The sequence below is a fragment of the Sceloporus occidentalis genome, unplaced genomic scaffold, assembly GCF_023333645.1.
Source record: "Sceloporus occidentalis isolate IW3139 unplaced genomic scaffold, rSceOcc1.0.p SCAF_3, whole genome shotgun sequence".
In the NCBI taxonomy this organism is placed as follows: domain Eukaryota; kingdom Metazoa; phylum Chordata; class Lepidosauria; order Squamata; family Phrynosomatidae; genus Sceloporus; species Sceloporus occidentalis.
Genome location: NW_028316983.1, coordinates 162,381,763 through 162,670,120, shown reverse-complemented (window position 1 = coordinate 162,670,120; position 288,358 = coordinate 162,381,763). Strand labels below are relative to the sequence as shown.

The following is a 288,358-nucleotide window of genomic DNA, read 5'->3' as shown; positions in this document are numbered from 1 at the left end:
GTTTGGCTCAGCATCATTAGGATTACTATGGACTGAACATTATTTAGAACCATCCCACCAAAAGTTTAGAAACATGACATCTTTGTTCAGATTACTTGTCTCAAAGTAAATGATGACAAGTTGGTATTTTAACTAAAAGACAGCTGTTCACTTTTGGCTTGTACAGAACAGTTGCTGGAACATGGTGTCTTAACAATTTTGCTGGCTTGCTTTTAAAAAAAAAGTTTGCAGTTCTCCACTATTCTGTTCCCAATAGGAAAAGAAAACAATATATTCCAAATGAATCATCAACACAAAAGCAGCAAGAATTAATATGCTAGCCACAGTTTTTGCAGAGGTTTTCATTTTAAACCAAATACGGAACGATAAATAACGCTTTTTCCAAGTAAATTCTCCCAAATTATTCACATTATCTACAGAGAAATAAAGATAAAAAGAAGCACCATGCTTATATGTTGATATGTGTGTTTATATCAGGGGTAGGCAACCTTTTTGAGCCGGGGGCCGGGTTGCTGTCCCTCGGACAACTGGGGGGCCGAAGCTGGGGGGTGGAGCTCCACCCTCTGGGGTGGAGCCACATGCCAGGGCGGAGCTTCACTATCCAGGGGCGGAGCCACATGTCAGGGGGGGAGTTTCCACCCTCCAGGGGCGGAGCCGCATGATAATAATAATATTTGCAAGAAGCTATTAGGGCCAGCAATGCCATAACACAGGAAAAATGCATGCACACTGTCTCAACCCAGAAAAGAGCAAGCAAGTTCATGTGGGGGGGTTTTTGCAAAGAGAATACCAAAGGATAACAACAACAATAATAAGAGCAATATTTGCAAGAATGGAAGCGACTAGGCAAGGCCACAAAACAGCAAAAAATGCATGCCACTGTCTCAAACCACTTTCTTTCTCTCCTTTCCTCCCTCCCTCTCACTCCCACCCTCCCACCCCCTCTCTCTCTATCTCTCTCTCTTCTCCCCTCCCTCCCTCCCTCTCTCCCTCTCTCTCTCCTCCCCTCCCTCCCTCTCTTTCCTCTCCCTCCCACCCTTTCTCTCTCTCTCTCTCCTCCCCTCCCTCCCTCTCTTTCCTCTCCCTCTCACCCTTTCTCTCTCTCTCTCTCTCCTCCCTCCCTCTCTTTCCTCTCCCTCCCACCCTTTCTCTCTCTCTCACTCTCCTCCCCTCCCTCCCTCTCTTTCCTCTCCCTCCCACCCTTTCTCTCTCTCTCTCTCCTCCCCTCCCTCCCTCTCTTTCCCCTCCCTCTCACCCTTTCTCTCTCTCTCTCTCTCCTCCCCTCCCTCCCTCTCTTTCCTCTCCCTCCCACCCTTTCTCTGTCTCTCTCTCTCCTCCCCTCCCTCCCTCTCTTTCCTCTCCCTCTCACCCTTTCTCTCTCTCCTCCCCTCCCTCCCTCTCTTTCCTCTCCCTCCCACCCTTTCTCTGTCTCTCTCTCTCCTCCCCTCCCTCCCTCTCTTTCCTCTCCCTCTCACCCTTTCTCTCTCTCCTCCCCTCCCTCCCTCTCTTTCCTCTCCCTCTCACCCTTTCTCTCTCTCTCTCTCTCCTCCCCTCCCTCCCTCTCTTTCCTCTCCCTCTCACCCTTTCTCTCTCTCTCTCTCCTCCTCCCCTCCCTCCCTCTCTCTCTCTCTCTGGCTCCTCCTCCTTCCCCCCCGCCCCTCCATTTATAGGAGGGAGGAGGGAGGGCGGAGCCAGGAGGGAGGTGGGCGGAGCCAGGAGGGAGGTGGGCGGCGCCCATTTGAAGGCCCGGTGCGGCTGCTGGAGCCCCGATTCAGGGCTCCAGAGGCCGCATCGGGCCTCCCAGAGGCGCGGTACTGCTGCTGGAGCCCCGATTCAGGGCCCCGGCTGCTGCATCGGGCCTCCCAGAGGCCCGGTGTTGCTGCTGGAGCCCCGTTTCAGGGCTCCGGAGGCCGCATCGGGCCTCCCAGAGGCCCGGTGCTGCTGCTGGAGCCCCGATTCAGGGCTCCAGAGGCCGCATCGGGCCTCCTAATGGGCGCCGCCATTTTGCCCTTCAAAATGGCGGCGAAGTCTCGTGCGACCTTTATGGTCGCGCGAGACTTCGCCACCATTTTGAAGGGCAAAACATCGGCCGGAGCAGCCGAAATCGGCGGTGATTTCAGCGGCAGGAGGGACTGGGGGCCGGCAGAAAGGCGCCTGCAGGCTGCATCCGGCCCACGGGCCGGAGGTTGCCGACCCCTGGTTTATATTATGACTTTCCTGGATACAGTTGTTAGTGTACAGCTCAAGAACAAGTTTCTAAGGTAAGATTCTGGCACCACTGAAATGAATGGCAGATCTCCCATTGGCACCAGAAGAACTAGGGTTTCTTCCCTTTTGCTGAGGAGGATATAAAATATACGGTACATATGGTGAATTTCAGACCAAAGCTAAGCACACAGGTGAGATTTCACAACCTCAGTTTATCAATCTGATCATAAGCTTATTTTGTTTAAGCCTCACTACTTCAATTTGTCCATTTTAATGCAATAATCTTCAGTGTATTTTTTTAAAGCTAACAGCTGTTTAATTCCAGAAAATTAAGAAAAACAAACAAAAAAGTGTTGTAATGGTGCTTGGAATATCTACACAGAGAGGGCTCCATTTGACACATCTTATGTAAGTATTAGATGACAGAATCTAGGCTTTTATGCCATTTTAGCTTGCCAAAATATAAAAGAAGGGCCTGTAGAAGCAAGCATCAAATTAGTCAGTAATCAGAGCCAGTTTGAATGGCACCAGTTAAAATGTATTTCATTTCATTTCATATGTATGCCACCTTTCTTCCAGAAGGGATCCAAGTTGGCTCACAGATAATTTAAAAAAAATTTACAATAAAATTTAAAACAATAAAAAAAATCTAAGAACAGTATAAATCACATACAAATATACAAAAGTTAAAAGCACAACTAAAACACACCTCCTGTACATACTCATGTATAAATCTAGAAATTTAGGTTAAAAAATTGATCCAAAAACCATGAGTCAACTTATCCGCAGGTCAATGTGAGTGCTGTACTTTAACTTATTTAAAAAAAGAACCAATCCCTGGTGAAAGGTAAGAATATACTGGAAGCACTGACCCCCTCCACTGTCTCATTCATCCAGCCTTTAGTGTGAGCACAAACAGTTATGACTGCTGGAATTTTATAAGTTCTTTGGCATTGTTTCCCTTTGCGTTGTCCTTTACATTATTTGTTAGATACCCCTAAGTTTTACCTTCAACTTATCCATGGGTCATCTCAAAATCCATAATTTTGGTCCCAAAACCTGCCCTCGATTTATACATGAGGTTGAGTTATAGTCGAGTATATACCGGTACTTCATAAAAACCACCCTGATATGATTATATATCAAATGCCTGCTTAAACAAAAATGTTTTGGCTTGCTGACGAAAAGCAAGCAGGCAGGGGGCCAGCCTAGCTTTCTGTGGAAGAGCATTCTAGATACAGAGCATACACTGGAAAGGTTTTGTAGACTACTACTTTATTTTTATTTTTTTCGCAAATGGGAACTCATGAAAACACATGGGAGTCCCCCCCCCCCTTATACACACATAGATATTACTACAACACACTAGACATGAACCAACTCTTTACATCTCTGCTCCTATATACAAACACACCCATTGCAAGCAAAGTATTTGCAGCTCCACACACTCACACCGAACACATTAACTCTCAAATCTCCTGTCCTCAGTCACTCCGGAATATATCCACACCATTCATTTCCCCATCATATAGAAATCTCTTCCACTCACCAGTCTTCTCACCTGCAAGCAAACGTACTTCTTGCCATATTTACCACCCATCCTAAAGCAGTGCAATTGATGTAGCATGTTAGCTTCCTGCAAGATGCCTGGCTTATAGTCTATTATTTTATTTTCCACATGTATATTTTTACATATACTGAAGAACGTTTACCTTGAAATATTCAAATATTTATTCTCAAGTACACAAGGCTCTTCTGACCTTGTTTGTACACTAGCTAATTTTCACTTCTATTTGTTAGGGCCAGGAGCTCCCAATCTCGGGTGGTGCAAGATGGAATTTCAGGGAGTGTGACAAAGATACTTGTGTTAATTCAGTGTTTTTGCTTTTATTTTGTTTTGGGTATTTTTGTCAGAAGACAAAATCTAGGTATCCCCTGAATCCACTGGTAGACCTGTGGATTGCAATCAGCAAGCAAGTTCCATGTTTTTATAAAATTATGAATGACAAAGAGGAGCAAAGAAGTCACTGAATTTTATATTTACAATCGGGATTAATTTTACCATTTACATTTTCATGAATAAATTAAAATCCCATTGCTCAATTTAGATGTGCATTTTATGGAATGACTTAAAAGCTTTGTTTTAAAGTTCAGTTTGTTTACTCGCAGTATTGTACGTGATTTCATTTGTGGTTAAAAATTAGAAATTAGATTTCTTCATATTCAAATGTTATATTTCTTTTGTAGGGGGTGAGAACATTTATCAAACATTTCATAGGCATGTGGGGCATAGAAAAGGTTGGGAACCATTGGTTTAGGCAAATGAAAGTGAAGTTAAAACTTTATGGCAAATAGTAAAGAAAAAAAGCTCTATGTATTACACGTTAGTCTCAGCACTAGATCTGCTTACCTATACGTATGAGAAAGCCAGCGTGCTGTTTAGATTTGAGTGCTGAACTACAACTATGGAGACCAGGGTTCAAATCCCAGCTCAGCCATGGAAACCCAGTGAGTGACCTTGAGTAAGTCATACTCTCTCAAGTCTCAGAGGAAAGCAAAGGCCAACAAAACCATGTGCAAGATCCACCTTAGGATCACCATAATTCAGAAACGACTTGAACGCACACAACAACAACAGTATGTATGAGGTTCATCCTAGACATAGTCCCCTGAAATTTTTTATAGTATTTAGAAGTCACTTCTTTATGGTAGATACTGAAGCCAATGTACACAATGAGTACAATATAACAGTAAAACAATGGGACAAATTAAACAAAACTAACATTAACAAAATGACAAAATAATTAAAACAACAAATGTATGCCTTGAAAGAAAACTGAATGCTGTCTTTTGCTTTTTGTTTTTAAATTTATTTTATTTTATTTTTTAAAATACAGTCCTGAATGCTGTCTTTTGATATAGATTTTTATAATGATGTACCTGCTTTATGGAAAGTAAGAAGATTGGCACACTGAACTTTTTAAAAAACATTTTTAGACATTATTGAAACTCTCTGCAGCCACACTCTGGATGCAGTTGTTTTACTGTCAGTCAAACCCAACTAATACTTCAAAGAAAAAAGAATGGACATTGCTACGAAGTAGCCTCTGGAGATTTATCAAAATCCATGGTGGGAGACATCTTTCAGGAAGCACTGTAAGACTTTCTAATTTGGAATGACTTCTGGTAACTACTGTAATTTGGATTTTAGACAAGATGGGGATGGAATTATAGATAGCTATTGGTGTGATGATCTTTGACTGATCAGTTGTGAGCTACTGAAAAATAGCATATTAAAGAAAATATAGATAGTCCAAACCAATATATGTCTTGGGTTCAATGGGACTTACTCCCAAGTAGGTATATGTAAGATAATAGGTTAGAAAATATAAATACACTAAATCAAGTTTCTAATACCAGGCAACCCAAATTATATACTGTTATCTCCTTGATTGCTTCTTAACTGCTTCTCATTAACACCCACAGTCCTCCTTTGGGGAGACTGGTCTTCACAATTTTACCAGTGAAAGGCACAAACCTGTTCTGATGTTCTTGCAAAACTTGATAGATGGTAATCAGAAAGGTTTGATTTTTAAATCCTCCAAAGACACAGTCCTTGTAGATTCGGAACTCAGCAGCAGTAACAGTCTCTCCCTCTGGAATCTGAGACAAATTAAACTTGAACTCCTTGTGGTGTCGATGGTAAGGTGTGAATTCCTTGTCATATTCAACTGGAAAAAAAGAAGAACAGTTGCAGCTGAACTGTAGTTTTCCACAGTTTCTAGAGAATACTGAAAAAGTACCTTAAAAATCATTTCAAGTATATTAAATTAAAAAGAAAGTGTCAGTACCCACCTATACAGGACTGAGGAGAAATATTTTTTTAAAAAACCTAACCTCACAATTAGTGGTTTTATGTCAACTGAAATGTAGATAATATTTGTTATACTGGAGAATGAATTGCTTTTTCTCCAAAGGACTTAGATGTGGGGTACATGGGAATCCTGGGCAATCTGCATAAGAGCTTGGAAGGACCAATCTAAATGCTAGTATCAGCTTTATTTTATTTAAAAGGAATAGTACTACATTATTTAGTGCTATTTAGTGTTATTTTAGTTTAAAAGATTAACTTACTGAATTATGCATTCCTGATGTTGCTGTTACATTATGTTACTCATTAGCAATACATTAATTTGCTCAGGGGCTGGGTGAGTTAGGAGGTTGAATGAGTGAGTTGCTTTTTACTTTTATGAGATGCTCAAAGCTTGCCATCACTACCAGTTTTTAAATTTTCAACTGCAACACAAGTTAAACTTTCTTACAGGTTTAAACTAATGGGACAGCAACACAATGTGAGACTGACAGACATACACTTCCACAGAGTAAAATGCAATGCTCTTGGTCAGTGATTCTTAACATTTTCTTTACCAGGGACTTCCTTTAAACATCTTTTGTTTGAACGCCCCCCCCCCACCCCCAGTGTTATGGTTATAAATAACATTAACTACTACTATTGCTACACCATCTAAACCTTCCCTCACAAGCACCAGAAGGGCAAGAAAGATTTTTCTCCTGTTTCTTCCTGCCAGTGTGTAGCTGGAGCAGATCGAACAGCAATGTGCAAGGCCAGCCAGCCAGCCAGCCAGTCAGCCTTTGCCTTGGTTTCTGTCATGTAGCCACTCTGTTTTGGGCTGAACAGCCACGTCCTTCCCTGTGAAGACATGGCCCCAGGGGGGCTGTGTGGACCACCGGTTAAGATCCACTGCTCTAGGCATTGGGAAGTGTCCCTAGTAACCAGCCATCTCCTGTGTCATATCACTTTTTCCTTACTTTAAATGTATCAAACATCAGTAGAAATCTGCACTATTCAGTGCAAGACCCTTGTGTAGACATTTAAAAGCAGAAACAACCATCTTCTCTCGCCACCTCACCAAATAATATAAGAGGCAACAGCTTCTCTCAGCTCTACAATGAGTAATATGTAAAAACATATTCATTACACAGGTGACTCCTAGAAACTTTAGAACTGTTATTTAAAACCATGTCAGTGCACTTTGTCAGCTCCTCACAAAATAATAATTCACACAGATAATGGCTGTTTCTTTAATGCAGGGATGGGAAACTGCAGCAAGTCTAGGGGCCAGTGCAGCCTTCCAGAGGCCACATAACCACAAATGCCTCTCCCAAATCCAAACAAGAAATCACTGGAAGTCAATTTTTGATTTTGACGAACAGGAGGGATTTTTTTAAAAACAGTTAAACATTAGGGAGGGGGCTATAAGCATTTTACAAGGTGGCTTGCAGGAGAAGCAATTCAACCACCACCACTTTCCATGGAGGCATTGTACATGTAGAGTCATGGTCACATACTTACATGCCTCCAGTTTCCATCCTGAGCACACTACCAGATCTATAGTCTACAGCCAAGCACTCCAATACAATCACATCTGCTCGGACCCTCAAGACAGAGACGCCAAACTCATGGAATTCCAACAAGCATGCCTCAAGCTACAGTACCCACCATATGAAAGAAAGTAAACCAAATAAGCCAAGACTTGTACCCAGGACTAATCTAGTACAGAACAGACAGAAGACAGAAAATGACAAAACCCCATTAGTGGTCACATACAGCTCCCACCTGAGACCACTCAAATGTATCATCAATAAATTGCAACCCATTCTGCACAATTGTGCTGCCCAATCAAGGATTCTTGGTAGCAGGCTTTTATTTGCCTACAGACAGCCTCCAACTCTCAAACAGTTACTTATCTACAGGAGGACTCACAACACAGATGTGGAGGCGGGTACAAGAACTTGCCACAAACCCAGATGCCAACTCTGCTCACACATGTATTCAGGAAATGTCATTACAGGACCGAATGATATCACCTACACTATTAAGAGAGACTTAGACTTGCTCATTCTCAAATATGATTTATGTCATACTATGTCAGCAATCTCTTTCAGCACTCTACATTGGGTAAACAGGCCACAGTCTGCACCAGAGGAAAAATGGACATAATCAGACATTAGGAATGGAAATACACAAAAACTGGTTGCAGAACATATCAACCTTCCTGGACAATCCACCTCTGACCTGATCCTTGACCCCCCCCCCCAAAAAAAAAAAAACCTACAAAGGAATAATGGAAAGAGAAATAGCAGAATTGGAATGTATCCACAAATTCCAGTCCATTAGCAATGCGTTGAACAGAGACAATGGTTTTCTGGCACATTACATACATTTCAACACTCTCTACACACACACACACACACACACACACACACACACACACACGGTCCTCATAAGGGCATGCTTGACCAGTTCATCACATCTTCTCTTTGGTTCCTGTACTACATTTCAATACTCTTATCATATGGTTTATACTCTATCATACATTCTATAACTCTAACAACATGACACGGTGGCCCAAGTGGCTAAGACGCTGACTCTGTTGATTGCAAGATCGGCAGGTTGTTAGTTCAAGGCCCAGGTGCTGCATGATGGGGTAAGCTATCATCACTAGTCCCAGCATCTGCCAACCTAGCAGTTCCAAAGCACGGAAATGCAAGCAGATAAATAGTGCTGGCAACATGACCACAGAGTAGTTTCTCACAGCACTGGCTCTTCAGCTTAGTGATGGAGATGAGCACCACCCCCTACAGTCAGACAAGACTTAACAACTTTATCAACAGGGGATACCTTTACCTATCATATAGTTATCTACTTTCTTTGGCTTTAGGCAACATCCTACCTCCTGCCTTTGTGCCCCACCAACCTAGTTAAAACTGAACTCCATCCCCAAAGGTTTTGAATTTCAATTGACATTCTCACACACAACCATCTTATATCGCTGGATTTTCCACCCCACCTCATTGATCTGAAGAAGTAGGCTCAAGTCTATGAAAGCTCATGCTACCAGCTTCTTTCTTTCAATTAGTCTCAAAGGTGCTACAATACCCCTTTGCATATTCTTTTTCCAGACTAAGGACTTTATCACACGTGAGGAATTTCTCTTAATTTTAAATGAAAAGAAAGTGGGGCCAGAACGCATTTATGTGAATTCGCTAGTTCAGCGAATTTATGTGAATGCGGATTGCGTTTGAACTGGCTTCCCATTGCCCAATAATAGCATGCCATTGCCTGAATTTGCGTGTGGTAGTCTATCACGCAATAACGTGAAACCCCATGATTGCGCTTGGACTGACTTCCCATTGCCCGAATTTGTGTGTGGTAGTCTACCATGCAATAACATTAAACCTCATGATTGCATTCGGATTGCCATTGGATTATACTTCCAATTTTCCTTGTCTGATAACATCCTAACACAGCTATGTCTTAGAATATAATATAATTTCCATACACCTTAACATTTCATATAGCATTAACTATTAAATTGGCATGTCACCCAGTAACAATAAGCAAGACAGTGAGCTTGTTTTCATGAAATGCTAAATTACGGTTTGTGGCAAGTCTGAACAAGCTCAAGGAAAGCACAGCATTTGTGAGCATCCCTTCTCATAGGATATTATTTCATTACCTTTGGTCCCAGCATAGATGCAGCATGTCTCTTTAAGAAGATGGATCTTACTGCATTCACCTGTCACCAGGCAGCAGACAGCCCGTATGCAAGCCGGGCTTCTGCAGCAACTTTTCAAGAATGGGAAAATCCCGTTCATAAAAAGATGCAGGAGAAGCCAGGCTTGCATATATGCTATCTACTCTCCATCAATGGGTGAATGAGCTAAGATTCATCTTTATCTAACGTCTATGTCAGAAGCAAAGATAATGCAATAATATTCTTACTCTTCTCTAACATGGACAGGAAGAAAACCTCAGCAGAGTTCAGTTTCATTTTGAATGAATCTTGATCCTATTCAAACCAGGGATCTAGGATTAGAACAAAAATTGTCCATTTTCTAAACAAGCCAACTTTAAAACAGCTTGTTTTGAAACCAGTTCAAAGCTGGGTTATTAAATTAGTTTATTTAAACCAGTATGTCTGGATCAAACAATAAATCTAAACCAGGATTCAGTAAGAGTGAAAGTAGATGTTATCGAAGTTCTCCTCCTACAGCAGCGGCCAGTGGCCTAGAGCAGTGGCCCAAACCGTGCCCTTTAAGAGATTTTGGACTTCAGCTCCCAGAATCCCAAACTACTGGCCAACATGGCTGAGGCTTCTGGGAGCTGAAGTCCAAAATCTCCTAAAGGGCACAGTTTAGGGACCACTGTCCTAGAGCCAAGGATCTAGAAAGACCCAGGATTCATTCATACTACAGAATTATAGTGCTATTTATTCCAGTTTAACTGGAATTGGCAGTTTAAGGAGGGGTACTTAGTGTAATACACTCATTCTATTCAACTACAGGTTAGTTGCCAATGCCAAATTGGACTGGCCACTTCATTTCCACACACAAAGGCTAGTTTCCAATGTCTTTGTTCACAAATGACCATTGTCAAAACTGGACTTGTCACTTCATTTCCATACACAAAGGATTTTGAATTTGAATTGACATTCGCACACACCAATGGCACATATAGGTCTGCCCTGGCTTCCACTCCACCAAATGCCTCTGAGGAAGTAGACTTTAGTCCAAAAAAGCGCATGCTGCCAATTTCTTTCTTTCGGTTAGTCTCAAGCTATTTCAGATATCTGACATTAAAACCACAGCCATATACTAGTAAATATATCTACAATGGTTCTGTTAGATTTCCAAAACATTTAGCTCAGTCTAAACATTCCACTTTATCTAGATTTCTTATTTAAAGGCTCAGGTTCATAGACCCAAAACAGATGGGCCAATAGGGCTGCGTTGGGGGCATGGTGTTTAGATGATGCACGCCTCAAATGCAACCAGAAGTCGCCCCAACCCAGAAGAGCTGGCTTGAAAAGGAGTGGGAAAAACCTGCTCCTTTTCAGAAGTCAGTTTAAAACAGCAGTGGCAGGGAGGATTGGGGCCGTGTACATGTGGTTGCTGAGGCGCCGGAATGAGCAGTGCCAGGGCGGCCCCAATCCAGCCTTTTTCGGTGGTCTGTTTTGCTAGTACTCAATGAGGGAATAAAAAAAGATAGTTTCCAAATTGTAAACAAACCCTGTGGAATGATCCCCAAGGCCAGCTGTGGGCACTTAGCTGACTGAAGCAGAGCTGCAAATGGTGCTTTCTCATATACTACATATACAAGACTAGCAACCCTAGGGTGCAAAAATAAACCAGAGAGGCATTCCTCTCCATCCACAATGACAGAAATATTTTTTGTGTATCTTCAAGTTGTTACTGGCTTATGACAACCCTATCATATCATTATTGAGAGAGGTTTTGCCATTGCCATCCTGTGACAGTAACACACACACACACACTACATTAAATAACTAGGGCCCGTTACAGACTGCCAAAATAAAGCTGCTTCAGGTCTCTTTGGAGGTATGCTGTTTAAATGATGCATGGGTCCTAAGAGACCGGAGGTCACGCCAAAGCCACACTCCATTCCTAAGCACTGGAGTGCAGCTTTGGTGCAGCTTCCGGATTCTTAGGATGCATACATCATTTAAACAGCATACCTCCAAAGAGACCCGAAGCAGCTTTATTTTGGCAGTCTGTAACAGGCCTAAGAATTTGGTGTCCTTTCGTGATACATTGACTATGCTGGCTGCTTTGCACTGCCTAATGATAACAGTGAATACCTTAGATTTCAAGGAGAGTTCTAGGATGTTCTTCTCCCCACATGGTAGCATTTTATTTACACAGATGTTTCCTTTTAAGGAGAAACTTTCTATCATGTGAGCTGACAACTGTCCATACTACAGTCAGAATCAGTTCAGCCCCAATACTGATTTATTACCTCAGTGACAGGCCTACAATAGAGTGCAGCCACATTCATTAAAACAGTGAGCAGGTGCTTGGGGCTTTATCACATTATTATAAATGTACATTTTGTCTGGGGGAAATGCCAAACACATTAGTAAGTGTTTCTAAACAAAACTATTCCTCCTCCTTGTTGGAACTGGTCCAATTTTCTGTTTGAGGTAATTCCACTGATAGTGCTGGCTTGGTGAGGGGGCCTCCAATTTATTATCTAGCTGCATGTTAATAGGGTTTGTAGGAGGAGGGTTGCTCATTATTAAATTTACCTTTTGTCATATATCATTGTGAGGAACCTGTGGGCCCTTCAGATGCTGGTGCACTAGACTTCCTATAATCCCTGGCCATTGGCCATTCTAGTTATGACAGAAGGGAGCTGGTTATCTACTGCTGTGATGGATATCATATATTGTACTTGCTCCACCAAAGTTTTAAATTAAGAAGACTGAACTAGGAAAAGAAGCCTAATTTGTGCCCTATACTGTACTTCATAACAGACATAAATGGATTCAAAACTATGGAAAAAAAAAACAATTTCATGTACTTAGGGTTGCCACAATTGAGGACCTCCAAACCGGGACAAATGTAGGACAAGGTTTGAAAATGTAGGACTTTTTTTTTTAATTTCCTGGCTAGGAAATTTTAAAAAAAGGTCCTACATTTTTAAACCCTGTCCTCCTCCTCCTCCTCCCGGTCTGGGAGGAAGCCTAGGCCTGCTCCCAGGCCGGGAAGGGGCGTGGGGCCGCTTGGCATCATGGCGATCGCCACGGTGCCAAGCCTCCTCCTCCCCCTCCCGGTCTGGAAGGAAGCCTAGGCCTGCTCCCAGGCCGGGAAGGGGCGCGGGGCCGCTTGGCATCACGGCAATCGCCGCGGTGCCAAGCGTCCTCCTCCTCCTTCCGGTCTGGGAGGAAGCCTAGGCCTCCTCCCAGGCCGGGAAGGAGGCGGAGGCTGCTCCTCATCGCTGCGATCGCTGCGGTGGGAAGCGGCCTCCTCCTCCTCCCTGGCCTCGCTCCAACCGCGGAGAGCCCTCCCAGGCCTCAGCAAGGCCTTGGAGCTGCCGCGGGGGCTGAGATGGCCGCGGTGGGCGGGGCCGTCCCGGTTTGGGCGCCGGACCGGGACCGGGACGGCACCGCCCAAACTGGGATTGTCCCGCCCCCCGGCAGGATATGGCAACCCTACATGTACTCTTCTCCTGGAACCAAATTCGCTCCTCTACGTGTAGCCCGCTGCATGGACCATAATAATAATAAATACTAGGATGAGGGTTTTGCAACCTGACTGATCTGCTCTAGAAAGGCTGGAATCCATTATTTTTCACAGACGCTATCTTTCAATGGTTGCCACCATTTGTCCCCATCTTCCAAAAAAGAAAAAAAAAGAGGATCCCAACAATTATCGTCCAGTTAGTCTTACATCAGTATCAGGAAAGATTATAGAGCAAATCATTAAACAGAGAGTCTGCGAACATTTTGAAGGCAACGTGGGTTTCAGAGAAACAAGTCATGCCAGACAAATCTGATAGCCTTTTTTTGATAAAATTACCAGCTTGATAAATGAAGGGAATGTTGTAGACATAGCATATCTTGATTTCAGTAAGGCCTTTGACAAGGTCCCCCATGACATTTTTAAAAACAAGCTTGTAAAATGTGGGCTAGACAATCCAAATGTTAAATGAATTTGTAATTCATTGACCAGCTAAACCCAAAGGTTGCTCAGCAATGGCTCCTCTTCATCATGGAGAGAAGTGACCAATGGGGTGCCACAGGGTTCTGTCCTGGGCCCAGTGCTATTCAACATCTTTATCAATGATTTGGATGAAAGAATAGGAGGCATGCCTATCAAATTTACAAATGACACCAAATTAGGAGGAATAGCTAATACCCGAAAGAATAGGATCAAAATTAAAAATGACCTTAATAGATTAGAAAGCTGGGCCAAAGCTAACAAAATGAATTTCAACAGGAAGAAATGTAAGATGCTTCACTTAGAACAGAAAAATGAAATGCATAGATATAGGATGGGGGACACCTGGCTTAACAAGACTTCATATGAAAGGGATCTAGGAGTCCTAGTAGACCACAAGTTCAACATGAGTGAACAGTGTGATGAGGCAGCTAAAAAGGCCAATGTGATTTTAGGCTGCATCAACAGAATGCAATATAGTGTCTAGATCAAGGCAAGTAATAGTGGCACTCTATTCTGCTTTGGTCAGGACTCACCTGGAATGCTGTGTCCACTTTTGGGCACCACAATTCAAGAAGGATGTTGACAAGCTGAAACATGTGCAGAGGAGGGAGACTAAAATGGTGAAGGGTCTAGAAACCATGGCCTTTGAGGAATGACTTAGGGAGCTGAGTGTGTTTAGCCTGGAGAAGAGATGGTTAAGAGGTGTTATGATAGCCCTGTTTAAATATTTGAAGGGATGTCACATTGAGGATGGAGCAAGCTTGTTTTCTGCAGCTCCAGAGATTAGGACCTGGAACAAAGGATGCAAGCTACAGGAAAAGAGATTCCAGCTAAACCTTGGGAGGAACTTTCTGACAGTAAGAGCTATTTAACAGTGCAACACACTCCCTTGGAGTGTGGTGGACTCTCTTTCTTTGGAGGTCTTTCAACAGAGGCTGGATGGCCACCTGTCAGCGACACTTTGATTGAGAGCTCCTGCATGGCATGGGTTTGGACTGGATGGCCCTTGTGGTCTCTTCCAACTCTATCATTCTATGATTTCTTTTTTCATTTCCCTGAAAATATTTTGTATCCATAACAACTGTTTAATAGTTTTTTGGGGTGACCAAGAGTCCTCCTTTTCCCAGACATGTCATGTCCTACATTTTAACCTTCTGCCCAGAGGTCTGGGGAAATTCTCAAAATGTCCTCCATTCTGAGAGAGACAGAGGTGGCTCCAGTGAGCCCCTTCTCCTGCCAGACCTTTCCTGAAGGATCCCCATGCCCAGGCATCTTCCACCAAGGTGATGCTTCCCAAATTTCCCAGTAAGGGGGAGCCTGTCCCCACTGAGGGCTGCCTCTCCTGCTGCAGCTGTACCCAGGAGGGAAGGGATGGGATGAAGGTGAGAAAGGAAGGCAGGGTGCAGAAGCCCGGCTGGGTGCCATGAGCAAGGGATAGCCACTGAGGTTGGCAAGGAAATAACGAAGGAGGAAAAGGGGCAGCACACTAGGCTGGTTGAGGTGGTGGAGGAGTGCCTCCTTGTTTTTCACCCCATCTGGAAGGCAGGCAGACACAGTGGCTTGATGAGAAGGGAAGGAAGGAACAGCAGCAGTGCCTCTACCACCTCCTGTTGTTGTCACCACTGCTATCTGGGAGAAGCAGGTCAGGTCACTTGGTTGAGGCCAGAGAGTGTGTGGGCAGGGTCCAGGGATACCACCTGAGGAAAGACTCTTCCTCCACCCTTTCTTCCTCCTTCTGTTTGGGGAGCTCCAGAGCCTGTAACAATGTGCGCCAGGGAGGTCTGATGGCACCGTAGCTGCCTCCTCGTGCACAGGTTGGTGCACACAGTGGGAACCAACTGCAGGTGCTGGATTGATGGTTCCACCTGTCTTCTTCTGCAGCTCTTTGCCACTGGCAATGACCTCACCTACAAATAATTAAGAGGCCTCTGGGGAGGTAATGAGGTGAGGGCACACCCAAGGACACTGGGGGCATCAGGAGGGAGTGGCCCAAGAGGATCCCACCTGAGCCCCCACTTCGTCTTCATCCCTCCCAGCTAGGAAGTCACCAAAGAAAAGCAGCCCCTTCCTTTTAGTTTGTAATGTCCTACATTTTCCTTCAATGTCCTACATTTTATGCTGCCTAATCCTCCTTTATCATTATGACATCTGGTCACCTGCCTTAAATACAAGTGCATTGTTTAAAAATATGCTGGACAGAGCTATAGCTGCCAGTCATTTTTAAACTATTTTTGACTTTCAATGGAATTATCTTGTGAAGAAAAATATTTACAATCGTAATGGACCATCGTATAGAAATTCTTGTTGTTGTGTGGCTTCAAGTCATATGCAAAATTCAAATTTTACAGAGCTATCTCAGAACAAGTCATTTTCCTTGTGGAGATTATATTTAGTGCACATTTCTGTTAAAGGTGAAAATCCATTATCAATTCAGCAGACAACAGCAGATACATATTTAAGAATTTCACCATATGCACAACTAAACATGCCTTTTACATTACACAGTAAAATAACCAGGATACTCAGATCCACATGACTGATGATCAGTAGAGGCTAACAGTTATTCCAGATTAGGAAATATGGAATAAATGGTTATGACCTTACACATGTGGCGCAAACTCTGCACATCTTCATAAAAGTTTATTTTAAAAAAAGAAAGAGAAAGGAGCTCAGATTCCTCCAAATTCTTTTCCTATGCATAGGGTTTTCAGATTAATATCCCCTGACAGTTTAGAACATACTTGGAATGCTTCTGTCCATCTGATAAAGAGATTGGACGGTGCAATCCAGTTGCAGATAGTCTTACTCTAAAATATGTACTTTTTTCATGAAAACTCACTGTGCTCTGTAATTTCAAACAGGAGGGCACACAAAAGCCAAGAAAATAATACATTGGGAAGGCTAAAGAAAGGTAAGGGGCAAATATTGTTTCTGAGGTGGAAAAAGAGAACAGCTGAAATATTGTTGATACCCAAAGAGTAAATTACTGAAACAGTAATACAGTTTAAAAACTCATAAAACAGAAAAGAACACAACTTCTATAAGATTCCCCACCACAACTACCGCCACCATGGGCTCCCAAATCTCAGGGCTATGCCTAAGTTTCAGAACTTGGACCCTCTTCTTCAAGTCCTCAGAGTGAAGGGGAGGAATCTCAGGGCAAGACCACTGCCTTGAAAAATGTTCCTCATTTCTTTACTTGAGTTTCTTTGAATGGCGTCCTCTAAGCAACTATGGTTAAAGTTTCAAATATTTATATATATTATGACATCAACAGGGGCAGCCTCTTGTAATTTCACTCTTAGATGCACCTGCAATGCAGAATTAATGCAGATTAACATTGCTTTAGCCATGGCTCAATGCTATGGAATCCTGGGATTCGTAGTTTTGTGAGATATTTAGCCTTTTCTGCCACAGAGCTCTCGTGCCACATCAAAATACAAATCCCAGAATTCCATTGGATGCAGCCATAACAGTTAAAGTGGTGTCAAACTGCATTATTTCAACAGTGCAGATGCAGCACTTGTCATATCACCAGAGGCTGCCTTGCTGTGACATCACAAGGGATTGTCCCTTGGCTTCAAGTTTTGGCCTTGAAATCTCAGGATTTAGGATAGGCCTAACCTGGCAGACCTAACCACTACTAACATAAATGTTTAAGATTTGGGAGTCCTCCCCTAACTTCATTTTTATTAAAAACTGAAATCAGTAAAAATAAAAGTACCTGTATGCAATATGGACTTATGTAAATATAATTCTGCAAGAGAGCCTGCACAGTGTAGTGATTTCAGTACTAGACAAGCTTTGGGAGAAATCCCCACTCAACCATAGAAACCCATCTTGGGCAAGTTACACTATCTCAGATGCAGAGGAAGGAAATGGTGAACCCCACTCTGAACAAATATTGCCAAGAAAACTCCATGATAGGTTCATCTCAAGGTCACCATAAGTTGCAAACAACTTGAAGGCACATAACAACAATATAATTCTGCAAAATTCCTTGGGGGATATCAGATCAGTTAATGGTCCAGGGAATTGTCCTGAAGGCACTTGGTGTAACTATATCATTAACACTAAACAGTTTGAACAGAAGGCTACTGGAAACCTTCGGTAAGCAGCTCTGACAAAGGAACACAGTAAAGGGCACTTCAAACTTTGCTGGTTAAAAAAATATTAATAAGAAAAATTATGCTAAATCAAACTTATCTTGTCAATATTTCATCGTGCAGAAATCCATGCACCACTAAAGATGGAGAGAGAACAGGTAGGAAAGGAAGGCATTTTCTTCTGCTGAACTGCTCCAGCCCCATAATGTTTTTCAAGTTATGTGGAAGCTGTTCTCCCAATAAGAAAGTTTTTTTAAAAAAATTAAAACCCATCCAACTCAATATCCTAATCTAAACAAAAGAAAAGCTAGTAAATTATATACACTCCCATAAACATCACACTAGACAAAAAAATGTGGAAACTGTAGCCCAGTGGCCCCATGTGGGTCCCCTAGACCCTCGACACCTTCCTGAGCCTTCATACCTCCCAAAAATATTTGGTGGTAAAAATTCCTCCACAATTGGTCAATGGCCATTCATGGAAGTATCTGAAACACCAACTCCTGCTGCAAGGAAGAAAATCAGCCAAAAAATGGCTGATAACCAGATGGTTTCTGGGAAGCACACAAACAGGAACAGAGTGCAATTGCATCCTTCAGCCTGTGTCTTCAGCCAAATGGTGTCTCCAGCCAAATGCCCTTCATATTGGAATATCAGTATGCAAAGGGATCTTCTAGAACCTTTGAGCCTGACTAATGCCTTTTGCTCAGATAGTCCCAAAGGTACTACGAGATCCCTTTGCATACTGATTACTAATAATTGTTGATTGCTTTATCCATCATTAACTGATCTAGCGTCTTCCGCCTCCCTCACTACATTTAAAGGTTATTGTCAGTGCTACATTTGCTGGTTGTTAAGTAATGTCCTGATTTATTTTTTCACCTTCTGCTTTTTAGATGACCCAGTTCAAGTGCTATGAGTGTGAGAAGTTTCTCCTCCTCTGCATTCTTCTTGCCATGCATAATTGTAGATACCTTTACCATCTCTCTCTTTTGCTTCTTCCCTAAACTAAAAAAGGGCCCAATATTTCATCCTTTCCCCACATGGTTCTTGCTCTAGCCTCTTGATCCCCCCCCCTTTTTTTTTAATTGCTTTTCTCCACACCTTTTCCAGCTTTACAGTATGACACTGGATGTGCAGTGGCTAAAACTATACACATGATTCAATGTGAGATTTCTCCACCAATTTGTATAAAAGCACTATTGGCAGTGTTTACTTTTAATTGCTGGCCAAATGATCCCAAGTTTACAATTTGCCTTTTGCACAGCAGCCACACAGTGGGTCAGCACATTCATCCAGCTATCCATCAACAATTCCAGCATCCATTTCCTCACTACTCTCCACCCCAATAGTATATACGAGGGTCATTCAATAAATACTTAGCCTACAAAAGAAGAACGAAAATTTTGGAAAAGTGGTGATTTATTTTTCAACATAGTCTCCTTTTAGCTCGATACACTTGGCTCAGCAATGCTCCAACTTTTTCAACCAGTCCGAAAAATACGTTTTCCCGAGGTCTGCAAAACAGGCCTCCGTGGCGGCGATGACCTCCTCATTTGACCCAAATCTATTCCCAGTGAGTGACTTTTTCAGGTTTGGAAACAAAAAGAAGTCACAGGGGGCCAAATCTGGGGAATACGGTGGATGGGGCAGCAATTCGTAGCCCAATTCGACCAATTTGGCCATGACCGTGGAGGTGTGAGCCAGCGCGTTGTCATGGTGGAAGAGCACCCTTCGCGCCTACAGCTTTCTCATGCCCAGTTCTTCGTGTAAAATATGATCCACCGTTCCTTCTGAGATGCCTACAGTCTCAGCTATCTTGTGAACCTTCAATCGGCGGTCTGCCAACACAAGATCGTGGATTTTTTTTACGTTTTCCTCTGTAGTAGCCGTTTTTGAGGCACCTGGGCGTGTCTCATCAAAAACCGACGTGCGGCCATGAACAAACTTGTTGAACCAATTCTTGACGGTCACCATTGAAGGAGAAGAGTCACCGTACACAGCATCCAAGTGCTCTTTGATTTCACTGTGCGTTTTCCCTTCCAAAAACAAGAATTGAATCACCAAACGATATTGCTCTTTTTCCATTTTTGTAAAACCGACCGACACACTCGCTTCCAAAGGCTATCAAAACAAAACAAATGAAGGGAATTGACTGAAACTTTGACAGTAGGCTTCTAAAAGAATGTACTGCACAATGGTAAAACTCTTTTGTAACAGCAGCGCCATCGGGCAGTGAGGCTAAGTACTTGTTGAGTGACCCTCGTATGTGAAGTCAGAATGCCAACAAACCAAAGTACATCACTTTACACTTGTTTATATTGGATCACATTTGCCATTTTAGAGTTTTACAAATTACTTGTGGATGCGCTAAAAACACAAGGCATCATCATTCCTTTGAGCACCAAAGTAGCTCTTTATGGTTCTACTTTTGTTATTACTTACTACCAGTTATTTTCTTCGGGCAAAATGGTGGTGGGGCCCTCTGCTATCTTTAAATGAAATATAATAGTCCTGAATTGGGGAACCTCTTTGGTTGCTCTAATTATCACTACTTTTTTCTCTTTTATTTAACACAGACCAGAAAATGGGGGAGGTAGCTGTTCATATGTACTGTAGTGCCTAGATCATCCCACTGCTCTGTTAAGAAGACGCTCTAGGCATTAGAGGAAATGTGGGTGGCTGCCTCCCATACCTTCTCATTTGTGGTTTTAAAAAAGCTGTAGTTGGAGCAACAGAGAGGGTCTTATTTTCCTGTTAAAAATAGAACAGAACCAAAAGCATCCACAGGAATTTTTCCAAAGGGGAGCATAGCGACATAGTAGTATTTGAGCATGATTTGTGCACAAACAGCATACTGCTGCAAATTACCTGTGTATTATCCATGTGCATGTGCACATTATTATTTACAATGTTTTAAAATTGGTACTATCAGGGAGCCCTATGCTTGGAAACATTTTATGTTTATGTAACTGAGATCCACTGAATCTGGTCTGAGGCTATAATTTTTAAAATCCCATATATGTTGTTCATAGTTCTCAGACGTGGATAGGGAAAGGGTCTACATATATGGAATTTTCAGAAGTTTTGTGTAACACTATTTTCAACAGCCAAGAAAGGAACGGGGAAAATTTGCTCATGAACTGACTGAGTTCATTGTGCTGTTGTCTCTCCAACACTGTTTAGCACATAACTGATACTATCATTTTGGAGGTTATGAAATCATTCACTGACATACAGGTATGAGAAATGGGCCTTCCTCCATTCATCCCCTAAAGACTGTTATCAGAAGAGCAATTACCTCTGATGATAATTAGTGTCTCATTAGAATTTCAGACATATTTCAGCTGAAATATTTAGAGTTCTAATCCTTTTCAATGACATGGAAGCACTGAAGATCCTGAAGATAAGCTTCCTTATTATGTGCATCCCATGAGAAACCTTTCAGCCTGTGATAGCTGGCCATATTAACTGAACCAAATATATTCCAGGATTACCAAGAATGTTTTTAATTTTGCTGTATTGTTTTGCTACAACTTGCATCCTCAAGAGGATTGCCAAAGTTCAGAGCAGATGGTTTTCAATCAATGACAGACAGATAGAGATTATCTAGTAGCCAGAAATAACTGGTTGGTTGTCAGAAGCCCAGTTCCTTTTAAAAGCATACGCAAGTACATGAATATGAGGCCTCCGTGGTTCTTTTCCTTTTTAATCAAAACATGAAAAATTTCAAAAGATGTGCATTACAAATCTTTCCCATATAGGAACAAAATACTTATCCTGTGGTTTTGTACTCATATTTACATTAAAATTATATGAAATGGAGAGTAGAACATTTGAAATCTTCACTAGTATATGTGTGGCTAACAGCTGTTTCTGAAACATTCCAAAATACCTGTGGTTTTTAAATACCCAAGGAAAAATTAGCAGAACAAACAAGTCTAGACCACGGATATATTTTTTCCTATTTTGTCTTACTTTAATATAATCAAAAGTAACACTCTCCTATTGTCCCATGGGACCTACAATTAACATAAAGCTAATTTTGCCCAGGATAGATTATTACCCTCTTCCACTATCAGCATATTTTTAGTGTTTCTAGAGTAGAGATTGCTGCTTCTAACTTGTAGCAGTGCCTGGCCTTGATTTAGTTATTTCTCCTGGACACCCCACAGTTGCTCACTATAGAATGCTTTCACACACAGTAATGTCAATAAGGGTATGTGGAAGATGTGTGCTGCACTGGGTGACACCCCAGAGGAGAGTGGTACACCTGGAGGGCCAGGCACAGCTACTGGGTGAGTGAAAAAGAGGCCTCCCCCACTTGCACAGCAGCTGCACCTAAATGCCACCCCCTCACTAATGTCAAACTGTTGGGGGGGGGGGGGGGTTCAGGGTCAGGCACAGCTGACACTGGATCATGAAGGCTGGGGGGGGGGAGGCAATCATCCCCTCCCGGCACCTGGTGACACCAACCTCAGGGATGCCACTGCTCATATCCCCAAACATTTCACAGATATGAACTGGAAAATATGTGGATAAGCAACGTTAGAGTCTGGCCAAAGTAATAAAAGTTATTAAGAACACACATGCTAGGAGAGGCTGCAACAGTTAGCCTTTGCTTTAAGCCTATTGGGAAGGGTAAGATTCCACCCACCCTCCTCCCTGATGAGTTAATTGAGTGTGCAAACCACTTTTGCATTTTGAACTCAGTTTGCAGCAACTGAAGTAAACTGAAAACAAAGGGAGAAGGTGGGTGGGAAAAGAAAAACTGAGACATTTTAAAAGCAGCTGAAAAAGTGGGATGACAGAGGGTAAGCTATGAGTCTTCTTGCTAAACCAGGACAGTTGCTAGTGGTCACTCATGTTTCCAAGAGAAAAGAGACCATTCCAGATAATGAGGACCCGTTTGCGACAAGTCTTATGAAATTGCCTTTCTCAAGCAAGTGCAGCTGCTAGCATAATCCAAAGTTACACCAGCATAATGTTCCAATAGGATTCCAATCAGGGTAGTTACCAATGGAAGACAGCATAGAATTATTATGATTGTTATTATATTTATTTGTATTCCACTCTTTTCCCAAAACAGGGATTCAGAGCAGCTCACAATATTAAAAGAACAGTACAATTAAAAACATACAAAAGTGATACATTAAAATATAATTAAATTATTACACTATTAATTCTGTGTTTGGCATAGGGCAATTGCAGATAAAGGTTTTATCTGGAAGCATCCATGTATGGAAGCATGGACTTTCATGCTAGTGTCAGGAAAAACTGCAGACATGCAGCTAACACAAACCAAGCACTCCACAAGACTGAACCAAATGCTGAAGCTTCACCTTGTATGGAGTTTTGAGTGCACAATGAATGTTATATTTATTGACTTTTGTTATTTTGGAGCACTGGCCCTATCTTTTGGGCAGGTTCTACCTTTAGGCAGATTAAGTCAACTATAGAGTGAAACAGGCAGGCCAAATAAAACAGTTTCCACCCATTTTGAAGGCATGGTGACACATGCCTCCAAAGTGGGTGGAAACTAGACTGAAGCCACATTCTGGGGCTAAAAGCCAGAACAAAAAGAAGCTGCAATAGTCCAATTCAAGTCAGAAAATGTACACCTTCGATCCTGCATATAAACACCCCAATGCAAGTAGTTCTGAAGGAGTGATCCATCCTTACCCTAAAGCTGCATATAAATGCATAGGTGCAGGTGTGCCTTAAAAAAGAATGGAGCTGGAGTACCCAAGTGGTCAGGGGAGTAACGCAAATAAATGAAAGTGTAACACCTCCAATGGATATAAGTACAACATACACAAACCAGACAGTCCAAGAGGGAGCATGGGGTGAAGGGTGCATGTAGGGGAGCATGATTGTGCTTTGCCGGTGTTTTATTGGGCACACTGATGCTCCGATGACCTGAACCAGTGGAAGATCGCAGGTGCGACTGTGTGGCCATTCAAACAGTGGCCATCCATTGAGATGGCATCTAGGCAGCAGGCAGCCAGCAGTCTGTTTGTGCGACTGTGCACATGCATGGTGGGGAAGCAACAAAAAAAATAATAATCCAGCAGCGCAGCTTGATGCCACATTGTATGGTCAGACTGTATGCATTCAGGTCACCTTGGGAGCAGCTGGTGCAGAGAGCAGTGTTTCAACCAGCTTCTGGAAAATGCAGGTTTGGGCTGCTTTTTCCTGCCTGTCTGTTCTGAGCCTATGTCAACAGTAATGGCTGCCCTTAACACTTTCTCTAGAACACACACAGCCTGTTCTTCAACCCCTAAATAAGTGTGTTACCTTCAGTTCTGGGGGAAGTCCCATCCTGCTGAAGTGTTGAAGATTCAACTGCCAATTTTATTAATGTCTGTACATGACATTAGGGGAAGGGACATCTTGTCCTCTTTGGCTCAGGCAGAGCTTGGACTTAATTCTTTAATCCATTAATGCACAACAGTGAACAATTTGTTATTTTGTTTGTTAAACATCAAGACAGTAAAGGGATTGAGTAACTATTAATAACTCATATGTCTTTAACTCTTTATTTTAGGGAGTAGCTGAGAGGCAGAGCTGGCCATGTATGTTTCTAATTTTTAACTAATTCAATTAATTTTAATTAATTAATTTTTAATTTAAAAGCAAAATATTGCTAACATATTGCTATCAGGTAATGTACCAAATTAGTTTTATAATGTGCATTATAAAAAACCAATTGCTACTAACATGTTGATTTTTAAAATCAATTTTAACATTGGATGAAGCTGATTATCTGGACCCATTTCAAACTGGCTTTAGGATGGAATACGGAGTTGGGACCGCCATGGTTGCCTTAGTAGACGATCTCCGTCTGGGCATCGACAGGGGAAGTGTGACCCTGTTGGTGCTTTTGGACATCTTGGACAACTGCGCCCCTACCTGGACCAAAAGGACCTTGAAACAGTGGTACATGCACTCGTAATCTCTCAATTAGATTTCTGTAATGCGCTCTACATGGGGCTACCATTGTACCAAGTTTGGAAGCTTCAAATGGTTCAAAGGGCGGCAGCCAGATTGGTCACCGGTAAATCTAGGTTTGACCATATAATACCCATACTAAAATCTCTTCACTGGTTGCCGATCAGCTTTCGGGCACAATACAAGGTGTTGGTTATTACCTTTAAAGTGCTTCATGGCTCAGGCTTGAGTTACCTGCCAGAACACCTCTCCCTACATAATCCGCCCCGCACTCTCAGAATATCAGGGAAGAATGTACTAGAATATTATAGGACTAGATTAAAAACCACTTCCCATAGAGCGTACACTGCTGTGGCTCCTCAGCTGTGGAATAGTTTACCGGAAGAGATCCATCTTATTACTACCACCCTGGCCCAATTCAGGAAGGACCTGAAAACCTTCCTGTTCCAACAGGCATTCCCCGACTAAAATCCTGTGGGCCTCCCTCCTCTTCCGTGGCCAAGAGGTTGGGCTATGGGGCTTTTATGCCTGTTATTTTAAATGGAGGGCTGATGTATTTGTATTTTAATCTTTTGTATTGTATGGATTGTTTTAATCTCTGTTGTAAGCCGCCCTGATCGCAGGAAGGGCGGGATATAAATAAAAATTTTATTATTATTATTATTATTATTATTATTATTATTATTACCACTTAGATGCCTTTAAGAAGGCATTTAAGATGGATCTCTTCCAGCGAGCCTACCCACCCAACCCTACAAAGGGTCTTTCGGACTGAAAAATCTATGTCTCCACTCCTGGCCATAATTGTCTGATTATTGAATGATTAGAACTGAATGATTAGATGATAATTTAGTTTTTATTGAATTAATAGTAATTTTAATATTTTATTGAGTATATTTATGTATTACATAGTAGTATTTTTTTGATCTAATTGTATGTGTATTATAGTTTTTTATTGATGTAATCCCACCTCGATCTGTGGGAGAGGCAGGAAATATAAATAAAATTATTTTTAAAAAAATATTATTTCCAAGTTTTGGCCTCAGCAACACAATATTTTGTGCCATCCATGAGATATTGTAGCTCAGTCACTTCCACGCTGGATTTTTTCCCCCAGTGTCAGCACTGGAAATGTTGTTTACAAGACAGAACAAGGACTACACCCTATACAACTGCTTTATTGGCTTCTTAAACTTTTCCTTTATATTCCTTCCATTTAATTAGATTATACTACAGCATGATCCAGAGTGTCGTTCTGGTGCTGGGACTCTCAGAAGCAGCTTTGATATCTTAAAGTAAAATGTATTTCAGAAACTGTCTTATATACATAAGCAAAGATCACTCAGCAAAGTGATGCAAACCTTGTCTCTCCAATCCATTGTTTGGAACAGTGGGATTCCGGCTCCAAATGCACGCAAGCTGTAGCAGCAATTGCTTTCTGTGTCCTTTTTATCAGGGTTAGCTAAGTAGAGTCACTGCTGTCCTGCCATCATATACATTCTGCCCAGGGGCTTGTGGGTTCAAGACAACCAAGGAAAGGTCACTTTTTTATATATTAAAGAAGAGATCAAGTAGTGTTTTTCTTAACTTTTGTTCAAATCAGCTTGGAACTTCCATTTTAGAGCTAAGGTGGTATCATTAATTTATTAATTAATCCCTAAGAATGGGGACACCAAGACTGCATCTGCACTGCAGATAGAATCCAGTTTGACACAACTTTAACTGCCATGGCTCAGTGTTATGGAATTCCAAGGATTGTAATTTGTTGTGGCACTAGAAATCTCTGACAGAGAAGGCTAAATGTGTCACAGAACTACAATTCCCATAAGATGTAGGTGTATCTGAAAAGAAGGAGAGAGATGAAAGTAAGGGGAAAGGGAGAAAAGAGAAGAGGATATCATTTTAACTTGCAAATATGTCTCAATAATACATCTGAAATGTCCAAGTTTATAGTTTTATTGGAAAAAATTGGTAACTATGTAGCTTTCAGTAAAGGGTTTTACAAATAGCTTGGATTGATGAATGTCAATGGTGTGTACATTTTCAAATGCTTTCCCCACAATATAACCAGACTGCTTTCATTAGTCTTCATCAATCTTTCATCAGTGGTTAGCCATGCCTATTAACATGACTCAGCAAGGGCTTCAACAGATTCCTGAAACTCTTGTACACTCTTAAGTCTTTTAACCAACTTTACAAACATACTGAAAACTATTCAACTTGCACTTTACTTTATACCTTGTAGTCCCCCCCCAACATATTTTATTTACAAATAATTAAAAGGGAGGCTTGGCAAGTGATTTACCGAGCAGATACTATTACATACACCCTAAACCAAAGTTCTTAAAATACAGTGTTAGGAAGATTCTTCTACATGCCAATAATGCATTTACCAACAGACATGTCTTAATTTCCCATCTGATCATAGCCAAAAGTGACTGGCCTCTCCACATCTTTGAGACAAGTTTTCAATTGACCAGTTTCCCACTGTTCTGTCATTGCAGAGGAATCAAGCATTGGAGAGTAGTGAATGAGTATTACACACACACACAACTAGAGAGGGGGGGGGTATAACCGTCTGTCAACACACAAATGATATAAGTATTTGTCAGCATTACTAGTATATGTAATGCTACTAACAGCCATACTGGTGAGGGGTGAAAAAGACATATTGGGTCATATTTCTCTCGAACACCATCTTCTAACTATAACTTATTACTCTAAAACTCCAGAGCAAAAAAAAAAAAGCATTATAAGCACTTCTTCTTTTACTTCCAACTCCACCCACAATTGCTCAATGATATAATGAAATGTGTTATATTCCAGATGTTGACTGGGTTCAGGAATAAATTTGTTAAAGATCAGGAGCCATTCATCAATATGGTGAGACGATACATTCAGCTAAGACGTCGTTATGCTTATGTGTAATAACAGCCCTGCAGGATCCCAAACAAAGCCTTAAGGTCCCCCTTTCCCCCTCCATGCTTCTCCTTCCACAGGGCCAAGGTAGCAGCTTCAACAAATTTTACCTTCTCCTAATCTTGGCTCACCAATTGTGTACAAATCCATAATTGTGGTATATCACAAACTGTGGTTAGTGAAATAAGGCAGCTTCATAATTTAGGATAAGAGGAAACTGGAGGTAAACACTGGAAGAGCCTTTCATCTGATTCCTCGGGAGGAAAAGGGGAAACAGTGTGAGATACCTAAACTTTTTGCTCAGACTTATTCCAGCTCATGACTACAGAGCACTCAATCCAGAGACTACAGTGGGCCTTTGGTATCTGCTGGGGTTTGGTTCCAGGACCCCCATGAATACCAAATTCAGTGGATGCTCAAGTCCCATTTTATACAGTGGGGTAGTAAAATAGTGTCCCTTCTATAAAATGGAAAAATGAAGGTTTGCTTTTTGAAATTTATATGCTTTTTAATATTTTCAAGCCATGGATAAAGAATCTATGGATATGGAGAGCCAACTGTACATAAGAGCAGGGTTGAACAGGCAAAGTGTCAAAGAATTCAGACATTTATTTCTGTAAGTGTAAAGGGAACCAAGATACATGGTCCATCTATATCTCCTCCATCCCTTGTCTTTCCGGGAAACATCTGAGACAGAAATTTGACTGAGTTGGCCTGAACATTGTATTCTATGTATTCAGAAGTCCTGATAAGGTTTTCATTCCCATGGAGCTCTGTAACCACTTTCTGACCACTTCCAACTTTCTCCAGCAAGACAAGTAGGTCAGATGTGAAAGGGACAAGACACTGCTGGCCCCTTAAGAGAAACAAGGAGGGAGACAGACAGACAGTCTGCCCCTGGGAGCCCCTTGTTATTTTTTGTACTAACTTATAAACCTGGAAATCTGTGGGCATTTAAACATATGGTCTTCCCCTGGGTGAGTTTTATTTTAAAACTGTATTAATATTTCCCCCTTTTTCCTGTTTTTTTAGGGCTGTATTCTGGATGTGTGGGAAGGATGATGTGATGTGCGTGGGATACCACAGAAGCCCTACTTGCTGTCTTCATTCCATTCACACATTTATGTATATTCATATTTTAATATTTTATAAGGAAATAATATCATTCAAATTAGAAAAGTTTTATTTAAGTAAATTCAATATTTAACTCAACTCAGTGTGTATTTACTTTATGTGTAAATTTTACACATAAAAAGATTTGGGAAGAGGAGGGATCAGAGCCTCTGAGTCCATCATTTGAAAACCACTGTACTAGATATCTGTGACATTTGCAGCTCCTCAGTTCTGCAGCTAGTGATCATATGTTTTCTATGATTTGGCCCACTTGTAAAAACTGAGGCTGGTACGAAGGTCGTCTTGCTGCCTTGAGTATCCTACCAGAGCTATAGTTTAGTGAGTTAAGTGCTCATCATTCATCCTGGGGGCCACCAGTGCAAAGATTTCTCTTGGTAACTGCCAAGCAGGTGCAGATGATGCGAAAGGCACACGTGGAGACAATTTAATGCTGAAGCTCCTCTGAGATTTTTTCCAGATTACATCTGATGTTTTGGTAGAAACTGCTTAATTTTTAATTCAATAAACTAAACACAAAAAAATAAAATAAAACTCCCCATTTTGATGAAGCTCCTAAAAACATTTCTACAGAACAGATGAGAACATTAAAACAAGTCAAGCCTTGCAGGTGAAGCATGAGCTGGCACCAGCTATGTGTACTCCATCTTAGTACATCTTCATCCTGGCTCTTAAGCAAAGAAGCCAGATTCTATATTGTCTGCACACAATTCATTCTGGCTTCAATAGAGTCGCCTATGCACAGAGGAGGGTACAATTTAATCCAAAAAGGAAATTATCCCTATTCAGTGAAATTTGTTTCTAATTAAGATTCATGTGGATCCAGACAGGCGTGGCCCAAAGCTGCAACATCACTTCTTCCAGGGGTGTCTCTATCAGGTTTCAGTGAGTCAGCCACTTGTTATGAAGAACTCAGTTTAAGTGCACAAGTTGTTACCATTCAAGAAGGGAGAGGCGTGAGGGAAAGAATGGGGATTCTTATACAGTTAGGAGGACGCATTCTCTTTCTCGCCCCGCCTCCACACACAGACTTTCCAGACTAATGTGGAAAAGCTATGTTCTTCAGAACACAGCAATATGTATGAAGGAAGAGAGCAATGAGTTTCCTTCTTCCTTCTCTAATAAGCTTTACAGATCTGAGTAATACTTCATTGGTGTAACTTTATTGGTGTAACCACTTTGGAAGGGACAAGGGTTCTGGAATTTGTTTTGTAATTAGGAATCTATTATTATTCTCTGTAGCTTCTTGTAGCTGATGACTTTGAGGGGTCTGGCAGTGGGACTTATTAGTGAGTGGATGAATGAGTAATTCAGTGGGCCAAAATAGTAGTAAGGCTATCTAGCAAGAGCAGTACACTTAGGATGGCATGTGATACAGGCAGTAGAGGTTTTGGTTTTCTTCTAACAGAATATGATGGCCTGTGGTACGATCTATGACACAGAGCCAGACCTAGATTCTTCTCTGTTTCTCCAACACTTACTTTCTTGCTCAGAAGAGCAAAGGAGGCCTATCCAGTTTGTGACCCACTAAGCCAAGCTTCAAATGCCAGCCATGCATGGAGAATGCAAGGGTCTATTGAAGATCTAGGCATGTAGCAAAGCCAGGATATCTTTACTGAGGGGTCATGTAGATGGGTCTCAAAGAGTGGTGTGGGGCCGCACCACTGCCAATCACAACGGTATATGCCAGGCCCCAATCCAGGCCACTGCCACGGTCCTCTACCCATCTGCTAGGAAAAACGGCCTTTTGCTGCTCCTTTTTTGCCAGTTCTTCCGGGTTGGGGTGGGCTCCGTGTGGCTTCCAGCCACATTTGGGGGGTGTGTCATGTAAAGGCCATGCCCCCAATGTGGTCCAAAGGCAGCACTTTTGGCCCATCTGCTTCAGGCCTGAGTCTGTTCTGATGAGCCACTACGTATGGTTCATAAACCAGATTGGGATTGGTGTGGGTCAGAAATCGGGGAGAACTACACTAGAGTCAATGTCACCCCAAAATACAAGGCCTTGCATATATACCAGAAGTGTAAACTGGAAACCCATGATGGAAACTAAATGTAAACTGGAAACATATGAAGGAATTAGGAAACACCTTTGAAACTGATTTCTTTTATCATAAACTTTCACAGGTATCAATCCACTGCATCATAAGAAGTGAATGCACATGCTAAAATGCCACCATTTGATTCTTGTATTTCCCCACTCCTTTTCCATTTTACACTGATACAGACTCACATGGCTATCTCTTTGAAAGTTAATAAAGATATAAACAACATTAAGAAAAACAAACTCCAAAATAATCTTTGATGAATTTGGCTTATCAAAACTGCCAAAAAACAAAACAAAACAAACCCACTTGCTGAAGAAAGTTGTCTCTCTAGCCACAGACATTAGAATGAGAACACACCAGGTCTCTTGAAAACCCTTTCAGTAGTTTGGGCAGACTAAAGAGAATAATATGTGGAGTCTAACAACCATGCATAAATGCATTTATATATATTTTTACTTGTTTAAATACTTTGCATAGGTGAAACAATTGATCAAGACTAGAATGGCACTAAAAATATACAGAAAAAGACATACCGGTACTTGTATGAGGCATGTGGTTGTATAGGATTTATTGTGTACTTTGTGTAACTTAATTTCCTGTGTGATTTTTCTCTAATAAACTGCACAGTTTTTCATCAAAGCAATTTTTTAAAAAATAAGTCTCACTTCCTTGAATTGTACAGAGAATAAATTTATTATTTCCTTGGAAAGGAGTGGAATGAATATGTGCATCAGTAGTATGTGTTACAGATCCAATCTGATCTCTCCTCTGCAATATCTGCTGTGTACTTTTAATGCTGGGTCGCTACTATAGTAGAACTGTAACAGCAGCAACACCTGGAAATTTTTGAATGCTGGTTCTGTTAATGTCTCTTCTGGCTCATACACTTGTCTTATTTCTGTAGAAACAGCAATCTCATGAATCCCCAGCTGCTGTTTTAAAGGGCATTGTTAAACTAATTAATTAGAACAAATCCAGAACTTCCCCTATTTCCCTTTCCTTCAATGAGTTAAAACTTGTAGCTTCACATATTTTTGTCTGGCGGTTGTGGGTCAGGGCATATAATTCCAATTTTATGTTAGTTCCACTGGCATCCCAATTCAATGTAGTATTCTGTTTTTAGCCTTTCAAACCTTGAATATCTTAAGACTAGATTATATTAGACTCTGCTTGCACATAGACCTTTACTGGAATTAAGGGCAATATCAGAGGTCTATTCTCAGTGTCATCTTTGTAAGTGACCATGAGACACAGTTATCTTCTCTGCACAAAGCCTTCCCAATTGCAACCCATCAAGCTCCCTCTCTGTTCACTTTCATCATGCCTCTCATTTTGATGTTTTGTTTAATGTGTAAAACCTAGTTTTATTGCATCCATCTTAATATGTATAATTGTACAATAGGTTGCTCAGATCACTTTGTACATCAGCATCATCGTCACCTCTCACAATATGAAAGAAACAACATGAATATTTATACTATAATAAAATGGATTTATGACATAGAATAGTGACAAAACTTAACATCCATGCCTAAATCCAACTGCTTGCTCAAACTACAGTGGGGTCACTAAACCAACTGATGAATGGTAACTCAACTGTTATTCAAATCCCATTGATTCAGTGGGTTCAATCTAATTCATATTAACTGGATTTAGGACCTGTTTCCTTACCTTCAACCCCTTCTGCTCACCTACTCACCTCCAGATGGTAAACAGCTATCACCCACAAATCAGGGAACATGGGGACAGTGGGGACAGCTTCACCACATTAGTCTTTTTACAACCGTCCAAACTTTCATAATTCAGTGTCAGTCCTTTTGTGTTCTTATTTAGACCATGAACCTTCTGCTCATGCCAAAATTTCCAGGCATAGTGGTTTCTTGACCATATTGACATTTCTCCTTGAAACTGGACAGAGACCATTGATCCCACAAGACACTCCACCACCTTAAGGGGTTTGTGTGGGTGCAAACATTTAAAACTGCCAAGAGAACTAATTTAGGACACAGGTCAATATAAATGAACTAGAAAAGATTTCTATTTGTTTAAATGATTTCTGTTTGTTGAAAGGCTATCTCTCTCTCCTCACCCCAAGATATTTCTTGTAACTTCACAAAACCTTCAGTAGAAACTGTCAGCTCAGTAGAAACTTCCAGTTCTTTCTAACCAGTTCTGTTCTGTTAAGCCAATGTCTCCAAAGGACACTGACAAGACCACTCACCAGGACAATATTTACTTTCTGTTGTTGTTGTTGTCTTTCTTTAAGCCCCACCTCTTCCACAAATGGGGACTCAAGGTAGCTTGCAAACAGTAGTGTCAACCTCTACTGTTGCGATATATTGATATCCTGAAGAGGCTGCTCACCAGATACAGAATTATTTCATTGTGATCTAGTACACCAGTAGTCATGGTGCATCCTAAAGGTTGTTTGATTGGTTTTGCCTGTTAAGGCAGGTTTGGGTTTTGTTGTTGTTGTTGTTTATTTGTCTATCACTTCTCAACCCACCAGGGCCCTACAGGCAATGGGTAAAATGGATAAAAACACAACTAAAAATGAAAAACAACAACAACAAAAATCTCTATTTAAAAGCAGTTGTAAAACCACAAACAATTAAAAACAGAGCAGCCATCACCAATTTTTAAAAACCAAAGGACAAGTGAATAGGGCAGAACAGGGTGGAAACTCAGAAAGAATAGAGCCAGCCTGACCTCCATTGGGAAGGAGTTAGTCAGGGTGCTACAACATGTCTACCTGCCAGCCTAGTTATGCTGGGATGTGGGATAAACAAGGACTCCACTGAGAATCTTAGATTTGGAACAGGCTCATATGGCAGGAGGCAATCTTTTAGATATTCTGGCTCCAAGCTGCTCAGAGCTTTAGAGGTTAAGACTAGCACCCTGAACTGAATTTGGAAGCAAACTGAAAGCCAATGCAATTCCTGTAAGACTGCTATTACAGTATATGGTCTCTGAAACACACACCTGACAACAGTCTAGCTGCTGCATTTTGCACTATCTGTATCTTCCAAACACTTTTGAAGCCCCATACAGAGTGTATTCCAGAGGTCTAACTGGGAAATAATGAACCACTGTGACCAACTCTGCCTTTCTTAGGAAAGGGCATATCTGGTGGTGCATGTACAGAAACAGGGCAAAGACACAACTGGCCACAGCAGCTACTTGGCCTTTGAGAAACAGCACTGGATCCAAGAGCACCCCAACCTAAAAGCCTGATATTTTAAAGGGAGTACAACCTCAAAATAGGCTGTGATCCCAACTCCAGGTTAGTTTTCCCACTCACCAGCAGAACTTTTTTTTTGTTTGCACTTTACCATAAATGTATTCACTCACAACTGATTCTTCACTGCATCCAAACAATTCAGGACTTCCACAGTGTCTTTGGCACCTGTTATGAAGGTGAGATATAGCTGGGTATCATCAACATACTGATGACTGTATGGCGTGCCTCAGGAGCTTCACTGTCATATCAAAAAGCACAAGGAACAGTATTGTCTGAGAGCTGAGCAACTTTCCCCCATAACCACCTTCTGGACACATTCAGTCAAGAAGGACTGGAACCACTACAGCACAGTGCCCCCCAAGTCCCATATCAACTAAATTAGTATATTGAATTAATGGTACTGAACACTGCTGAAATGTCTAGCAGAAACAACTGCAGACTCTCCCTCTATCCATGAAAGTGACCAAGGCTGTTTCTGCCCCATAGCCAGCACTGAACCCAGATTAGAACAGAACCAAGTAATTCATTTTATCCAATAAAGCCTAGAGATATCACTACCACTTGATCTAAGTCCTTACTTTAAAGGGGGAACATAAAAACTGACCAATATTTCTCTAAGATGGTGAGGTCCACTGAAGGTATCTTCAACAACATTCTTACAATTGCTTCTTTTAGAGGGGTTGGAATGCATCCCTCTTTCGGATAAGCATTTACACCTGGCAGCTCTACTCAGTCAGGGTGGATGTGGGCCTAACAGACAAATGGTTGGCCTCACTTCTACAAGCACATCATCATGTTGAAAAAACTGAAGCTCATCTCTCAAAGACTGCCATGTATATATCTTACATTATATATTCACAATAGAGATAAACACAATTCAATCTAATGAACTGAGTTCTAGAATGTGGTAGCCCTTTTACTTCATGAAACAGCTATGCTGGACAAGATGGAACATAGACAACAGTGAATCATTCCTTCATCACCCTCATTGCTGAGATGTAGGCTCTAAAACGGCCCATACACCCAAAGGCTCTAAATTCCTCAGAAAATCAAGGAACCTATGGTCTTTAATGATGGAGACTATTGGGTATGCATCATCTAAGCATAGGCATAAATGGCACACTAACAGAATCCCAATGCTCTTTCACTGTCCTATTATCACTGTCTTATTAAAGACACAAAACTTGGACACTGCTGAACAGGGTATCTCAAGAGAGAGATGGGCTCATGATAGATTGTTGCAGTTCCACCTCCTTCCCACTCACCCCCCCCCCTTAGATCTTGCCTGCTGCTGTACCTGAAACTTGGTTAGCATCACTGGGTCAAGTTGACATTCCTCTTCAGTTAACCAGGTTTCAGTTTCACACTCAAGGTTATCTTGCTCATCCAAGATTTGAAATATCATCTGGATGATACAACTATTCCTAGACACTGATCTGATATTAAGCAGCAGCACTATAAGGTTCATAGGATTTGACTAGCAGGCTTCCAGCCACTAAAACTATAAGATGAATGTTTTTAAAGCATTCCATTTGACAGCCATAGTTGTCATGCAGTGAGACTTGACTAAGTACTAATTCCCATCTACTCCCCTCCACCTCTTATGGTTGACCCATATGTGGTTTCTTAGGAGTCCTTATTTTTCCTGAAAAGTTAGTGATTCGTAATACTGCATGTGTTTATTTTGTTCTAAACAATTAAATAAACCCCATAGGCCCCATTGTTGTAAACAAATAAACTCCAAGGCACACATCTCTTTGTATAACAAAAATAAACTAAAATAATTTAGATAACTGGTTCACCAGTGCTGATTACATTGCAGCTTTTCTGAGGTACGCAGAGAAATCTAATGCATTTTACTGCAACAAAGGCGGGTTACAGACCGCCCGTTTGAGGCGAGCTGCACCCGCCCCTTTCTCCGGGGTATCGGGGCCTCAGCGTCCAGAGCGGCAGCCGCTGAGGCCCTGATCCACCGCTTTTCAGGCTGCGGGGAAGTGGCAAAAGGCCCCTTCCCCGCAGCCTGGAAAGGGGTGTCCTTGGGGCTTCAAGCCCCAAGGACACCCCACGGCGGCGGGGAGGAGGAGAAAGGGGCCGCTTGGCCCCTTTCTCCTTCGGTCCGCTGGGCGCAGCCGTGTGATGGCTGCGCCCAGCGGACCAAACCAGGAAGGAGCTCCCCCCCCCCCGTATAGAGGCGGCGCGGTCGTGATGTCCTCGTGGCGGCGGCTGTGTGGAACGGCCGCCGCCATTTTGTGTGCTCAGAACGCGCACGAGGGTTAGGGGGTGCAGAAGCACCGCCCCTTTTAACCCTAGTACATGCTCCGCGCATACTTTCTGGCCCATTTGTAACAGGCCACAGGTTCTAATTTAATCCTGGGCATGTGTAAGGACAAGAACCAGCACAATGTAGTGGTTTGAACTTTGGACTATGACTCTGGAGACCAGGGTTTGATTACCCACTTTGTCATGGAAATACAATGGGTTATCTTGGGCATGTCACATACTCTCAGCCCCAAGAAACACTGTGACAGGTTTGCCTTAGGCAGTGGGAATACTGCACCAGGTGTCACCTGGTAAGGGGGTGGGGGGCTACTGGAGGTGGGACTTCTGGGTGGGATTTCCAGGGCCAGGGAAATGGCTGTGCAGGCTGGGGGAAGCGCCACATGGGCTGCGGAAGTGCCCACATGAGTGGGAGAAACGGCCGTGTAGGCAGGAGAAATGGCCAGGCAGGCCACAGAAATGGCTGCCCACCACCCATCTGGGCCAGAGACGACTATTATTATTATTATTATTATTATTATTATTATTATTCCATTTAATCTCTAGGAATCCAAGCGGATTACAACAGTAAAGCAAAATACAATTAAAAGAGAATACATTAAAAATTCCAAGATCCTCATCCCTCCTCCAAGTCATAAAAACTTAATTAAATGCTAAAAGGAGATTAAACCAAGAAAAGAAGTTTAAAACATTAATATACAATAATGATTAAAATGAAATGTTTCAAATGATAAAGATGGGGGATAGTGGGAGAAAAGGGGGGGAGGCAGGTCAGCAAGGATGTTCTAGTCTGGAAATGCCTGCTGGAAGAGATCCATCTTAATAGCCTTCTTAAAGGTTTCCAAGGTGGTAATCTGACGGATCTCGTCCAGCAGGTCATTCTAGAGTCTAGGGGCAGCTGTCACCCAAGGCCACGAGGGACATCTGTGTGGGCCCAATGAGCCACTGAGGGGGGTGTCACCTGGTGCGGTGTGCACCCCCAGCACTCCCCAGTGATGCCACTGGGTTACCAAAAGGCAGAAACAACACAACACCAAAAATGTGTAGGGACATGTATTTTGCCTCTGTATGGACACTGTGATTTATGATACTGAGATAACTTTTAGTGTGATTTTCATTTAACAGCTTCCATAAGCTACAGTGGAAGCTCCAGTATCCTAAATAAATAAATAAATGAAAAGACACGTAAATCTTTTTGCTGTTCATATGAAATGACACCCTTGTTCACACCATTAGAAGAACTGGTGACCAAAGTTTTCAACAATCACATGCACATTTATTTTCATCCTTTATTTAGTAGCCAGAAAAGTCTCCACATACTCAATTGTATGCTTCATAAAAGTCTCGGTATTCCTTGGAGTGTCTTGAACCTTTGGGAGTGGCAGTTTGCACATTCAGAATGTTTATAGTTAACACCTAAGTTTTCTTAACTAATTAGGATGGATACAACCCAACACACAAAAGTACGAGGCTATAAATCTAAGTTTAATGAGACTTTGGAATCAAAATGTTTGGAAAAGGATCTTCCAAGGTGGCATTTAACAGGTTGCAATGGATTCAAGGGGGAATAATATTTTTCTGTTCCAATACATATATTTAATATTTAAAAATTACTTTTCCAGAAAAAGCCTACAGAGCACTTTTTATGTTGTTAAGAAGGCCAGAAGTAATTCACTGCTAGGTTTTCATATTTAGTATTCGTGGACCAATTCTGTTTTGGTTAAAGCTTTGGCCAAAATAACCCCTAACTGAAGTAAAATTAAATTGCAAGTTTACATGTGGTAGTATTTTTATAAATTCATGAAAAGTAAATATTGAGGGTATTGAGATGAGACCATGAGTGAGCAGAACTGTCACCGACAGCTGTCCAGTTTGGGGGAATTCCACAAACTGAACATTAAAAGCATTTTGTTTTCAAAACACATTTGTGTGTTTGCTTTTCATTTTTTTCTTTTTATAAAAATAAAGCATTATGACCAATGTGCCAAAATTTAAAAACAAACTTTCCAACTCTGCTGCTTAATTACTGTTAAATTAAATACTGCAAGGATTTAGGCATCTGATTGTCTTTCACAAACTGTACAGCTCCGGCCAAGCTGTGACAGTTCAACAAGTGTTAAGCATTTGCAGAACTAATTGGATAAGAAATTGGAAAATGGAGATAAACAAAAGGGAGGGGGTCACTTCTTGAATTAATGTCAGGGGGAACAGGTGTTTGCCACATTTCTGTATTTACTAAAGATATTTTATCTTGTATGTATTCCTTTAGAGTAAATTTGAACATATACATTTTTCTACTGGAAAGGGAAAGGAAACAACAAAAGAATAATTGTCCATCATCTGTTAAAGCTGTGATGGAGTAGTATTCTGGCCTATACAGATACCACCTAAATTCCATTGATTAATTGGGTTTATTCTGGTTGGGACTAACAAGTCTATATAGGCCTATGCTTCTCTAAAATGAGATGTTGCTCAGCATTCCAAGCATTTTCATAAATAATGTTTCTTGAGATATCTCTGTTGTGCTTTTCTTAATATCCAAATGAGAAAAAGAAGAAGGAGAAATGCTTGTGGTATGAAGGGGGAAAGTGCAACTAGCAATCACCATGGGAGGGAAGATGCTTTACCTCATGGTACTAATCTAGTAAAGAGAATATCATAATGTATCTGAATTTAACAACTTCTCCAACTACTACCTTGCTCCTAGAGTACAACCCCTTTTAATTCTCTTCCCAGGGAGCATTGGACATGCGGGGGGGAAACATTCTTTCTGGGATCTAATGGCAGGTAATTTTATCTACCACTGCTCACTGCTCCACACCTATGAGAAGATTTAGTCAAAATTGACAAGGCGTGTATAAAAGTAACTCACAACCACTGCACCTCAGGGTGAGCAAATTCAAGAAAAATCCACATGTAGAAAGCATACAGAACTGAAACCAACATCTAAACTGCCACCCATCAGCTTCCACCACAGGTGACAAACATGCATTGTGAGGTCGCAATCATATTTTTAATAAGCTAACCAAGCATACCTCAAGCAATGATCATTATACATCACCTAGATATCTACTGGGGTTTGGTTCCAGGACCCCCTATGGATACCAAAATCCATGGATACTCAGGTTCCATTGCATTCAATGGCATAGTAAAATGGTGTCCCTTGTATAAAATGGTAAAATCAAGGTTTGGTTTTTCAGTTTTTAAAAAAAATATTTCCAAGCTGTGGATGATTGAATTCATGGGTGCAAAATCCCTGGATACAGAGGGCTGACTATAGATGTAATCTACAGATGTCTGAAAATGTTTCTTTTCTATGCAAATTATCCTTTCTCAAGTAAAAAAAGATTTTATGGCACTCTGCATATCTACATTGGGAAAAGTGTAGCTATATTGTTATTGTTGTTGTGTGCCTTTAAGTTATTTCCAACCTATGGCACCCCTAAACTGTATTATGCAGTTTTCTTGGTAAGTTTCTTCAGAAGGGGCTTGCCATTGCCTTCTTCTGATACTGAGGAAGTGTAATTTGCCCAAGATCACCCAGTGGGAAGTCAAAGTAGGTTTACATGGCTGAGCTGGGATTTGAACCCTGGTCTTCAGAATCATAATCCAATGATCAAACCACACCACATATTAAAAATAATATTTAATTATCTTAAAACATACTTCATTTTGGCCAACAGGGCTGCACACAAACACATGGGAAAGGCATCAAAAAATTAGTCACACAGCATTAAAGTCACCATTAGTAGGGGGAAATATATTAGTTGATTTAAGCACAGCTGCTTTTTTGGAATTCTAAGCTGTAAGCTTTCTTGTTTACTCCCCATTCCTGCTCGAAATCAAGTATGTGTTGCAAAGAACAAATGCTGACTTCAGAAATAAAACCTCAAACCAGTATTTACTTGTTTCACTGTCAATTCTTAATCTTCAGTGTCTAGCAGAAATAAAAAGCACTGTCCTAGAGAAATCTTTGAGTTCCCTGTTCTACTGGCAAGAATATAAATCATGTACAAGGATAGGCTAAAAGCTTCTCAAGGCAAATCCACCACTTTGGGGCTTATTTTTTGTATCCAGAAACTCTTCCAGGCAGAAGAACCATGCTAGTGAAGTAGTGGTCTAAGTACTCCAGCACACAACATATATTACAAATACTTCCAGTCTTCCACTAAACTGGAAGTTTGGGAAATGGAGCAGTGGGCTTGTACAACTATTTCAGTAACATTTAAAAAAAAATTAAGTCAGGGCGGCACACTACAGCCTAAGAATCCCCTAGAGAAACATGTTGGTCTTCATAGGCATACTACTTGTTTTTTGTGGGGTTTTTTTTTTTACATATTATTAAACTGCAAATGTATCTCTGTTCATTTCATATGCAGTTTTTAAACTAGCATAACACTTTGGCAGATACTCTATAATGCATACTAGCATATTTAGTTGTAATTTTATATATTAATTTTTTCTGCTAGGTACCTTATGTAGCTAAACATAAAACGTAAAGCAAATGAAATACCAGACTGGACCCATCTATTGGCCAGAGAAGAAGCAGTTGCAGGGAGCTTGCTTTTCTTATCCCTGCCAGAACATACACTTGGCTCCAACTTTGGGCCTCCCTGGATGAGAGTGAAGTGAAGCAAACTTTGGTCTCTGCCACCCATCAGGAGCCCCAGGGAAGGTCTCCTGCAGTGCTACCCAAGAGAAAGTGAGGTTACCACCTCAACAACTGATTTGGGGAGTCAGGAAAGGGCAGAAAATTGCATTATTTAATGAATTATTATGGCATTTTTACTGTTTGTACCCTTGATTTCTTTTCCTCTTTTTACCAGAGAAGCTTGATTGGCTTTTGGCAGTCATGAAGGGGGTCTGGCCTGCTACTATACCCTCAAGCAGCAACATGTCTTGGACTAGTGGGAGATGCTGAAAGCATTTTAAAAATGAACCAGTGTGCTGTGGTGGTTTAAGTATTGAACTAGGACCCCGGAAGAACAGAGCTTCAATTCTTGCTCAGCTGTGGAAACACACTAGATGACCTTGCTCAAATCACAATCTCTCAGCCTCAGAGGAAGGCAATGGCAAACCTTCCCTGAAGAAATCTTGCCAGGAGACCTCTATGGTCACTGTAAGTCAGAATTGATGTGAAGGTACATAACAACATATTTCATACATGTATGTATGGATGTGTACACCTGGACACACACATATACAAGGAACAGGTACAAATATTTAGCTAATAAAAAATAAATCTAAAACTTCCAGACAAGAGCAGGCAAAAACACCCAGTCTATTAGTCCAAAGGCCTGTCTTCACCTGCCAGCAAAAGACGATTGGAAAAGGGGCTAGGCATGCCTTCTTTGGGCACAGACCAAACTTCCAGATGTTTTGGACTACAACTTCTGAGTGTCCTGACCATGCTGGCTAGGGCTGATGGGAACTGAAATGTAAAATATTCAGAGAATGGTGAAGACAGGTGTAGACACTGAGAACACTCTCTCCTGCATCCTTCTTAAATGCAGGGCACAGGTATGGAAACAGCCTTCAGACATAACAGAAAAACCTGGTACAGCTGCATGTTCCTTTCTATCTGTGGTGTTTTGAGGTTTTTTTTAAAACCTTCACTTGTACCAAGTATTTCCATTGGCTTATCACAACAGGAAAATCTGGTAGAAGTGAGATCTTCTCTGGCCAATAACAGGAACAAGAACAAGGCAGCCAAGAATTACTGTCTCTGGCCAGATTGTAGAAGGATTTCAGCTTCTTGTTCCCATCTGCAGAAGACATTAAGCAGCTGAGGCCAAGATGACCACCTATTAGAAATAAAGCAGTAAGGCTAGCATGGGATTGGTTGCAGAAGTGAAACATGTTCACAATGGTTATCAAAATAGCAGCCTAAGGAATTTGGTGTGTGTGTGTCAGTTCTAACCAATAAAAGAAACTGCAGAATGACTACTAGCAACAAAGTTTCCCCTTTCTCTAGTCCCAAACCAGTTCCCTGACCATTACTGCTCCCTATAAAAACTTGCTGATCCAAGTTTATTATATATTACTAAGAATGTGGGGGGTGGCAGAGTTCTCAGTTAATAAAAGATAGGGCAAAGTACATACATACCATAAACCAATGTTCCCCAACCTGGTGTCTTCCAGATGTGCTGGACTGCAACACAGCCAGATGTCCTTTTCTGTCTGCAAACAGATACTCAGTCCAACACAGTTGGAATGCAGCAGAATGGGGAAAGGCACACTAAACACTTGCACTCCAACAATGTGAAATTCATTGGTTTCAGTCAAGTTTGTGCTTGATCTAGGCTCCATTGAATTTCAGGCTTCAGGTCAGAGCTTTCTCTTGGAGCCAGCTTCTTTTCTATTCCTCTCAACAAGAAGACGTAGGCCAACAATTGTGGTGACAGCCAGTCACAAGCAGAGCTTTAAAGGATGATATAAGAGAAACATTTCAAGAGGTGCCAGGAGCATTATTTATTGGACATCAACAAGGGTTATTTCAGGCACTTTCCAACACCAGAAAAAGCCTGCCTCTAGTTATAGTGGTCAGTTTACTGCCTTAGTTTTCAAGTGCTTCACAGATACAGTGCTACCTCGGGTTACGAAATTAATTCGTTCCGCGGCGCCGTTCGTAACCCGATACATTTCGCAACCCGAAAAGGCTTTCCGTTAGCACTGGAAAGCCGCTAGCCGCGCTTCGCATTTAAATTTCGCGCCGAAATGAATTTCGTAACCCGAAAAATCTTTCGTTACCCGGAACAGTTTTTTCCAATCTAACTTTTTCGTACCCCGGAAATTTCGTAACGCGATCAATTCGTATCCCGGGGTACCACTGTATTTGATTCCAAACAGGAATTCAACAAAATTCCAGACAAAACTTCAATATTCGGCTTTAGTTAAAGAGATTCCTTCCACAACACAGAAAAAGTGAAGCAACTGTAGGCAATCCATAAAAGTCTAGTGTCTTTGTTTATTTTAAATGCAATGTAATTGTGTTCAACATGAGCAGAATAATCATGAATAAAAGCAAGGGGCTTTTCAAATTAACTTTTGAATGAGGAAAAGATGGTACTTCTATTGCACAGCCTGAACAGTAATGTTACTGTTGACTTGTTAAGATACTCTATCCGTTTCCCTCCTCCTCCTCAAGTGCTTTTCTGATTATATAATTAAACACATCAGAGAGGTCAATTGCTGTGGTTCCCATACTTTGAGACAGTGACTGGCATAAGTCCACTCAGTAAACCTCTGAGTTGAGCAGCTAGGCTCTTACAGGGTTCCTACATTCTTAACCAGCCAATGTGGTGAGCCAAATGCGCCCATCCCCTCCAGCTATATTGCAATTATTGAGCAAAATGATTCTCCTGCTGTTTCTTGTTCAAAGGAGCAGAGGGTCGCATTCCCAAACATTTTATTAAAAAAAATACTAACCCACAATATCAACTTTGCCCCTGCTTCAGACTCAACATTTGAAATGCAGGCAGTACTGTGGTCAACATCTCAGGGACAGGCTAAGCATGATGCAGGAGACTTGTGGCTGGACCAGCAAACATTTCGATTGATTGATTTTTAATTAAGGCATCTTTAATGAGCTCAGGATTGGTCTGAGACATTGGGACAGGGTGGGGGAGGGGTAACTCCTTTCCTGCTTTAAAATACTTCCCCCTGATTCTGTTTGCATCAATATGTTTTGCAGAATTTAGATTATGCAAACAAAACAGAAGGCGGAAAAAACAACAATGCTTTTACTATGTGGGGGAGAGGAGAGGTCTGATACAGAATACTAGCCTTTCAAGGGGGAAAAAACCAAAGCTATAACCCTTCACCTTGATATATAGTTTTCTACATGAGGGGATTATAATTTATTTTATTAGGCTGAGGAAAATGCAGTTAAGTAGCCCCAACCTCCCATTTGCAATCTGGCATGGAAGTTAGGAAAGAAGAATGAATCAAAATGGCTTTCATATTTCAAGGGCTGTTTCCTAAACATTCTGAGGCATTATATAGTACCTGGAGTTTCCCTAAGAAATGACTGTATGTACACTTAACTGTTTTCCTATGAAAATAGCATAGTTGGGCCACTAATCATTAAGGAACGTCCAGCTGTGATCCCCTCTCCTAAGACAATAGTCCTGTAATGATCTCTCTCTCTTTTTCTCTCTTTCTCTCTCTCCCCCTCTCCTTCCTTCCCTCCTTCCTTCCTTCCTTTCCCTTTCTTTCTTTCTTGCACGCACGCACACACACACACACACACACACACACACACACCTGTGCCATCTCATCCTTTGTCTGGGGAAAGAGAAGAGGAAGAAAAGATGTATCAAAATCCCCAGGTGCTGGCTTCATAGTACAGAATTGTCCCTGGAGTATTATCACACGGAACTTTTTGGGGATTTTCCGGCTCAGTTCCAACGTGACTGCACTTCCAACGATGCACATTCATGTCGTAACATGAATGTGTTATCAGACGCCATTCTTTTCTATGGGAGCTCCTTGCGAGGTGCTTCCACACTGATTCCAAAGTGACCCCTCATTTTGGTAGAACCGGAAAAAAAGTGACTTCACAGAATTCGCTTCCAGGCTCACTTCAATTGCACTGCGAATTGGTCTGGTGTGGAAAACCACTCCAATGTCACCCCCCCTTGGCCCCCTGCGTCCTGCTCTGTCATCCCCCTCCTCCTCCTTCATGCCATCTCCTCCTCTCTGCCAACCAGCTGATCCCATCATCCTGTGTCCCCCTAGACCCCGATCTGCTCCCCTCCTTCAGCCTGCCGCCTATCCCATCAGCCCTTGAGTCCTCCTAGACCCTGATTTGCTCCCCTCCTTCAGCCTGCCGCCTATCCCATCATCCCGAGTCCTCCTCGACCCCGATCTGCTCCCCTCCTTCAGCCTGCTGCCTATCCCATAATCCCCTGCCTTCTCCTAGACCCCGATCTGCTCCCCTCCTTCACCCTGCCGCCTATCCCATCATTCCCTGCATCCTCCTAGACCCCGATCTGCTCCCCTCCTTCATCCTACCACCAATCCTATCATCCCCTGCCTTCTCCTAGATCCCGATGAAAGAAGACAGCTAAGGAAGGGGCAGGGAAGGAGAGCAACATCCAGAGCCCCACTGAGCATGTGCAAGGGTGCCGATTCGAATCGTTGAACCCTCAAAGTATGCTCTGATGTGGTAATACAATGTGCACTCACTCTGCTTTGCTTGAATCCACATCATGTGACTTGCTTGGAATCAAACTGACTTCGCTTCCCCCTCAATTCAGAAGGGCAACAGAAAGGCAACCTGGTGTGGTAAAACATTACGTTTTAACCTTTATTCACATTTCTAGACAGGAGTGACTCTAGATCTGGTGTGAAAAAACATCACACTTTGCATTGCTAGAACAGGAGTGACTGCAGATCTGAGCTGCAACCCCCCCCCCCCCCGGTGTGATAAGGTCCCCTGTCAAAGAACAGAATTCTGACTGCCTGAGCTGCTAAGAGCTACCCTGAACTTGAAAAAAAATATGTGGTGTGAGCGCTGTTCATTGAGGCAATATGTGTGCCTGGCTGTTATAGTAAGTGTGATACCTTTTTCATCCAAGAAAAAAAAAAGGATCTCAGCCTTGTATCAGAGAGGTTTAGGAAAGAGTGGGATGAAGTAACAAACTGAACCTTTTGAGAAGATGAGCCCTTAAGGAAAATGCAAACATATGGACCCTCAACCTTTGATGCATAAACTAAGAAGCATTTTCTCCATTTGGAGATGAGTACTTTTCCATCTCTTTCTCCATTCTTTCACGGAATGCTAGATATGTCAGGCGTGTCACTAGGGGCTGACAGCTCTCTGAACTGATGGAATCTACAGAATACCCATGAATAGATACTCTCTGTCTCTCTCTTTTACACACACACATACAAATCCTGATGCTCCCAATAACAACCTGTTAAATCTATAAACCTGCTGTAACAGGTGCTACTTGTGAAACAATCTCTTTATACAGCCTTCAAATACTTTTTCAGAGGAAACAATTGCCAAAGTTGCAAGCCAACAGTCTTTCCCATGAGACTTGATAAATAAGGGAAAACAGACTAAAGAAAGAAAAGGCAGCTGCTTGGAAATGAACTGTAAAAACATCTGTACTGCACTCCTGAGGAACTTTAAAGGGATATGACTTTACAATGAATTTCAGTCTACTGGAAAGAACACACTCAGACATGAAACAAACCCTGCAGGAAGACAGTCTGATACAAAAGTGTGCCCGGGCTGAAAATGTTTTTTATTGGTGCTGAAATATACAAACTGAAGCTGAGGAAACTACTTCAGACAAGTTAGCTGTAACACTGTAGAGTACTAATGATGAACCTGCAGATGGACAATACCAATATGCTATGGCAATTGATAATGGAGAGGCCAACAAGGTGTGTGACAGTGGTTGTCCCAACTCTGAAAATGCAGCACTGCCTCAGTCTTAAATAAAGTAAAATGAGTAAGCCTTACTTTAAAAGTGGCATGTGGTGATGCATGCAAAATATCATCTCATGCACACTATTTCTTTCTCACAGTTGATTCCCTAAAGTGACTTCCCACCTGAGTGAGGGATTATCAGTAGTAAATCCAGCTAGGTGGGAAAGCGCTGGGCGAAGACAAGCTACAAGAAATTCAGCCATACATCCCTTTTGCTTTTACAACTGGATCTCCAAATCACAATTAAATCTCATTTAGAGATGGTACATTATAGAGTTTCCACAGTGTGAGCATTGTGAGTTCCTTTTGTCATAACAAAGTATTCAGGGGTAGTTTGGTCTAAAATAGGCAATCATAACCAAAAGCTTTACCCAAAAAAATCTGCTCCTGGTGAAGATGAACTCTATTAGAATTGGTTTGTCTGCATATTTTATTGTTCCTGGAGGCATCACTATGGGGACTGTCATGATTAATACTGCAGTAAAACAATTTAACCACTATATCACTATTGCTCTCTCTCTCTCTCTCTCTCTCTCTCTCTCTCTCATACACACACACACACACACACATTCTATAAAGACAAAAGAATAAAGATCTTAGTTCAGCACTTGTGCAAACATGATGAATAGATTAAATGGAGCAATCAGATAAAAGTCATACAACTAATCAAAAATGTTTTTTTTTAATTAGGTGACTGCCGTACTCAGTTGCCATCATGTCTAGTCTCTAGAGTTGCTGATTAGGATCTTCCCTCTGAATTTTGTCACTGGGAAATATTAATACTCATGTGTTCCTTCTGATGTCTGGATAGATGTTACACTACCCTCAGGAGTTAAGATTCTGTTTGAATTGGCAAGCTTGGGCAATTATTCATGACTAGATGTCACAGCCTGTCATGTCAAATGACATGCTGACTGAATTCTTTCCTGTCAACAGATCTGCTTCAGAAGAAAGATTCTGACCTGCCATTCCAAGACTAAAACTCTCTGGACAGAGTTACTTCTACACAATCTCAGTTACAGGGGTGTGAAATGAGGGCATTACATCCCCAATAAGATTTCTGCCTATCCCATAAATTTCCCCTCAATCCTCATTTTTAAAGAATTTCAACAACTTACAGCTTCAGTTGAATGTTTAGAGATGCAGGTATTCAGACAAAAGAGCTGGGCAAAATTACCCAGGGAATATGCACACAGAATAATTTTGAGTATCTTACTCTCAGCAATGTTAGTTGGAGAGTGAATTAAAATTTCATTGAGGGGGCAGAATTCTCATTTTGCCCTCTCCAATAACTACAACACTGGCCTACTCTTTTAAAAAGATGCACCCTCCTTTCCCACTTGTAGTGAATCAACTAGAAAATAATGGAACAGACCAGTTTTATCAGTAGGGCCAGGCAAGATAGACAACTGCCCCTCCATGATACAGTTCAACTCCCTGTAATAATTTGAAGTTTGACCTTGACAGGGACGTAGCTAGGATTTTAGGAAGGGGGGGGGGGTCCAGACTAAGTGCCACCATTATAATGGGACTTGGGTGTGGCGGCGCAGCAGCACACACCATTCATTTTTCTTGTCCAGGATTGCTGCCAGCAATCTCTGACTTATGCTGATAACCAAGCCTGCAACCAACACGTGTAGGCAAAACAAACCTTGTGGAGAAGCAGTCAAGGAGCAAGCCGAGAAAACAAGCCGGTGTCGGGGTTGCAGAAAGTCAAGTGTGCCGAAAGACGAGCCGAAGTCAGGAAGCCAGAAAGCAGCGTGGTCAAAACAGTCCGAGGTCACAATAGCCAAGAGATAACAAAGGTCCAGTCCGAGGTCAAGGTAGCAAGTTAACAAGATGTCAGAAGCTAGAGCGACAGCAATCACACCAAGGTCTCAAGCAATAAACTCTAGCAACAAACTCAAGCCTCTCTCCCACTTAAATCAGGGAAACTCTCCCTCGAGCCACCTGAGGCTGGTTTGCTGATTGTCTTTCTGCAATCCTCCTGGATCTGCGCCTGCAAGCACTCTCGGCCCTTCTCTCTTGATAAGAAGGCACTTGCAGGCACGCCTCGCCTCCTGAATCACCACTAGGCTGTGGCACCATAGAAGGCCTTTCCTCAGCACTAGGACCTGGTTGGACCTCCTGCTCTGGGGCTGGGGAAGCACAGCTGGGACCTGGCAGAGCAGAACTAACACCTGGCATAGCCTCAATCAGCCCTTGCTCTGGAGGAGGCTCATCCTCCTCCTCATCCTCCGAGAGCTCATCTTGGCTGGCCATGACATTTCTAATGGAAGGGGGGGGGTCTGGACCCCAAGATCCCCCCCTTGGCTACGTCCCTGACCTTGAGATGACACATTCCATAACTAAAGAAATATGCATTGCACATAGAATGTTTTGCAGCATAGACTTCTTCAGACAGCAATGAAGTATTGCTTCAGAATGAAATTCAGCATGCACAGCACAACAGTTGCTGCCATAATGATTAATGGCATTGGAGAACCTTGACTGATTTGAACTGTTGCTCAGAAGTTCACCAAACAAATGAAAGTCAGCATGTCTGAGTAAAATACAACAGGAGTATTCACAGTAGCAGTATTCACCATGATCTGACAGAAATATATGATATGCCTTTCCAAAACAAATAGAGTAGAAAGCTTAGATCTATCAACCCCCAGCCCTTTTAACTTTCTGTACCTGTTGCATTTTCTTTTCTTTTTTTTATCTTTCTGTGCCTGTTGCATTTTTCTTTTACTGGATTAATATGAAATCTGGCACACTGCATACTTTATCAAGTAGATTGTGGATACAGTACATGTTTCAAGATGCTACCTCAGATCTCTCTTTTATAAGCAACAGAGTTTCTAGGCTTATCATGGAGGAACTTCTTTCTTTTCTTTTTCCTTTTTTTGGGGTGTGTGTGCAGGAGAACAAAGAAATATGCAGTTGAAGTAAAGGAATACTTTTGTGCCCCTTTAATACTTGTATTTCCTCTGATAATGCAGCTAATTCTCATATCTTATAAATGTGGAGACAAATGGAGGGTGGAGAGGGGAGAATACACACTGGCAAATGTAATTTCATCTCACACCCAAGATAACATCAGTAAGCCCAAGGGGACACACCAGGAAACAGTTTCAGAGCTGTGCAACTACTGTGTAGAAACTGCTATAGTTCTTTCTCTCCCTATTCTTACACAGTGAAAGCTGCTAGTTAGATTTCACAATGGCATTTGATAACGACATTATTTAAAGTCAGAATGCATATTTTCCATTCCTGTTCTATGCATGAACTTAAGACTGTAGAGAATAGGGAATGCTAACTTCTCAAGCTTAAGTAGCTTGATATATTTTTCAGTAACTAAGTTACCAAAAAACTTGAAGCAAGATTGTATTTATTTTTTGAAGGAGGATCCAAGTTGGCAAAGAGGTCTTTGGAAGTACACATTTCTTCACGTTCTCTTGATCTCAATGTGTGGAGATTCATTTAACAGCTGTTTTATGTACAAGTGTTTTTTTCAGGCACATGCTCCTGCATCATAAACAGATTAAAAAGAAAAAGAAAAAAAAAGTCCTCTAAAAATTGACATGAAATTAACAACATGCTGCTGTAATTCTTCTCATCTTCCCTTGTAAAAAGTAGAGACAGTTTCAAAATGTGCATTTCCTCTTGCTGTAGAAAGGTTTTTAAACAATGACTTTTAAATATAAAAACACCACAGTCTCTTACACACTACAGTCTCAATTAATTCCGTCATCCCGCTTTTTTCAGGTGCTTTAAAAAAGTCCAAGATTTTCTTTCATTCTCCCTCCCCCCCCCCTTGTCCACAGCTTACTTCAGTAGTTGTAAACTGAGTTCAAAGTGCACTTTGTTAACTCAGTGGTGGCAGGGGAGAGATGGGAAGCTCCTCGTAGGTTCAAGCAAAAACAACCAGTGTTGCCAATTTCCAGGGAATTCCCTGGAATCTGGGGGAATTTAATCACTTTCCGTTTAATTTTCATGTTTGCAAAATTTCTGGGGGAATTTCTAGGGAATTCAACCTTCCTGCCTAAACAGTGGCCACTCTCTCTACCTGCAGCCAACAGAAAGTGATCAAGAAGTCCAGGTGACAGAACTACGTTCCCTTTCCCGGAAGTCCCACTCCCCTTTAGGCCTTCCCATACTGCCTTGCGGCATCCCATCCCAAAAGTCCCGACCCCTTTAGGCCTTCCCATAGTGCCTTGCAGCCTCCATCCCAAAAGTCCCACCTCCTTCTGGGTAATTTGGGGGGATTCCGGGGAATTCTTTGAGGCTTGTTGGCAGCACTGAAAGCAACCCACTGGAGCCTCTCCTTGCTTATCTGTTGCCTCTCCTAGTTCATCTGTTCTTTCTCATTAATAATTTGTTAGATGTTGAAGGGTATTACTTTGATGACCTAATAAGTTGCTTTTAAAAGTTTATTAAAAAAAACCTCAAACCAACATATTAAACTTGAGTTACAAACTATTTTTCTGAAAACAAATTTATGTGGTTGAAGATCCAAGCAATGTGTGCGCCATACTGTCAGGCTGCGATAGGGCTCAAGATTATTTTGCAACTGCAACAGTAATTCGATCAATAATAGTCTAAACACTTTTACAAGCACAAATTTCACCTTCAAAATCAACCACAGCATGAAAAACAAGATCAAGAAGCACATTCAGCACTGATGGCCACCTTTCAAGACTGTGAGATGCTTTTTAAAATTCAGTTAGCTGAACATATTTTAAACTCCCGATTATTAATAAGTTCTCTGGGAAGTGTACAGAAAAAAAATTAAAACCATAAAATGTTTTTATAAAATACAAAAATATTAAATTAAAAACAAATTATCTTTGCATGCGTGGCATAATTTGCATCCCATCTCCATTAATATGGTATATGCCAAGACACATCTGGTTTGCCTCTTGCACTTACTCCGCTATTCTTATTCTGGTATTGTTTAATAATCTTCAGCTGTCCTTTTAAAATGGACTTGAAATAGATATTGTGGAGGGGGGGGAATTCTCTTGATATTTTTGCTTAACTGATTAATTGATTTCATAACACTAAATCTGTAATGCATATCTGTGGTTCTCAAACTTTTAGGGAGCCATATCTGTGGGAAGATGAACCCCAAATTCTAGAGAGTGAGGTGGAAACAGTATGAAGAGAAACTGGAAGGAATAAATCACCAGATGATATTCCAGTTGGACTGGTACAGTCCAGACAAACAGAATCTACTCTAGTGTTGATAAATATACCAACAGATGAAAACAAAACAGCAGCCAACAGATTGGAAACAATCAGTATACATCCCTATTCACAAAAAAGGAATAACAAAAGACTGCAGCAAGTATGGGACCATAGCATTAATTTCTGACACAACCAAAATTATGCTCAAAATTCTACAACACAGACTCCAATCACATAATAAATAAACCTCCATTGCTAAAACCTAAACCTCTTCATTTTTCTTTTGCACTGAAGCAGAAGTTTGTAAAACTGGAGTCCAGATCACCATCTAGATGATCTATGGGAGGGACAGAGAACAATGTGTTTTTTCCACCCTCGTTCATTCATAACAATGAAAATGGGTAGCATTTTGACCAGGGGACATAGTTTTTACAATGCAGCACTTGCACAATTTCTAATTTCTTATCTCAAAATTACCAGTTCACATTTTAACCTCCCAGTTGTTTTCATTAAGAAAGGACTGGCACTGAAGAAAGTTGTAGATATCAATATCTGAGTTAGGTAGGTGCTTCCATTTGTGGAACAAACAAACCAAATGATGAGTGGACTGTGAAGAAGTCTGCACCTGATTTGAACACACAAGAGTTTTTAGACCAGCTATATTTTAGAATAAAACCCTATTTAAAAACAAGAGTCTTTAAAAGAAAAATCTTATTAGAGAGGAGTTGTTACTTGCTCAGCAAGGCACTTTCCCCCCTTCCTGTCAAAACCACCTCTGAATATTCCCTGCCAGAGAAAATCGTATGAAATTCATGGGGTCGCCATAAATCAACAGGTGACTTGCCGGCACAAACACCCACACACACATTCTTGTCAGCACTCTTTGTATTTGTACCATATTCAAAGATTTGACCAAAGCTCAGTTTTGAATACCTGTGTACCATGTGAGACCCAGAGAAATCCAAGGATTGTCAGCACCCATGTTATTCAATTGCAGTCACCTTTTCCAAAAGTTGATGGAAAAACAAGCAGCAGCTTGTTGTCTGGAACCTGGGGTGCCTTATGTTCCAGTACAAAGCATGATCCCTCAGTACACAGGAGACACACTGAAGAAAAGTCTTAACACAACACCCACTTTAGCTTGAAATGGTAATATTTATGCTCTAATCTCCTTTGTGTTCCTCATTCTTTTGCCTTTCTTGCCTTTCTAACTTTTTGAGCTGTATGTGTCACTCCAGGTGAAATGTTATTTACATTTTTGGTAACTTGCCAACCTGATTAGGCTTCGCATGTCTGTCTGGCTTCCTATCACCTTATTTGGTATCAGCTTCTTTCCTAGATCACTGCCACTCTGTTGCACCTAATCTGAACCTCCCTTCACCTCCTTCCTTTTCTATAAACGTAACCAAGTAATTGCGGTTCCATCTCAATATTGCACATAATCATATTCTGTCTTTTCAGGGGGATTAGAGAAATAAAGTACATACTTGAGTACTCCAGTTGTCTCTTTACAGTTAAAAATCCCTTTCATTTAAGGTTGCAACACATGTTCGCATGTGTATGTACATTATCATGCATCTGTAAATGAGTTTGCATTGTAACATTATCTACTTGCTTCACAAAATGTGTAATTGTCTCAACCTCTATCATACCTCCTTTGTTATTGTTACCTGCCATCATGTCAACTTTGACTTATGGTGACTCTAAATGAGAGACCTCCAAGTCAGACTTCCTGCTTCCTCAAGTAAAACAGCAAAAAGACAGTGACACATATGAAATGGCTTGGTTTCTTTTTAATAGCTATGTTAATAAAAAAGGAGGATAACACGCTACACCTACATTGCATGAAAACAACTCTGGAAGGATGCACATCATTAGTTCCATATATAAACATACCAGACTTCTTAACTATTATTAAGTTACAAAATTTTCTTTAAGCATGTCATATGATTCCTGCATGATTTATATTCTCTTATGTTATAGTCAATGGGATTTTGTAGCACTTTTGAGATTAACTGTGTGAAAGAAGTTGTAGCATAAGCTTTCATTGACTTGGTCACCTTCCTCACATCTGAGGAAGTAAACCAAGTTTGCAAAAGCTGATACTACAACTTCTTTTGCACAGTTAGTCTCAAATGTGCTACAAAATCCCTGTATACTGTATACTGATAATCCAGATTAACATGGCTATGTCTCTGAAATCTATTTGTATGTTGTATCAGCTATTTTCTGTTATTTCTGTAGTAGAATCATAGAACCGTAGAGTTGGAAGGGACCACAAGGGCCATCCACTCCAACCCCCTGCCATGCAGGAACTCTCAATCAAAGCATCCCCAACAGATGGCCATCTAGCCTCTGCTTAAAGACCTCCAGGGAAGGAGACTCCACTACACTCCGAGGGAGTGTGTTCCACTGTCGAACAGCCCTTACTGCCAGGAAGTTCCTCCTAATGTTGAGGTGGAATCTCTTTTCCTGGAGCTTGCATCCATTGCTCTGAGTCCTAGTCTCTGGAGCAGCAGAAAACAAGCTTGCTCCCTCCTCAATATGACATCCCTTCAAATATTTAAACAGGGCTATCATATCACCTCTTAACCTTCTCTTCTCCAGGCTAAACATCCCCAGCTCCCTAAGTCATTCCTCATAAGGCATTGTTAGTACTCAAATAATAAAAATTAATAATAGCAATAATAATGCCAAAATCCTATATGAGATAGTCATGTAACCCATTAAGAGAATGGATTTCTTATGGCTCTCAGAGAAAGTCACACTAGCGATGATAACATAAGCCACTTTCTGTGCTGTCTAATCTGCAGAATCCAAATATTACTGAGATAACCAATACCTGAATGTACCAAGAGTTTTTTCTAAGTGTATGCCAATATAGACAGCCCACACAGGAAATTATCATACAGATGTTGCCCTAAGAAACACAAGCAGTAACTCCAATCACTATAAGGATAAGGGAGAAATATGGAAAGACATAGTCCAAGAAGGAGAGTGAAGTCAGTGGAAACAAAAAACCAAGTCTACTAAAGTCTTGTTTAATTTTATATATGAAGAGCACAATTCTGAGAATTCCTCATTGTCCTCATCACCTGTAAACCCACTGCCAAGTCAGACAGTAACATTCTTATAGGCACAGGCTGAATGCTGACTTGCCCAGATGCCACTCATGTCGATCTTCCCTACTAATTCTTCCACATAGTTACTCATCTGCTAAGGTTCAGCCATTCATTCATTCTGTAACATTCTTGTGTCTCCTGCTCATTTTACTCATCTGTTTGTCACCCCTGCCAACTCAAACACACAATACATAGAGATTTCCCACCCAGCCACCTGGGCTCCAGATCCCAGATCCAGCCTGCTAGCACAATGATGCTCTGTCCTGTCCTTCCATAGTTCTCCCTTATTCTTATAGTGATTGGAGTTACTGCTTGTGTTTCTTAGGGCAACATCTGTATGGTAATTTCCTGTGTGGGCTGTTCAGCACTATTAGAAAGACAGGAGGCTTCCCTGGAAAGGCTGTCATTTCCCCTTCAGATTAACACTGCACTGGTTTAAGGAAATTAGCCACCTAGACTACCAGTTCCACTGTCTACCCTTTAAGCTATTATTCAACAGATTGACTATGCAGCAAAACCTTCATCCACACAGCTGGCTGTTGTTGTTCAGTCCAAAATAATATTACCATTGATTTCCTCTAGCAGTAAATATGGGAGCATAGCTAGCTAGGGAAGAAGATAGGCAGGGCAGCTGGCTAAATCCACATCAAAGCACATGATTCTGAAATTTTGGAGCATTATGGCAAAAGTGCTTTATTTGCAAAAATTCTTATGTTATTGTTGGGTGCCTTCAAGTCGTTTCTGACTTATGGTGACCCTAGGGCAACCCTACAATGGGGTTTTCTTGGTAAGCTTTATCAGGGTTTTTTTTTTTTTTTTTTTTTTTTTTTTGCTATTGCCATCCTCTGAGGCTGAAGTCTGACTTGCCCAAGCTCACTCAGTGAGTTTCCATGAACAAGTAAGGAATTTGAATCCTGGTCTCCAAAGTCATAGTCCAACACTCAAAGAACTACACCATGCTGTTGTACCATATTTTAAAACATCTACACAAGCTTTTCTATTTGCAATGCTGCCAAATCAAGCATCTTTGTTTGGTATTGTGGAGAGAAACTGGTAGAAAGGAATGTTCAAAGCAGCCAATTGGAGTCAGGCTGGCAAAAAGGTGTGGGGGGTGGGGCTGCCAGATAGACAGATATAAAAAGGAGGAGCGCCATTGAGAGGAGAGGAGTGTGTCTTAAACCTGGAGTGCAGCTGGAACTAAGGATTTAACCTTAAAGGGGATTCAGATTCCCATGTAAAGAGGAAAGATTTCAGAAGGATGAAAAAAGTCCTGTGAAATCAATTTAAAGTGATAAGTTCTTTGAATCATGGAGGGCCAGTGAAGAGAAGGCTCAGATCCATATTATTCTTAGGCAATGTATGAATAAAGCTAGAGATACATAGGATTTATACTAATGAATGAGCGTCAGTGGAAGGTGTGTGTAAAGACCTAAAATGGAGTTGAAGTGTAACTGAATTCACTAATATAAAGTCAATTTGTAACCAGTGATATACATGTTGTAACCACAAGCTTTGAGAATGAAGTACAAAAAGAGATGCCATCATAAGCGCTTTCTAGTAACTATGGCCTGTTACAGACTGCCAAAATAAAGCTGCTTCGGGTCTCTTTGGAGGTATGCTATTTAAATGATGCATGGGTCCTAAGAGTCCGGAGGTCGCGCCAAAGCCACACTCCACTCCTAAGCACTGGAGTGCAGCTTTGGTGCAGCTTCCAGATTCTTAGGACCCATGCATCATTTAAACAGCATACCTCCAAAGAGACCCGAAGCAGCTTTATTTTGGCAGTCTGTAACAGGCCTAAGTTATTTTCTTCTTGTTCACAAAGGTGTGGCTTGAAGTGATTTATAACAACATCAAAACACGCTACCAAAAATATTAAAAACACTTTATAGTAAAGAAATTGGAGTAAGTGGGAGGACCAAGGTTTAGAGGGAAGAAAAGTCTCACATTATTTAGGATAAGACAGGAGAAGAATCCTGTGTAACCCGGTTAGCCACAGGGATGCTGGACTGGCCTTGTCCTCAGTGCCAGTGTCAGGCTATTTTGAGCCCTAGACAAGGCTAACTATACACATACTCCCATTCCTAACTACAGTTTTCAAAAACAGATTTTAAACAGATATAAAACAGGTCATATATATATGTACTCAATTTCAGAGGCAATATGCCTATCAGACATTGAACACTGAAGAGTATCTAAATAGGTGACATCATTTGATCAAATTATAATCTCTGTGTTTGAACCATTAAAAATAATTTTGTCAATTAATCAGGCAAACCATGCTTTCCTATTCCTTTAAGCTTTAGCTTTCTCAGAGTAACACAATAATTAAGAAATTAATTTGGCTTTATTTGTCCCCTTATAATTTAATGTATTATTCATAATAGTGCCTTATTCATTCTACTTCAGTACATAAGTTTGTTCTTTCAACAACTACTGTTTTTGAACAGTCACCCACCTTCCTCAAACAAAGCTTTACAGAGCAGAAACAATAGTCACACATGTCCACAGTTCATTCCAGTTTTCTTCCCTGGTGTGCATTTACTGTATTCTGTCTTTTAAATTGCTGAAGACATAGAAGCTAGAAGATCTGCTGAAAAAAATAAGCAGCCACTAGAAATTTCTTCTTCTTCTTCTTCTTCTTCTTCTTCTTCTTCTTCTTCTTCAGCTATAATTTTACTCTAGGAGTAAGTCTCACTGAACTCAGTGACTGGTTCCAGACTAGGATCATTTACCTTAATTGAGAGAAGTTAGTAATGACATACATCTGCAGATCACAATGAGAACTAATATCATGTATCTTATTCTGGCTCCAACCCACCAGGACTTTATTCAAGTAAACATGCATAGCACTTCAGTATAAATTAAAACATGAATACAATGTGTTTGGATGACCTGACATCCACCACAAATTTGTTAATGCAAGGGAGAACCAAATTTCTTGACTAACTAGTCACACACACAACCCAACTGCAACCAGGGCTAACAGGGACATTAACAGTATGCTCTCCTCAGGACACTGTAGCTGGATGAATGCAAGCAAGTCACCTGCATTTTGTTTTTAAAAAGAAGTCTGAAGGGGTGTATCTAAATAAAAGATATTATTTACGCCCCAGAGTCCATCTCTTCATTTGAGTCAGCATTTTGTTGTAAGAATAACAGGTGACTAAACCAGTCTGGCTTTTTAAAACACCAGTTTCTGATTTTGTGAGCTACCCAACCTCCTACGCTTACCCACAACTATGTACTACTTCACAAACCACTGCTCACTGCTTTTTCAGACATAGCCCAACAAAAGAAAAGAATGAACTTTTGGTCTCTACACAATGAATTTCTCTCTCACACACACACACACCTTAAAATATATAAAGTCACAGGAAATTACTAAGAAAACAAGCAGAAACTCCAAGAACTACTGTTGTTTAAGGTCCACAGGCATGCTATGCTAGGTATCCTCCTAATTCAGCCTCTATGATTCTGAACTGGAAGGTACAATGATGGTGTCTGTTATTAAGGTAGTAGCAAATCAAGCCCTCAGCAGTAGGGTTACAAATGGACGGTGCGTAGGGAAAGTCAGCAGCATGCTAACGAGTGGATATGCTGGAGAATGACTCAGGTGTGTTTTTCCTCTGAAAGTATGAGTTAGGACAGATCTCTCCATGCAGTCAGTCAAACACATGATGAAGCTATTCTATCTTCCCCTATTTAATAATAATAATAATAATAATAATAATAATAATAATAATAAATTTTATTTATACCCCGCCTTTCCAAAAAAATGATCAAGGCGGCTTACAAATGTTAAAAACAGTTACAATAGCATTTACAATACAAATTAAATTACAATATAAAAGTTAAAACATTACTACAAAGAATAGGAACAGGAGTCAAAAAATACACATATCAGGGTACAAACAATCAATCACAATATTTCGGAGTCAAAGGAAGAAAACAAGGGCAGAGAAAAATCAATTAAACTAAAGAGGGAAGGCCAATCTAAATAAGTATGTTTTTAAATTCTTCTTAAAAGAATCTAATGAGGCGGCAGAGCGAAGCTCTAAGGGGAGCTTATTCCAGGAAGATGGGGCAACGATGGTAAAAGCCCTCTGTGAGGTCCTTACAAGATGTGCTCTAGGAACCTCTATGGATTTTCTGAACAAGAAGGGGAGGGGGGCAGGGAGACAGATACAAAGCAACAGAAGGAAAAACATAGGAGGGTTATAAATATAAAAATAAAAAAACTTTTATTTATATCCCGCTTTTTTGTAAAGACAATAAATGTAAAACACACACACACATTGAAATTCCATGAGTGAAGCCAATAAAAGGTTTATCAGACAGCAACCTGAGAAGAAGAAAAGGAAGAGAGATTGGTTTAAATATTCAATAAATATGTTGCTTTTTTCTGTATGTGTTTTTCTAGCTAAGACACAGATCCCCAATAATTTATTTAGATCTTAGCTGTTGAAAGACTTTATCACATGAGTCGCATTCTTGCTGCCTTCCCATTAGTAAAAAGAAATGGATACTAACCAGTTGGGGAGCTTTCTCATTGACGGTCCTTCTTATTCTCTCCTGCATTTCCCCTTAACCCCACATCCCTGATCTATGCCCTATCCAGCATGCATTTCTCTAAAATGCAATTCTCTGCCGGCTGCAGGGTGGCATCAGGGCATGGCATCCACATACCATCTGCCACGACTATGCCCCCAAGCCAGCATCATGCCACCCACCCAACCAGATGGCAAACAGCATTTCAGTAGCATGGTGTTTAGATGCTGCATGCCAAAGAAATGCTGAACAAATCCCACCACTGTGGCAAAGGCACCCTTTTCCCAGTGCAAAAAGAAGCGGTTTTCTGTCTCTATTTTTTGTGCTGGAAAAAGACTGGATTGGGACCACAGCATGTGGTTGCCACAGCTACAATCAAGCACACAAAGGGGTGGCTGTTTTTGGCCTTAGTAGAACAAAGATGAAAGAAATGAAAGTGGGGGGGGGGGGGGAAGAAAACCAGCTGTTGGGGGGAAACAACCAGGGAGAAAGGAGGAGACTGACACCAGGAGACTGCCCAATCTTGGAGATACTATTTACCACATCTGAGGACTAATAACACAGCTGCGCAATTGGGAGCTTATTGACCATTTTCCCCATCAATGAAAAGGTGTGCTTTAACCACGCTTCAGTAGCATAACTGCGACAGGGTGGAGGTAAAGGTGTGTAGCAATAAATATTGCCAAAGATGCTATTTTCCAACTTTAATTGCAACTGAAAAGTGGCATGTGATAATGTGATAAGACAGTCTGATCAGAATCGTACTGATTTGTGTAGCATTACTAACTAGAAGATTGGCTACAAACTACTGCAAAACAAATGCAGTAGCCTTATTCATGCTCAAATCTGGCTGGAGATTTGTAGAATCTGGGCATAGGTTCATCCTTGCCATTGCTGGCACCTATGACTCATACTCTTTGCCTTCAATGTTTCCATGTGTCAGAGTGCAAGACCAGAATCCTGGACAATCAACCAGTTGGCTTGATAAATCAACAGCACTTTATTGATAGTTCCAGAATCAGCAATTCCACATCACTCAGCATCTTAGCTGAGACTGACCCCTCCCAGCCAAACCAATGCATAAATTCCCCCCTGCTCCACCCCAGCAAAAGCCCGCGCAACTGGACTGCAAGCAGGAGCCTGACACCATGAACTGAAACTACATATGTGCACAGATCAATGTGTAGGTACACACAATCCAGCAAAGCAGGTACATGTTGAGATCATTTCCATTTAGTGGCAAGACAGAAATGAGTGGCCTCTGTGGTATGGCCTAACCTGTGGGATGATCTCCCCACTGCAGTACATCAGGCCTCAACAGTTGTGTTTTATGTGCTCACTGAAAATATTGTTACCTTGTCTTCTTCCCGACTATATGTTGTATGAATGTGGTTTTGCTAGCTGGTTTTTTGTTTTCTGGTGGTATGGTAAACCACTTCAAGATTGGTACAGACAAGGAGTATAGAAATATTATTTATTAATAAATAAATAAATATCCACACACTCAAAAACAGGGCCGTGGCAAAGCATTTACTGCAACTGTTACTAATCTGAAAATATACCATTTGCAAGATAGTAGATTCAATGGCAAAGTTCTGATGAAATAAAAAAAATGTGGAGAGTAAGGGCTCTGGAGTATAGGCTTAAATACTTGTTTTCCTTCTGAAAGATATACAGCTCGTTGGCCACATTTGGATGAGGACTTACATAAAACACTATGATCTGTGAATTAAGTTGTTAAACCCACAAATCTCAGAACTATTCATTTGAAATGGAGGCTTCTTTTTCCTTGCTGTTTATTTATTTTGTGTTCCTCAGCCTAATAACCTACCACAAGTCATTCACAACTGACTTGGCTTTTGAAGATACTCAGATTTTCATGTCCTGTTTGCCATGTCAGCTGTAAATCAGAGACTTTACTGCACACTATAGTAGAATTATATTCTCTTTCTGTCTCTCTTTCTCTTGTGTTCCTAGCAGCTATTGTAATAAGAAACTCATAAAAACACACTCTAGATGCCATTAATTTAGATATCCTGATAGGTATTGTCCCCCAAAGGTTGTTGACTGCAATTCTCATCAGCTCTAGACAGCCTAGTCAGTTGAGAGAATTGGTGGGAGCTGCAATCCAATGTCTGAAACATCACATCTGCCCAGTCCCTGAGTCAGTCAGTCTTGTGTACAGATCAGTAACCTATATGCAGTATCCTTTGTATCTGGTTCATTCTAGTATCAGTCTAGCATGACCAGCGGATGGATCTGCGCAGATGTAGGCATGCTGTGCAGATGAAATCAGATAGGACAACATTCAGAAAATCTGGATAGACTGTGTTTCATATTCATTGAAATCACCAACTCTCAGAATGTGTGCAATGAAAAAACTGCTAAGATGACATTGGAAAAGTTTCGACATGGAGACTGCATCTTTTCTCTCTGGATTATTTCCTGGCATGGCATTGGTCCAGTCCAGAACTTGGGAAGTTCTTCTGTTACATTTCTGCATCAAGCACAATATGATCCTTTAATTAATACCAGTGCAGAAACAAAGCAATATTACCTGTCCTTGGATAATGCTATTTCTAATGCTATTTCCCCAGTTCATGAGTCACTGCTCTGGACCTGCATTCTTCAAGTCTTCACAAGGAAATTCTTGCTGTTCTTGTTGTTGTTTTGTGCCTCCAAGTTGGTTCCAACTTTGGCAACCCTAAGATGAATATATCATGGGGTTTTCTTGGCAAGATTAGTTCAGAAGGGTTTGCGTTTGCCTTTGCCTTCCTCTGAGGCTGTGTGAATGTGACTTCCCCAAGGCCCCAAGTGGGTTTCCATGGCAGAAAAGGGATTCAAACCCTGGTCTCCAGAGGCATTGTCCAATGCTATATACCATGCTGGCTCTCTATACAAGTAAATCCTACAACAAGTAAATTCTATCTTATCTCTACATTTGATGTGAATCATTCCCAATGAAGAGCCATGGTTAAATTACCCACTATGACAGAAATCTGTCAATTGTGTATATAGAAGTGTCACTACTCTAGGCTTGCATCTTCCACTCTGAAAGCATGCCTAGAACAGTGATTCACGCAGCAACATGAGGGTTAAGTCCTCTGAGGGTAGGTTGCGTTCATTTTTTTCTGAATACAAAAGTGGTATGTACCTCCTGTTTAATTCAGAAATTTAACTATGCTTCAGCTATGCCAAGTTTGGGACATATTGGCTTAAATAGTATAGCCTCACTAAACCAGGCTTCTCCAGATTGAATCCTCTACCTATTTTGGGTTCCAACTCCCATTAGCCCCAGCCAGTAAGTTCAAATGTAAGTGATGATGATAACTGTTGTTGGGGGAGAAAATCTGGAGAGATCCAGATTCAGGGAGACTCCATGAAACTATGGGCTCCAATGCCAATGAAATGTTAACAAAAACTGGACACTTATGAAACGTTACACAAATAACCTTCTTTTCCACACACACACACACACACACACACATCCTTTTACATTTACACAAAAAGAATAAGACATCTGGTTGACAGCCGTGTGGCCAGCCACATGTACTAACTATACCAGTAAAAGTTACAGAGTTATTCAAACTATTCCAGTTAAGAAAATCTGCAAGATGTGATTGGTTTCCATAATGAACTCTGTAAACAGTTTGTGGACAATTTGGCCCTTTCCTTGGCAGAGTTCTTCCATTGTGTTGGTTGCGCTCCACTTTCCTTCAGACCACCAGCATTTTTCACAAGAATGCTGGGAGGCTCATAAATGTTTCCCCAGTAGTCTCAGTGGTCAAAGTAATTCCACACCAAACTTTAGTTATTCTAACATTTTACTTACTGCTGTGAAAGAAAGATGCTATATGTCAAGAGGCATGATAAACTGTCATTTAAACATTTTTAAATGCAACGTATCAGAGCTATGTATTGCATAAGATCTTCCCTTTCTTCTTAAGTCTCTTTCACACGGCATAATTGCAATATTTTGATTCCCCTTGACTGCAAGTCTTGTTAATTGTGAAACACTTGACCCAGCAATAAATGACCCAAAAGTTAAGGAGCCAAGCCCCTTAATGTAACAACTGTTAGGTTTAATTCTCATAAAACAATTTGCACAAGATTAACAAATACATTTGCTAGTGTTCTTCTCTGTCCTCTGATAAGTGTGAAGCTAAGCATGACAGGGACAACCTCTTGGCCCCATCTGCATCTTGGAGCCTGAGCACGAACTTAATTATGTAGTTGTGCTGGACTCGGAATGTGTTTCATTTACCAATGAGGCTCACCACAGTGTCTGAGACAAGATCAAACTTCTCTCCCAAAGGAAACGGCAGAGTAACATTGGATGTGTGAACAGGTCTTTAAGAATCCTGCAGGCAATGCTCAGACCTGTATTTTTCCCCCTCAGTTACAGGAACAGTTTTCTTGATTATAAGAAAATAAATAACAGGAAAATCTAGTTCCTATTAGCTGCAGTAAAATATGTTTATAATATTTTAATAATAAATTAGTGGGTATATGAAAATTAGTAATTCATTTTCACTGCTTTTGTCAAAACACCACCAGCATTTTTGTCCTGTCCTTTCTTCTGAAGCCTCTTGTGAAATTTGTTTTTTCTTCTGTGCAGAAATTTGTACACATTTTGTCAGCATTTTTCAAAATACACATATTGTTGTAGGCATTTTGATTAAATTACATTTGCAGATTCCCCCCCCCCCCACCAATGTACACCTAGTACTATCCACCTTTTCCCCTCCAAACACACAAAAAGTCTTGGAAATGGACAGATATTGACACAAGATGTGCTCCATTCCTTTCCCAGACACCGAAGAAGTGAAATGGTTATTTCCATAGGAAACTAAATCCAAGCAATTATGCTTGGAACTATATGGGGATCGGCTCCTTCCTTATAAACACTGTTGCTTCTACAAGAAATTTTGTTATATTTCTGTTTCTATTTTAACATGTTTAATGCAGATTTCATGTCTAATTACTGGTGAGTTTATACATAATCAAACTTGAAATTTATTCTTATTTATTCAATTAGGTGCATGACAATATTCGTCATAGTTATTTAAAAGAAGTTTAATGACATCTGGAGAATCAAAATCTCAGACTGTCTCCGCACTGCAGAAATAATCTAGGTTCACACCACTTTTAACTGCCATGGCTCAATTCTATGGAATTCTGGGAATTGTAGTTTTGTGAAACATTTAGCTTTCTCTGTCAGAGAGCTCTGATGCCACAACAAACTACAATTCCCAGAATTCCACAGCATTGAGCCATGGCAGTCAAAGCGATGTCAACCTGGATTATTTCTGCATGTTAACAGCCTCAGGGAACCTTCATACATCACATTTCCCTTCATGCAAGCAATGAAGCAAGCAAGTCAAGATGCAGTAGTTAACAATAGCATTTTGTTATATCCAAACCAGAAAACTATGTTTAACAGCTTGCATACAAGCTAGAATTGAAAACTTTGGTTAAAAATTGGTGAAGCTTTATGACCAATTTTTTCCATATCTGGGTTTGTTTAAAAGTCATTCATCATAGTTGTTGATCCTGACATAGCAAAAATCAATGGTCAGCTACAGCTGGCGTGGCTTGGTTTTTTGTGGGGTTTTCGGGCTATGTGGCCATGTTCTAGAAAATTTTCTTCCTGACCTGGCTTGTTTGTTTGTTCACAATGAAGTACAAAGGAATTGTGTTGCAGATACCTCATGCCTATCACTGGCCCTGTACAGATGGGCCCTTGCGGTGTGTCCACACATGCTAGGGTTGCCTTGGGGCAGCATGTGCACACGCCCCGCAACCCTAGCACATCGTGCATGCACCGCCATTACGCAGCGCCATACAGACAGCGCGCATAATGATGTCACAGCTGCGCTGCCTCCAAACGGTGCTGCACAGCTGTGACGTAACCGTGCCATCTCTGGTGCTTTGCAGGGCCACAAAAAGGAGCCACTTTTTGGAGCTCCTTTTCTGCTGTGCAGCAGCGACGCACAATGTGTATGCTGCAGCGCTCCTGCGCAGCAAAGAGGCGCCCCCCTGGTGCCTCTTTCTGGTGGTCTGTACCCCACCTTAGTATATTAAGTTGGGATTTGATTATCTGAATATGGTCATTGTATCAAAAAGCACTCTCTCTCTCTCTACAAAGTGTAACTGGGGCCTCAAACTTTCAATGCTTCTCAGACTATCTGATGTAAGGAAGAACTATTTTCCCCCTGTGTGTGGCAAGGGCTGACATTATATTTATGCTCACTGCTTCTTTTTTTCCTAGAAATTTGCCAGAAACTGAGAGCCAATGGCTCAGAGGCTGGCACCAGTCCAGGGATCACTATTTTGACTAGCACTGATCTACATGTTTCCCTTTTAAGTTCAATCAGAGTTAGTCATTGTCACAGGTAAATGAGTATAGGTTTGCAGTCTGAATTATCTTTCAGTTTCTTAGAAACTGATATTTTTATTGCTCAAGAAATGCCTTAAGATTGTTTAACTTGTGGCTGCATTTGCCCACTAAACAAATATTGCATGATCACAGAAATAGTAACCAGCTCAGTTATGTGTTATTAATTTGTTTATACTGTAAATAGTCTGTGCAGCTAGAAAAGATAAATTCTAGATTAAATATAGAAATGTGTTGGTAGATGCATTTTAAGGTGACTGGGATGCAAGTTTAGAAACACTGGTCATCCAGCGTATTCTTACATGCCTTCTTCCATTAATTTTTTTAAAAGGCTATTATCAGACCTTTAACATTCTGCCTGTAAATGAGCAGCATAAATGTATTGTTATGTTATGTCCCAGATTTTAAGCAGAGTTTGAGAAAGCTTTTTTCTCACTACAACTACCAGGATTCCTTAGCCAACACAGCCACTGGTCATGTCAGCTGCGATTTATTAAAATTGTACTCTAAAAAAAACTTTTCCTATCTCCTATTTTTATTATATTTGACAAATGAGAGCTAGATACTTTGGATACCATCTATCTCTGGGCTTCCAGTTTCTGGCCTCTGTATTTGTATCCAGTCCAACCAGGATTCTCTCATGTGTTCAGTGTGCCTACTGTATTCCAGTTTGTTCCTTAGAATACTTCTTTAGAAAGAGAACAAGTAACATTCTGGTTAAATTACTTTTAATAAGGTCATAACAACAGAAGCATATGAACATCATTTCCTTTTGGGCAGTTCTGTCAGACTTCCCTCCCAGACACCTCAGAAGTGAGACCATTCATCACCTGTTCAAAAAGCAGTCCAGAAAACAAGAAAGGACATTACCCCACAGTTTACTCCCCATGGTACTGGCTCATTAGTCTGAATGAGGCAACTGTTCTATCACTACCTGGTGGGAAAGAAGACATAACATACCTGCCTGTGTTCCTGAAAGAACATTTTACTCCATGAAGAAGTGAGCCTCTATCACGTAAATGCAGTTGTTCTCTCCTCCAAGTGCATTAGCTCTCTTAAGAAATACAGTTGGTCCTCCATATCCACAGATTCTTTATTCACGGATTCAAGCATCCACAGCTTGTAAATAATAAAAAAAGGTATAAATTCCAAATAGCAAACCTTGATTTTGCCATTTTATATTAGGGACACCATTTTGCTAGGCCATTATATTTAATGGGACTTGAGCATCCATAGATTCTGTTATCTATAGGGGTCCTGGAACCAAAACCTAGCAAATAACAAGGGCCCACTGTAACATGCTGAGTTTTTTTGGTTATTCAGAACTTCATACAGTTCCACTCATGCTACAAGTGTTAGGTAGTGGACCATAGAGCTGTCTCGACTTATCGCCTGTTCAGTTACAGGATACATTGTTATCTTAGGCCTGGTCCAGATGGGTCGGAAAGGATGCCCTCGAGGCGGCACTTTCAGAAAAACAAGCACCGGCAGGTCGCCCTTTTTGGGTGGTCTGTACCCCGCCTTAGTGTTCTTAGTCAGGAAGTGATGCTCTATGGAACAATAGATTTCATTCCAACTCATCTGTCTTGATCAGACCACCTCCTAATGCCATCGGGCCTGAAGAAGAAGGCCCTCCCTCCTAGCCAACTGTCATCTTCTGGCCTGGAGGGAGTGAAAAAACAGGCCCAAAGCCATCGGGCCTGGAGAAGAAGGCCCTCCCTCCTTGCCAGCTGTCATCTTATGGCCTGGACGGAGTGAAAAGACAGGCCCAATGCCCTCAGGCCCGGCCTAGATTAAGAAGAAGAGCCCTCCCTCCAGTCCATCTGCCTTGGTCCAGGCCTCAGAAGGAGAGAAGACCTGCTGGACCTGATCCCTTCCCCACCACCATTCCCTTCTTCTTTTGTGTCGTGTCTTTTTAGATTGTAAGCCTGAGGGCAGGGAACCGTCTAATTAAAATAAGAATTGTAACCTGCTCTGAGAGCCTTTAGGGCTGAAGGGTGGGATATGAATACTGTAAATAAATAAATAAATAAATATTGACTTACATGCCTGGCTCTCTAGACCCTACCTGCTTCAGTTTTATTTATATATTGTATTTTGCATCGTGAGGAAATATAAATGGCTGCTGGACTTTTCCTGGACTGTCTCCTGAGCCACTCGCCCAGCAGTAGTGCTGAAAGAATGATCAGGCCAGAACATCTGGACTCTATGGCACACCAGACATTTAACATTTCTTCAAAATAGAATGCCTGTAGTATACGCATCACAGGCACTGGATCCTGGATACATTTAAAATTATGTCAAGAGAGGCTCTTAGACCAAGCACCTCTCTTGGCATTGTTGCTGTACTACTGCCACCTGGTACGTCTGGATCAACCTTCCACTACCTGCCCTGGGGGTGGGGGGGTATGTGGAGAGGGCCCCACTGCTGATTATAATGAGACACCAAAGGCACTTTACCCAGTCTCCCAAAAACCTGGCTCCAGACTTGCAGGAACCCAGGAAGTTAGAAAAAGTTTATTTTTAAATCTTAATACTGCAGAGAGAAGGTTTGTTGGCTGTGCTGTCCTGATGGCATTCACTCAGAGTAGTTCTGTCTCCTTTTGGCAGACTTTGAGAAAGCTACCCTGCTTTCTTGGTGATTCTGGGAACTTTAACTGTCCAAAGAAGCAAGTTTCTCAGATTTTGTCTTTTAGCAAAAGATCTTGGATTCACCAGACTTAAATTATTCTGTTTTTAATCTTTGCCAAAATGTATAACATTCACTGCTCTGCTGCTTCAGTTTAATAACATTAAGTGTTAATTTAACAGTCTTGGGTTTTAATGTAAGTTGTCCTGGGAATTGGGACACTGAATGGTGATATATACATTTCATAAACAGATACATAAATATCCATGTTGCTTTTAATATACATACTTGGTTTCAGCTCAGGAAAATTAGGAGATATCTTACAAGACTTCACTGTCCCTTCTACTGGGGTCTGCCCAGCACAAATATACTTGTGAAAACAACCTGATTTACCCAGTAAAAGGCTGCATAGAAAACATGTAGGTCTACGCAATTTTATATTCCTTTGCAGATAGAGCACTCTTCCAGGAATATTGATTTCACAAAGCTGAAATAATCATTTTATTTAACAACATCTTTCTACTTAAAATGGTGCATACTCACGATTTTATTTATCAAAGCAAAAGAAAATAAGTTCTCAGCATCATTTACAAAGATGGAAAGAAGTCCACTAAGCCAAAACGAGGCCAGCTGAAGCTGTGTTGAACACAAACCCCTCCCCACCTAGGAGTGTTGAAAATTATTTACAACTACTCTTGTACTAGCCTAAATTTCTCCCAACATTGCAGCTGTGTTCTTCGGCCAGAAAATATTTAGATCTGGCTTAATTCAATACCTGTGTCATCCCATCCTTTTTATACACCACCCCCCTTTGGATATTCTGCCAGTAGATCTTAGCCAGGAGCAGTTCTTTCAGCAGACCTCTGTGGGGTTTTACAGACAGCCCCTAAGGGATGGTGCAATGTTGCCTCTTTCCTAGCCAGATCAGAGCCACAACAACTGCATGTTGTGGCCCCGATCCAGCCTTTCCATTGTGCAAAACTGAGCTGCAAGAAGTGGCTGCTTTTTGCACCCTGGAAAGGGCATGATAGCCACTGTGGCTATATGGTGCTCCTTCAGTGCTGCATCATACAGACACAGCACCAAAGGTGTGCTATGACGCTGCACCCCTTGTGGGGCGTGGGACCTAAGGGAGTCTGAAGAACCACTTAGTTGGCATATCTCTGCTACTAGACAGGAGAAGAGGGTTTTGTTAGCAGAAGAGACTTGTGCCTAATCCTGACTTCTACAACCAGCATATCTTTCAGTTAGGATTACAATGTAAAATAGCATGGATATATTGGCAAATATAATATGAATAAATATTTTCTTCATATTGTATTTACCCTGCTAATTTCTCTATGCCTCTGTACCAGAGGAAATGTATGCTTCTTACTATATATCCATCTACCTAAGCCACTATATTGCATCCAGCTCTGGCTGGTGTGCCTAACACTAATCATAAAATATAATAGATCCTTTGAAGTAAATAATACAAAACTGAAATCTGCCTACCCTTGGTCTAGACAATACTCCATGCATATTTTACAGTAAATGCCTGACTATTTCCCTGGCCACTTTCCACTGAAAGTCCAATGTAATCTTGGAGAACAAGACTTCCTTTTCTACATTGAAAAGCCAAGTCCTATCAGGGGAATACCAAAAAGGAGTGTACTTTTTCAGAGAAGAAAGAGAACAAAAGTTTTTTTAAAAAAAATACAATTACTTCAGAAATCACTGCGAATAAATGTATAAATGAGCCCAAGTATTTCACCATCTTCCTAATGTGCTGGTGCAAAAACATTTCTACTTTCTACTTGGCTGTTCTCTCAAAAAGAATCCTAGTATTTCAAATGATTGTCTTCTCCATTCTAAAAAAACAAATTATTAAACTGTTATCTCACTGTTATTAAATGCAGTGTGACAGCAGTGTAGGAGTTTTACTGTAAAACATCTTGTGCTAATGCAACTGTTAAAGTAATGCCATATTTCTTCAGAGCCATTAGTTAGGCTCAAAGATGTCAAAACATGTAAAAAGGATGATTATAAGACAAAGTGACATGGAAGAGGTTTTATCAGACATTCCCCACTCATATTTCTGATGTTTTAAATCTTCTCTTGTGTCCCTTATTCAATGAGGCAGGATGTTCTTAAAATGAAAATTAAGCTTTAAAATTAAAGGCATTTAAACAACTACTACTACCTTTTCCCCAGGCCAATGTATAGAAGGAAATCCCAGACTGATGACGTACTAGGAAGAAACCACCACCACCCCAAAACATTACTGAATATGAAATACATCAATCAATTAACACTGCATAGACTATTTTTCAAGATTTGGTATTATCAGCTCAACAGTGCTTAAAATTCCGGCTGTCTTGTAGCATGACATGTTGGAATGAGAACAAGTTACTCATGTTAATGTTACCCTACAGTGCCATAAATATGTGAACTATATAAACAGAAACAACCAATCTCAGCTGAAGATAGTCTTGAGTCCTGATGCAGCCTCGTGCATTACATATTTTTTCTGCTGTGATCTCACTAGCAATGCATCACCATTTTTACCACTCTTATTCACCGATTCTGCACTCAGCAGCTGTGTTTGTTTATAGAGCTAGGAACTGACTCAGGATAAATGGACTTCATCCAGCAGATTTTTGGGGCATTTTCCACTACACTTCACAATATATTGGTCCTCATAGTCCAATTAGGCATTCGTCATTAGACCTAGTCAAAGACCTTGGTTAAGAAAAGATTCTTCAACATTATGTGGGAAAGGGTTTGGGTTTTTTTTGTTTTTTTTTTGGCTTCAAAAACACACACATAGGCTCATTAACAATAAAGTATGTCCTAGTTCATTTACATTCGGAAAAGCCATTATGGTATTGTTCACACTTGACTTTGTCACCACGGGCATAAAAAATGTCATCATAGTCAACTCTGCAATGTGCACTGTGCCAGTCTAGTAAACGTGATGAAATCCAGTGGTATTTTATAGTTATAGAGCCTGCCAGGATCCTCCACACATATTATAATCCAGTTTAGAAAAGCCAATGCTAAAAGACTATAAACCAAGTTTTCACACTGCAACATGTCAACTCTTAAAAGAACTTGCCATTAAAAGTCTCCAAATGCTTTTGGAGTGGGACCTGGGTCATAAAACACCTCTCTTTTTTCCTTTTTAAAAAAGAAATATCAATTTAAGCAGCCTATTTTTAAAAAGTATATACTATATAAACAAATGTTTACAGAAGCTCCATGCTATTTTATGGCAGCAGAAGCTAACAAGAATTTAATGTAATCACTGCAAAGTTTTTTTAAAAAAATAATCATGTGCCAATAAATTGTTTGAGAATGGTATAAGTCTTGTCTAACAGACTCTCTGATTGTATTTACTTCTTGCACTATGTTCATCACCTCCTTGCATGTTCATATAATATTCTGAAAAATGTATACTTTTCTCTCATGGCATATTTATAACACATTATTCAGTACTTTACTAGTATGTATATGCAGTATTTTGAAACTGCAAAATTTTATAACATTCTATAGGTAGATATGTTGCTTGAATCTGTGAATTTGCATTTCATTGCATCTTCTTTAAAATATTAATGTGTTTTTGTTTTGAGATGTATAGTTTGAAATAATGGTCTGGAATTCAACACTCTGACATACAGTCAGTGTTGTGACCCTGGAGGCTAGAGTCAACTAGCCATGGACTCAAGAAGCTGAGAAACCAGTGATGCCAACAAAGGAAAGGTTGAGCCCAAGCTCCACTAGAGAAACAATGGCGCATTACAGACTGCCCAAAACGGGCAGTCTCGCACCGCTGCTGGTTGCTGCGCCCAAGAACCGCAGCAGCCAAACCGCGCGGTTCCTGGGCACAGCAAGAAAGAAGCACCAAAATGGCGCTTTTTCCTGCACCTCGGAAGAGGTGCCACAAGGCGCGAGGCACACACTCGCGGTGCCACTTCCAGTGCGCTATGTCCGGACGCTGTGCATCCATGACGTCAAAATGGCGGCGCCCATCTGTAAGCGGCGGCGCCATTTTGACGTACTCGTTACGCACAAGGGGCAAGGCGCGTCAGGAAGTGCCACCCCTCGCACATAACGACGGCACCCCATAGGGCCCATCCGGAACGCGCCAATGATACCAGAGTAACCCAGATCTGAAACCATTATGCTCAAACCAACATCTCCAGCCCCTAGGCCTAACTGTAACACTTGGCCAGCTGTGGCCAACATCTCAAGAACTCCACAGTTCACTTGTCTTTTATTGTCTTTTGTCCTCAGTCTCCACATGGCCAAGACGTGGAGTGGCCTTTACCTGCACTGAGATCCCTCCAGAACAACTGACTATAACATCTCATACAAAATGTAGGTCTGTAACTCTACTATCATGTCTCTTCTTCCCCTACATGATTTTTTAAATATCTGATGAAGAAGCCAGTGGAGCTTCAAAAGCTGGCATTATTTATTTTCTGTATTTTGGTTGCTTAATAAAGCTATCTTTTGTGGTTTGAGATGTTGTTGTATTTTGCTGCATGGCCAACATGGCTACACCCTGAATATACAATCCATGGAGTTGGTCTCAGACCTTGTTGGGGCAAGCTGTTCACTTGGAGCTCTCCTAGGTGCTGTAAGATCTGGTCTGCTTTGTTCAGACCTGAACATGACAATCTAAATTTCTACACAGTCACTTTTCCTTATCCACCAGGAGCACAAACCCTGTGGAGAATTAGATGTGCTCAATGACTGCTCCAGCCACAGAAATAACTGGAAACAGTCTTTGCAAATATCAGTATTAGAATAAACCAATAGAACTGAAGGAAAGAGGGAATCAACAGTATTTTTAAAAATTAATTGGATTGGTCATTATAGCCTATTATATTGGGCTGGGGGCCCTTCCACTGTTAAGTCAGCTGCAAAGAAATTATCTTCTTGACACTCCAATAAAACAGAAGTCTTGATTCAATTCTCTGATTTATGAAAGCATTTCCCTGACTTTACAAAGGACAAACACTAGCACAAACTATTACTATGCAGTTTCTTATCACCAAACATAACACTATTCAATTATATTTTTAAAAAACATTTCATTTCATGTTTTGCCCCAAATTGCCCTGGGGGGGGAAGACTGACTGTCGCAATTGATTTACAAATCTCTTGACTTTTCTCTTTCCTCAATTTTCTTGTATGTACTTACAATGCATATTTGCAACTGTGAGCTACAATGAATATTTTTAAACATTTTAAAAATGATTACATGGGAATTATTAATTCAAGGAATTATATGGCATTTTGCTCATGAATTTCCACACTGTAACAGAGATATATTTCAAAAATGGAATGCACATAGTAGGCTGCATACTGGGTTTTTAAGTGGCGGTGAGATAATGTCAAGAGACAGAATAATGCACATGGAGAACTCTGTCAAAAATAATTTATTGCACTTTTATGCATAATTATGTTATGCTGGAGCAGAGCACTGGAAAGTTAGTATAATCATTAGCAGAGTGGTGAATGTTTTGATTTTCAAGCAGGTTGTATATGATGCAAATATATGACTCAGAAATGATTTCACATAAACATTTTGCTTAACAGTATTCTGACTCATAACCTCCAGCATAGAAAATAACAAGCTTCACAAAACATCTGTGCACTACAAGCATCTCAAACTTGTAACAAGACTTAAGAAATATTGCACAGCAAAATAAGGTTGAAAATAATGGATGAAGCAGGGAGGAAAGGGTGGGCTTTAAGAAGGTCCATAAATCATGGCTACATGATTGACTCATTTCCCAACAAACTTAAAGTTACCTATAATGTTCCCAAAGAGTCATCCACATCCAAGTATAAAGAACCATCAACTTAAGGACACTTGATTCATAAGTCAAACAAGGGACTCTGGTTACTGTGAGCATCCCAGATTTCAGACCAGGAACTGGAAGGACACAGCCTCCAACTTTCCCAGTTTGCAAGGACAATTTCTGATTAATCTTCTGTCTTCCCCACTTTTTCAGCTGCTACTTTCTCCCTTTGTCAGCCATTAGACAAAACACACATGCAAACTTCCTGTGATTCTATTTATGGCCATAATTCCCCAGGCTACTCCTGGAATGGTCTGACCCCAGAGCTGCACCGGATTTCCTGCATCATCTTTGCACTCCAGAGTGACACTGGGTAGCTGTCTACATGCACATCCTACTGTGCTGCCTGCTGACACTGGCATTGGTTGGTCCCTTTGAGGTCAGAAATAAGGCACCCAGCAATTATCCTGTGGCTGGGTACTTAATTGTGATCTCAGAGGGAGCAACTTGTGCCAGCAGCAACAGGTGGCACAGCAGGATAAGTGTACAGACACACACCAAGCATTGCTTCAGAGTGCTCTGGATTCTCCTGCAAAATCCAGAGCAAAAGGTGAGGTTTTAAATATCTGATTTAGCCAAGAATAGTGCAGAACTGGTCTTCCCTTGTGAAGGCAGCCTGCAGTCAAATCAGGGCTTTGGCTCTGCATCGTGTGAGGGCACGTGAGGGCAAGGGGAAACCAATGTAATTGGCTCATGTAGACATGCCCTTAATCAAAACCATTGGTCCAATCATTTTTGGAATTATCTGAATGTGGAGGCATTGTATTGACCAATTTGCTGTTTTAGGCTCCAGAATTATATTCTCTGTATCGTCATCCCTTCGTTATCGTTCTTATTACAAAATGTTCAAACATGTTCCAAAAAGTTTCTTGTCTGCTAGATTGCAGAGGCACTTCTATCCACATTGCTTACCACTAACTGGATGCACAAATAAGAAAATTTGCACGTACGCACTGTTCAGAAGCACCCATTTTGTATTAACATGCCAGAAAACATGGTGTTTTTGAATTGGCAGTGTTTGAAAGCTATGGTAATTAATTCTAAATTGGCTGTTACTAGTATTACATAGCATATTGCCCCGGGATCGCAAGCAAGCACAGCCCTTGGCACAAAGACCTCCACTCCCATAAAGAGATCAGGATTACCTGTTACTGTTCAGAACTGTTACTTGTAAACCCACCAACTGTGAATAAGAAAAACCTACAACATTGCTAAATACAGAGCTCCTGGTTTTCACTGTAAGGCAAATATATTTAAAAGCATTTCTTCAAAATATTAGTACTGCAACATGAAAATATCAGAGCTATTGGCTGCCTTTTTGGTTTCCTTGCATGATCTGCCAATTCATTTCTGGGCCTAATTCAGGGTGCTGCTGCTTACCTTTTAAGTCCCTGAAATGTCTAGGAAATGAAGAGCTTTCTCAGCTTTTTTCCATATGTCCTCTGCCAGGTATTAAGATCAGTTAATGGGAATCTGCTCCTCATCCCTGCTTTTCCATATATGTAGGTATTTACATATTAATTTTACATAAGAAATTCATGTTTTTAAGATGGATGTTGCTGTTCCAAACTGTTTAGCATTATCAGATTCTAGTGGTCCAATTTTATTATTGTATGTTGCACTGAGTACTCAGAGTATAATGATACTTTTCCAAAACAAAAGAAAACAAAAAAAATTGAGTTAGAGTGCACCAGGGAAGAGGCAATTTTCCACCATAACACAAGGAATCAAAGGGGTTATTCAGACAGTGTAAATAATCCCAATAGAATATGGGTCGAATCTGTGTTGTTCACATGAATTTTGAATGCATCCAATTAGGTTTAAGGGAGGGGGGGGGCTGCAATACCCAAGATAATAAATCTCACCCCACCCAAGTTTTCCTGAAAGATTCCCTTTGTTGGCTGTGTGAATAACCAATGCAGATAGACTCAAATAAAAACTCTGCATGTTTTGAACATGTTTCAAATACATCTGTATCAACAACTCCATTTTTACTTGCATTGCTGACACATGTGAGCAACACAACTCACAGAGATGCACAGAAATGTGGTTCCAAGAAAAAAAAGAGTGTGAACAACAAATTGGGAATGCATGAGTGAGATTATTCACATAATCATTTTGCAAGATCTCCTGCTCTGAAGTCTTCAGAGATGCTCCTGCCTTAAAGACAATGATCTAATGTCACATTCCCCCATCCCATTTCAGCCATGACAGAGATTTCTACAATGGCTGTAACTCTGGAGAGAGGTAAAAAGAGGTGTGTTGGTGGCATACCTTTGGTCAAGAAGGAAGAGGATCTGGATTTGCTAGATCTGAAGAATTGTTACAGCTCCCTCCCCAGCCTCCAAATTAAGGGAAACTTAGGTGGGCTACAGACCGCTGAGAAGTGGCGGTCTGGCTCCGCCTCCGCTTGCAGTGTCCGGGAACCACAGCCTTTAAACAGTGCAGCTCCCGGATGCTGCAGAGAAGGAGCACGGAAATTGTGCTCCTTCTCAGACTCTGGAAGAGGCGCTGCGAGTGCTGAAGGGCGCACTCGTGGCGTCACTTCTGCCGTGCGACGTGCGGACACAGAGCGTCCGCTACGTCAAAATGGCAGCGGCCGTGTCGAACGGCCGCCGCCATTTGTCACGGACTCTGTCTGTGATAGGGTAAGGGGCGTCTGGAAGAGACGCCCCTTTTTCAAAATGGGACGTCCTAGGGACATCCTTTATGGCGGTCTGTAACCCGCCTTAGCTAAACCACAGTTGTGGTTGTTGTGTGCCTTTAAGCACTTTCTGACTTATGGTGACCCTAAGGTGAACCTATCACAAGCTTTTCATTGCCTTTGCCTTCCTCTGAGTCCAAGAGATTGTTGACTTGCCCAAGAATGTCTTCATGGAATTCACATCTTGGGCCCCATTCCCATTGGGTATATAACGTGACGTATATTGCTGCGATTCTGACTCAGATTTTTTTTCCAAGACGTAATCGAATCTGACCCATCGTTCCCATTAAAAACAGGTGCAAACAGACCCGGGTTTTTTTACCCCTGTTTTCATTCCCATTGGTATTTTCCCTGTGGTAATTTGAAGCGGGTTATTTTGCTCCCCATTCCCATTGCCCTTCTGGAACCTCTTTTTTTTTAAAGCAGCTATCAATCAAGTGCCTAAACGCTTGACGTCACAGCCAATCAGTCGCTTAGGCACTTTTCCCAACCACTGCTCATTTCCTTTGAAGTACGTAACATGAAAAGGTTTCCTCCCACCCCCAATAATTAAGACATCAAATATCTGTCTAGTTTTGTGGGGTGAAGAATGTTTGTGGATAAGACCAGATTCTGCTCATCTGGTCAAGACTTCCTCCCTTCTTCCTTTCCGTCCTATCACAAACAAAGAAAGAGAAGGCCTTATTCAAGCATAGGGTTAACTCCCCCCCTCCTTCTCATACCTCCTTTTAACTTAACTTTTTAAAAGGTTCTTGTACACTGAAGCCTAGACATGTACACAACTGTTATGGCAAAAGTGGTGGAATAGGACTTGTGAGGTCTAGGTTCAAACTTCAACTAAACTATGAAACCTAGTGTGAGAATGTGGCCAAGCTAATTTCTCTCAGCCTGATCTATCTCATAGGTTGCTGGGTTCATCAAGATGGGGGCAGAAGGCAAGTCGTAGGCTGTTGCCACACTGCAGAATTAATGCAGTTTGATACCATTTTAACTATAATGGTTTCATTCTATGGAAACTTGGGGTTTGTAGTTTGTTGTGGCACCAGAGTTCTCTGACAGAGAATTTAATACTACAAATCCCAGAATTCCATAGCATTGAGCCAAGGCAGTTAAAGTGCTATCAAACTGCATTAATTCGGCAATATAGATGCAGCCATATATGTTGCTTTGAACTCACCAGAGGAAAGGCAGAATGTAAATATAACAAACAAACAAAGAAATAATAAAACAGATATTTCCTTTACATGAGTGTCATGTGATCCAAGCAAGAGGAGGGATGCTTCACCTGCCATTTTGGGGTGAGGCATCCCTTTCTGCTCAGACCATGGACCACATCTTCCTTTTCTATCTTTGCAGCTATGAAACTCCAGAATTTTGAATCTGCCATAGAAGAAAGAGATGACACTTGTCTGGAGATGGAAAGAAGGAAGAGATATGTAGACGGAGGGGTCGTGATGAGATTTTGCAAAATTGTGTGCACTATCATTTGGGGGGGCGCACATTCAAACCAGGTGCCTAAATTCCTTGCAGGCCAGAACCATAGGAAGGATCCCTAGAAAAACATGGGTAATATCTCCCCTAATGCCATCTTCCTCAATACCCGCTCACTCACTCAATCCTGTAATATATTGGGATAGGTTAGGCCAAGAGATAGTGACTGGCCAAAGAGCACCCAGCAACCCGTTTACCCTTATTAAATACTGAAGCCTGAAGTAGCTGAGGTGAGGGTTGTCAGTTTGGGATTGTCCCAGGCCTTAAGATTTCTGGGTCATATTTTCCTAAGCTAAATGGACTATTTCCAGAGCAAAGTGAAATGAGATTATTCCTTCTCAATGTAGATATATCCACGCTGCAGAAGTACGACAGTTTAACACCTCAAATCCTGTGGAATCCTGGGATTTGTACTGTAGTTTGGTGAAGTAGTCAGTCAGAGAACTCAGGTGGCTCACCAAACTACAAACCCCAGGATGGGATAGGGAAATATTTTACTAGTTTACTTGCCTTTAGCCAGAATGTGGATGTAGAAGAGAGTGGAGAGTGAGCCCTGGCACTGAAGTGACTGGGAGGGAAAGGGGAAGCTGGCTATTAAAAAAAACTCACAACAACCCTCTTTTCAAGTTGTAGCAACAAATTGGAAATTGTAACAAGCTGCTGTTCTACTAGCTGAGCTGAAGATCAGAAGCACAAAAGAACAAGAACAAAAGAGAAAAAACTCAATTGGCATCAATGGTTGTTTTGTTGCTTTTGTTTTGTTTTGATCTCTTGCTCTTGCAGAGGGGTTGAGGATAAGCTGCCGGGGGAGGTTTAGGCACATTCTCTCAGCCTCAGAGGAAGGCAACGGCAAATCTTTTCTGAACAAATTCTACCAAGTAAACCCTGTGATAGGTTCATCTTGAGGTGGCCAGAAGTTAGAAATTACTTGAAGGCACACAGCAACAACAAACATGTGCTTACATTTGAACCTCCATGTGCTTATTTTGGAACAAGAAAAGAAAAGAAAAGAAACTAAGATGTACACTACAAGCCAATTCAAAAATCTTAATACTACACCACACATGCTCTCAATGTAGGGCGTGGGAGCCAAGGATCTGCCATCATGTGTCAGTTTCAAAGAGTGGCAATATCCAAATTAAATGGTCCATAGATGTGTCTTCTACAGTTTTATATGTCCTCTTCTCCTCTGTAATAAAATATAAACAACCCCATGTGTCTGAAAGCTTTTGCTCTGTACTCTGTAAATCCTTAATGTCTTTGCTTCAATAGACATTATGTCACTCTCTCGCCTTTGAGTAAACAGAGTATCTAACCACTTTACAACTGAGCAACTATAATAGTGAGGCTGACAAGATAAGTATTTTTTCATGCATGGCTATGTGGGGCAGCTTGTTGAGGACATCCCTTGCATCTTAGATTTTTACACACCATCAATAAAAAGCAATCTACCTCTAATACTTAGATTACTGAAGAAGCTTAGAACTGACATAACAATATTTCATTTTTTACTTCCAAAGAATCAGAGAAAATGCAGCATTTAATCATTACTCCTGAAAAGCTACATCAAAGGAATCCCTCACTAACACCACGTGGATGAGTTTTTACAGCTGCTCAAACTCTATGTTGACTTGCTGTATATATTCCTAATGTGTTTCTACTCTGGCTGTAGCTCCCAGTTAAATCTTCACTTGGCAGCCAACTCAGGTTTGCCACAGAATAATATGTGAAATTCTAAAATCCCAGTTCTAAAATGTTTGTAGACATAAATAAGCACCAAGAAAGAAAAATCCCAGGAACCTGGTCACCTGTAATCAAAATATTTCATGCTGGTCCTTCAAAGATTTTCTCTACACTATAAACAGCTAATTGTGAGTATCTGGAATCAACAATTGCTGACCCCTGTGAATTAGTAAATGGCACCAAACAAACAAAGAAAAAGATTAAAAATAGCTTTCTTGCAAAGTCATTTATTCAATGTTCAATATCTTGTATTCACTTTTAATTGGTATCCATTGTTGTTGTTGTTGTTGTAGGTCTTCAAGTCATTTCAGATTTGTGGCAACCCTAAGGCAAACATATCATGGGTTTTCATGGCAAGATTTGTTCAGAGAAGGTTTGCCATTGCCTTCCCCTGAGGCTGATAGAGTGTGACTTGGCTGAGGTCACCCAGTGGGTTTCATGACCAACTGAGGAATCAAGCCCTGGTCTCCAGAGCCATGCCAGCTCTCTATGTGCAGCCCTTTTAAAGTATTATTAATCACTATTATGAGCAAAAGAATACACTACCAATATCTGTGAATATTATGGAAACTTATTCCTATCTATTTTGCATCCAATTTGAGACATGATATTGTTGGATAATTGAAATTACAGAATGTAAATGAGATATCTATTTCTTTACAGAGGAGCCATGATACTTCTTCAGTACAGGTCAGATAAACTAAACTAGACTATACTTTCGGTACTAAGCTTCAGTTCCTAGTCTTACTTGTGATTGTTGTTCTTTGTTGTTCTTACTGCTGTTCTTATTTGTTATTGTTGCTCTTCATCAAGTCAGCCTTGACTTACAGTGATCCTATGAATGAGAAACCTCCATGAGCCCCGGTCATCAACTGCCCTGCTCAAATCCTGCAAGCCCAGGTGTAAAATTATACATCATTCCTTTTACTGTCACTTCACACATTTGTGCTTTAAAAGTATTAATCCAGTCATACCAATCAGTTCTCACTCTCCTGCTTTAGTAAGTTTGATAAAACAAATCAGTTTCAGAATAACCTAACAGAGAAGAAAATAGCAGTGGAAAGGTACTTGGCCTTTTGGAAAGTTCTGAATTTTGAAATAATTTGAAGTGAAATAATTCACTTTTTAAAATGAAAATTAAAGGCTAAACTTCCCCCATAGGAAAAAAAAGTGAGCTGCAGACAACATTTGATTATTCAGGAGCTCTGGCTAGCTCAGTACTTCTCAAATAGTGGGGCGGGCCCCCCAGGGGGGGCGTGAGGCTCCGTAAAGGGGGGTGTGAGGCTCTGTTATGCAGAGGTGTACTTATAACAATTTTATAGACAAATGATACTATTTACAGTCACGTGGGGGACGCAAAATGTTTTCTTCTTCCTAGGGGGGCATGACAGAAAATAATTGAGAAGCACTGGGCTAGCTTGATGGTTCAACACAATAGGTGGGTTTGTGCATTTCAGTAAACCAGGAATCCTGATTTATTATTTATAAACAAAGTGCTGCTACATGATGCCAAATCACTCCTCAACAACCTGCAAGTCTTCTGTCTGTTGTGTGCTTATCGTGACATCCAAACCTGTCACTGTGGTTTGTCTTGTTCCTAATGTGTGAGAAAAATAGATGACCAACAAGCCACTTTAATTTTCTGGCTTGTTTGAACAAAGAAAAGCCAAAGTGCCAGTAATGTGCCATGGTAATCCAACTACGAACAGAAGGTTCTTTGTTGTTCTTACTGCTGTTTAGCCTTTTCTGCCAAGTAGCATCAGTATGTCCTTATTTCTAATAAGCCAAAATTTTCAAAAATTGTATCTTATCATGATGCCTAAACATAGCTAATGAGTGGCTATTATTTTAAGTAAGTTGGTTTACCTGTACTAGATTTTCATACTAAAAACACTAATTTTGTAATCACCACTCCAAGTCCGCAGACTTGAAATTGGCAGATTTGACGATCCGCGGAGGGGCGACCTGCCATTGAGGTGAATGGTGCGTACTCCTGCAGTGCATCCCCTATGCTTGCACACAGGAGTGAGCCCCATTCATTTCAATGGGGCTTGATTATCTACAAGTCTCCTAACTCGCAGGGGGGGGGGGTCCGAATGTATCCCCTGTGAGTTGGAGTGGTGACTGTATTTATAAAAACAAAAAATTATGACCACAGAAGATCTACAAGAATTCACCCTAGACAATGAGGAAAACTGAAATAGTCAAAGAGTTCATACACCTTAACTCAAATATTGAGAAGAATGGAGACAGCAGTCAAGAAATTAGAAGAAGACTAGGATTGGGAAGGGCAAATATGAAAGAACTGGACAAGATCGTAAAGTGTAAAGGCATAACTCTGAATACTAAAGTGAGGACAGTCCAAGCCACTGTATTCCCCTTCATCATGTACAAATGCAAAAGTTAGACAGTGAAAAATGCTTATAGGAAGAAAATAAACTCATTTGGGATGTAGTTCTGAAGAATAGTGCTGAGAATGCTGTGAATGGTTAAGAAGACAAACAAATGGGTTCTAGAATAGGTCAAGCCAAGATGACTAAATTGAGGCTGTTGTACTTTGGCCACATCATGAGGAAAAATGAATTATTAGAAAAGATAATGATGTCAGGAAAGGTAGAAGGCAGTAGAAAGAGGACGACCACATGCCAGATGGTTAGACCTGATCAGGGAAGACACAGGCCTTAAGACAAGACAGTTAACAACAACAACAACAAATATTCATATATATAGTAGAACATATAACTTGCACATTATATAGCACATGACAGTCACATTTTTAAAATAAACTGCACACTCACGCTTCATAGTTTAATCCTAAATATTCCAAAATAAAACTTTCTACTCAGTTTTAGTGATTATTATCCTCCCAGATGATTAATATTGAAAATTGCCTTCCGATCGACCTTGACTCATGGTGAGCCTGTAAATGAGATACTCCCAAGACACCCTATATTCAACAGCTCTCTTCAGGCCCTGCAGACTCAGGGCCAAGTCCCCCTTAGGTCTATCCATCTGGTATGTGGGCTTGCTCTCTTCCTACTGCTTTCTACCTTTCCAAGCATTATCATCTCTTCTAGTCAATCATGCCTTAGTTTTATTCTTTTTTATATCAGTAGTTAATTATCTGTGCCTAAGTCTGCACTGTTCTGGTTTTTGCCATGACAATAGAGCTCCTCCATCTTGCTCTCAATTATGTAGTCTATCTGCTTTTTCTATTGGCTAGCTGGTGATGTCCATGTGTACGGTCTCCTCTCCAGTTCTATGGAAAAAGTGTTTGCGATGAATATATTGCTGACCTTGCAAAACTATCAGTCACTCTCCTTCTTCATTTCATCTGATTATATTCCCTCAAAATCTGGAATTACACCCCTCAAAGGTGTGTCCCTTCCCTTATCAAGGGAAGGTTGTGGAACTAGAGTGGAATGCAACCACACAGCTAATTTGCTTTCCGTGTTACATTTTGAGAGAGAGCAAGCTATTATAGGCAGAATAGTAAAAATCACCCCATGATGTTTCACAGTTGATACAGTGTTTTGAACCAATATATTCCATATGAGTTAATAAAACTCAGATTAAGAGCCTTCTTTAAACATGTCTTAACACAACATTCACTCTCGTTCTCATACTTCTGTTGCCAATTGGGGGTGTTCTGTTAATTGCTGCGAACATACCACTGGCCAGATTTGAAAGTTTGAGGAATGTTCACCAGAGTATTTCCACACCACAATCATTTTTTTAAAAACCCATTTCCTGCATTGTTATCATGGTTCTGCTACTTAAACTAGTAATCATCTTCATTTATCAAAACATCTGGGGTTGATTTTTTTTAAATCACAAAGATGAAACCCTCATAGCAAAGTGTTCTCAAGATCTCACAATTTCACTCTGGATGTTGAAGTTAATTTTCATTATTTCATCTCTCTCAAATATATCTTGGCAGTAAAGAGTGTGTTCCTACAATACTCTTCAACTATAATTATCTCTCTCTTTTTTAACAAATACACATTTTAATCAAGTTTGCTTTATTAATTTCTGCTTGTACACTCATCTTTTCAGTACATTCCAGCTGTCTGTCACAATTTCTTAGAGAACAGATCAAGGATAACTTTCATTCAACTCTGCATCATTCATTAAGATAAGAATCACAATTGTGCAATATACTTTCATCCAGATTAAGCACATTCCATATACATGTGGGCAGATTTTAAACACACTGGAATTTTTTCCAGAGATTTTATTCACAGAGTAACAAATGTGCCTAGCAAAACCAGGTACGTCTATACACAACCCTCCCACTTAAAAAAAAAAAACCTCTGAGTGCAGGAACTGCATACTGTGTATTCATTTCTGGATCTGTACCCCTTTCACACTGACTGAGAAGGACAAGCATGGCCTGAAACACTGAAATGCATCAAGGCTACACAAATCAGTACAGTAACTGAAAGTCCCAGTGCACATTACTAGACATGGCTGGACAAGCTCTCTGAGACTTTACGTAAAAGGACCCAACCTTTGGTGGCCGGTGGCTCCCATGCGGGTGGGTCAATAAATCACCTCCAGCCTTTAGTGAAACTTTATCTAAGGTGCTAAACCTATTACTGATAAAGCTAGCACTTCCAATAGCTCTCTTATGTACACCAGATTAAAATACAGAATTGATTCACTGCCTGACTGAATTGGGAGCCACCACATGTCACTGGATCTAAGTACTAATCTGTAATAAAGGTATTTTGAAATTGCAACAACAAAATATTCCTGTGCTGGGGTTTGCGAAAGCTTCCCAACCAGATGCACACACACAAACATCCCAGATGCCCCTAACATTTTTCAGTGGAGCTTCTTCCAAAATTTCCCTCTGTAGAGAAGCACATATCATTTTGTGTTCTTAGGCCTGTTACAGACTGCCAAAATAAAGCTGCTTCAGGTCTCTTTGGAGGTATGCTATTTAAACGATGCATGGGTCCTAAGAGTCCGGAGGTTGCACCAAAGCCACACTCCATTCCTAAGCACTGGAGGGCAGCTTTGGTGCAGCTTCTGGATTCTTAGGATGCATGCATCATTTAAACAGCATACCTCCAAAGAGACCCGAAGCAGCTTTATTTTGGCAGTCTGTAACAGGCCATAGATTCTGATTTGCTATCTACATCTCTGCAATGTATGAATCAGTTATAAGCAACTGCAATCTTTTGGAATGGCGGAGAAATGCAGTGTAGTCTGAAGTTACTAAACTATAATCTCTCTTTCTGGGGAAGAGAAAAACCAGCACATTCTGTGTTTTGTTGTTACCCAATCCCTTCCAAAAGCATAACTTTAAAGTCTGCTTACATTTAATTAAAGTTTGCATCTACACCTATAGCACCCACATGCCTACTGAAACAACAACTCCAAGCGACTCATCTGTATTGAGGATAGATGCACAGCAATGGGCTGCTAGTGTGTGTCTATCTATACACAGGAAAACCAGGCCCTAGTTTCCTAGACAGTATGTCAGAGTGTAATCACATGAACTCACCATCACTGACATTTTTAGTAGTCAACATAAATCAAGACATTTGAAGGTATAAAGTGGTCTAGAATATACCAACTCATGAATTACGCAGAAGAAAAGGTACCTTGAAAAGGATCATAATTTGGTGATAGAGCATGTGTTTTGCATACAGAAGTCCCTAGATTAAACTCCTGGTATTAAACAGACTGAATTTAACAAAGTGGAGAAAGATTTCAATTTAAAATCCTAAAAAGACATGATTAAGACAAGACAGAAAGTACTGGACAAGATATGGTTTGATAATACAGAGTAGCTTCACATGTTTAAAACACAGTTAGTGATATAAAGAATACTTATCACTTGTTTCATAAATAAGAACTTAACAAAATAATTATATGTATGTTTACTCAGAAATAATTCCTCATGCGTAAGGTGCCCATGACAGTAGACCTGACTCTCAGATAAGTGGTGCATAGGACTGCAGTGCAAAGTGCACAGCTATTTCTTCCAGTTTACTTTCCCTCCTTAGTCTTGGATTTGTTCACATGATCAAGGCATAAAGCAATATATATTGAAGGATACAGGCCCTAGGTAGAACTTTAAAATCAGTTAGATATCCCAAGCCAGCCAAAGCAGCATGTAAACAGTACCATGGTCAGTACCATGGGTGGTACATGGAACTGAACACCAGCAAGTTACAAGAAGCACAGACAGTCATTTGGAGTAACTTAAAATGGGAGGGGGGGTTGTTAAAAAATGATGCAGAGCACATAATGATAATCTATAGTCCATAGAGGCACTGAGTGAACACTGGTGTTGTTTTTCCCCAGAGGCTAGAGAGACAACCTTAGGATATGATGCAGAGGCATAAACGTTTACGTCTTTATTCAGTTGAGTGATTCTGAGGTCTTTGAACATTTGAGCAAAAATGGAACTGAGAACTAATAACCAACCCTGGTCCTTCTGGAATTATTTGAGATATCACGGATTAAACATGGGGTCTTGCACAAGCAAAACAATTTTCAAATTATTTAGTTAAGAAAGTATGAAATGTGCAAACTCCTGAACACTAATATACAGTGTCACTTCTAAACTAAGCTCTGATTTGAAAGGAGTCTGTTATATAATGCAGATAGTGGAGAAAGAGGAGCCAAAGTTTCCTTCTACTTTTGAGAACAGCGGCCCATTTATAAGTACCGGAACAGATATTTAGCCTGAACCCATAAATACACTTTTTCTGCCTTTCCTGCACTAGATGGGCATCTCATGGTTGCCGAAATAAGAAATTTATCTTAAAAGAGAAGAAGAGCATGGCAGTAACAACAATAGGGGCTATCTTGTGCACATGATATTCCCTCACTTTACCTTGCACCTGCCAGGTTCATAAAATAGCATGCAGGTTATGTAACCTCACTGAAAGTAGCATCAATCTCAGAGTGGCACTATGTCTCTGGAGACCAAGGTTGGAATCCCAACTCAGTCACTGACACCCACTGTTTGAACTTTACCGGTCAAACGCTGCTAACTCCATAGTTGTTGTGTGCCTTCAAGTAGTTTCTGACGTATGCCAACCCTACGGCAAACCTGTCATGAAGTTTTCTTGGCAAGTTTCTTCAGAGGATTTTTTTTGGCAGGCCATCCTCTGAGGCTGAGAGAGTGTGACTTGCCCAAGGTCACCCACTGGCTTTCCATGGTCACACTGGGATTCAAAACCTGGTCTCCAGAGTCATAGTCCAATGCTCAAACCACAATGCCATGCTTGCTCTTAGGGTCACCATAAGTTGGAAAGAACCTGAAGGCACACAACAGCAAAGTCTGAATGCCAAGATTTCTCTCCCCTGCTCTGAGCAAGGCAGCACATAGACACACTCTCTCAGCCTCAGAGGGAGGCAAAAGCAGCCCCCGTCTGGACCAACCTTACAAAGAAAACCCCTTAGCAAGTTCGCCTTAGGGTCACCATAAATCGGAAATGAATTGAAGGTGCACCACAGCAAAGTCATGTGAATTTTTGTCATTAAGTCAAAAACAACTTGAAGGTACCCAACGGCTAAGTCTGGATGCCATGTGGATTTTTCTCCTATGTCCCAAACAAGGCGGTGTGCAGGCACATATTCTCAGCATCAGAGGAAAGCAAAGACAAACCCCCTCTGAACCAATCTTGTTAGGGACTTTTTCACATGGAGAAAATTGGAAGGTTAAAGTGGGGGCAATGCAAGGTCATCCAAGGTATTAGGGACAAGTTTGCAGCTGCTTTCCACATAATGCTGCACACAATCAGGACAGAATCCAGAGAGAATGTGAGGTGAATCAAGAAATGAGCAAATTCGCAAAACTACCGGCTTTGCATGTTCATTTTGCTTGCAAATTCACTCTCTTTGTGTAAAGCCAGCCATCTGAAAATGCAATCCTCCAGATGCCCTCGTTTCCCAGGGTGCCTTGCTGTGCCAAAAAGGGAGAATGCTTAAAGGGATACACACGCACGCTCCCCTCTTTAGCCTCACCCAGCTGCTTTTCCTCCTCTTTGCAGGCTCCAATTAAGGGAGAAGGCAGAGGGAGGACGTTTTGGCATTCCTCCTGAAGAAATGGAGGGAGAAATAGAGGACATGTCCTGGAAAAGGAGGGCATTGGGGAGTGTCAGCCCTATGTGGAATCAGGCAGGCTTATGGACCCAGCCCCCTCCTTTCTCTCTCTTTCTTGTGTGTGTCTTTGTGATTTTATGGAATTTGTCTACCTTCCTCTGACACAGCTTTTGAGGCTTTGGGGGCAAAGAGGCTTCCCTCCCTGTTTCCCCTCCCTCTCTGGAGCATTGGAGGGGGGGGCACTTGTGGAAATGACAGTTTGGCACATGCGCAGAAAAGTGTTTCTAAGGAGTTTATCACACGGGAGGAATTTCTCTTAACTTCAAATGAAAGTGGGGCCAGAATTTAGTGAATTTACGTGAATTCGAATTGCGTTCAAACTGACCCATGCCCAAAATTAGGTTGCCATTGCCCGAAATTGTGTGTCATCACCTCTAACGTGAAACCCCACAACTGCACTCGGACTGACTTCCCATTGCCTGAAATTGCGTGTGGTAGTCTATCACGCAATAACATTAAACCCCATGATTGCGTTCAGATTGCCATTGGATTATACTTCCAATTGCCTTGTCTGATAGCATCCTAAGTGAGCATCGGGGTTTGTCTTCACCCATTTGATAGCCAAATTCAGGTCTGACCCTAAACAATGTGCCTTGAACCCCTTGTTGTGCTCTTGTGTGTGATAACCATTGTGGGCTTGCTTTCCTGGGACACCAGCACTTTCACTATTTTGGGGATGGCAGCACATCGGTCCCCTCTGAGCAAACCTTGCTAAGAAAATCTCAAAACGAGTCTGCCTTGGGGTCGGAAACGAAGGAGCCCAACCGAGTCTGAAAGCCAAGCAAGGCAGCCCGTGGGCACACTCTCTCAGCCTCGGGGGAGGCAAAGGCTAACCGCCTCTCAACCCTGCAACAACTCCCCCTTGAGGGTCATCCCTCTGGGGCTGAGAGAGTGTGCTCCTCAGGGCTGGGAGAAGGCTCTACTCCAGGCTGCCTTTGCTCAGCCCTGCCGGGTGGTACTATCCCGAGGAGGCGGCTGCTGCTCCTGGGAGGAAGGCTCCACCCTGCGGCGGCGGCGGCGGCTCCTCCAAGGAAGAGGACTTACCCAAGTTGACGAAGCTCATGACCATGTCGGCGTCGCTGAGGAAGGCGCTGTCCTGGGAGCTGGCCAGGGCTGGCGAAGAAGGACCCTGCGGGGGGCTGAGGAGGGTCTGCACCGGAGTGGGGAGCCCCTTCCCCTCCTCCTCCTGCTCCTGCTCCTCGTTGGAGAGGGACTTGTAGAGCTCCAGCATGAAGCGGGGAGCCGAGTTGAGCCTCCCCGGCGGAGCAGGAGGCGGAGGAGGAGGAGGAGAAGCCCCCATCGGCCGCCGCCTGGGTTGTTGCTTGGGGAAAGGGGCCTTCTCCCCAGCCTCCTGGCCCTGGGTCCGGATGCCATGGGCTGGCCTGGGCCGGTGAGGCAAGCCCAGCACCGAGAGGATCTCCTTCTGCATCTCCCTTTTCTCGTGGGACTTGAGGCGGCGGTAGAGGAAGCCCGTCGTCGGGGAAGCAGAGGAGGAAGAAGAGAAGGTGGAGAGGATGGGGAGCTCTTGGCTGGCTTCTCCGAGAGGGCTCCGGAGCCCCGAGGCTGGCAAAGGGTTGGCAGGGGAAGGGGAGCCCCGGCTGGAGCTCCAGAGCAGCGCCCACCACCAGAGCCAGGGAAGCCGCCCAGGCATCGCTCCCCCGACGCCGACGCCGCCCTCCCCTTCCTCCTGCTCGGCTCTACCTGCTGCTGCTGCTGCTGCTGCTGCTGCTGCTCAGGGAAAGCCCTCTGGTCTCTCTCTCTCTCTGTGTGTGTGTCTCCCGCCTTCTGCTTTCCCACCCCTCCTTCTCCTTCTTCCCTCAGTTCATTAGAGGTCGCGGGGGGGAGCCTCCCTGAGCCCCATGCCTCCCCCTCGCTTCTCCAGCGGCAGGAGGGAAGAAAGCCCCCCTCCTCCTCCTCAGGTGCCAGCTGCCTTCGAGGAAAAGCCCCCCCCCGCCCCAGTATCAGCCTCCCTTTTTTCTCCTTCGAGGAAAAGTCCCCCCTTTGCTCAGGGTCCGTCACTCTGGCGCCCCTTGTTCTCCTTTGGAAAGCCCCCCTCGCCCAGGGGTCTGTCACTCTACTTAGCGCCCCTTTCCTCTCCTGCGAAGGCTCGCCCCTCTCCCAGGGCTGAGTCTGTCAGTCCTCTTGGCGCCCCTTTTTCTCCTTGGAGGAACCGCTGCCCCTTTTGCTCAGGGGTCTGTCACTTTGCTTGGCGCCCCTTTTTCTCCTTCAAGGAAAAGTTTCCCCTTTGCTCAGGGCTCTGTCAGTCCTCTTGGCGCCCTTTCTTTTCCTTCGAGGAAAAGCCCCTCTTGACTCAGGGGGGTCTTTCAATCCCCTTGGCGCCCCCTTTTCTCTGCTTGGCGCCTCTTCTTCTTCTTCTTCTTCGAGGAAAAGCCCCTCTTGACTCAGGGGGGTCTTTCAATCCCCTTGGCGCCCCCTTTTCTCTGCTTGGCGCCTCTTCTTCTTCTTCTTCGAGGAAAAGCCCCTCTTGGCTCAGGGCTCTGTTAGTCCGCTTGGCGCCCCTTTTCCCCTCCTGAGCCCGGATCGCAGTGTGTCTTGTTGCGCCTCTTCCTCTTCGCCTGCTCTTTCCAACTGAGGAGGGCAACAAGCGAGAAGCAGCTCTTCTTCCACCCGACGACCCAGCACCCCCCCCTCCTGACTCCTCACAGTGGGAAAAGGAAAGGGTTAGGGCTAGGAAAGGCTACAGACTGCAGGGAAGGATGGTCAAAAGGAATGCCTTAGAAATCAACTCCTTTCTTCTCCCTTTTTTATTTATCCCCCCCCCCTTTTCCTCCCTCTGACCAAGTTTTTGGGGCTACGAAAGGCTACAGACTGGAAGGGGCGATAATAAAAAGAAGTGCCTAGAAATGAAAATGGACTCCTTTCCTCCCTTTTTAATCCCCCCTTAGACCGAGTTTTGGGGCTAAAAAAGGCTCTAGAATGGAGGGAAGGATAACAAAAAGAAATGCCTAGAAATGAACCCTTTCCCCTCCTTTTATTCTCTCCTTCCCTCAGAGAGAAACCCAAAGAGGGGGTGGCTCGCCTGCCTCGGTCTCCCTCACTTTTCCTCCTCTTTCTTTCCCTCAGAGGTGCAGAGCTCTGCTCTGGACCCCACAACAAACTCCAGCTCCCAGAACTCCATAGCCATGAGCCAGAAAGGGTTAAAGTGGTGCCAAAACCGGGTTATTTCTCCAGTGTGGATGCAGCCAAGGTGACCAGATACGTCCTCCTTTTTCAAATAAACTCTTCTGTAGCATAGCCACATAGCCCGAAAAAACCATATAAAACTAAATGCCCACCTTCGAGGCATTTCCAACTCACAGCAACCCTATCATGAAGTTTTCTTGGCAACATTTGCTCAGAGGTGGTCTGCCATTGCCTCTGAGGTTGAGAGAGTGTGACTTGCCAAAGGTCACCCAGATTTGCATGGCAAAGCAGGTAATGGAAACCTGGTCTCCATAGTCCGACATTTACACCACTAGCCACACTGGCTCTCTGGAGGGAAATTAGGGCTGAGATCATCATCATCATCATCATCATCATCATCTTTTATTTCTTACTCCCCTCTCCCCATTTATCAAGGTGAGGAACAACAACAGACCAACAAATACATAACACTTAAAAATACACTGTTAAAAATGCATATCAAAAGAACAGACAAGAGACATGCATAGTTTTTTGTGGGCGTGTTCTAGAAGAGTTTCTTCCTGACGTTTTGCCAGCATCTGTGGCTGACATCTTCAGAGAATGCATCTTAAAACAATCTACATTTAAAATTCATTTAAAATTTGCAATTTAAAATCATCTGAATAAGCTTGCTGGAGGAAACTACTGCTGCCTTAAATTTGGGCAGTTTCCGGCAGATTGTTCCACAGTCCAGGGGCAGCTGAAGAAAATGTCCTCTAGCAGGCAGTTGCCAGTCTTGTCCTGACTGACTTCCTTACATACCCAACAGAGGTGCTGAGTGGACAAGGCAGATTGTATGGGAGAAGGCAGTCCTGTAGGTAACCTGGACCCAAACCATGTAGGGATTTTAAGTGGTGATTATGATTAGTTTGAGAGCCATAGTGGTACAGTGCGCCTGCGTTATACGTGGCTTTGAGCATATGCGCAAAGTCATGCGGGGCGGCGTGTCCCATTTGGATGAATGGGGTGCACACCTGTGCGCCACTGCTCCGCCGCATGCATGAATGGGGCTTGAGCATGCACGGTACTTGGCTTACGTGGGGGGGGGGGGTTCCGGAACGGATCCCCCGCATAAGCCAAGGATGCACTGTATAGTGGTTTGAAAGTTGGACTAGAACTCTGAAGACCAAAGTTTGAGTCTCTACTTGGCCATGTAAAGCCACTGGGTGACATTGGATGAGTCACACACTCTCAGCCACAGAAAACCCCTAGATAGGATCACCTTAGTGTTGCCATAAATCAGAAGTGACTTGAAAGCACACACAACAGTTATTTGCTTGCTTATTTATTTACCACTATCATTGTTGTCCCACTTTCACAGCCTCCCAAGCGTTACGTACTGAAGTTTTTGACAACCAGTGATTTAGATTCTCTTATTGTCATTATCATTGTTATTGCAAGAGAATGACTTTTGACTTTCAGGCAATAAAGTAATAGTTTCAACTGTGCCTATTTTGTCCCAGGGACGTAGCCAAAGGGGGGGTTCTTGGGGTCCAGACCCCCCCTTCCATTAGAAAAATGAATGGTGTGTGCTGCTGCGCAGCTGCACCCAAACCCATTATAATGGTGGCACTTAGTCTGGACCCCCCCTTCCTAAAATCCTAGCTACGTCCCTGTTTGTCCCTGCTAAGTTTTTTTTTCTTGCCGCTTTCTAAAGTTTAAAAATGTTCGGTTTCGGTGAGACAGAAATGCAGAAACAAAATCGGGAAGGCAAAATGAAAGATACATAATGAGAATAGGTAATTTGCTCAGAGAGCATACTGGAAACAGTGGGTAATCTGATGTGTATTTGCCTGGGTACAGGTACTACTGAATGGACCGACACAGACTTCTGGAAAACATTCACAATTACTGGTCTAATAGTTACTAATAGTTGTGCTTACTTCACAGAGCTACAATAGGTAGACTTCCAGGCTACAAAGAGTTCTTTGGGGTGGCAAAAGTCTGCTCAAGGTTTACCTTGAGTGAACTTATATGTCCCATCCCTTGACCTCATAGATTCAGAGACAGTAGCAAAAACCCTAGCATGCTGAAGTGGTTTAACTATTGGCTAGGACTCCAGGAGGCCAGGGTTCAAATCCCTACTCAGCCATGGAAACTCACTGGGTGATCTTGCGCAAGTCACATTCTCTCAGCCTGAGAGCAAAGCAAGGGTAAACTTACTATGAACAAATCTTGACAAGAAAGCCCCATGATAGATTCACCTCAGGGTTGGTACACAACAACAACAAAAGGAGAAGAAAAAGGCATACCTCAGCAGTGTCAACCACACCATTGCTCATACTGCTCTAAGGGTATCACAGAAGCAAGTAAAGAAATCTGTGTGATAGTTAGAAGCCTGTAAATATCCTTAGAGAGCCATGAATGTTGACTTGTAGGCTACTAGAGTCCTCATCTGCTCCTTGAACATAAGAAGGGCACTTCTTTCCCCAGCACATAAGTTATGTTGGTGCTTTGAGTTCATCTGTTATGAAAAGTTTATACAAACTAACCAAGGGATTCTTACATCAATCTTGGAGGAGCCAATTTGTGGCTCCTCCAAGATTGTTGAGTTGCAACTCCCATCTGTTCTAGCTAGATTGAATAGCAATGAGGGATGATAGAAGCTACCACTCCAGCTGGAGTACCACAGGTTGCCCACTTCTGAGTTAGAGCAATATTGATTCTTACCTGGTTGTTTTTTTTAGCAGTTCAAAAAGGAAGGAGCACATTGCAGACAAACTGTGTAAGTTCCTGCATCTTTTATGGGCTGGGTTTCCACTGCTGTTATACAGTGGTCTAAGGCAGACCTATTAAATCAGTGGGACTTATTTATGTGTTCACTCACCATTCAACAACTGATTCACAGGGTCTACTCTAGCTGGAACTAATAGGATTTACTCTAGTATTGACAGAGACATAAGACAACAATATTTCCCAAAAAGTAGAACTCAGATAAAAGTCTCTTGTAAGTCAGATTTAATTGAAACAAAGTTTAATATAGTTCTTTAATAGAACTAACCCCCACCACCATATGCACATGCAAAGTACTCTGATATACTCTGTAATGGGTTCTTAATGTGGGCTCCGTGGACCTCAAGAGAGTTTCTAAACCAGACACAAAAAATGGTGCTTTCCTCTTCAGTTTCCTCTTCAGTTTCCTTTCTGTTACTTTTAATTTTTTTTCTGTCAAGTTGAATTTATGGTAGAGTTTTCAAGTGATTACTGTAATTTTTCATTCAAGTTCAAGTTTCAATCAAGTTCCAATGCAATAACATGAAGTGTATGAAAAATTTAATGTACATGTATTTAAATACATTTTTTTTTCTGAGGAGAGGGTCCATACCTTTCACCAGATTCTCAAATTAATTTATTAGGGACCTTATCACACTAGATGAATCCCACTCAGAAACAGGATTTAAAAGTAGGAAAAACCCACAAATGCGGGATGATTTTCAAACGACGTTTCTCCCAAACAGCAATAACATGAAAATAAAGTGAATGGAAAGTGGACAAAAACGAAACCTTTTTACTTTCGATAAGTTCTTGAAAGTAAAAAGGCATCATTTTGGCCACTTTCTGTTCGCTTTATGTTCATTATTGTTGTTTGGGAGAAACCCGTCTGAAAATCATCCCACATTGGTAGGTTTTTTTCTATTTTTAAAATCCCATTTCTGAACGGGATTCATCTAGTGTGGCAAGGCTATATGACACATACACAGAAACACAGATACAGACACATTAAAAAAAAGTATAAAACCACTGATCTATAAGGAGCCCAAGTACTCGGTGGAACTAAGAAAGAGTCTTTGCTTGAGAATTCTGTTAACTTCCAAAAAAATCAATTAGACTTTTTCACTGAAGTCTGAGTATTATGGAGAATGCCTTATGTTCATTCACCATTCTTAATATCTCCTGATGAAGTGCATCTTATCTTAGTTTTGCGAGACATATAGCCTTCTCTGTCAGAGTGCTCTGGTGCCACAATCAACTACAATTCCCAGGATTCCCCAGCACGAAGCCTGGGCAGTTAAAGCAGTCTCAAATTGGATTATTTCTGCAGTGTGTTTTGGACCTGAGAGACTTCAACCTTTTAAATTCATAGACCAGAGGTCTTACTTGTAAACGTTCTCAATTAAAAACAGAATTAACCAGTACTAACCAACAAAGAAGCTGCCACTCTTCTAAATCTGTGTTGAAGCAGGAAATCCAGTAGCTTCCTGTGTTCTACAGCACAGAGCTACAAAGGAATGAGAGAATCTGCGCCTATTCATATTTCCTCTTCGCTGTACTAATATTTGCTATGTTATTATACATGTATCTACTAAATTACCCTTGAAGGATTGGTATCTTCATTTCCTATTATGTCGATTTGTTTTAAGGAGGGAGGGGACAGTGGAGTTTATTTTATTGTATTATATGGCTTTTTTATTGACGTAAGCCACCTCAATCTTGTTGAAGAGGTGGGATAGAAATACATTTTATTATCATTATCATCATTATGATTATTCATTTCTTTTTTTCCCTGTTAACATAACTCTATTCTGTTCCATCCTATCCGAAAATCTTACCTTACCCACTTATTTCCTTCTAGTTTCTCTCTCATCCCTCTCTTATACCTTCCTCCAGCTCTACTCCTTCTCTCTTGCTACCTACAACATATGCATACCGTCAGCTACTTTCTCTTGCCTTCCACAACATACTAAACCTGATATGTTTTAGATATATGTTAACTAAAGACTGTTTATGTCAATTTACTTTCTTTTTTCCTCATATGTTCTATGTATATTATATATGAGTGTATATAGATGTTTGTGTATATGTATCTGTATGTCTTTTTATGTTTAATAAAATTTCTTCTTCTACACGGGTGTTAGATGGTACAGGACTGTGTTTACCCTAATCACATGTGCTTGACCAGTTTGGAAAATCAACTTACACCGGGACATATGAGTCTTAAGAATCTACCTCCATTTCAAGACATGACTTTAGGATCTACAAACATTTTGTCCTTGCTGAGTGACTGCCAGCCATGTAATGCAGATAAATTCTTGAGCAGACAGTCAGACACAATACGTTGATATACTCCTTCACATGTGTTTCTTCCTCTCTTCTACGACTTATTTATGGAGGCTCTCATACTAAAAACAATGTATCTGATTTCACAAGTAGGGTAATTAACAGGAAGTATAATAACCTGTGAATAACTTTAACAGGAAGTCCATGAACTCAAACCCAGTTGTTTTTTTCATAAACTAAAGTAGTTAATCTTGGTTCGTTCCAAAAGATCCCTTCAGATAAAAGGCATATTTTCCTTTGCATGACAAATAAGCCAAATAAGGAAGACAAAGTTTTGCATAGTTTCACTTACATTTCTAAAAACACTAAGAGCAACTACAACTAGTTATTGCTCCAAAAACAAGACGTATTGTTCAGTATTTTTGCATTAACCCTACAAGGCAGAACACGTTTCTAGCTCCTGGCTCATAATACTGATGGGAAGGGGACAAAAATGGCCTTGAGAAATTCTGTATTTTATAATAAATAATAAATAAAACTTTTATTTATATCCCGCTCTTCTGTAGCAAGACAATCAGAGCGGCTCTGAGTATCTGCTATGTTTATGGATGAGGGAGGAATTTTTTCCTTTCCCTTCACACTTTTTCTCCTGTAGCAAGATTGGGGAATCTTTGGTGCACTGATGTTCTGGCCTAAATCTTCAATCCTCCAGCCATGGCCCATGATAAGGGATTGTGGGTATTGTAGTCCAAAACATTTCGCAAGCCAAAGGTTCCCCTGCCCAATAATCTGTGAGGATAGTTGTTCAAATACCAATTCAAGGCTAGGCTTCAGGCCAACATCCCATTGTTTAGGACTATATAACTAATTCCGCAACTTTGTCCAGATGTGCCTGCATCTGCCTTCAGGTGCACCAGATCGGGGCTGCTCCTTTTTGCACCCTGGAAAGGACACAATAGCCACGGTGGCACAGCTTGAGGGCACTCCCTTGGCACTGCGTCGTACAGACACAGCGGCAGAGTGCCATGATGCCCTGAGGGCAGGGCCGGGGCATGCGTCATGTAGATGCCACGCCCCGACTCTACCTCCAGGCCAGCCCAAACTGCCAGTCTGCACAAGGCCTTTGTGATTATATTCGATGGAGAGATTAGCCATTGGACTACAGTTTATATAAGCAGAAACATTTGTCAGCTGTAAAATATATATGTACCGAATAAGTTATAACCATTATTCTAAATTAATTGTTTCAAGTGGGGTCCCACAATTTCATAGGATGGAGTCATGGCAGTTAAAGTGGTATCAAACTGCATCAATTCTGCTTTATGGCAGCAACCTGAGTGAGGAATTGTACCTGTGGCAACTTGGTAGGTTGTGAAACCACAGTTTTCCTCTGGACCTCAAAGGAATCTTCTTCCTCCAGTTGTTATTCTGGGCTCATTTAAGTAGGCATCTTTCCTATCTGCACTGAGCACAGTTTTATTATCAGGAAAGAGTAATGCATACTTAGTCATCTGTATTTATACTATCTGTACTTATGATGTTATATAATGATGTAGAGACATAGCTGCGTTAATCTGCAATATCAGTACACAAAGGGATCTTGTAGTACCTTTGAGACTAACTGTGCAAAAGAAGTTGTAGCATGATGTAGTTGGGTGTCAGAGCGCCATACTGTTCTCCGACTATTGTCTTAATTAGGATTCTCTATAAATTAACTTTAGATGTGTTTTGGAGTCCATTCAGATGCTTTGCCATCATCAAGGAATTGATGAAAGGAGACCTGAAGCACACATCAGGGCTATACCTTCCAATTTAACATTTTACTATTTGAAATTCAATTATGAACTTTAAAGATATTTTAAAACTCTTTTTATTTACAGGAAATGTTCTGTTTCACAAAACAGAAACGTGTTTGGTGAAAGCCTACAAAATTAAACACCAATGCTATTTAATGTTTCTCCTCCTCATATTTGTTCTCTCTCTGAGTTTTCCTTTCACTGTTGTCTCTTTACACATGTTCTGAATGCAGAGTACAGAATTGCTTAACATCAAATTTTCCTACTTGTGGGAGACATCTGGTGGTCAAACAGGGTTAGCCTTAAAAAAAAACAACACCTTCCATATATGAAAAATAAGACTTTTTGATTTAATTTATTTAAATCCTTGCTCCTAAGCCAAGGTACTGTCTGTTCTAGTACTCAGAAACTGTGTCATTTCATTGTCAGTGATATACTGTAAATACAGCCATGACTATATCTGCCATCACCAGAAGAATTTAAGATATAAGAGCATGTGTTTATTAAATAACCATATGGTTTAGAAGAGCTTTTGCTATAATATGTGTTAAGTCTTTAAGATGTCAGAGGACACTTTGTCCTGCAATAGATGAACACAACTAAGCCCTTTGGAAATAATATTTTTCATGTATCTGTTACTTTTATATCTCCTAATTCATTCCAGAAGCTCAGGTTGACATAAAAGTTCTCATTTTATTCACAAAACAATACAGATGATTAAGCAAGAGACTGCACAATGTCTTGCTCAAAGAAATCCAGTGAGATTCATGGCTGCATATGTTATTAGATCTTTAAACTAAAGAACAGATATAAATCTCAGCCAAGTTGAAAGTTCAACTTTTTATTCAATTGTTAAAACAAGAATGTAAGCCTGATTGCTTGTGTCAATGGGGGCAGCAGTCCAACCACATGATAAAGTGGTCTGCAGTTCCTGAATCCTTTTCACAAATAAAACTTGTTAGTCTTCCAGGTGCTATATGATTCATTAATGTTAATCAATATATATAAGGTTAGGAAAGATAGTACAAAGTCCAAGAAGTCACCAAGCAGTGTCGAGAAAGCTGCTAGAAAAGAAGGTATTCTTCAGGAACTGGAAGACTCACATCTTGCACAAGAGAGAACACAATCTTGCGCAAAGGAAATTCAAGTAAGGGAGATCAACAAGGGATTTTAAGGAGCATATCATTAATAGCATCAAAACCAAAAATAAAGAATTCTTCAGATATATCAAAAACAGGAAACCAGACCATGACATGACAACAAAATTAATGAATTGTTAAAGGAGGAGAAGTAGAATACAACTAAACTGACTATTTTCATCTTCCTTCACTGCAAAAGATATAGGCCAGATACCCATGCTGACATTTTCAGGAAGAGAAGCTGAGAAGCTGTGACACAGATGTGACAAGAGCCGGCGTTCTAGAGCCTTCTAACACATTTTTAAAAAACCTTTCATCCTGATGGTACTCATCTGAGAATTCTTTGAAATATGAAATGGCTGATGTTTTACCAAAAATTATATGACATATGCCTAAAATCATCCTCTCTACTAGAGGACTGAAAAGTGGTCACTTTAACACCACATTTTAAAGCGGGGCCTTTGGGAACCTAAGAAATTACAAGCCAGTTAGCTTAACATCTGTTCTGGTAAAAACTGGTGGAAAGCTTTATTTAAAATAATATTGTCAAGCATATATAACAGCAAGTTCTGCAATGGTAAATCTTATTGCATTAATCTTTAACAGCTCTTTGACAGAATCCATAAATATGTGTACAGGGGGTGATTCAGTACACATTGTTTACTTAAAATTCCAAAAGGCTTTTGACAAAGTCCCTCACCAAATACTCCTGGGCAAAGTTAGTATCATGACCTAAGAGAGGTCTGCTTATGTTCTTTTTATGGTGGTTCCCCAAGGATCTTTACTGGAACTGCAAATTTTTAATTATTCATAAATGGCCTGGTGAATTTGGTGAGCTTTATAGCAGAGATTTCCAAATACAGTGGGTCCTCTACATTCACTGTCTTTAGGTGTGCAGGACCCCCATAAAAGTGGGGGGAAATGCAAATTTTTAAAAATTGTACCTATCTATGTCCTCCAGGGAAATTCTGTGGTCAGCATCCACTGGAATCTGACCACAGAATCATGATGGAAGATCTACAAATGGCTGGAGAACTTCTTTCTCTAGGAATTTCTACGTCTTGTATGGCAACTTTATAATCAACTTGGAGCAGAGTTATGTTGGAGGACCTCGACAACTCAAATCCATGAATAAGCAAATTTGCAAAAGTCAAATCCGCAAATGTGGAGGGTTGTGTGTACTTCACAAAATTACAAATCCCAGGATTCTATAGGATGGAGACATGGCAGTTAAAGTGGTATCAATGTATTATATAGTAATTGTACAGTATGGCAGATATCAAGGCCAGAGCTGAGGAACCGTCATCTCACCTGGATAACCTGGACCACAGCTTCTCTTATCTCCAACCACTGGTCATGTGGACTGAATCTGATGGGAGCTAGAGTCTAACAACATCTGAAGGCCACATGTTCTCCATCATTAATCTGAATAAACAATTAAAATTTTGATATTTTTCTGTGGGTTTTCCAAGCTATGTGGCCGTGTTCTGGAAGAATTTATTCCTAACGTTTTGCCTGTAACTGTGGCTGGCATCTTCAGAGGGTGATGGCATGGAAGTATGTGGGTTATATATACTTGTGCGACCCTTGGATGGGAGGAACTGATTTACATCTGTGTGTTGGTCTGTTGTTGAATGGCAAGACCTCAGGGTGGGAGGATATATGTGTCAATTTAATTAGCAATCCATTGTCTGTGGGGAAACATGCCACCACCCTCTGAAGATGCCAGCCACAGATGCAGAAAAAATGTCAAGAATAATTTCTTCCAGATTGCAGCCACAGAGCCTGGAAAACCCACAGAAAACTATGGATGCCAGACATGAAAGCCTCTGACTTCACATTAAAATTTTGTTATTCCCTCCTACTCAAGAACACAGATTCCAGTCTTAAAAACCACATCCAGTCCCCATCCAAAGACTCATGTTGACTTAGAGTGCACATATGGAATCCCTACATGAACATGCTTTTTCATTACATGTTACACTAAGTAACAAAGATGTAATTGAGACTGGAGAAGAACTGTGTATGTGTGTGACCATATCAGAATAATGCATACACAGAAGTTTGGACTAACTACTTTGTGAACTGCACTTTCTGGAATTCATCTCCTTGTTAGTATTCTTAAGGTTTCAGTTACATGTTAGTTGTCATGTCAGTGATACTGGCACCCTGCCCTGCCCACAAAGTAAATTTTTCAATGAGTAGAAGAAGAAACGTTTTGAGTGTAAATGAGTAAATGACAAAAGAAGAAAAATCCAGAGAAGACCTACAGCCCTTCCACACTGCAGAAATAAAGCAGTTTGACATGACTATCTGTCATGGCTCTATCCTGTGGAATCCTGGGATTTGTAGTTTGGTGACATATTTAGCCTGGTCTGCCAGACAGCTCATGATTTGGTAGTATAGAGTCAAAGGTAGCAATTAACACAAATTGTCAAGTACTTTAAAACATTATGCAACAATTTTAAGGCCTTAAATATACAAATAACTGATGATTAATTCACATTTTAAAACAACAGACCTTATTAGCAGTGGCACAAGTCTGAATTTGCCACCACTGAAGACAGACTATGAAAAGTTACAAAATGTGCATTTCCATTAGAGACATATGTATGCTGCAGGCTTAACCTGGGGAAATAACTTTGACTACAGAGTCCAAAATATCCAGCCAGCAAAGCTGATAACTATAAAGTTGGGAGCTTTAATTAAAAAAAAAAAAAAAGAGGAACGTTTCCAAGCTCTGACTCCATTACTTTGTAATTGCAACAAAAGTTTTAAAAGAAAAACTCAACAATATTTTCAAGCAAATATGAAATTCAACTCCTTACAGCTTTGCTCCACTACGCCCCTGTCCTAAGCTAAATTTCTTAGCACCAGGGACTGATTCCTTTAATATCACCTTCGCTCCTGTGTCAAACTCATGTTGCATGGCTTCTGTGAATGAGGAAGCATCAAATTCATTGTAGTAAGCAGAATTTCTGTCCACACGCATACACTGCTGCGGAAACGCTGAAATTTGTTCTGCCAGTTCAATGGCATGTTGAAGGGCTGCAAGACAAGGAGAACACAGTACAGCTATGTTTTAAAAAGTAGTGGGGAAATGCAGTACAAGTAATTAATCAAATAAAGACAGGGAGGAGTGACAAACATGCACCCACTGGACCACAAACAAGCCCCATGCGCAGTTTAATAGCAATCAGGTCCTTCTCAGACATTCCTCCCCTTCCCCAAAATGGGCTCTAAAAGCAACACTGCCTCTCCTAGAAGCCTCCAGCAAACATTTAAAATAAGATGCAGGAGGCAGCCTATTTTGTCTTTGCTTGAGTTCTAGCTCTGGGTGTAATTCCTTTTCAATTGGTCCATCGTATAGAAACACAACAGCAAGTAGGTTTCTCGTTGGATAAATCATTCTTACAGTTAATCTGAAAGCAAATCTTATGATGTACAAGGCTGAAGAGATGCTCCAATTTTAATTCAGAAAATAACTCTTATCTTGGTTACCAGAAGCATCGACTGCTGAAAACATGAGTTGCACCAGAGATTCAGATTAATTGGAGGGGAAACCCCATTTTTAAAAATTAAATATTATCCTGCCTTTTCTGCTTTCCTCAATTCTGCCCAAGTAAAAGTGCTGCTGTTGCTGCCAGAAAGAAAAAGAGTCAGTACGGTTGGTGGAGATGGGATGAAGAATGCCTTGCCAGGCTTTTAGCCTGCTCCAAACAGAGGCAAAATGTATGTGCTTGTCCTGGCTAGGTTGGTGTGAGCAGTGTGAGAGAGGGCCTTTTCACATTACATAATTATATCACAGTAACTCCACTTTGCCTGTCGAGACAGCAGTCTAGGGAATCCTAGAGTTTGTAGTTTGGTGAAACACTAGTGTTTTCTGGCCGAGAATTGCAAATACTCTTCCCTACATGCAAACCCCAGGGTTCCATAGAATGGAATCATGCTAGTTGAAGTGGAATCACAGTGTTATAAATTTGTAGTGTGAATAGGCTCAGAGAGTATAGGAGGGTGTATATAGGAGCCAGTATGGTGTAGTTGTTTGAGTGTTGGACTACAACTCTGGAGACCAGCTTTCACTTTCCATGTTCTCAGCCGCAGGGGAAGAAAATGGCAAAACCTCCTCTGAACACAACGTGCCAAGAAAACCCATGATAGGGTCTCCATCAGTTGGAAGCAATTTCAAGGCACACAATACACACATATAAACATAACAGAGGGTGTTCGTCTCCATGTTTGAGACTGGTTCAGGCATAAATTGTAGGGCAATTTGTTTGGTAAGAGGAATTTAGAAAAGGGAAGAGGGACTGAGTGACTCTTTTGCAAGCCCACCCAAGCATCTGTGTGCAGTGCACACAGCAGCCACATGATCTGCTATGCTGAGTGAAGGGAATCCAGAGAATGAGTCAAGGTAATCAGCGACAGAAGAACCAGAGAGGATTTTTCTGCATTTTCAGTGGTATAACGGTAACATGATAATGAGTAATTCAGCAAGTCTGAATTGTTGTAATAGGTAACAAGTTTGGATCTGTTCAGTGATTGAAGTATTAAGTAATGTAACTAGTTCCTTTTTTAAAGTTGACATTCCAGGCTCTACAAAACAGTGAGTCAAACTAGCTGCAGACAAACTACAGGTAGATCCTCACATTCCCTCGTTTTCATATTATGGATAACAAAGCCAACCAAGTAATGAGGTCATTCTCAGATCAAGTATTGGGGGAAATGGAGACTTTGGGGCTCTCCAGACTGCCACTTTACTGGCTGGATCGGGGCTGCAGCAACCTCATGCTGTGGCCCCAATCTGGCCTCTGGAGAGCACAAAAAGAAGCTGCAAAAAGCAGCTCCTTTTTTGCGCCCTCCAAGGGGTGCCATAGCTGCAGCGGCATGGCTTTATGATGCCTCTTCAGAGCTGCACCATGTGGATGCAGTGCCGGATCTGCGTCATGATGGCACGTGCCGTGTGGACCGGCACGCACCAAAATGGTGCCATGGGGGCAGAGTTATGGCATCCAGCATGAGGATGCTGAGCCCAGTCCCAATCTGTATAGGCCTGTCCTATTCAGAATGGGGAAAGGAGGATTTCAATTATTCCCCATCACTGAAGGAGTCTCATGCCTAAAATATGGCCATTTTTGTCATGCCACGGAAGCTTCTCTGTGAGTCCTTTATTATTTCCCAGCATTTATACAGCTTCAAATGAGGGCCATTGTGGTGAAGTGGTTTGAGCACTGGGTTATGACTCTAGAGACCAGGAATCAAATCTCTACAGCCAGCATGACTAATAGTCAGGGATTCTGGGGGATGAAAGTCCCAAACAAATGGAGGACCAAGGTTTGCAAACTACTGCTGTATGGTATCCAGGTATGGATGACAAGCATCTTGGAAATACTATAAATATCCCAGGGTTCTTTGAACGTAAAAAAAACTGCTGAGGCCAGGGTTCTAAGGCCTGGTACACACTGCCAGGACGTGACGTCCTGGCGGCAATAGTAGGGCTCGGGACAGCACACCAACCACACGGTCCCAAGCCCTACTATGTGCAGGTAGCGGAGTAATGGTCCACATAGATGCTGCCATCTTTATGTAATGGACGCATAGCGTCCACATTTCGCAGTGCATCCGTTACGTCACAAGTGCACCATTGGCGCACTCGCATCATAACCCAGAAAAACCAAGTTCTTTTAATTCTGGAGGGATATTGTGCGGTCTAGCGGCTGCAGCATCCCTCCAGAATTAAAATGGGTGCCTGCAGACCGCCATTTTCGGGCAGTTTGTACCAGGCCTAAAGCTAGTTCAAAGGAACACATATCTCACTTGCTGAAAGAGCTTCACTGGCTACTGGTCCATTTCCAGGAAGAATTCAAAGTTCTGATTCTGGTTATGACCTGTAAAGTTCTTCACAGCTTGGATCCAGACTACATGAAAGACCCTACTTCCCTATATAAATATGCCTGAGTTTTAAAATCTTTTTGTAGGGCTTTCTCCCTGTCCCACCACAATAATATGCACACATGGTGAAGACAAGGGAGTGAGCTTTCTCCCTTGTATAGGAGATTTGACTCGCCTACTCTGTTCTCTTTCTGTGAGCTGGCAAAGGCTTTTTATTTAGGCAGACCTTTCGCTCATGTGACGGGAGGGTGTACCATGCTTTTATCTTTTTAATTACGTTTTAAATAGGTTTTAAATGGCCTTAACTAGGTGTTTTTAATAGTTTAATACTTTTTGTTTTGAATTAATAAGATTTAGAGGATATAACCAAACTGCAGAAATGAAGCAGTTTGACACCATTTTCACTGTCATGATTTTATGTTTTAAATGTGCTTTAAATGGATTTAACTAGGTGTTTTTAATAAAATAGTTTAATTGTTTTTTACTTTAAATTAATAACATTTGAAGGATGTATTCCCACTGCAGAAATAAAGCAGTTTGACACCACTTTCACTGCCTTGACTCTCTCCTGTGAAATCCTGGGATTTGTAGTTTGTTGCAGTATTCAGCCTGGTCTAGCAGAGTGCTCTGGTGCTTCACTAAACTACAGATCCCAGGATTACATAGGATAGAGTCATGGGCATCAAAGTGTGTCAAACTGCTTCACCTCTGCAGTGTGATTACACCCTCAGTTGTTCTTTGTTTTCATTTTAAGCTACGTCTGAGCTCCTGTATCAAGAAAAAGGTGGGATATAAATAAAATAAAAAAAAGGTACCATATACCAGAAGAAAGCAGATATTTCCCTTTCTGCTGTCATTACCAAGCAAAGGAGAAAGGAGTAGTGAATCAGATATCTGGGGTTCACCAAATAGGTCATGAGGTATTGAGGTACCACCATGTTCCCAGTGATGTAATTGACATCACAAGAGAGTTTGAATTTCAAAGCCTGTTTGCAGTGGGAATCTCCACTATAATCCATGATAAGGGATAATATTAGGAGAGTGCACATTTCTCGTGGAAGAAACTTTACAAGTTGTTTTATAACAGAATTATCACCACTTTTTTATGGGAGAAGCCTGACCCCTGGAGGCTTTGGGATGTTTGACCCTCTTGATTTTATTTAAAGGGGGCATTTTATTTTATGATATGGGGACCACAAGCAGCATATAGTTCACATGATTCCTGTTTGGCTCTACATCCTTAGTTGTGGGGAAATATCATAGAATTTCATGGAACTTACTTCTGAGTATTACTATATGTAGGGTTATTAAGAGAGCCAGCCTGGTGTAGTAGTTTCAGCATTGGACTATGACTCTGGAGGGTTCAAATCCCTGTTCGGCCATGGAAACTGACTGGGTGATCTTGGGCAAGTCAATGGGCAAGTGCTCTCTCAGAGAAAAGCAAGGTGAGCCCCTCTGGACAAATCTTGCCTAAAAACCCTGTGATGATTTCACCTTAGGGTTGCCATATGTCACAAACAACTTATGTGAAGGCACACAACAAGGATTACTGGGATGAATCTCCAGTTTTTGTGGGTTATCTTGAGGTAGGAGATGCTCCAGCTAAGATTTCTGTCCTAATTTCCAAGCAGGAATACATGTTCTCCATGCGCCCTTGAATGGTAGGCTGTGAACAACTGTGGTTGACACTTTAATGCACAGTTTAATGATATCACTAGGAGCTGTCCCTAGGTGTCAGGTATTGGTCTGGAAACTTCAGGACCCTGGATGTTCCTGAACTGGCAAACCTAAAATGATAGGAATCACACAGTCTTCCAGATGTTGTTGGACTGCACATCTCAGCACTAGCCAGCCCAACCAATGGCAAGGAAAGCTGAGAGCTACCGTTCAACATCTGGAGGGGCACGTGGTTTCCATCACTGATACATACGAGCACAGTCTTATTAACTTGATAGGTGGTTATGTAAGGGATAGGCAAAGGAAACAGTGTTCTGGCATTTCCTGTAGAGACAACCAAGGGCCAAAACACACTGCAGAAATAATCCAGTTTCAGACCATTTTAACTGTCTTGGCTCAAGGCTAGGGAATTCCGAGAACCGTAGTTTGATTGAACATTTAGCCTTCTCTATCAGAGAGCTCTGGTGCTACAATAAACTACAACTCCCAGGATTCCCTAACACTGAACTAGGGCAATTAAAGTGGTCTCAAACTGGATTATTTCTGCAGTCTGTTTTGGACCCAAGTTAAATCAACATACACCATGAAACAAGGATACAGATGTTCTAATTTACAAGTACTATGTGATCTTAAAACTAATGCCTCTAATGAGAAATAAAATGTATTTCATGATAGTGGGAAAGACCACAACAAGATTACCTATGTATTGCTTAACCAGCTGTCCAGGAGCTAATAGCAACACAGGCGAGTGCAAACGTTTTGATAAAATGACATTTCAAAGATCTCCCAAGAGCCAAAACATTGGACAAAGTAGATGCAGTGATTTGCCAGAGACAACAAGCAAGAGAGTACAAGAGCTTTCCCTGAAAATTGGCACATCTGAAACACATGCTTGTTTGAGAGTTCAACCAAACAAAAGTAGTGCATTCGATCATGTCAATGTCCAAAGTCCTACAACTTGGGCAAATAGCTGCCACTGATTTCATGATTTCAGAAGTGTAAGTCCCACACCAACACATACTGACCCCTAAAAAAATAGTTGGTCTTAAACAGTAAGTGTTTCATGGTGTATATTTTACTTTATTATAGATTACACTATGCCAAGCATAATATTTAAAGTATGGGAAATTCTTCTGTGCAATCCTTTATTCATTTACCTGGAAGTAAACCCCACTGAATTCTTTGACACTTACTTCTGCGTGGGCATGTATTGGGTTGCACTGTCAATTTTTTATGCACAAAAACATGACTTCTTTTCCTTCCATCTCAAACTAGGTAAACATTCTTCTAAACATCTATGGCTTATCCTGGCACAGCTGTTTAGGGGACAGATAAAATTGTTTGGAGGGGGAAGTGAATCTGTCCCACAGTGTGTGTGTGTGTGTGTGTCGGGGGGGGGGGGTTGATGTTGAACATCCCTGCCTCGGAGTAAACAAAACAGGGTTTCATTCACATTTGTTTCAAAGGATACCTCTCCTGATGCCAAATAAAACAGCAATATTTTTAAAAGGAATCCGGATATCAGAATGCACAGAGGACATGGACAGCAACTCTGCGGAGACGTTAGTCACTTCTTGGACTTGGGAAATGGCGACAGCTTCAGCAGGAATTGAATAACCCACTGTGCTACAAATGATCTGTCTCATCCCACCCCCATCCTATTACACTTCCATAATCAAAATAACATAATTAATTTAAAAACACAAGCATTCATAGAGAGCCCTTTTAAAAAAGGAAAAAAGAAACACCTCAAATCTGTACCTTTTTGTTTGGCTCCTGGCTTATTTTTCATACACCCCCCCAAAAAAAAAATGCTTTTCCACCAAAACACAAACAACTCTCCCCAGCAATTTCCAAAGCCTGTTTTGCATGGAGAGATGAAGTGCATGCTGCCATTATTTCCTTAACAAGTCGTGAGAAAACTGCAGCCACACCAGCTTGAACTGAATCAAAGCAGCTGCTGCTACCCTTTCAAACCACTTTCCATGCCAATTCAGAAAGAGGTAAAGCCTGTTTCCCAGGGTCTTTCTGCAGGAAAATCCACAGAGTGGTCAGAGAGCTTGCTGTATACATTTACCTTATGAATGTAGTTCCCGCTCAGTGGTCAAAGGTTCACAGCAGGAATGTGTTTTTGTGAAGGGACACACCCTTGTTATTGGAAGAAATGATATTTCCATGTTGTCACACACTCACTCTAAATTTAAAAAAACCCAGCCTCTGGCTTCTAAATGGAATGGAGTTTTTAAACTGTTGCCAATTATCAGGAGTGGGAGTCATGTCATAACTGGAGCGTGGAGAAGTTAGTTTTTTGGACTCTAGCTGCCTGAATCCCTTGGCCAGCATAGCTATTGATCATGTCACCTGTGGTTAATTAGTAAGTGTGATTAATTAGATGATCAATAAGACTGCCTAAGGAACCTAACAAGAATGGTTTAGTAACATTGAAAAGAACATCGAATTAGTGTTCCTTTTTCAAGTTGTGGAAATGCTTAAGTGGTCAAGGTGGGGGGGGGGGGGTAATGCATGTGTAGATGTGGAATACTTTCTTCAGCATGGATTGGATGAGGGCAAACAAACCCAATCCAGACAGGACAGAGGTGCTCCTGGTCTGTTGAAGGGCAGATTAAGGAATAGGAATGAACTCTGTTTGTGCTGGATGGAGTTACGCTTCCCATGAAATCTCAGGCTCACAGCTTGAGTGTTCTACTGGATTAATCTCTGAGCCTGAATGCCTAAATTTCAGCAGTGGTTAGGAGTATATTTGCACAGTTAAATCTAGTGTGCCAGTTGTGACCATTCCTTGAGATGTTATCAGATCTGGCTATAGTGAGATATGCCTTGATTGCATCCCATTTGGACTACTGTAACACACTCTACGTGGGGCTGCCTTTAGAAACTGTTTGGAAACTTCAGCAGGTTCAAAATGCAGTGGCCAGAATGCTAACCAGGGCCAGTTATAGGGAGCATATGACTCCTTTGTTAAAACAGCTTCATTGGCTACCAGTTCATTTCCAGGACTATGCTGGTTATAAGACTTAGGTCCAGGCTATTTGAAAGACTGTATCTCCCCATCGAACATGCCAGAACTCTAAGATCTTCAGGAGAAGACTTTCTCATGGTCCTGCCACCATCACAGGCTCACTTGGCGAGGACACAAGAGAGAGCCTTCCCAGTAGCTGCTCCCAACCTCTGGAACTCCCTCCTACAAGAAGCTATGCTGGTCCCCTCCCTGCTATTCTTCCACTGGCAGGAAAAACTTTTTCTTTCAAATAGGCTTTTAATATGTAATTGCATCCATGGAGGCCTCTTATTAGGGTGTTTGCTTTTGTATGTTTTTAATGGTTTTATACTTTTAACTTGTTATATTGATGTGAAATGTTTACTTTTGTTTTTAAAATTATATTTTTGAAGTATATTTTGTAAGCTGCCTTGTATCCAATTTAAGAGAAAGGCAACATATAAATAAAATAAAATAAAATCCTCTGAGTTGATATTAAAGCTCACCTTTCTCTCAAATCCACAACAACCTATTGGTCCAGTCTCGAATAAATATCATCTCCCTGTGCTCTGTTATTTAATAACAGGGTGCTTGTGAGTTATCCACGATACCAAAGACTTCAGCCCTGCATTCGGTTCCACGCATTTAATCCCATTGACAGCTCAGGTCCGGGGGGCCATTCACAATACACAATTATAGCTGTTATTCCACTTTAATTGCCATGATTTCATTCTATGGAATTCTGGGATTTTCAGTTCAGGGAAGGACATTTAGATTTCACACCCAAAGCACTCCAGTATCTCAACAACTACAGACCCTAGCATTCCACAGGATGGAACCATGGCAGTTAAGGTGGAATAATAGTGCTGTAATTGTGTGGTGTGAATAAGTTCTAGATTAACTAAAGGACTATATCTCTCTGTATTAGACTCTCCATGTCTTGAGATCTTCAGAGACACATCTGGTGGGAACAAAGGAAAGGGCCTTCCCAGTAGCTGCACTCAGGCTCTCTAAAACTTTAGACTGGCAGTCTCCTTGCTATCCTTTCATAAGCAAGTGAAGACCTTTTCATTTTCATAGAAGAGCTGCTGGGGTAGATTAAAAATGGGATATAAATAAATATAATACTAATATTAATAACTGACTTCAGTGAAACAAAAATACAGAAGACTGCTGCATGCAATATAATACATTGGATGTGCTGACATTCATCCTGGTTGGTTTTGTAAATAGTTTTCAGAAAAATCTGTCATTTGAAAATTATCTGGCACTGACCTTGGCCACTGGGAACAATTCGATTGGCCAGTCCAAACTGGTATGCTTCTTGTGCACTAACAGGCCGCCCAGTGAGAATGAGATCCATTGCTCGTGACAGACCAATTAGCTTTGGTAATCTCATAGTACCACCATCTATCAGTGGAACACCTAAAAAGACAAAGTGGTACATTAGAAGCAAAATTGAATGTCTATGTCACCAAGACCAAAGAAAACAACATTTTATGCAGTGACAATGAAGGTGGATCAACACAGCACTTGGAAAAATTACTTCTTTGGAGTACACTTCCTAGTATTGTCGAGCCAGCCTGGTCAGTAACCAATTTGGCAGGGGGATTCTGGGAATTATTGTCCCAAACAATAACTTTTATGCGCTCTGCTTCTTACCTAGCTATGGTAATCAAAGCTGAAATCAAATCACTGATTTTTTAAGATACAGATCATAAAACATACCGAACCGCCTGCAGAAAACTCCAAAAATAGCACTTTCTTCCACAACACGTAAGTCAGCCAAGAGAGATAGCTCCAGTCCACCAGCTACAGCATATCCACTCACTGCAGCAATCACTGGCTTAGAGAATGTCATCCTGGAGGGACCCTGTAATATTTAGAATATATACTGATGAATGCTGACATACTGAATACTGAACACACAAAGAAGGGTTCCATGTCCTATGTCCCAATGGATTCCAATGTCCTAGTGAAATTATTGTGAAATGGATTACTTAGCTAAGTTGACTCTATTTGCAGAGATACTTGTGCACACTCTCCACTTATTCCAGAAGCCAAAGTTCCAGGGGCATTTTGATTTCCTTTGGAGGAAACAGAATTTGTAATCATAGATATGCCTGCTCAGAAAAACGTCCCGAAGAGTTTGATAAGGCTTGTTTTGACATACTGGACAAAGTAGTCCATTAGGAAAAGTGCTTACTAGTTATGTGTATGTTAGGAAAATTTTTGTACAAAAATTAAAAGAAATGTTCAAAAATGTATACAAGCCTTAATGTGAACTTTTTGTATAAAAAGGTCAAAGTTCAAGGCAAATTGAATTTAAGATTGGAAAAATGAGAAAGTGAGAGAAATGAAAATTGTCAGATTGCCCCAAATCTAATTGGTAGATTAGAGTGGACCCATCAAATTAACTGGTGAATGTTAACACTTACATAAATACCATTGATCCAATGGGTCTACTGACTAGGAGTGATTTGCATGTGTATTGTTCTGTGTTCACTCCTGCATTCCCAGGCTCACACAGTATATATACACCCAATTTTTCCAGGCAAAACATTCTCTGAAGATGCCAGCCACAGATTCTGGCGAAACGTCAGAAACTCTGCTAGAACATGGCCACATAGCCCAAAAAACTCACAAAAAGCTATGGATGCCGGCCATGAAAGCCTTCGACTTTACAGTTTTGCATGTGCTCATTCATAAGGAAAAGAGATTCCACCTAAACTTTAGGAAGAACCTCCTGACAGTCGGAGCTGTTCGACAGTGGAACACACTCCCTCGGAGAGTGGTAGAGTCTTCTTCTTTGGAGGTTTTTAAACAGAGGCTGGATGGCCTTCTCTTGGAGGTGCTTTGATTGTGAGTTCCTCCATGGCAGGGGACTGGATGGCCCTTGGGGTCTCTTCCAACTCTATTGTTCTATGATTCTGTAAGTCTACTTAGACCCATGTCTGTACTGATGTATGATTTGTTATTTTTAGAATCCACAATAATTTATGAATAAATATGTATTTAACCATGTTTTCAAAACATTTTCTCACAACATACAAATTTCTAAATGTTGTTTATTGTAAATGGAGTTTTTACTGTAAAGTGAGTTTTTGAGACAAGAAGTGGATTGCAAAATGAAGAGAAATACAAAATCCAAAGGATTATCAAAAGGATAATCATGTTCCAGTTCATATATCAGTAAATCTGGGAGATTCAGATTCCATAAAGATTGAATTCTTTAAGCATCTCCACTTACAACAGCTTTTCTCTTTAATTCAGAATAGGGCTCAGAAGGGGGAATGGGGATACACTTGGAATTAAAGAACAGCACGGCTCTCGGTTCATCTCAGACTAAGAATTTATCTTTGCTACTAGAAATGAGATCACCATCCCGCAGGACAAAATCCAATCCTGCTTTTCCCATGAACCTTTTGCATTTTAACAATTTTATTGTATAGTATTTGTTTATATATACTCTTCCTTTTCCCAAGAGCTGAGTTTCAAGGTGGCTTGTATCATAAAAAGAATAAAATTAAAAACACTTATAAACACATTTGTTATTGTTAACTGCCCTCGAGTCGATCTCAACCCAAGGTGACCCTATGGATGAGACATCTCCAAGACCCTCTGTCCCTCAGTGCTCTGCTTAATTCCTGCAACTCCATACCCATGACCTCCTTAATAGAGTCCATCCATCTAGCATGTGGCCTTCCTCTCTTCCTACTTCCCTCCACCAAGCTTTTTTATTCAATTGAATTATCAGTAGAATATGTGTGTGCTGGTTTGAATTTTGGACAATGACGCTGGAGACCAAGGTTCAATTCCCAGCTTGGCCATGAAATCCACTGGGTGATGACTGAGGGGAAATTTAATGGGGGGGGGGGGGAGAGAGAATTGATATTGCTTCCCTCCCCCTTTGTTGTTGCTGTGTGCCTTCAAGTTGTTTCCAACTTACAACAATCCTAAGGCAAACCTATCACAGGGATTTCTTTCTTGGCAAGATTTTTTTCAGAGGGAGTTTGCCTTTGCCTTCCTCTGAGGCTGAGAGAATGTGACTTGCCCAAGGTCACCTGGTGGGTTTCCATGACTAAGCAGGAATTCAAACCCTGGTCTCCAGAGTTGTAGTCCAACATTCAAGCCACTATGTCCCAATGGATTCCATTCCACACTTGCTCTTTTTTCCCCCTTAGCTACTCCCCTGCTATGATCAAAAGAAAGCTCTCCACCAACGATGTTAGGGGTCTTTTGTAGCCTGGATCCAATCCACACAGGTCATAATGAGCATTTTGAACTGTTTGTTGTTTTTGTTGTATGCATTCAAGTCATTTCTGACTTATAGCGCCCCTAAGGTGAACCTATCATGAGGATTTCTTGGCAAGATTTCTTTAGAGGAGATTTGCCATTACCTTCCCCTGAGACTGAGAGAGTGTGACTTGCCCAAGGTCATCCAGTGAGTTTCATGGCTGAGCTGGGAGTCTAACCCTGGTCTCTAGAGTTGTCCAACACTGTTCTTCAGAGTAGACTGATAGCGAATGCAGCAGTTAGAAAGGGAGCAGAATGTTTCTCATTATCCCTAGATATCAGTTTGGCTGCAGTTGTTTGGCCCAGATGAAGTTTCCAAATATTCTTCAAGGGCATCGCCAAGAGAACGCATTACATAAAGTAATTCAAATGGGATTTAACATGTATCATTGTGGCCAGATCAGGCACTTCCAAGAATTGGTACACCAGCTTTAACTATTCAAATGCACACTTGCCCACAGGTTTCCCACTCTTTCTTCATGGCTTCGAAGATCATCACTAATATTTTGAAATGTGCCCAGAAACAAACTGGTAAACACTCCAGGAAATGAATAATATGATCCTGTAAGCAAGCATCCATTAACACTCTTGCCATATCTCTTCAAGCTGTAGTTTCCAAAGACTGTTCAAAGGTTGGCCCATATAAAGCACAATAATCAAGTCTAGATATATCACTATGGCTGCCTCCACACTATAGAAACAATTCAGTTTGACACCACTTAGACAGCCATGGCTCAATGCTATGGAATCCTGGGATTTGTAGCTTTTGTGAGATGTTTAGCATTCTCTGTCAAAGAGCTCTCATGCCACTGCAAATCCCAGAATTCCATACCATGGAGCCATGACAGTTAGTCATAGTCATAGAATCATAGAGTTGGAAGAGACCACAAGGGCCATCCAGTCCAACCCCCTGCCATGCAGGAACTCAAAGCACTCCTGACAGATGGCTATACAGCCTCTGTTCAAAGACCTCCAATGATGGACACTCCACTACTCTCCGAGGGAGTGTGTTCCACTGTCGAACAGCCCTTACTGTCAGGAAGTTCCTCCTAATGTTGAGCTGGAATCTCTTTTCCTGCAGCTTGCATCCCTTATTCCAGGTGCTATTCTCAGGAGCAACAGAAAATAAGCTTGCTCCATCCTCAATATGACATCCCTTCAAATATTTAAATAAGGCTATTAAGGTTGTGCCAAACTGCATTATTTTTGCAGTGCAGATGCAGTCTATGTTGAATTAGGAATATTAAACATTTAATGATCTACTACTGCAAATCACACAGAGATCTACCAGTAGACCATGAACTATCTTGTTTGCACCCCCATATAAAATATGGTGCAATGCAAATAATTTCAAGATTTAATGAGAATCAACATAATAACTTTTAATTTGGAAAATAAGGTCATTCAGTTTTAGTTTCTTTTGGAGAAGGGATGATTCCTCCCCCCCCCCTTTTTTTTTTTTTTTCCTTTTAGCTGAAATGTGTTACTAGTTTCCATAGTGAACCATCACACAGCCATGGAAATGGACTTCAGTTTGAGAGAATTGTTAGGATTTCCCTCCAGACTGTTTCCCAGAACATACCATGGGACCAGGACCTTTGGTGACATCTTGTTCCAATTTGATTGAGCTTGGGTTGTGGGCCAGCTCCTTCAAATCATAACCAGCACAGAAATTTCCTCCTGCAAAAAAACAGAAGGGATGGGTGATGGGAAAGTTAGCATATGGAAAAATATAAAGGGTTGGTGTCAGCTCTACCCCTGCTCTAATTTTTGTTTTGTTTTTTATTTCGGTTAAGATGTGAACTGTTATAGATGTTCTTAAAGAAAGGGCCATTTCCCTCCTATTCAGAAACATGTGTTCTGTTTGGCAACCCTGCATTATGAATTTCTGGTCTAGAAGAGACAGCTAATAGCTAAATGGAAATGTTCTTTATGCATCAAGGGAGCATATCTCTTATTGCTGGGGCAAACAATCATTGCAAGACACCACATATGAGTTTCCAACACATGCGGCTGAGCATGGCTGGAAACAGAGTGCTGGACACTTTGTGGATGCAACAAGACTGCCTCAGCTTGCCTCAACAATACAATCCCTTATGTTCTTATGTTACTATTCAATATACAATGGCCTAAACCCAGGGTGGAAATCATGTGGGCCCCCAACATACCTGTTGGATTGCAACTCCCATCAGTCCTAGCTAGCATATGTAAAATGAGGTAGAATGCTAGGATTTACAGTCCAACAAAATTTGGAAGGCTATATGATACCCACCTCTGGCTAAACCCAATTGTTAGTTCCAACTAAGGTAGAATCACTAATAAATTTAAGTTACATTAATGTTTACTGACAGTGTTCCAATAGGTTCCACAGAACAATTGGATTTAGGTCTGTATCCTCCTTGTGTTTCATATATACAAATCCATAGTAATAATACCATTCTGTCATGCTTGCATAAGTTCCTGCCAATGCAAGCAACTGAATCTCAGCAAGCCCCAAGCATAGCACAGAATTTGGATACTGTTGTCCAACAACCATGAGTCTCCTGTGACATATCGTTTTCTGATAAGACAAAGCCTGACCACTTTCAGTTTGGAGAAAACTCCAAAATCAACCATCCAGAAGAAGACAGGCAGTCTCACTGTTCAAACCAATCATCTACAACCAACCCATCTCCAGATATGGTACTACATCTCCCATCCTTGTTCACCACTGTCATACTGACGGAGTTGATGTTAGCTGTAGTTCAACACATATGAAGGATTCCAGTTTGGGGATATGTTGGCTGGAAGATTCTGGGAGCTTTAACACCCCAAAGTAACATTTTCTAGTTCTGTTCCAGCCAATCCACTGTGTGCCTTCATGTTTAAGCTTGCCATGTCTTAGCCACCTGTGCAGCCAAAACTTTTTCTCAAAGTGACATTCAATTGCCATTGGTACACAATTTCTCCACTTCTCAGGTTGCAAGTGAAACTTTGCTACAGTCTGATTTTCTCCTTGTCAACTCTTTTATTCTACTCCATGGACCCTTTCACACTACAGAATTATAGCACTATGATCCCATTTTCAGTGCTGTGGCAACATCCATTGGAATCCTGGGAGTGGCAGTTTAGGGAAGGGTATTTAGAGCTCTGAGACAGAATGGAATCATAGTACTATAAGTGAGCTGTGTGAAAGGACCCCATGTTTCTACCAACCATTGCTTAAGTCATTCTATTTCAGCTCACAGCACTCTTTAGTCTGAGGCTGCCATATGTTCACGGATGGACTTTTCAGCCTGACTCACTACCCTCCCACCCTTACTGCCCATGTGAGGTAACTGTCTTATTTTCTATTCTGGAAGTTGCACTGCAACATTCTGGAAATGTTGTTCCCTGCACAGTTGGATGGGTGTGGACAATTCATCCATCACAGTTCCTCAGCAAGTAAGAGTCTAATACCTCCCAGCCACAATAATGTATTAGCACACATACACAAGACATTAACAAATGTGGACTTATGCCAGTCATGACTTTTGTTCCCAATGCCTCATTGTGCCTTAGGCAATCTGAAGGAAGCAAGAAGGAACAAATTACACGTTAATTTGACTCGGCCAACCAATTTCATGGCATTAGGCTTAATCTGCAATCTAATATCAAGACATTAAAAACTGTGAGGGTGGAAAGAGATGCAACCAGCTCATTCCATTTCAGAATGTCTTTTTAATAGTTTGCATAACAAAACAGCAAGAAGGCCACACTGGATATCTGTTTTCTTCCCCAATAAAATAAGTATTTTAACTATCACCAGGAATTAATTTCAAAGGATTCCTAATACCAGTCCATATTTCCTCCAAATCAACCCTGTATTTCCTTCTTCCTCCACTGCAGAAGGAGTTAATTCAGGACTTTTCTTGTGTGGCTGCGGAATCATTACTTTTGTGTGCACTGGAAGCAGAAGAAAGAACTGCTGTTGACTGTACCACCATGATGAAAACCAAAGCACTGGTGCCCACAGTGTTTACTTTAACATCCAGCTCTGCAACTGTACGGAAATCAGCTCACTGACTCTCCCAGAGCCTAAAAGGCCAGGAAGAAGGCATCTCCCAGATATGCATTTAGCAGATGGGACCCCTTTTCCAGGCTCATGGCCCAATGCTATAATTTTCTCAATCAAATCATGGTTCTATAAATAACCTTATGTATACACATCCTTTGCGGAGGGATGGGAGGAGGAACAAAGCCTTAAAAATATAAATATACATTTTTTTAAAAAAGTTTCCAACTGCGATCTCTATCCTTTCCCCTCAGACAACCAATAACGCAGCTGTTTTTCATTTCAGATGAATCCAGTTTTTCTATCTCAGTGAAGTAAATATAGTAATTATAAGGCAAAACAGTTAAGGTAGACCATCTATTTGCAGGCAGGGTCAGAGGAAGGAAAAGAAATCTAGCTTTGTTTTGATTCCCTGCACTCAGAAAACTCATTATGTTGTCATATTAAATTGCTGCAACTACCACTTTGTTACTTAAACATGTAGCCTAGTCTCTCTTATCACCATAGCCAATTTTCTAAAGGCTGTGCCAAATGGATTGCCCGTTTTAGCTTTCTGGTTAAAAGTATTGCTTTCCAAGAGCCTAGAAATGTTCTGCTACCACCCACAAAAAACAACTCCACCCATCACTATATTCTTAGCCTGATTGCAGCCACTGTCTCTCTGACTTGCTGCTGCTGCTGCTGCTGTTATTCATTTCTCATCCATGGTTAAAAGATTCTTATTCATGATATGATCCCAGCTCCATACCAAGTGGTATGTGTCAAATTTGTGCTAGATCTTTGACCTTCCTGGCTTACTAGAAACACCAGAGATATACTGGCCAAGTGGGTAGAGGGAGTGGCCAATGGGGTGCTACAACAAGGAAATGCTCCAATATACCTAAATGAACCTATTATGAGACTATTGTTCAGCCCACTGTATTGGACAAACTAACACCCAGTTCCCAACAAATGATTTCTGTATAAAGTATTGGAACCTGTGTTGGCTTCTCATTTCCAAAGGCTCCTGGATGAGACAGATTTAACTAGATCAGTGATTCCCAAACTTTGGTCCTCCAGCTGGTTTGGACTTCAGCCATCTTGGTCAATGGTCTGAAATTCTGAGAGATGAAATCCAAAACACCTGGAAGGCCAGAGTTTGGGAATCACTGATCTAGATCCTGATCTAGATCCATTTCATTCTTGCTTTAGGCCTTTTTATGGGACAATGATAGCTTTGGTTCTCTTGGCGGATGACCTAAATTGGGAACAAAAATGGACCTCTCGGTGGCTTTCAATATCATCAACCATGTTATTTCACTGGGAAGGGATGTAGAGGCATTGTTTTACAGAGATTCTGTTTTTTTTCTGGAGGGGAGGCCCCAGAAGATGGCACCAATGTATACCTGTTTGACTCCTTCCCCCTTGTCCTCTGGAGTATCTCTGGGTCCAGTTTTTTTGTGCTCCATACTATTTAACATATAAACTTGTCCCACCATATTCACTAGGATTAGGGGCATAAGATCCCCGTGAATATGGAAAAACAGCAAATAACAAAAACATCAAGTTTTTACCTGAAAGGACACATCTCTGGGAATCATTAGGTCCTCCTGCGGTCAACATCCAACTGATACTGACCATAGAACTGCACTGGAGGAGCTACAAATGCCTAGTAGAGTATTTTCTCTAAGCATCTCTAGGTCCTCCAGTGTGGCTTTTAGTTAAAGTTGACCATAGAGTTGCACTGGAGGACCTAGAGATTCCTAGAGATAACATATTAATCAAATCCGGGAATAATCGAATCCACAAATATCAAAGCCGCTAACATGGAGGGATGAGTGTATGTGAAACTACTAGCAGAGACTGCTGAGTTTAGTTATCATCAATACACATTCAACTCCATTGCTCCTTTCCACTTAACTCCAAAGAAGCTGGTTTGGTTCTAAACTAGTGTCTGCCATCAGGAATAGATGGATGAGAGCAAACAAAATGTAATTTAATCCAGACAAGATAGAGACATTTAATCCAAACAAGACACAGGTATACCTGTCAGCTGAAGGCACATCAGGGAATAGGGGAGAAATCTGTACTGAGCGGGATTATATTCCCCCTGAAGACTGATGTTTGCAGCTTGGGCATACTCCTGGAACCAACACAGAGCCTGGAAGCTTAGGTTTCTGCAGTGGCCAGGACAGCATTTGTCCAGATAAAGCTAGTGTATGCCATCTGTGTCTGTTCCTGGAAATTATATGCAAATCCACACACACCTCAGGGCTGTTTCAAAAGAAACTAAATCCCTTCTTTAAACAGTGTACAACCCTGCCAAGAAAATATTATGTCTGATGATGTCTCTCTCTCCCACACACAGAAATACATGCATAATTCACTGCATGTACACTATATACCTGGAGTTCAGTCCACAAAATGAATGTTTACCCCAGCACACAATCAGCAAAATAAATGTAGGTTGTATCTATCACTGACTGTGCTTGTTGGGGGATTCTATGAGTTATAGTCCAAAAAAAGTAATTTTCTCAAGCTCTGTCAAGACCTAAATCATTCTGCATCATACACACATGCTTTATTAAACTAGTTGTATACCTTGCAGGACTTATACTCATACTGCTGTGTCGTAATTGGTTGCTGAGAATCGTTAACTTCCAATATGACAGAAGGAAAGGGAAGTAGAGATCTGTTATCTAGGGCTCTCCAGTGACTTCAGTGGGCTCCCTTCCGTACATTGCTCCTTTTTGTAGGGCTAACAATATGCTGGTGTAGTGGGTGTGGAACAGCCTCTAGTCAAGCAGTGGACTCTATCTAAGCACTATTTTTCTCTGTTGTGTGTCTACTTTTATCCCTGGTTTCCCCTTTAAAACAGTGGTGTTGTCTCACTGGTGAATTGATATTGTCAATATGTTATCCCTGGAACAATAACACAGATATAAGTGCATCTCTCTGGTATCTGGTTTTGCTTCACCACCAGCAGCTTCAGAAGCAACTGTATTTCACTCAGGATTCTGCTGTTAGTATTCCCTTGGCACTACTTTCCATATTAACTGTGAAGCACTCATGTCACTGGTCACAATTGGCTCTCTGTAAACTTTTTCTACACAGGGTCATTTGCTTTGATCATTTGGGGGAAAAAAGTTCATATACCAGTTCCTAGGGACATGGTCCTCTGGATCTATCTTTTAACTGTGGGTTTTGAAAAACTATAATTTTGTGTTGTTGTTTCCTAAGCACTAAGGCTGGGAGGGAAGCTTAGTATGGTCTGGGAACAATTAACTGTAGTTGAATTAACACCTCTTTAGCCCTCTGCAATTGGGTATCAAAACACAATTCACACCCAGATATTATGGTCACTTACATGTATTTATTTAAAGTATTTGTGTATTGTGTCCCAGCCCAAAAGGGTTTCTGAGGTAATGAATAAATAGAAACCAGTAAAACAATACCAAGTTGTTAAAACACACTAAAATACTCTTTAAAAACTCCTAAACGCAGTCTAAAAACAATCCTAGAATCCAGTTTTAAATCAGCACAATTTCAAACATTGAATGCCATGTGGAACAGACTGTTTTGGCTGCCTGCTGAGAGCTTAAAACAGATAGAGCCAAGCTAACTACCTTGGGTAGAGAGTTTCACAGTCAAGGTGCTGCTACATAAAAAGCCCTGTTATATGTACCCACCAATCTAACTTCATGAGGTTCTGAGAGACACAACAGGGCTTCCTCTGAAAATCTCAAATTTCTGGCAGACCCATATGGGAGAAGGCAGTCTTTCAGATATACTAACCACGACTTATTTAGGGCTTTATAGGTCAACACCAGCCCCTTAAACTGAGCTCAGAAGTGAATTGGAAGCCAGTGCAGTTCTTGCAAGACCAATGTTAGGCCAAGTACAGACAGGCCAAAATAAAGTTGCTTTGGGTCACTTTGGAGGTATGGTCTTTAAGTGATGCATGCATCCTAAGAGTCAGAAGCCATGCCAAAGCTATGCTCCAGTCCTAAGGACTGGAGCATGGCTTTGGTGCAGCTTCCGGACACTTAGGATGTATGCATCATTTAAAGAGCCAAAGACCCAAAGTGATCTGTACATCCACATGGAGCTCTAATACAGAGCTTGAAAAGTTATTTTTACAAGTAGTTACCATTATAGTTCCATCTTCCATTACAGCCAGCCTTCCACATTTGCAGGTACTCCACAAAAGTGGGAAAACTGTATAACTGAGCCGGGTGACACCAATCCTAGTGACGCCACTAGTGGGAGGCAGCTCTGTCATAATGAGAGTAGTCAGCTGAATATATAAAAGCCTCACCCAGTCCATGAAGCACTGCCACATTCAGGGAACTATCCTCTTCAAATGACTGGAAAGCCTGTACCAGCAATTCTGCAGTCTCCTGGTTCACAGCATTCCTGACTTCTGGCCTGTTAATGCCAATAGTCATTATGGTCCCATGGATTTCAGTAATTACATTCCTTCTTCCTGGGGTTACAAAATAAAAAAAACAGCAAACTTGTTATTTTAAAAAATAATCCTTGATCATTATATATCTACAGTGAATTAAGGTGTAGCTAAAAGGATTAAGGCCTGGTGGTGCGGTGATTAAATGCCTGTACTGCAGCCACTTACTCAAAACCATAAGGTTGCAAGTTCAAGACCCGCAAAAGGGCTCAAGCCTTGAAAACCGCTTAGGTGGTATGAAGCGGTATATAAATGAAGCTTGTTTGTTTGTTTAAATCATTTTTAAATATTTCACAAAATATATGAAGGGATAAAATTTTTGTTTCAAATTTTAGCCTATTTCCTTTCTCTTTTTTATAAAATTGGATCACTCCATTAAACATTAACAGTAATACAGTAAAAAATACAGTAAAAAAAAGGTTGCATTCCAAGCTCTGCTTTTATCACTTTTCCAGGAACAGTAATATATGGACTGGATTCAATTCAATTTGCTTTAGGCACAATTATTTTTTTTACAAAAAAAACAAAACAAAATAAAAAAAATTGCCCCCGAATATCCAAAAATGCCTTCTAGGGTCCCAGGAAATCCCCAAAACATGGTGAGTATGCTCCCCTTGGCCCCAGATAATGTTTGAGGGTATTTGGGGCCATTTAAAAAAAATAGTGGGATTTAGTGTAGTTGGTAGTTTGGGCCTTCTCTTAGGAACTAATGAAGACCCCTAATTTCCCATTGTTGCCCACCCCTGGCCTATAATGTGCATCATTGATGTTTCTCCAGCCCATCTTAAGATGAGATCTTCAGTCTAAGCAAAAGTATTTTTTCAATATGTATGAGTACTCACCCAAACAAAGCATAATTAGGGCTATTGAACACTGTTTATTTACCATATGCATTGATGATCAAATCTGTCATGTGCAAGCATTAGACTTCATTTCTGGATTTCATATGTGCTGTAGGGAGAAAGGATTGCACCAAGGATGTATGTTGTTGTTGTTGTTGTTGTTGTTGTGTGCCTTCAAGTCATTTCTAATGGTGACAGTAAGGTTGGCAAGATCTTGGCAAGATCTATGAAGAGGAGGTTTTAACCCTATGAAGGGGAGGGAATTTTAACCCTGGTCTTCCAGAGACCTAGGATGCACCAACACTGTAGAAATAATGCAGTTTGACACCACTTGAAGTGCTGTAGCACCATCCTATGGAATCCTGAGATTTGTAGTTTAATAAGACCTTTAGCCTTTTCCATCAAAGAGTGTTGTTACCTTACCAAACTACAGCTCCCACGATGGAACCATGGCAGTTAAGGTGATCTCAAACTGCATTATTTCTGCACTGTAAATGCATCCCTAGTCCAACACACACTTCCTTATGTTTGCCCTCATGATAATCGTACAAAATAGGTGAGGCTTATAAAGAGTGCCTGACCCAAGACCACTCTATGAGCTTCACAGGTAAGTAACAATTTGAACCAGGGGTCTCTCTGGTCCCAGCCCACACTCTAACCACTACACTACACTGCACTACACCAGTTTTTACCTATAGTGCAGTGCTTCTTATGCTACATGATGTGGTGAACTGGTAAGGACATATTTTTCCAGTTGCTGTGGACCAGTACCAAATTTGTGCTCACAAACTAACTAATTTTTTTCTTTGAGCTCATGCACCAGCACCAGTCCATGGATCACTATTTTGGCATAGCACTAGTCTCATTTACTTGTTATTTCAAATGTTTAAACTCTGGAGAAGGGGGAAGAGCATCTATTTTTGATGGATGCACAAGAAGCCGTAAACTGGATTAATTAAGGAAATTGCTTTCTCAGCTTCACTTCCCCAACTGAAACTTGTTCTGAAATTACATACCACACAGAATTGTTGTGGAAAACGAGAACTGTTATGAGAACTATGAGACTCATTTTCTACTTTATAGGGTGTTAATTAAAACCTGCAATCCTGCAGGCAATTAAAATGTGATTAAGCCTGATTCACTCCCACAGAAATTAAGCATGCATGGCTGCTCAGAGGAGATTGCATGTCCCATCAAATCTATTACAAAATACGACCAAAGAAGACAAAAAATGTCCTAGCCAATTTTATGTGTTGAGACAAAATACAACCCACGCCATTCTTCACTTAACCACTATGCAAAGAAGCAAAAATGATGTACTCCCACTGTCACGCAGTTGAACCCATTCAAGGGAAACTGAAATTTGTTCTGTGAGATAGAACTTGGGAAGTGACTTTTCCAAAGTAACCAATCGTGCTTCCTTGACAAGGATCCTGTCGCCCAAACCTGGTAGGTTTCCAGCATCTTTCTATTGCTCTATTTGAAGCCAGGGATGGGTAACGTTATATGCCTTTGCATCAACTCCATCTTATGGGGATGCCATCATGGGGTTTTCTTGGCAAGATTTATTTAGAAAGGAGCTGCCATTGCCTTCCTCTGAGGCAGAGATAGTGTGATTTGCCCAAGGGTTTCTGTGGCTGAACAGAAATTTGAATGCTGGACTCACAGAATCTCAGTCAAACATTCAAACCATTATAATGACTTATGGATCACAGCAGTGATAGTCAACTTTTTATGGATAAGTCTTTTTCACTTACAAGTACAATTTTAGTTTTCCTCATGCGCCACACAAGCAGAAAGCCAGCAGGTGCATCAGCAACAAGGATGGGGAACTTTTGGACAGCTGCATGCTTTGGACTACAATGCCCACATTACCCTTGTTCAGGCTGGGGACCTTGATGGGATCTGTAGTCCAATATGCCTGATGGGCCCAAATGTTCTCCACCACCCCTACCTTGCCAGTTGCTGGTAATTTCTTGTTGAATTTCTTCTGTTTGTCTTTTTCCTCCTACCGTGAGAAGCAAGGACTTGAGCTCTTGGAGATCTCCCATTCATTTGGTCACCATAAGTCAACCTGAGAGCTAATAAGAGCAGTGTGGCGTAGTGGTTTGAGCATTGGACTCCAACTCTGGAGACCAGGGTTTGTATCCCAACTTAGTCATGTAGTTGACCTTGAGTGAGTCACGCTCTCTCAGCCTCAGGGGAAACCAATGGCAAAAAAACCCCCACCACCCCTCTGAACAAATCTTACCAAGAAAACCTCTTAGGGTTGCCATAAGTTGAAAATGACTTGAAGGCACACAACAACAACAGCAAAGAACAGTGAGTGACATTTAGTCTTAACCATCACATCAGAGGTCTCTGCACTACACAGTTATATGATTTTCATAGTTCTCCAGTTGCCTTGGTTCCCTCCTACATAATCCTGGGATTTGTAGTGTGGAGAGGTACTTAGAAGAGACCAAGATACCATATGAAATGAGAAGGATTGAGGATTAGACACATTTTGCCCCCATTCCCTTTCTTGCAATACTGAGGGTTCGCCTGCAGGTGGCGCTGCGAGGCAGCAAAATGCAACCACTGCAGACAGCTAAACAGGATTGCAAGTGTTGCAAATAATAGTTGTCCTTTTTGTTTGTGCAAAGAATGGCGGCTTTTTGCATGGCCTGAAACACCAGTTATGCCTCCGTTGGTGTCCAGCCTGCAGAGCAGGTCCCTCTTCCCGGCCTACCAACCTTTGGGTGGCTCTCCAGCTCCTGAAGAAGCAGAACTGGTCTGCATGAGAAGGGTGGCTGCTGAGGGTGGCCTCCAAGGGCGACTCAGGAGGGGAAGACCTCTCTTGACTGGATCCAGAAGCAAAAGTCTGGACATTTGAAGGGGAGAAGAAGATCAAGACAGCTTCCAAAAGAAGCGAAGCAAGATCCAAGTCAGGCAAGCTCCCTGTTGTCACTGCCTCCTTTGGCACAACTTTTGCCTCTCAGTAGCTCCCCCTGGCCACAGAGGGCTTGTTGTTGGTCTTGTGTGCCTCCAGGTCATTTTACACTTATGATGACCTTAAGGGGAACCTATCATAGGCAAGTTTTTTCAAAAGGGGGCTGCCTTTCTTTGCCCTCTTCTGAGGCTGAGAGAGTGTGACTCGCCCAAGGTTACCAAGGGGTTTGTTAATGCTGAAAGATACTGCTGAAAGATGCTGCTGAAAGATCTCTCCATATGCTGATTCTACAAGCAGAAAGCTTGAAGCAGCAGCACTTCAGCACTTTGAGGAATAAGCCCCATTGCTATTTATTTCTCAGGCTTAGAAATGCTCCATAAACACAGCTCAGAACGGTTATCCTCTAGACTACAGCACCCAGGATTCCCCAACTAGCCTTGCCATTGTCTGAGGATTCTGGGAGTTGTGGTCCAAAGCTCCTTTCTCCAAGTGGATCAAGCTTACTCCATATTTCCAGCAAATCTGTTACTGCAAGCCATTACATATTTCCATATGCCTACTAGTTATGCGACCCCCGAGCTGCTGTTCACCACTTTGATCTTTGGAATAGCGGTATATAAATAAAACAAATTATTAATTATTATTAATCTTTGATAGCCATCAACAATGTAGAAAAATACCCACAGCCTCCTATCAGGGTCACTGCCTTTCATCCAAAGGCAACAAGGAGAACCTTAAAATAATGGCTCTTTCAAAAGGGAAACTACAAATATCCTATTTTTGAGACACATTATACTGCCTTTATAGTTCCATTCATTTATTTCAGCTGAAGTTTAATACTCATTTGTTTACTCACTTGCTTAATCACACATTTAGTCAATGTTTTACAGAAAGCATTGCTTTTAAAATGGCAGTTATAATAAATATATGCTTCTTTAGCTGTATTTCACAAATGATTAAATACATCTACAGTTTTCCTGGTCTAGAGAAAATAAAACTCTTGATCACTGACTCGCTCATCTTCATCTTTAAATAATCTGTACGTTGGTAACCTCTCTCCTTTCCTTGTCACAAGGGGAAGTGGGAGGAAAATGTATAACTGCCAAAGCAGGGCCAAAGATAGGTAGCACAGCCTTTCTCAAACCAGCACCTTCCAGATCTTTTGAGCTACAACTCCCATCATCCACCACAACCAGCATGACTCATGGTCAGATTATGCAGGTTGTAATGTAAAACATCTGGAGGACACTAGGCTGAAGAAGGTTGTTATAGGTGATAGAAATGACTCTTGCTCAGGCCAACTACATGACTGCAGTTCATGCCAACAAACCCCATTAAATGTTTGTGTTGTGGGAGCAAAAGCAGAAAAGAGGGGAAAATGCTCCTTATTTAACCCAGTGTTTCCTTTTGCCAGGGCCAGCTTTACCAAAGCTGAAACATGAAAAATATTAACTCAGAGACTAGAAACAGACCAGGTCAAAGTATCTTCTCTGTGTTATTTTAGCCATTAACTCTGTGGTGTGGTGTAATCCAACTGGCAGCTAGACCAGTGCACAATTTAAATGTCAATAAAGCTTTTGTCCTCCTCCCCTGATACATAAAAAGACATGTCCATAGAAAACAATGTAAAATTTTACCATAATAACTTCATCTTACACACACACACTTCCCAAATTAAGGGTATCACTAGGGAGTTGCAGGGTGTGTTTGACTACACCAGGTGATAGGTCATAGGGGGTCTGCCGCCACTGCCCCCCAGCAGCCTTTTCTGGGTTATGAAAGCTTTGTTATTTCTCATTTCAATCTCCAGTTTGTCCCTTTCTTTGAGTCTTCTATTGGAGGGGCATGCCTCTCTTTCACTGTGATTTATGCACGCCCTCCAACTTCCCAAGGTCTGTTCCGCAGTGGAACACACTGCCTCAGAGTGTGGTGAAGTCTCCCTCCTTGGAGGTCTTTAAACACAGGCTGGACGGCCATCTGTCGGGGATGCTTTGATTGAGATTTCCTGCATGGCAGAGGGTTGGACTGGATGGCCCTTGGGTCTCTTCCAACACTATGATTCTATGATTCTAGGGATAGTCCTGATTATAATCTTTTGTCACACCACTTTTTCAGATGGTTTTTAAATGTCCCAGTTTCTCCCTCCTCCTTCCACTTTCCTTCTTTCCCTCTGCAAACTGAATTCAAAGTGCAAAAGTAGTTTGTATCAGTTAGCGGTTGGGAGGGTGACAAGAAAGCAAAGCAGGGGCAAAATCTTGCTCTTCCCAGTAGACTCAGGCAAATGGAAAGTGAAGATACAACTAATTGTTCTACAACGAATATGACACCGATTCATCCCACAGGTCTTCCCAGGCCAGCAGGGCCACAAGGGAGAACAGTGAAAGGTTGAGGTAGTTCATATAGAAATAAATGACTTTAGGTCCAGAACACAGAAATAATCAAGTTTGAGACAGCTTTACCTGCCCTGACTCAAAGTGAGGGAATTGTAGGAACTGTAATTTTGGGAGACATTTAGCCTTCTCTGTCAGAGAGTTCTGGTGCCACAACAAAATATAATTCCCAGGATACCCTAGCACTGAGCTAGGGCAGTTACAGTGTCTCAAACTGGATTATTTCTGATGTGTGTTTTGGACCTATATACTGTACACATATACTTAACCAAAGTCTTAAATCAATGGGAACTTGGTACATTTGTTGATTCAGTGGGTTTACTCTAGCAGAGACAAGCAGTTTGGTTTGGGTCAATTATAATTAGAAAGGCAGGTTGTAAGGAAAAGGAACCGCGTACAGCAGCATTGGAAATGATATCTTGATTATTTCAAGTTTAGTTTCAGAGATTTTGCAGAGCCCTAAAGTTAAATGGCTCTGAGTTGCCTTTTCTGGAAATGTAATAAAGACAGGAATTCAAAGTTTTAATCCTTTGTTACAATCTGCTTGTGTCAAGTTTGGGATTCAGTGCTTCGGTGACCTCCCCGGCTGTTCTTGGTCTATTGTGTTACAATAGGTCTCATCATGGTTCTTTTTTCATGTGATTATATTTTAACTTCTATATATAGAGCAGAGATGTTCAGAGCTGCTGCCAATCAGGATAGTAATGGTCTGACTCAATTTTGATTTACATATGCATGTATATATATAATTTGATTTCTCTACTCTTGATCACTGGCTGCTGAATGTACGAAATGACTCTAGTAAAAAGCAATTTTCAAGGTGAGGAGCTGTGCCACTGCCTTTAATGACCCATTCATGCATGCTAGTCATCACTTGAAACTGAAACCACCAAATGATTACTTGTATTTTTTTAAAAAGCCACCCAGGTACGTATTGTGATAAATTTGTTTTATATTCTGTTTCCCACTTTGACTTGGAACAGCAAAAAAGGTCTTATGTTTTGCTACTTGATCAGATGACACGGAATGGCTGGGCTTTGTATTTGACAAATTAAAAGCAACGACTCAAGGTCAACCAGGTCTGGATGGACTGAAAGGTGATCCTGAACCTGAGACCTACTGGACATCCTAGATGTATAGTAGTTGATGAAGATATAAGTAAAGTGTCCAGTGGATTTTGCACATGAGAATTCTTAAGTATCTCTTTCATGGCATGCACTCCTATTTGTTATCTAGGAGAAATGAGACGGAAGAGTGAAAGAGGGGAGCATGACACATCCCTTCTTGGACCTGAAACCCACCAGAGTTCTAGAGGTAAAATTTCAAAAATGGTAACTTCTGTGTTCTGTTACTTTCATCTACTTCCTACAAAATTGTTCATATACTGCTGAATAAACCAACCACTCTCTACCAGTTATAAAGTCCTTTTTTTTTTTTGCTTTTTAATATGTAGCTGATTTAATATGTAGCCGTTATTTTCCAAAACATCCTCATAATTTGCAGATATCTGATACTAATGGAGACTAAGGTTGCAGTCATTGAACTCACTTTGCAGAATTGTCTGAATAATGTGCACCAATTTCTATGTACTTTGTGGTAGGTGTGTGTTGTGCACCTTCAAGTCATTTCTGACTTAGGCTGACCCTAAGGTGAACTTATCATGGGGTTTTCTTGGCAAGATTTGTTCAGAGATTTGCCAGTGTCTTCCTGAGGCTGAGAGAGTGTGACTTGACCAACCTTGTTGACCTTACCCAGCAGGTTTCAAGCTAGGAATCAGACCCTGGTCTCCAAAGTTGTAGTCCAATGATCAAACAACTACACCCCATACAATGATTATTAGTCAAAAATATAGGCTAGTTCTTAGTGAGATGTGAAATCTAATGCTAAAGTGGGAGAAAAAGAGTAACCTGGATGGTGAGAACACGCTTAGTTATTACATATGAAAAGACTCAAATACTCCATCCTATACATTTATTAGTGCTATAGGAAGCCTGTTGTCTTTCTTGTTTGGCCATCATAACTGCATGCCAAGTATTATTTGATAACCTGTATCTGGGTTGTGCTATCTGCAGGAGAGAGCTTCAAACAACTAGTCATCTTTTCCAGTTTAGTTTTGGGTTTTATTTTAACAATCCTTACAACTCAGAAGCCAGATGTCAAGAAAGTGTATTAGCCACTATACACTTTCCTTGGCATTGTACCAAGCTTTCTACGTGAAAGAAGGGTTGGGGAGAGGGACATATGAGTATTTGGGAATGTGTCACCCCTCAGTCTGGAGGGATGCAATCCAAACACAGGTTTACCCTGTCAGTGTGAGAACTAAACCCGCATTTATGTCTTTCAGCTTTCCCAGACCTAAAGGATTAACACCCTTTTACAACTGAATATGCTAAAAGGTCTCAAACTGGGTTATTTCTACAGTGTGTTTTGGACCCATATCTATTATCTTCCACATTGCCCTTCTCTGAACTTGCTCCATCGTTGGTCTATATCTTAAAATGAGGTGCCCAGAACTGAATGCAGTACTCCAGATGACGCCTAACCAGTGCAGAATATAGTGGGGTTATTATCTTCCTTGACTTGGAAAGTATCCTTTTATTTATGCAGACTAAAAGAGCATTTGCCTTCTTTGATGCAGTATCACACTGCTGGCTCTTGTTCAACTTTTGATCAACAATAAAGAAGCCCAGAACAGTAATACAACTGCTTTCCCAACCCACTCCCATTATGTCAGTAGTCTAGCTGAACAAAAGGCACTTCCAAAGAAAAATACAGGGGATCTCCAATTAATAATATTCGATATACAAACACCCAATGCTGAGGTTCTACACTATACCCATGAGTGGCACTATGCCAACATTCATCCCCTTGGTGTGCACCAGGTTGTCTCTCCAAATTTATTCTTTTCAACATTTAAAGTGGGCATCTTGCATGCTGTAAATACAGTCATCCCTCCACAGTTGCAGCTTTGACTTTTGTGGATTTGATTATTCATGAATTTTAATAATATATTCTCTCTAGGAATATCTAGGTCCCCCAGCGCAACTCTGGTCAACGTTAACCAAAAGTTGTCCTGAAGAACCTAGAGATTCCTAGAGAGGTGTTCTCTCAGGTAAAAACATGGTGTTTTTGTTATTTGTGGTTTTTCTACATTCACAGGGTTCCTGTGCCCCTAACTCCACCAAATGTGTAGGGATGTGTGTTTATGATTTGACAATAGGCTCAGAGTCAACTTTAAACCTTGTTTACTGACCAAGTCTGATGAGCCGCCTCAGTCTGCTTTATGTGAAGTGGATGACTGGAAGGGCTTTGTGTTCTGGAGCTCAGATCCCACTATAAGTTCCTGGACATAGTGTTGTTCTTCTAGCTTCTCCAGTTTGCCTTCCACAAAATGGGGTTTTCATGACTGTCCAGTAATACCAGGATAGCCAGTTTGTAAATGGGCAATCCCCCACCTTCCATGGGAGTTGCTATTTGTGAAAACTTTCTCTAAATTCCAAATACACTTGGGAGGCCCAAAGGGATTGGAACCCTTCCCTACATAGGTGGATGCTCCAAAATGTATACATATCAAAAGTTGAGAGTCAAAATATTTCCACAGATGGATCAAAGGATATTACTTTTTATTGCCAGAATATTAAATGTTATGCAGTCAGGCCCGTGTGGTATTACACAGAAAACAAGCAAGCAAATGATTGGCCATAGCAAAATAAAAGCACATTCTAATGAATTCACCCTAATAAACTGGGAAGAGACCAATGGAAAAATACAGAGTAGAGTAGGCTCTTGGTATCTCCTGGGGTTTGGTTCCAGAAGCCCCCATGAATGCCAAAATCCGTGGCCCAATATATACAATGGTGTAGCATAATGGTGTCCTGTATATAAAATGCCAAAATCGAAGTTTGATTTTTGGAATTTATTTTTTCTTGAGTATTTTCAAATTATGGAAGCTTTAAATCTGTGAAGAAAGAATCCATGGATATGGAACATCAACTGTATAAGGTTGGTTGGAGATAATGCAGATTATTATTGCTGTGCTACCCACGTTGACAAAGAAAAGTGGCCTTTCTTTCAAAAAAACCACCCTGATGGTAATACAAAAACATGAAGCCTGGCTTAATAGTCAGGAAAAGCAAATTGACTAATGGCAGCAAGTGACTACATGCAAAATACATAAGAAAAGATGCAAACAAAGGTTTGTTTGTTTTTAAAAAGAGAGAATATATTCTTACATTTTGCACAACCTTGCATTCCCTAAAAATAGACATCTGATTTGTTTAAAAAATATGAAAGTAATAGTACCCCCTCCCTCTTACATTTGGGTTTACTTCTATTCTGCACTATAGCTATTTCACCCAAGCAAGTACTAATGTTACCACCAAGTTCTCCTTTTTTGTTTTTGGTATTTTTTTTTAATAAAAAAGGAATACAGACTCCTGCAGATAAGAATTAAAATTAGATAAGCTTTCTGGTTAATTCCTAGCGCCCAAGTGAGCTGCTGCTGCTGATGGTTGTGTAGGAATAAGAATATGAAGAACCTGTACCAGCATCAAAACTTCCTCTCCTAGATCCACTGCGTGATCCACTGCGCGAGCCAGAGCGTGATCCACTGCGCGAGCCAGAACGTGAACCTGGTGCTGAAGAGACATTATATGGGCTGGATATGCCTTTAGATGAAACAGAAGAAGCTTCTAGCAATCTGAGTCCACTCTGGTCTTCCACCATTGAACGATTCATTGCATCTTTGTAAGAAATCTTCAATTTAGTTTTGGGACAAGTCAAAATCTTCCCATAGTTGCTGGTGTCTTGTAATCTCTGGGCTGTCCTGCCATCAATCAATCCTTTTCTAATGGCTTCTTCTGTACTTATTCTCCCCCTTGCTTCAGGGTCAACAAGGCCTCCTGTGATAAACTGAAACTCAAGGAAACGTTGGCCTGCTTCATAAGGCAGCCACTTTTCCTTCACTGCCTCTGCTGCAGACATTCTCTTTCGACCTTTGATGCCTTCAAACCCAATGAAGGCTTTCTGAGCAGGCTTCAGCCGGGTAGACATGTCATGGTCAATAAGACCTTGGGCAAGTGCATCCTGAAGGGTCAGCCTCTGGCCTGTGGTTGGACAGATTATGCCTCCTGTGCAAGCCTGGGCTTCAAGCAAACGTTGGGCAGTAATACTATCAACAATGCCTCGTTGCACAGCTTCAAAAATTGAGATTTTCTCCAAATTTTCTGTGTCAAATATGGCTGCAATGGGAGTGGCTTCCTCTAGGGATTCAGAAAAGGAGCCAGAACTACTCTTCAACACCACAGAAGAGCTCTTGACACTCAGGACAGTGGGAGATCTAGTGATGGCTTCATGCCTGAAGACTTCATCACCACCATTTTTGGAAGCAATCATATCTGCAAACTGTGTGAGGCTTAATGCTCCAGAACGGTACTGGTCAAAGAATTTCCTGTCGACAAGACCTTTATCAAGGGAATCTTGGATGTCATACTGGTGTCCTGTTTTTCTGTCAACAAGCACAACTCTTGTGCTTCCATCTGATCCTGTAATTGTTATTTCTTCCCATTCACACTCCTGATCACAAAGCTCCATGTAAGTATCATAATCTATCAGGCCTTTATTGTACGCCTCCTGGACTGACATCTCCTTGCCTGTGTCTGGATCTACAATGACAACCCTGCGTTTCCGAAGGGTGTTCTTCTGTGAGGACTGCACCAACCTCTTCTTCTCTCTTAGGGGTAAGAGGCAAAGTCCAGTCCCTTCATCTATTATGCATCTTTCTTTCAGCTGCAGGTAGGTCAAGTTCTCTTCAGTGTTGGGGTCAAAAAACCCTTTGGTATCATCACTAGGGTCAGAGAGAATGTCATTCAGCTCTTCATTGAAGTAGCCACGTTGGTATGCCATATGGACTGGCAGCCGATGACTTTCCTTAGGGTCAATGATCCCACCAGTGGCTATTTGGGCTTCCAACAAACGGATGCCATGGCCTTTCTCAATGAGTTCCTTGTTCATGGCTTGGAACAAAGAGATGATGTTTCCAGTTTCTGGATCTTTGTATCCAGTGACTGCTTTTTCAGCTGACAGAAGTTTCTCTTTAAACTCTATTCCAACTAAGCCTCTTTTGTATGCTTCTTCCACAGTAAGCCTTGAATTGCTGACAGGATCCACAATGAATCCAGTGGCTGCCTGAGCTTCTAGCAGTTCAAGTGCTGTTCCTGGTCTAACCAAGCCAACTTTCATAGCCTGATAAATGCCAAGTTTCTCTCTGGTAGCTTCATTATAAATACCTGCTATGCAGCTGGAGCCCTGCAAGAAATCTTTGATTCGGTCAGTGACTTCTTCTACTGTGATTACTCCAGTTTCTAAGTCATTTGCTGTTGATTCCCGAATGATACCAGAGTCAACCAATTCAGAAACAGTAATGGGTTTCCTAATCCCTTGGAATGACATGCTTCTCTTCTGTACAGGGAGGAGGAGTAACCCAGTGTGTGGTTCAATTCTGCATTTCTCCCTCAACTTCGTGTAACTTATGGCCTTCTTAGTGATAGGATCAATTAAATTCTTTGAAGGATTATTCAAAGCTCTGTACAGGTCTCGATCAATCACCCCACGGGATAAAGCAATGTCTTTTGGCAAGAAGACACTGTTGATGGGGTCAACGATTCCTCCTGCAGCCAACTGGGCTTCAAGCAGACGTATACCAGTATCCCTGTCAACTAGATTTTTCTTCATGGCTTCTGCTACAGGCACTGTTTTCCCAGAGAAAGGGTCTTTAAACCCAGTGATAGCCTTTTCAGCTGTATAGATTTGTTCCCTGTCATCAAAATCAATCAGATCCCTAGCAACAGCACTGTCCACACTTAGCAATTCATTCCGGTGGGGATCAATCACACCTCCTGTGGCTGCCTGGGCTTCCAGAAGCAGGACTGTGCTCTCTGGGCTAAGAAGCTGCTTGCGTTTGGCCTCCACAAGAGAATACTTCTCTTTGGGATTAAGAGAGGCTCCAGCGATAGCCCCAGCTCCCCTTAGGTAGGGTTCAAGATTGGCAGCAACTTCCTCCACTGACTTTTGCCCCCTCAGCAGTTTATCCAGGGTGCTTTTGTCTAGCAGTTGGCACTCGTAAAGCTGGACAGCTGTTATTTTTTTCCGTAGGCCATTGAAAAGCAACTTGGAAGCATCAATTGCAAAGTCCTCTTCAGTCTGGGTGCCTCTGTGGGCCCCATAGGGGCGCTTCTTTAGTTTCTCTATTTCCCTTTGCAGCCTCAGGCGTTCCGCTTCCATCTCTGACTGGCTCTTCCTGCTTGTCTCTTCTAACCGGGACCGATACCTTTCTTCAATCCTCTTAAGCTCTGCCTGCAGCCTCTCAATTTCTATCAGTAAGGCACTCTTCTCCCTCTCACTCTTGTCTCGCTCAGATTCAATCTTCCTGATTGTCTCTTCCTTCCGTGAATACTGACTCTTCCACTGGTTTAGGTCATTCATGATCTGCTGCTTCTCATTCTCCAGCCGCACTTTCAAGCGAGATTCTGATTCCAGTGTGCCTTTGGCACGATTCAGTTCTTCCTCCAATCTCAGCAGTCTTGCTTTGTCTTGTTCCAGGGTGTTAATTTTTATCAGCAATGCTTCTCGTTCTTGCATTATATGATTGCATTGGTTTTTAGATTCCTGAATCCTATGTGATGCCTGTGTTTTAAAAGGAGGGAGAAAAACAGAATTAAAATGAGCACCTCCTCCAACATCCATTTATTTTATGTTACCTACAGTTTGGCCTCTCATCTAAGGGCACTGGATACCTTTAGTGTGGTTTAACAAATACTGTATTTCTGATGCATTTATGGATTTGTTTTAATACATGGTGACACATTTATAGAAATGTTTTCATTTTTTTTCAAACCAAGGAATCTGTACCACTGTCCAATCATAGTGATGCACTTTTAGTTCATAGTGCTTTTAATGGAAATGTTAAAACATGTACTTTTCAGTACAATCCTATATATGTCTACTCAGAAACAAGTCCCTCTGAGTTGAATTGAGACCAACTCCCAAGTAAGTGTGCATACTCCTTGCACGTACTTTCCTTGGATTAAAATCAACTAAACTTGATAGGACTTATTTCTGGAAAAGATAAAGGATTGCACTGTTAATCTCATCTCTCTGAAATCAATAGTAATTGACTTTGTTTCACTTGGGATGGATTTTTTTCCTGATGTCCAGGGTTTCATACTTTATCAACTTTTACAATGTAAATCTGTATCATAAGCTGTTTCAGTTTTGACTGCATTTTAGTAGAGATGATTTTGGAATCCCTACACATTACTAGTATATTTGAAAAAATCCTGGATCCATTGAAAAGGGTGAGAAAATTCCTGAATGAATATATTAAACCGACAAATGTTGGCAGATATAAATCATTCAAGCACTATAAAAACTCAGAGCCATTTATAACACATCCTAATATAGAACTCTTGTGGGTATGAGAGCTCCAGTGTGCATAGGGCTCTAACAACGAATTTCCATACAAGAATTATTCTTGCTGATTTTGGATGAGAAGATTTGATCTATAGATGTGTTCCTCTGCAGTGAAATTATAGGAAGTCACTTTGCACTAGGGTGGGTGTGTTTTCCGTTACTGTTTAAATCTCAAATATTTGTTTCTGAATTTGTATTTCATCTAAAGGTAACTCGAGCACATCCAAGATGATGAAACATGGCTTGGATCTTTCCAGGACACTGACAAAGTGCCAGACCTCCATCTTGTTTTATATTTAAGATGTTGCATAATATTAGAACTGCACTGAAATGGATTCAGGTCACTTGAAAGACAAAGGTCTCATTAATTGTTATAAAGTGATTCTGTTTTCATGAAATATTACATGTTGTTTTTATAACTATATTAACTATACCACACTATTAGTACAGTTTTCTATCAGAATGCACAATTCTCCTATCTCTGATGAATTTGAATGAGTACCAATGTACAATTAAAGTGTAGCATAAATGTGTAAAATGTACATCTATATGATAGATGGGGGAAGGGAAAAGGCTAAATGGGTACATGATGAAGAAAATATTTTTGGACCAATTCTGCAATGAATCACCACCTTCTCTAAACATGGCTCATGCACTGCCTCTGTTCATTTAAATGAAATTAAATAACATTGAACTGTAGCAATGTTTGATGGATTGCTCACTAAATTGAGCACAGTGCTTATAAATCATGATATTTCAATTGTGTTGCAGAAACAGAAAAGCCAAGGAACAAAGATAAGGAAAATATGTTAGATAATGTTTAGGTGAGTTAAAAATAAAGAGCTGAAGTTGCAAGAAACAATGACCATAAAGGGACACAAAGTTAAGTCCACCAATTTCAATAGGCTTATATATACTTAACTCTGTGCTAGATTGTGACCTATAGATTAACACTGGAAAATGGCAAACAATGACATGGGTACCAAATATAATGATATCAACCTAACTATGTGTTCATGCATATGTATCTAAGGCGAAGTGCACATAGTGATAAAATGTAGATGAAATAAACTAAGGTAACTGTACATTGTGAAGATGTGTATGTATACATTTGTGTGTGTGTACACACACTCTCTCTCTCTCTAAAAGAGAGAGGAGCAAAGGAGATAAGGATACACTCAAGATGTAACTTCATGAGTAATGCACTGTACTGGACAGGTTCAGAGGATATGCAAGAACAGTTAACTTTAAAGTAAAATACGCTTTGGGAAAGAGATACCAAAACAACTGAAGGGTAGAAGTAATCTTTCTAATAATAGGATTTCAGAATATAGTGAGTCCTTGGTATCCACTGGGGTTTGGTTCCAGACCCCATGGATACCAAAATCCATGGATGCTCATCCCATTAAATACAATAGCATAGAAATGATGCCTGTTATATAAAATGGCAAAATCAAAGTTTGCATACGCATATATATGCGTGCCATAGATGGTTAAATCCATGGATGTGGAGGGCTGACTTTATGACCTCCAGTTCTAAAGTAGCCCTGGTGGCATAGTGATTAAATGCCAATACTGCAACCACTCACTCACAAGCCACAAGGTTGTGAGTTCAGTCCAGGGGCTCAGGGTCAACTCAGCCTTGCATCCTTCCGAGGTTGCAAAAATGAGTTCCCAGCTTGTTGGGGGCAATTAGCTTACACATTGTAAACTGCTTAGAGTGCTTAAGTACACTGATAAGCAGTATAGAAATGTACTTGCTATTGCGATTGCTATTCTTTCTTTTTTAAAACAATTGTTTTTCTTGAATCTTAAAATCTTTTCAAGGTAACAGTGCATAAACTTTTTTTTTGTTATGTTCCTTGAAGTCAAGTCAAGCAACCCTATCGTAGGGTTTTCTTGGCAAGATTTATTCATAGGAAGTTTGCCTAAGATGTGGGTTTCAAAGGCTGAGCAGGGATTCATACCCTGGTCACCTGGTCTATTCAACATTGAAACCACAACACAGTGCTTTATTCAAATACAGTTGGCTCGCTGTATCCACAGATTCAGCATCCATGGAGTCAATCATCCACAGCTTGAAAATGGTCCTAAAATTTACAAAAAGCAAACCTTGATCTTGCGATTTTATACAAGGGGTATCATTTTACTATGCCACTGGAACTAAACCCCAGTGGATAGTAAGGGCCCATTCATACATCCAATCTTCAACAAGATTTAAGCTAATGTCACAACATTGATTGTAATGAGACTATTTTATGTAAGACTAAGTCTAGTTCCAATGTAGTGAAATGCAGAATATATACTCCATCTTTAACTCAGAATCTGAAAATGGCGAAGGAGAAAGTAGTAAGTGGCGGTGGAGATTCCCTCATCTAAGGAGTTCATTAGTATGTGGTTCATGTTTTATAGGTATTTTTACAACAGACTCTAGAAGGATCTCAAATCTGGATCTGAAACTAGAAGTCAAATTAAAGGGAATGAATTAATGAAAATTAAGATGCATTAATTTAGTATTCACTGATTGATTAAACATGAATTTGGTCTTAAATTATGACATTTGATGTACAGTAAAGTTGTGATCAAATATTTGTGAATACCTCTAGAGCCTGCTTTTGGATTTTTTCAATTTCCTGTCTCAAATTGTCCCTTTCTTTCTGCAAACCATTTATCAGACCCTGAAGTTCCAGGGTATGTTTGCTGCTTGTTTGTAGTTGATTCCTTAGTTCAATTATGGTGGCATTTTTTTCCTCATCCACTTCACTTTTGCCCCTTCTCAGATCATCATACTCCAATCTTAAATTTCGCAGCTCTTCCTCTAACATCAAATGTTCTTTTGTTAGATTCTCAGTAAGAGACTGAAGTCTTTCAATTTCTATCTTGCACTCATTGAGGCTTTTGCTCTTATCCTCAATAGCCTTCTGCAAGTGCTCATTGCGCACATGAGCCTGTTTCAGATTCTCCTGTTCCTGGACCATCTGGCGACGCAAGGTTTCCACCTCTGAAGTATACTGCCTTATCTCCTCCATGTATCTTTGCTTATCTCTCATGTGATTATCTAGCACTTCTCTTTGGTGTCTCAAGTCATCTTCACTCCTTTTCTTTACAATTGAAACCTCCTCTATCTGTTGAGTGAGGTTTGTGATCTTAACAGCTTGCTCTCTCAAAGATCTCCTCAAGGTTTCTAATTCCTCTTCAACTTTCTTCCTCTTGGAAGTTTCTTCAGCTAGTGTTCTAGACTGCCTATTAAGCTCCTCCTCCAGTGTGTGTTTCTGATGCTGCAGATCTTTTACTTTGCTCTGGAACCTTGTGCTCTCTTGATCTTTCCCTTTTTTGTCTTGTGCAAGTCTTTCATATTCGCTTTTTAGCCGCCCCAGCTCCTGCTCCTGCACTTTCAACCTGCTGATTGTCTCTGTTGCATTGATGTTGACTTTCTCCAGATCATACTGGACTCTTTGCAATCGGATATTTTCTTCCTCCAAAGATTTCCTCTGGTTTGTCTCTGCTTCTAACAACTTTCTCAGCTTTTCAGTCTCTTTATTTTTCTCCTTAATTGTTCTTCCAGCATCATCAAGTGACTGTTTGTAATGCATGGTCTCTTCTGAGTATTTCTGAACAGTCTGCTTCAACTCAATTTCAAGCTGCTGTTTCTTTTGTGAGATTTCTGAGCCAATGGCTTTTTGTTGCTGAGCACTTTCTTCTACTTGTCTAAGGTTTTCCGTTGTCTGGCTTATCGCATTCTTCAGTCTCCTAATTTCCTCACACAAGCTCCTGTTTTCTCTGATGACATTGTCAAGCTGCGTTCTGTAACTATTGCTTTCCTCTTCCTTTTGCACCGTCACCTGATTTATTGTGGTCTTTGTGATATTAATCTCAGTCTCATATTTGTTCTTTAAACTAATAATTTCCTCGTCATAATTGTTCCTTACCTTAGCCAATTCATTTTCAAGTTCCCATCGACTTTTAGCCTCTTCCTGCAGCTGAATCTTTAATCTTTCAAGCTCCTTGGTTTTTTCCTGGATGGTTGAAGCAGCATCTTCAAGCGCCTGCTTGTACCTTCCATTATCTTCATTGCGCAGTTGGATAATCTGTTTCAGCTCCAGCTCCAACTGTTGCTTCTGCTGCATCACCTCTGAGCCACACGCCTTCTGCTGAAGAGCATTTTCTTCTGCCCTCCTTCGTTGTTCTGTAGTTTCCAGAATAGAATTGTTGAGGCGGACAATCTCGTCCTTCAGGTCTCTGTTCTCTCTCTGGAGCCTATCAATCTGAGATCGGAGATTTTTGGCATCATCTTCTTTCTGGCTTGCTATCTGGTGGATGGTGGTCTTCTTTATGTTAATCTCTGTTTCATACTTGTTCTTTATATTACTCATCTCCTCATTAAACTGGTTTCTTACCTTAGCCAGCTCATTCTCATACTCCCTCTTCCGTGTTCCCTCGTCCTGGAGAAGAACCCTTAACCTTTCTATCTCGTATTCCTTCTCCTTGATGACTTTCTCAGATTCTATCTTTTGCCAACCAAGGCTTTCTTTCTCATTCTGCCTTGTCTTCTGCAGTTGGTCAAAATCAGTCTTCTGCTGCTCATATCTGTCTTCCAGCAGCTTCCTTTTCCTCTTCTCATCTTCAATTTCATATGTCAATCTTGTTATTCTGTCATTCAGATCTTTTATTTGAGCATAGCATTTGTCCAGATTTTGCTTGGCAGAACTGCCATCCATTTCAGCTTGTCTCTTCAACTCTTCCAAGCCCATAAATTTGGCTTTAAGCTGTGAAATTTCCACTTGGTACTTCTGCAGATTTTGCTCCAGAAATTTGTGCTTATTGCTGTTGTCAGAATTGGCATCTCTAGCCAGTCTCAGCTCTTCCTCCAACAGTTCTATTTTGGTGCTTTTCATCTGCAACGTCAGAAATTAGAAACAATTACCAATGACAGCCTTTTTTTTTTTTACCAATTTCATCCAATACAATGTGCTATTTTAAAAAAATGAAACACAGGCAACAGTGAGTTTTAAAAAATATCTTTTCATGTTTGACTGTTAACAAACTGTGGATTCTTTTGCGAATCTTAATGGATCAGACTCTGACATTCTGAGTCAGGATGTTTTACTATTCTCCAGTTCTTAGTACCTTAAACACAGGAAATTATTACATCTGAAAAAATCAGAGTGGTGTATGTCTTCTGGAGGTAAAGCCTCACTCTGAAAACAGATTTAGGGTTGAGCTGTGGTATGTAAATCCTAGTGTTTGGGATGAGGGGGTTGTCTCTTAAACTGAGATTATTTTACTTGCCTTGAGACACTTTTCTAAAAGACCCCAATGTCATCAGATGTTTTTCAAGGTAAACAAACAAATTAATTGATCTTGTATCAACTCTGAACTAATAATGGGTCAAATGAGAAAAGAAAAACACACACAAAAAATTTGGAATCCACAAATCGCACCTTTCTTTTTTTTTAGAAATTAACTTGTCACACATTCCTACCTATGTGTTCCATCCCATAATTTCATGTGCATGGAAGAAAGCTATGTTTCCTCAATGGAGAGTGAAATGTATAGCAGAAAAACATGGCTCCAGTGGTAGAAACACATATATTAAGTAATACTAGTGTCAGAATGTTGTGACTGCATTAAAGGATTGTTATTACTATCATTAATAACAGTAATAACACCCTCCTCCTCCATAAAAAACTTACATCTGGTACACTGCACAATTTATATCTGTACAATACATAAAGACAGAGGTTACCTTTAAATCTTCCAAGCTCTTTAACATTTCACTCAAGAACTTATAATAATCTCCTGATCTTGTAAGAAGCTCAATATATCGAGACTGAATCTCAGCAGCCTGAGAAGGAAGAACAAAACAAGAACAGAAACTATGACACAGCTTGCAAATACCATCAAAAATGTTTTGAAATACTGAAACAAAATGACAGCCTAATGCAAAACTCTGCATAAATATGGTTCTAAGTTGTACAACAGATTCCTCACTACAGAAGTCTGCCTGCAGCAAGTGGAGAACAGCATAATGGTGATAGACAAGAGCATGTATGTAACTTCCAAAGTGACAACAACAACCTTGTTGTTGTGTGTGTTGTAGTTTTTTCCACATTATAGCCACATTAAGATGAACCTATCATGGGGCTTTCTTGGAACAATTTGTGCAAATGAGGTTTACCATTACCTTCTTCTGAGGGTCAGAAAATGTGACTTGCCCAAGGTCACCGAGTGAGTTTCCATGGCTGAGCAGGGATTCAAACCCTGGTCTCCTGGAGTCCCAATCCAGCACTCAAAGCACTATACCACACTGGTGCTTGGAATAAGATCTTACCACATGCTTTTCCTGTGAGCACACTTTCACTTCATTTAGCAAACTAATTCCTTCACAATTTCACTTTTCCTTCAGAACTGCATATGTGGTTCACAATTGCATTTTTGAAGTATCAGTTAAAACCAACACTCTGACCAAGGTTTCACCATGGAAGGACATTAGGAATGTAATGTAAGGAAAAGCCACATACTTCTTGTAGGATTAGCCCTGAAGGAGACTGGACTATCGTCCGCTTGATAGGAATATTCAGCAAAGTCTCCAGTCCTGAACTATAGGCAGCAGCCAGGAGTTCATAATCCTGCAAAATGAAAAGAAACCAAGCACAATACAATGAGCAAAGATTTTTATTATTTACCTCATGGCCTGGGCTTTCAGGATCCCAGAAAGATAATAAATCCCAAGCTACCCTTCTAAATCCATGATAATGAAAATGGGACAGCTGAAAAGGGTAAAAATTGTTTAAACCCCCACAAATATAAGGGTGAAAATGGAATGGAAACAACTGGAAAGAAATATAGTACTTTCTCCAAACCAAATATATGAAGGTTTAAGTAGTCAAACTTTTTAAAGAAAAGATGACACAAAAGGTTTCAATGTATAATGAGCCCAAGGGAATTACATAATATGTCTTAAGTTTCTCATAGACCAGGCCCACAATATCACAAAAGACTAACATTGGTAGGCATGACTGACTGAGCCTCAATATATTTATGCAGTTGGAAGACCCGTTTAAACTTCAGAGAAGTTTGGTTCCTAGGAAATATGTTAATGTTATTTTAATTTAAATCAGATTATCTCATAGGCATTTTCTCCCCCTCAAAAGAGAACCATGAGAGGGCCTATAGTAGGCCTTTGTGCTTTCCAGCCTATGCACTAACAGGTTTTTAGATCAGCCAGGGCTATAGATAATATATCAGACATACATCAGCCAGAATCTGTATTTTATAACTTACACTTTTCTAGTAACAAAAGTTACTGTGATAAGGACTAAGAGTGTGAAGGTTGAGAGGAATTTACCCTTGAATTAAGAAGCAAATTTGTAGAATGAAGCCCTAGTAGTAAAAATAAATGCTTAAGGAAAAGTGTTCAAAATAACTGTACCTTGATTGCAAAGGAGCACACTTCTGCATTCTTGACTACTTCTTCCACTCTGTCTCGTTTGCCTGTTATTTCCCCATGTAGGTTCTGCCAAAAAACACAAGAATTTTAATCAGATTCCCAGCGGTCAAAATTCCTATTGGTTCAGCAGGCTGGCAAGTATCTGTCCATTTACTCACCTAGATCCCCCAAAAGCACTGCTAAATGAATCAAGATTTGAACTTGGGACATAAAGCTTGGGGGGCAAAACAGATGGCCCTTTTGGGGCCAAATCAGGCTCACAGCAACCGCACACTACGGGCCCAATCTCATGCTTTGCCGGCCCTAAAAGTAGTGACAAAATGCTGCTTTTTTTGGGGGGGGAGCTGAAAAAAGGGCACCTTTGCTGCTGTGGCAGCACTTTCTGGCACTCCTTTTGGCTAGCATCATCGGAACACTGCACCAAAGGAGTGCCATAACTCCACCTGCCATGCGGTTGGCATGAGTAGGGGCATGCGTTGGGCAGCTGCCACACTCCCACCACCCCAGCACCAACCCTTTTGGCCAGTCTGTTTAGCCCCTCAGACCTTGTGCTCCTTCCTTAGCCACGATTACACCAACAGGGATTCTGACCTGATTCAAACTCCCAATTCTTCACTAATTGTATCAGCAATGGGAGTTATACATCTTTTCAGATGTTTCTGGACAGCAACACTCACCATTCTTCACTACTGGCTAGGGCTGCTGGGACTTGCAGTCAAACAACATTTGAGAAACACTTGAGTCCCACCCCAGATTATGGCTGAGATCAGAAGCATAGATACTATATAGTAACTACAATCCATATCCCAAGCCAACCCTGAAACCTGCCTTAAAAGCTAGTCAGCTGGTCTGAGTAATGGAGTTCTGTGATGTTGGTGAACAGGGCACTGCATGATGCTGTAACTAGCCTTTTCCTACCAGCAAGTGATTGAGGCGTATTGCACAGACCCTGGAATGGGCCTATCATATTACAAAATAGGGTGTGATAAGAATAGGAGGCGGCATAGAACACATCTTACTGCACAGGAATGCTGCCGCCGGACGTTCCCATCGCATTCTGGATACCAGAGAGGGCGATATTTTGTAACGTGACAGGCCCATTCTAGGGCCTGTGCAATAAGCCTCTACATGTGATGAAGAGTTGTGATGGGACCCCATGGGGGCCCTACTTCCACTCCTTGCACTGTCACCTGCTGGCAGGAGGGAGCTGGTCATGTCATCCCATGCCTGCTCACCAGCATCACCAAATTCCATCACTCAAGATGGCTGACAGGCTTTTAGGTGGGTTTCAGGGCATTTGTGGTTATGGCAATGGTGCCACAATCACAAATGTGAATATAAAGCCAATTACAAAGTCCAGTTTGCAGCATTGTAACTGCCTAACAGGATGCCACCCTATATGCTATGCTAGTTTATTCTGGAAAATACTTTGTGAAGTATTTAGTACAAAACAATAATACCTTTTGTTCCTGCAAGTATCTCATGACAGTGCTAACATCTCCCAACTTCATGCTTTCAATAGCATCCTGCCGGCGCTTAGAATCACCAATCCATTTGTTCAGAACCTGGTAGAGATCTCGATAAGTTCTCAGCTGCTTCACTTGTTTTTCTAAATCCCAAGACCTATAAGACATGTATAAGAACATACATGTTTTATATTGATTTGGACCACTGATCTATTTAATCCTTCCTATGCTGAATACCAGCAGAAAACCAAAAAGTAAGGCAGAGGTCTCTAGATCTCCCTCTTTGACTAAAGATGCCAGGAATTCTTTCCAGGATTTATAACATGAGCTCTACCACTGGGATATAGCCCTTGCCTAATAACAGAGGGATTCATTTTGCTCCTTTGAGGAGCCTGTAGTTTACAAGTTACACTTTTTATTATGGAAAACCTTCACTGTATATAAATGTGTATGACTGCTGGAATACATATTCATATGCAACCTGTCTCTCATAGCACATCTTTTTATAGAATGTTTGCAGCTGATAAGCTCCCAATATTCTGCATGACACCCCTTTCTAAGTATGATCCATAATCTCTTAATAAACTGGCTTAGTAGATGTAGCTATAGCTTCCTGGGTATGACTTCAACAGTACAGAAGCATATTTTCAGCTAGCAAGATCAAAACTCTCACAGATCAGCTCAAGAATGATTCAGATGGAATTCAGCAAGATTAAATTTAGGTTGCCAACATTTAACTTGAAGGTAGCCCTTAATGTCTCCTTTGCAGAAATTCTATTGAAACAATAGGATGGGCAGCTTCTCCCCCTTCAGGTGAAGTTGAATTGCACCTCCCATCAGCCTCACCAGGATACTCAAAGATGAGGCATGATGGGAGTTACAATCCAACATCTGAAGGATCACAGATTGCACAAACTGTTAGAACTCACAAGTGTCACATTGAAGATTGTATTTCACTATAAAACAAGGACTGCAGGAGAAAAAGATCGATTAACAAACCTGTCATCTATTTGCTTCTCCACCCTTTGCCAACGATCTGTCAGCTGGTTGACTTTGTCCACGTACTTTCCAAGATCTAAATCATATAGAACATATGACTGGGATGATTGAGAGTGAACCTGGAGTGCCTTCTGTAGCTCTGCTTCCAAGGTGCTGAGCAATGACTTCTTCATGCTAAGGTCTGTTTTCATTTTCTAGAAAAATAAACATGCACGATCACAAATAATTATTCAGCATTCATATTCTAAATCTCTGAATGGTGTAAGAAAGAACAACTTGTCTTGTACATGATTACACTTAATAAGTGGTAAAATTCAGAGAAATTATAAATGTCTTCTTTTTTCTAGTGGAAACATGATTTATTCAGGGAATTATGCCTGAAGCACGAATAGCAACATTTGGTTAATATCTTCCATACATGGATTTGTGTACCCCATTGAACATTTTCGTCTTCTGCATTTGAAAGATCATTGGCTGGTTTTACACAAAATTAAAGCCAGCGCACTGGTGTGTGATGCCTGACAGCCCCCACATGGCTGCTTCTGCTATCAGGAACAGCTACAAAAACCAGCAGGAAAGGGCTTAAAGGAAACTGAGAGGAGTTAGTTTATTATTTCCAAGGTTTGAAATTGGCTTCTAGTTCCGGAGTTGTTTAAGGCCAAAGTCCCTCTTTAGCTAAACATCAGACCTACAGAATATTAGAATCTTAGAACAGGAAGGGACCATCTAATCCAACTTCCTGCCATGCAGGAATACACAGCTACAGCCCTCCTAAAAGATGCCCATCTGACCTCTGTTGAAAGACCTCCAAATATGAAGAGTCAACCATTGTCTGAGGTACTCCATTTCACAGCTGATTAGCAATCTTACAGTAAGACATTCTTCCTAATATTTAGGTGAAAACTCTTTCCTTGTGGAATATTAAGGTGGAATCTTTTTTCATATTACTATGGCTTGGGGATGGGGCACACACGGCCCATCAAACTGTTCAGGAAGAGTGCAGCTTCAATCAATCAGCACTGTCAATGGCAAAAGCTGATGTGAATTGCAGCCCAAGAGCATACAGAGGACCACACATTCCCCAGTTCCTACTATAGCCACTTTGAGACAAGCAGAAGTGAATGGACAGCACACATCAGCTTACTGTCTATGAAAAATGATGCATTATTTTCAGAAGTTCTGCCTTATTGTTTGGGTAAACCCAGCCACTGTGAGTAATTGGTTCATTGTCTAGTCACCATTTTAAAAAGCACTCTCACTCATTCTCACCTTTAGGCTGGCACGATAAGCTTCCACTTTGTCTGGATCCAAAGAAAGGGTGTCCTCTTCAGTGAGCCTGACTTCAAATACTCGTATCACATCATCTATTTGGAGAATGGCCTGAAGCAGCGATCTCAGTGCATTCAAGCTATAATAAAACAATGCCATTTTTTTTTTTTAAATCAAGCCTCCAAGTTGGGATGGGTTACTTGTTTTACTCGCCAACCCCTAAGCTAAGTTTTCTTGCATTGTCAAAGTTGTCACAATATGGCATACTTAAAAAAAAAAAACCAATATAGTGCAGATGAATGTTGAAGTAACCCTCACTAACTGGGATTTGATTAACACATTACAAGGTAACTACAGTCAAGAAAATACATCAGGGAAGCAGTTATACAAATACAGCATGGTCTATCCCAAGCTTGGAAAAGTTACTTTTTTGGGAAAGCAGCCTCCAAGTTAGCTTCCAAATACTGAATGTTAATCACCCCCAATAACTTTTCCAAGATCTAGGTCCACCCTCGATTATATTAATTCATCACACTGACCATTTAACAAAGATTGGCAATTTTGCTTGCCTTTTTCTGTAGACAGGAGAAAAAATAAGTAGCTAGTACTTATGTAAAACAGTATTGAAAATGGCTAGTGCGGCATAGCAGTTGAAAGCATTTGCTAGCTGAGAACTTGATGGGTTCAAAGGCTGTCTTTAAACATGAAAATCTCTTGCAGCAGGAGCTGTAGGAACTTGTGATGTAAAAGTAAGATTCCTTGACAGAAGCTGCAAAGCTAACATTAGTTCAATACTGGTTTGCTCATTAATGTGCTGTGGCATCCATAAAAATGGAACAATGACAAAGAATGTAAACAACAAAGCAAAATTCCACAAGCAAAAGTATGATGAAGTGAAGAAATCTGAGTATATTGTTGCAAACTAGGCTTTTGTACATACAAATTAGGACACATTCACTGCTTTGCGTGGTTATTTTACTGAAGAACTTTTATATCTCCTTACTGTATAATTTTAGATAGCTTAGCTTAAACTGTTAATGTAGCTAAAATAAGATTTAAATCCTCTCAAAATAAGTATTTAAAAGCAAAGGACATTTATAGAAATCTGGATCACCAATATAAACACCATAGGACCACTTGTCTGATTCCTTACCTGTCTAAATAACCAGCAGAGACTGCATTAATATTCTCCAATTTCTGAAACAAAGCACTGATTTCAGACTGCAAATATATATACTTTTCAGAGCCTCTAAAACCGGGAAGATAATCATTCTGCCTGTTGAGAGCATCTGCCATTGCCTGGGATTCATTTTGTACCCCCTGAGAAAAGAAAGACAGGCACTGTAATCTACTCACACTTTTAATGACCAGGTGAATAACCTCCAACTGACATATGAGCTGTTTTTTTCCCCATGTAAAACATTTATTTCAATCAAGGCTTGGAAAAGTTTCTGCTGATGGACTTTTCTGGTGCCCCAGAAAAAAACTTTTCTAAACTTTCCAGCTATCATTTCAAGAGAGAGAACACTTATGTCTATACTTAACCACATTATAAATATGCAGCTAGGCTTCCTCCTGTCCAGCTGACATGTTCATGCTTAGACTCAAATGAACTTCAATGCAAAACTGAAAATGTCTACCACCAGCTCCCTACACATAGTGAAACGTAACAGAAGACAGGTCTATCATCTGTGAAGAAAGGCAGTCACTGCAGCTTTAAGAATTGTGATTGTAAAATATAAATGAAATCTAAAGGGGAGTAGGGAATCTGCTGGATTTTATGGTATTTTGGTAATACGGATGTGAAGACCTATTAGATTAATTTTGGCTCTGATATGTATTTTGAAAGCAGTACCTTGAAGCAGGATGGAAAACTAAGGTCCAAAACACACTGCAGAAATAATCCAGTTTGACACCACTGTAACTGCCCTGGCTCAGTTCTAGGGAGTCATGGGAACTGTATTTTGTTGTGGCACCAGAGCTTTCGGACAAAAAAGGCTAAATGTCTCACAAAACCACAGTTCCCAGAATTCCCTAGCATTGAGCCAGGGTAGTTAAAGCGATTTCAAACTGGATTGTTTATGTAGTGTGTTTTGGACCTATGTCCCTCAAATGGTGTTGGGCTTCAAAGTCTCATCAGCCCAAATTGGCATATCCAATGGGTTAGGGATGCTGAAAGCTGTAGTCCAACAGTGTTCAGAAGTTCGCCATCCCTGCTTTAAACTGAGCTTAAGGATGAACAAAGTCTCCACCTCTCTGGTGGACCAGTAAGGCCCAGTAGCAAACAGGGACAGGCCTTTTTCAGTGGTAGTGCCATACCTTTTGAAAACTCCTGTGGAAATATGGATAACTTCCTAAATGCTTGCCTTCAAGATGTCCTTCATTCCATCCTGCCTTTGGACAACTTTTAAGAAATGGCTTCTACAACAGCCAAGTGAAACCTCTATAGAAAAGCTGTATAATTCTGATTACTGGAGGCTGGGAAGAAGCAAGAATTCTAGGGAAGCATCACTTTTAATGTCAGTTTGTGAACTCCCAGAGGCATCAGGTGGATGCTGTTTGAAACAAAATCATGGACTAGATGAGTGTTGGGAGTTGCCTGGGAATAGTTCAAAATGAAGAAAACATCATGTAGATATCAATATCAGAAAGGACAGGAACCAAACCAGGGACTTTCTGATTTTTCCAGTCTGTCCAGATGGGTCCTAATTCACCTCTCCTTGGTACTTGGAAATGCACAGAACTGAACCTGAGATTATCTGCAATAAACTATAGTCCCTCCCTTGCTGGTACTGTTGCAATTACTGTGATATGTGCTGGCCAAATGGCCGTAATAAAGTTATTGTTGTTGTTGTTGTTATTATTATTATTATTATTATTATTATTATTATTATTGTGATATACAGTCCGCCCTTGCCTTACACGGGGGATCCGTTCTGGACCCCGCCGCGTAAGGCGAATTCCGCCTATGCTCGAGCCCCATTGGAAACAATAGGGCTCGTGCACGGCGGCGCGGCGGCACCACAGGCACGCACACCCATTCATTTGAATGGGCCGCGCCGCCCCTTGCGTCGCGCGTGCAACCCACGGCTTGAGCACGTAAGCTCAAGACCGCGTATAACGCGGGCAAACTGTATATGTCATGACCATGCTACAACAGACATGCATAGCTTGGAAAAGTTACAGTATTGTTTTGCAACTCAATTCTTTCACACACACACACATGTTGGCTGGGGGATTCTGGGATCTATGATTCCAAACAAGTAATTTGCCCAAGCTCTGGAAGTGGGCCATATGTACCATCAGCTACATTCTTTTATTTGACTGGTTGTGAAGAATTTGCATAAAAAGAAGAAGAGGAGAGGATGGTGAGGAACTTAAGAACATTTTGGGTTTAGTCAGTCTGAATCATATAAAGCATACCCTGCCTATTCAGTGTAAACTGTGCATACCTCTAATTCACTGATTCTCATAGACAAATTGTGAGACGCCCCTTGATCCAATTGGAGAGGTGTCCGCTGCATCATTCGGACCTCACAGTTTTCAATCTGGCGCCGAAGTTTCTGCAGCTCCATGAGCAACCAGGCCTCCTGCTTTTCTTGCTGGTTCCGGTCTGGAATCTGAACTTGACTGGCAGAACCCAAATGAGTCACTTCAGTCTGCACAACTGGAGGATAGGAAGGAAAACACAGGCTGTTGTACTGGAACAAGTAGAGAGCCTTCTTTTTAAGGAGAATCCCAAAATCTAACAACCAAAACCTGGCACAGGAAACAAACACTAAGAATTGTTTTAAGATTTGAGTCCAGGAATTTGTTTCAGTTCTCAGTCCTTCCACACAAACATCCATTTCATATCCTCCTCATTTCAGCAGAACAATTGAGAGGGGATAGTGGAGGAGTTATCGGGTTGTTAACTGAGAGTGCAAAATCTTTACTGCTTTACTTCAGAGACCTATCAACAGTTGCCAACATACCTTCTGCCTGACCTTGAATTAATAGGTTATGCACTGTATCATCTTTTAAGTCTGAGAAAGTGAATACCTATGAATAGGAAAGGCATGACATCATAGCTAATAATATTTCTCAGCACAGCACCTGGAACATGCTTGTTTTTTGTTATGTAAACACAAGTCATTTCTGATTTATGAAGACCCCTTAGAGCCAGCATGGTGGAGTGGTCTGAGCAATGGACTATGACTCATGAGACCAGTGTCTGATTCCTCACTTGACCATGAAAATCCACTGGATGACCTTGCGCAAGTCACACACTCTCAGCCCCAGAAAACCCTGTGACAGGTTCACTTTGCTATAAGTCAGAAACAACTTGAAGACACATAATGATGATGGCCTTGTCATGGCTTTTCTTGGCAAGGCTTGTTCAGAAGAGGTTTGCCATTCCTTCCTCTATGACTGAGAGAGTACGATTTGCTCAAAGTCACTCACTAGATTACGATGGCCGAGAGGGGATTCAAATCTTGGTCTCCTGGACTCCTAATCCAACAGTCAAACCACTGTTCAAATGTTAAATAAGCGGATTTTCCCCTTCCCTGGTAAAGATCACGCAGTGAAAAGGGCTGAATGTATGCCAGATATAATTCCACAGAATTAAAAAGCATTTGCCAATGGCTGGTAGTTTCCAATTACCTGCAAGACTGTATAAAAACCAAATATCAAGAACTTCTTTGTTAGGTCTTACTTTCCATGTGGAATCTTTTCTTTCTGTCTTTTTGTGAAGCAGAAGTCTACACAGGGTGTGTAATGCCAAGTGAATCAGAGCTTGGAAAAATTCCTTGTTTGGACTACAGCTCCCAGAATCCCTCAGCTAGTTGGTGCAGCAAGACATACTGACTGAGAGACACTGACAATTTACAAATCCCATCTGGCACCTCCTGAGATGAATACACCTCTTAAAGATCTATTCTCATCCATCTGATTCTTGTCTAGCCTTCCACAGACAGAAAAAAAAAAGAACTGAGTTTAGCTCATCAGAGTCACACATGTTGTTCAAGCCTCCCATCTGCAGCCTGACCATGCTGTACAACTGCTGGTACTGCTTCTAGCCTATCTACATACTACAGAGAACTCACTTTGTGGTGGCTGTGGACGTTGTTGTTGTTGTTGTTGTTGACCTGGTAGCTGGATGACCAAGGTCTGGTAATGCTTCTGGGCATCTGTGAACTGAGTCTGGATTACCCTCTTCTCATCATCACCAAACATCTCTGACCCTTGGCTGTTCCTGAGGAATTCTTGATAATGGATCTCCAAGTCAGCTATGACACGTTGATAATCCTCTCTGCGCATTGTCTTCAGCTGTAATGGACAGGCAGAAATAATTTAAAGAAAAGCAACCAAAACAAGTTGGAGGACATTTTCACATTATTGATTCCTCTGGATTATGCCTATATTTCATGGCGGCCTGCTGTGACTCTCCATGTATTTGGAATGCCACTTCCATCAGCCACAGACAATAGTTACTGGAGATGGATTATCGAGGTTGTATTTCAACGTATGAAGAAACACATCCTCCCCACTCCAACTACTGATGAAAGGCAGTATGCCAGGAGAAGGAGATTTCCTTATGAAACTCAAAATGATAAATTGGTTAACCTTGTAGGTTTATGTCAAAATGAATATCTAGGGCTGCAGACTATGGAATGTGCAGATAAGGGAAACAAGGAGAGTTTGTGTCAGCAAAAGCAGAGCAGCCTTCAAAATCACCAGCCATGTTATCAGCACAGACAAGGCATGAGAAAAGACAGACAGCCTTTGTACAGGTTGGGTTGTATACTCTTAAGCTTTGTAATGTATATGGTTTTAGTGGTACAACTAGCAAAAGCATGAATTTACAAAGATTAGTAAGAGTGCAAGCCAAGACAGGCCTACTCAGAAGTAAGCTACATCTGCTGAAAACACATAACAAACCAGAAATACAGTAGTTGTGTTCATCTCTGCATTTAGCCACCCTACTCCAATGTTAAAACAATTAGTTCATTCATCTGCCCTAGACTATGTACTGTGTACACAGTATTTCCATACAATAACATTAATCATCTGACCATTTTGAATTTACCTAGCAGATTTATAGTATCCTGCTTCTATTTCAATGTATTTGCAATTTATTTTATATTTTAGACTTGCTTGTTTCCCCTCTCTGCCGCCTACTAATTTAAAGTCCTATATGGCTTGGGCCCGAGTTACTTGAAGGAACGCCTCTCCCTACACAATCCGCCCCACACTCTCAGAATTACAGGGAAGAACCTATTGGACTGCCTGAAGACTAGATTAAGATCTACTTCCCATAGGGTATTCACTGTGATGGCTCCCAAATTGTGGAATGGCTTGCCGGAGGAGATCCGTCTCATTACTACCTTAGATGCCTTTAAGAAGGCAATCAAGACAGATCTCTTCCGGCAAGCCTATCCCCCAGACCTGCTTTAACAGCTTAAGATGATACTCCACTCAGAACTTGATGAGGAATCAGATTTTGATATCGCACATGTACAGGTATTTTAATGTTTTTTTAATTTTTTCTTTTTATAATGAGAATGTATGTGTAACTTTATATTTGAGCTGTTCTCCCACCTCGATCCATAGGGAGAGGCGGGATATATAAATAAAAATTATTATTATTATTATTAAAAATGATATTTTACCAAATAGGCTGGGGTTGAAAATTCCAGGTTCTTTGAAGAACATATACCCAAGATAAGGTAAATATAGATGAAATCCCACACATTAGGGTCAGTCAGCTTCAGCAATCCACCAATCAATTATTTTCCCTCAGGGAACCATGACACCACATCTTCTCCCCAAGCACAGCCATTCTCCCCCCTCCCCAGCCCCCAAAATGCAAAGTGAGAACCAGAAATACACTTCCAAGGGCAAGGGAGTTTAACACAGCCAGAAAAAATGTCCCAAATACACAAAACAAGGCCCAGTTTTTCAGTGCATGTTTATGGGTGAACAGCATACCATCACTGGTACTAATGTTTATAATTTAAAGAACCAGGAACTAGTAATTTGTTTAGATTAGTAATTGAATAAAAGGGCAAGTTTTTATTAATTTGGTGCAGAACACAGCTAAATGAACCATTATATGGCACAGACTGCTAGATCCTGTTTGAGACAGGTCTCCTATTTCTGAATTCAGAGACAATTACCCAGCCCTGGTCTCAACTCATCAGCACTGCAGTAATGGAAGAATCAATTATATCCATAGGAACTCTTCCTCAGAAAGCAGGTTGGATTAAGCAAACTGACAGAACTACCAAAAAAAAAAAAAGATTGAGAGGTTCTGCTCTACCTAAATTGCACTCAGCACCTACCTTAGCAATGGTCATAGCCTTGATTTTCTCAATGTCAATCAAGCAGTAATGCCAAGATACCAGGCTCTTCATGTTGATGTACAGCTGATTCCAGAGAGCCATAATAGCTTCATAGTATTGTTCAATCCTAAGAGGCAATGAGAGGGATACATGTATTCAAAAAGCAGCTGTATACCTTCTGGGAAATATAATGACTCACCTGCTGCATAAAAACAATCTCTGGGAAACCCCACACAAGAAAGGTCAAATGCTTCCTACACAAACATGGACATAGTACATTCACAGCTAGTATTCCACTCCTTGGGCCAAACTGTGTGCCATGAGAAAGGTTGGAGTGTGCCTTAAAGAAATTAAGATGCCATATTATATATATTTAATGCATTGTTTATGATGTGCAAAGAGGCCACATGGGACTGAGTTTCTGATCTCCTACATGGAAGTGACATCATCCCAAAGGAGGGAATAAATGTTCTCTAAATTCATGTGCTGTAGCCAGTAAGTGCAAGAAACTCTCACATGAACTATGACTGCCCAAAAAAGCCCCAACATGTCCTACCCTTGGTTCTTACTGACTGAACAAACAAAAATATGGGATGTCAGCAGTCTATATTAACTCTGCTGTTCTTCCACGGCAAACAGAATTGCTGTCCACTGACCTAAGGACAGGGATGGTATAGCTGTAGCCCTCCAGATGACTATTTTCATCTTTCTTTACCACTGCACAGATTGGTAAGGGCTGATTGCAACTGAAATCCTAAAAACATCTGAAGAAGTATATGTTCTTTAGTCGTTTTAAGAGCTGTGAATAAAAACAGGTTGTGTGTTTGTTTTTTGTTTGTTTGTTTGTTTGTTTGTTTGTTTTGTTGAGCAAAGTGTGCCTTTCATTTGGACTTAGATCAAAACACTTCCCCAGCTATCAGTAGTGTGGAGAACATGGTCTTAGTAGCATGAAAACCCAGGAAATACTCAGTTGCTTCATGATTTCAAGTGACAAAAAGGTTCTTCAGGTTAACTGGGACATTCTGTGCATCCTAAAAACTTAAATTCCATTTACAGAGGTAACGAAGTTCTAATTGTTTTTGGTTTGTTTGTTTTTTAGAATATGGGAGGCTAGGAAAGAAGGAAACCAAAAGTGCTGTATGTGATCACTGCAGCATTCCCCACCCAAACACAAATTCACAAATTCTGCCCATAGGCCCTGAGGTGGTCAGAAGGTAGATCTCCATATGTTCTGGAATTCATATTACAGCATCCCTGACTACTGGCCATGCTAGCAAGGGCTGATGAAAGTTAAAAGTCAAAGGTAATCTACCTTCTACCCAACTTTGACATAAATAATAATTGGATGGGGATAGGAGACAAAATCCATGAAGGCACTCTTTTAGTCTCACTTTAGCCCTTTCCCCCTACCCTGTCCAGATATATATATAAACATACCAAATGAAAAGGGGTTAGGGAAGAGCTCAACACTTCCATAGTACAGCTGCCTCAAAGTTCAAGTAGTAAACATTTGGGATCTTGGTAAGAACTTACTTGGTTGCCAGATCCACAGCCAATGGATTAGGGGGAGGGATAATGAGACTGACAGATGGCACCAGCATATCCACTCCTCCTGGGCCAGTCACATGCCACTTGCTGCGTTCACTGTTGTCTTTTAAAATACATTCATCTCCTTTGCGCATTGTTTTCTATTGAAAAGTAAGCAAAGTTAATTGCAAGGGTGAACACAGCAGAGCACTACAAATAATTTTTGTGTGAATCAGTTTTTAATTTTAGAAATTAACTTGAATTTCTCCCTAGGATCAGATGATGTTCTGTCCTTGTCCATATCAAAAACCTAGTTGTACAGGATTGTACAACAGCATACCCTCCCACTGTTATTTTATTTATCCCAATGAAAATCAAATCAAGCCAAATGGCAGTAGTGCACGGTGTATAGCACTACCCTTGGTAGTTTCTCCAATAATTATTTAGCAGCTTCCAAGAAGGGATGATACCCTTGAGTCGACCCTCTGAGATTTGGCAAAATTCAAAGTCATTTTAGATGGGGAGGCTCTTAGGAGCTGTGACACTGTGACACTGATGAATCTCACATATGCCAGCACAATAGGTCTTTAAAAAACTAACCACTTGGCACCAATTATATGTGACAGCTTTCCACCCTAACCTATATGTATTAATAATTGTTCTTATTATTTTTGGTAGCATGTTTATTGTTAACTGTACATTACTTCAGGCAACTCCTTGTTGAACACAAAGAAAAGAACTTTATTAACATTCAGAACTTATTACTGTATCTTTTTTTAGTGGATGGTTCTCAAGCTTGCATTACAGTATATAAACTACTTCAAAGTAGTTAGAAATTTACTACTTTCCATCACTGACTATATTTACATTTCTTCACTTAGTTCATCCAGAACGTACACTGAGCTTCCTTAGCTGTTAACCTCATATGCTACTTTTTACACTCTCAATACACACAGCTCGACTCTCTCAGCTCAACTCTCTTTTTATAACTGCTCCTTGGGTGGTTTCTAATATCCCCCCCTCATCCCAACCTTTCTGGCTGTAAATCTCTCAGGATCCTGACACACTCCACCAATATCACTGACTTCTCCTCCTTTTATACTTACTCCTGAAAGCAGCCTGTATCTTTTCCCAGCCTGATTCCTATCGGCTGCCCCCAAACTTTCTATTCTGCCTATGTTTCTCTACAGGAGCTGCAGTTATATCATACAGGGAACAGATGTTTTGAGTGTCCTATACTTTACAATCAAGCAGATTTTCACTAACATCCTAAGCACAGGGTTTTGACACATGGCAGTCTGTCCCAACCCTTTAAAGTGGATTTATTTTGATGTCTATATATTGGCAAATATAAAGGTGCCATGGACAAGCAGATTCACTGTCTGTGTCCAAAAAACAACTCCAACCCTAGGACTGAAAGCATGGCTTTAAAGCACTTTATATCCTATAGTAGCCTTGGTGTGTGTACTGGCCATTAATGACACAAGTCTTACCAGATCTTGTTTGTAGTCACACAGTGCCTTGAGAATGATGGGCTTATTGGTCCTGTAATCAGGGTTGCGTGGTTTCAGCTGCACTATCTTCTTAGACTTATTCACCAAATTTTGCACCTGCCTCTTGTATTCCAAAATTTTCTCTCGCTCATTCTAGAAAGACAAACATTGATTAGACACATTTTGTGTAAACAAGACAACAGATTCTTCACCACGAACCTGCACTGGTTGTGGGCCAAATACAGATCCTCTTTTAATTAAAGGCAAATAATTCTGTAGTAACTAATATCCAGCATGTTAACCACATACTGTATAGAACATTACAGAAATTAGATGCAATTATTAAATTAAACTCAATGAAGTGAGTAAGGGAAAATGAGTTAGCATTAAAGAGAACCTATCTGGAATTCCTTAAGGAGAATTTGATAGGTATGGTAAATGCTACTTTACCAGATATGTAATATAAGCAGACTATAATCTGTGAATAAAATAGGCTAAGATGGAAGTGACTTATTTCTATCATATCAGTGTGACATTAAATCCAAAAAGCTGTGATTTCCCCACAGTCATTCTGCTCTTCACAATCCCCCTTGAGGAAGGACTATTCTGCAAATACTGTCATCATTCATTTATTATACCAACAAGCATTCAAAAACAAGTGTGAAACAACCACAGGAGTGAGATTTCTTTCCACCTGATCATATTTTGAACACTGGACTTCTTACATGCAAGGCACTAATGAGTGGTATGTTATATTCTGGGCATCCTGCTTAAATTGAGATTAATTGTGGCATCTCAAAAGATGGTGCAACAGTACCTCTAGCTCTTTGATCTGCTCCAACAGAACTTGAAGTGACATATTTTTATCACAGATAAACCTCTTTCTGATAGAATCTTGAAGAGTCTTCAAATAGTTTTCAGTAGATTGGGCTTCCTCGAAAAACTACAAATAATAACAAAGTATAGCATTTTGTTTATCTGCTGGCTTTTGATAAGATGTGAGGGATCATCTAAGTTGTAGAGACTGAATCACCCTTATCTGAAAGGCTTGGGACCAGAAGTGTCTTGGATTTTGGAATACAGTCAGCCCTCCCCATAAGCAGACTTGCCTTCTGCAGCTTTGAGCTTACGCGGAAGGCAATCCCCAGCAAAAGTCATGTGGCACGTACCCGTATCACGAGCACACACCCCATTATTTTCTATGGGGCTTGAGTATACACTCTTTTCCCCATACGCGGGGTGTGTGTGAGTGTCCAGAACGGATCCCCGCATATAGGGAGCGCTGACTGTACTTGTTTTTGCATACTCACACATAATGGGTTATCTTGGAGGTGGGACCCAAGTTTAAACATAACATTCATTTATTTTTCATATACACCTTATTGTATATGTAATCTGAAGGTAATTTTATACAATATTTTTAATAATTTTGTGCATGAAACAAAGTTCATGTACACTGAATCATCAGAAAGTAAAGGTGTCACTACCTCAGCCATGCGAAAAAAGTTTTGGGTTTTGAAATATTTCGGAATTTAGAATTCTAGAAAAGGGGGCCCAATCTGTACTATGTACTTTCTGTCATAAAGAATAACAATAATAATAATCTCAGAACCATATATTTATATAAATATGTAGGATCAAAAATTGTTCAGCTACATTTTGTACAGTTATGCTGAGTTTATAAACTCTACTCTGGACCAGTACCTATTAACCGCAAGTGTAGGATACTACACTTAAAATACAGTAACTGTATTGATATTAAAACATATTCATTCAACATACTTTAAAGAATGTAGATTTAAAAAGAGCAAATAAAAGAATCTAAACCAAGGAAAATCTTAACTTTTAAAAGTAGAATTCTACATTACATACTTCATTTAGCAAACTGCCCTTACCACAAGAAAAATTATACTTCCTAAAAATAGTATGAATGTAAGACAATCCATATGTGGAGCCTTTTCTATTATTGTTGTTGTTATATTCCTTCAATACCAATGTATGGCAATCCTATCATAGGGTTTCTGGGCAAGATTTATTCAGAGGAGGCTTTCCACAAGAGTCTAAGGATGACAGAATGTGACTTCTCCAAGGTCACTCACTGGTTTTCCATAGCTGAGTAGGGATTCAAATTCTAGTCTCCCAGATTTCGAGCCCAACACTCAAACCACTAAACCATGCTGGCTCTCCCTTCTTAGTTAAACAGGGTTAAAATGCTAACTTGTTCAGATGCAACTTCTACTATACCTATTATTACTATACATCAATACACACCTGAAAGTATGCTGCATTTTCCTTGAGATGAACATCAATGCACTTGGTGATCTGTAGAATCCAGCTCCACTGTGTTTGCAGAGTATCCATGTAGGCCTATAATTTTTTAAAAAAAAATTTTACAGGTTCAACAATATAATTTCATTTATTTTTTTTTTACTCAGCCAGCAACTTCCAGACTTTATAAAATAGCTTGGAGGGAGAAAGATGAACAGTTCAGCACATAAGTGACAGTTGATTACTTGTCCTACCCTTTCCATATTCAGAGAATTCTGGGTGTTGTAGTTTTGTGAGACAATTAGCCGTGTCTATCAAAGTGTTATGGTGGCACAACAAACTACAATTTCCAGAATTCCACAGCATTGAGTCATGGCAGTTAAGTTGTGTCAAACTGACTTATTTCTGCATTGCAGATGCAGCCTCAAGAGTCTGGTCCATTGTTCCTTCCCACTCTCTTTCTAGGGAAGCAGGAGAGGATCCATAAGCAAGGGACAAAATCTTTCTCTTGCTAGCTTCATTAAAACCAAGGACCCCTTAAATACACCATGATTATCCCTCACCTTTAGGGAGAACTGTTAACTGGGCTTACCAATAGGTCACTGAGAGGAGAAATTATCTTAAAATAAAAAGTGGCCCACCAGTAAACACAGTGATTAACCAGCACTTAAAGTGGCCTCTCACATTATTAGAATAACTAATGTTTAGTTCTGAGTGGGCTTCCACATTTTTTACTCAGAGCCTGAAAAGATTACTTTCTTGGAATACAATTCCCTGGTTCCCCACACCAGCAGGTGTTTTTTTTACAGGTTTCTGTTTTTAACACTAGCAGCACAGTATTTGCATGTGTCATCCTGCACATTTCCAATACTGACACTTATTGGCCAGCAGAATGTCACAGACAGGTTCAAAGTACAAAGTTCAGGATTTCTTTTGCAAATGTTCAGCTTCAAGAGAGTTTCTGTCACATGCAAAAACAGCATCTGGAAAACAATATAAGAAGCTGAAGACTTACCTCAATCTTGTCAGAGGCAGGGTGCTGATTAAGTACCAGTTGGTCACATTCTTGCTTCAGTTTGTTGAGTTCTTTTTCTTTGACTTCCAGCTGGCTCATGCGTTTCTGTCAAAAGACAAGGACACATCTATAAATGACCCCTAAAAAATCAACATTTTCAAAGTCATATCACATCCATCCATTCATCTAGACACTGTGAAAACCTTTTAAAAAATCAAACATCTTTATTGTAAGATTACTATTTTTCTCTGCAAGCCCTGTAGACTTAATATGTACTATGTGATCATAAGAATGGCCTTACTGACACAAGTAAACTAAACATAATTAATGCTATTATCTTTCCATTGTCCATTCAGTTACAGAGCAGGCCTGTCTCACCTCATACTGCTATACATTTCACACCATGGTCAAAGATCAGATACCCTATACAAAGTTTCCAACATTTTAATGTCTTTAATAGGTAAAACTTCAGTGTTGCTCATTTTAAAAGACTGGCACAATCCAACTTTCTTCCTCAATCCTTCTGCCACCACACACTCTCCAAACTGTCTGAAAATATACCCCACAAGGCTACCCAAGCCCCCAGAGATTTCGAGTGTGCATAGAAGAAGGGGGAATTGACTCCCTCAGCTTCTGCTTGAGAAGAAATAAGAGCATCCCTGGACTCAAATCAATTGTCCATGAATATAAGTTCGTTTTATTATTATTTGGGAATTTAGTTAACTCACAGAGAAGGCCTCCTGCTTCCTGGCAATATCAGTGTTCCTGTCACTCCAGTCATAGAGAAGTTCCTCCTCCTCACAGTCATTGATCCACATGATTTCCCTGCTGGTTGCTTGGATGATGTTTTGCAGTTGGCGCAGCTGGTCCATTCTTTCAAAGGAGAATCTCTATAAAATAACACCATCAAAATATTAAGCATTTAAATTTAAGGATCAAAGTACAGGGGAAACTCTTTTTAAAAAGGTAGCAGAGCAATTCTAGAAAGCAAACAGCTTTATCAATTAATGAACTCTGGCCATATCTGGGCTCTGGAGGGGCTACACTAAGAAAATCAAAATTATGTACCATCACCATAAAACTAAAAATGCATAGTTTACTCTGATTTTGCCAGCCACAGGACAAGGTTGTTATGCAGGAAGACTGGGCCACATATTGTCTACATTTTTCAAAAACATCTTATAAGACACTAAAATGTTGGTAATTTAATAAAAAGAGTATGAACAGCCACACTCTACCTCTAGAAGATGGAATGGAGTCATGGTGATTTAAGGCCATGTTTTTTAAAAAATATCTGCCCAAGAAACATACAATGCTAAGCTCGGTAGCTAGTAATTTACTTATTTAATGCCTAACACCATGTCTTTCAGTGTACATATTTCTTCCCCTTCCATTTTATCCTCACAGTGACCCCATGCAAGAGGTCAGACCAGTGGTTCTCAAACTTTGGTCATCCAGGTGTTTTGTACTTCAAATCCCAGAAGCCCAAGCCAACTATCAGGAATACTAGGAGCTGAAGTCCAAAACATCTGGCAGACCAAAGTTTTGGCATTACTGGGTTAGACTGGGAGATACTGACTGATCCAAAGTCACCCAGTAAGCATCATGGCTGAGCAATCATCTGAACCCATTCTAAAACTCTATTTATTTATGAATTATGAATCTGACCAAATATTGTCAAGAGAGACAGTCATGGCTGAGCATGAAGATGGGAGGTTAAATACAGATGAGGCAATTTCAGTAAACGTCCTACTCCCTTTGTTGGACCGCAGTGGAAGAGAAAGTTCATCTCACAAAATTATTTTCTCCTTCAACTCAGCTATCAAAAATGGAGGAGCCCGATGTCCTCAATCTGGCAAGAAACCCATACACTGAACTCATGCAGCCTATTATGCAGAATGGTCTCAGAGAATAGTTCTTGCAGAAAATGCAATACTTATCATCCTACTGTAGTCTACATATATGTCTGACACTAGATGATCTACTACTAAGCAGGCAGAGAGCAGATTATAAAACCTTCAGTTTTAAAAAACAATTGCTTTTTGGCTTACCAGCAGATATTCATACTCTTCCTCCAGCTGGTGAATAGCAGCCTTCTCACGCTGGAAACAAAACAAAACAAAAATAAATAAATAAAGATGTTGCATGGGTGGCAAACAGGAAAAAGAAAATAAAAATAGGGGTTTTACAGGTATTATGACAATGGGCTTTCATTCCAATGGACTTCTGGAAGAAGTAAAAATTAAAAGGGAAAAGGTTGGGACAATTGTTGCTATTAATTGTTGTCAACTCACCTTCAAATTATGGTGACCCTCCAAGACACCCAGTTAAGATTTTGCAAATTCAGGCTCCCTTGATTGGGGCAACAGTGCCATCTTTATATTATAATTAAAAACAGTCAATGGCAAAATGGTGGGAACCAAATACCTCTTCAAGAAGAGGCAGGGAAATACTGGCAAGCAATGGTTAAGTAGGAGGGGCAAAGGAAGTGCCAGGCCCAGAAAGCTACAAAGTCAGGCTGCAAATTTCTCACTATAGTGGACTGCCATTTGAAAGGATACCAGAATGTCAAATCTTGGCCTCATCTGCCATTGATCTCAAATTAGGCTTTGTTTACAATCACATAAAGCACTAACAGGAGGAAGAATGCAGCTTATAAAATGCTAATTTATGTGTTGATGTTTTTAACTGAGTAAAGTACATTAGTGCTAAATCAGAGTTTATCTCTGAGCCAAAGGTTTGGAATGCTTAACCAGTTGTTGCCCTAAGAGGCACCAAACAAACAGTTAAAACAGGCAGCAGCATAAAACAATCAATGAAATGGAACCAGTATTTTACCAGATCAGTTTTGACTTTGTCCAAATGCCAGCGATAGTCTCCAATGGAATTATGAAATCTCCTATGGTCAGCAATTTGTTGTTCAATAGATGCTGCATCAAATCCCCACTTTACTAACTCCATTTCAGCCTGGGGGGAAGAGAAAAGAAGAATGCGCATCATCACATGCAATCAATTTAATCATGAAAATGTAAACAACCAAGGTCCTATGCAATATAGGTTATGCATTCCAGAACAGCTTTGCAAAGACTTGGTCTACATACTACCAGCTGGCTATCCTAAAGAAAGGAGCATCCAAATGTTTAGAATTCTACCAGAAAGAGGTGTAAAAAAGGCAGCTTTGTCGGCTGAGCAACACAGCAACATCACAAACGTTTTGGGTAACACCCTCCTCTACTTGGGTCATGGGTTGCCTATGGTAGAAATTGGAGACCTCTGGGAGACATGATATATAGGTACCAAGCAACCTCAGAAGACCTTACTGAGATTTAATGGGACATTAAGAGATTCAAGCAAGTATGTCACCTTAGCAGGGACATTCTGTTTCTACCTCTGCAGCCTTTCCCCGCTTATTGATGAAGCTATTGACCTAATGCTAGAAAAGGTATGAGACTTGTCCCCTGCAGACCCCACCTCCACATTTATCATGACTGAAAAAGATGCTTCAATCTGATTTTAAAGTCTCTCCTTCTCTGCCTGTCTTCCTATGAATTATATCATGCATCAGCTTGAGATGCCTGGTGATCAGAATAGCATTTCATGCTTTTATACTTTTAAATACTATTTGCTATTTGTTCGATACTTGGCACATTTTATAAACACAGAGCCCACTTATGGTATCGAGTGTTGTTATTTTTATTTTATTTTATTTTTTAAATTCCTATGTTATGGTCAAAAGACTGTGGGTGATGGTTACATTCTTCACCGGGGCCATTTTGTAAATTCAAGAGCTGAGCCAGACTTGAGAACAATGTTCTCGCCAACAGACTATTGAGACTATAAACTTTAAAACACACACACACCAAACACGAGCCTTTAAAAAAAAAGCCTTTATGACTCAGCTCAGCAATAATGCTACAACAAACAACACCCTGAGCCACACCTGTACTTAAGCAAAGCTGGAACAGCTCCAGCAAAAGAAACCATTTTAGCTTCCATAGGCTGTCGGCCATCTAAGAGTTACACAGAAATTACTCTTCCCTCCTGCATAATAGAGCATTTTATCCCGCATAATGGAGCATTTTATCAATGTGTGTAAAATCAAATCTGGCTGAATCGCAGCTCCCTGTCCACCAGGAAAATGCTATCCAGGTGTGTAGCCCATGATTCTCTTATCTGAAAGCCAGACCGGAAGGTGAAACAAAAACACTGACAAGAAAGCACAAACTACCAGTGGAATTTCCCATTTGTCATATCATGAGGGAAAACATTAGCTCAGAGCTCTGTAACTTCAGCTTTGCAGGGAAAATACCAAGTCAGAGAACTTCAACACATGAGATAAGATAAGGCAGCTGGGAAACGGGCCTGTTTGTAACTGGTTTACCACATACCAGATTGAAAAGCCTCTTCATTTCTCCTATTGGTACTACACAGAATATCATGACAGTGTGGCTTATCTGTTGTCCACTGCACACACACCCTCAAAAAAATCTGTGAGGGAGCAGGAACTTTTACAAACTCTTAACGTGTCACACTCTTCTGCTGACCTTTTTTTTTTTTTTTACTCATAGGCTCACCACACCTAACTGGAAGTTCACACACAATGAGTCTCACTCCCAGATAAATGCATAAAGTTTGCAGCCTGCATTTTCCCCCCTGTCTTCAGTGTCAATTTTTTAAAGGTTTCATTAAAAAGGAAGATTGCTAGAGGAACCAATCAGCTCCATAACTTATTTCCTGCCTCACTGACAAGTACATGGTCATAAAGCTAGGAGGCAAATGACACATTTTGTTCATTTTGTTCATTTTGCCTTACTTACTGCAATCCAGGAGTCTTGCAGAGAATTAAAAAAATCACATTTTACAAGAAAATGCTACAAAGCAGAAAACACTCCAGTAATTCTTCATTGTGTCCTTTGCAGTGTGCAAATTGGTACACCAAACTAGAAATGACTCTGAACATGTCACACACAAAAACATATGCCTCCCACACACACATCAAAAAAGCAAGATATGCATGTGCATAAGAAAGGCCAATTTTCATCAGGCTCACAGAACACACAAAGGGAAGGTGTAATTTTCCCCTTTAAGGTCTTCATGAAAATCAACATTTGCTTATTCCTACACTTGCTATAAGCCTCAATTGGCAGCAGTCTCCAATGGCTAACTATGGTATTGGGACAATTTTTCTCAGGGTCTCAGTCTATGGAAATGAGAAAAAGTAAACATCCCTGTCCCTCACACAATCGTCTCGCAGAAAATCTGGAAACCCCATAGTTATATGGTTGTTGTTGGAGGTAAGTGACACATTTTTCATCAAATCTAGTTTGGCCCAGACATACAATCAAGTGGAAGGTATTATTATATGACAGTGGTTTTTATGCAACCTATTTTCCCCCAGAACACCTTTAATTAATATCTGCCATTCTTCCTGCATAGGACCTAAGGTGGCATTGAAACCATGGAAGAAATAAAGCTAAGAGCTCCCTGTAAAAATGGGTTGCATAATCCCAGTCTTTTCAGTAAATTCATTTTGACTGGGATAGTGCCATCCTAAACAAAAACAAAACAAAGGGGGAGGAGGATCACCATGAAGAGATTCCTAATATAGTAGATGGTAGAAGGCATAAAAACACCAATGCGTAACTAATAAATATATATGTTGGAATAACACCAGCAATTTTTTAATATCTACTTAAAAGCAAAATATGCAAAACTACCAGTAGAAATCACCAATGTAAACTAACACATAATATGTTAAAGAGGAACTAAAATAGAATCATATCTAATTAGATTTTTTGCCACCACTTTCCTGACAGTCCTGCTTTTTTGGTGTGCCTAGCAGAAATAAAGTAATAGTAACAATTTAAGCTCTGTTGTGCTTAGATGATTACTCTAAGCTTGCAATAAGTGCATTCTGAAGGTTTTAAAGCAACATAGGACCAGAGGAATATGCTACTGCGTTGATCCTATATTTTACTCATATCTTTGCTTCCGCTTACTCTGGTCGGTACATTTTTTGAGGCTGGAGAACTAACTGCCTAATGTGACACTAAATCCAATGGAGGTGGGAGATGAATGAATGTTGTCCACCTTTTACCCAAAACATTGAAAAATTAAGTATATAGATAAAAAGATATAACATCACTCTGGTGTCTAGACAATTCATTACTGACTTTCACACAGGTTTACCTTCTGCTGCCTCATCCAGTTCAGACATTCAGTGGTAGCACGCCTGGTGTATTCATCCCATCCTGATCCACTCTGGGAGGTATAGCCTCCTTTGGAGCTTGCTCTACGGACACGAGGTACACTGATGGCTTTGTAGAGGGCACGCATCTGCTCTTGAAGCTGAAGTAATCTACAAGGAAATGTAGTAATAAAACATAAGAAAATCAAGGAACAATAAGCCAAAATACATAAACAGAAGTAACAAAAACAAGCTTTCAGGCTATGAATCAGCTTGAGCTTTAGAGAGCAAGAAACTCAGAACAAAAAAATAGAAACTGAAGCACCTGAATATTATCCCATATTCTAATGGCCACGGTTAAATACAGGAGCAATGCAGTAAGAAACCAGGTGCCTGATTATCCAGTGACATTGTACAATAAGTTGCCAACAAGACTGAACACATGGCTGAATAAGTAAATAAATACAGTGAACATGTACTAAACCATACCCTGCCTTAGGCAGTAGTGATAATAATAATAAACTGTTTATTTATAGCCCGCTTTTCCTTAATAGATCAAAGCGGGTTACACAGAAGTACAGCGATGTACGATTTTACAAACAGTATCATATAAAAACCCAAACAATACAATAATACAATTAAAAACAAGATAGAAACTTACAGATTAAAATCACAACGATAGCTAGCCTAAAGTGCAGGTGCAACGGTACAGCGGAGAGAACGCAGGTATTACATTGTCTGGGGGAAAGCCTGTTGGAAGAGGAAGGTTTTTAACCTCTTCCTAAATAAGTCAAGGGAGTCAAGTGATGATGGAAAAAAATAAGTCAAGTGATAATGGAAAAAAATAATTAAACTGTGATTGCAGGTTGAAATGCTAAGGATGCATCCTAAGGCATTTATCAGAAATGTAACATTTGTGGAGAATCTTCACTATTTTCTCTCAATTATGTATTGATGGTGCCATAATGAGATGAGAAGGACTTGGTCTTCCTTAGCTTGAAAGACTAGTAACAGATACAATGAATACTTATGATAAAATTTGTTTGTGGGTATTGTTTTTAGATTTAATATGAGGCCTAGGCTAAGCCTAGACCAGTCAAAAGCAAAAGAGTGACTTTCCATAAGTTACTGGACTCAGATTTGACTATGCTGTCTTGGGGTGATGGGATTTGCAGTCCAACATTTAGTGGGCCAGACTTTGCCCAGCCCCGGCCTAGTCCAAACTAGGATGAAGATTATCTAAATACTCCACATACAATACTACAGCTCTTCAGAAGGAAGCCAGGATACAAACAAAATGCCAATACCTTTTCTGGTATAGGTCACATGGTTGTCCCATTTGTCTCATCTCTCGGATCAAGCCATCAAGGATGTCCATATGTTCATTGGCCTGAGCAAAGCAATCCTCCAGCTCCCGGTTCCTGCTGATCTGGATACCTTCTCCATATTTCAGTTCCTAGGATGAAGGGAATAAAGCAAACACAGCCACATTTAGTGCAAAGCATCTTTCCACTCCCTCCAAAAATTCATGTGATGGCTTTTGGCAAAAAGGTTGACATTTGAACATAAACTTCTAGGTTTCCACATTACCCAAGATGCACAACACAGTGCACATATGGATCTGAAACAGTGATCCCCGAACTATGACCCTCCAGATATTCTGGACTTCGGCTCCCAGAATTCCTGATTGTTGGCCAAGCTGGCTGGGGCTTCTGGGAGCTGAAGTGAAAAACATTTGGAGCACCAACATTTGGGAATCACTAGACTAAGATATGTTCTACATCCCATTTTTTTAAAAATATTGCAATTTTTTTTCTATCAGTATTACACTGAAGCCATGAGCCAACTATTTGAGATGTGGATGCATTTAGATTCAACAGCATCTTATTCACTGTTGTTGGTGTGATGATTACCATGGTACCCTAAGTGTACCAGGTGCAGAAACAGATGTGTGAGGTGTGCTCTAAGGACGAAGCTATTTGAGTTCTATATCCAGGAGTAATCCTATGTAAACCATATTAAAATGAATGGCAATTACAAAAGAGCTGTCAAAATCCTAGGGGATTATTGCCTTTTCTCTTACTACTTCACTGAAACCCAGTTAATATTCCAAGTACCTCAGTGCCTCACAATTTCTATTTAACTGAAGGCTATCAATAGCTTCTAGTCATGATAGCAATATATCATAATGGTTATACACCATGACTAGGAGGGAATAAATACACATATAATCATACTCAAAACATGCTGAAATTGGAAACATTTGAATTTTCGTGTGTTTTGGCCTACAATTCCCCTAAAACCCATCCAACATAGGTGGTAAGGGATTATGAGTGTTATAGTACAAAAAGAATCAGGAGGACAAAACATTCTCCATCCTGATATAAGCACATTAAAATACAAAGCTACCTGATACCAGATGAGACTATCCACTTATTGTCTGTTATGTCTTCTAGTGGTTTTTCATAATCTCTAGTAGAAATCTTCCCTATCATTATATAACTGATGATTTTTATCATTTATCTCCTTGGAAATTCTAAGGAGATGCCAAGGGCTGAACCTGGGAGTTAATGCATGCCAAACTCTCCTAGTCAACAACAGTAGGCCCTTGGTATCTGCTGGGGGTTTGGTTCCAGGGCCCTTCGTGAATGATTGGTCAAGTACTATTACATACAGTGGCATAGTAAAATAGCAAAATCAAGGTTTGCTTTTTGGAATTTATATATTTTTGGAATATTTTCAAGACATGGATAGTTGAATCCAACTTCAGTCCCTCCTGAACTTCTTTTTAAACAAACTATTCCACAACCTCTTTCTGGATCCTTTTTTGCTCAATGAAAGCATCTCCTGTGTTAGCATGTGTTTAGGCTCAGCAAAGTAATAACACTTACAGGTTGTACTATGAGTTCAGCACGCATGAGGCAATCTGAGCAGTTTTGCAAAAGTTCTTGAATGGTGTTCTGACGCCTGGACATTGTGCCAGTTCCATTTTGACTGACAAGGAGAAAAAGAGAGAGACAGAGAGAGCCATCAAACAGCTATAATTACTCTTGCACTGTGAGTACATTTTCTAAAGGGCAGCAGCACACCTTATTCAAATTCAAGTGTTGCAACCTGTGGGGTGGTTTCAGAGGAATACACCCAATATACCTGCCCCTCCTTTTTGGTCTCACAGGCGAGTTACAATGCTGAGTCTGCAGTCTCTTTTGTAAAAAATCCACTGTGGGAACATGACGAGTGTCAATAATACCAGCCCATGAAGGTAGTTTCAACAGTGGATCAAGCAGAAGGATGAATGGTATATGAAAGTGAAAAGTTCTTAGATTTAAACAAATCTGAGCAGTTTTGCAAAAGTTCTTGAATGGTATTTTGATGCCTGGGCGTTGTGCCAGTTTCATTTTGACTGACAGGGAGAAAAAAAGAAAGAGAGAGCCATCAGACATATTAATTGGAGAGTATAAAATGCGCTGTCCATGCTCTGTTGCTACACCTCACTCTGGAACGTCCTTCCTGAGTACCTACACAGCTGTCTTCCTTCAAAATCCTCCTCAAAACCCATAATTTCTGCGAAGCCACTGCCTGAACCATCTCTCATTTCAAGTGCAGCCCATAGACATCACTGGCTTCCTTTACACTTATTCCTTGTTACCCTTGGCAATTATTTCTCTATTTTTATTACCTCTTCCACCTTCAGCAGCCAAGACTTGTTATTCCATTAAGTAAAGAATCACCATTATATCTGAGAATGTATTCCATGTCAGTAGCGTCAATATGGCAGTGCGGGGGATGCGGAACACATCAGGTGACAACCTAATGGGGGATGACACCACTTCTCCCCAAACATCTGCCTTTGGGGTTTGCCTGCGTCCCATTAAAAATACTGAAGGATTGTACCACTTTTCTAATTTTTTATTGTATTGTTCTTTTAATATTGTGAGCCACTCTGGGTCCCAGATCTGGGGGACGAGCAGCATACAAATAAATATAAAAATGATAAAGATGGTGTGAGTGGGGTGAGGCTTAGTGGGAGGAGAAAGGAGAGGCCTCAGATTTTAATTTTCAATTTCTTTAATTTCTTTAAAACATCACATTTTACCAAATTTTCACTTCAACCACATGAAACTGTGTATAGGTAAATGTATTTAGGTTGTGCAATTTAAAGGTATAATTTTAATTTTGCTAGTTGTTTATGTCACAACTTTTACTGTTACATTCAGTAGTAAACAGGAATTACAATTTATGTGGAACATGAGTGCAAAAAAACCATAGCTAAGGATTCTGTATGATGTGGGATAAGAGGAGGTCAGTAGGGGGATGACAATAGTGGGAGGGTGTTTATGTCACAACTATTGCCATTGCATTCAGTGATATACAAGGAATTACTATTTATAAATAACATTAATATAAAAAATACACAACAAGAGATTCTTTATGGGTCAATGGGGAGGTAACACCATGAGTTATCACACTGGGTGACACCAACTCTAGTGACGCTGCAGTTCCAGGTCACAACAATCTAAGCCTTTTACCTTTATATAGTATAGTGGACAGCTTGTAGATTATTATTATCTACTTGCACAAATCTACATAGTTTGCAGTAGAATTCCTGATTCTCGGGGGCTTTACAAGGGCAACAAAAAGGGCCTCTCCATTCTAAATTATGCTGTTACAACAGAAGAGAAGTGGGGGAGAAGTGAACCAGGCATGCATTTTTATCTGAAAGGACTGCAAGCTCAAATCTAACACTGAAAACAAGTCCTTGGCCAGAATCATGAGTTCAGAGGTACAGTGTGCCTGCGCCATGCGCAGACGCTTTTTATGCGGCTCCCAGCTTACATGGAAGCCGCTTCGGGAAGGAAATAGTGGTGGTGCGCCCACAGCGCATGCACACCACTCTGCCACATGCACGAGCCCCATTATTTCCTATGGGGCTTGAGCATAAGCGGATTTTCCCTTAAGTGGGGGGATCTGGAACGGATCCTCCACATAAGGAGAGGGCCCACTGTACATGCTGTTTAAAAAAAATCTGCTCAAAGCCTGGAAAAGGTATTTTTGGACTACAGTTTAGCATACTGTGGCTCTGCTGGCTGAGGGATTCTGGGAGAGATAGTCCACAAATGAACTTTTCCTAGCTCTTATTCTGCCATGTTTGAGCCAGTCTGCTGCATTTTATTGTAAAGTGGGTGGAACACGAAGTTCAAGAAGAAAAAATCAAGCAGATCAGAGTAAGAACTGTATATCTGGACTGTAACTCCCACCAGTTTGTCATGGTTTACTTGGGGAAATGAGAAGGCAAGTAGTTGATTAGGAGTCCAAAGGTCAAGAGCCAGGGCATTAGTCACGAACCTGAGGAACCAAAACCAACAGGGAGGTATGCAGAAGAATAGTGTGGATCCAGAAACAAGGCTTAGATTCTGAGCTAGCTTGGAGTGCACCCATACTGCAGAAATAATGCAGTCTGATACTTTAAGTGCTGTAGCTGCATTCTATGGAATCCTGGGATTTGTAGTTTACAAAGTCTTGAGCCAGCACAACCAATGGTAAGGAATGCTAGGAGCTACAGTTCACCAATATCTGGAGGGCATAAAGTCTTCCACCTATCAAAGAAAATTAGTCTATTTTTTCTAAGCTATCCTACAAAACCAGGTAATATTCCACACTTATTATGCTGGTATGGCAAATTTTTGTAATAAGGGAAGAGGAAAGATAATCCACTTTTTTATTTATACAGGTACCAAAGTTATACCAACCCCAATATTACTGTTTAAACTGATTGTGTAAATTGTCACCATAAATATTTGCTTGAATGGGATATCTAGAGATAGTATGGGTATCTGGATTCCAAAAGTCCATAATAAGAACCCAGTTAAATAGGGATAACCCCATCATAAGGAACGTGTGCATAAGAATCTTTCCTCCCATTTAAGATTACTCCCATTAAACCCTAATAATTAGGAAATCAAAACATTATCTGTTCAGAAATTAATGATTTGATGGACACTCCAAAGGGCTTAAGAGCAATGTACTGGGTATGAAATAATTAATGGACAGGATTACACCACTTAAATTAAAATGACATGGCACTAATCTAACTTTTTCTTAGTTTTGTACACTCTACAGCACATGAGTATGCAAGCACATTTTCAACCATAGAAGGCACAATTCCAAAAACTGCCTTTAAGACTTATTATTATTATTATTATTATTATTAACTTTTATTTATAAAGTGCTGTAAATTTACACAGCGCTGTACATACGATCTTTTTAATTGAACGGTCTTATCTGTCTCTGGCTTTTAATGTGAGGCTCACATTAGCCTAACTCACCAGACATTTGTTCATATATCCAAGACACAAATGCCTGGTTTGCAATAACATTTATTTCTTACCTAGATTTAAGAAGCAAAGGTGCTAACAATGTGAAGTTGAAGGCTTTCATGGCCGGCATCCATAGTTTTTTGTGGGTTTTTTGGACCATGTGGCCATGTTCTAGCAGAGTTTCTTCCTGACGTTTCGCCAGCATCTGTGGCTGACATCTTCAGAGAATGCATCTTCTCTGAAGATGCCAGCCACAGATGCTGGCGAAACGTCAGGAAGAAACTTTGCTAGAACATGGCCACATAGCCCGAAAAACCCACAAAAAACTAAAGGTGCTAACAGATGCAACAACAAATGATTCCATGGTGATACATCCCAGGGGTATCATTAATGTTTTACGAAATTTTGTGTTGCTGGCCAGAATATACTTTCAAGTATGCAAGAACAATAACACCCCAAAATATGCCCTTGGAACCAGGCTTCTACTGACAATGGCTCTGTTAACTGAATATTGTTGTTGCTGCGTCCCGTCAAGTTGTTTCCTACTTATGGAGAGCCTAAGGCAAACCTATCACAGGGTTTTCTTGGCAAGTTTCTAATATATGTAGACATATACCCAATTGCTAGTCCCAACTAGAATAGACACATTGTATCAACTGTTGGAACAGTAAAGCATCTATGTCAGTACTATTGCTCCAAAATTACTACCCCAATTGGAAACAGAGCTGAGTTGGGGTCATGGCAGCACACAGAGAGATCATTTTGGTTAACTTTTTCCCACTCTGAACTATGTTTTCTGTTATGCTATAAATACTTTAATGCCTGTGTGGTATGCTACTTCACCAGCACTTGGTCATGCTGGGATTCAGCCAGTGTTGCAAGACTGCACTGGCTGGGAAAGGGCGAGGCTCTGCAGCATACTAGGAACCACACCTCACTGGTGGGATCAGAGCTCCCAAACAAGCTCAGGCATTTCCCAAAGGGAAGCACCTATCATTCACACAGATGCCTTTGCAAAATAATTTCCATGAAAGTAACTAACTTCCAAACTTAAATCTAGCTTGCTGTGCACCAGATTTATTGAATTTTTATCTGAGTAAATAAAAAGTTCCAATTCTAGTTTGTGTAGTTAAATTGACTAAAGCGTGCGGGGGGAGCTGGGGACAGTATACTTTCATGAAAGACTATTATGCCTTTCATAAGACAATTTACTGTATTGACCATGTACCTTTTAAAACGGAATTGTGATTTGTTTTTAACTTTCGTAAATTAGCTAAACTTTATTTTAAATTTTGTAAGCTGCTCTGGACCCCATGATGGGGAGAAAACTAGAGTATACATTGAATAAAAATAAATAAATACAGTAAAGATGGGCTCAGACAAGTCTGAACCTAACTTTTCTATGATTGTTTTAATTGACTTAATAAGTGACAACTGGAACATGGAGATCTGAAGATCAAACACAACATTTCCACATTGGTTCAAACTTTTACAAGCATATGAAGGGTTGGATCCAGATGTGGTTATAATCAGAAGAGACCCACTGGACCAATGAAACTTGACTTCAGTGGTCCAGTTCAAGATGTACATCCATATCTCTGATGTGTTAGAAGGATGAGCACTTCAATCAAGCATAAGAGTAGGAAAGTAAGAGACGTAGTAACAACACCACTTATGAGAGAACAGCCTTTTCAACAATGGTGTTGTGGAATGCCCTCACAAAGGAGGCTCACTGAGAACCCACTTTAATGTTATTTTGTTCTAGACAAAGATCTTTCTCTCTCTCTCTCTCTCACTCACTCACTCACTCACTCACACACACACATATCCCAGATATTTTAAAATTTGCTGTAACTTGTAAATCCATTTAACATCTTATACTTTATTACCTCCACTTTAGTTTAGGTTTTAATTTGCACTTTGTTTTAAAGATGCATAATACTGTATTTGTCTTTGGCTTGATTGATATATTCAGACAGATGCCCTCAGAACCTGTATCAGAGGCTACCTACAAACAGGGGGAGAAAATAATACTAATTTGGCTATCATGAAACTATAACTAAGCTATTCTAAATCATGAGACATTTCCAACTACTGATATCCAAGGGTTTTCCTGCCTCCATTTATTTGGTTTCTACATTCTACTATTACCATACATTCCAAACACATATTTTTTTTCATTCAGACAATTCTCTCATTGAGCTAAAAACACTGAGTGATCTTATTGAGTGTGTGTGCATGAACAAATCAGCTTGGAATTTCAAATTATTTTGCATCATGTTTAATTATTACTTGATTTTTGAAGTATTTTGATTCTGTGTGATTAATATTTCAGTTGGTTAAATCCTTATTGATAGAAGTTTAGTACTTGTCATATCAGAGGTTACTCTTGTTTTCAATGGATTTCCATCACAAGGTAAGTTTCCGATTTACCACACAATTTAACAAGACTTCAAATATAATCAGGTACCACATATAACTGACATGGCAATACCATCACTTCATGCAAGAATCAGGCAGAAAAGGAGTGGTGTGTCAAGTCATGCTAATTTATATTGATAATATTGGTTGCATTTAGACATAAAAATAAATTGTGGTTTATCATTACAAAAATTGGCCTCAGGTTTGCACACTTACTACTTTCCTCCCCTCCTTATAGCACATACATTTCTATACCGCTTACCAGTTTACAAAAAGTAAGCCAATTGCCCCCAACAAGCTGGTTTTAGCGACCTACAGAAGATTGCCAGGCTGAGTGGACCTGGAGCCCCTGGTGATATTGAACTCACACAACCTTGTGATTTGTGAGTGAGTGGCTGCAGCACAGGCATTTAACCACTGAGCAATCAGAGCTCAAAGGCCTCTCCTTCAACATGGTCACAAAAAGATGAGAAACTTTTGTTTCTTTTTATCTAATTAAACACTGGTTAATCCTAATTATGGTTTACTGGCGGGGAAACAATTTCAAAACCTGGACAATGCAGCTGGCTTGTTTAAACAACACAGTTAACATTAGGAATGTGGAGGTAACACTAAACTGTGGTTATTAAAAACAGAAGTGAAAGTTTTCACAACCACATTGAAGGATGAAACACTAGACAAAATAGCCTGCAGATCACTTTGATTCTTTCCTACAACACCAAATCAAAGTTTATCATTCTGTCTCAATAAGAGACATTGATTAAGATTCTGCAAGTTTCCCTCACTTCTAGCCCAGATATATCCTACTCATGCAAAGGAAAATGTCTCATATGCTTTATTTATTATCTATCAATAGGACTGGCAACCACACTGATAGTTCATATTGCTTTGACTTCAAAAGTGCACAACTAAGGAAAACATGGCAGTTGTATGATCTCATGCCTTCAGGGATCCTGCGGATGCCTTTACCAACTTGATTAGAGTCTTCCTCACACTTTAGATGAAAGCCATGAAATGGACAAGAGAGGCAGTGGAAAAGTGGACCCACTAAGGACTTCAGTAGGAGATGTTAGCAGCCATCTACATCTCTAATGTAATTGGAAATACTGCTAATATCCATTTTGCACCTTCATGCCACCACAAGCTCTACAGCAGTGGTTCCCAACCTGTGGGTGGGACCCCTTTGGGGGTCGAATGACCCTTTCATGGGGGTCACCTAAGACCACTGGAAAACACCTATTTAATTACAGTTATGAAGTAGCAACGAAAATAATTTCATGGGTTTGGGTCACCACAACATGAGGAACTGTATTAAAGGGTCACGGCATTAGGAAGGTTGGGAACCACTGCTCTACATCTATGTTAATAGCGGTGATTCCTAAATGGGTGGTTGAGAACCTTCAGGTGATCACAGAAAGTTACATTGATCTTAGTGATTTTGGAGGTGAACAGTGAAAGTAGAGCCAGAAGCACTGGTCAGCAGATTCTGGTCCAGCATTCCAATAAGGGCCAGAAGAGAGCTAAGAGAGATTTCAATATATTATGTACACAGTACACTCTTTCCTATATTGCTATTAGCAACGAGGCAAGACTGTCCTGCACTTTGAAAAAAAATGAAATATGATCTTTATTTCCTGCCCTCTATCTTTGCATTGAACTTGCAGTCAATGCTTAGAATAGCCAATGTTTACTTTTGTTTGTAAATCAACAACTTTTATAGATTTTCAGTGACAGGCATGTGTATACTTTTTCATGTCCCATTTTGATGGTTCTTCTTCCAGCACCCTGATGGTGGCAAAGAAAGAGTGTCTCAATAGGAACAGCACAGTTGCTCCACTCCCTTTTATAATTATTGTACCTGCTCCACCCTTGGGATGGGCGTGGTACACATGGCATCTATCTCAAATATACAAAGCCCAAGTGAACTGCAATCTCAATCAGGTCTACACACGTTAGGCTGACTACACAAGCCATGCAGCTCTCATAGAGGTAACATAACAACTCTTCACGGAGCAGCTAGACTGCATCACTGGTCATGGCACAAATGGGAAAATGTTCCTCTCTGCTTTAGTCTTTCACACGAAGCACAAGACAGCTCTAATTATTATTTTTTAGATTGTAAAATTTTAATGGCAGTATATATAAGCCCTACCCAGTTGCACACCTTGCTTTGGATATGGGTGAGGTGGACAGACAACTCTACACCACCCAAGGAGAATCCTGGAGGCAGTGTTGCTCAAATAGAAAGAAAAACCCTGACTCTGTCTCAAGAAAGGTACAAGTGGAGTTTGAAGAGTATCTTCAGCCAAGAGATTGTATGTATGTACATACAACTGTGTGAATTAGTGTGATGTATGTGTGTGTCGGAGAGAGACAGAAAACATAATCTTCATAAAATCTTTGCTGCTCAGATCTAAATAATTAAGCAATTCTCCAACATGAGAATAAAGAATCATGCTTTCTATTTTCACCACCTAACAAACCTGCCTCAACAAGAAAATTGTGACAATGAAAGGCATACATGATAAAGGAGACTAAACACAAAGAGAAAACACCATGTACCATGATTTCAATGCTGAAGGAAACTGTACAGTCACTGACGTATCCTTCAAACGGAAATATGAGGTAATCCCATGCAACAATACTTTCTGATGTTAATGATACACTGTAAATCTTCCAGAAATAAACAGCCTAATGGACACTTTGGAGAGGAAAATGGGGAGGTGCAGAGATGGAAAGGTGTGTAAGCAATGCTATCATTTATTATATCCACTATGTTTTCTTCATGTAGATGCTTAGCCAACATATGGCCACTATCTTTGGGCAAGGGTAAATCCAATAGGTGAATAAAATATCAGAGAAGAGACAATAAGGAAGAAAACTGCTAAAATCTATAATCAGTTTTTAACATTTCCTCAAAATGTCACCACAGATCATGTTTTTGCCTCCAAGGAGTATTTCAGGTTCAGGTTTAGAAACTTTCTTTAAAAAGGAAGCAAACTGCAAGTTTATTCCTTCCTACCTTTAAAAAGGGGGTATTCTCATGGACCTAAAACTGCTGGATGGGGCATTGTGAAACTGTCCCTTGAAGTCACAGGGGACATCTTGAATTTTAATAAGTTTCTTTTTTAAAAAAGTGATGGGGTGTTGAAATCCACTTGGACCTTGTGTAGTTGTGCTCTCCTGTTTTGGAGCTCTCTGTTTTATCTCTACTACGGTTGACAGTAAAGACTCCTGTACCTTTAATGGTTGTGTACAAGAGGGAATTTCAACTTGGTTGCATGGCAAGCTACTTCTGCTGAAACCTGCTCTTCCACACAACCATTATGGTGCAGGAGCCCTCTTCAGTTTTCAATCTAGCAACCCTATCTCCAACACTCCTGCCACACTTATTCTTTCTCCAGAGTCTCTGATACCATGGGAGAAATTATTAATAACAACTATTAATTGGTAATATTTCTTACATCCCTCATCCCATCATCTAGGGGCTATCACTGGAACACAGGTTGCTATGTGCAAATTACCCATGATTAAACTATCTTAAGTGCTCTCCAGCCACTTCTTCAAAAACATCTGCTAACAGAGATGTTAAGCTTCCCGTGGCAACATGTTCCAATGATCACCTGTGACTTCCCCATCAAATTGGTAGTATCACTACATTATTTCTGCTTAAAATAATAACTGTTGCTGCACAGACATACTGCTCTTCTTCTTTACACTTTAAAAATATTAAAACAAAGCAAACAAGGAGTTTTTCAAAGCAATTCCTTAACTATACAGTATGGCCTCTTTTTTGAAATAGACTTGGGGCTATATCAGTATTCATAAAATTAAATTAGCAATCCAAGTGATTTATACTGAGTAGAAAGGGTGCTGGTAGGGCAATTACACGGTGCATTTTGGTAACCAGAAAATCCCAGAGGTCTTTGTGTTCAAGTTCTTCACTTTTCCCAATGACTGCATATATACCATACTTTGCAAATACCAAAAAAAATGCCTTTTTCAATTATGAGTGCTAGAATTATATTGTTTGTTAAAATACAAGCTGCTACTATGTTCATGTTAGATACATGGCTAGAGAGAGTGGAGGAAAAATGGCAAGTAGAAAGAAGGCCAGGGATTGCCAGCAGTTTGGCAATTGTGTCTCCATGATGAAGATCTATGGGCTTCAGGAAAAAAGGAGGCCTACTAGGATCATAGGCAGGAAAAAGACTAACCTTCAGGGGGCTTGGGCCTCCCACAAGGGAACAAGAAGGTTGGGAGTTTTCCTGCTTATTAGGAGCAACCCACTATAGAGGATATTCTGACCTTCTCTGATGAGAAAAGCATTACTCCTTCTAGGGTTTAACCAACTGCGTATTTTATCACCATTGACTGAATACTGTAACTAAAACACAAAGGAAGAGAGAAAGCAAGAAATATTCCTTCCTTCCTCAAGGCAGCTTACCAAGACTGGCATTTATTAGTTCTGGCTAAAAGACAGGTGACATTTCTAAAGACCTCTAATGACTCTCATCCCTTAGGCCTGGTACAACAAATCATTACAATATGGCTAAGAGCTTGAAACCAGACTGCCTGCTTGTGCACTCCCTGTCCCTTCCTCCTACAGCCACTCTCCAGTGCAATCCTTCCTTCTTTCTTTCCTTTCTTCTCTACCATAGTTCAGCAATATATGTGCATTACCCTAACCACAGCTCCCATTTCAACCAGGATTTGGTAGTCAAGGGTGGCAGTCAAATGGAAGAAATACTGTGTTAAAAGACCAGCAGTGGAAGGGACGGGGGAATTTATGATGCAGAGTGAAGGGAAAGTGTAGGGTTGCACAGACCACTTCTAATTACTCAAATGCAATTAAGAGATCAGCACAATTAACACCTGGAATGACCCTGAAGCTCTATCCAATACAGCAGTAGTTCTCAATCTTTGGCAATCCAGATGTTTTGGATTTTAACTCCCAGGATCCCCAATCACAGGCCAAAACTGTCTGGGCAGTGAAGTCCAAAACTTATAAAAGGTCAAGGGTGAAAGCCACTACACTATAGCACATTGGTTTGGCTCTTTTTATATTGTTTCGCCTATATTACTGGACTTAGGAAGGAGAAGCACAAATGTTTTGTGTATGGATATCAGTAAGTCAGCCTACCACGCCTTTGGAAACCTCAAGAGCTTCCCTGAGTTTATGGTAGCAAGGACCCCATCTATTTTAAAGAGCTGGAACCTTTTTTACTTTCTCATTTCTAATTACTATCTCATTATTCACTCAGTGCACATGGCTTCTCATCGGGATATTTTGCTTTTGGTGTTGCTCTCCAGTACTAATCCACCTACAGTGAGTGATTCTGTACATCTGAAGTGTGGATGGCAATCAGCTGGTACGCATTGCTTTTTATTCTGACCTGTTCATTAGTCACAGCATACACAGGACACTCCTTGCATGCCACAGACATACCAGGATGCAGTATCAGCCTTTCTTTACTAGTAAAGGACCCTGGTGCATTTGCTATGGGAAAGGATCTGCTAACAAAAATGAAGTAACTGGAGAGTGGGGGAGAAATCCTACTCAGGAAACAAAGCTGAAATTTTATGCTTCTTATGAGTGTACAGTCTGGTATTCCTACTTGTCTGTGCAAGTTATTTGGTAAGGTTGCTTATCACAGCAGATTTTAAGCTTCTGTATATTAATTAATTTGGAGGCAGGTTGTCATGCATTTGGTAACTGAATGCAGACCAACCTGAAGGAAAACTATTACCAAATATGTGTGTGTGTGTGTGTGTGTGTATCATATCATTCTAAACAGCAGGAACATGTGATGAAAAGCTAAGCTAACTGCTACATTAAATATATTGTGTCCACCTAAACAGACTACTTTTCTTTTTTACTTATAAGCAAGGCTGTGGGCCCACAATTCAGATCAGGGCCATAGGGAACAGGTAGGGAGAGGGCCAGGAAGAAAAGAATCCTTAGGTGCCAAGAGGTTTCCCCTTCCTTTCTTATCAAGACCAAGGTAAGGGGCCAATGTAAAAGAAAAAAGCTGTAGGGAAACTCACATACACTTGCTGCAATCCAGAACAGGACATATTTACTTATAAGTAAAAGGGGAAGAAAAGGAGGCTCAGTCACATGCTATGTATTTAGCACACCAGACAGTTAAGCCCTGAAAGTGTAAATTGTGAAGCAGAAACCCTCAATTTAAATCTTGCCATGGAGATTTCCAGGGACTCACCTAAGCTATTTATCCTTTCCTCATTAGAAACACACCAATTTCAGGTTGGCTAAGGATTTAAGGTGGCATCTCCCAACTGATGGCTTTCCAGACATGCAGCACTACACTTCTTTCATCTCCCAGTCAGCAGAGCCATGCTGGTTGGGCTATGACAGAAACAGTAGTCTAACACATTCAGAAGACACCAGCCTGAGAACGGTCATTCTAGGGAAATCCATTTGCAAACCTCACACACATGCTCAAATAACATGAAGGTATGTTTTTATTCTTCATTGGTCAAATCGTTTGCTTCCACAGGAAGCAACAACTCTGCAGTTACAGAAATGAAAACCAACAGCAGCCAAACATTCATGGGACACAAAGCCCTCTGACAATGATTCTAACTGGTGTACTCACAAACGCTGAGGTACTGATGGTTTGTGATTTCCAACAGTACTAGAGAAAGAAAGGGGAGAAACAAAGTAGCAGTTGAGAGCAATACTACAGTATCATTCCCTGTTAGTTGAAATACCACAGAAACCAGCCTCTTCCCCAATTCCCAGGATTAAAGAAGCTAGGAACATTACAGAGACAGCCTGCTGTTCAACCCTTGGGGCAGGGAGAGGCTGGCACTGCCATCTGAATAAGGTACTAGTTAATAAAATGAACAAAAGATGACACAGAATAAGCTTCAACTGGAACAGAACCCCACCCGCAAAAGTAACTTACATTGAAACTCAGACTGAAGTGCAGCAGCCTTTGCACTATAGCCATATACACCCCGACATGTCTATACAAAACTTCTGCTTAGATGTATTTTTGGTAGGGGAACCTTGGAAGATTAAATGGATGATCCTGAAGGCTCACTACATTTCTAAGAAGCATTATAAATGTTCAATAATGTTAATATTACAGGGGGAAAAGATATCTATAAGCCATACGGAAAACTAGCAAATAATTATTTCCAAGATAAATATTTAGGTATGCTTTTAATGTGTGCCTGAGTAATGAGGAGACATGCTTACAGAGCTTGGGAGAGTTACTTTTTTGGGAGTACAAGTCAAAGAATCCCTCAGGCAGCATGACAGCTGACTGGAGGATTCTAGAAGTTACAGTGCAAAAGAGTAACTTTTTTAATTCTGAAAATGTACCTCAACAACCGTGTGAGAGCCAGTGTGGTGTAATAGTTTGGGCACTGGATATGAATCTGGAGATCAGGATTTAGATCCCTGCTCAGCCATGGAAACCCATTGTGTGATCTTGGGCAAGTCACACTCTCTCAGCCTCACAAGAAACCAATGGCAAACCTGCTCACTCTGAACAACTCTAGCCAAGAAAACTCCATGGTACAGTAAGCTTAGGGTCACCATATGTTGGAAATGACTTGAGAACACACAACAACAATGTGGCCATTTATTGAAGGGGTCAGAGTTGTACTGTTTGTCTTTAAAAAGAGCCTTCCATTGTGTAATGTACTTCCTTTGTTTCCAATTATGTGTCTAGTTATAACCAGTAAATACCCTGAATGAACTACATCATTAAAAATGTAAACAAGCCATATTTTCCTGGGTCTATCTTGAAGCATTCTTTCGCAAATTCAACAGTAATTAAAGTAATTATAACTTTTGCCAAACTAATTGCTGTAAGCCTGTCATATAATCAGCAGGTGCTTTGGGACTAGATAAATTAATCTGTGGAATTTGGAGACATCGTCTGAGCAAAATCAGCATAGTCACCATATTCTGCAGTCTGTATTCTGTTTTGTATGTGTGTACATACGCATTCAGAGGAAGATCTATTTCTATGGACTTTCACACTAGACTGAAAAGTTGCAGTATAATACAAGAAGCACAACTACTGCACACATTCTGCTAATTCATCAATGGAGTTGCATGGTGGCCCTGTTCAAACCACATTTGCACAAATGTCAAGATGTGTAACAGCAAACGCATGATGAAGTGTTTCCACTAAATAAGAAAAGAAACTAAGCCTAGACCACCCATTGTTTTGAGACGTACATAAAAGGGAGAAGAATAAAAGAAAGAAGGACTTTCACTGCTATAGTTACTCTGTTGTATTTATACAGCCATGCACTTGTCAACATTCACTGAAACTTCATGGCACTTACTCCAATTCACAAGTCTTGGAGTTTAATATAGGAATGCCACCTTTGTCTCTAGAGTCCTAGTCCAATGTTCAAACAACTACACCATGCTGGCTGTCCTATGTGAAGGTACTTTATTAATTTGCCTGCACCCAGCCCCTCAGGGGGGAAAGGAATATGGAATTAGCACAAGAAATAAAGCTTTCAGTGTTCTGATATGGAGAAACAGGGAGGGGATGAGAAAGGAATGGCTTTCTAAACAGAGAACTCAGAAGGGGAGCTGAAAAACAAAGTAAGCTGTTTTACAGCCGCCTGCAGATGCATGCCCACACACAAAGCAGAGCCCAGGGTTTGAAAAATAAACAGCTGTGTTACAAGATGGACTGTGTACTTAGATTCTTATGGTTCATGCAGACAGAGCAGCTCAGGCTCCATTCCCATCCTAGACAATCTACATTCTTAGAGAGGTAGACTATCTCCTCTTTTCACTCTCACCAGTCTCCCTCCCACTTCAAATTAGAGATTTTTACTGGAACAGCTTCAAACGTCTTTTTATGGTACGAAGAAAGTATCTCCTTTCTGAGATGCCAGAACTCCCACACCTCTACTATTAAAAAAAATCTACTGAATGAACCTCAACAGGCAAAGCAGCCCGCCTTTGGAAAAGAAAGAATAAGGAGAAGAAACTTCTGCAAACAAAGCATTTCTAAATGGGAGGATCTGAAGCTCAAGTTTCCCCTGAAATTCACACCTTCTAATTCAGGGTAGAAATCATGCAACCCTCACATCTTCTTGAGGGTTCCTCACCATTGGTTATGATGGCTAAGGATGCTGGGACATGCAATCCAACATCTGAGGGACTGCAATCCTCATCCCTTTTAAAAAAAAAACCCTATTGACCCCCCTTCCCATGTAGGACCAGACTCCGGCTACTCAGCAGTAACAGAAAGGATCTGCACAATTTGCACACACACAAAAATTATGATGATCACTTTCACCTCTGAAAACAGACTGTGGGGCTGAGACAAATAAATGACACACAACACAAGACAAAGGGTGACTTCAGGCTGAGGTTCTCTCTCATGTAGAAACCAAATCCATGCTGGAGATGACATGCAGTATGTGCACAAACTTCCACATGTCTTTCTCATGTTTACATATTAATCAACTGTATGCACTGAATGACAAAGGGGTGGGATTGTAACATTATGATTGAAGACAAAACCAGATTTGTATGTACTGTTCAATCGATAAGAAGCAGAGGCTAGTCAGTGCTCCCTGATGAAGGTGTTTTCCCCACAGCCTGGATAAGTTACTTTTTAATACAACTTGCACAAAAACAACCAACAACCAAAAAGCCCAGCCAGCACTCTGGAATATGTGGTCCAAAGAAATCACTTCCCCAACTCTTTATATATTTCTTTTCTGCCTCTCTCAGGACAATAAACCCAATGCCCTTTCTCTTGGGAGAATTGAGGAGGAGCTGGACTATCCTTAATTCTCAGCTGGGAATCTCCAGTCTTTCCCACAGACTTAAAAGGAGTGTCTCTTCTGGGCGTCGGGGAGTCAAAGATCTTTATCTAGGTAAGATTAATTGCAACTCTGCAGTCCAAGAGGAAAGCCTCCAGAGTGAAGTAAAAAAACAACCCTAGTCTCCATAAAACCCCATCTATCTGAGGCCAAAGGCTCTCACACACTTGAGTTTATAGTGTTTCTTTTTCCCTTTGAAAGGTGTTCTAATCCCCACACACACACTAAAATTCATCTAACAAACACCAAGATCATAAGCAACAAGCAAGCAACCAAAACTTTTGAACTCAGTCCTGAGCTCATTTGTGTGTCTTTCCCCCCCCCCCAGAAGCCTTCAACGAAACAACCTTCCCACTTATTGCAACAGCTCAATAAATCTTCTCTCCCAGAAAAGCTCTAAAGAGAGAGAAATTTGTGGATTCATCATCTACCCAAAGGTACATGCATTCTGACCTTGATCCGTGTTTACATTCCAGGAGGAAAGTATAAACAATTCAAGCAGCCAAATGACAACCTAAAACCCATTCCTTTTCTTTTAAGTACAGTATCATCCCAAATCCACTGAACAGTCATATCTTTATGGGGCCAACCAAAGTGCACACAGTACATGTTGCAAGCTAAGCCATATGTACAAAGTATAGCCTCATTCAAAAGCTACCTAACAGACATACCTTTATGGGGCCAACCACAATGCACATGATGCATGTTGCAAGCTTAGCTAAAGATAAAGCTAAGCTTGCACCATGTATCATGTGCATTTGGGCTGGCTCCATAGGGATAAAGGTATCACTGTTTTTAAGATATCCAGGGGGTAGCCATGTTGGCCATATAGCAAAGGATAGCATCATCCAAAATCCACTAGTGATACCTTTATGGAGCCAACCAAAATACATGATACATGTTACAAACTATGCCATATAGCACAGTACAGCATCATCGCTGATCCACCCCAATGGAACAAACCCAAAATGCACATTATCTATGTTTAGGGGACCAACAAATGAGGTTGGCTTATGGGGCCAACCAAACTGCACACGATACATGTTGCAGGCTTAGCCATATAGCAAAGTACAGTATCATCCCAGATCTACCCAAAGGCACATGATACATGTTTCTGGGGCCAACCAAAATGCTCATGATACATGTTGCAAGCTTAGCCATTTAGCTAAACTTGCAACATGTAAGCTTTCCATAGTGCTAAGTAACATGTAAGCTTACCATGTAGCTAAACTTGCCACATATAAGCTTCCCATACAGCTAAGCAACATGTAAGCTTGCCGTGTAGCTAAGTTTTCAACCCCTGAACTTGCCATATAGTTCAGCTTGCAACATATAAGCTTTCCATATAGGTAAGCAATCTGTAAACTTGGCATGTAGCAAAGCTTGCAATCTGTAAGCTTCCCATACAACTAAGCTTGCAACATGGACCATGTGCATTTAGGGGGGCCCCATAAAGGTACCACTGTGGATTTGGGATGACCCTGTACTTTTTTTGAAGTCGGTGTCGACTATTATTATTATTATTATTATTATTATTATTATTATTTTGATGTGCTGTTGGTTCCAAGCGGGGCGCTTACACATAGCCATCGGAGCCGATGTCCCCTCCGTAGTTCTTCTGGATGTAGTACATCTTGTGGGTATGGCTGCTGCTTCCTCCCCCTCCTCCTCCTCCTCCTCCTCCCATCATCAGGTGGGGATTCATCTCGTAGCGCATATCCGGCCCGGACTCGGCCCGGACCATCCTGCCGCCCATGCCCAAGGTGTTGAGCCTCGGGTGGGAGCCTCCGCCGTTCATGCTCATGGCCTCGCCTGGCTCTCTCGGGGCTTCAGGGCTCTTCAGGAGAGGAGGAGGAAGAGCAAGGCATGCGGGGCTCCTCGGCCTCTCCAAGTCCTCGCAGAGCTAGAGGCACCCACAAACTTTTTAAAAACAAAAGAACAAGAAAAGAAGAAGTCACCCAAAGCTCTTCTTGGGGGAAGGAGAGAAGGAGAAAGAGAAGAAGGGAAGGGTCCGCTCAGAAAGAAGGAGGGGAGAAACTTTGGAGAGAAAGAAAGAGAGAGAGAGAGAAAGAGAGGTGGCTCTCAGTGGCGGCGTCCAGGTGCGAAGGCGCCTTTCCTGCTGCTGGTGGTTGGAGTGTGTGGCAGGAGGAGGAGGAGGAGGAGACCCAGCAGCAGAGACCCCTCCTTGCTGCTGCTGCTGCTGCTGCCACAGGAGGAGGAAGGAAGAAGACACACCTTTGGGGGGGGTTTAAAATGTCATATGCACCCAAGCCAGTCTTGGCCTCCTCCTCCTCCTCCTCCTGCAACCTCTGGGCGTGTGAGAGAGACAGAGAAAAGAGAGCAAGGGAAGAGCTGGGTGTTGGCGCCGCCTTCCCCTCCACCTGGGCCCAACCCAGAGGCAAAGGAGCCAAGGGCTGGGCCTACTACAGGACTCTTCCCAGCCCTTGGCAACCAGGAAAGAAAGAGCCGCCTTGGAAAGGCGCCCTGGCTGGGAAGCCTTGGCTGAGGAGCAGGAGGAGAGCTTGGCCTCCAGGGGAGAGACTCCTTGCCAGCTTCAAGGAGGGGGGCCTTCTGGGGCCCCAAAGAACCAAAGGGGGGGGGGGCTTTCTCTCACAGACCCTCTCTGACACACAACACATACAGGGGGAGCTGGGATGGCCATTTAACAAAGGCAAATAAAAATGCATCCGTGACATCTTTCTTGGCCAACTGAAATGCACAATACACACTTGTCCCTCCATATTCCTTAGAGGCACAAGACCCCCCAGGGATTTTGGAAAACCAGCAAATAACAAAAACACCATGTTTTTAACCTGAGAGGACACCTCTCTAGGAATCTCTAGGCCCTCCAGTGAAACTCTGTGGTCAACCTCTGACAGACACCAACCACAGAATTGCACTGGAGGAGATACAAAGGCCTAGGGGAGTGTTCCCTCAAGGAATCTCTAGGTCCTTCAGTGCAACTTTTAGTTAAAGTCAACCACACTCTCTCTTTAACAACATAAAAACCCCACCAAACAGGGATACCTTTGTGAAGTCGAAGGCTTTCATGGTTGGCATCCATAGTTTTTTGTGGGGTTTTCGGGCGATGTAGCCATGTTCAAGAAGAGTTTATTCCTGATGTTTTGCCAAATATGACCAAAGTACCAAGAAAATGGTTGCTATACGTTGGAAATTACTTGAAGACATACAACAACAAAACCAAGAAGATGTGCAAAGACATTTGCCATGTGCTAAACGGCAGCCTGCTGAATACCTGAGAACAGGTGAAATAACTTCCACATCAGAGGGGATGACTTCTGAATTAGGCTTGAGGATTGGCAAGTCTCCGCTTCAAATTCCACTTTTCCTGCTTTAGATGTCAAATGCCTGAACATTAATTGAGAACCTAAATGACAAGATAATGAAAAAGATGATGAAATCTTTTAATTAGTTTGCTAATTGCCCGCACTAAACATCATGTAACATCACTTGCATCCACCTCCACTTACATTATTGCTTGACAGACACATTCTCTGTACAAACCAAACAAGAAGATGAATTGGAGACAAACCAGTTAGCCAAGGTGGGTTGTAAAGGGTGTAAATGTTGGTGGTATAACAGATGTTAAGACTAGGAGGGAACCACATTAGAGGTCACATGAGCAAACAGTTAAACCACAACTTATAACCATTACTAGTAGACACTGGAGAAAGGATTAAATGACACCGAATGAGGCAGAATTTAATTCTTTCACACTCAGTGCGTTACTATTTTCATATGTGGCCAGATGAGCAATTTGGCCCTCCAGATATCATTGGACTGCAACTCTCATCAGTGCTACCTGGCCTAGTCAATGGTGAGGAATTGTGGGAGTTGCAGTCCAAAAACACCAGAAGGGCTATAGTTTCCTAGCTGACTCATTGCATTAATGTGTTCATGCTGGTAGAAATGGAGCATGGGAATATGAAGGATAAAAAATGCAATAATCCTCCACCCTTTAATTGTACAAGACTATGTAGTCAGCCACAGCTTATATGGGATTTGTTCGAGACTTTTTAATTTGTGACTGAGGCAAAGATGGCACCCCACTCCATGTCTAGGCTGACAGTTAATAATTCAATATTGTCATTGGGAAAAGTCTTTATACTACACCTGAGGGCAGCAGGCTAGTTTCAGAAGAGTGAGGACAAGCTATGTGGTTCTCACAACTCTCCTGTGTCCTCTAATAGAAGGAAGTGGCTCAGGAGACACCATTGCCCCTCAGCAGCTGCTGCCTGAGGTAACTGCCTCAATCTGAGTGTATGAACCACTGTGTATTCAAATGTGGTGCTGCCAAAATGCAGCATTTTAAATATTACTGAATGTTGGTAAACTTGGATGTAACATTTGAGAGTCTTTGTGGAAGGAAGGAAAAGGAAAACTCCCTCTCTGGTCGTAATCTGCCATCTCCCACAGCCCCATGGAGCTGCAGATGGCATACCCTAAATAGACTTATTGTCAGCATCTTGCACACATCCCCAGTTATGAGTAAATGTGTGTGTGGACACACTAGTGCAGTAACAAAGAGGGTTTTACAATAGGAAAGCACCCAAAATATTTCTCACAGAGGGTGTGGTGAACAATATTTCAGTCCTGTCAGACCTGGTTGACGTCTCAGTTGAAAAACTTGAAATGCCTCTTAGTTTTGCTTCAGGTGAAACAATGCGCCACAGCTGGTGCTCATTCTCCTCCACAGACAGTAAGAGAGGTGTTTCATGTTACCTTACCTCACAGCAAGGTTTTCTTGACAGGGAAACTGCAAGCTCAATTTTGTTGTTGTTGTTGTTAAAATATTTGCTGCCCTTGAAAATTTGGGGGAGAATTCTCTGCATTATGACTTTGTGGTAGGGATATGACTGTTGAAATCATTTAGAAGATTGAATGACTATAATAGACATATTTCCACCACAAATCATAACAAGAATAATTGTCCTGCAAACTTGGATCCACATGGTTTGAGTAAAATACTAGAAACAAGGGTTTAGATCCCAACTTGGCCATGGAAACCCATTCTGTGACCTTGGGCAAGGCATACTCTCTCAGCCTCAGAGGATGGCAAAGGTAGGTGGTAGGTTTGCCTTAGGGTCACCATAAGAAACAATTGGAAGGCACACAGCAACCAAGTCATTTTGATCAATGCTATTTTTATTCTGCTGCAGGGCAGGGCATTAGCTAACAACAACAACAACAACAAGATTTATTTATATTGCCTGCCTCTCCCTGTGGATCAAGGTGGGATTACAACATAAATGAAAATACAAAAACACAAAAAGTTGGATTAACCCCTAAACCCTCCCACCATTGGAAATAATAAAATTGGTAAGAGATCTTTGGCCAAATATTAGGACTACAAGCTTTAATGGGGCTGGTTAACTGAAGTATCAAGATGTTAAAATGTGCTTTCAATTAATTTATCACATGTATTAATATCATGACTATTGTTAATGGAGGCCGGTGCATGTTTACCTGATAGGTAAGACCCAGTGAGTTCAGTGAGTTCACTAGGCATGCATGGCTTCTCAATTTTAGCTTTCATTTGAAATCAGGGAATCATTTTCTGATCTGTTTCTGGTGGACGCATGGATACACAGGCACACATACATAATATTCAACATCACTTTAAAGAACATCTGAAGGCTAAAGTAGTAAAATATTTTATTTGGCATTTTAATTATAGCTACAACTATGGGTTGTATATATAATAGACTTGGTGATTAAGTCCATATGAAATCTTTCATGAAACAAAACATTGGCTTACTTCATGATTTTGCAGGGTACTAACAAGAGTTACTAAGCATTTGCTTCTATGTTGAGTAGAAGCTTCTATGTTGAGAGTTAACCTTGGCTCTAACCACATCTCAGTGTAAGCTTTAACCACACTCTTGAAAAATAAAGTATTAGAAGTTGGTTGTGCTCATGATTCAGAAAAATAGGACGAGTGACTCCTTGGGGCTAAACAGGGGGTATGCTGACAAATGTACTTGCATATTTTCTGAAGGCAGAGGGATCTTGTTACACCTTTCAGACTGAACAAAAGGCATTGTAGCATAAGCTTCCTAGACTTGGTCTTTCACTCAGTCCTCAAAGGTGCAACAAGATACTGATACTCTTTGAATACTGATATTCTTGACAGAGATGGCTGTGTCTCCGATGTATACATTCTGCTGCAGGGCAAGTAACAGCTCCTATAGAATGAAGTTTTAATTCGAGAGAGCAATATGACATAAAGAGTATAAACACTTCCCTCCTAAACAATAATTTTTAAAAGTTGGAGGATCCTTCTGTGTCATGTTTACCTTAGCCCTAAATTGAAAAAAAGAAAAGAGGATAGCCAACTATATGAGTAGGAAGGTGAATTACACCCAGAAAGGAGTTACTATATTGCTTAATTGCTCCCTCAGAGCAAATAAGATTTGTCTTGTTGACTGAGGAGAACCAGAAGAAAACTTTGGGTCTGAGCCATAGCTGACCCATTATGCTTTTAACTTTGGTAGCTCTGGAGGTGGAAGAAAGTAAACTGGAAGCTAGAAGAAGAAAAGAAGCAGCGCTTGGAAAGGTTATTTCAAAACTTAACATGCTGGTGTCACTTGCCTTTGTTAGCCTACAAAAGCAATATGTTACAAGGAAATCTATTACTTATAATGCAAATGTGCTGGGAGGCTGCAGTATTTGTTGCCGTTGCTCTTGGGTTTTCTTTTAAAAATATCCAAATTATATTTGTGTTGTCCTGGACTATTTTCAGGCAATTCCTGGCACCAGTTGCAACATTTTATTCCCACCTATGAGTGGGTGTCTTTAATTCTGAGACATCACAGAAATATGCTCCTTTTTCTTCTTCCCCTTTAAGAAAAGAGTTACAGCACACCAGTGAAATGGCACCTTTGCATCCTGTTAAAAAAAACGAGAGGAGAAAATTTGCCCTTCACACCATACGACTGCCTCAGCAAACCATGGTCCAGTTTTACAAAAACAAACTAATCAAAACACCTTGACAAACTTAATGCAGATCCAAGAAATAGCAATAACCACTGCACAAAAAGAACGGATCAGTGGATGTAGTGGCAACAAGACCCAGCAAATATGTGGCAAAACCCAGAGGGGTTTATTGTGAGAAGTTACACTCCTTTGGATTAATGTGGAAGAGCCATGGGACAGATTGAAGGAGTGGGAATGCTATCCATCTTCTTTTCAGGCAGACAGAACTGAGCCTGACTTAGTCATTCCATTCCCCTTTTCCTTCCACTTTGAAACCACCCCATTTCCACCACAACCCATGTGCCATAATTTACTTAGAAAACACTCCAAAGGAAAACAGTGTCAGCAGTGTACATTCAACAGAGCAGGAACCTGATATTTGTTTCTTACTCCTTTTTGTTTGTTATTAATATTTGGTGATAGTGTAAGCATCATCATTATCTGTATTAGTTCGTTTTGCTAGGACATACGTTGTGTGTCACACTAAACTCAGGAAAGCCTGTTATTGTCGTCCTTGTTAATTAGCAAGGCTAACTAATATATGAAGATCTAAAGACACATAGGCCCCATTCCCACTCGCTCATTTGTGCTGGATGGAACTGGGCAGATTCGGGTCTCTCCACCCCCACCCCGAATTCCTCTGGAAGCAAGTGCCCACTTTTATATACCTTATTCAGAGTAATTTATCCCTGAATGCCATTTGCAGGTACCGGTTTAAAAGAAGGCTCCTTTGTGATCCTTTGCTGTCAGTCAAATGCAGTTGCGCTTTCGTCAAGGTGATGTTTCCTACAGCAATTGGCCAAGCGGATGGGTGCTTCCCCCCATCCTTATTTTAAAAAACTGGTGGCAGTGTATGCATATTTTGTCAAATTTAAAAACCTCAAGGGGTGTGTGTGTTGTGTGTACTTGGGTCACTACAGATTATGTATCTTCCTCTGCCTCCGTTTTCAACTCCAAAATGCAATCTAATGCCATCTCTACATCCTCCCTCCTTGCGACCCCAGAATGCCTCATACACATACAATAATAATAATGATAATGATAATAATAATTAATTCTTCACCTCGGAATGCCATCTCTGCATCCTTTGCTTTCCCTCAGCCTCCCCAGAAATCCTTACAGACATATACAGTAACAAAAGCATTCTGTATCAATTTGCCAAATTGAAAGAGACATATTTGTAACATTCGCATTGTAGCATTCGCATATAAAAAATAATTTAGAAAAAAAGCCTCTTGCAAAGTGAGGTGCCGTTCTGGGAGTAAGCTAATGAAAGGGAAATGTAGCACAAGCAGACGCATTCTATCTACAGTCAGCCCTTCTTATACACGGATTTGTTATACACGGATTCAAGCATACATGGTTTGAAAGTGTTCCAAAAAAGTATAAATTTCAATGATCAAACCTTGATTTTCCATTTTTATAAGGGACATCGTTTTGCTCTGCCATTATATTTAATGGGACTTGGGCATACACGGATTTTGTTATACACGGGGGATCTTGGAACCAAACACCAGCGTATAACAAGGGTCCACTGTATATGTATCACCCTGTAGCAAAAAGCATTCACATAGTCTGTCAAAAATAAAAAATAAAAAAGAGAGAAAGTTGCCTACGAGAGGGAGACTTGTCCATTCTGTGTCCTCCCTCTGACCTACCCTGAACTTGACCCTTCGTCCTGCTCCTTCCTTTTTCTTCTCCTCCTCCTCCTCCGTCACCCCGATTCTGCCCTTGGCACCCTTTCTCTGGCTCCTTCCTTTTCCTCTTCCTCCTTCCAATTCTGCCCTTCATGGCCCCCTTCTTTCCTCCTGCTCCTTCATCCCCCTCCTCCTCCTTCGCCCCGATGAAGGGAAGGAATGTTCTGCCCTCTGCCCTCCCTCTGACCTAAATCCCTGCCCTGAACTTGACCTGATCATAATTGGGGACAAATTCATATTTTCCGGACCCGGTTTTTCCCAAAAGATACAGCTTTTACCCCACTTTCAAAAGACCCACGCCAAGGGGCATTTGCCCCTGAATGGGTGTGAAAGCCTCGATTTCGCTTGTGAAAGGATCGGGGCCAATATGAACTTCCTGTGGTTAATCCGGGTTCTGATCTGGGGTAAAAGGTAGTCTGAATGGCCCCTAAAAAGAAATGTGCCATGTGCAAAGAACATACTTTGACAGCACTCCATTGACCAAACTATATTTGCTCAGTTCCAAAACTAGCTAAAGAACTTCAAGTTGGATGAAACAACCCTCTGAGTATCTGAGCACATATCCAGAGTGCATGCATAATATGCCTCTGTGTTTCCATTAATTTCTGGCTCATGATAGAGTATCTTACACAAGTAATGTCAATTTCAGCCCCTAAAGCATCTTTGCCTGGCTCTAGTGTCCATATCAAATTCCAGTTAACCATCATCACAATCATCATCACCACCACCACCACCACCACCATGAAAAAGAAACAACCAATATTAGAAAAACAAGTATTAGAAAACTGCGGGATAAGAATTTGAAAACATAGTGATGTTAATCTGGATCAGTATATAGAGGGATCTTGTTGCACCTTTGAGACTGTGCTGAGAAAGAAGTTAGTCACAAAGGTGCTACAAGATACTTTGCCTACTGAGGGATAAAAAGACAGGCATGCTGAAGACAAAATAGGGGAAAGAATGTGATAAGAGATTGTCACTCCTTATGATCCTTGCAAAGAAAAATATTGGTTGTTCAAAATAATTCTTTGCCTCTCCTAAATTCCCCAAACCAGCAAGGCCAATGATTGTATGTGAATGCTGCCTTCAGACTGTCATATTATTTCCCTAAGGCTAATCCAAAAGGTAAGGAAATAAACTATAAGGGCGAGCCTTTTCTTACCTGTTCATTACAAGCTTTACTTGGCTCAAAATTATCTCCTACATTGCTGTTAAAGACATCTTATTTGCCTCTGGCCACCCTTGAGTTATGAGATCTTTTCTCATTCAGGTATGCATTCAAAACCCAATTTATTATAAGGAGTAGCAAAACCAAACTGTCTTTGGATTTAATTATGTGTGCTGAGCATCCATGAATGGATGTTGTGCCTGAATTGTTCTTCATGCTTTCAAAATCTGTCAGACAAAATTAAGAAGTATAATGGGATAGATTTTAAATAAAAACATTTGCTTATTTATTATTTAAAACAGAGGTTGGGAACCTGTGAGATCTTGGAACACAGATCCTATCACCCCTGATCATGGAGCATGCTGGCTTCCACAAAAGTTGGAGGGCCACACATTTTCTGCCTCTAGTGTACAGCTTGTATGATGCATGAAAGAGATAAGAATGATAAATGGCATTTAACATGCTGGAATGATTGTTGATGGTGCAGTTTATGAAAACAGGATCACACGTGGTAAAGTACACACTGTGACTTGCCTTAAAAAATCACGAATCATAGGTTTAAACTGCACTGCAGAAATAATGCAGTTTGATACCCCTTTAACTGCCATGGTTTCATGCTATGGAATTCTGGGATTTTTAGTTTGATGGGGCACTAGAACTCTATGACAGGGAAGTATAAATATCTCACAGACCGAATACCTCACCAAACTACAAATCCCCAAATTCTATAACACTGGGCCATGGAAGTTAAAGTGATGTCAAACTGCATTATTCCTGCAGTGTAGATTAGACCTAGGCAAGCTTGCTGCAGGATTTAGCAACTAACTTTTTCAAATTCTGATATTTACTCTTATCATATGCTGTACAACTATTGTTTTTAACAGAAGAAACACTTTTGCTCCTCTTATAGCCACCCCACCCAGTCTTGAGAGGCTGCTCTTGGCTCCTTGGTTGCAAAAGCCACTACATTCACATTTGGATGCAAATAGTGTTAGTAATAATTTTTCTCTTCTGTAATGTTTCATTCACACTCACATCAGCGCTCCAGGCATAGGCGTGCCCCAAGCTATGGTAATTGCTGGAATTAAAGTTGCCGCCTAAGTGCTTTTGGGCAGCACTGGATAAGCTGGTACAGCAGCTCAGGAGAGCCTGAACATTTCTATAAGGCGTACCCTGTACCATGCTCATTATGTGGCCTGTAGGGAGTCTGATTTATGACAAGTTTACATTTATAACCTGCCTTTCCTCCAAAGATTATAAGACAGTGCATATGGCTTTCCTTCTCAATTCTGTGAGGTAGGCCGAGAAAGAGTGACAGGCCCAAGGTCACCCAGCGTGTTTTACAACTCAGTGGGGACTAGACACTGGCTCTCCTGAGTCCCATATGCTATAACACATTTGCTTTCAAATAACACACTTTCGGATGCTCAGGCACAACTGTATAACCTCCAACTGCCTCAGTTAGTACGGACAGTCTTGATCAATCCTCTGCCTTCACACCTTTTCAGCTTCTCTCTCTTCCTTCCAACATTCCCCTTTTGTCCTCAGCTTATTTAATTTCTGCAAAGTGAGTTGAAAGTGCAAAAGCAGTTTGCATTCAATTAACTTAGCAGAGGAGACAGGAGACGGAAGCGGTGTACAATTTTGTTCTTCCTGCCTTACTCAGGCCAGAGCAAACTGATGCAGCCCATTGTAGCTTGGTTGTTTTCCCCCATTAGTAACTTTGCCATCTTGATCATATTCAGACATTGTTTGACCATATGTGCCCCAGTTCTCTTCTGGGAAATGCTGGAGGATATGCAACTGGAAGCAGCTCTTTGTCTTCTCATAAAACTCTGCCCTCAGAAACAAAGGGCATGGGACAAGTCTAAAACAAGACCCAGTACAGAAGAATAGCTCTAGCTAAATTCCTGCATCCTCTTTGGTTTTTCCCCCACATCATGGGATATAAGAGAAATATAAAAGGCCAAGGTCCAGAGCAAGAATGCTGATCATGTAGTCTCCTACAAGGATGGTGCAGTCATGGTTGGAGTGTGGGGCTAGGACTCAGGGATTCCAGTGTTCAAATCCCTTTATAGGGTTCCCTATAAGTTGGACTTGACTTGTATTCGTTCAGTGGCTGTGGGTGACACAATAGGACTTTAATCTGTCTTGGATAAAATTCAGTGTTACTGTAAATACTGTCATATTGGTGCCACTCTCCATCAACAGGAATAACAAACAGAGTAAAGTCCCCCCCCCCCAAAGCCTAATGTAGTAGGACACTGAACATAAGAAAATGAGTTTATTTCCAGCACCAGTATAAACCGCTTTTTCTTTTCTTTAAAGCCACAATTAGTTCATTACAAAGTCACCACAAAGCTTTGGATATGTACAACCTTCTAAAATCGCCCTGCTAAACAAAGTGAAGAGGGTAAACATGAGGGGAGGGCCTTTTTAGTAGTGGCATTCAAATTACATACTCTCCAACATTTTATAAATGAAAACCAGGACATGTGTGGCCATGTCCAGTCACCAGTCTAGTCCATTTCTTCCTGTGAGATGTAGACTGGGGACACTACCCATACCCTCCAACATTTCACAGATGAAAGCAAATATTTGGGGCTGACTTTGAAGAGTTGTCAGAAACATCACCTGGTCTAAAGAGCTGCCACCAGATTGCTGATGACGGCTGGCTATGGGGAACTCACAACTCCTTTGCTGCATCAGCTTCAGTGACTGCCAGTCCATTTCTGGGCACAATTCAAAGTGCTGGTTTTGACCTATAAAGTGCTACGTGACACAGGTCCAGGTTATTATGAGGACTGTATTCTCCCTTGTGAACCAGACTGTGCTTTGAGATCTGGTAGTGGGGCTCTTCTCTCTGCCCCACCACCTTCACAGGTACATCTAGTGGGAACACAGGAGAGAGTCTTCTCAGTGGCTGCCCCCAACCCCTGGAACTCCCTTCCCAGAGGTTATATTGGCACCCTCCCTTTCTTTTTGCAAACAAATAAAGACTATCCTGTTTAAACAAGTGTTTGATTATTGATTATAGAAGGCCCATCCTACCAAAATAATGTGCAGGATCTTGTCTATTGTTGTGCTGGCTTGTGTGTGTTTAATGATATATATTTTAATCTGGTTTTAATTTCTTGATTGTTTGATCTCATTTTTAATTTATTTATTGGAAGCTGCTTTGAGATCCAAACTGGAAAAAGGTGGGATATAACAACAACAACAACAACAACAACAACAACAACAACAACAACAACAAATGGAAGACCCCAGCCATAGATCAGAGAAATTTAAAAATAAATGCTGCTAGTGTGAAAGCTGATTTAGTCCTAGCTATGTAGTCACAGGCATATTTAATTAATATATGCTGATGCTTTCAACCTATGAACATAGGATGGCTTTGCTGTCTCTGGTTTCTCTCAGCTGACAGAAGACTTTTTGTTTCAAGAGAGAGTTTCATCCTCAGAGCAGAAAAGAATTCTCTCACTTTCCTGCATAATATCCTTTCCCTCATCACAGCCAAAAGTAGTAATGACTTTTCAGGGTCCCTTAACACTCATAACCTGCCCCCTTAGCTGCATCTTTCACTGGTGGTGGTTGGGAAATTCTTGCACAATGAAGAAGAACTGAGAGTCTTTCCTTATCAGGTAGAAGCTTCTTCCTTTGCACTTGGTCACCTTGGGAGCAACAACCAAGCAGCTGGCTGAGCATCAATCAAGAAACTACTTGGTGAGAGGCTTCTTGGTTGCTGTTCAGCCAGTTGCTCGGTTGCTCCTCCCAGGGTGGTCAGGTGCAAAGTGACAGAGATTGGTTATTTTAAACCTAATATCAAGAAATATGCAAAGCGGAGGGTGCTAGGGTTGTTGCCCAAGATGAAAGGGGGCAGTAGCCAGAAAAAGGTTGCGGACCATTGGACTAAAAGGTTAGAAAACTCTTCAGAGCAGCATGGGAAGTAGAACATGGGATTGCAGAGGAAGAAAAAAATAAGTGAAAATTGTCTTCTTACTCTTACAGAGGACCTCTGCTAGATCAAAGAGGCTTCCATCAGCAGGTGATACTGTATAATCCAGCCTTTCTAAACTGATGGGTGGGGAGGACAAGCATACAGACAAGCTCAGCAAATGCCTAGACATGTCATGCAGAGGTCTAGAAGAAACCTAACATGGAGCTTTGGAGAGTCTGAAAGCAAGTGCTAAAGAACCATACACATTAGTCTGTTGCAACAAAGACAAGAGTCCCACGGCATCTTTAAGATTTATAATTGTGGTATATGATGATGATGATGATGATGATGATGATGATGATGATGATGATGATGATAAAATTTATTTATATCCTGCCCCTCTACAAAATGCAATTGGGGCGGCTTACAAAGATTAAAAAATATACAATCCAAAACCTTCAATCCCTCCCTTAAAATACTATTAAACAATGTTTAATAGTATTTTAAGTATTTAAACAATGTTTAATAGACTGCCATAAAGCTGACATAAATCCATAAAAGTTTATGCCCATAATAATTCTTCTTTTCACTTTTGAGGTGCCGCAAGACTCTTACTTTTAGCTGGAAATAATATTTTAATTGTTAATTTTCCTTTCATTATTCAGATAAACTATTCTTTGTCTTAATTGTATTACTGCTGTTATGCACATTAGTCACTGGATGGCACTGGCCTTAGTTTAGCTGGTGGAGTTGGGAGTTTCCTGTTCCTGCGATGTTCTTGTTTAATAAAGACAAAGCTCTTATCTGGCGTCCTGACTCTTCTATAACATCAGTCATGCATGGATTTCACTGTATTTCCCCATCCCTCCATTTATATTTTGACAAGATTTTTTCCATTGTAAGGGGAATCTACCACTAAGATAAAGACTCTCAATTTCTCTGTGTATTGTATACAGGCTGCACACACACATTCATGGGTCTTGATTTGGCTATTAAGTTGGACTGTGGTATTTTCTTTATCTCATTTGCTGACTTTTCTGTGTTTATCTAGGAAAGGTCATAGAGAATGGGCTTCACTAAGGCAGAAGAGGTAAAGCAGACTACATTATGGGTGAATCAAAGGAATTCAGACCCAACATTTTATTGGTAACCTGACAGCAGGGCCTCCAAGAGAAGTTTTTCAAGGCAAAAGAAGACTGCTTTGGGTCTCCTCTCAAAATTGATTCAATTAATTCTTTTCAGTAAAGAGCATAACATGGACATTTAAAGTTGTATTTTTTTCCTTTTTTGTAGAAAAATATGTTTATGATAAAACATGAACAAAGCAGACAGTTTTTGGTGCATGAATATGAAAGCATAACTGAAATGCAGGTGAAAGGATCTGTTCATTTTACAAGAAAAATAGACAGGACCTAGGGGGAAGTGGAGGAGGTGGTCAGATATTCAAGGTCTTTCCCTTGGCATTCTGGTCAGATGTACCAGCTGAAACTGAACCCTCTTATTGGCCCTGTACAACATTTATAATACTCGTTTAGACTACAGCTACTCTGTTTAATTTCTGGCAAAAGACTTTTTAACCCATATTTTTCAAACAATGAAACTAATTTTAAACTCATTGTAGAACCCTATCACATGAGGTTAAAAGAGCGGCTTACCTTTTTCCAAATTCAGCGCTAAATTGCTCCCAAATCACTGCACGGGTTTCTCCCGGATGCAGCCCGGGTTGCCTAAGCCACTTCCATGGCCCCTTTTCAAAAACGGAAGCTTCCGACTTCTAAAAATGGCTGCCGAAGCTGCTTAGGCAACCTGGGCTTCATCCAGGATGCACCCGGGAGACAATTTGGCAGCGATTTATGTGTGATACAAACCGGCTGCCTCCCAAATTAGCACTGAATTCGGGAAAGGTAATCCGCTTTTTTAACCTCATGCAATAGGGTCCATATTCCCAGGCATCAATCACTGGTACAGTTGTGTGTGCTGATAGGCATAAAGTCCTCAGGAACTCTATGCATGAACTAAGAACATCAGGATGTATTATATTTTTCTTGTTGTTGTGTGCCTTGAAGTTGTTTCTGACTTATGGCAACCCTAAGGTAAACCTATAATGGGGTTTTCTTGGCAAGACCCCAGCAGATCTCAGAAATGATGTACTGTATATACTCAAGTCCAAAAATGTATGCCTAAAAATTGACTCTAAAATCCTGGCTTGACTTATATACAGGTCAATATCGTAATACTGCCTAGAAAGCTCTTGAAAGAAGAACCACTGGATGTGCCTCTCCAGTGATTTCTGAAAGAGCTGCCAGGCAGGTAGGGGTGTGTGTGTGTGTGTGTGTGTGTGTGAAAGAGGTTATTCCTTTTTCAATCTGATGTTAAAATCCTCTCTCCCAATGATCCTCCTCCAGATCACTCTGCCCCTCAAACACCCCATTTAACTCCACATCCCTTCATAATCTGATGTTAAAACATTCTCTCCCCACCAAACATTCAATTTTCCTTCATTTCCCTCCCTTCCCAAACCTTCTCCTCCATCTCCAGGGTAGTTGTGTTAAGTGGTCGGCAAAGGTCCAGAGAAGGAGGAAGGGAAATGGTGTTTCCCTCTTTACATCCTTTGTTACATGCATCTACGTTTTACCCTCGACTTATCCATGGGTCATATCAAAATCCATGATTTTGGACCTAAAACTTCCCTTGATTTATGCATGAAGTCAACTTGTACACAAATATATATGCCAATCATTTCCTGTCTGGCTACAGGGACATAGCCAGACACTTCTCTGATCCTGCCTGTTCCTCATGAGTCATGACATAGCTAGGTGAAGCATGGGGAAAGGGCTCAGAGTTTGTATGGTAAATCTGGGGGGATAGCTTATGGTTCAACAAAGGTCCACATTCAGATGGCATGCAGGTTGCACAAATTATTGTGCCACTGTTTGTGAAGCAAGAGTGAGAAGACACATGAAGGAAGCAAACTGAAGCTGGTGGAAATAAGTGTATACTTCTAATTTTACTGACAGCAAGAGGGAGTATGAAAGTGGCCTCTGCAGTTCTCTTTGTCTCTCCACACCCACAGCCCGGCTGTGAATATGACAGAGCTGAGTTGTGATTGAAAATTAGGCAATTGGGTAAAAGAAGAAGAACTGCTCTTTTGCTAGAATTCAGGTGTGGCCCTGGAAGGATTTCACTCCCAGTGATGTTGTATGAGAAGGCATGTGAGATTACTTGCCCAGGGGGAATTTCAGAACTATCATGAATGATCAATGCTTTGAAAGGTCCCTACATAATTCCTATGAGTTGGCTGTCCAGATCTTTACCTCCCACTGCAAAACATTACATGCCAAATGTTTGAACCAAGTGCCTTGGGCAGATTTCATTTTAAACATGATGCAGATGAATGGCCTAAAGCAGAGCAACACATGGCATGCCCTTCCCCCACTCCAAAACAAAATGCTTATCACCCAAAGCCAGCCAAGTTATTTTGGCACATAAGGCAGAAAATCCCACAAACACCTTTTACCATTCCAGCATTTTTAAAAATGCTAAAAAGATGGGAGGGAGAGTAGAAGCAAATAATTAAAACTTGCTGCCATTTAATGAAAGCCCAAATCTGCTGCTCAAGGTAGCTGCCTCCATTTGCCTAATGATAGGAACGGCCCTGACATCAGCATATTGGAATGTGCTATTCGATACTTTCATCCATCATTTTAGTAGTGTATTAGTGTTTACAGATGCTGCGAGGGTATCAGACCTAGCCTTGATACTGTGGCAGCCTGACAAGTACAGGTGAAAATTTCCTCCACCATTACTTATTTCTCTGCTATGAAAAGCCTCGCTTTTTCAGTTTCCACATGCTGGGTTCTTGTTATGAGCACAAGTAAAATGTCACAAGCTCAGATGCTAATGTGGAGTTCATGATATGTGTTGGACAGACAAAATTAGGCTAGAGGGAGAATGAAACTGAGTGAAGGAAGTTGGATAGAACACCAGTGGGTCATTCCCACTGTAGTTTGCTCCGAAGTGGAATTCGGGGCAAATGACCTTCATTCACATTTGAAAGTACTTCCGATCATCATTGGATCAATTCTAGGGGGTCATTTTCACTGGCAGGATGAATCGCTTCATGAGTTACTCCTGCCCTGGTTTGGAAAGCGATTTCAAAAGACCCCTATTTCTCATTATGAAAGGGTTTTTCCCCCTTACCCTGTGTGATGTTTGTTTTTTGGTTTTTTTGAGGCGATCGCGGTTCCCACTGGTAGCACCGCTTTAAACTCCCCTGTCAATCATCTGACGTAAGCCAGTTTGGAAATTGGGGAGGGGGTTGGAGGCTGAGAGAGTGTGTTCTGAGGCTGAGAGAGTATGAGGCTGAGAGAGTGTGACAAGGATGGCAATGGAGCATGGCAAGGCAGGGGGGAGTGGAGAAGAAGAGGAGGATGAGAGGGAGGAAAGGCTGGGAAGGGAGTTTGGGGGCCGGGGAAGGGTCATTCCCAGGCCGGGAAGGGAGAAGAGGAGGAGGACGGAAATGGAGGGCACCAGGACCTAGGGAGGCTTGTGAGAAGGAGGACAGGGCATGTTTTCTTTTCTTTCTTTCTTGTAAATACAATTAAGCGATTAAGCAATAGAGTGGTTTAGCACCTTTGCAAGTAGTTGCTAAACCATTCTGTCGCTTCATCGCTTAGTTTTATTTTATTTTATTTTAAAAGGAACCAAACATCACACCAATAATGACAAGACAGCACGGGGGGGATGACATCTCCCAAAAAATGGGAGGGATGTTAAACACCCCTCTGCCATTAGTCCCTCCCCTCCAGAATGCTGCGATTCCAATCTTTTGTTCCCATTTGCTCAACAAGCTTTGGAATCGCGTTTTTTCAAAAGAACCTCTTTTTAGCTGGTGTCTGGAAAAACCAGTTCTTTTGCCTTTGCCTCGCTTCATCATGACAGATTCGATCACATCGTGATAGGAACCGGGTTCAAATGGGAACTAGGGTAATTTAATTCGCTCAGCAATCCGATTCTTTGTATAGTGGGAATGGGGCCTAGGAGGAAAGAAGCAGAGCAAACACAAATAACCCAGGGTTTCCTGACAATACTTTGGAAGTGGTTTTTTTTTGGGAAGTATCAATTCTGAAGCGTGCCCAATAAGTGGGAATCCCAGATCAGAATCAGTTATTTCTTTCTTTTTTGCAATAGAAATAATCGAAAAATCAACTACTTGCTTTAGCAATAGATCGATTTTTCGATTATTTCTATATATATATATATATATTTTTAATGATCTCTCGTTTTCCTCCTACCGGGTCCCCTGGCCTTGCCCTGCTCCCATCCTGCAGTGTGGATGCAGCAGCTCTCTCTTACTTCCCTCCCCTCTCTTCCCTCCCTCTCTCCTTCCCTCCCTCCCTTCCTTCCTGATTATCTTCTCTCTTTCCTTCCTGCTGCCGCCACTTCCCCGAAGGTGGAGGTGCTTGTGGTGCTGCTGCATACAGTATCTAAAACAAAACACAACACAAACAAAAGTAGCAGTTTTTACTTAATTGTAAGAATAACACAGATTGTTTTTGGTACTACCACCTGAAAACTTGGCACAGTTTGCACCTTAGATTTTCATTGTATCCAGGCCTGATTTGGGGAGGTGAAGTAGTAGCTGCCAAACTTCTCTCTGCTACACAGATATTAAAAGAAATAGATGTGCTTTGTGATCAAAACCTGAACAGTTCTCTCTCTTCTTGTGATTATCAAGGTTGGTCCAGCTTCAAGCTGATTACCAGCACATACAGTCATTTTAAGAACCAAATAATACATGTAGAACTAGGATACCTGCATGAGGAGTCTGACTGACCATCGAGACACCCTCTGGTAATAGGGAGAAGACAAGCGTGTGTTGATTTTAGAGCTGATAAACAAGCACTGATTCATTTCATTTTGCATCTGCCTGGCCTGTACTTTAAATGGTTTCTTTTACTTTGAATCACAGGGGAAAAGAGAAAGAGGGAAACTCATAAAATTTTACTACCTTCATTAAAGTCTATTAAGGTTTATTATTATTGATTAAACACTCAGGGGATATTACATCATAAAATGCTGGCTGGAGTCAGCTCATTCCCACTGATTTAACATGCAGCATCCCTCACAGTCTTTTGAAGCACAATTTTCTTGGTGCCCTTTAGCCAATGTCTGAAGAGAACAGACATTTCAGCTAGTGATTCCTTACTGTGTGATGGTATTTGCACCCTTTAAGGCACAGGAACCCTATCAGCAAAAAAACCTGACAGCTCTGTTTCAAAAACATGAACGTGGTGCCATGAACACTACAGGGCTGCAATATTTCTTTGTTCTTTGAAATGGAGATAAACAACAGTCTGCCACTTGCCTTCATTCTCCACCCCTTGCTTCCAAGGCAAGGTAAATATTTACATGGATATTTTACCCCATGTTACCCCTGGGCTCACTGTGTCCTGCTTACACAACACAAAGCCAAAACCTCAAATTGGGTCCAGACTGTCTTTACAATACCTGCACCTGATGTCAGCTTCCTTCCCATAACTTGTGTCCCAGTTTTCATCAGTGAAATGTCGGAGGGTATAGGTGGTGTCCCTATCCTGCATTTCACAGGCAGAAGTGGACTAGGCTGGTTACAGGATAGAATCCTCCATGGCACCAGAGAACAACAGGATAGGTAGGGGAGGAGAGGAGAGTGGGAAGCATAGTACAGACATAGCACTGGCTTCTCACACTTGCCACTGTTCTGTTATTCCCTTCATTTGGCAGCTGCTCCACTGATTTAGGAAAAGCTCTAATAAACTCCAATTAGGATTCAGTAGCCAATGGTACTATTCTTGGGATGGCACTAGGACCTTTTGACCTTATGATAAAAGATTTATTTTTCTTGTGAAGACCAGAAATAGACAATTTAGTTCTGATGCAATCCCAAAGTCAGGCAGAAGCCCAGGTTAAAGTAACCTTGGCAGCATCCCAGTATGTTTTCATGCTGTACAAGCTATTTAGTTAGATATTCCTCATCTATCATTTCCTGTCTAATACAAGCAGGGATCCTGGTCATGCACATTTTTTTCTGTTTTTGATAACAAGACTATTAACCTTAATTAGCTATAGAATGCCTGTATTAGATAGACACTTGTGTCAGATAGACACTTGTGTCAGCATGAAGGTAATTCTTGGGAGTTGACATCACAAAGTAAGTATTTGCCCTTGAGGATGACAAACTGCATACACTGACAAAAACAAACTTTCTAAATAATAAATACAAATAACATTTCATAATGCTCCATATGTTGCATCCACTGTGTTACTCTGGGATGAGCAAAAATGTACTGCTTATTATAAACACAGAAGCACTGAACACAAATATGCATGCTCAACCATCAGTTTGCCTCCAGTGGGTTTCCATGGCTGAGCAAAGATTTGAACTCTGGTCTCCAGACTCATAGTCCAACAGCCAAACCACTACACCATGCTGGCTCTCAGTGGTTCTACAGAAAGGGAATTTCTTACAGTGCTTCATCATGCATGCTATACCAACAGAAATCCATTCATTTGCACAGCTATTAAGGTTTCAGGAGCCCTGTCCTCCTGACATCTGTCTGTTTTAGGAGGTAAATGGAGCCAGTATTTCAAATGACTGTCTAGTGTATAACAAACAAAACAATGCCTCTTAAATAATTGGAGGATGCATAGCGTAACCCAAATAGGTGGGGGATTTGGGGTCCCAAAAATAGTGACAACATTTCCTTGGTAGTTTGAGAGAATTCATTAGCTCAACAGGAGGTCTGCAAGAGGATGGGTAATTTAAGGAGATCTTTACACTTATGTATACCAATACTAACTGCAGAAAGACTCTGGTTTTGATGAATAAAATGAGTTTGATAATGCTGTTTAAAACCAACTGGGCTGGTGGTGGCATTGGTAGCAAAAGGATCAGGGCCACAACCCACTGAGAGGGAAGATTTTAAAGCTATTATTTCAATTTAAGTAGCCCATTTATTTAGCTGCAATTTGCCCTGTCCTGAAGAAAACACTGTTTGATTATACACTTTTATTGTCTGATCATACACTTTTATTGCCTCACAGTTTGCAAAAAAAAGAAAAAGAAAAAAAAAGAAAGAAAAGAAAAAAGAGGGGGGGTTAAGAGTAGCTGGTACTACTCAAGTGATTCAATTTGGTGCAGAGGTTTCCAGCTCCTGGCTTACATTATCATATTAGAAATTAGGATGACCACACACAAAAGAAGGCAAGGCTGCTGTATTTTTAGTGTTGTGTGGAAGAGCAAAATCCTAGTTCTTTGGGATGGAGTAGCTTGTACAGTCGGCCCTTCTTATACACAGATTTTTTTATTCACGGATTCAAGCATCCAGTTTGAAAATGTTCAAAAAATGTATAAATTTCAAATATCAAACCTTGATTTTCCATTTTTTATAAGGGATGCCATTTTGCTATGTCAATATATTTAATGGGTCCACTGTATAACAAACTATACCTGCTGGAATTCCATCTCCTACACAACTAATCAGTACAGATACCCTGTTCTCTTTTTATGTGGTCACCCTATAAGAAATAGACTGTATGCACACAGTTATTATCTTAAACTTTCAGACTTCAAGAGAGAATTCAACTGCTCTTTCTTTTCTGCCAGTGTAACCAGCCAGGCTTCATGCCATTTTCTTTTTTTGTCAGACATTCTTAGCAGGGTATTGAAAGCCGATTAAGTGGCTTGTTTTTTGCCTCTCCCTGTCCTTCAGGCAGGTTGTCTGAGGATCTTTTTAACTTTTAAAAGTACTGCTTATAACTCTGTTCTATTTAATGAATTTTAGTACTTTAATATAAGCAGCATCAGCATCTGTTCTGCAAATCGTTTAGCTATTGAGCTATACAGGCATTTAGTCGTATCAATATAAATATATGAAATCATAACATGATGATAGTTAAAGAATAATTTTGAAAGCTTGTTTGGTTTTCAAAGAGTTGAAAGGGGAAATCTACTTCCTGAGAAAATGAAAGATGGTGGTGGATGGGGGTCATGGGCTTGACTCTGTTTGTTAGTCACAATTAGAGTAGACTCATTAAATCCATGTGCTTCTAGTAAGTCAGCGCTTACAAAAGCCATGATGATTCACTGGGTTCACTGTAGTTAACAACTGGATCAAGTCATAGCATTACAGGATTTCTAGCCAACTAGTAGAGTGCATAGTTGGTTTCTGCCTCACAGATGCAGAGCTTTCCCACGCTAAGAAACTAGACAGAAAATAACATGTATGAACAAAATGTGGTGAGCGTGTTCACTCAAACATTCCAGTGCTGAAAGTGTGTTTGTCAATATCCATCCTGACTTTGTCATGACAACATCTTTTTGAAAGGTTTCAGGGGAGAAGTATTTTTTTTTTATTTCTGTAGTGTCCAATTAATTTCCCACTCCATAATTTTGCTCTGGAATTAGTGTCACTCATCTTCAAACCGTGCCTCTCTCATTCTCTGAGCCTCTTTATTAGATTTTTATCCTCACCCTTTATTTAAATAGCAAAGCCTAATGTCATCAGCAGTTTGAATATCTGAACACCTTTGATGTTTCTACCCAAAACTACACACCCTGTTTAATTTCTTTGGGTTGTCTGATTTCTTCCTTTTAATTCCTTTGTTTTGCTCTAGGTTGGTTATTTGTCTTGTGGGGAAGTAATCCGTTCCCTTAGGAGAGCCAGTTTTTTTTTAAAGTACTGTATGTATTTTAATTTTTAGACCACCTCCAAGGTTGGTGGTTACCCCTTTCTTCATCCTAGTATACTCACCATTCTTAAAATCAACACCTTCACACAATTTTTGTGAAAGTTTTAAATATTTGATTTCAGAAGAATTCCTGCATTAGTCAAGGAGTCGTTCCAAATGGTGCATGTATTATGTCATTCCCTACCTGAAAACACACAATGGGGGGATTTCAGATGCTATCTTCTACTTGTGTGACCTCCCAGAGGTATACCTACAGGGGAAACAGGGGCATTGCTTGCCTCCTAATAAGATTTCTGGCCCCAATGAAATTGTCCTTTGATCCCTACATTTCTATAACTGGAGTACCTTAAAACTTCAATTGAACATTTAAAAATATAGTTTGAGCATGCAAAGAAAGGAGCAGAAAGTTACGAAGGGAATGCAAACACAGAAAGTATTAAGAGTTCTAGGTGTGAGCAATTTTTAACCTCTATGCCATGTTAAAAATGTAGGGATTGAAGGAAAATTTCATTTGGCGTAGTCTTCTTCTCGAGGGGCAATGCCCTCATTTTGTCCTCCCTCCAAAGCTACACCCCTGAACCTTTGTATGTGTCATCTCCCTATTTCTTCCATCTCTTTCGTTTTCACAAAAAATATCTGTTAAGCTGGGAAAAACAAAATAGTTGCACATCTTTGGATTTAATGTGCTAGGATGCTGTTGTTAGGAGCTATCCTAACTAACCAATTTGTCTGGTAATTTTTCTTTCTCTGTCTTGAAGCAATGTGCAAGCTGTATGGATGCTGAAAAAGACAAGGAGGCTCAAGACCTATACATTTCACATCTCATTACATAACATTTCATTTCCCCTTTCCCCTCCATCCACTCACTTCCATTTCTACATTAAGCTTGAACATAGACATTATTTTACATATGTATCATCTACTTAATGATGTGTGGTTGGCATCTTGGATTTTTTGTGGATACTTTTTCAGAAGATGCTTTTGGATCTGGAAGCCCAAGTTGGAGATGCAATAAAGATTCCATTATGGTCGGTTCAGGCTTCAAACTCCATGCTGTTTATTGATACAAAAATTTAAAAAAATGTACACCTGGTGTATAATTATACAGCTGGAGTGATGCCATGTATCAGTTGGCACTCCTCAAAACCTGGGCCTTACTTCATCCTTCTTTGTAGTTGAGCTCAGAGCACATCTCTTTGATCTCAAAATACAGTCCTTTGGACCACAGCAATAATGTAGTGAACATGAATGGTAACTAGAAATTATAACAGCAACGTCTCTGCCAGGTGAGAGTTGACCCATGTTTTCAGTTCAGCTAATATCTTTGTGGATAATTTGTTCACTTAAAAAGTGTGAAAGGCTCCCAGAAGTGAGAAGGAGAGGAAAAACAGGAACACTGGCACTCCTTAGGGTAGGACCCAGAGCCCAAGTATTAAAATGGGTGTGATTTCATAGCTTTTGTTCCAGAAGAAGCTACACCTCTTGAAAAGGCTTCGAGTGCCAGACCGAACATTGCTTCTGTGAAAAATATACAGTTCTTGTCAGGACAAGTAGTTCAGTGCATTTCTGCTCATAAACACAAACATTCACACACACAGAGAGAGAAAGGTGGATTAATGTGAATCTGTTGAGCCATAGGGTTCCCCCTTCTGCCAAAGTGAAACCCGATAGGTGGCAGAGCCTTAAACAATAGAGTGTTGATATTTCTTAAAGATTGTGGGCCAGCTGAATGGATGAGTCACTACTGCCAGAGGTAGAGTGGACACCTAGGAGATTAGTGATGGAAAACTGCAGTTCTTGCAGTTTGAATGAGTAGGGATGGAGAGAAGAGGCCAGAAGAAGTGTGAATTGTCTGAAGATGAAGCATCTGGGGCTGCAGGCTTTCTTTTATGTTTGTTTTCTTCCACGTGTCTCCAGCCACCCCTTTTAAAGTGTTACTGCTCTATGATGCCAAAGGGATACTGCTCTAAGATGGAAAGTAACTAGTTACAAATAAGTAGTTATTTCTAATTAGTTCCTTCTGTCCAATTACAAAAGTGTAACTCCATCATTGTTGTTGTTGTTGTTGTTTTGTGTCTTCAAGCTGTTTCTGACTTAGGCCAACTCTAAGGTGAATCTATTAAGGGGTTTTCTGGCCAGGATTCTTCAGCGGGGGTTTGCCATTGCCACCCTCTGAAGCTAAGAGTGTGATGGGTCATCCAGTAGGCTTCATGGCTGAGTGGGGACTCAAACCCAGTTCTCCAGAGACATAGTCAAACCATGAAAACTTAATGAGCCGTCACAGCATTTCTTTTCCAGTAAAAGTGTTAGTTGCTTTCTTAGAATGGACTCACTAAATGGTGGATGGCTTGTGCTGTATCTTATGCTCTGTTGTAGGTGTTGAAGTGGAAATGAGATGTCCATAAGGAGACTAAGGGGCTGGGCAGACTGGCAGGAAAAGCAGGGTTGGGGGAGGAGTCGGGACATGGCGTCCATATGACTCATGCCCCAGCTTTGCCTCAGGTCACTGTGACACTGTACGCCACAGCACATGGTGTGCAGCATCATGGCGCTCCTATGGTGCGTGGCATCACAATGCTCTTCTGGCAATGTGTCCACACAATGCAGCGCTGAAGGACTGCCATAAAGCTACAGTGCCATGGTTATCGCGTTTTTGCAGGGTGCAAAAAGGAGCTGGTTTTTGCAGCTCCCTGCAAAGAGCAGATCAGGGCCGCAGTGTGTAGTTGTCATGGCCCCAATCTGGCTGTAAAAGGGGCTGCTGGAGGCTGCCCCTTAGAAGCTGTCTGAACAGCCCCTAAGTTCTTCACCATATGCTGCCAGTATGTAGAATTCAGATATTTCTTAAATAACAAAAAAGTTACTCTTTCAGTTCCTTTTACAAAATGGGAAAGTAAAATCAAATAATTGTTTTTAAAAAATATAACCACAAGGAGTGCAGAGAAAAAAGTTTGTCAAGTGAATTTGAAGGGGTTGGAGGGAAAAAGGCTTGAGGATCAGGATGTGGTCCCACTGGGACCCTTTACCCACCCTTTCTGTAAACTTTAGAGTGGGGTTTGCTTGGCTGTTGCTAGTAGCCAAATATAGATTTTACTGATGTTCAGTTTATTCCAGAAAAAGCTATCTCATGTTTTTTATGAAGCAATTCAATAACAAGCAAAGTATCCATTTGATTTCTCGGTGGTAACCTGGAACTGGAAGACAGTAATCATGCGAAGCAACTTTTACCAGTCAGTTGAGATATATTTTGGTCTTTGTAAAGGCAATTATTTCTACACATCAGCCTCCCAGTATCTTGGTGCCTCTTATCTAGACACCTTCCCATACACATGTTGGTTTAATTAAAAAGTGTGCAAAGAAGAAGAGCATACAAGATCTTGCTGGGAGTGCCTTTGATCCTATTGCAGATATAAGATAGGCCTGATACTTGTTGGGTGTTTTAGGTTAATCTCTTCTGGTGCTCCAACAGTTCTCCCAAATAGGCCTGATTTGATAGCTTTTATTCACCGAGAGAAGTCTGTTACAGCATGGCCTGAATCTTTTAAACTTGCTTGTGCTTTCATGTTCATCAAGAATATGCTGCTGTTGCATTGCTTCCCTCACAACATTCTCAACCAATATCACAAGATTCATGAGCTAGCATAGCGTGTAGTGGTTTGGACTACAGCCTTGGAGATCAGAGTTTGATTTCTCATTCATGCATAAAAAAACCACTAAGTGACCTTGGGCAAGTTACATTCTCGCAGCCTCAGAGGATGGCAATGACAAATCCTCTCTGAAGAAACTTGTCAAGAAAACTCTATGATAGGTTCACCTTAGTTAAAATTGACTTGGAGGCACACAACAACAACAATCACAAGATGCAACCTTCCTTCCCCGCGGCCTGGAAAGGGGTGTCCTTGGGGCTTCATGCCCCAAGGACACCCCGACAGCGGTGGGGGAAGAGAGAAAGGGGCCGTTTAAAGGCTGCGCCAGCGATGCATGGGGTGAATATTTTGAAATTAGTCACTGTGATGGTGCTTCAGTAACATCTTCAAAGAATAAGTTTATTGAAGAATAAGTTTGATAACTGAGACCAAGAAACAAACTTCATGTGCCAGGAGGCATAAGATGGTGGCGATGATGGCAATCATACATTAACAAGAGATGGAATAGGAGCTTGCTCCATTCACTCCACACGTGGACCTGCTATTGCAGTGCCTTCAGAACAAGTGTGCGACTGGGAGACACCTTTCACTACACATTAAGAAAAATAAAATGTTGGAAATGAAAGTTGTTCATATCCCAACATATGGATAATCTGCCTGGTTTTCAAATGCACACCTTGTTTGCAAAAAAAAAAAAAAAAGTATGCAAGTGATTAGGTGTGAACTGAAGGTTTAGCAAAACAAAAGTTTATATAATAATGAAGATATACAGAAAGACACAGGTGCAGAGGTATGCAGGAACAGAACTCTTAATTCTTATTCAAGCAGCACAGGTTTAGGAGAAACTTTAGGCCAGAGTTTGGCCCTATATAGACCAGCCTGAAAGCACCCTCCAAAGGCGAGGTTGCCACGGCCCTGATCCAGTCAGGAAAGGGGCGGCCTCCCACCACCCTTTAGGGATGGTCTGTAGAGCCCCTTTGTTGCAAGATGCAATCTCCCCATGTTTGTACCCCAGCCTGTTATTTAGCTCTACATGCTGAATTACCTCTGCTATTACATTATATCCTCCAACTGTACCAATACAGCAGGGACAGTTCCTGTTAATCCTCTGTTTCTCAACTTTTTCAGCTGGTTTTAAAGATTTTCCCCTTGTCTTCAATGTTCAAAAGTAGTTAGCACCCACATAACTCAGAAGAGGAGAGGAAGAGAAATCTTACCCATCCCAGTAGGTTAAGGCAAAAGCAATCTGCTGCAACATCTCCTAGTTTGCATGTTCTTTCTCACTAATAATTTTTGCCATCTTGGTCATATTCTGATGTTGCTTGAACATGTGTCCTAGTTTTCATCTGTGAAATGGTGGAAGCTATGTTATGTAGGCTGTTGCAAAATTTTTAAGAATCAATGTAATGTTTTAAATGCACCTTTTCTGGAGTGATCTACTTGCTGCTGCTATCTCCACATCTCTTTCTTCAGTATCACTGACTGCTTCTGCACCAGATGATTACTCTGATATTACTCACCTTCCACTTACAATTATACATTTTGATCCCATTTATTGTATGATCACCTTTGTAAGCTGAAGAATAGTTTTATTAACATGGCCTATGTATGCAACTATAGCAAAGGCCTGGTGGAAACATGGGTTTAGTGTTACAATTAATTAATTCTTTAATTAATTCTTAAACTTGTATGTGCCTGTATGATGACACCAGCAACTTGCTGAAATCATGAAGATCTGAAAACCTATTCCTCCAAGATCATAATTCACCCTCAGATGTGGGAGAGCCGGAAAATCATCAAGAGCATGGTAGTGTGCAACCAAGGTGGCCACTTGCCAGTTTCCTTGGTTGTGTAATGCCCCTTGTAGTTGTTGGACCTCTTGCAAAGAATGCTGGCGTTCCAATCTAGCAGAGGGTGTCTTCTGTTCTTATGGAAGTGTAACCATTTTGTTCTTATGGAAGAGTAATCAACACTCTCAGTGATGCTTAAACTAATCAGAAACCTTGGCGGGATACATACCGCCATTTAGTACGTATAGAATACGTACTAGGGTTAGGAAGGGGCGGTGCTTCCGCACCCCCCTAACCCTAGTACGTATTCTATACGTACAAGATGGCGGCGCCCCTTCCACATGGGCGCCGCCATCTTTGCGTATCGGACGTTGAGCGTCCGTACGCGTCGCGCCGCTTGTGACATAGCGAGCGCGCCCCTGGCGCCTCGCTACGTCGCAAACGCGACGGTAAAAGAAGCTCCATTTTGGAGCTTCTTTTTCGGTCCGCGCGGGAGTCGGGCCGTCTGAAGGCTCCGGCTCCCCCGCGGACCTACTGGCGGCGGCGGCAGACCGCCGCAAAGCGGCGGTATGTACCCCGCCCTTGAGTATCTAATCAAGACCCTCCCTACTCTTAGGCAGAGTGAGGCACCTGCCTCAGGTGAAGGATGTTGGAGGACAGAGCTGTGTCTGCAGTATGTCCACAGCCATTACAACCAGCATGCAACCAAATATTTTTTCAGCACAGACTATGGGACAATATTCTTTTTTACCATTAATAGCAACAAGCTAATATACACAGCTCAGGATAGGATACATGACACAGAGGGTTTTTTTCTCCATCACCTTACTCCTGCCTCCCAGCATTTGCAACTTGTGATGACTGCCTCACTGTGCCTAATAACAGTCACTTCTTCTGTGCCTTCTTAATGAACTGATTAAGTGTGTGTGTGTTGTGTGCTTTCAAGTCATTTTACAACTTATGGGAACCCTATCACAGGGTTTTCTTGGCAACTTTCTTCAGAGGGGGCTTGCCATTGCCATCCTCTGAAACTGAGAGGTTGTGACTTGCCCAGGGTTACCCAGTGGGGTTGCATGGCCAAGCTGGGATCTCTCTGGTTAATAGATAGGATGCTGTCATATCACAAGTATAGAAGTAAAGTTCCACTGACTAGCCAGTCAACATGAACTGAATGCATAATATATTGTCCCAGGTCCAAAACACACTACAGAAATAATCTAGTTTGATTATTTTTAAAAACTACCCTGGCTCTGCTAGGGAATCCTGGGAATTGTAGTTTATTGTGGCACCAGAGAAGGCTAAACATCTCACAAAGCTACAATTCCCAGAATTTGCTAGCATTGAGCAAGGGCAGTTAAAGCTGTCTCAAACTGGATTGTTTCTGCAGTGTCTTTTGGAGCATAGACACTGTGTGAAAGACATAAATTATGACCATATGTCTGCTTATTTTCAGATCTTGCCATCACAGAGGATAATCCTCCTTCTGAGATTTCGGCCTGTTACAGACTGCCAAAATAAAGCTGCTTCGGGTCTCTTTGGAGGTATACTATTTAAATGATGCATGGGTCCTAAGAGTCCGGAGGTTGCGCCAAAGCCACACTCCATTCCTAAGCACTGGAGTGCAGCTTTGGTGCAGCTTTCGGATTCTTAGGATACATTGCATCATTTAAATAGCATACCTCCAAAGAGACCCAAAGCAGCTTTATTTTGGCAGTCTGTAACAGGCCTTAGTTTCCAGAGTGTGGCAAAGTTAAAGTGAATGATCTGTCTTTACATGTTTCCTTAGCTTGCCCTCAGCTGGGAGTGTTGATACACTGCAGAATTAAAGCAGTTTGGCATCACTTTAACTGCCATGACTTATCCTACCTACTCCTACAGAATCCTGGCATATATGGTTCAGTGAGGTATTGCACCTTGCCTGTCAGCTCTGGTGCCTAACCAAACTAAAAATCCCAGGGTTCTGTAGGATACATCATGGCAGTTAAAGTGGTGTCAAACTGCTTTAATAGTACAGTGTGGCTACACCCTGGGTGTTGCCTTTCTGCTGAGTTAGCTTCATGCGAAACAAAATGAGGGAGGAACATGTAATCTTTAGTATCTCTGCAGATACATCTACTAGTTCAGACAAGATCATGAGGAGTTTGAAATCCTCTGATTCAGGTCCAGCTTCCTCCTCTCTCACCTATCAAGTCAGGAATGTGATGATTCTTCAGTTTCTCACATGGAGGGAACAGTTTACACACACAAGTTTCCCTAGAGTATTCTCTTGAATGGAATTGAGTGGTAAACTAAAACTGTTCTGTTGTTGTTGTGTGCCTTCAAGTCATTTATGACTTATGATAACCTAAGGCGAACTTATCATGGCTGAGAGTGTGTGACTTGTCTAAGGTCATGCACAGGCACTCCATGGCCATGTGGGGATTCAAACCATGGCCTCCCAGTGTCCTAGTCCAACTCTCACAACACTACACTATGCAGTTTAGAGCATCCCCCCCAAAAAAAATAAAAGCAAGACCACCAAAGCCCTAACAAATCAACCCTGCACACATCTGTAAATTCCACTGAGTTCAAGTAGACTTAACCATAGAAAAGTATGTACAGTACAGTGTTTATTAATTAATTAATTAATTAATTAATTAATAGTTACATTTCCATAGTGCCTTAACTTCAATAAGATCAAGGTGGAAACACTGCTCTCATCCTCCCCATCCCAACAACCCTTTGGTGAGGCACTTAAGCTCTCTGAGAGAAAATTCTAACTAGTCCTTCCTAAACTACAAATCTCAGGATTCTATAGTATGGAATCATGACAGTTAAAGTGAAATTGTAGTGCTCTCATTGTGCAATGTGGAAGAGCCTTAACGTTTTGCTAAAGATTGTTTTGTTCAGTTTTTGCAGTCCCTGCTGTTAGTTACCAGCTCACATTGGCTGTATGAATTTGTTTGCTAAACAAAAAAATACACGGTAATAAATACACATTCACATGTATGAAATAACTAATAGCCTTTTTAGTTCCATTGCTTGTTTGCTTGCTCGCATATCCTACCTTTCTCCCAGCATGTGGCTGACAACAATTTAAAATAAAGTTAAACTAAAATTTTATTTTATAAAAATAAAAAAGACAATTATAGTTTTTTAAAAGCACACACTTTACACAATTTAAAGGACATTTAAAACAGATAGATAGATAGATAGATAGATAGATAGATAGATAGGGAACATTTATTGAACATGACCATAGGTCATCTCAAAAAAAAAATATTCAGCTATAATACTAGTAAATAAATAAATAAGACATTAAAATATCACATTGAATATACTTTACATAATTAAAAAGAGAAAATATTCTGGTGTATATTAGAGCACTTTCTTCACAATGTTGTCTTCCTCTATAAATAAGACTAGACTTCAATTTGCATGATAAAGAATGTTGGAAAATGACCATTCCCAGGTTACTTGGGAATTGGCCATTTAACGCAAAGTCTGAGAGAAAAAACCTCCTTCCTGGCATTGCTTTGGAGTAAGCTTTGGAAAAGTGTATATAAGTGGGAAAGATGTTCAAGTGCCATTTCTATTCCCTGTTCTAATGTTACTAGGCTCATAATGGAGACCAAATTTCATAATGGCCTTGGATGGGAAAACAAGAGATATGGAATAAGCAGTTTCAGCAAATCCTTTTTTGTGTTGAGCTTCAGGGAGTTTAGTCATGGAATACTCCAGCTAGTTTAAAGGGGGACAGCATGAAGAATGCCAGGATGTTAGTGTGTGTGAGATACCTGAGAGTTGATCTACACTGCAAAATTACAGCAATTTGATATGATTTTGTTATGGCTCTGTTGTATGGAATCCTCAGATTTGTAGTTCAAAGAGATACTCAATTCTCTGCTAGAGTACTTTAGTGCACTCCTCTCAATTACAGCACTAGAGCCCTTTAACCAAAAACTCTAAGGATCCAAATCACAAACCTCAGGATTCCACAGAATGGACCCATGGCGGCTTAAATGGTATCAGAGTGCTGTAACTGTATAGAATTCAGAGACACAGCCATGTTAGTCCAGAATGTCAGAATGCAAAGGGATCCTGTAGCATGTAGCACCTTTGAGACTTTGGACTTTACCGCATGAGAAAAGAAAGGCAAAACCAATCAGAAGAGTAGTGGATTTCTTCATGCCACTCTACATGACGACATATCACTTTTGTTATCTTCCTGAGGAGAGACGGTTGTACCATTTGCTAAACAGGAAAAATCAATTCAGCAAAAACCATGCTTTGATAACCGTGTCCCCTTGGAAACAAAACAGAAGTGCTATGACAGCATGAGGAGTGGCACAGAGAAAGCCACTATTCTCCCAATCAGCTTCATAATTCTTTTCTCATGCAGTGAAGTCCTAACTGTGTTAAAGAAATTGTAATATGAGCTTTCGTAGTCTCAGTCTACTTCCTCAGATGTGTAGTGTAGGTTTGACGAACTTAATGGCAGATGGGTTGAGTCTTGACACTCAGGTCTCCAACCCTTGTTCTCCATGACACTGTCCATTGCATCATGTTGCTTGATCTGGTAATTTTGCCAAATGGTTGTGGAGAAGAGATGGGTATCAATACGTGAATACTGCAAGCACCCAGAAACTGGAAAAGCCAAAGATCCACTGATGGGAACAGATAGAATGGGAGAAACTAAATGTGATGGCAGCGGGCTGTGAATCTGACAGAAGATGATGCAGTGATGAGGTGTGGGTAGAGGAATGGTGGTGTCAGATGGGGCGATGAAAGTGTGTGCTTGTATAACTGTGCCATCTATGATTTTGGCTGATAAGAAAATTCAAAAGTATTGGTTCCTAAACGTTGATTTTCCAGATGTTTTGGACTTCAGCTTTCAGAATTCTGCACTGTTGCCTGAGTTGGCTGGGGTTTGGGGAGCTGATGTTCAAAACAGCTGGAGGACCAAAGTTTGATTTGGTTTGAATATTTCAACAATTGGTGTAAAATCTCTGAATAATTTGTTATTTGTTACTTGAACTAAGAGATGACATAGTCCTGTTCCAACTCTTACTGAACCTGCTTGTGGGATGCAAAATGTAACCAGACAGATATTACTGTGAATATTGCTGTTTGGGCCACAGGTACAGGTAGTTGCACAAATACCTCACAGGTCAGCATGCAGAGAAAAAAAATGTAAAAGGAAAAGTGATACAGGACAGGAGGCAGAGCAGCTGCATATTGTTGTAATACCTCAGGAGGACAACCAGCTCCAGGTAAAGGGAAACCGTATCTGCTTCATCGCTTTACTTAAATCACAGATTGGGAACATGTGGACCTCAAAATGTCATTGGACTACAATCCCCATCATTCTTACCATTGGCTATGTTGCTTGGAATTGATGGGAACTTTAGCTTAGAATCCAGCGAGCCACATGAATAAATAGCAATGACAGAGCTCATAAGCAATGGATTTGTATCAGAGAATGCGCAACCCCTTGCTTTTTCCCACTGAACTCATAAAGATAAAGCCTCAAAGCAGGAACCAAAATGCCTTGGAAGAGGTTGTAAAAACATTAGAGGAAACATCAGTTTAAAAACACAAAACATTAATATCATTGTTTGATGGCAAGTGAATCTGAATTAGTGCTATACGTCATAATGATCGCTACCGTATAAAATAAAGTTATGGTCCTAAACCAACTTATTAGGCAGTTAAGTCCCATTGAATGTAGTAGGGCATGTCAAACATTGTTGTGTGCCTTCAAATCATTTTCAACTTTTGGCAATCCTAAGATGAACCTATCATGGGGTTTTCTTGGCAAGATTCCTTCGGGGGAGGTTTGCCATTGCCTTCCTCTGAGGCTGAGAGAGTATGACTTTTCCAAAGTCACTAAGTGGGTTTCCGTGGCCAGGCAGGAATTCGAACCCTGGTCTCCAGAGTCTTAATCCAATACCCAAACCACTACACCACACTGGCTCTTACACCAAACATACTTTCCTCATTTCAGAGTAAATACTTCATAGAATGAACTATTACTTTAATTAAATTGACAAGCCAATTGTATCAAGGTTACTTTTTTTTTGGTTTGTCTTTTGACACACTGCAGAAATGCAATACTGTATAAACATGTTGCTTTAGATCATTTTGTTTATGATCCATCAGTCTGAAACTGTACCTCCCTCTAGAGGTTGAATTTATTGTAGACGAGTATGTAATTAATCTTTGGAAATTTGAGACTAAGGCTGCTGCAAGACTGCAGAAATAAAGCATTCTGTCATCACTTTAACTTCCATGGCTCAATGCCATGGAAGTTTGGGATTTGTAGTTTGGTGAGGCAGCAGAACTCTCTGATACTGAAGACTAATCTCACAAAAACTACAAAGCCCAGAATTCCATAGCACTGAATCAGGGAAGTTAAACTGGTGTCAAACTGCTTTATTTCTGCAGTGTGGCAGTAGCCCCTCCGATCCATGTTTTCCTGTACTTGCAGGGTTATCTACTATCCCTTACTGGTCTATCCTTTAAATCATGGGAAAAAAACAGGTGTGATTCTGAGAGTTGGTTCTGTATTCACTTATACAAACTGACTGCAATTCTATACACATATACTATCAATTCAAGCAAGTTTATATATATAGTATACAGCAGGGGTAGGCAGCCTTTTTGACCCGGGGGCCAGGTTGCTGTTCCTCAGACAGCTGGGGGGCCGAAGCAAATAAATAAATAAATAAATAAATAAATAAATAAATAAATAATTTTAAATATATATATATATATAAATAAATAAACCGGGACAAATGTGGGACAGAATTTTCAAATGGAGGGCACTTTTAAAAAAAAAATGGAAGACACGCGAAAAAATTTGCTAATTTTTTAAAAAATGTTAATATAAATGCATGTTTCTGAGGCTTCTATAGACAATTGCCCCCCCTTGCCCGCCGCTTGCCCCTGCTTGCACCCCCTTGCCCACCGCTTGCCCCCCTCCTCCTGATAGGCCAAAGGCCCCGGCGGCAATCGGCGGCAGGACCGGGCTGGGGCCGGTCCCAAGGCCTCGACGGGCCGCATCCGGCCCGCTGGCCGTAGGTTGCCTACCCCTGGTATACAGGATCAGACACTGATCAGAATGGAGATGGCGGTCAAGAAATCAGAAGAAGACTTGGGCTGGGAAGGGCAGCTTTGAAAGAACTAAACAAGATCCTAAAGTGTAAAGACATAACACTGATTATAGTGGTCCTTCCACAATTGCTGGGTTTAGGGGCGAAAGACTCTTGTGAATGTGGAAAAACTGCAAAACAACTCTACCATTCTTTTTACTTAAGATAACACCTCTTTAGGAATCTCCAGGTCCTCCAGTGCAACTCTATGGCCAACATCTGCCAGAAGTTGATCATAGAGTCATGCTGGAGGACCTACAAATGCCTTGAGTAGTGTTTTCTCTAGGAACTTCTAGGTTCTCCAGTACAGTTCTATTGTCAACTTCCAGCAGAATTGCACTGGAGGATTTAGAGATTCCTAGAGAGAACATATTAATCAAAGCTAGGACAAGGGTTTTTCCTGGGATGATTGCCACTGGCAGGTTTATTTTATTTTATTCATTTTTAATTGATTGTACAGCGCTGTGTAAATTTACAGCGCTTTCTAAATAAAGCTTAATTATAATAATAATAATAATAAAATCAAAGCCGCAAAAGTCAAAGGTGCAAATGTGGATGGCCAACTGTACTAAAGTTAGGATTGTCCAAACCATTGTATTCCCTATCATCATGTATGGATGTGAGGGTTGGACAATAAAGAAGGCAGATAGAAATAAAATCATTTGAGATGTGGAGCTGGAGAAGAGTGCTAAGGATACAGTGGATGGCCAAGAAGACAAACAAATGGGTCCCTGAGCAGATCAAGCCAGAAATTTCCCTGGAAGCCAAGATGACTAAACTGAAGTTACCATATTTTGGACACACCATGAGAAAGAAAGACTCATGAGAAAAGGTAGTGACACTAAGACAAATGGAAGGAAGCCGAAAGAGAGGAAGAGATGGTTAGACTCAATCAGGGAAGCCTAAGCCTGCAGGACCTGAGAAGAGAGGTAGAGAACAGAGAGTGTTCTTGGAGTGGTCTCATCCATAGGGTTGCCATGACCTGAGGTTGACTCAAGGGCGGCTAACAACAACAATACAGGATCACTAACACTGTGCATGTTAAACATTCAGAGGTAGCCATGTTGGCTATATATAGCAAATCCAATTAACATCAAAAAACCACCAAACAGGGGTACCTTTATTGGACCAACCAAAATACACAATATACATGTTGCAAGCTTTCCAAGCTCTGCTGGCTTCATTGTCAGGCAAGGTGTTGCAAACCACACAGGAGTGGGAAAAGTGGAAGATGTTAGTCACAGGCCTGCATTTGGATGTTTCTGTTCTCAGTTCAGATGGTATGGAGGAGGAGGGGTATCTCTTGCAGGATGGCACGTCTTTTTCATAGCCACTGGGAGATTCTCAAAGTCCAGGAAATTCAACATCTATTTGCAACACAAAGAGATACCTCCTATGCAATCCAGTATGTCTCCATCCTTTGTGAGGCCACAGGCCTCTTTGTTAGGCAAAGGACACTGAATTTCTCAAGATCTTCATACTTTTGCATCAGGAAAGCTTTAGCTGGTGTTCAGGTAAAACATGCCAAGGCAGTTGTGTGCCTTCAAGTAATTTCTGATTTATGACCCTATCATGGGGTTTTCTTGGCAAGATTTGTTCTTGGTGACTTTCACTATCACTACCTGCTAGAGAGTCAAAACAAAAGCTTTACTGATAATGGCTATATCGCATTGTAAATATAGTACCTGCTGCTGCCCATGATGAAATGCATGCTTTCTGCAAAGCCTTGTTGTTGTTGTTGTTGTCTACATTTGTATCATGTTAGTTAAATTTCAGTTGGTGGGGAGTATATTTTGTATCTAATGCTTGTGTTGTGATTTCGCGAGAAAAAAGTGGAATAGAAATAAATTATTGTTATTATTTCCTTCCTTTCCAATTTACAGTGACACTTAAGGCGGTTCTATCATGGGATTTTCTTGGCAAGATTTGTTCAGAGGGGTTTTGCTTGAGGCTGAGAGAGTGTGACTTGCCCAAGTTCACCTCATGTGTTTCCATGGCCGAGCTGGGATTCAAACCCTGGTCTCCAGAGCCGTGGTCCAGCACTCAAAACCACTGGAGGAATAATGCAGTCTGACACCACTTTAACTGCCGTGGCTCTGTTATACAGAATCCTGGGATTTGTAGTTCAGTGAGGCACCAGAACTCTCTCTGGCAGAGGAAACTAGAGACCTTGTAAAACTACAAATCCCAGGATTCCATAGGCTGGAACCTCAGCATCTAAAGTAAGGTGACTTTCATGTCATAACTGCAAAGGCACTGCAAAACAGAGGGAATTCAAAGGGGGGAGGAAATGGAGGACATGCCAAATTAAAATCACTCATGTAAATATCAAGTCATGCTTCTTGGACAGAAGGCTGAAATGAAGGACCTGTCCTGAAAAAGGAGGACTGTGCCAGCCAAAACTGCATTGTTTCCACTCTTAAGATTGAGGTTGAAGAGGAGACAGACCCAAGCAATCAACCGCAGAGAGATGTCGCCGCCTCCTCGGTCGGCGATTACTCTGGCCTGGCTGTTGGGCGTCCCTCCCTTGACGAGAGCCTAGTCTTCGCCGTGGTCTAGCCTTCGGTGCCGCCTTCCTGGCAGCCGCAGTGGCGAACGCTGCGCATGACCCTCGGAGGGAGCCGTAGGGACGTAAATTCTGACGCTTGTCCAGGAAGGAGCGTTGGGTTTGGACCACGTGGGTGGGACCTGGGACTGTTCTTGTGCCGCAGGGAGCCAAGAGGAAGCGGCCGCGGCGGCGGCGGCATCATCATCATCATCATCAGCAGCAGCAGCAGCCCTTGGGACGGAGCCCTGCTTCAACCCCTCTGCTTTTCATTCAAGGTGCTGGCCAGGGATTTGCGATTCCTTATAGGACAATTGTTGTATTATTAAAATATATTATTATTATTATTATTATTATTATTATATAGTGTACTACAATAATAATAATAATAATAATAATAATATAATAATAATAATAATAATAATAAACTGTTTATTTCTAGCCCGCTTTTCCTTGGCAGATCAAAGCGGGTTACACAGTACACAATGTACAATGTATATGTTGCCACGCTCTGTTATCTCTCTATCTGAAACATATCTGTAAATATCTATATCTAGATATCTATATCCAAAAGATATCTATCATTCTATATAATGTTTATATAATATACTGTATACATAAGTTATATGTATGTACATATTATACAAACATATAGATAGATAGATATCTTTTGGATATAGATGTCTTTTAGATAGATACCTTTTGGATATTTATATTTATACACAAATTATATATATATATATATATGTTTATATAATATATAGATCTTTTAGGTAGATATCTTTTGGATATATATATATATTATAATATATAGATAGATACATATCTTTTAGATAGATATATTTTGGATATAGAGATCTAGATGTCTAGATAGATGTTATGTATATAATATATATAATTATATATATTATACACTATATATATATAATTTATATAATATATAATTATATTATTAATACTATATAATATAATAATATTTTAAACATATACAATTATATCTATTATATTAAGTGATTTATTAATATTAAGTTAATAAAAATGTATTAAACAATTTATAATTATTATTATTATAAATATATTATAGTTATTATATTATATAATATTTATCCTATAATATATTTAATATATACAATTATATATGTGTGTGTGTTATATTAAATGGTATTTATTAAGTTTAAGTTAACATAATTATATTATATTAAATAATTTATAATTATTATAATATATTATAATAATTTTATTATAATATATTTCAATAAATACATATATAATATTATAATGTACACTACACACACATATACATATATATGTTATAATAGATTATATTAGTTAAGATAGTATAATTTAACTTTCTCTTCTCTGCTAAAGAGGTGCTATAAGCATTATTATGTAATATATAATAGGTTGTTGTTGTTGTTGTGTACCTTCCTCTGGGGTTTTCTTGGCAAGATTTCTTCAGAGGGGTTTTTGCTATTGCCTTCCTCTGAGGCTGAGAGAGTGTGACTTGTCCATGGTCCTCTAGTGGGTTTAGATGGTGGAGCAGGGATTTGAACCCTGGTCTTGAGAATCTTGCTCCAACACTCAAACCACTATGCCGTGTTGGCTCTGTAACACACACACACACACACACACACAATATTTATGCTATAATATATTTAATATATACAACTATATACTTATTATATTGTTAGAGTGTTGTGCCCTTTAGTTACACTGTGGGTAAGTGGTCCCCAAACTGTGCCCTTTAAGAAATTTTGGACTTCAGCTCCCAGAAGCAACAGCCATGTTGGCCAATACTGTGGGATTCTGGGAGCTGAAATCCAAAATCCCTTAAAAGAGCACAGTTTGGGGACCACTGCTTTAAATAAACAAAGCACCAGATAATACATTAACATTTAAAATTTGGCCAAAAAAAGATAATAAAACAAGGGGGGGGGGGATTTACAGGGGTAAAGAAATGTAACCAGTTTTAAAACATGCTCACTAGTTGGGTTTTTATTTTTGTTTTTGTTTTGCAATATTCATTGCAGTGTTTTCACAATATTTTGTGATACTAATTACATCTATTGTAATGTTTTTATAATGTTTTGTAATTCTGATTATTTGGTTTTTGTAATAACTCATTGCAGTGTTTTTGCAATATCAGTTACACTCATCCCTCCATGTTTGCGGGTTTGATTATTCACAGATTTGATTAATACGTTCTCTCTAGGAATCTCTAGGTCCTCCAGTGCAACTCTGTGGTCAACTTTAACTAAACGTTGCACTGAAAGACCATTTGTAGCTACTCCAGTGCCATTCTATGGTCAGTGTATTTTGGACATTGACCACAGAGTTGCACTGAAAGACCTAGAGATTCCTAGAGAGAACACTCCACTAGGCATTTCTAGCTCCCCCAGAGCAATTCTGTGGTCAGTGTCTGTCGGATGTTGACCACAGAGTTGCCCAGGAGGACCTAGAGATTCCTAGAGAAGTGTCCTCTCAGGTAAAAACATAATGTTTTTGTTATTTGAAGTTTTTCCATATTCACGGGGGTCTTGTGCCCCTAACCCTAGCAAATATGGAGGCACTAGTATAGTTGGTTTTGAATAGCTTGTTCCTTGTTTTCATTTTGAGTGAGAGGGAAAAAATGAAGATTGAGACCATATAGGATGCTTTTTTGTTTGTTTGTAAAGACAGCAGAGGACTTATAATAAATAAATCAACATGGGGATGTGTATGCATAATTAATATATACAGATTTTAGGATGTTAATTTTGGGGCCACAAATCCCAGAATTCCATAGCCATAATAGTTATGCTGAATGGAGGTTCTGAACAGTGTACTAAAAAGGATAATGTTTTCAGATTCTTAGTATGTGAGTGTAAGTCATACTCTGACAAGATTAATGCCACTATGTGAATTTATACTGTTGTGATATAATTGGTAAATATAGATGACTGAGCATGGGACATTATGTTTATTATCTTAGTTGTCAATATAACCAACTTGTAAAAGGAATAAGAGGGCAGAGAAATGTAGCAGCACCTTGAAGACTAACTGGTTTTTATTTTTGCATGAGCTTTTGTGGAAATAAATCTACTTGCTCAGATGCACCGCAGAGTGATAATAAATGCTTGTGTATACAGCATATATACACAGTTGTGGGAGTGAGACAGAATGTAATAGGATCCAGAACGATGCAAAGCATGACCCTCAGCCTAAATTTACAAAGGCTGTCTACTAAGATACAGGTCTTTCAGATCTTTGCAGTGGACAGTTTGTGCTGATGTATGGAAGCAATAAATCTGCTTACCAAACATCATTTACTGGGTGAGAATCACAGTATGCAAGCATCTTCATGGCTGACTTGGAACAACACTTTGTCCCCACATGAACACAGAATGTAGCACACAGTCAGCATTACTTATGGCATACTATAACAACCTAGACAATGAGGAAATTGAAATAGTTAAAAGAGTTCACCTGCCTTGGATCAAACGCGGGATAAGAATTGTGACTGCAGTCAAGAATTAAGAAGATTATGATTGGAAAGGGGACCTGTTAAAGAACTGAAGAAAATCCTAAAGTGTAAAGATATACAACTGAACACTAAAGTTAGAATTGTCCAAGCCACAGTATTCCCCATTATTATGTATGGATGCAAGAGCTGGACAGTAAAGAAAGCAGACAAGAGGAAAATCAACTCATTTGAGATGTTGGAGAAGAGTGCTGAGGATACGTGGATGGCCAAAAAGACAGACAAATGGGTCCTTGAGCAGATAAAGCAGGAAATTTCCTTGGAAGCCAAAATGATCAAATTGAGACTGTTATAAGAAAGCAAGACTCACTAGAGAAGACAATAATGCTAGGAAAGTTGGAGGGCAGTAGAAAGAGAGGAAGAGCACACACCAGATGGCTAGACTCAATTAAGGATGTCACAGGTCTGAAATTACAGGATGTGAGCAGAGCAGTAGAGAACACAGAGTCTTGGAGATGTCTCCATCCACAGGGTTGCAATGAGCTGGGATCAACTTGCGGGCAGTTAACCACAACAGCAAACATAAAAAGAATAATTTGCACTTCCTGTAATAAGCTAGTACAGTTAGTGTTGTACCTGCAATATATAGTGTATAATATGCTCTCCTGTTATAACATCTGCTTATATATTTTATAGGAAACAGTGGACAGCACATAATTGTGTGCATTGGTGACTGGCAGTAATGGATTACAGGGAGGAAATTATGAGCCAAATAGTTCCAGGACAATTTGATGATGCAGATGCTTCGGACAGGTAATGCAAGAATGAACCAACTCTGTGGTTTTCAGGTTCTGTAAACAAGAGGTATGCAGCTATGGCCCTCTAGATGTTGTTGAATTCCAACTTTCACTAGCCCTCACCATCATTGATGAGGAATTATGGAATTTGCAATCCAAAAACGTCTGATGGACCACAGTTACCTGTCCTTGTTGTATATAAAAGAAAATAGCTCTCACCCAATATTATTCTGCTCTAGTTCCTTTATTGTTATTTGGATAAATATTTCAGTAATTGGTGTTTGCGTAAGTGGACAAATGTTTGGTGAGTATGGGGGGAAATTGAATGCTAGTGCCACAAAGAGCAACAATATTGTTTTCCCTGATTTTTCCCTTCCTTTTTTATCCTGAATTGTCAGGGATTGGGCACAGGTATCTTGTACAGCGTTAAGAGTTCAGTGGCTTGCTTTCATCAACAGTATGCGTCTTTTGTAGGAGAGTCTTGTACTGTCTTCAGATGGAGAAAAATGTATGGAACTAGCTCTATTTATGCACTTGAAGTCTTGATTATTGAAGGTGGTTAAACATCTGTATTTTGTATGGAGAAAAATTTGTTAGCTAAATATATATATAAACTTTATCAAAAAAGCAGGGCAATGGATCCTGTAATGGCAAACCACCTGTGGGATGGACTGCAATATTTGCCAGTCTCATTGCTCAGGCTCCCAAGGCATCCTGGTTCCTGTGGCATTGGCAGCAGGAGGTAATGGTGACCACACACCATGTTACAGAGGCTGCCTCCAAGTTATCTCTTTCTTGAATGCCTGGCTTCAAAATGTTTTGGAACCAGGACACTATAGGGGTGCTCTGAAAAACCTCTCAAAGCCAGGTATGAAAAATAGGTGCCTCTTGCTGCTGCTGTCTTTTTAACATGGCTGCTTTTTCCTCTTCCTACATAACTCTCCCTCTCATATTTTGTTTTCCTAGAACAGTTACACAGCTCAGGTGATGAGAAAGATTGTCTGGCCTTGGAAGCCATCTCATGTTTACTGCTGTTATCAACAGTGTCACTTCCCAAAAATAGAGAAATAGTCTTGCCTGCAGTGCCATGTTGCAGGAGCAAACTGCTCTCCTATTTCCAAGTGGGATATGGGATTGACTAAGCATTGGTTTACAGTGTCATTACAATAGTATTTGCAGTCCAGCAGCTTCTGTAGGATCACACTCTTCTCCTACCCTTGTTTAGATTGGCTTAGGACAGGGGTAGGCAACCTGCGGCCCGCGGGCCGGATGCGGCCCGGCAAGGCCTTGGGACCGGCCCGAGCCCAGTCCTGCCGCCGATTGCCGCCGGGGCCTTTGGGGGACAATTGTCTATAGAAGCCTCAGAAACATGCATTTATATTAACATTTTTTTTAAATCAGCAAATTTTTTTGCGTGTCCTCCATTTTTTTTTAAAAAGTGTCTTCCATTTGAAAATTTTGTCCTACATTTGTCCTGGTTTATTTATATATTTAATTTAAAAAAAAATAAATTTAATGATTTATTTTTTGGCTTCGGCCCCCCAGTTGTCTGAGGGACAGCAACCCGGCCCCCGGCTCAAAAAGGTTGCCTACCCCTGGCTTAGGAAATAGTAAATAGTGGCCTATTCCCCATAGTGACAAACTTGAGTCCCACTATGAAGTTATAATACTTCCTATGAAAAGCCAAAAGTTCTCCATCTGTTTAATATCTTCAATAGAAAAAGATAATGATTTCAGGGAGAGGGGGAGAAGATTCTTTCTGCCAACCTTCTGTGGTTCATATGGTGATTACCTCAGTTTGTGTAGCTTTCTGGATAAAGTGCCAGATAGGAAGTTTTCTGCCTGGTGCTTTAGTTGCAGACCAGGCTTCACTCCTTCCTCTGTAGCACATAGGAAAGATGGAGAAAAAATGAAATAGTGCCAGTTGATTCTTTCAAATGTAGCCTGAGAATGCATGGCTTTGCTCCTCATTTGGAGAAGAGGAATGGGGGACAAATCAGTCTCAGCGCTTGCATGAACTGGCTTCTGGATGCGATAGCCGAAAACAGCAAAGGAAACCCTCACTGAGTGGAGATAGTGGAGGGTTCTGTTCTGGCTGTGACGGGGAAGTAGATCTGGACCCTTCACATGTCAGATGGCTCAACTCACTGATACAGATTTTAAAAACTGGGTTTTAAAAAAAACATATATAGTTTTTACATATTTTTCATAAATGTATACTTATTTTAAAAGTAGAGATTGTTCATTCTCTTGTTAGTGCACTGATGAATTATATGATGAGTTAAGGAGAATTGTACTAAATATGTGCTTTAAAAATAGTGGATATGAACAGGTTATTAAAGAAGCCCTTGAGAAGAAGGTGGCCACCAAAATTGAGCAGTCGTTTTTGTGTGACGAAGAGGACGTGGAGGAATTTTATGAGAGCAGTGAGGGTGAAGAAGACGACTGGGACTGGGATGATGATGCAGGAAAGGTGACCAAGAGAAATCTTGTATCTGGAGGAAGAAATCCACAGGTATGTTGTTCAAAGATTGTGTGGCTGGAAGGCCTGGCTCTGTTGCAACTTGTGAGTTTATATAGTCATAGATTTAGCTCAGGCTTGGAGAAGGGCTTTGTAAGAGCCATTAACATTCTGTACATGCAGAATCAGATTTGCAAAATTAAATACACATACCCAGCAGCACAAAACAACCACCAGTTGCAGAATTTTGTCTGTACATAAGCTCCCAACTGTCTCACAATGTTTAGTTCATTTCAAAAATGGCAAAAATTGACCTAAAATGAAACTAGAAGTGACATTACTTCACTTCTATTCGTATCAAGACCACTGTGCAACCCCTGCAGGAGGTGCAGAGGTGAAAATTGGCCCACTCTGTCTCTGCTGTTGCCGAGCCCTGTATTAGCTGGTACCTACATCTCTTGAGATTTTAATCTGATACTTTAGGAAGAATTTTACTAGGAGGCAGTTAACAGAATTCTAGTGGAACACATGCTTTGAATGCATGAGGACCCCTCTTTGTCTCAAGCAGCAGAAAAATATTGTGGTACCTTGGAGGATAATTGATTTATTGTCTTTTGAGCTTTTATAGCAATGTGAGCCAGTATGATGTGGTTTGAGCTTTGGACTATAACTCTGGAGACCAGGGTTTGAATTCTGGCTCAGCCATGTAAACTCAGTGGGGGACCTTGGGCAAATCACACAGTCTCAGCTTCAAAGGATGGGAATGGCATCCCCCCCTTTGAAAAAATTTGCCAAGAAAACCCCATCATAGGTTTGCCTTAGAGTTGCCATAGGTTGGAACTGACTTGAAGTTACGCAACAACAACAAGAGCAGTACATCACATCAACACCAGCAATGTCTGTGAGCAAGTAGAAAGGAGCTCATGTAAAATTCTGGGCTCTCACACTTTCTACAAGTTGCAGAAACAATAAATTAGACTTTCATTTTGCTTTATCCAATTTCTGGTTTATTATATGTGAACCAGGAATCAGCTTAAAATAAATAATAACTAAACAAAACAGCTCAGCAATTCAGAGTTTGTAGCTGGCTTCTTCTGGTACATAGCACAGGAGTGTGCAAAGTGCAGTCCACAGGCCATGTGCATCTCTCAACCCATTTTGCCCAAAATGGTCTCTCGGGAGTAGGGGCAGGAGCATTTCCACCATGTTTTGGGGCCATCCTGGGCCAGTTTAGGCCCATGAGAAACCTTTTTAAAAACAGGCAGTGAATAGGCAATGACATCTGCTCACTTCCTGTTCACAAAGGCCTCTCCTGGGGGTAAAATGCCTGGTGAGGGCTAAAAACAAGGGGAAAATGTATCCCTGTACCCTTCAGAGCACTTGGGGGCAAAACAGTGTTTTTTGTTTGTTTGTTTGTTTGTTTGCTAAACTGGGTGTGGCAGGGGGATGGTACCTTCCTTTCCATCATTACCCACTCCAAGATAGTATTCATTTTCATCAGTGATACCTGATTTCTATGTAGGGAACAGCCAAGAACAGGGGTAGGCAACCTTTTTGAGCCGGGGGCCGGGTTGCTGTCCCTCAGACAACTGGGGGGCCGAAGCAGTGGGGTGGAGCTTCCACCCTCCGGGAGTGGGGCCACATGCTGGGGGTGGAGCTTCCACCCTCCAGGGGCGGGGCCACATGCTCCGCCCCCGGAGTAATAATAATAATAATAATAATAATAATAATAACAACAGTTACTAGCATGGAAACTACTAAAATGCAATTCAGAATAGAAGGGAGAAAGCATGCACCACTGTCTCAACCCAGAAAAGCACAAGGAGCTGAGAGTAGTTTTTGCAAAGAGACCACCAAGGGCAAGTAAATAATAATAATAATACTAACAGTTACTAGCATGGAAACTACTAAAATGCAATTCAGAATAGAAGGCTAACCCCCCTCCCTTAATGAAGCAACCAGCCTCTCTCTGGCTTGCTCTTGCTCTTGCTGGCCGGCTGGCTCCTCCTTCTTCCTCCTCCTTTCCCTGCTCTTCTATTCATAGGGAGGAGGAGGGCAGAGGGCAAGGTGGAGCCCGATGCAGGCCCGATGCAGCCCCTGGAGCCCTGTTGGAGTGCTCCAGGGGCTGCACCGGGCCTCCTAGATGGGCGTCGCCATTTTGTTTTTCAAAATGGCAGCCGAAGTCTCACGTGACGTTTGCCATCCTGAGGTCACGCGAGACTTCGGCCGCCATTTTGAAAAACAAAATGGTGGCCGGAGCGGCGCGAAAATGGGGCAATCGGTGGCAGGACTGCGCAGGGGCCAGCAGGAAGGCCTTGGCGGGCCGGATGTGGCCCACGGGCCGCAGGTTGCCGAAGCCTGGCCAAGAATGAGAGGGAAATTAAATCCTATTTCATCTTTCCTAAGGGTTTGCTTGGGCTCCTGCCCACTCCTGCATGTGACACTGTTACATAGGAATCTTCCTTAAGTTTACTGCTACAGAAATTAATGTGTGTGTGCATGTGTGTGTGTCAGAGAGAGTTCATTTGTGCAGTTTATGTACTGCCTTTGATGAAGCACTCTTTGCCTCTGAGTCAAGATGGGCTATATCCAGCCCTTTCACCACCACCCCAAATTTTTTTGCAGCCCTACCACTGTCTTTGCCCCCACCATGCCAAAAAGCCTAAAAAGATGACAACATGATATGTTCCCTAAACCCTAGGAGATCCCCAGGACTGTCTGGTGCATGAGGATGTGCTGGTATACTTTTGCATTGCAGAGTGCCACTGTAGTTGACACAGACATTGACACAAGCTGTAGTGGTGTGGCTTCTGATGGATTCTAGGCGGCTGGGTGTATTCCTTAGACCAGGGGTAGGCAACCTTTTTGAGCAGGGGGCCGGGTTGCTGTCCCTCAGACAACTGGGGGGCCGAAGCCAAAAAATAAATAATTAAATATTTTTTTAAAAAAATTAATTGAATAAATAAGCCGGGACAAATGTAGGACAAAATTTTCAAATGGAGGGCACTTTTTTTAAAAAAAAATGGAGGATATGCAAAAAATTTTGCTGATTTTTTAAAAAAATGTTAATATAAATGCATGTTTCGGAGGCTTCTATAGACAATTGCCCCCCATGCCCGCTGCTTGCACCCCCTTGCCTGCCGCTTCCCCCCCCCTTGCCCGCCTCCTCCTGATAGGCCAAAGGCCCCATGCCCTCACAAGAGAGGCCAAAGTCTCCGGCAGCAATCGGTGGCAGGACCGGGCTGGGACCGGTCTCAAGGCCTTGCCGGGCCGCATCTGGCCCGCGGGCCGCAGGTTGCCTACCCCTGTCTTAGACTCTTTGTTACCAGTCTCTTAACTATGAAAGAGGAACCTGGAGTGTGTGCTCTTTCTTCTGTAGTGCAAATCCTTCCCTGGAAGTTAACCTAGACAGTGTTTGCCACCCTCACTTGCCTTGATATTCCAAACAAGATGTGGAAGCAGGTGGCATTAGATGGAGGAACTGGGATGAGTCATAGAATAAGTTTATGTTAAAAACATTCTGTTCAGATTGTTTGACTGTGAAGGTGAGGTTGAGAGCATAAGGTATGTCAAAATTGATGTGTTCCTCTTGAGTTGTTTTATATGAAAGCTGAATTCTGTTATGAATTATTTTGTTTCAGGCAAATAAACAGATTTCTAGCTTCAATGCAGCAAAAATGTCCACTCCTACAGATAAAGCCCTAAGAAAGTTTGAGCATAAAATCAATCTAGGTAAGTGTGGACCTTCAAGCTTCTTTCATGAACAGAATTCATTTAGAACCAGTTTGCATGACTAGTTTTAATGGGTTGGAGCTGGTGGCTTTATTCATGTTGAGACTGTCTTGGGAATGCTTCAGCATGAATCTGAAAAGTGAGTTGCCACATTTTCCTTAAAAGAAAAACAGCTGATCAAAAACAGGGGAGTTGTGTCTCCATTATGGTCTTTTGCTTCATGCTTCTAATGATTTTTTAAAAATTAAACATTGATGAGTGTACAGCTGAAAAATTAGGAGTTTTGCTTTGGAGAACAGGGCGCTCAAATGCCTTGCAGGGCAGGCTTGTCTACCAAACATCTCCATTCATATTTATTTTTACCTCCACATAGTTTTTCAGCTCTACAGGTGGAGTGGGGGAGACCACCATGATCTTCAAATCTTATGTGTGACTGGCAAGCAACCAAACCTTCCCAGTCACCACTGGAAAGAGTCTTCCATCTTTTCATATGAATACATATATGATGAAGGAGCCATCTGGCATATAATGGAAAGATGCTTTAAATAGTCAAAATATTTAGTGAAACCTCAAGTTCTTATTTAGAAGGCTTAAGATTAAAGATAGAGGGAAAAGAGATGAATTATAGAGGAAAGGTACAAAATAAACATTCTTCAACTTTTGCTGTGCATTCCTAAAGAAAGAGTCCACACTTAACACCAAGGGTTCTCAATCACTTGTCAATTGTGGCATGTCCAAATGGTTGACAGACTTTATAAGGGAACAGTCCCATCTTTACTGTTGTAAGTCACACAGGCAGCAGGGCAGGGAAGCTGGTAGAAATGAGAAAATCCATCTGTCAAGTGTCACTAGTTTACCTTGATGGACAGTATTATATTCCCCATGAGGGCTGACTTGTCAACACACAGCCAGAAAAGCCGTGGAAAGGAATTATTAATACATACCAGAAAATCAGGCAGGTGTGAATCAAGGAGGGATTTCCTATTATAAAGAAAGGAATTATCTTCTCCCTGTCTCTTGGCAATAGAAATTATATCACTAGAGCAAGAGATATTTTTAAAGCGACTAGCACTTTTCTCTACAGTTTTATATTTTTCCTAGTTTGAGAGAAGTACACTGCTAAATTGACCATACAAAACTTATAAACCATGCAAAATTCTAATTCAGCTTTTTTAAAAAAACCAAAAAACCCATGGTTTTTTTAATACATCCTTTCTCTCTGTGCACGTTGTGCTATGTTATGTTCTCTATCTGCATACTACATGTTTTCTTGGGCTTACATTTGGTATACTGGCAGGTGATTCTGGGAACTGTAGTCTCAAACTTTTGGACCATCAGAGCTTTCCCAGCCTGCTTTAACCCATCCTTTCCCCACTACGTCCTTCAGATGCTTTTGTTTACTATTCCCATAAGGCCCAACCAGCATGGTCATTGGTCTGGGATCCTCGGAAATTTAGTTAAAGACATCTGAAGCAGCTAAACCCTTTACCCAACCTCTCTGCATCCCTTTGTGCCTGCTGTTAGGAACTGGGTTGGGCTAAGCCAAAGCAGAAGAGATTGTTCATTGCCAGGTTCCTTCTGCTCGCAGACTTCCAGTTTGTTCCTCAGTATAGGTCATTCCCACGAGCCATTTTGTATCAATTCAAGAGAGAGCTGGATGAGTCTAGTAGACTCTGTCCTTGCTTCTGAAATAATGCTACTCCTCCCTATGTCAGGAACGTTAACTTTATTTCTCAAATGTTCTGCCAGCTCGCTCAGCCATGAAATCCACTGGGTGATCTTGGGCAACTCAGATGCTCTCATCCTCAGGGGAAAGCAATGGCAAAATATCAACAAAACCCCATAAAGGATCAGCTTAGGGTCGTCATAAGTCAGAAATGACTTGAAGGCACAAAACACAAACATCCTATCTATAACACCTCTTTTTTTCTTGATTTTCTTGAGGAAGGAATGTTTCATATTTTCTGACCACTCCAGTGAAGCTAATTTTTAATTGGAGGTGAGGGTAAAGGAAGGAGAGCATTTGGATTTGGGGTCCTCTTTAATGTATATATTCTTATTCTCCAGACAAACTACATTTTGCTGATTCTGTTATAAACAGAGTTACAGAGAAGTCCAGGCAAAGAGAAGCAGATTTGTAAGTAATGCGGACCTACTGTGATAAAAATGTTTGACAGAATTTTCTGTTGGTTGTTTGGGATTATGAAGATTTCTGTTGTTTCATAGAGGATTACTTTTTGATAAATTAGGTTTCAGATATCAAAGCAGAATTATTGAATGTTTAATAGAGGGTGGAATTGTGTGGCCCTCCATGAGTTTTTGAACAGCAACTCCCAGTAATCTTTGCATGTATAGCGAGCGATGATGAATACTGGGAGTTGACATTCAGCAACATTACATAATTGTTATCTAATGTTATTTTTGATTTGTTCTCTGCCTTATTTTATTGAATGTTAACATGTACTAATATGTATTTAATTATTTTGTAGAATGTACACCATAGGCAGGTTTATTTTATCTATTTTAATTGATTGTATGTACAGCACTGTGTAAATTTACAGCGCTATATAAATAAAGCTTAATAATAATTTGGAAGGCCACACAATTTCCACCCCTCGTTTAAGAGGTCTGCAACATTAAGAATGCATATCTTTCTCTGAGTACTGTTAGACTTAGGCCTTTTATAGACCAGCCTAGGTACTGGTGGCATTGTCAACTTTTCCTGAATACGTTTTGGTATATTAATAATGTTCAACCCACCCCCATCTGATTCATTATGTTATTGTAGAATTGTTTTATTTCCACTAGGTATCGGGTGAAAGATAAAGCGGACAGAGCGACAGTAGAACAAGTAAGTCATGCACATTATTCAAGTTAAGATCAAAAATTCTCGTTTTTACCAGAATTAAGAGGTTTCATTGTTTAAAAACAATACTAATGAAGGACAAGTCTAAACTGTGGAATTTTGCTGGCACACCAGAGCTGGTTTTAGCAAGGTGTGAAAGGCTAATGAGGAAGAGGAGAAAGCTGCATCGTGACTACCAGTAAAATGAGGAATTTTGCCAAAGTGATCCTTCTCATAGTGTTTACCTAGACTCAGTACAGATCGCCTGAAAACGGCAGTCTGCAGGTGCCCATTTTAACTCTGGAGGGATGCCGCAGCCACTAGACTGTGCAACATCCCTCCTGAGTTAAAAGAACCTGGGTTTTCCAGGTTCTTTTCCTGGCGCCCTGGTTACGTCGTGAGTGCGTAACAGGCGTGCTGCAACATACGGATGCTATGTGTCAGTTACGTAAAGATGGCGGCACCCATGTGGACGCCGCCATTACTCCGCCACCCACACATAGTAGGGCTCGGGCCCATGTGGTTGGTGCGCAGTCCTGAGCCCTACTATTGCCGCCAGGATGTCATGGCCTGGCAGTGTATACCGGGCCATGGAATAGGCAGGCTTCTGAAGTGGTTCACTTCTGCCTACCTGGAGCCTATTTTGTCTTTCAGGGTCCTCCAGCATGCTCCTGCAAAACTGGAAGTGACATAAAGCCCAATTCTGGTTGTGAAAAAGGATATATATATATTTTTAACGTTGATGTGATTGTGCAGCTGATTTAAGGGGGCACTTCTTTTTCCTCTGGAGATTACTTGGAGAGGCAGTTCACGTTTTTTGGGGAGCGGGTGGTCAGAAAAAGGGTGAACTGGGGAATCTGGAGTAGTCAAGAGCTGCAAAATTAGCCTCCCACTTCTGAGTGCTAAATTTATATGGAATACTGCCTTTCTTGTCATCCAAATATGCTTCGTTTAAATATTCTGCCTTAAAAAAGAACCATGTTTGTTTCGCTGATTATTTGAAAAAATCCTTGGCTTTTATTTACATAATGTTTGGATCTTTAAAGAGTAACAAACATATTCTGGCACTCTGTGCATGCATTTCTTGCACATGGTTATAGACAGAAGCATACACTGATCTGCACTGTGAACAAGAAATGCAGAGAGACATTTGTAAGTGGAATTGTTTTGCAAGAGTAATCATTCTTATGCTGCTTCATGCACTTGACAATGTGGCTTTCACTTTGTTAAAACCTGTAATGCACTTAAGGCCACAAACCTGTATCCATTGTAGCATAGTAATTCCATGTGCAGAATTACAGCTGGCCACTCACCTGCCCCTATTCCTTCTGTGGAATTGTTTCAGCCCTCCCAATGTCCATTCATGCCTGGTGAGAGCAATGGGGGCTTGGAGAAACATCTGGCTGTGTCTCTGTAGCCAAGTGTAAAAAAACTGCATCTTTCACTGAGGCCTTCTGGGATCCTCCAGAGGTCTCAGCAGATGATGGAAACATTTCTCTTCTGTCTATGGTGACATTCAGATGCTTTTTGCTCCACCAGACACAGAATGACTGGGAACTGCAGTGACTCTACACCAGGTCCAGTGGAAATTTAGTCAGTGTGAGGGAAGAAGGAAATACCAGCCTCCACATCAAACAAGAAGAGATGTATGCAGGCATAAGGTGGACTTGTGTCTATGTATGCTATTAACAGTTGTCAGCCTCAGTGTATTACGTTTTTCCTTCTTATACAGAGGTTCAGGGCAGAGTTCAGTGAAAACTTGTTCAAATTACTATGTAGGGCAAGGATGGGAACTGTATCTCCCCATACAAACCTTCAGGGGTCCTAAAAGCTACAGGGGAAAGCTTTTCCACTTGGCAGTGGAGACTGGGACTATGCTTCATCCTTTTGTCCCCCTCCCTACACAAGGATAACTCAGTCAATTGAATGGAATGGACATTCCAGAATACAGTTTGTTTGGAATAAAATTCCAAACTTGGGATTGACTTTTCTAGCATCCCTATATAAAAAATTATTTGTTTGGATGTGTTCTGTCTTTTCTAAGGTTCTGGACCCAAGAACACGAATGATCTTGTTCAAGATGCTAACTCGAGGTGTCATAGCAGAAATCAATGGTTGCATCAGCACCGGGAAAGAGGTTAGTTTCATTACAGATACAATTGCAACAATTATTTTAGTGAAACTAAATTATTTATAAACTAAAAAGACACTCTGAATTAAATAATCAATAGATGTTCTAGAGAAATTGCTTTGTTTTTCATACAAGTACATATACAAGTCAAGTCTCTCTTATCCGAAATGCTTGAGGCCAGAAGTGTTTTGGATTTTTTATTTGCGTATATGTACACAATGAGATATCCTGGAGATGGGACCCTAGTCTAAATATAAAATTCATTTATGTTTCATATACAACTTATGCATATAGCCTGAAAGTAATTTTATGCAACATTTTAAATAAATTTGTGTACATTGAATCATCAGAAAGTAAAGGTGTCACTATTTCAGCCACTTACGTGGACAATTTTGGATTTTGGGGAATTCTGGGTGAGGAAAACTCATCCTTTACAAATTTCCAGAAAGAGGAAACATTCCCTTTTCTTTCACACATACATTTAGTGAGACAGTTTGTGCACAAGAGTAAACCATGACTTAATGTTACAAGAATTAGCCACAGCAAACCTTTCACTATCACACACACCTTTCTTACATCTTGAAGAAATGGTTAAACTTGCATGTTGGATCAATCACAGTTTGGCATGTCACCTGAACTTAAACTGGTAATTAGAATGGAGATTGCTTTTTAAAAAATCATAAATTTCTGTCAGCAAACCATAGTTAAGATTAACTCTGTAATTTATTGGGTTCAAATGACACAGTAAACTGTCATTAATCATATGGAAGCAAAAGCTCCCAGTATCTCCATGCACATTCACAGCAGGATGGAATAGTGAGAGAACAGGACTTGCTGAAGCTCAAAGTAGTTTAACAAAGTGGTTAATATGCAAACTAGCTCACTGTTTCTTTGAAGAAAGTGCTTAGCGTGATACATACATGCCCCATTTAAAAACAAAAACTAATTTTCAATCCAAATCAGATGTGTTTAATCAATCCATCCATCAATCAATCTATTAAAGCTGCTATAAATAATCTTTAAAAATTTCTTTAGAATAATACTTGAACATAACTTATATACTCAACTATAAGACTGACCTCATGTATAACTCAAAGACAGGTTTTGGGGCCAGAATTATGTATTTTGATATGACCCATGCATAAGTTGAGGGTAAAATGTAGGAGCATGTGACATGGATGAAGCACAGGAAAACAATGCCAAAGAATTTGCAACATTCCAGCATGCATAACTGCTATGCTCCCACTAAAGGTTGGATAGATTAGAGAGCAGAGCAGTGTCAGTGTTTCCAGAAGAGATTACACTCTTGACTTTCACCAAAGAATGGTTCCTTTTTAAATAAGGGTTAATGTATAGTACATACATTGACCTGTAGAAAAGTGAACTCAGGTCTTTTTGGTCAATTGTTTGACTAATGTTTCTAGACTTATACATGAGTATATACAGTATACATTTAAGATGGCATCTTAAATATAAATGTTAAATTAATTATTTTTCTTTCTGCTGTCTGAAATACAAAAGCCAGTTAGGGGCAGTACAGACAGGCACTTTGTACCAGCCTGACTGCAGACTAGGGTTGAATTAGGGCAGTGCATTTACATGCTCCGAGCCCTAGTTCCGCCTCACTTGCGCCATTATGGTGTGCGCCCATCCATACGAGACATGCCATTATGATGCATGGGTGGCGCAGCACCCAAACACCACTGGCCAGAAGGGTGTCATCGTGGCATGTGAATGCCACTATGACACCGCTTCTAGGAAGCTGCTTACACCAGCTTTTTTTTTTTCTTCTCCTGAGAGGAAGTGGATTGTTGCCGCGACATGTAGTTGCTGTGGCAATGATCTGGGGCTAAAAGTGGTGGCCTTTTGCCGCCCATCTGTCGAACCTCTCTGTCATGGATATGCAGGACAACATAATGAAAACTGTACACGGCACACTGGAAAAACTCCTCTTGCTCCCCAGAAGAAGTAATGGGGCGTGTGTCCATGGCTTGCGCCCCGCACTGTGTGCACAAGCCCCATTACTTCTAATGGGGCTCGAGCATCTGTGTTTTTTCCCTTACGCACAGGGTGTGTGTGTCCGGAATGGATCCCCGTGTAAGGGAAGGGTGCACTGTACTTTCTAAGCTTTTTTAAAAAATTATCTTTGGGTAGCAGGTTTCCCAGTTGACTGTCAACAGATATTTTAAAAAACTCTGTGTGGTAGCCAGTCTAGTTTTTACTGAGTTTACTAGATGCAGCATTAGTTCAAAAAATTAAATTATAAGCTTATACTTTAGCTTATAACCTTTCCAGAAAATGATAAAGATGCAGGCAAAGGCATCTGTTCTGAATAGTTTTCAGCTTTTATGATCAGCATAGTTTTTTTAAGGGTTTTAATGTTTTCATACAGAATAGTGGTGGGCAACTTTGGTGGATCTGGAGTCAGTTTTGCCCATGTGGAGCCTACTACAGGCTGTAGCCCTTCCAAAAACATTTAAGGATCCCCCCCCCCCAAAAAAAAAAAAAACTGGAGGTTTGGAGGATAAAAATTCTGGAAGAGTTTCCTTACTCACTAAAACTAGACTCTTCACTTTGTTTTTGGGGAGAATTGCCAATTTTGGAGTAGTCGTTCTCCTTGAATTATTCTGTCCCCTTGTCCCATAGCAAGGTAGGTTTCTGAAGTCCCCACATGCAGCTTGCTCTCTGCCTGTTTCCAGCCCTGATGGAGAACTGTGCAGCTGTTCCTCCTACCTCTGTTCATGCCTCAAGTGTTTTGGGGTTGCACATCTCAAAATGTGACTGTACAATTATGCACTGTTACAGTCATGTATCTTGGCCTGCCCATTGCTTAACAACATCCCTGTTTTTGCAGCTAAGGCAGAAAGGAAAATAGTAAGTTTATCCAGCTCTTCTGGGTATGGTAGAGTACGCAGTGGGCCCTCCCTATTGGCAGGCTTCTGATCTGCAAATCTGCCCATGAATCACCATGGCTTGTATTATTCAATGAAAGTGCGCACACTGAAGTGTGCATGTTCACATTGCTGCCATTGAATAGTATGGGGTGTGATCGTCCACAGTTTTCAACATCTGCAGGAGCCCCAGAAGTGAAACCCAGACAATACAGAGGGCCTACTGAAATTGGCAGAATGCATATGCCTATGTAAATTGATTGTTTTTAGAAATGCTGCTCTAATTTTCATTTTAAACAATCAGTGTGTAATATCTTAATATATCATTTTTTCTCATTTGGAATTTGCTAGGCTAATGTATATCATGCCAGCACTGCAAATGGAGAGAACAGAGCCATAAAGATTTATAAAACATCTATTTTGATGTTTAAAGACAGGGATAAATATGTGAGTGGAGAGTTCAGGTGAGCCTGAAATTTTTTTCTTTCTTTCTATAATGATACACTTGTACAACCTCTTATGTTTTCACAAAAATAATTTTCATTCTTTGCTTTAAACTGCATTTCCATGTTGTGCTTTCAAGATTTCGCCATGGATACTGTAAAGGAAACCCAAGAAAAATGGTCAAGACATGGGCAGAGAAAGAAATGAGGAATTTAACAAGGTGATTTTTCCCCCTTCCATCTTAGATCATGCTTTGTCTCATTCATTTGGGTACTTATGGTGTTGAGGATACTGGCAATTATTTACTATGTTTGTTGTTAAACAAATACAGTGGTACCTCGGGATACGAATTACCCAGGTTACGAAATTTTCAGGATACGAAAAAAACCCATAGGAAATTATTGTTCCGGGTTAAGAAAGTTTTTTCGGGTTACGAAAAAACTTTTGGTGCTTTTCTGCGCGATTTCACACCAAATCGCGGCTTTTCCCCATTAGCGCCTATGGGGATTCGGCTTGCGAAAGCCTTTCGGGTTACGAAATTGACAGCGGAACGAATTAATTTCGTAACCCGAGGCACCACTGTATTGTCAGACTGAAGAAGCAAAAATCTTTGCTACTTTTGGAGCAGTACTTCAGATTCCTTTATATAGAAGGTGGGTTGATGCATATATGCATGTTATAACAATCTCAAGCTTGAGAATAAAACTTTGAGTATTGTCCTTTTAGGTTGCACACAGCACAAATCCCATGCCCGGAACCCATTATGCTAAGAAGTCATGTTCTTCTTATGGGCTTTATTGGCAAAAATGACATGTAAGTATTCTCAGCTTTGTGTGAAAAAGCTTCATTTTATTTTATTAATATATGCCTGGGATTGGGGTTGCCATCAGCCCTAACCAGTACAACCATTGCTGAGATATGACGAGAGTTGTAGTTCATTAGTATCAGAAGGGACACATTTTCTACCCCTGCAGTAATCCTAAAAAAGGATTATATCTGATGGCATGTTGTTACTTGGAATGAAGGTGGGAGCAGTGGGTAGGGGGATAGACAATCCCTATTTTTTAAGAATCTTGGATGGTCTAATACTGGCTTACTAGTGTAATGAGTGGACTTGTTATATTGTCAGTGCCAAGGACAGAGAAGAGATCATTGTGGCTGAATCATCATCACCAAACATGAATGGCTTGAATGGTCTTGGCTAGAGTCCATTGATAATTTTTTCTCTTGTTGGATTTTTGTCTAGATTGCAACACAAGACTGTTCTCCAGCAATTTAGCATATTTGATTTCCTTGAATTGCCTCACACCATTGCTTTCTTGGGTTGCAACCCACTAAAATAAGTGTGGCTTTCTTGCAAGTTAAAACACATTTCCTTAAGGGTTTTGCCATTTGCACAGCTAGTGAGCCCCCAGCCTGAAAACATGTGGACTATTTAATTGTTTGGCTTGATCCATTGGGTTGTCTGATGTAGCCAAGTCTTATATTAAGCAGAGGTTCCTTTCAGCATATTCCTAACCTCCATATGGAACTAGAGTGTGTTATGATACTGAAAATAGCTGCTGCTTCATGCCATTGTTTTAACCTGTGATTTTTTGGGTTTTTGTTTTGTTTTTTCCTCTTGATTAAAGGCCTGCTCCTTTGTTGAAAAATGCCCAGTTATCAGAGTCAAAAGCTCGGGAGTTGTATCTGCAAGTTATCCAGTATATGAGAAGAATGTATCAGGATGCCAAGCTTGTTCACGCGGATCTCAGTGAATTCAATATGCTGTATGTCTTCCTTGATAGTTGACTTATATAATGTTAATTTTTTAAAAAATGTTTTAAAATTTAAAAGTTCTATGGTACAAATGTTTTAAAATGTTTAAATGTTCTGTTATACAACTCTGCCATTCAAATGATTTCTCTGGTTTCATAGCTTTTGAATTTGCAAGATTTTGTGGTGTCGTTTGTTTATATGTTTTTTTGATGTAGGGTTATCTTCCCAAATCAATTAAGAACTTGATTTATGCTACAAAGTGAAATGCTACGTATAGGTATAATAGCTATAATAATGACAGAACCATTTGGCCTTTTCCAGATATCATAGTGGAGAAGTATATATCATAGATGTATCCCAGTCTGTTGAACACGATCATCCACATGCTTTAGAATTCCTGCGAAAAGATTGTACTAATGTCAATGGTGAGTAGCAGATAATTTTACCCTTAAGTAGCCCTGAGGCCAAAGGTGGTGTGACCAAGGGAATTGATTGGCAGCAATGCACGATTTATTCTTGTCCTGAAAGATGACAGATCTGCTTGCATGAATCTGGTCATAATACTTTTTGGCATGCTATTTGAATGGGTCATGATGTACTCGCATGTTTAAAAAGAAATTGCAGGAAGATGTACAGAAAAGATAGGAAATGGTCCATGGGCCTCATGTTGCCCCATCCAACCTATAAGATTTTCCTGTCCATTCTATGACCAGAGATCACTGCGTTAAAAGACATTTCTTCTGAATGTGTGTGTGTGTGTGCGCGCACACACCTTCACGTTGCCTATTGACTTATAGCAGACCCATAATTTCAAAGAATTTTCTTAGGCAAAGAATATTCAGAGGTGGTTTTGCCTCTTCCTTCTTCTCAAATACTCGACATATAATTAAATTGAGCTTTACAGGTCTGAGGGAGAGAAGAAGAAGTAGGCACAGTTCTACCATGCTCAAGCCCCAAACCAGATGCAGTGCTCTTTCTCCATCCCAGCTGCCACTGCCCTGGCCACAGAGACAGAGAGAAGAGGCAGTATCTGCCCAATGCAATCACCTGCCCCATTGCCATCCTCTTTCTTTGTGTGTTGTGTCTTTAGATTGTAAGCCTAAAGTCAGAGAAGTGATTTTTATTATTATTTTTCTTTAAAGCACCATGTAAAGTGATGGTCCTATAAAAATGAATGATGATAATAGTAAAGTTACTGTATTGTGCAGCTTATTCCTGACATCCACCTCACCCACTCTGCCCTTGGCACCAAGGAATCCCAATACCCTTCCAAAATTAGCTCCATTGCTAAAATCCCATGTCCCAATCTATTGACAGCACTGGCCACACCAGTGTCACCAGATTTAGACATAAAGAGAAACTCTGTGTAATGTTTGCGAATATAACCCATTACAGGAGTCTTGTCTCAAGTCTAATTTCATGGAAGTTCTGTAGGTTGGTTCTAGCTCAGTGGCAGGATACAGACCGCCCATTTGGGGCGGCCTGCACCTGCCCCTTTCCCCGACGGATCGGGACCTGAGCAGCCACAGCGGCAGCCCGGAGGCCCTGATCCACCGCTTCTCCAAGCCTCGGAAAAGTGGCAAAACGCCACTTCCCCGCGGCCTGGAAAGGGGTGTCCATGGGGCTTCATGCCCCAAGGACACCCCAACTGCTGTGGGGAAAGAGAGAAAGGGGCCGCTTGGCCCCTTTCTTTTCCGCATCGCTGGTGCGGCTGTTTAAAGTCTGTGCCAGCAATGCATGGGGCGAAAAGGAGCTCCATTTCGGAGCTCCTTCCCGCGATGCTGAAAGGGCACCCCATGTGCCCTGCAGCGTTGAGAGGATATCACACCTGCACCAAGCTGTTTAGAGGCGACGCGGCCATGATATCATAATGGCAGTGCCCGTGTACACAGGGCACTGCCTTTATGACGCCCCAGTTACATGCTAGGGTTAGGGAGCATCTGTAAAGAACGCTCTGAGGTAACCCTAGCATGTATCCAGGCTGGCGCAAAGCTGGTCTGGATCCACCCAATGAAACCCTAAATGCAGCTCAACTGAGTTTCTTAATACTAAATTTAGATACCATCCCAGGGTTTAGTTCAGCCAGTGTGTATTAATGGTAAATTGAGATGTGGAAAACTGAACTAAAATCTCCTGTCATATGAATCTCCCTAAGCATTGAGAGATCAGGATCTGAGGCCTTAATACTAGTGACAATTTTTTTTTCTGTGGTGACCCTGCACTATTGGAATACCATCTCAAGCAAATGCATATGTTGTCCCCACTGGTTTTCAGGAGGTTCTTAAAGATTTTTTTATTCTGGGGTCCTTTTACACAGTTACAGCACAATTATTCCACCTTAACAGCCATGGCTGCATCCTATGGTATCCTAACATTTTGGTGAGGCACTATAGGTCTCTGGCCGACAATTCTGAATATACCTCTGAAACTGCAAATCCCAGGATTCCATTAGGATAGAACCTTAGGCCATTACAGTGGAATCATAGTGGTATAATTGTGTAGTATGAAAGTGTTCCTGGTCTCCATTTGGGACTTATTTTTTAGCAAATGCTGATGCTATACATCCTGATGAAGATGTAATAACAGTAATACAGGTTGGCTATCCCTTATCCAAAATGCTTGGGAATAGAAGTGTTTCGGATTTTGATTTTTTTTTTTTTTTTGGATTTTGGAATACCTATATTTGCATATGTACATAATGAGATATCTTGGGACCCAAGTCTAAACACAAACCTTGGAGATGGGATCCAAATCTAAACATAAAATTCATTTATGTTTCATATACACCTGAAGGTAATTTTATACAATACTTTTAATAACATTGTGCATGAAACAAAATTTGTGTACACTGAACCATCAGAAAGAAAAGGTGCCACTATCTCAGCAACCAAAGAAAAACGTTTCAGATTTTGGAGTATTCCAGAATTTCAGATAAGGAAGACTCAACCTGTAATATCAGCACCTTGAGGGGAGAAACGCTATCAGGGAACTTGAGATTTCAGGTACTTCTCCCCTATTTTACCTTGTTTTGGCACGGTACATACTGCCCAAAAAGGGCGGCCTGCCGGCACCTGTTTTCCCTCCGCAGGGAAGCCGCAGCCGCCAAACCTCATGGCTTCCCTGCGGTGTAATAAGTGCGCCACAATGTGCCATTGGCGCACTCATTGTGCAAGCCCCGTGCGGCACTGTGCAGATGCCGCGTGGCACTTGCATAACAATGGCGACACCCGTGTGACCCCCTCGTCACGTGCTAGGGTTGAGGGGCATGTGGAAGGGCTGTCCCAAGGCAACCCTAGCATGTGACGAGGGCATCACAAAGGGCCGGTCTGTACCGGCCCTTTGATAAGAGATGCTTACAACATTTGGTGCCTCAGCTCCAGCATCCTCCTTTATGCGTGTGGTTTAGCTACCTCACAAAACTGTTCAGATGTAAAATACAGAGTTTGAAATTAAAGAATAGTAACATGGGATGATTTTTGGGAGGTTTCAAGTGAGGTTTTCATTATCATGTGATTGAAATATTCAGAAAAACTCATGGTAACTTCCTCAAAAGAGTTTTCAGATCTTTTAGCTGTTTTTTAGGAATTCAGAAGCCATAGGTGTATTTGTTTCCACCAGGGTTTATAGCAGTGGTAATAAATGGTCTTAATATCGATATGTCCATTTGTTTTGTCTCTTCTGGCAGATTTTTTCCGGAAATACAATGTCGCTGTAATGACAGTGAGAGAGCTCTTTGAGTTTGTTACAGATCCATCTATTACCAATGAGAACATGGATGCTTACCTTGAAAAGGTGAAATTTGGGGATATTGTCTATGGAAAAAGAATTAGTAATAGAAGTGTGGGTTTGTATTACTCTCAGCCCTTTTTTGTAAATGAAAGCATCCTGTAAAACATGACCCAGGTCTTAACAAGACTTTCAGCATGGTTCTTTAAACACCCAATATGACACACTCTCTCTCTCTCTCTCACACACACACACCCCAGAATCATGTGGGCATTCAGTTTTGGAGTCTGTTTTCATTTAAACATAAGCCAAGTTCATGCATTACTTACATGTAGGACAGTCCCATTTCCATTGTAAATTAGGGCAGAGCCACGTTGCTTATATTGCTGTTTACATTGTCTCACTTTCAGATCTTCAGCAGCATACATGCATGCATTGAATAGAACTCCAGCATACATGCATGCATTGAATAGAACCATCTGCAAAGAAACTGCTGTGTGCAAGTGATTGCACTCAGATATGGGCTCCATGCAATTGGAATACTTCCAAAATGTTCCTACATGTGAATAGCTGCTCATTTGCAGGATTTCTTTTTGCACTCACTTGATTCAAGGCACCTACTAGCACCATCAAGGACCAAATTAGTGTTTCCAAATTGTACACTACAATGTGGTATGTGGGCCACCCAGTCTGCAACTTTGCTATTCTTGCTGCAGTAAGGGGTGAAACAGACTGCCCAAAAAGGGCAGATTGGGGCTGCGATGGTGCCGTTTGTGATGTACCATGGCAGCCATACACATGCAGCCACAATCCAACCCCCGTGATGGTCCCAAGTTGACTGTGGCAAGGAGCAGAAAAGATCCGCTCCTTCCTGGTCTGAGTTTGGGCTGCCTTAGCCAGCCTGGGCACAGCTTTGGAGTGGGTTGGGGGCATGCATCATCTAAAGGCCATGCCCCCAAGCCACGTGAAAGTTGGCTTAAAATGTCCATCTGTTTAGGGCCTAATTTTCCAGGAATACTTGCCTTTTTTTGAGCAGCCAGTTTTTGTTGCCAATTAGAAACTTGGGGAGGGATGTGGGGGACTTGAAGAGAAGGATTTGTTTCTGAGGCCAGTTAGAGATCTCAGCAAATAGCCTTTAGATCATTTCTGGAGCATAAATGACTCATTATAAGAAAAACATACAGGAAAGAATATTGTGCTATTTGTTCTATTCTGATAGGGACTGTTAACTTCTTGCATTAATGTCCTACAGGCAATGGAAATATCATCAGGTAGAACAGAGGAAGAAAGGTCCAATCAAGATAATGTGGATGAAGAGGTACGTCAGTGGATTTATTTCTCTGCCTCCTCTATCCACCTCCTTTGAAAGAACCTGAAAATATTCCTCAGTAAAGATTTTGTGTCTTTATTGTCAAATCTTTATACATTCTGTAAACACAAAGTAATTCAGATGTTATTGTTGGGTCCGTTCCCCCCCCCCCCCCCCGGCATTCTTCCAATAATCACTGTTTAATCCATCAGTGCTTAATTTTGTATTTTAGAAATAGACTGAAAGGGGTCTTTAGGACACAGTGAACATTTTTGTATAGGATTTTTAACTCCAAGAAAATTATGCTTTCAGATCATGACACAGTGTTGATTTTTTTTTATTTTTTTTTATTTTTATTTATATTTATAAATACATCTTACAATACAAACATCTAAAATTCTATCCCATTCGAACCTACATTAACATAACACCCATATACATAACCCAAAAACACAAAAGCACAGGAACAAAAAATACATTTTCCATCCATTCACATATATCTAACATAAAACATAAAACACTGTGACTTCCCTTGGTCAATCCTTGAACCGTTTCATTTTTCATTATTTCTGCATATCTTCAATTTCCTTTCATCTTCCTGTTTTCTCTTCACATGAATACATTATTTCTACTCCTTTTTACAAATTTAACTTCCGTTGTTTTCCGTACTTCCACACTCATCTATTTTTTATCTAATTTTATCAATTTTTCCTCATTACTTTAAATTTCATTCTGTATGTTTGGCCATTTTTTCCTTATAAATACATACAATTTTTCCCAATTATTTGTATCAGAATTTTCCCTTCCTTCCAGTTTCTCTGGCTCCTTTTTGTTTTCAATTAGTCTCTTTGAAATTACTGTATATCCGCTTCCATCATATCTAATACTTTGTTCATCCATTCCTCAGGCTTAATGTCTTTTTTAATTTTCCAATATCTGGCATATATCAATCTAGCAGCCGTCAACATATAAAAGATCATTTTGCCAAACTGTTTTTCCACTTTTTCTTCTATCATATTAAGTAGTAAGACTTCTGGCCTGAATTGTAATTCTATTCCAATTATTTCTTTAATCTCCTGTTTTATCATTTTCCAAAATTCTTTAGCTTCTGAACACTCCCACCACATGTGAAAAAAGGTACCTTTTTCCTTAACACATTTCCAGCATTTATTTTGTCCTTTTCCATATATTTTGCATAATTTATCAGGGGAGAGATGCCACCTGTATATTATTTTCAGATAATTCTCCTTTATATCCTGACAGGTTGTATATTTAAGTCTTTTTTTCCAGGATATTTCCCATTGTCTTAGTTCCAACGGTTTTTTACAATCCTTGGCCCACCTTATCATATTATCTTTTATTATATCTCCTTCTAAATTATATTCCAGAAGTTTTTTATATACTCTGGATAACATTGCCGATTTCCCCCCCAATATAATTTCTTCTAAATTTGTCAGTGTTCTGGTGAAATTACTTGCTTTTTTGTCAGTTCTAAATCTAGCCACCAATTGATGGTATAAAAACCATTCACATTTATGTCCTTCTGCTCTGATTTGTTCTAATGGTTTCATATCAAAGTTTTTTCTATTACCTTTTAATATCTCTCCATATGTTAACCAATCTTCCTTTTTTTGACAATCTGTATTAAACAGTGCCTCATGGGGGGATAACCACATTGGAGTAGCAGAACAAATCCATCTTTTATATCTCTCCCATATTCTATACAATGAAGCTCTTACAAAATGATTTTTAAAGTCTACATTCACTTTCACTTTCCCATAAAACAAATACGCATGAAATCCAAATCTAAGGTCGTGTCCTTCTAATTTCAATAATTTCTTGTCTTCCAATTTTAACCACACACTCAACCATTCTAATACACTTGCTTCATAATATAATCTTATGTTAGGGACAGCAAACCCTCCTCTTTCAGTTGCATCTTGCATATAACTTTGTTTTATTCTTGGTCTTTTCCCCTCCCATATAAAATCAGATATCTGTTTTTGCCATACCATGAAAAGTTTATCTTTCTTAATTACTGGGATCGTCCGAAACAGAAATAATAATTTAGGTACTATAGTCATTTTCACGGCTGCGATTCTCCCAAGAAGTGATAATTTTAAATTTTTCCATTCTTTCATTTCCTTCTTTATTTCTTCCCATTTTTTTCCATAATTATTTCGAATTAAGTCCGAATTTTTGTTAGTGATTGTTATTCCCAGATATCTTGCTTTTCTTACAATATTGAAACCTGTCAAGTCTTTTATCTTCATTTCTTCTTCTCTCATTATATTCTTGGTGATCACATTTGTTTTTTCTATATTTATTTTTAAACCCGAAATTTTTTCAAATTCTTTTATATTTTCTATCAAGGGTGGTATACTATTTATCGGGTCTTCTACTGACACCGCAATGTCATCCGCAAAGGCACGCGTTTTATATGAATCCCCCTTTAAATTAATCCCTTTAATTTCTTTATCATCATTTATTCTCCTTAGAAAAACATCTAAAGTGATTACAAATAATATAGGAGAAAGGGGACAGCCTTGCCTTGTCCCCTTCATTATCTCTATAGATTTAGTTTTACTTCCGTTGATTATTATATTTGCCGATTGTTTACTATAAATAGCTTTTATCCATTTAAGAAATTCTTCTCCTATACCAATTTGTTGCAAAATAATTTTCATCAATGTCCAATCTAGATTATCAAATGCTTTCTCGAGGTCCAGTAGGATCAAAGCTAATTTTTTTTCATTATGAATCTCGAAAAATTCTATTGTATCTATTATTTGTCTTATATTATCCTTCAATTGTCTACCGGGAACAAATCCACACTGATCTTTCAATATTATATTTTTAAGCATTGTTTTCAATCTTTTAGACAATATGCTCGCAAAAATTTTGTAATCTTCATTCAAGAGTGAGATGGGTCTGTAACTATTTAAATCTTCTTTGTTTTTCCCTTCTTTTAATATTAATATTACATTCGCCTCTTCCCATGTCGGTGGCATTCTTTTTCCTTTAATGTTGTTTATAGTTTGTAATAGTGGTACCCTTAACTCCTCCTTAAAGATTTTGTAATATTTTGTTGTGAATCCGTCCGCTCCTGGACTTTTATTATTTTTCAGACCTTTTATTGCTTCCCCTAATTCTTCTTGTGTTATGGGATTTTCCAACTGGTGTTTTATTTCCTGGTCTATTTTAGGGATCTTACATTTGTCTAAGTATGTTTCTATATTATCCTTTTTAAGATCTTTAGCTTTATAGAGTTTACTGAAATACTGATAAAAAATCTCTTTTATTTTTTTTTGTTCAGTAAAAGTTTTCCCATCTTTTTTTATTTTTGTGATCATGTTCTTGTCTCTTTCTTTTTTCAATTTCCAGGATAACCATTTACCTATTTTATTTGCTCCTTGAAATTGTTTAGCTTTAATTCTTTTCATTATTTTAATTGTAGCTTCAGAATTTTCTATTGAATATTGTTTTTGTAATATTTTTATTTCCTGAATAATTTCCTCTTTTTTATTTGAATCTATCAATTCAATTTCTTTTTGCTTTATTACATCTGTTATATGATTTAATTTCTCTCTCTTTTTCCTTTGTATTTGTTTATGTTTCTGAATAAAAAAGCCTCTCATAACAGCCTTAGCCGCATCCCAGACCATTTCTATTCCCACTTCTTTATTTAGATTTTCTGCAAAGTATTGTTTAAGCATTTGTTTTGCTTCTTTTACAATATCTTCTTTTTCCAGTAGATAATCTTGTAGCTTCCAGTTATAGTCCGATTCTATAATTTTCAAATGAAGACTTATGGGATTATGATCTGAGTGCGTCCTCGCAAGTATATCCACCTTTTTTGTTTTTGGGCATAACGCTTTGGATATTAAAAAGAAATCTAGTCTAGCAAAGGACTTATGTCTCTCAGAAAAGAAAGTAAATTCTCTATTTTCTTCTTTTTTATATCTCCAGATATCTACCAAATTTACCAATTTCATCAATTTGAAAAAAGAATTAGGCAATTTGCCTTGTCTTTGTTTGATTCTTTTAGTAGACAATCTATCTAACTGCGGGTCTAAGACCCCATTGAAATCACCACAGAGAATAATATCCTTCCCAATGTATTGCAAGAGTCTTTCCCCAAGTTCCTTGTAAAATTTAGCTTTTTTTTCTTGAGGAGCATAAATTGCAACTAAAACTATTTCTTTACCATGTATATTAAGTTCAATTCCTAAATAAAAACCATTTGCATCATTAAATAATTCTTTAGCGCCTATCTTTTTCCCAACATAAACAACAATTCCTCTCTTTTTCTTTTTAAATGCTGAAATAAATTCTGTTCCTAATTTTGAATTTCTTAACAACCTTCTGTCTTTATTTCTTACATGCGTTTCCTGCAAAATAACAATGTCATAATTTAATTGATTAATCTTATGAAAAATTTCCTTTCTTTTCTTTTTCTCATTTAAACCTTTTACATTCCAAGATAACAAACTTAAATCTTTTAAACTAGACATTTGATTTCTCCCTTAATCTATTTATTTAAGTTCCTCTTCTTGTCCTTCTTTTTCGTTGCTTTCTTCTCCGCTCTCACTTCCCTCTCCTTCTCCCTCTCCTTCTAATGTTCCTTCTTCTCCTTCTTTGCTCTCTTTAGTATTTGTAGGGTTGTCCATATTATTTTCCTCATTTTCTTTGTTTGCAGATCTTAATTTTTCTTTATATGCTTTAGAGTCCTGTCTCTCTGTGTCTTTCTTAATCTCCTTGCTGCATTTTTTCCAAAAGTCTTTAGCTTTTTGTACGGAGTTTAATTTGAACCATTTTTGTTTAAAGAAAACAGAAAGACCTTCTAATTTTTCCCATCTGTACATTATACCATGTTTATTCAACAAAATAGTCAAAAATTTGTAATTCTCTCTCTTCCTCAAAATTCTTTTTGGCACATCCTTGTAAATTTTTAATTCCTCTTCCCCTACAATAAGTGATTTCTTGTAGCTCATTTCCAAAATCAAATCTCTCATTCTTTTTCTCAAGAAGTAAATAACTATGTCCCGAGGCCAATCTTTTTCTTTGGCTATTATGGAGTTCAATCTGAACATTTTATTGATTTCCCAATGAAGATCTTGTACTTGCATTTCTGTATATTCTGCTAATATTGGTATTAAACGTTCATATAAATTTTCTCCTTTCTCTTCTTTCAACCCTCTTATTTTCAGACAGTTTTCCCTTAATTTATAATCTTCTATTGCTTTTTCATCTAATCTTCTTTCCATCTCCTGTTTATCTTTGTCTTTCATTTTTAACACTTCCTCCACAATATTATCTGTTTTTTCCTCCAAGTTGGATAATCTTTGCTTAGCATTATTCATATCTTTCGTTAGGTCTTCTAAGGATTCTCTTATCTCTGATAATTCTGATCTAAAGTCTTGTTTTATATCTGCTCGCAGAGTTTTTATCTCTTTTTTCATATTTTGCTCTAGATCTGCTTGCATTTTCATTTGCATTTTCCTCATTTCTTCTAAAAGTAATGTTTGGTCAAAAGACTGCCTCCTCTGTGTTTGTTTCTGTATTTGAGTTGTAGCTGTAAAAGTTCTTGACGCAGCCATCTTAAAGGCTCCTCTTTTTCCAAAACAATCTGGTTAGGGTAAGTTTTATTCTCTAAATGTCCTCTGCAGTTCTTTTAAACAGAAGGGAAAAACCCCCCAAGGAACTAGGATGTCTTCCAAACTCGCAGTCCTCCAAGTTTCCTTCTATAAATATCCTCCACAGTCCTTTTTAACAGAAAACACTAAGGCTCACAGATGTCCTCCAAACTTGCAGTCCTCCAAGTTCCCTTCTCTAAATATCTTCTGCAGTCCTCTTTAACAGAAAAGACTAAGGCACGGGGATGTCCTCCAAACACACAGTCCTCCAAGTTTCCTTCTCTAAATATCCTCTGCTGTCCTCTTAAACAGAAAAAAAAAACCCCAAGGCATGAGAATGTCCTCCAAACTTGCAGTCCTCCAAGTTTTCTTCTCTGTCTATCCTCCACAGTCCCCTTTAACAGAAAAGACCAAGGCACAAGAATGTCCTCCAAAAACACAGGCCTCCAAGTTTCCTTCTCTAAATGTCCTCCGCTGTCCTCTTGGACAGAAAAAAGCAAAATGCGAGGATGTCCTCCAAGCACATAGTTCTCCAAGTTATATCTCTAGATGTCTTTCACAGTCCTCTTAATCAGAAAGGAACAGGCATGAGAATGTCCTTCAGCCACACAATCCTCCCAATTCCTTCTCTAAATGTCCTCTGCTGTCCCCTTAAACAGAAAGAAAGAAACAAGGCAGGAGGATGTCCTCCAAACATACAGTCCTCCAAGTACACTGTTACTCTGCTCCTTAGGTCTTCTTCTGTGCCTTTTCTCTTTCTCCTTCCCTTTCTTTCTTTATTTCTCCTAGTTCCACGCTTCTCTGGTGTCTGTTGTTTTTCTTTGATTTATTCACCAGCTATAGTTTCCCACTTTTACTTCAAAGCATGAATATCAATCCTTTTAGAGTTCTCCATGCACCTCTTTCTGCTTCTTTAGTATCTTTTAATTGGTCTAATTAATATTCTCCATCTGTTGGCCCCCTAATCTGAGGGCATTTCTTAAGACTTTCTTTTGGAACTTTCTCCTTTCCTTTTTCTTGTTTCCCTTTCTCTTTTCTCCCAGCGTTCCACCGCTTTCTTTCACCCTCTTCCCTTTCTTTTTAATTCTTAATGTCCTCTTATTCTTTTTCTGCCTGTGAAGCGCTCCCTTTCTGAACCAAATACTGTTTTCGGTTTTAAGGTTGACCTTAAACTTAATTTTGTTGCTTCTTTATAAATAAACTTGAAAATAAAGAGGGCGTTTGGTGTTGCGGATAGTCCGCTCTTGCTGCTTCTGCTCTGCTGGGGGTTTTCCCTTTGGCTTCCACACTTTCCCTAAGAGCCTCCAATTCTCCAACCTCCGACAATTGGGGAACTCTTCCAGCTAGGGAAGCTGCTGCGGGACCCACTAAATCCTCTATGACAAGAAGATATATCGACACTCACCCCTTTGTTGTTGCAGGGGGGGTTTGCTGTTTCCTTTCACAGAGCAGAGCTGCATTCCTCAGAGCTCCTTCAGAATGCTGCTAACACCTAGCCACGCCCACCAGGAAGTCCGACACAGTGTTGATTTTTAAGCTCTTGCAAACATGGGGAAATAAACTGGCTTTCTTTAAAAAGATTTGCGCTGTTTTACAAAATATTCCTTCTGTATCTGAATAGTTTCCAGTGTGCTCCAAATACACACTCACATGGAACACATAATATATTAACAAGGTGATCACAGATAAGCCAGTCACTAATATGTGATGATGTGATTATATCAGTTGCTACTGGCTTAATCTAGGAGTTCTGATACACATATTACATTGGTCTGCTTAAGCATATGTAGGAAGACCAAACTAGACATAATATTAGAAATCATGATCTCTTCAGTTCTGTTTTCCTAGTGTCTGAAAATCATGGACTGTAAGACTTAACAACTTCAATGTTGTGGAACTGATGAAATGATTATTTTGCCTTGTTAGGTATTCAAGAAAGCATATATCCCTAGAACTCTGAATGAAGTGAAGAACTATGAGAGGGATGTGGACATAATGATGAAGTTGAAAGAAGAAGACACAGCTTTAAATGTGCAGCAAGATAATGTACGTAGACTAGCCTAAATATCCAGAAAGCATCAGATCCTCTCTGATCATGGAAGCTATGCAGGGCCAGGTCTGTTTAGTACTTAGAAGGGTACTAGGAATAACGGGTGCTGTGGGCTATATTTTAGACGAAAGCAATAGCAAACCACCTTTGAATACTCCTTGGCTAAGAGAGCCCTATGAAATTCTTGGAGTCACTATAAGCCAACAGGTACTACCAGACACAGCGTTAGACTCATGACATTCACTTGTGGGTTTTAATACCAACCAATACTTCACACTCACTTAGTTTGATCCAGATGTGCAATTTGATGAACAAAAGGGCTCATCTTGTTCCTGGAAGGCATTGGGATCCACCTGAGACTCCCCAGGACAGAATAGTATGTGGAAGGAATCTTTCCCAACTTCTCTTTCCCCCCACATTACCTCTTATGCTGCTTCAGAACAGCAAATTGGGAGGTGGATGGTGCTGAAAAATGCGCTTGCAGTCTCTTCCTCCACTGACTAGAAATTTGCCAAGCAGTATTCTGAATCCACTGATTACAAATATGATAGCAAACAAAAGTGTTAAAATGGTACATTGAACTGGTCCAGTTGAAGTCAGCAGACTTGACGATCAGTGGAGGGGTGACCCATCATTGATGTGAATGCGCGCCCTATGCTCGCGTGCAGGAGCATGCCCTATTCATTTCAGTGGGGCTTGATTATCTGAGTCTCCTAACTGGGCGGGGGGGAGGGGGGGCGTCCAGAATGGATCTCCCGCAAGTTAGTAGGGGTGATTGTACTTCATAATGAGGATTACTGCAGTAATGCAGATTATGGAGCACTTTAAAAAAATGAAAACTGATATAAAACTTATTTTTCCTCCCACAGATTCTCTACCAGACGGTGACAGGGTTAAAGAAGGATTTATCTGGCGTCCAGAAGGTATAATGGTGTGTCTCTGGGACTGATTTTTCAATAATATTAGCCCTTTGGGACACTATCTAAGCCATGGAGGTTGAAGTGCAGAGAGAGTGGGCAGTTCCTACCCTCACACTGTCCACATGTTCGGGGCTTGTTGCCATGGGCAGGGCAAACACACATAGATTCATGCTGAGAAATAGCACCTGTCTGGAATTGGTATTAAATCATAGTTAGTGATTTTGTAAAATCACTTGGTCTGGAGCCTCTAATGAAGTTGTATTTGCATTTCATATCTTTGTAAATCTAGGTTGTTTGTTTATTTGCATCTCTGAGTTGAGTTTCCATATATCCATCAAGCAAATAATGGTTTATAGCTACTAGTTTGCCTGCCTTTTCCACTTCATTTGGCCTGTGATTTCATAAATCTATCAATTCATTGGTGTAGCAGTCTTTGGAGGTAGGATAAGTGGCCCTTGGCAGGATTTGTCAGATTGTGCATGGCACCAAACCATAACTGGCACCACCTGTGGTTTACATTTCAAGTTTATCAATACAGAAATCACACTGGTGCCTTACCACCATGGTTTGATATGAGTTTTCAAGTCAGCTACAGTAGAAGACTGTTGGGCCATATTAGCCTCCCATGAGGTCTTTAAGGGCTGCAACTCCCACTACATGTTTCCCCCACCATATATATATATATATATATATATATATATATATATATATATATATATTCCCCTTCCAAACACCCTCTAGGGAACATGGAGGTATGTTCTGAAGTGGTCCTGGGCCCCTGGAAGGGCCACATGCAGTTCATGCACTGCACTTTGCCTATCCTTGCTCTAGACATTAATCATAACTGACTCTTTTCTATTATAAAAGTGTTCTGTTATTTTTCTTTTAAATTGCTTCATCTTTCCTCCAAGAATTCAAGAAGACATTTCTTCTGCCTCATTATATTACCCTTTCAGATTCTTATACCCACTTTTTTTCTCTCTCAGGTTTTTTTTACCACTTATCCAACCATGGCCCAGTACATACCAGCCTTACGTGACGCCCTCATCACATGCTAGGGGGTTGCCTGGGGACAGAGCGCCTACATGCCCCGCAAACCTTGCACGTGATGAGGGCGTAACAATGGCGGTGCCCTGTTCACATGGGTGCCGCCTTTGTTGCGCAAGCGCCATGTGGCATCCACACAGTGCAGCATGCGTTTGCGTAACCAATGCACCAGTGGTGCACTGCTTATGCTGCAGCCACAGCTTAGAGAGAACCCACATTTTGTGGGTTCGTGCCCATGTCTAGACTATTCATTTTCATTTAAGAGCGTTTGGAGCATATGTCAGTTGTGGTGATAAACATACCTTATGATTCACAGCTGCAAATCTTGACATAAAAACAGTATGTCCAAACTAATCTGAGGTGGTTATGAAAAATTCTGGCTGTGATGTTTGGTTGGCTGCTGGTCCAGTCAGATATCAAAACCATCAGTTGGTGGTCCTTGTACCTTTAAAGGTTAAAAAAAAATAGGTTTTAAAAGGCTAAAAAATTAGAGAACTAAAATAATAGATAAAAGATAGCTTTCCAGATGTATAAACAGGTGTTGAAAAGAGGAAGGTGAACTACATAGGCTGACTCATGCAGGAAGTATAAAAACAAAGTGGGAGCAAAGAGAGAGATTCCCTGGGATGGTAATGATGTTCTCCAAATACTCTTGGACTGCAATTACTACCAGCCCTGCCCAGCATAACCCAAAGGTGAAGAATGATGCAAGTTGCAGCCTAACAACATCTCGAAGGCCACACATTCCTCACCTCTGCCCTAGAGATACAGTATGGACAAGTTAGGGTTTATTTTTTCTCATGAAGGTTTCTACCTTTGGTGACTTGGATGTGGAACAACAACTTTCCATGGTCTGTCCTAGGTGCCTGCTCTTCTTGAAAAGAAAGATGAGGCAAAATATGATTCTGATTATGTTAATGACAGTTCTGACAACTCCGAAACTGATTGCAAAGAACAGGAAGCATCCATGCATCCTAAAGATCAACTTGCTGAACCTGATGTGGATAAAAAGGTTAGTGGGGTCAGTTTACCTCAGTTGGCAGAGCATATGTTTCTCATGAAGAAGATCCCAGGTTGAATCCCTGATATCTCCAGATGATGTTGGGAAAGACCCTAAGACCAGAGTTAAGACTATATTATGTTTGTTCACAAAGCCCGGACACTGGAAGCTAAGGCTTTATCAGACATGCTTCTTGTAAGGCTGTTTTGCAGTGTCACACATTGTATTTGCAGCTTGCCTTCTGTGTATCCACATTTTTCCTTGGTCTTCCAGGGCCAAAGTCAGATGGGCAGGATGAAGTTATCTAGGCTCACAGGGTTCAGTAGGTCTTATGCCTAAAATAATTGATATAGAATTAAGCTTAAGGCGTATGATTCTGTTCAAGTTGTTGGGCTCCACAGTCCAAGTCTTGGTCAGAAGAAAAAGCCTGAATTATTTGTATCTGTAGTTTGTTGTTGTTGTTCCTCAAACTTTTCGCAGAAATTTCTGAAAATTAGATTTAAAAGGTGACTGCCTCAGACTTCACCAACTTGCTGGACAGCATTTAAAACTTGCTGTACCTACAGCAATTTTTATCATACCGGGTTGAAACTTGATACAGCTGCATTGAGTGAACGCCAAACACCAAGATGCAAGTTATTTGCACAACAGATGTCATTTATATAAGCAATAGAATTTTGAGGCTCATAATGGCATAACATTTTTGCACAAGTTGTGCCTTGACCCTTCTCCTTTAATCCCTGTTTCAAGAGTAGGCGTTTGGCTAAGGATGCCCAGTGAGATAGTGGCTAAACTGAAACTAACATTGCAACTTGCAACTCATGTAGCTGACCCACCAGTTCATTTTATGATGGGGGGGTGCAATCATACATGCATGATTGAAAAACGGTAAGCAGGAGTGCCCCGATGAATAAAAATAATACATGTGCTCTTGAAGAAGGGACTCGTTATTTCTTCTTGCTCTCTAAAATAGGGATAGGCAACACTGGGTGCTTTGCCTTACAATTCCTATAGGCTCCAGCTACAGTGATGAGGGATTATGAGGACTGTAGAGTAAAATATCTGGATGCTACTGGGTTTACTTGCCAGCCTTCCACATTCACTGGGTTTAGGGGTGCAGTACCCCCATGACAGTTGAAAAACTGTGAATGACTATAGCACCCTGCAACCATATGTAACATACCGTATAAGCTCAACTATAGGTTGGCTTCATGTATAAATTGAGGGCAGGTTTTGGGGCCAAAATTATGGATTTTGATATGACCCATGGTTAAGTCAAGGGTAAAATTTAGGGGCGTGTAACAGGATTGAAACAATGACGGAAAGGAAAACAATGTCAAAGAACATGCAAGCCTCATCACCCATTTACAGTCTCTTAGTATCATGAGGCTTGCAGTCCTTATTAAAAATGGCATAGGGCTGCTGCAGAAGCGACAGCAAATAATCTGGGAATAATCAAATCTGCAAAAGTCAAACTCATAGATGTGGAGGACCGGCTGTCTATCATACAAGAATAAAGTATAACGTCTGCTGATGGCACTGTGTAATAAAATAATTACTTTTTATTATTGCCTATGCTGCTATTCTATAATGCATACCACTCAGTTCAGTTTAACACCCTGGCCTGTTACTTAACAGTGCTTCCCTCTTTCAGGAAAGAAAAAAGATGACCAAAGAGGCACAGAGGGAGAAGAGAAAACACAAGATCCCAAAGCATGTGAAGAAACGAAAAGAGAAGACTGCCAAGTTGAAAAAGGGCAAATAAATCATGATTGCCATGATGCAACATTTGTTGTTCCTGACTGGATGGACCAGTATTGTGGTTGCAAAGTACTCCACACGCAGACAGCTCATTTATCTTGGTGGGTATCAAAGGAACATTACAACAGAGCTCACTCTTACTGGTGACAAAGGCTGACTTCTGTACTCTTGCATACCTGTACATATATCCTACAGCTCACATCAAGAATGTATTCTCTGGAGAAGTAAAAACAAACGGACATTTCTAAGACACTTGATTACTTCAAAGAAATTTCTTCAATACATCATTGTACATTTTAGTCGTGTTAACATCCATAACAAAGCCAAATCACACACAAAGTTCTTTATTTTTAATGCCTCAATACAAAACTTGCAGATTTACATATATATGTGTAAATAGTCATACATGAGAATAAGAAATGAACAGTCTCGTTGATTTAAACCGTCCACCACTTTGAAGTGCTACAGATTGCTTGTGCACACATTTTTGCGAGGGGAAATACACTTTTTTTTTGACTGCAGATATGCAGCCCAAAGAAATTGTCACTGTCTGCAACACTGATGGCATGCCATGCTACAGATGGAGAGCCAGGCTTGACAAAGTGATCTTCTTCTCAGGCTGTATTTGGATTAGTGGCTGTGTAGAAGCTAGAATAGACTATGGACAGTATTAGCTGGCGTGGAGTATGGAGACTGGAGTAGACTGTGGAGAAGAGCTATTGCTCCATAGTCTATAGACTCCATAGTGTGTTTCTTCCATTGCCTCATTGCTGCTGTTTGCCAGCTGTTGAAGGGCTGTCTTCTTCCTGTCTGATGATGATGTAACAAAAGTCCCAGTACTGCATCCTCTGCTGTGAGTTACATGACTCCCTGTTTGAGAGTTGTGCCTCACATAAAGGTGCATGCTAGCCCCATTTTCAACATCCTTGCACATGCCACCTCTTGAGTTTTCATCCTTTTGATATTGACTGGGGAAGCCTGAAGGGAACTTCCGTTATGTTCATTTGTATATGTATAGATACTACCCATGTGACCTTGATTCCCCATCAGGGGAGACAGTTTATATTAAAGTAAATGAAGTATATTAAAGTAAAAATAGAGGACACGGGTCAGGCATAGCACTTGAAAAGTGCTCTTGTAAAAGTACAATGCCCATTTCTCCATTTTGTAATGACATTTAGAATCAGAATTACAAGAGACCACAAGGGCCATCCAGCCCAACTGCCAGCTATGCAGGAAGACACAATCAAAACACTCCCAACAGGTGGCCATCCGGCCTGTTTGAAAACATCCACAAAAGGAGAGACCACCACACTCTGAGGCAATGTATTCCACTGTTGAACAGCTCTTGCCATCAAGAAGTAGTTCTTAATGTTGAGGTGGAATCTCCTTTCCTGTAGTTTGAATCCATTGCTCCATGTCTTAGTCTGTGGAGCATCAGAAAATAAGCTTGCTCCATCCTTTATGTCTTTTCTTGATGCATACTGTGTCAGATAGTCATATTTGATTCCCCTGATGGTCACTATCATATGATAATATCATATAAATTTCTCAAACAGTATTTTCCATGTTTCCAGAAGGAGCAGAACTTCTTTCTAGAACAATTTCACATAAAGAAAACTAAAATGTTAACCATTTTTCAAAGGTCTTGGAAAATTCAACATTAAACCTATCTATACTAGGCGTTCTATTTGACTGCTGAGGATAAATAGCTCAATGAAACTACTTCTATTTCTCTGTAAACTTTTAATAAAACAACATTCCTCTATGCAATCTCCTTGAATTAATATCTCCCTTCCGAAGCCTCAAACAGCTCTAGCAGCCTCTCTGAGGGACTGGAAGGGCAGGGTAGCATGCATTCGCGGCTCCCTCCTTCCCTTCCAAGGCTTCAGAGAGCTCTGTGGAGCTCTCTGAAGTCTTGGAATGGCATGAAGAAGGGTGCATTCGCTTTTCCCTAACCCCTTCCCAAGGCAAGAGAGCTGTCTTTCCCCAGGCAACTCCCTGTCCTGGAAAAGGGTGGGGGATTATTTTCCCAAAACCCTTGCTCCAGGCAGAGAGCTGCTTTGGGAAAGAGGCAGCTCTTTATCCTGGAAAAAGGTCAGGATTAGCGCACGCACCCTTCCCGGCTTCTCCCTCCTGGGCTTTTTCCCTCCCTAGAGGACAAGTCCAGGAGAGATAAGGAGGAGGAGTGTGCGCACAGCGGTCTTGACCTTGCAAATAATCGAAACCACGAGTGTCAAAGCCACAAATGTCGAGGGAAGACTGTATATCCATTAATTAGAGGAATATAATTGAAACTGCATGACTGGAGAGTATGATCTGTCCTATCTTTACATGCTTAAATTTCATTTTCCATTATTGATTATTCAATCAGGAATAAAAGTTAAGGTGATGTGAGAAATACAGTAATCTCTCTCTACCGAATTCATGTATCATTCAAATCGAAGTCTTGGAAGACAGACTGCAAAGATTTTTCAGTTTCCTTCTGTTCAGTTTGGCATCTGCTACTGAATTCTCATGCATCCCCTAATAACACTTCTCTCTCTTTGGACTCATAAAGAATATGGAGGTCTCTCTGAGAAAAGACTTCTGACCACTATTTGGATAACAGATGGAATCCAGGGTAAATTTTTCCTTCTCCAGTGTCCCTTCAATAATAAAAATGTACTAGTCCTTTAGGTCCTTTTATAAATATTTCATTGTTTTTGCAATCATTTTGTGAATCCCTAAAGATGTTCCCCACTCCAAACCCTCACTGAGAGAGAGAGAGAGAGAGAGAGAGAGGTAGTTGCTATATAAAACAAGATTCATGAACCCTCTTTACTGCTGCCCAAAATGAACATAAAAACAAACAATAGACAATTCATATCACAAGGATCGCTAATATAATCATCCAGAAACTTCTCAAAGAGGAAACAATAAACAGCATGTTTATGGCAACACAGCATTAGTTCATGCCCTAATACTAATGTTCTAAAAATATCCCATAAAAAAACCAAGCTCATAATTTAAAATATCCAAACGGAGTTATGTAGCTCTAAATGTCTGAGACGTCAACAACTTGATCTTGAACTACATTCTGAGAGTCTGTTAGTCTGAACAATAGCAGTTAAACATCCATCCAGCATTGCAGGCACACCATTTCCTAGCATCAAATTTAAGGTTAGCATTGTTTTGCCTGTTTCACATTTGAATCAACTAACACTCTGATAGTAGGTGAAGACTCTCTTCCAGAGCTCCAGCTTTCTTCCTCTGTGATCTGATGCTCTTTTTTTCTGGAGAGTTCAGCTCCAACTCTCCTAGAAATGCTCTAGCTAATTTTGCCCTCTTTTTGGATAATTTGTTTAATAGATTGTGTCCAGCAATAAGGTATTCCCATTTTTCTTGAAAACTCCATGCAGCTTTAAAAGACTCCCTCCTCTGCAGTGCTGGGAGAGATGCACATTGGAATCTTTGTAATTTAGTGGCCCTGAGGCTCTACCCTCTACTAGTAGGGCTTCCCTTTTAAAGTAATGTATAAAATGTGGGCTATCTGCTCAGTGTTCTCACTTGAGCAGGCAAGGCCCCAAAGGGAGATGCAAAGATAACCAAGAGATAAGGCTTTCAAGCTATTCCCTTCTCTGACTCCCGAATCTCTCCTCCCAAGTGAATGTTCCTCTTATTGTTCTCTGGGAGCTCCAGATCTTCAGTATAGCATGGCTGAGTATTGACTGACATCTTTGATTCAATCCCATCTCTGTTAAATTTTCAGTCTGCTGTCTCAGGGGGTATCTACACTGTAGAATTAATGTAGTTTGACATCACTTTAACTGCCATGTCTCCATCCTACAGAATTTGGAGATTTGTAGTTATGTCTCTTCTCCAGTCTAAACATACCCACCTGCCCAAGTCTCTCCTCATAAGGCATGGTTTCTAGAGCCTTCACTATTTTGTTTGCCTCCTCTGGACATGCTTTGGCTTGTCAACATCCTTTTTGAGCGGTGGTGCTCAGAACTGAATGCACTATTCCAGGTGAGGCCTGACCAAAGCAGAATAAAGTGGTACTATTACTTCGCTTGATCTAGAACTATACCTCTTTTGAAGCAGCCTATAAGCATTGGCTTTTTAGCTGCTGCATCACATTGTTGAATCCTGTTCAATTTGTGGTCTACTAGGACTCCTAGGCCTGTTACAGACCGCCTAAAAGCGGCGGTCTGCCAGCGCTGCTGGTTGCTCCGCGAGAGAGCCACAGCAGCCAAACCGCGTGGCTCCCACGCAGAGCAAATAAGAAGCCCCAAAATGTCGCTTCTTCCCACGGCATGGTTATGACGCCATGAGGCGCCAATGGCGCACTCGCGACATCATAAGCGCCGCACGACATGCGGACGCTATGCATCTGACATGTAATAATGGCGGCGCCTGTGTGTATAGGGCACCGCCATTATTACACCCCGTCACGTGATAGGGGTGAGGCCGGTGTGGACGCTAGGTCCCCGGCCAACCCCTAGCACGTGATGGGGCACGCCTCAAGAGCCCGTCTGTAATGGGCCCTAGTTCCCTTTCACATGTTCTGTTGTCTAGTCAGGTGTCCCCCATCCTATATCTGTGCATTTTATTTTATTTTTTCCTGCTTAAGTGTAGTACCTTGCATTTCTCCATGCTGAAATTAATTTTGTTAGTTTTGGCTCAGCTTTCTAATCTATCAAGATCATTTTGAATTTTGAACCTGTCCTCTGGGATATTAGCTACTCCTCCTAATTTGGTGTAATTTGCAATTTGATAAGCATGCTCCCTATTCCTTTATCCAAGTAGTATTTGGTTCGCTATGCTAAGAGTTCAAGTTCATCTTGTTTATTTCCCATGCTATGTGCATTAGTGTAGAGACATCTAAGACCAGGGACGCCCCCCCCCCCCAGCTGCCTATATAAAGTTTTTTCCCCTTCCCACTTTTGGGTCCTTGCAGTCTTTCCTTTGTTCTCTCTATAACCATTTGACTATTATCTCCAGCCCTTGATGAACTCCTGCCCTCCAGAATATTGTCTCCCTCCCCTCTGCTTAAACCCCTCCTGATCAAACTTTTCAGACTGTTGACAAAAACGTTTAACTGGTGTAAAGTGCAACCTAACCCTTGCCAGAAGTGCCCCTACCTGAAACTGCAGACCATGATCCAAGAATCCAAATCTTTCTTGGTGTCACCATCTGTGGAGCCAGTTGTTCAGATCCACTATTTTCCTCTCCCTTCTTGGACCATGCCCTTCAGTTGTGAGGAGAGATGAGATAACAACCTGTGTATCCAGCTCTTTCAGCTTCCTACCATATCTATTTCCTTCATAGCTACCCTTCCAATTCCTAGGCTTCTTCTGAATTTTGTTGAGCAAAGGTATACAAATTGTTTCAAAATGTGAGTTCAGTATCTCTATATAAAATCTACATTAAAAAACACACACACATGAATGCCTGTTTGTGGATACAAGTGTGTAACAGATATATTACTAACTAGTGTTTTTTTAAAAAAACCAGAATACAAAACAACAACTCACTTTGGCATCTTATATGTTCATTTCAATTTCTGTATGTACTGTTGCTTACAATGCTTAATCATACACTGTTAACCTAAAAGAAATTGCTTATTTGGCTTGAAGATTTCAAATGTTTAATAAAACATGCTTCCTTTTGTTATATTTATTCTGAGCAATTGAAGTGGGCAGAATTTCTTCTGGGAGTTTTTAATGGGAAAGCCAGTCTCTGGAAACAACATTAGCAATTGAGCAGAAGCAGAGAAACGTCAGTATTACAAATCAGATTCATTGTAAATCTGAAGCTCATACAGCTGCACTGTTGTATAAAATGAAGGGGCAACTTTTCAGGTATTCTGATGGGGATTTGACATAGGTCCTACATGGATTCAAAAGTCTTCTTTCAAGAAATTCAGATTTCAACAAATCCAGACTGCTTATAAATATTAATGGTCAGAGCACTCACAACTTGCCTCTTGGCTATCTTGAAAGGGAGGTTAGTGTGCCAAGATTGTTGTTTCCAGTTCTCGCCAAGCATTTTGGAAATCAGGCCATCCATTCTACACGTATTTTAATCATTTCCTCTACCTCAAGATGTTCCTTTAAAAAAAATAGAAAAACTGTGCAAAATTATGGGATTTAATTACGCATTAGCTATGTCGCTGGCTCCCCAAGGACTTTAGACCTGCAGAACTACATTAAGGTCCTACTTAATTAAAATTTATTAATACATTCTAAAACAAAACATGACAACAAACAGTACGCTAAACAACAATAAATAAAGAAAATAACCCAGACAAGGCCCTGAAAATTATAGATAAAAGGTATATTTAGAGATCCTGAAAAACATCTTTCCATAAAAATTTAGCTAAAATCTTGCTGGATATATTCAATAAATGGGTGCCAAATCTTATGAAAGGTCAATCCAGAATGTAAGCCTCTCGCTCTGTTGTTATTATCTGCCATTTTCTACATTAACCACGTCCCAGAGTCTAGTCCACCATCCTGCAATATTCAACTTTCCAGTTCTTGGCTATCTCAAGCCTGGCAACAGCTAGAAGCAAAGTAATAAGTTCTTTATGTTGCAGGGCTTTATTTTCATTCATAAAAATAGAGAACAGGAGCAAGAGTGGGGATAATTGTATACTTTGTTTAGTGATCTTGGAGATCAGTTGTAAAATTTCTGCCCAGTACACATACATTAAGGGACAATCCAGCCACATATGTACAAAGGTTCCTCTACCTTCACAACCCCTCCAGGACCTACTATTCTATGTTGTTGTTGGTTGTCTTCATGTTGTTTCTGACTTACATTGAAACCGCTATGATCTATGTAGGAATAGCGGTATATAAATAAATTTTCATTCATTCATTCTAAGGAGAATCTATCATAGGGTTTTCCTGGCAAGTTTATTCATAGTCTGCCATTGCCATCCTTTGAGGCTGATAGCATGTGATTTGCCCAAGCTCACTCAGTGGGTTATCATGGCCGAGCCGGGATTCAAACCTTCCAAGTGTCCTAGTCCAACACTCAAACCTTTACACCATGCTGACCCTCTGTCTACATGGACCTAAAAAGATCAGTTTGAATATGGACCTGAACATTATAGCTAATGAGTTTGTCAGGTAGCACAAATCAAAAGCAATACATTCAGTATGGAAGAATCTTAGAAGTGCATATCCTGAATGTACTTCTGCTTTGTGCTTTGTTTATCTACCCTTCAGTTTAAACAAAGTAGACTTTTATCTTGGCCTTCAACTTGGATGTTATAGTGCATGGGTCTCCGGACGGTGAGATAGTGTATAAATTATCATAACTGAAATTCAATATTTTTGTTGAGTACTTGTTAATGTTAATCTGGGTTTGGACACTAGGATCTATTGATGAAGGATGGTTTCTAGAAACAGAAATATATATGTTTTTGTTGCTGTATGCCTTCAAGTTGTTTCTGATTTATGGCAACTCTTAAGGCAAACCTATCATGGGGTTTTCTTGGCAAGATTTATTCAGCCGTTTATCATTGCCTTCCCCTGAGGCTAAAAGCATGTCACTTGCCCAAGGCATCATGTTTGCAAAACTTTTAAGTGAGATACTTCAAGATCCACCTTTGCATTGCTTCAGATGATTATTAAACTTGCATTTATTCTCAGTGGCAATCTCTAGAGGCTTTGATTAATCTACTTAATGGAAATAGTTTGAGTGCATGATTGATTTTAATGTCTGTATTTGGCTGCTTTTAGTCCTAATGTTACATTTTTGGTAATTGGGGTTTAATTGTGTGACTCTTTTGCAGAGCTTGGAGAATTATTTTTTAACAGTAATTTGTTGTGTAATACATGACAGATCCCCCAGAAGCAACTAATTGCAATTAGTACTGCATTTTTTTGGAGGTAGCTCCTCACATTATTCATTATATCTTTGTTGTTCAAAAATATTCCGTAGGATGGCATAACCCTCGAAAATAGCATAACCACGTATTTTTTTTTTGGGGGGGGGGGGGGCTTTAGCATCTGTGGAAGTGTAAATGTGATACCGAATCAATTCGGATTGCACAGCCACTGTTTGGGAAATTGAGGTCTCTCCATTTTGATTCGGAATGGTGGCGAATGGAATGGCAAATCGGATTTAACTGCCACAGAGAGATTTGCTGCATTAAAAGATATTGGGAAAGGTGAATCAATTCACAGATGCAAATCTCTCCATACAAAAAATGTGTGACTGACCCTAAAAAGTACAGTGTACTATTGCAGTGAAGAAATAACAAGTTATAAGTTGTTGCTTAACATTTGCAATGTAGTATGCTTATACAGTTTTTTTAAAAAGGTTGTCAGATTACAGGTTTGGATGCTATTTGTAGTATGTTACTTCCAAACTTTGTTCTTTTGTCCTTATAAATATTTTTAAATAAGCAAGCAAGCACCTAAGTAAATAAAAGGTATTAGGAGGGAAAACTTGGTCATGGAAACATTTTTCTATCCTACTGTAGATAATAACAAATACTTTAAAGTGAGCATGAGTACGCACGTAGCACCTTCAGCATGGATGGCATTTTGGAGAAAAAACATAAGCAAAGACAAAACTGATCAGGTTTGTGCTCTGAGGAACTAGTTTGTGTGGTGCTATAAACATACACTGGATACTATGCTTACCACTGATTTGACTCCAAGAGGGAGAGGCCTTTCTGACACATAGGTTTGCCTGATGAAAACTAACTAGCCAACTGGAGCTTGCACACAGTTTTAGCTCCCTTCTTGTTCTTAAAGTATTCATTCATTCATTCATCTTGCTTTTCTCCCAGCATGAGACTCAATGTGTGTGTATATGTTCCTTTAAGTTGCCTGTCAACTTATGATGATCCCATAATTTCATATGGTTTTCTTAGGCAGGAATACTCAGAGGTGGTTTTGCAAGTTCCTTCCTATGAAATATAGCCCCCACACCTGGTATTTCTTGGTGGTCTCTTACCCAAGTACTAACCAGGGCTGACCCTGCTTAGCTTTCAAGATCATACAGGATCTGGTGGTTTTAGGGAATGTAGGCCTATTATAGCTTATAATTTAAAATGAGAGTTTAGCTAAAATCTTACTTTACAGCTAAAAAATACAACTTCTATTTCAAAAGTACATGGACTAAAAAGTTTCAAATGCAATTAAAATAGACTTGATAAAAACACCTCACACCACTTTCAATACCTTTTTGCCATGTGATTCAAATCCAAAGGCCTGCTTAAATAGAAAGGAGTTTGCTTGCTTGTGGAAAGATTGCAGAGAGCAGAGAATGGGCTAACTGAACCTGTAGAAGAGAGTTTAACACCTTGGGAACAAACACTGAGAATCAGTTACATCCCTGCATCCCTGGGTATCACCTGATGAGGAAAAGGATGGGATGGCATGCATGGGGTGGAGGTGTGGGGACGGCATATGGGGGAGCATGCATGGGGGGAGCATAAGGATAGCACAGGGGTGGAAGCGTGTGTGGAAGAGCATGGGGACGGTGCGTGGGGGCAGTGCATGCAGGGATGGTATTGGAGGAGGCCCTGACCAGGTGTCACCCTCCTTCTGGGGGAGGATTGGGGATGTTGGAATTTTTAATGCATTTGTCTTTTAATTGTATGTTATTTTACTGCTGTAATCCACTTGGATTCCCTGAGATTAAGCAGACAATAATAATAATAATAATAATAATAATAATAATAATAATAATAGGATGTCACCTGGTTCAGGCCGCACCCACATACACCCTAGTAATGCCACTATTGAGAATTAGTATCATCTGCCACCATTTCTTCCCTCTTTAAATTAATCTCTGCTCTTTTTTGAACATTTTTTTCTTTTCCAGATTCCAGTGATTTAAAAAAAAAATATTTCCCACATACATAAAGGCTACACTATGTCACAATGACAATGTCAATACTATTATTTTGATGATATAAAAATGGATGCTTTTATGAAAATGGTGATGAAGGTGGGACTGCCATTATCCTTTTTCTTTGGGCAGCCCTCACTTTCAAGTTACGTCTTGTCTGGAGTGGCCAGGATACTCCAGAGGCATCCTGGATTATCCCGACCCTGCAGCCGCCCTGTTTCCTCCTCATTACCTGGCCCTGTTTCCATGGCATGGCAGCTGTCTGCACAGGAGTCCTGCTGGGCTACCTACTGCATCTACTGTTGGCACAGGTCCCTTGCTTCTGAGGTCAGAAAGAAGTGCCCAGCAATGGGCACATGCTGGGCATTTTACTCTAACCTCAGAACAAGCGACCAGCATGGGCAATGGACACAGTGGGCGGCCCAGTGGGACACCTGTGCAGACAGAACCACACCACAGAAACGGAGAGCTCCAGATTTTATGGGAAGCAACAAGTAAAATTTTCAATTTTTTTTTTTTTAACTTTGTTTGGCCCAGTTCTGATGGAAATGTGCCAAACATCACCTAGGCTGCCTGCACCATTACTGGGGTTTGGGCCATGTGTCGTCTGAACAGGATGACACTAGAATGGGAAAGAAATTGTTCTTTTGGCCCATGTAGGCAAGGCTTTAGCTGACTTAAAAGCAAATTATATGATGTAACTTCAATTTGATGGGGGGGATGTAATGGGTACTTATGACTTTTATTCCATTTCATTTTGATTAAGTACAGCGATGTAGTCCCAGATGATTGAAAATGAATTATCCAATTTCTGGCTGCAATCTGCTTCAAGTAACACTCAGATTTTCAGTGTGCACACTGGCAGTTTAATTGCCAAAGGATGCTGCAGTTTATGATTTAATTAAAAGTCTCTAAGTTATCCTCTCTTCTCATTTACATTGGTACAAAACATCTGTGCTAGTTCCATTGAAATCAGTGGAGTTTCTCAGTGACAAAAGTGGAACCGGAGCCGTTTCTAGCTGCAATGCACAGAGCACTTAAAGGAGAATGGTATGAATGATGGTTGCAGCCTCATGTTATCCACCCACCCCACAGCTAAGAAGGCCACAACACTGCTTGCACAAGCTAGCTGGTATTCTAGCCTGTCTGAAATACAATTTGCTGGCCTGAACAGATTTGTGGGCTGAATTTGTCTCAAGTGACACCCACTACTAAACCCAATGTTGGAGAGCAACCAGTATCCTTGTTCCTGTGATCTATTTCTGTATAATAAAAGTGGGGATAGGAGGCTCACGACTGTACCTACTATCTCTTCCCTCCATACACTGGTCCAGACCGCTGCACAGAAGTATGTGCATGTACAAGCAGTTTGGCGCATGTAAGTTCTCTCTGCACAACCTCAGCAATAAATGCACAGTGTTGCGTTGCAGTCTGGCATCAGCCTTTTTCCCTTGATGGTTTTCTTTTCCTACTGATACAGGTAGTAAGCATGTCTAACCTTGTATTGGGCTGATTGTGGAATGTTTCCCATGATGATGATGATGTACATATATATGGCAACCCTATGAACGAGAGACCTCCAAGACACACAGTCATTAATTTACTCAATTTACTGGGTTTACCTGGAAACTCAGGGCTGTAGTTTCCTTGATTTAGTGTCTCCCTCAAATGTAATGTGATCTTCCTCTTTTCCTACTGCCTCTCAGTTTACCAAGCATTATTGTATTTTTCCTATGAGTAATGTTGTCTTACGATACAGATTGAGTCTCCCTTGTTTGAAATTCTTGGGACCATAAATGCTTTAGATTCCTGATTTATCTTAACTTTATTTTGGATTTTGGAATACCTGTATTTGCATATACATACATAATGGGAGATCTTGGGGGGTGGGACCCAAGTCTAAGCACAAAATTAATTTCAATTTCATATACACCTTATATACATAGCCTGAAGGCAAACTTATAAATGTTTAAAAATAATGTTGTGGATGAAACAAAATGTGTGTACAATGAACCATCAGAAAGCAAAGGCGTCACTGTCTCAGTCATCCATGAAAAAAGTTATGCTTTTTGGAGGATTTGGGAATTTTGGATAAGGGAGACTCAACCTGAATGGCCCAAGTACAACAGCCTCCATTGGTCATTTGGTTTCTAGGTTCTGGCTTAATTTGCCCTAGATCCTATCAATGAGTCATTTTGGCAGTCCATGGGACTCATATTCACATTTCAAATGAACTGATTCTCTTCTTTCGGCTTTCTTCACTGTCTCTCTTTCACAACCATATATACATTTCAAAATAATCTGGCATTAATCCTCCCTCCCTTAATTCAAAATGGTGACAGAGGAAGGAAATCATTTGTTCACTTCCTCTCTGTGCTGCTGGGTTATTAAATACAAGCATGAGCCAGCCACAAATCACTTATTTGACTATAGAAGTTTTAAACATTCCCATGAAACACCCTGATTTACACAGCCAGGATGTCTTAAGTGTTGGGCAGTCTGTGGACTATTTGGATTTGGGCTTAATAATTTGGCCCTTAGTGTCTTTAAAGAGAACGGAAACCTAGTGGGATCAACGGATTTACTTCCCAGTATAGCTTTATAGCCTGTAAAGGTCTATAGTGCAATCTTAAAATTGTTTTATCTGGGCGCAAGCCCCGCTGAATTAAATTGTCGTTCAGAAGCATGTGGATTTTTGTTGGACTCAACTCTCTTATGCTGGGAATTGCAGTCCAATAACAGTAGATGACCATACATCTTTTATATCTGCCCCAGGAAATTAGTTAGTATTATAGTTTATCCACACTTAATTGGCAATAATATGTGCTCCTGTGATATGCCTTCAAGACAATTCTATTTATGGAGACCCTATCACAGGGCTTGCTTGGAATGGGCTGAGAGAGTGTAATGTGACCAAGGTTACCACGGCTGAAAGGGAATTTGAACCCTGGTCATCCTGGTCCAACAAACCACTACACCTGTAGACCACACTGGCTCTCTAATAATAATAATAATAATAATAATAATTTTTATTTTTACCCTGCCTTTCCAAATGCATGATCAAGGCGGCTATCATGAACTTATACATGCTAAAGAACCTCCACAGGAACTTCTGCATAACATGACGGTATGTGAATTCAGTGAGCTTGATTTCCTGATTTAATCCTGGGGATTAACTTGACTGTGGATGAAGCAGGAGGCATCCCTTGGCACACTTTGTAAGTTGCTCTGTGGGTCACACGCAAAGCTCATCTTTAATGCTGAAGTTTGGTTTGCTGGATGTGAGATGGGGAAAAAAGAGCAACAACATACAATGTGTCCAAGGGCATGGAGTGCGTCTTTTACTAATAGTGAGAAGCAAATCATTCAAGCAAACCAGGTCCTGATGTGGCAAAACATGGTTTGACAACTCAGCAGTCATGGATATTATAATCTCCACTTTGTGAATTTGCAGTTTGGGAAATGCTTCTTTCTTATATGGAAAGTTAGGACTTGAGTGAACTACTTCTTTAAAAAACAACAACCACCTATGGTCCAAAACACACTGCAGAAATAATACACTTTGAGACCGCTTTAACTGCCCTGGCTCAGTGCTGTGGAATCCTGGGAACTGTAGTTGATTGTAGCAGCAGAGCCCTCTGACAGAGAAGGCTAAGTGTCTCACAAAACGACAGCTCCCAGGATTCCTTAGCAAGGAGCCAGGGCAGTTAGAGCGGTCTCAAACTGGATTATTTCTTCAGTGTGGATGAAGCAGGGCAGAGAAGAGGAGGAGGGGTTGCATCCACACTGGAGAAATAACCCGGTTTGGCACCGCTTTAAGTTGTCTGTCTCTTTGCTCTGGGCCCCACAACAAACTCCAGCTCCCAGAATTCCATGGGAAAGAGACAGCTAACGCCTTATAAGCGGTTATTTCTGCCGTGTGTATGCCTCCAGAGGGCGACGTGCCTGTGGGCCTGTGTCCAATGTCCTTCGGGGCTGCGGTTCCTGTGGGAGGGCCAGAGAGAGAGAAAGAGGGCGGGAAGGGAGGAAGGAGAAGGAGGAGGCAGGGAAAGGGAAAGGGAAAGGGGGCGCGACCCAGGAGAGAGACAGAGAGAGAGACAGAGAGACAGAGACAGAGAGAGAGTGAGGGACTAAAATGGAGCCCCGTCGGAGAAAGCCCGGAGCCCAATCTCGGGGGGCGCCCCCTCCAAAGCCTCCCCAAAAGCGGGTGTGAGGCGGCTGCCTCATGCCATGGAGGGCCGGGGGGGCTTCGCTGTGCTGGGCCTGGGGCAGCAAGTGGTGCCTCCCTTCTGTCAGGAGCAGAAGCCGGAGGAAGAGGAGGAGGAGGAGGACGTTTTCCCCTGGCCAGGAGAGGGAAGGAGGGGCAGCCATGAGGAAGAGGGACAGGAGGAGAGAGTGGCGCCGGCGGCCAGGCCTTCGCGGGCCGCATCCGTAGACAGGCGGCGAAGTCCTGGGGGCGGGGCGGACTATTTAAAGGGGACGTGCAAAAAATATGACAAACCAATGAATGACAGATAAATGTTTAATTATGCATTTCAAAGCATTTCACTTCATTTTCTTGTTGGCTAAACGTGGACTCCTTCTTGGTCCTGATAGGCGCACCATGTCATTTGGGCGCCGACGGACAGCTTCTCCCATCACGGGCTGCTGGAGGACGGCTGGCCTTGCGGCCTCTCCCATCACGGGCTGCTGGAGGACGGCTGGCCTTGCGGCCTCTCCCATCACGGGCTGCTGGAGGACGGCTGGCCTTGCGGCCTCTCCCATCACGGGCTGCTGGAGGACGGCTGGCCTTGCGGCCTCTCCCATCACGGGCTGCTGGAGGACGGCTGGCCTTGCGGCCTCTCCCATCACGGGCTGCTGGAGGACGGCTGGCCTTGCGGCCTCTCCCATCACGGGCTGCTGGAGGACGGCTGGCCTTGCGGCCTCTCCCATCACGGGCTGCTGGAGGACGGCTGGCCTTGCGGCCTCTCCCATCACGGGCTGCTGGAGGACGGCTGGCCTTGCGGCCTCTCCCATCACGGGCTGCTGGAGGACGGCTGGCCTTGCGGCCTCTCCCATCACGGGCTGCTGGAGGACGGCTGGCCTTGCGGCCTCTCCCATCACGGGCTGCTGGAGGACGGCTGGCCTTGCGGCCTCTCCCATCACGGGCTGCTGGAGGACGGCTGGCCTTGCGGCCTCTCCCATCACGGGCTGCTGGAGGACGGCTGGCCTTGCGGCCTCTCCCATCACGGGCTGCTGGAGGACGGCTGGCCTTGCGGCCTCTCCCATCACGGGCTGCTGGAGGACGGCTGGCCTTGCGGCCTCTCCCATCACGGGCTGCTGGAGGACGGCTGGCCTTGCGGCCTCTCCCATCACGGGCTGCTGGAGGACGGCTGGCCTTGCGGCCTCTCCCATCACGGGCTGGGCAGCTGTCCTGGGAGCCCCAATGGTTCCAGCATCTCTCTCGGTTCTTGAATCACGTCTGAAGACTTTATAAACCAGTACAAACGTAGCAAGAGAAATAACCAATGATAAACATGCTATTATGAACGAGGCGTCTATGTTGCACCATCCAGTGTTGGTGTGTCCGCAAAGCAATCTCCCCAGGAGAGACCACAAGATAAAGTCAAACATGTCTCCTTTATTTCCCTTCCCCCCACCAGGGGGAAGAGGCCGTTGCACCCCAATAAGAAACAGTGTTCACAGGGCAAGTGACAGCAATCAACTGTCTTCTGAACAGGTGGCGTGTTGTCAGAAGTTTTCCATAGAAACACATTATGACGTTGGGAGATGAGGTTGAGAGCGAACGTGCGCATGCCTCACTCCGCCCCGCCCCTTCAGAGCCCTGAAATGACTGGCAGGGGTCGGCAACCTCCGGCCCGCGAAGGCCTGGCCGGCTGCCGCCGCCGCCGCGGCCGCCCGTCGCGGCTTTTCGCCGCTCTGGGCGCCGCCATTTTGGGCGAAAAAATGCCGGCGCCCATAGCGGCCTCTGGGCGCCGCCATTTTGCCGCCCAAAATGGCGGCGCCCAGAGTGGCCGCCGCGGCAGCAACGGCAATGGCGGCGGGCCTCTGGGAGGCCCGCTGCCGTCTCTGGGACCCTCCAGGCGGGCTCCCAGGGCGGCAGGGGGCCTCTGCAGGGCCCTCTGCCATCCCTGGGGCCCTGCTTTTTACAAAGACTTTCAAGGGAACATATGTATTTACTTGAGTAAACTCCTCACTTAGTCATTGTGGCACCAGAGCTCACCCTCCACTCTGCATCCATCAATTTCTGCTCACTGTTTGTTTCAGGAAAAGCTCTCCCTTAGGCATAAAACAGACCAGTATGTTGCAAACATAGTGAAATTGCTTATATCCCTTAGAGGAGATGGTGGGGCATCTTTTTTTAAAGTGCACAAAATATGGGGTGGGTAAATGGAGTTTATCCCTCCATGGCCCAGCGAGGGCTGTACTAGGGCAACACAAAGCAACTAGTGCACTTCAAGTGTTGTTGGACTGCAACTCCCATATCCTACTTTTTCTGTTGACTCAGCTGGGAAGCCTGGTTGGAATTGAAGTCCAACAACATCTGGGGGAATATGGCATGGAAAACATGGATGAATCACATGAAGCTTAATTCTCAGATCCATCAGATTGCTTTCTCCCTACCAAGTCTTCTTTTAAGAGCCAGCATGGTGTGATGGCTTGAGCATTGGACTATGACTCTGGAGACCAATGTTTGAATCCCTGCTCAGTCATGGAAACCCACTTGATGACCTTGGGCAAGTCACACTGTCTCAGCCTTAGAGGACAGCAAAGGTAAACCCCCTCTGAACAAATCTTGCCAAGAAAACCCAGAGATAGGGTCACCATAAGTCAGAAAATGACTTGAAAGCACACAACAACAAAATCTTATTTTATTTTCTCATTACCACTTAATGGTTTTTGCATGTATACTGTATACCTTAATACTGTTTATTTGTATTTTGATTGTTAATTTTAAGAGGTGACTGTAGTGGGAAGTAAGAGGGTTTATTATTGTTTGGGTATTGAAAAATTAATAACCATTTTAAATAATTGAAAGCAAATTAAGCTAACTTTCCAAAAATTAGGTTTTGCCATATGCACTGCTATTGGCTTATACACCTCCCCAAACACATACTGCGATCAACTCACATATATTTCTGTAATAATAACAATAACAAAAATGTCATACAAAAATTCACAGTAAAAACCAACCAACCAAGCAAGCAAGCAATATATATATATATATATATATATATAATCAACTTAGCAGAATTAGTGAATGCTTGATCAGGCGAGTACATTTAAAAAAGAGATCAAAGCCGTATAATGGGCTTATCCAGAAAGTAAAAAAAATACAGTCCTGGGAAGAATCAAGACTTTCCACTTCTCTCAGTTCTATGTTCATTTTACCTTCATATTCATGGTTTTACATCCAAACTCTTCCTTGAGATATTCCAGGTTTCCCTCATTCCCCCCTCCACTGATCATGTCACATCTAGATTCTGATAATGTTTCAGAAATTGATTTTTACCAATTTCATAGAATCATAGATTTGGAAGAGACCACAAGGGCCATCCAGTCCAACCCCCGTCTGCCATGCAGGAACTCTCAATCAAAGCATCCCCGACAGATGGCCATCCAGCCTCTGTTTAAAGACCTCCAAGGAGGGAGACTCCACCACACCCCGAGAGAGTGTGTTTCACTGTCGAACAGCCCTTACTGTCAGGAAGTTCTTCCTAATGTTGAGGTGGAATCTCTTTTCCTGGAGCTTGCATCCATTGCTCCAGGTCCTAGTCTATGGAGCAGCAGAAAACAAGTCAGCTCCCTCCTCAATATGACATCCCTTCAAATATTTAAACAAGGCTATCATATCACCTCTTAACCTTCTCTTCTCCTGGCTAAACCTCCCCAGCTCCCTAAGTCATTCCTCATAGGGCATGGGCTCAAGGGCTGCAAAAACAGCCAGGGGCTACATGCTTTTTCCACCTGTGAATTAAGCCAATACACTGCTGCAAGGTCAAGCACTTCTTTAGGTACACTTGACATAATTCAGGACCAGTAACTAATGAGCTCTGACATCTGGAGATCTATCTTCTAACCTAACAACTGTCAACGTAAAAAAGAGAGGTAACTGAGTTGCTTTGGTGGTGATGGAATCTATTAATGGTCCCTCTGATAGGGATATAGAAACTAAAATCTCACCTCACCACATCCCACTTCCTTTGCAAAGTGGCCCTTCAAAAATACTAGTCCATTGTGCAGGACTTCATTGTTTATTATTGTCTCCTCTACACAAGCTTATGCTGCCAACCTCTTTCAGTTAATCTCAAAGGTACTACAAGATCCCTCTACATACTCTTACCTCCTTTAACCACTTTTTGACTTCAGATTTGCTTAGTTTCCCAGTCATTGGTTCAGTGCAAAGCAGTCTGGGTAGAAAAGCTCTGCAGAGCAATTTGGTACAGAGCATACCAGTTCTATGAAATTGCTTTCATCTGCTCCCATTTGTTAAGCAAATGTTTCAGCAAAGCTTTCATTCTGGGTACATGTGACATTGTTTCCATTAATGAATGTAAATTGATTAGGTGAAGGATAACACTGACATAGAAAGGTCCTAGGCAGAAATTGGACTGATGGTGCAAAGGGGTTTCTTGAGGAACTGTAAGTCCAAATCCAGTTTATCTTGTACTGTTTTGTATGTAGTTAGTGACAATGTAGATATGCATATGCCTCCTTATCTGAATTCACTTACACAGCAGTTGATGAGCACACCTGTGGTTGTTGCTGGTTATTTCCTGATTACTGCTGGGATAAGTCCTCTTTAATTGTGATGTGTGTGAAAATCTTCCTGCAATCACGTGACTTTCCCAGGATAATGACACTTTAAACCCCCAATTTCCCCCTGTGTGATAAACTCCTATGTAGAAGATGGAGAAAGCCTGTTTTCTACTGCTCCAGAGACTATAACACAAACTAAAAGAAAATAAATTCTACCTAAGCATTAGGAAGAATCTATGAACTGTAACAGCTCCTCTGACATAGTAGACTATCCTTCTTTAGAGTTCTTTAACCAAAAGTTGGATGGATATCTTTCAGGAGTTGTGTATTTCTGCATGGTAGAGGGTTACACTGGATGACCTTTGTAGTTCCTTCCAACTCTAAAATTCTATGGTTCTAGGTGTTAACCTTCAAGAAACATCCTCAAGTAATGGAATGGCAGATGATAAAATGTGCAGAGCTTAGAAGAGTTACTCAATTCCCAGAATCTTCCACTGGTCATGGGAGGTTTTATTAGTTGTAGTCCCAAAAAGCAACTTTTCCAGACTCTGTGAATTTGCCATATATGAACTCCCTCCATATGCCTCTATTCAGTTCAGCAGAGTGGACGTCCCAGTGCCTACCAATATCAGCAGTTATACATTCAGTGTCTTTTCCTAGTTAAATGTGTCTAATTTGGGTAAGCTGAAGTTATCTTCTAGGGAAGGATGTAGCACATTATTTTTCCAGAAGCATCATCTTGCACCAGTACTGCTTTAAGACCTTGTTTATCCAGTTCTGTATATTCCCAAACATCCAGTTAGATCAATGCAATGATTTCTTCACATTTTTCCAATCTTTTCTGCAACTGTCAAATAAAATCTACAAGGCAGCTGCCATTTGTCGAGCTTGTCAGTCAGTCAGTGCTGTGTGACTAGAGTTGATTAGCTGAGATGACAAGGCTGTTCTTCCCATCTGAGTCAACAACCCATCATAATATGTCCTTTGAATTCAGAGAACTTATTAACAACAGTCCCTTCCTCTTGTTTTTATTGTAGGTCTGGTGGAGGGCATTGCAGATCTAAAAATGAACAAATTAGAGGATACTGTTTTGCATTTTAGGGATCCAGGTCATAGAAGAACTGCTGAGCATGAATGCACAGATCCCAAACTCTTTCCCCCTGGTTTCTGAAATGATAGAAATGCAAGTTTGAGGAAGCAAATATGAAACGGAGGGTAGGGTGGCGGGTCATGCTTGAGCAGCATGCGTACATTTACTATGTTCTTTGCAGAGAATACCATCAAATAGATACAGTTCAGTTGTCAAGTTGTAACAAAAATAACCAGGAATTTATAGATGTATGTTTTATTTATTTTTAACTTTTGTATGAGTTTATAATCAGTTTTATCGTGTTTTAATGTGGTGTTTTTAAAACTGGTTTTAAATATTTTGTACAGTGGGCCCTTGGTATCTGCTAGGATTTTGTTCCAGGAAATCTTTGTGGATACCAAAATCTTTGAGTGTTTCAGTCCCATTAAATACAACGGATAGTAAAATTAATTACAAAATTAATTACAAATGATAGTAAATTAGCTTACACCTTGTAATCCACTTAGGGAGTGCTTAAGTGCACTAATAAGTGGTATAGAAATGTACTTGCTATTGTTATTGCTAAAATGATGTCCCTTATATAAAAAACCAAAATCAAGGTTTGCTTTTTGAAATATATATATATAGAATATTTTCAAGCCGTGGATACCTGAATCCACGGATAAAGGTTCTGTAGATACTGAAGACTGACTGTAAATGTTTTTAATTTGTTGTTATGGAAGCTGCCTTGGGTTCTAGGCTGGGAGAAAAGTGGCATATAAAATAAATAAAAAATAAATCACATTAGTAATGCAAAATATTGTAAAGATAGAAATCTTCCTTAGAGGTGTGCTGGATCAATCTAAGGGCTTGTCTAGTCCAACATTCCATTCACACATATTGCTTCTGAGAAGGCTACAAGAGTGCAACTGAACCCCTACCCCATTGGAGGTGATATATAGCCATCCTAACTAGTAACCATTAATGGTTCCATCCTTGATGAATTTATGCAATCCCCTTTTAAACTCATCCACCCTGTGGCAGTAAATCCCATAAAGTTCTCTTGTGTCAAGAAGTACTTCCTTTTACCAGAAGCCCTGATTCTCCCAACATTCAGCTTCAGACCATGGATCCAAGTATTCTGAGAGAGCGATTATAAAGGAAGGGTTTGTGTCTTCTACCACGCATACTCTACCTTCCAACACTCAACCTATTTCCTTTTACCCTACCTTTCAATGCAAAGTTCCAGTTATCTTGTGGATCACCTTGTCCATAGCTGAACTCATCTCTTTGGCCCTTCTTATTAATGATTTAATGGAAAATCACTTCATTTCTTCCTTTTTATTTCCAGCTCTCAAAGGCAAGGGTGGATCCTGTTGTGGCCAAAACAGCAACACCTGCATAATAAATAAAGAAAGAAATCAGAAAACTTGTGAGAACCCCATACAGAGCTTGGAAGCCTGGTTTGGTTGTAAAATAAATAATAATAAATAAAACTTTTATTTATATCCCCCTTTTCTGTGACAAGACAATCAAAGCGGCTAAAACATGTTAAAATCCACATTTACAGATTTATGTCCCAAATTCCCCCCTTAAAACAGGATTAAACAAATTACAATTAAAACATCTATTAAAAACACAATAAAATACAGCAAGGACAGAGCGTTGGGCTGATACATGATGTGGAGGGCAGTCATTCTGTGGCCGGGCACTTTTATTCAGGAAAGGCCTGCTGGAAGAGATCCGTCTTGACAGCTTTTTTAAAGCTGTCTAAGCTGGCAATTTGACGGATCTTGTCTGGCAGGCCGTTCCATAGTTTGGGAGCAATTGCTGAGAAGGCCCTCTGGGAGGTAGCAGTTAGTCTGGTTTTTAAAGGCTGCAATAGATTCCTCCCAGATGACCTGAGGGTGCAGGGTGGATTATATGGAAGCAGGCGATCCCTCAAATAGGTTGGACCCAAGCCATGTAGGGCTTTAAAGGTTATAAACAACACCTTGTACTGTGTCCAGAAACTAATAGGCAGCCAGTGAAGATATTTTAGGACAGGTGTTATTCGGTCATTCCTAGTTTTACTGGTGACCAGCCTGGCTGCCATATTTTGCACTAGTTGAAGTTTCCGGACTAGGCACAAGGGTAGCCCCATGTAGAGCGCATTACAGAAATCAAGTCGTGAAGTTACCAGTGAATGTACAACAGTTTCTAGGTCCTTTACTTCCAGGAAAGGGCGCAGCTGGCGTATCAGCTGAAGCTGATAACAGGCGCTCCTGATCGCCGCATTCACCTGGTTTTTTGCTTGTTTTTAAATAATAATAATAATAATAAAATCTTTATTTATATCCCGCCCTTCCAAAAAGATCAGGGCGGCTTACAAATGCAACAGTGCAACAAATACAGGTTAAAACACAGCAACATCAATACCAATACAAAAAACAATAAAAGCCCCATTAGCCCATCCTCATGGCCACGGAAGAGGAGGGAGGCCCGCAGGATGTTCAATCGGGGAATGCCTGCTTAAATAGGAAGGTCTTGAGATCCTTCCTAAATTGGGCCAGGGTAGTAGATGAGCGGAGCTCGGTGGGCAGCGTGTTCCAGAGGGCAGGGGCAGCTGTGGAAAAGGCTCTTCTAGAGGTAGAAGCTAGCCTAGCCCCTGGCACCTTCAGCAATTGCTGCCCAGATGTTCTGAGGGTGCGAGGCGGATTGTACGGGGAGAGGCGGTCCTTCAGAAATCCTGGGCCCAAGCCATTTAGGGCTTTATAGGTAATAACCAACGCCTTATATTGAGCTCGGAAGCGAACAGGCAGCCAGTGAAGATCTTTAAGTATAGGTGTTATATGGCTGGTCCTGGTAGCACCAGTGACCAGCCGGGCTGCCATGTTCTGTACCAATTGAAGCTTCCGAGTTTGGTATAAGGGTTGCCCCATGTAGAGTACATTGCAGAAGTCCAATCTCGAAGTTACCAGAGCATGTACAACAGTTTCTAGGTCTCTCCGGTCCAGGTATGGGCGCAGCTGGCGGATCAGCCGAAGCTGATAACAAGTGCCTTTGACCGTCGCATTCACCTGAGCAGTTAGATGAAGCGACGAATCAAGAAGCACTCCCAGACTGCGCACGGAGTCCTTCACAGGGAGCGTGACCCCGTTCAGGACAGGTGGAACCACCGCCATTCCCGGACCGGGGGAACCTATCACTAGTACCTCCGTTTTCTCTGGATTTAGTTTGAGTCGGTTTTTCCTCATCCAGTCCATTACTGACTCCAGACAGGCCACGAGAGGAGAGACGCCATCCCCGGTCACTGCATCAGTCGGAGACATAGAGAAAATGATCTGGGTGTCATCAGCGTACTGATAACCCCGCGCCCCATGTCTCCGGATGATCTCTCCCAGCGGTTTCATGTAAATGTTGAATAGCATGGGAGACAGAATGGCTCCTTGAGGGACCCCAGTTTTAAGGGCCCGCTCGCTGGAGCACACGTCTCCCAGCTGCACCATCTGGGACCTCCCAGAGAGGTAGGACCGGAACCACTGGAGCGCAGTGCCCCCGATCCCAACCTCCGCCAGGCGCCCCAGAAGGATACCATGGTCTATGGTATCGAAAGCCGCTGAGATGTCCAAGAGCACCAACAGGGACACGCTTCCCCCGTCGATGCTCAGACGGAGATCATCGACCAAGGCGACCATGGCCGTCTCAACCCCGTGACCCGCCCGGAAGCCAGTTTGAAATGGATCCAGATAATCAGTTTCATCCAAGACCGCCTGAAGCTGGATCGCAACCGCCCTCTCGATCGCCTTCCCCAAAAATGGTAGCAGCGAAACAGGCCGATAATTATTATGTACCAGGGGGTCGAGGGAGGGCTTTTTTAGGATCGGTCTTACGACGGCCAATTTAAGATCCGATGGAAACTGCCCATCCCTCAAAGAGGTGTTAATTATCCGGTGTAGCAATGTCGTTACTACCGGTCCCCCCTGGGCCGCTAACCACGAGGGGCAGGGATCAAGAGAGCAGGTCGTTTTCCGAACACTTCCGAGGATCTTGTCCACATCCTCGGTACTCACCAACTCAAACCGATCCAGTGTAACACAGTCCACGGAGGCTCTGGACTCTTCTACCCTAGGCTCTGCATTAACATCGGCGTTCAGACCTTCGCTTATGCGAGAAGTTTTATCCACAAAAAAATCATTAAAAAGGTCGCAGCAGGCCTTAGAAGGTTCAAGGATCTGGTTCGGGGCAGGAGGGAGCTGAGTTAGCTCCCTGACCACCCTGAACAACTCTGCCGGACGTGACTCAGCGGACGCAATACGAGCACCATAGAACGAATTCTTTGTTGCTCGTATTGCCTCTCCATAGTCCTTCAACAAGCGGTCTAGGAGAGTCTTGTCGTTTAAGCGAAGGTGTTTCCGCCAACGGTACTCTAGTCGTCGCAGAACCCGCTTCCTCGCCCGGAGATCTTCCGTATACCAGGGCTTACGATTGGAAGCGGGCCTGAGAGGACGCTTGGGAGCGATTCTGTGTATAGCCCCAGAGAGACCGGTATTCCAGATACCGGTAAGGGCATCAACAGAGTCGCCGTCATTTCCAACCGTGAGCCCCTCTAAGGCTTCTTGGAACCTCTGAGGTTCCATCAGCCTTCGAGGGTGGACCATCCTAACTGGTCCACCACCCCCGGGAGGGATCTGGGTAGAAGCCTTGATTTCCACCTCTACCAGGAAATGATCCGTCCATGACACGGGGGAAA

At 41.0% G+C, this 288,358-nt stretch overlaps 4 protein-coding genes across 7 annotated transcripts in view; 1 reads left to right on the top strand and 3 right to left on the bottom strand.

Moving 5' to 3' along the window:
- Positions 1–90,334, bottom strand: part of BMP6 (bone morphogenetic protein 6) — a 115,587-nt gene extending 25,253 nt beyond the window's left edge. The window contains exons 1-2 of the mRNA XM_089516700.1: positions 89,705–90,334; positions 5,747–5,939 (exon numbers count right to left, since the gene is read on the bottom strand). Of these exons, the coding sequence (XP_089372826.1) occupies positions 5,747–5,939; positions 89,705–90,311 (800 nt within the window). The 5' untranslated portion in view covers positions 90,312–90,334. The remainder of the gene's footprint in view (positions 1–5,746; positions 5,940–89,704) is intronic.
- Positions 90,335–99,325: 8,991 nt separating this feature from the next.
- LOC149317028 (uncharacterized) lies at positions 99,326–126,879 on the bottom strand. Its single transcript, XM_089516699.1, has 6 exons — positions 126,694–126,879; positions 122,970–123,137; positions 116,222–116,319; positions 112,072–112,216; positions 111,619–111,768; positions 99,326–102,824 (listed from the first exon to the last, which is right to left on the bottom strand). Exons 1-6 carry the CDS (start codon positions 126,827–126,829, stop codon positions 102,601–102,603), a joined length of 921 nt encoding a protein of 306 aa, XP_089372825.1. The 5' UTR covers positions 126,830–126,879; the 3' UTR covers positions 99,326–102,600.
- Positions 126,880–132,884: 6,005 nt separating this feature from the next.
- On the bottom strand, positions 132,885–261,614 carry DSP (desmoplakin). Of its 4 annotated transcripts, none has more exons than XM_089516693.1 (26): positions 261,478–261,614; positions 190,580–190,711; positions 188,904–189,243; positions 171,640–171,742; positions 170,056–170,204; positions 168,751–168,919; positions 165,400–165,528; positions 164,613–164,663; positions 163,290–163,451; positions 162,562–162,666; positions 161,550–161,645; positions 160,096–160,221; positions 159,279–159,431; positions 157,792–157,946; positions 156,259–156,385; positions 154,021–154,243; positions 152,386–152,600; positions 150,087–150,253; positions 148,934–149,072; positions 147,665–147,858; positions 146,660–146,822; positions 145,182–145,265; positions 144,271–144,378; positions 143,496–143,594; positions 140,350–142,644; positions 132,885–136,963 (listed from the first exon to the last, which is right to left on the bottom strand). In XM_089516693.1, the coding sequence occupies exons 3-26, from the start codon at positions 189,125–189,127 to the stop codon at positions 133,760–133,762; spliced, it is 8,640 nt and encodes a 2,879-aa protein (XP_089372819.1). In that variant the 5' UTR covers positions 189,128–189,243; positions 190,580–190,711; positions 261,478–261,614; the 3' UTR covers positions 132,885–133,759. The 4 variants fall into 4 exon arrangements, with proteins under 4 accessions (XP_089372819.1, XP_089372823.1, XP_089372821.1 ...); XM_089516697.1 differs by having other exon boundaries at positions 141,679–142,644; XM_089516695.1 differs by lacking the exon at positions 188,904–189,243.
- On the top strand, positions 226,012–265,483 carry RIOK1 (RIO kinase 1). The gene is made up of 18 exons (XM_089516698.1): positions 226,012–226,246; positions 230,125–230,241; positions 232,545–232,740; positions 236,328–236,418; positions 238,486–238,555; positions 239,227–239,269; positions 241,308–241,400; positions 244,637–244,749; positions 244,869–244,949; positions 245,456–245,542; positions 246,361–246,498; positions 246,809–246,912; positions 250,173–250,279; positions 251,466–251,531; positions 259,085–259,204; positions 260,078–260,131; positions 262,038–262,187; positions 263,830–265,483. The coding sequence occupies exons 2-18, from the start codon at positions 230,171–230,173 to the stop codon at positions 263,938–263,940; spliced, it is 1,695 nt and encodes a 564-aa protein (XP_089372824.1). The 5' UTR covers positions 226,012–226,246; positions 230,125–230,170; the 3' UTR covers positions 263,941–265,483.
- The last annotated feature ends 22,875 nt before the right edge of the window (positions 265,484–288,358 follow it).

Bases quoted from the DNA above. Each gene is read 5' to 3' on its own strand.
- LOC149317028 (XM_089516699.1), bottom strand. From the start codon at position 126,829: ATGTCCAGACTTTTGCTTCTGGATCCAGTCAAGAGAGGTCTTCCCCTC. The intron at 123,138-126,693 runs GTTGGTAGGCCG...TTGTAACCCCAG, and splicing joins AGCTGGAGAGCCACCCAAAG to GAAGAAGGAATGTAATTACT. The intron at 116,320-122,969 runs GTGAGGCTTTTA...GTTTTTTTGCAG, and splicing joins GGCAGTGCTTCATGGACTGG to GAGGAAATTTCTGTGCTGGT.
- DSP (XM_089516693.1), bottom strand. From the start codon at position 189,127: ATGAGCATGAACGGCGGAGGCTCCCACCCGAGGCTCAACACCTTGGGC. The intron at 161,646-162,561 runs GTAAGTCTTCAG...AAAAAATTATAG, and splicing joins CTGCCTCTGACAAGATTGAG to GCCTACATGGATACTCTGCA. The intron at 144,379-145,181 runs GTACAGTTATTT...TTCATTTTGCAG, and splicing joins TGTGCTCCTTTGCAATCAAG to GATTATGAACTCCTGGCTGC.
- RIOK1 (XM_089516698.1), top strand. From the start codon at position 230,171: ATGGATTACAGGGAGGAAATTATGAGCCAAATAGTTCCAGGACAATTT. The intron at 230,242-232,544 runs GTAATGCAAGAA...CTTTAAAAATAG, and splicing joins GATGCAGATGCTTCGGACAG to TGGATATGAACAGGTTATTA. The intron at 232,741-236,327 runs GTATGTTGTTCA...ATTTTGTTTCAG, and splicing joins CTGGAGGAAGAAATCCACAG to GCAAATAAACAGATTTCTAG.